Source organism: Antechinus flavipes, chromosome 3, assembly GCF_016432865.1.
Source record: "Antechinus flavipes isolate AdamAnt ecotype Samford, QLD, Australia chromosome 3, AdamAnt_v2, whole genome shotgun sequence".
In the NCBI taxonomy this organism is placed as follows: Eukaryota; Metazoa; Chordata; class Mammalia; order Dasyuromorphia; family Dasyuridae; genus Antechinus; species Antechinus flavipes.
In genome coordinates this window covers 198,263,762-198,552,119 of record NC_067400.1, presented here as the reverse complement: position 1 = coordinate 198,552,119, position 288,358 = coordinate 198,263,762, and the positions used below count along the sequence as shown (strand labels likewise).

The following is a 288,358-nucleotide window of genomic DNA, read 5'->3' as shown; positions in this document are numbered from 1 at the left end:
CCAATGGACAAGGCAAATACGGCTCATTGGCACCCATAGCCTTGGGCTATTTTTTACTTCTAGAGGGGCAAGAAGAATCTGTGCAGCTACAGAAGTCAAGAGTTTTATCCCTCTTCCAAATGAATTTGGATGCCACATCTATGAAAAGACTAAAGGTGGGGTTCAGATTGTTGTCCCCTTCCCAGATCAAACCTCAAAGAAATCCCCAATCACTCAATGACAGATACAGGTTTATATGGTTTATAACCACATCATCTATCTTGTTTAGAATCAACCAATAAGAAAGTAGCACCAAAGGATATAGAACAGGACATTTAACTGCATGCCTTAATTAATCTTTCCCCTAACATGGCACCTGACCACCATGTTTCTTTGTTGTCCTTTAGGTGAGCTTATAACAAAGTCAGGCTAATTATATCAAACAGTAATATCCCCCTGAGTGGGCATTTCTGCATACCTTCTTGGTTACCACATAATGCAATTCCATCAAGGTTTTAGGACTTCCCCTTGTTAGAAATTCCTCCTATAACCTCAAAATCCACATATCTTGTGATGTAATCAGATTCTATAAATATCTTTGTTTTTCTTTGCTGGGCTGCTAAACTTCTTGATTCTAAATAAGTCTTAATAAATGCTTTCCTTGATTCAGAGATGGCCTGAATCCTGAATTGTTTCAAAGACAACACTGCAGATCAAGCCTGTTTGAACCTCAACATGAACCACAAAATCTAGCAGAAAGAGATAGAAAGAGAAATTCCATTTAAAATACACAATAAAAAATACTTGGGAATCTATCTGCCAAAAAACCCATGAATTATGTTGGAATCTTTACAAACTGTTAAGTCATTAGAGTTGATAGAGACAATAATTATCTAATTTAGCATGGTTCAGTTTCCTTGATCTAATCTTAGAAGGAGAAGTTTTGGGCCAGAAACTGAAATAAGGTACTAAGAAGAACTAGTTGATACAATGCTTGTGTTCACACATTTACTCATTGGAGTTCACATGTTTGGGAGATTTCAGGGTTTAGTATGAGATATCTGAATTCAAACATCCCTTGAAGCTCTTAGGGCCAGAGAGCAGCACTATGGGAGAAAACCCATAATCCTGCTCTCTGACATATAAGAAGAAAGCAGAGGCCCAGTGAAGGGAGTTCAGCTGAATTAGATTGGAGAGGAGCCCTCTGGGACAGATACAGAGCACCCTGGGAGCTTGAGAGCCAGAAGCCCTCTATTGGAGGCAAGACAGATTCAACTTGGAGCTGAATTGGAGGCTGAAGAAAGCAGAGGCAGAAGCAAAGGACAAAGTTGTAAGAGCTCTTGGAACCAAGCAGAGAGATAGGCCTCAACTACCTGGACTATTTTGGAAGGAGAAAATAAATCTTCTCCCAGAGAGAACCATTATATTATTTTAAAAGAAGAAAATCACCACAGAATTATATGAACACAATTACAAAATTCTTTTCACAGAAATAAAGACAGATATAAACAATTGGAGAAATATTAATTGCTAATGAGTAAGATACAATCATATGATAAAATGGTAATTCTACTAAATTAATTTACTTATTCAGTCCCATACCAATCAAACTACAGAAGAATTACTTTATAGAACTAGAAAAATAGTACTAAAATTTATAAGGGAGAAAAAGCATCAAAAATACCAAAAACTCAAAGAAAGAAAGAATGCGAAGGAAAATTAACAGCTCCAGATTTCAAACTATATTACATAGGGGTAATCATCAAAAAACTCTAGTATTGGAAAACAAACGTAGAGTGGTGGATTATTGGAATAGATTAGGTATAAAATACAGAGTAGTGAATCATATGAATCTAATATTTGATAAACCTCAAAATCCAAGTTTGGGGAGTAAAAAACTCAACCTGGAAAACAATTTTACAAAAATTTTACAAAACCTAAATAACACCTCATGCTATTATAAGGTCAGAATGGAGAAATGTTTTAGACATAAAATGGAATTTCATAAGTCAATTAAAAAAAAGCATGGAAAAATATATCTGTCAGATTTTTAGATAAGAGTTTATTGAGCAAACAAAAGATAAAAGGAATTATGGAAAATAAAGCAAATAATTTTAGTTCCATGAAATTAAAAGGCTTTTGTGCAAATAAAACTAATGCAACCAAAATTACAAGAAAAATAAAAAAAAAAAAGTGAGTGGGGGGGGATTTACAGAAAGTTTCTTTGATAAAGGTCTCATTTCTCAAATATATATATATATAAAAATAAGATAATCCCTAAGTTAATAAATGATAAAAGAATATGAACAGGCAGTTTTCAAAAGAAGAAAGCAAAGTTAACAATAGTCATATAAAAATGCTCTAAATCACTACTGATTTGTTGCTATTGTTCGGTTGTTTCAATCATATTTGACTCTTTGTTGACCCCATTTGGAATTTTCTGGGCAAAGATACTGAAATGATGTTCGATTTCCTTCTTTGGCTAATTTTACAAATGAGGGAATGAAGCAAACACGGTAAGTGACTTGCCTACGGTGTCACACCTTATAAGTGTCTGAAGATGGATTTGAACTGAGGAAAACACATTTTCTTGATTTCAGGCCCACTGAATCTATCCTCTATACCAGCTAGCTGCCCCACTATTGATTTGAGAAACAAAAATTAAAACAACTATGGCATACCATGTAACACTTGTCAGATTGATTAACATGACAGAAAAGGAAAATGACAAATCCTGGAGAGGATGTGGAAAAAGTAAGACAATAATGCACCATGTGTATGTGGTATTATGAACTAGTCCAACCATTATGAAGAACAATTTGGAACTATAAAACTGCATACCCTTTGACCCAGCAACACCCACTACTACCTCAATAACCCAAAGAAATAAAACGAAAAGGAAAAAGATCTATGTGTACAAAAATATTTATAACTACTCTTTTTTGGTGGCTAAAACCCAGAAATTGAAAGGATTTACTTCAATTGAGGAATGGCTGATTGTGATGGTATATGATTGTGATGGAATACTATTGTTTATAAGAAATGATGAGCAGGATGCTTTCAGAAAAACCTGGAAAGACTTATATGAACTGAGGCAAAGTTAAGTAAATAGAACCAGGAGAATATTATACATAGTAATAACAATATCGTTAAGATGATCAACTGTGAAAGATTTAGATATTCTGATCAAAGCAATTCTGAAGAACTTAAGATGAAAGATGTTAACCATCTCCAGAGAAAGAACTGATGAACTCTGAATGAAGATTGGAGCATACTTTTAAAAAAAATACTCTTTTTATTGTTGTGTGTGTGTGTGTGTGTGTGTGTGTGTGTGTGTGTGTTTGCAACATGGCTAATATGGAAATATGTTTTGTGTAGCTTCACATGTGTAATTGATATCAAATTGCTTAGCTTCTCAAGAAGGGAGGGAGGAACAAAAGGAAGAGAATTTAAAACTAATTTTTTTAAATAAGTGATTAAAATATTTTACATTAAATTGAAAAATATTTAATGAAATAAAAATATTTTTTAAAAAATTTTAAATATACTTCATTAGAGATGTCCCACAATGAGTACTGCTTTTAAAATTAGAAGACCCAGATGCAATGTCTGACTCTGTTCCTTATTACATAAACTTACTTACTGCTTAAATTTAAACAAGTTGCTTCAGTTTCATCATCTATATGAAAGAGAAGAGGGTTAGAATTCTGCATCCTGCTCCAGTTGCAAAGTTATTATCCTATAACTTATGAGACTGTGATTTATATCAGGAATACAAAACTGATTAACTATTTGGAAAAGTATAGGCAGATCTATAGTATAGGTTGTGTCACTATCTTATTAATTTTGTCACAGGAAGATTTCAGTTTGATAATAGCACTTTGGCTATTGGAGCACTTTGGCTGTCCCTATTTTTTCCTAATTATATGTCCTCTCTCTTCCTATTAGGAAATTTTGAGTTCACAGAGGACAGGAACTGTCTCTTTTATTTTTCATTTTTGCAAAACTCAATGTCTAGTACAATGCCTTACACTTATTAAATATTTGTTAAATTAAATATTCAGAGTGCACTATTGCTTAGGAAGCATTTTTAGCACAGGCAGGCTTAATGTTTTGATCATCCTTAAATACTGAGCAAAACAAATTATTTTTTTTGACATCAAGACTTTCTGTATCCTAGAGTCAAAGGAAATAAATCATTTTTGACATCTATGGGATAAAATGCCAGTGTGAAAATATCAAAGAAATGCAATCCCTTGAATTTTGTATATGGATACTCTGTTATTAAAGTAAGGGAAAGAGATGAAAAATCTACAAAGTGGGAAAGTTTTCAAAAGGCATAATTAAGATTAATTTAGTAATCTTTTCTCATTAAGCTAAATTTTTGTAGGATAATGAAAGATTTGTGTATATTGTGTAGGATTAAGGGGATTTGATGTTTGACATCACTTCTTTGTCTGCTCAAGTCTACAGATGAGAGTTTATTGAGTAGGGGATAAAGCATCCAGTTAAGAACATTCTCTGAAAAAGAGGGGGGAAAGTGTGCTTTATTTTTATCCAATTGCTAAATATGACAGGTGTTTGCCACAAATAATATAATATGGATTTTCTAAATCTATTGTAACAGAGGCAACATTGAAGACAATTAAGTCTGCATTGGTCTTTTCTCCTGCTTCAGTCTTCCTGATATCATTGGCTTATATGCGGTTTTTTTTTTCTTTTAATAAGAACGTTAAAATGAAGGATCACTGACAGGATTGGTTGTAACTACTGCTCTTCTACACCTTTAAAGACATGGTGTTCCGACTACTACTTTTCACAGGCCTCTGGATCACAGTGATTTTCAATGCCTTTGCTGATTCTGGAGCCAAGAAGCAAAAACAACAGCATTCATCTGCAAAAAAGCTAACCAGGTAAGATTTCTGCAATGCATCAGTCATTATCCTGATTCTCCCAAGGCCTTTTCTTGAAGCCTGGATATCAAAAACCTCTCCTTCATTAATAGCAAAGCTTTATTATGGTAATTATTTACTAGTCTCTGGGCTTGGCATCTGTGCTTCAAGATATCAAGTTGTTTTGACACTTTCAAAAGCAAGATAATGGGCCTCTAATAAAATTTCATAATAGACCTTGGAGAAGTAAAATCATATCATCTATCTTAAAAAGATATTATCTTTTACAGAATGTCGATGAAGAGATAGTCATTTTCATTTATATATGAGCATATAGTAAGAGTTAAAATACATGCTATTTCTAAATTTGAATTACCTACAATGATAAATCTTAGAGCTTTTAATGGATTAGCAAAATTTTTCAAAATATCTTGGGAAAGTATTATTTAACCTGCTGTGTCCTTTAATATTAAGAACTAATGGGATATACTTCACATTATAAGTTTTGTGGTAGATATGATACTTATAGATTCTCTAAGAAATAAGTTAGAGTCCAGTTTCATTCATTTATCCAAGATTCTTTTCTTTTTTAATGGGAAAAACCCTTAGGGCACCCCAAAGAATGAACAGATGGCTCTGGTTCAGAAGTAGTTTTTTTAAAAAGAGGCTTAATGTTTTGATCATCCTTAAATACTGAGCAAAACAAATTATTTTTTTTTTTTGACATCAAGACTTTCTGTATCTAGAGTCAAAGGAAATAAATCACTTTTGATATCTATGGGATAAAATGCCAGTGTGAAAATATCAAAGAAATGCAATCCCTTGAATTTTGTATATGGGATACTCTGTTATTAAAGTAAGGGAAAGAGATGAAAAATCTACAAGGTGGGAAAGTTTTCAAAAGGCAGGCATGTTTCCCTGATTAATAGAAGACCCAGTTCTACAACTTTTCAAAGAGATACTAAAAGACATTAAGTAACATAAAACTAGTGTGCCTATAAAGAAGAATGAATAAATATCTGAAGGTTTATACTTCAAAGTAAAGTTTGTTCATTATCATCCATATTAAAGGATTCATCAATAGGGTATCCCCAACAAAAAAAAGAACAAATCAAAAGATAAGGGAAACTATTCAGAGAGGGAAGCAAACTCAGAATCTACCTCCCAAAATGGGTAAATGGGAGCCCTCTATAGCATACCAGATAGGTATTTTTGGTGGATCTCTAGCTTTATTAAAAAGTCGACCAAAAAAATCACCAAATTTCTTCTCCTCCTTCCCTTAAATCAAGCACGAAGATTCCCCACTTCATTTCTTCCAGTTATTAGAACTAATATACAAAATAATAACTTAATAATAATAAATAAAATAATAACATCATAATAACATAGAACTTTGCATTCATCATTTTATTGAAATTCATAATAACCTTGTGTGGGACTTGGTATTCTTTCTTATCATTTCACATATGGCCCAGAGAGGTTGGATGATTTCTCCAATGTCATATAGATGGTAAATAACCAAGTCAAAATTTGCAACCCAATTTTTTTCATTACAAATCCAGTGTACTATACTCCATCTGCCTTTTTAAGCAGCTATGAGACTGAGCACTTTTTAGGAGATTGGGGAAGTAAATTTTAACAGAGCAGTGTTAAAAATAGAAGCAATGAAAAATTAAGTGATTTACACAATAGAATGCATCATACAACACAATATAATGTATAAGAGCAAAGTGGGACCTGAAACCTAGGTATTTAAGACCCATTTGAGTCATCTTTGAGACATGAGGCAAAAAAGTTGGGAAAGAAGAGGCTAGACTATAACCAGTAGTTAGTGGGCATTTTCAGGTGACTTGTGTGGTAAACTACAGTAGGGTAAAATTTTTTCCCACTTTCTATAGTTGTTTTTCTTTTAGAACCTAGAAAGAAGAAGCCTTTTGAAGTTCTACTATTTTGGGACTTTATCACACAAGGAATATTCATCAAGAAAAGCAAATCCATTGGGTGAAAATGGACCACAAGTTTTGTTTTTTCTTTTATCTTCAATGTGAGGGTAAACAAATGGGAGGGCAAAAAATAAATTTTTGTTACTTTTTTAAATGAATTTTTTCAAATTTTGAGAAACAGACATTGATAGACTTGCTCTGTGACAGGCAACCACTCACATCTGTATTCCCTTCAAGGATGAGAAAGGGAAGAAAATAAATCATATCATATGTCTACATTTTTAGTCAACATGCAACAAAGAAGAGGAATTTAGAGGATATTCTGTGGAGTTTTCAGGACCTTGTTTTAATTTTTACTTTTTTGCATTTTATTTCATTAGTTTCTCTCAGATTTTTTTATTCTTCAATGGAAAAAAAACCCTTAGGATTCCCCAAAGAGTAAATAGATGGCTCTGGCTCAAAAATATCTTTTAAAAAAGAGAACCAAGCATGTTCTCCTGGTTAATAGCAAGACCCAGTTCTGCAACTTTCAAAGCTTTCTTTCTTCATTCTCTTGGGAAGAAGTTTAAAAGATTAGTCACAAATACAGAGGCTTGGTATAGTCAAAAGCAGAATGACAACAGAATAGCATAATAATATAGAAATAGCACTACCTCTGCAATCAAAGGTCCTTGAGCTCAAATCTTCCCTTTGATACTTGCTTTTTGTGTGCAATCTTGGGCAAATCAAATGCCATGTTGTGGCAGTTGGACTATAAATTCACTGTGATTCCTTCCAGATGATGTGCTCTATGTGTCCAGATGTTGTTTCTTCCATTGGAAAAAAATAGAAATTCACTATTATAATATTTAAAAAAAGAAACAACAATTAATGGGTATTTTAAAAGCACTATTGCTTAAATTGGTTTGGGAGAATAAATTATGAAGTGAATTTGACTACATCTTGAGCCCATTATCATATAAAGGATAATGTTTTTACTATTAAGACTGTAGTTAGCAATCTATTCACCCCCCAAAATAGTATTATTCTAGGGTTCTTTTAGTTCTTAAAATAGAGACCAGTCTGTCAAGGGGTACAATTGTGGCAAAATTTGTGGATCTGCAGAAATGTTCTTGCCCTGAGGGGAAAAGCTAATTAATGTATCTTTCCACAATAATTGTCATGTAGTTAAACAAAGCCCTTATTAAAGGATATGTCTAAGACAAGGTCTATATAAGAACAATAAAATCAGATATAAATACATGCTTTAGGTAGTCTGATTCATTATGATCTAAGTAACTCTAAAATTAATAGAAACTTGCCAATCCCTACTGGGGGAATCCTACCATAAGAGAAGTTTCTTGATGAGTTAAGTTAAATTGGGCCCAGAAAGTTTTTTGGTCACTTTTGATACTACATTTTAAAGAACTGGATGTCATTTAGGATTTAAGAACATGGGATTACAAACAGAATCATATTGTAAAAATAGTGTTGAATCTGTAAGCAGAGACCCTAAATTCAAATTATTGCTGTGCTGCTTCTGACCTTGGTCAAGACACAATATTTCTGGATTTTAATTCCTTACTTGTAAAATGATGGGGGGGTTGGATTAAACAATCTCTAATGTAGATAGAATGGTAGGCCTGGAGTCAGGAAATCTCATCTTTCTGTTCAAATATGGCCTCAGACACTGACTAACTGTGTGACCCTGGGCAAGTCACTTAGCTCTGCTTGCCTCACTTTTCTGACCTGTAAAATGAGCTGGAGAAGGAAATGGCAAAATACTGCAGTATCTTTGTCAAGTAAATCCCAAATGGGATCACAAAGAATTGAACACAACTGCAACATAACTGAACAAGAAATAAAAATCTCCTATAGCTCTAACTCTATAATCTTAGTCCAATCTCATTCTTTTACTTAGGAAGAAACTGAAGCTCATAAATAGATTATAAATTAGAGTTAATGGAAGAGCTAAGTCTCCTGACTTCATAAGACTATGGCTATGACTAAGAAAGAGTCCCTGTTTTTTTTTTTTTTAACTTTCAAAAAAGATTATTTAAACATAAAATGTTTTACAAATCTTTACCTCCATTATTTATTTTCTTTTGTTTTAAAATATGCATATTTTCCATAAGAACTTGAATTACACAAAAAATCATGTATACTTATAAGAAACAAAACCAGAATTGAAGATAAAGAATCAAAACTAACATGGGAAAAAAACAACCAATGGATATGGAAAATAACTTTCATTCTGATTTTGATGCTTAATTGCTGTGTTACCAGAACAAGTCATTTAACATCTGAGAAACTCAGTTTCTTCATCTGTAAAATGGGATAATAAGTACCCTGCTTCCCTCGCATAGTTATTTGTGAGAAAATTTCTTTTAAAAATCTTTAAGTGCTACAGAAATCATTATGGCTAAAGTAGTTACTGAAGAAAGCTTCTTTGGGACATGACCTACTTGACCAAGTACTTGCTCTTAAGTACTGGTTCTATTCCTATAGACTGAGTCCAGTCCAACACATTCAGTTTACAGATGAGAAAACTGAAAGCTCAGAAAGCTTATATGATTTACTTGAAGTCACAGATGTGGAGTAAATGGCAGAGCTGGGCTTTGAATCCAGATATTCTGGTTCCAGATGTGGCACTCTGGACATTATACCACACTGCCTCATGTAGCCAAAAACAGACTTCTTTGTTGCATCCTAAAATTCTCAACCTAGGTTTTTCCTGTACATTCTCAGTCTAGGCGAACATACTGAGAAAAGCTCAAGACATTTAATTGTACTGTTCTGACCTAAATTGAACACTTTCAAAATTCACAGGTTTTTCCATGCTTTGCTTTCTTGTTTGCCCATTCTAAATAATATTTGTAAAAAAAAAATTGCTTCTGTTAGGGAGGTAAACTTAGCATCAGAGAATCATAAAACCTCAAAGTAGGAAGGAACTTCAGAGATCAGCTAAGCTTCACAAGGACCCTTATAACACCCCCAACAAGAAGCCCTCATCTCAAGATTTCTATTGTGACAGGGCAAGGAAACCAACCAAGGCAGTCCATTCTATTCTGAGCCAGCTGTAATTGTTAGAAAGTATTTCGTAACATTAAGATGAAATCTTCCTCTCAATAGCAGTATCTTCTACATAACAGCCTTTCAGCTTTTCAAATACTGGACGACTATATCTTTCTTAATCAAAACATTCTCAATTCCTTTAACCAACAATATGGCATAATGTCTTCTTCTTCTTCTTCTTCTTCTTCTTCTTCTTCTTCTTCTTCTTCTTCTTCTTCTTCTTCTTCTTCTTCTTCTTCTTCTTCTTGCTTTTTCTTCTTCTTCTTGCTTTTTCTTCTTTCTTCTTCTTCTTCTTCTTCTTCTTCTTCTTCTCTTCTTCTTCTTCTTCTTCTTCTTGCTTCTTCTTCTTTCTGCTTTTGCTTCTTCTTCTTTCTGCTTCTGCTTCTTCTTCTTCTCTCTTTCTAGTCCTCAGTTAGGAAAATACCTAATGTTTAGACAGAAGTTTGTCTTTCTGCTTTAATCTAAAAAACATTTTTCTCTAGTTAATCACTGGCCTTTTTATGTTAAGACAAAATTCAGGCTACTAGAAACATTTATGTAAAGTAGTATGTGGAATATGTTACCATGTCTGTTAATACTGAGGTTTTAAATGTGGACTTTGTGAGTGTGCATGTAATTGCACAAAACTGCAAAAAATATTTTTAGAAATAATAGAAATTGAGATATAAATTTAGAAATTTTTTTTAGAAATGAATAAAAATACAGTGGATAGTGTACTGGCCCTGAAATCAAAAGAACCTGAGTTCAAATCCAGCCTCAGGTGCTTAATACTTCCTAGCTATGTGATCCTGGGCAAGTCACAACCCAAATTGCCTCAGCAAAAACTAACAAATAAATAGATAAATAAACAAAAAAAAATTAATAAAACATGGGTAACCTTTAAATTTTAAAACTGTCAATATGTGATCCACAGGAATCCTTATTTATGGATTAGCAGCCCCTATTTCTAAGTGAGTTCTAATGGACAAGCACCAGGATGGGAAGCTGGAAAAAGAGTAGACCTTTTTCTTAGACTTTTTCAGTTCTTAAACAGGCTTCAACTGGTGGCTTCAGTCTTAGCATTTTGCTTCTGTAAGGCTTATATTTTTCCTATTTATCTCTTCTTTGCTGGAGCTTAGCCGCACTTTTGCTTTCTCTTTTTCACCTGTTGTTCTTCTTTCCCACTCATCTCTTAAGGTCCCAAGTTCTTACTCTTGCTCTGTCTCTCATTCTCTTCTTTAATTTTCTTCTCAATGCCCCTTGCCAGAAAAATTTAAAATTCCTACTGTAGTGAATAAATTTTTCCCTCCAGTTCCCATCCCTTGATAACTTTTTTCTTCCCTCACTGAGGAAGACAATTCTCAATATTTTAGCAACTTTGAGTCCCTTTACAAAGCAACCAATCTAAGTCTTATGAAAATTGCTATTGAACAAAGTTAAACTGACAGAAAATCTTTGCTGAAGGAATTTTCATTGAACTGGGGTGTGACAAGGGGTTATTGTTGTTATTATTGTTGTTGTTTTCCTCCATTCTTGAAGAGGACTATGATACACATGATCACACATGAAGTCATCTCTTACAAATGAATTGGATTTATGTGAGTTGTATAAAGTCACCAGCCTATCTTTCTCCTCCAGAGCCATCTGAGCCTAGTGGCAAGATATAGGGGACAGTTAAAAAGACCAATGTTCAAATATGGCCTTATGCAACTACTAATTGTATGTACCTAGACAAATTAATTAACCACTGTCTGCCTCAGTTTTCTCAACTATAAAGTGGAGATAACAGCAGTACCCACCTCCCAGGATTGTTGTGAAGGCAAAATGGAAGTATTTATAAAATGCTTAGCATAGTGCCAGGCATATTGTGCATAATAAATGCTTGTTCCTTCCTGTTACCCCTCAGCATACTTAAGATATTTAAGTGGTGGTTGTTCAGTCATTCAGTTGTGTCCAACTCTTCTGGACTCTATGGATCATACTGTCCATGAGATTTTCTTGGCAGAAATACTGGATTTGCTTGCCATTTCCTTCTCTAGTCGAGGTAAACAAATGTTAACTGACTTGTTCAAGGTCACCCAGCTAGTAACAGCTGGATTTGAATTTAGGTTTTCCTGATTCTGTGTCCAGTGTTCTTTACACTAGTTGCTTCTTTGTATAATTCTTATATGCAACGTTCATTCCTATCTGTTTATCCTTCCTTCCCTCAACTGGAATAATCATGAGATTATATCTTGGGAACTAAAGGACATCTAACAGGCTACCTCATTCAACCTCTTAATTTGCATTCATAAGGAAATTGAAGCCCATAAAAGTATTTTATCCAAGATCAAATAGTATATAGCAGATGGGGAATTTGAACCTCAGTCTTTAGCCACCATCTTATTCTGTTCTCTTCCCTTAGTTTCCTCCTCTCTAAAATAAATACTAAACTTCCATCAAAAATTAGTTCAGGAATTGACTTCTCAAAGTCTTTAGAGAGAGAACTGATAGAGCCTGAATACAGATTCAAGATACTTTTTTAAAACTTTATTTTTCTTGGATTTGGGAGGGTCTGTTTTCTTTCACAGTATGACTTACATGTGTTTTGAATGACTACACATGTATAATAATCTGTCAATTTTTTTGCCTTCTCAATGCAGTGGAGGAGAAGAAGAGAAAGAATTTGGAAGTCAAAATTTGAAAAGAAAATGTTAAGATGATTTTGCGTGTAATTGGGGGAGGGGGGATAAAGTACAAATTTTTAAAAATAAAGAAAGAAAAGAAAAGAATTAACTTCTTAACTGTAGTGCATTGAAAATAATGCTAAACCTGTACTCACCAATTGGGTTCAACCTATTTGACTTAGTATCTCAGCCTTTCTCATACATAAAACAAGGAGTTTGGACTAGGTAATCTTTAAGACACTCCTAGCTCTGAGATTTAGGATTCTCTGAAGATCATTTATCTTATGATTCTCGTGCTACAGTGAAATTTCCCTTACTTTAAAACTATTTCAGTATTTATGTATTACAGTTTATGACACGAAGATTCAGCTATTCTATGTTAATGATGGATGGGATCTCAGAAATAGTCTAATCCAATCTTTCATTTCCAGCAAATGATGAAATGGAGGTCCAGAGAGTGAAGTGATTGAGTCAAAGTCATATAGTTTTCTCTGACACTTAATTATGTCTTGACACCCCAACTAGTTTGGAAGCTCCTTGATAACAGAAGGTAATGTAGAAGATCGAAGTCATTCTTTGTTATAGTCATACAGCCTAGCATAGTTCTGACCACAGAGGCAGAGGGGAGATGCTCAATAAAGGTTTGCTATGACAAAATATGGGGAGTTTGCTCCTTTTTCAGCAAAGAATGATGGGCACAAGTCAAACATCTTCTCATTGCCTAAATTTATTGTTAGCTACCTACATTGTACCTTGCATTATAATAAGTAGTGTGAGGTATTCGATTAAATTCTTTTCAATCCAGAAACATTTATTAAATACCTGGCCCCAAATGCAAGTTCTAAATTTGGAGAAACTGAATCAATTATATAAGTTTAGAAAAAAAATATGCTTTTAGTAAATTTAAACAAATATTAAGCAAAGATCTATGAGTATTCAACAAGGACATAAAAGAGCAACTCTCTAGGTTCTAGTTTAGAGAGACACACTCAAATTATTAATACAAACTGGGTGAGTAGAATAACAAATAGTTTGTCAAATCCAAAGAACCTTTCTTGATACAATTTTTGTTGTTGGGGAGGCAAGGAAGGTGTTTTGTTGTTGTTGTTGTTGTTTCTTAAAGTACATTTAGCTTCTCCCCATTTAGGTTTTCCATAACTAAAGGCAAGCAACTCATTTAAATCATTACCTTATTATTAACCATTTCCTTAGAGTTCAAAGCCTAGGAAGAACAAATAATACCCAAGGCAGCCTCACTGTATCAAAACACTGTAATTGCACCCTGATGACAGATGGAAAACAACATAATTCCTGCCCTCAAAGAATCTATAATGTAGCCTAGGAGTGAGACATGCACATAAATAATTATAAAGCAGTTGAGAAAATAAATAAGCACATAGAAGAGACCAAACAGAGAGACTTGGGAAATTCAAGAAAGAAAGGGGTCCCTTCAAACTGAAGGGTTCAATAAAGGCTTCCAGGAAGATCTGGATTCTAAATTTGGTCTTTGCTAAAGAAGAATAATATTACATGCAAATGAGACAGTCCATCAATTCAAGGACTATGTTCCAAAGACCCAGAATTGGGAAAGCATGGGACACAATGAATGAATGATATGTAAAATAATCTAACTGGGTTGTAGAAAGTATGAAGACTGAAACTGCAGGCCTGGAAAGGGAAATAGCTAGATTCTTCAGGTCCTTAAATATCAGACTTAGAACTTTGTGTTGTATAAGTGCAGCAGTGGGAAGCTACTAAAGAGAGGACTGTCTTTTACAAAAGAAAACATAAAACATAGTCCCTGATCTCAAGGAAATTTCTGTTAATTAGGGAGATAAGGCATGCACATTTAAAAAAATTTAAAACAAAATGAATTAAATGGTAACATCATATAAAATTATTATGATAAATATCAAAAAATACTAAAAATAAAAACATATGCTATGTAAGTTCAGAGGAAGAATTGATTACTGCAGAGGGTAGCAAGAAAATAGCACTTATGCTATGCTAAGCACTATTCTAAGTGCTTTTTACAAATATTACCTTATTTGATCCTCACAACAATTCTTTGAGGTTGGGAATATTGAAATCTCCATTTCATAGCATGATGGGCACAGGTCAAACATCTCCTCATTTCCTACATTTATTGTTAGCCACCTACACTGTGCCTTACATTATAATAGGTGGTATGGGGTATTTGATTAAATTCATTTCAATCCAGAAACATTTATTAAATACCTGGTCCCAAATACAATTTCTGAATTTAGAGAAACTGAATCAATTATATAAATTTTTTAAAAATGCTTTTGCTAAATTTAAACAAACATTAAGCAAAGATATATAAGTATTCAGCAAAGATGTACAAGAGCAACTCTCTTGTATTATTATTCCTATCCTCATTTCATTATTAAGGAAACTAACAGCTTAGTGATTTGCCAGGGTCACACAGCTAGTCATCAACTAAGCCAACATTTTAATTCAGATCTTCCTGATTTCAGACACAGCCCTCTATCTATTATACTATTAACATCCTTATCAAGGCAAATGGATCTTCAGCAGCATTTTTCTGTTTTCTTTGTTTTTTTTTTTTTTCCTTTTGTTTTCTTTCTTTCTTTCTTTTCTTTCTTTCTTTCTTTCTTTCTTTCTTTCTGTCCAGAGTTATACAACTAAGTTCCTGAGGCTGAATTTGAGATCAAGCCCACACAAGTGAATTTTAAAGAATGGATAAGACTTTTAAAAGAATCAGAAGATTCAGGACATAATTCCAGTTTTATGGACAGATTTAGAGACAATAAGTTCATGTTTGAGAGATAGTGAAGACACTTGTCAGGTTGAAACAGAATATTCAAGTTAGGTAAATGGTATGTGAGTTTGAAGCACAGATTTGCCCTATCCAAAGAATCACAAGATCATTTGAGCCAAGTTCCAATGGCCCCATGTAGTATTAAATCAATGCTAAACTAGATTTAACCATTGTCTCCTCAATTCCACTTAGTATCTTGTTTCAAGTTCTGGCCCATAACATCTCCTTGTAGGATTAAATCAATCATATTGAACCATGTTGCCTAATACAGGTCTATGCCCACAAAACAAGTTATACAAACTCTCATGATTCCAGAGTACTCGGTATTTTTTACTGCTCTTTGTCAAATAATTAGGATTCTTTAGTCTGGAAAGTAAATTTAGTATTTACTAAATATGAAACAGTTTCATTTACTAAAAATGAAACAGTTAATTAAACCTATAAAAAGCAGATTTTTGCCCAATTTCTCAATGTCAGGATTTCATTCAAATAAATTTAGTTCACCAAATATTTAGTGAGTATTTTCATCGAGGCTTCATTTTTCTAAATGCTGGGATAATTACAAAGTTTAGATGAAATTCACTTAATCTCTCCAACCAGCAGCTATGATTGTATTTTTGGGGAACATAAATTCTAAGTTTAATCTCATTTTTCCTAGGGGCCTTGTGCATGCAAAGAGAGAGTATGCTTCCATTTCAAGGAGATTTTTCTATAATAATCATTTTCAATATACTTACTTAGTAACTGCTTTTTTTTTTCTCCAAAAGCTAAGGCACAATGAGTAAGGATAAATAAGAAGTATTTCATAAGGTCTGTGAATAACAGTAGTAAAAACTCCAGGCCCATAGGATTGTCCCTCAAATCTCTCATAATGGTAGAAGTAGTCAGTCATTTTCTGAGGATTCAGCCTGCTAATTCAAGAAGGAGATAAGAAAGTAGCCCAAAGAGATGCTACACATGATTGTGATAAGATATTTCTTAAACTCTTAAAAATAATAAATATGAAAAACATAGGAGGCATAGGAAAACTTATATAAACTGACACAATTTAAACAGAATGAGGAAAAACAATGTAAAAAATGGACTGCAAAAATGTAAAGGTATAGAACAACTTTCACAAAATTTGAAGCTGAACACTGAAACTAATAACCAAATCTGGCCCCAAAGAAAAGGCATGAGAATGAACTGTCCAGATTTCTTTGCATGGTAAAGAAGATGCCTACTGAATAATTTATATATCAGACTTGACTAATACTAGCTAATTATTTTTTTTTCTTTGTTTTAAAGTAGTTTTCTGGGCAGTGAGAAGGATATATCTAAAATAAAAGTTAGGTAAAGACAGAAGATATTTTTTCCTTTATAATCTAAGGAAAATGAGCTTCTCTTACTAAGCAAAGGTGAGCTGCTGAAAATTTTTGAGCAGAATAGTAACATAGACTAGATTAATATTTGAAGAAAGTTAATTTGGCAACAGTGTGAAGGACAGGGTAGAGAGAAGAAACTGAATTTGAATCCTGCCTCTGCCACTTACTGGTTTTGTCATCTTGGATAAATCACTAAATGTCTCTGAACCTTGGTTAGACACATCCATAAAATAATTAAACCGATTTATGATTCCTAAGGGGACTTTCCATTCTGGAACTATGCTTTTATGTTTCTAGCTGCTCATCAGTTTTCACTTATGGCTTCTTACTCTCTTCCTGACTCCTTGAGGTGGGTATTTCCTGGTTTTTACCTTGATCATCTTTTCTCTTTTTATATCCCCTCCTTTGGCAATTGTATTGCTAACACAACTTCAAATATTCTCTTTTATATAGATGCCTGTCCCTCCATGAGCACTTAACAACGATATACCCATTAATCAGCATCCTTAACTCTGCTACATTCATTATATTAATAATGCAGAGAATAGAAGAAGACTAGGTTATACATTTTCATACCTTTTCTTTGGTTGCAGGCATACTCATTACAATTGCTGTTCAGTTTCGAGTTTTGTTGTGGTTGTTCTATGCCCTTATATTGTTATAGCCCATTTTTTACATTGTTTTCTTCAGTCTACTTACTTCACATCAGTTTGTTTGCCTCACTTTCTTCATCTGTAAAATGAGATGGAAAAGAAAATGTCAAATCTCTCCACAATCTTTGCCAAAAAAACAAAACAACAACAAAAAACCAAATGACTTAAAAATAACATTATAATAAGTAGAGGCTTACACAGGAAGATACAGACTTAATGTTTCATATTCTCTCTTTTTTTCTGAGACAATTGGGGTTAAATGACTTGCCCAGGGTCACACAGCTAGGAAGTGTTAAGTGTCTGAGGTCAGAGTTGAACTTAGGTCCTCCTGACTTCAGGGTTGGTGCTCTATCCACTGTGCCACCTAGCTGTTATGAGCCAGAACATGAAACAAGGTACTAAGTAGAATTGAGGAGACAATGGTTAAATCTAGTTTAGCATTGATTTAATCCTACAACAAATAATGGTTTCCTAGTGATACAATGATTGGTGTGTACTCAGTGTGGAACATATAAACTAGGAGGCTCAGCCAGAATTGAGATTTGGAGAAAAAACAAAGGACTGGCGGCAGGAGCTTAAGCTCTTAGAACCAAAGGGAGAAATTCAATTTGATCTTCCTTCTTCCTGGTGGCTGGCCTGGATTCCTGCACTTCCCCCATTAAAACCAAAGCCAGATTGAACACTCTCCAGAAAGCTGCCCAGTCCCAGAAAGGAGATAATAAAGAAATATAGTTTCTGGACTATAAGAAAGCTAACCAGGCCCCAGGAAAGGAGACAAGACTTGGAAAGAGAAAATAAAGGATGTGGACTTTAATCCCTGGCTGCACTTGTGGTGATTACTGAACTGAAAGGAAGGCTGCTCCCAGAGACCCCAAGGAAACTGAAACAGAGAACTTTATATTTTGACACCCGAACAGGGACTGACACAATCCTGATTTCAGTGAGAAAGCCTCTGATCCTGATTTCAGTGGAAGTTTCCCTGACTCCTCTGTTTCATATTCTCTTAATAATAAGAAATTGCATTCATGTCCACAGCAATTTTAGGAAAGGATTCGATTTTTAAAATCAAAAGAGCAATTGATATCACTCTCTTTGGACAATAAATACAGACATAAGAAATCTTTTTAATTTTTATTCAAGCTACTTCCAGCTTGTTTGGGAGAATATTTATGAGACAATACATGTGATCTATATGCAGTTGAACAAAATTCAGTGGAATTCAAACAGGAATTCTACTCCACTAGCCATCCCATCTGTCTTCTCCAAAGTAATAATTAATAAACATCAGAATACCATTAGATGTGTGCAATATAAATTTCCTCCAGTCCTCTCTCACAGTATCATGCAGTGCATGAAGTTGTATAAGTTAAATTCAGCCTTTATAGAGAATAATAACATTTCTAGACTTTTTTCTTCTAGTTTTTATTTATTTTGTTATTTTTTACAGCAAAAGAGAAATTAAAATGAGGAAGAAATACAATACAAAAATATGGCCATTCAAGTATAATCAACTTCTCCACATAGAGGACCATGATTTTGCTATGAGACCTGGATTTGGAGGTGAGCAAAAGCTTTAAGGCACCATTCTATGTGAAAGCTAATTTCTTCCTCAAGCTTTCCTCAATATGGCACTAGTGCAAATAGTAATGGAAAGTTTGAGCAAAAATGCAAGATGAAAAACTGATTATGAAGCAGATTTTTTTCTTGAATGATAATGATTCATGTATTATCATAGCTCACATTCATATATCACTTTAGAGTTTATAAAACATTTCTCCCCAACAACCCTGAGAAGTAGACTGTACAAGTATTATTGTTCCCATTTTACAGAAAAAAAATTAGAAGAATTTATGTTTTGCATAATTCCATCTTAAATTGAAAAAAGAAATCCTCATCCTTTCACTGTACTTTGTCTATAGATAAGACCACGATAAGACCACATTATTCTTCAAGGTAAAATTTCAGTGTTAAATAAAATTGACACTGGATATAGAATAGTTTTTCAGCATATTTAATTTGCTGGAAGGGCTTTGAATACAGGATTGCCTGTGGCTTATGTCAGCAATTTTTGTGTACAGCAAAATACTGCTTGGAAGAATTGCATAAGTATGAAACAGTGAAAGCTTATCAAAGCAAAATTAAATGAAGCATAATTATAAAAACTTCCAAGTGAAACTAATTTTAAGTAATTCTTCGATCTTGCTATTGAACTAGTGATGACCAAGAATGAAGGTGGAAGCACTGCTTTATTTTCAACTGGAATGCCTATTATTTATATATTTATAATTTTGATGCATTCTTAGTCACTTTCACATGTATTTCATAATTCTTGTCATAATTCTTAAGTTTTTTAGATACTTTTAGAACTTTTGAAATTAACTTGATGTAAGGGTTACAATTTGAGTTACTTTCTTTTTTGTGTGAAATTTTTTATATCTTTTTTTCAAATACCCATTAAAATTTTTTGCAACATTCATTTTTTTTTTAAATTTGAGGTCCAAATTCTCATTTTTCCTCATCTTCTTGAGAAGGCAAACAATTTGATTTAGGTTATGCATGTGAAGTCATAGAAAACATTTCCATGATGCAAAAGAAAATGCAGACCAAAAAAAAAAAAAAAACAAGTAAAAGAAAACTGTAAAAAATATGATTCAATCTTCATTCAGACTCCATCAGTTCTTTCTCTGAAGGTAGATAGCAGTTTTCATTTCAAAATTATCTTGGATCATTGTATTGCTGAAATTAAGTCATTTGTAGTTGATCATTGTAAAATACTGCTGAACAATGTTCTAAGCTTCTGCTCACTTCACTTTGCATCAGTTCATGTAAGTCTTTCAAAGATTTTCTGAAAGTTTCTTTTTTTTTTAATAACTTTTTATTGATAGAATACATGCCAGGATAACTTTTTACAGCATTATCCCTTGCGTTCACTTCTGTTCCGATTTTTCCCCTCCCTCCCTCCACCCCTTCCCCCAGATGGCAAGCAGTCCTTTACATGTTGAATGGCTTGCAGTATATCCTAGATACAATATATGTGTGCAGAACAGAACAGTTTTCTTGTTGCACAGGGAGAATTGAATTCAGAAGGTATAAATAACCCGGGAAGAAAAACAAAAATGCAAGCAGTTTATATTCATTTCCCAGTGTTCTTTCTCTGGGTGTAGCTGCTTCTGTACAACTTTGATCAATTAAGGCTCTCTTTATGAAGAGATCCACTTCTATAAGAATACATCCTCAAACAGTATCGTTGTTGAGGTATATAATGATCTCCTGGTTCTGTTCATTTCACTCAGAATCAGTTCATGTAAGTCTCGCCAGTCCTCTCTGTATTCATCCTGCTGGTCATTCCTTACAGAACAATAATATTCCATAACATTCATATACCACAATTTACTCAACCATTCTCCAATTGATGGACATCCTTTCATTTTCCAGCTTCTAGCCACTACAAAACAGGGCTACCACAAACATTTTGGCACATACAGGTCCCTTTCCTTTCTTTAGTATCTCTTTGGGATATAAGTCCAGTAGAAACACTGCTGGATCAAAGGGTATGCACAGTTTGATAACTTTTTGAGCATAGTTCCAAATTGCTCTCCAGAATGGCTGGATGTGTTCAAAATTCCACCAACAATGTATCAGTGTCCCTGTTTTCCCACATCCCCTCCAATATTCCACATTATCTTTCCCTGTCATTCTAGACAATCTGACAGGTGTGTAGTGGTATCTCAGAGTTGTCTTAATTTGCATTTCTCTGATTAATAATGATTTGGAGCATATTTTCATATGTCTATAAATAGTTTCAATTTCTTCGTCTGAGAATTGTCTGTTCATATCCTTTGACCATTTATCAATTGGAGAATGGTTTGATTTCTTATAGATTAGAGTCAATTCTCTATATATTTTGGAAATGAGGCCTTTATCAGAACCTTTGATTGTAAAAATGTTATCCCAGTTTATTGTTTCCCTTCTAAGCTTGTTTGCATTTGTTTTGTTTGTACAAAAACTTTTCAATTTGATATAATCAAAATTTTCTATGTTGTGGTCAATAGTGATCTCTAGTTCTTCTTTGGTCATAAAATCCTCCCTCTTCCACAGGTCTGACAGGTAAACTATCCTATGCTCTTCCAATTTATTTATCATCTCATTCTTTATGCCTAGGTCATGAACCCATTTTGACCTTATCTTGGTGTACGGTGTTAAGTGTGAGTCAATACCTAGTTTCTGCCATACTGATTTTCAATTTTCCCAGCAATTTTTGTCAAATAATGCATTCTTATCGCAGAAACTGGTGTCTCTGGGTTTGTCAAACACTATATTATTAAAGTTATTGGCTGTTTTGTCCTTTGAACCTAACCTATTCCATTGATCAACTAGTCTATTTCTTAGCCAATACCAGATGGTTTTAATAACTGCTGCTTTATAATATAATTTTAGATTGGTACAGCTAGGCCACCTTCATTTGATTTTTTTTTTCATTAATTCCCTTGAAATTCTTGACCTTTTGTTTTTCCATATGAACTTTGTTGTTATTTTTTCTAATTCATCAAAGTAGTTTTTTGGGAGTCTGATTGGTATAGCGCTAAATAAGAAGATTAATTTAGGTAGTATTGTCATCTTTATTATATTTGCTCACCCAATCCAAGAGCATTTAATATTTTTCCAGTTGGTTAGATCAGACTTAATTTGTGTGGAAAGTGTTTTGTAGTTTTGCTCATAAAGTTTCTAATTTTCCCTTGGCAGATAGATTCCTAAATATTTTATACAATCAGTAGTTACTTTAAACGGAATTTCTTTTTGTCACTCTAACTGTTGGGTTTTGTTAGTGATATATAAGAATGATGATGACTTATGTGGGTTTATTTTATATCCTGCAACTTTGCTGAAGGTGTAGATTGTTTCTAATAACTTTTTGGTAGAATCTCTGGGGTTCTATAAGTATACCATCATATCATCAGCAAAGAGTGATAATTTGGTTTCCTCATTGCCTATTCTTATTCCTTTAATCTCTTTCTCAACTCTTATTGCCAAAGCTAGCATTTCTAATACAATATTAAATAGTAACAGTGATAGTGGGCAACCTTGTTTTACTCCTGATCTTACTGGGAATGGTTGCAGTTTGTCCCCATTACATATAATGCTTACTGCTGGTTTTAAATAGATGCTACTGATTATTTTAAGGAAAAGTCCATTTATTCCTATATTCTCAAGAGTTTTTAATAGGAATGGATGTTGGATTTTATCAAATGCTTTTTCTGCATCTATTTGAGATGATCATATGGTTTCTGTTAATTTAATTATTAATATGGCCAATTATATTGATAGTTTTCCTAATATTGAACCAGCCCTGCATTCCTGGTATAAATCCTACTTGATCATGATGTATTATCCTGGGGATGATTTTCTGTAGTCTTTTTGCTAATATCTTATTTAAGATTTTAGCATCAATATTCATTAGGGAGATTGGTCTATAATTTTCTTTCTCTGTTTTCAACCTACCTGGTTTAGGTATCAGTACCATGTCTGTGTCATAAAAGGAGTTTGGTAGGACTCCTTCATTCCCTATTTTTTCAAATAGTTTATAAAGTATTGGGGCTAATTGTTCTTTGAATGTTTGGTAGAATTCACATGTAAATCCATCTGGTCCCGGGGATTTTTTTTTTAAGGAGTTGATTAATAGCTTGTTCTATTTCTTTTTCTGAAATGGGACTATTTAAGCAATTTACTTCCTCCTCTGATAATCTGGGAAGCCTATATTTTTGGAGGTAGTCATCCATTTCGCTTAGGTTGTCAAATTTATTGGCATAAAGTTGGGCAAAGTAACCCCTTATTATTTCTTTAATTTCCTCTTCATCTGTGGTAAGTTCTCCTTTTTCATTTTTAAGACTGCCAATTTGATTTCCCTCTCTCCTTTTTCTAATCAGATTTACCAAAGGCTTATCAATTTTATTGGTTTTTTCATAAAACCAACTCTTAGTTTTATTTATTAGTTCAATAGATTTTTTACTTTCTATATTATTAATTTCTCCTTTTAATTTTAGAATTTCAAGTTTAGTAATTGATTGGGGGTTTTTAATTTGGTCTTTTTCTAACTTTTTAAGTTTCAGGCCCAATTCATTGATCTTCTCTTTTTCTATTTTATTCAAGTAAGCCTCTAAGGATATAAAATTTCCCCTTATTACTGCTTTGGCTGCATAAATTTTGATATGATGTCTCATTGTTGTCATTATCTTGAGTGAAATTATTAATTGTGTCTATAATTTGCTGTTTCACCCAATCATTCGTTAAGATGAGATTATTTAGTTTCCAATTACTTTTTGGTCTATTTACACCTAACTTTTTGTTGAATGTAGTTTTTATTGTATTGTGGTCTGAAAAGAAAGCATTTACTATTTCTGCCTTCCTGCATTTAATTTTGAGGTCTTTATGTCCTAATATATGGTCAATTTTTGTGTAGGTTTCATGAACTGCTGAGAAGAAAGTATACTCCTTTCTGTCACTATTCAGTTTTCTCCAGAGATCTATCATACCTAATTTTTCTAATATTCTATTTACCTCTTTAATTTCTTTCTTATTTCTTTTGTGATTTGATTTATCTAAATCTGAGAGTGCAAGATTGAGATCTCCCACTATTATAGTTTTGCTATCTATTTCTTCTCGCAACTTTCTTAGCTTCTCTTTAAGGAAGTTAGATGCTATACCACTTGGTGCATATATGTTTAATACTGATATTGCTTCATTGTCTATAGTACCCTTAAGCAAGATATAGTTTCCTTCCTTATCTCTTTTAATTAGATCAATCTTTGCTTTTGCTTGATCTGAGATAAGGATGGCTACCCCTGCTTTTTTGACTTCATCTGAAGCATAATAGATTCTGCTCCAGCCTTTTACCTTTAGTCTGTATGTATCTCCCTGTTTAAAATGTGTTTCCTGTAAACAACAGATTATAGGGTTCTGACTTTTGATCCAGTCTGCTATCCACCTCCTCTTTATGGGAGAGTTCATCCCATTCACATTTGCGGTTAAAATAACCAATTCTGCATTTCCTGCCATCCTAATATCCCCAGATTATACTTTTTTTTTTCTTGCCCTCCTTTCCTTCTTCCCTATTGGTCCCCCTAACATCGCACAGCTCTCCCTCTCTAGTATCCCTCCCTTTGAATCCCTTCCCCTTTCTTGTACCCTTCCCTTATTACTCTTTTTCCTTCTCCCTTTTCCTCTCCCACTTTTTAATGAAGTGAGAGAAGAATCTGTGTAAAACAAATATGTCAATTGTTTCCACTTTGAGCCAACTCTGATGAGAGTAGGATTCACACAATGTTCCTCCCCCTCTCTAAGTTCCCTCATATATGACAGGTTTCCTTTGCCTCATTGTTGCATATAGTTTCCCTCTTTTTATCTCCCTTCTTCCCTTTTTCTGACACTATCCCCTTTCCATTTCTACTTCCCTTTTTTATGTTATATCGGTAAAATCAAATTATACATATGGTTTTTATGTATATTCACAACAGAAATACAGTTCTCAAGAGTTCCTTTTACCTTTTTCTACTTCTCTTGATTCCTATTGTTGAAGATCAAATTTTTTGGTTAAGTCTGGTTTTTTCCTTAGAAATAGATGGAATTCCTCTATTTCATTAAATGTCCATCTTCTTCCATGGAAAAAAATACTCAGCTTCGCTGGATATTTATTCTTAGCTGCATTCCAAGTTCTTTTGCCTTTCGGAATATCTGATTCCAGGCCCTTCGATCCTTTAATGTTGAGGCAGCCAGATCTTGCGTGACCCTTATTGTGGCATCTCGGTATTTGAACTGTTTTTTCCGGGATGCTTGTAAAATTTTTTCTTTAGTCTGGAAATTCTGAAGTTTGGTCACAATATTCCTTGGAGTCTTTATTTTAGGGTCTTTTTCAGAAGGTGTTCGATGAATTCTTTCAACGCCTATTTTCCCTTCCGGTTCTATTACTTCTGGGCAGTTTTCTTTGATGATTTCCTGTAAAATAGTATCTAGGCTTTTTTTTTTCATCATAATTTTCTGGTAGTCTGATGATCCTCAGGTTATCTCTCCTAGATCTATTTTCCAGATCTGTTGTTTTTCCAAGTAAATATTTGACATTTTTTCCCAATCTTTCTTTTTTTGGTTTTGCTTGACTGATTCTTGATGTCTCAATGAATCAGTCATTTCTATTTGTTCAGTTCTAATTTTTAGCGAGTTATTTTCTTTGTTAGCTTTTTTTACTTCTTTTTGTATATGTCCAATTGAGTTGTTTTGCTCTATGGAATTTTTTTCCATTTCACTAATTTTTTTTTTTTTTTTTTTTTTTTTTTTTTTTTTTTTTTTTTTTTTTTTAGTGAGTCATTTTCTTTTTCCAATTCACAAACTCTGTTTTTTACCTTTTCCAATTCACATTTCAGGAAGTTGTTTTCTTTTTCCACTTTATCAAATTTTTCTTTTAGTGAGTTATGTGTCTTTCCCCATTTCTCTTCTAGCTCTCTTTTAAGGTTTTTAATAGTCTCTTCTAGGAGAGCCTTTTGTATTGGAGACCAACAATCGTCTGGAGACTGTCTGCTATTAGTCTCGTCAGGGTTGAAAAGCTGTTCTCTTTCTGTGTAGAAACTATCAATCGTTCTTTTGATTTTTTTACTCATTTTGTTAAAGCCTGTAATGTCTGCCTTCAGAGCCAAGAGGTTACTAGCTTCCTCTGCAGAGCAGTGAAAGGTATATGGACGGGGTAGCTGTCCTATCGACCTGCTACAAAAAGCAGTGAGGTACTGGAGTGCTCTGGGAAAGAGTTCCCCACCTGAAAGTAACTCAGGCCTGCAGGGCCAGGCTGGGAAAGTGCCTTTCAAAGAACCTCAGCTGTGTGAGATAACGACTGCCCTGGGGCTAGACACTTAGCAGTGAGAGTTTCACTTCCCAAGCCAAACTCTGCCCTGGGGCTGTGGGTATTAGCAGCTGTGCAGTGAATGGATTTGCAGAGACCAGAAGTGTCTGCCCGGGAAGTGTAGTCAGCTGGGGAGGTTCTATTGCCCCAGACCGAGCCCCACACTCTGCCAATTAGAGACTGCCCAGGCTGTGCCCCACTGTCGTGCAGATTAGTAATTGCCCCCGCAAAAGCCCCGAACTGCCGGATGTGGCCACAGGGCTGCGGTAAAGTCTGCCTGAGTCACTTCCGGGTTTAAGGGGTTACAGCCAGATCTCCTTAGGTTCTGGTGTTTTTTAGAGGACCCTCTGTTTTAGGTTTTAACTTCTCTGCCAGTTTGCTGCTTTGTATTCAAGGCAGAGCAGTTAGCCTATAGCAGAGTGGTCCCTATAACTTCTCTAGCCACAGAGATCACCCCCGCCCCTGGTCTGCTCAGGATGCTAGCCTCTTGCTGCCTGTGCTAGTCTGTTCCTGGCCCCTCAGGACAAACCTTTCCTGGCGAGCTTCCGGATAGGCTGGTAAATTGTAGAGCTTCTAATCTTTATGAATTTAAGCAGTGAAAAGTTATTTTTGAGGCTGGATCAAATAGTTGGTTATGAGGGTAATGAGAGGAGCTTAGAGAGTCGTGTGTGCCTGCTCCGCCATCTTGGCTCCGCCCCGGAAGTCCTGAAAGTTTCTTCTTTATTGTTTCATGTAGAACAATAGTATTCCATTACAATTATATACCACAATTTGTTAAACTATTCCCCAATTAAGTGGCATCCTATTCCCCAATTAAGTGGCATCCCCTCAATTTCTTTACTACCACAAATAAGAGTTTCTATCAACATTTTTGTATATGTTAAGTCCTTTTCCTTTTTAAAAAATTCTCTTTGGAATAAAATCTTTTAGTAGCATTGCTGGCTCAAAGGGAAGTTGAATTACTTTCATAATTTTAAAACTTTTATAAACACCTACATTTGTTTGTGAAATTAATTTTGCTAGACTGAAAACACCTAGCCACACTAAATTTGGATAAGTACATTGTTATCAGATGATAATTGAAAGGAAGGCTGGAAAGGGAATAAGCACTTATTAATCACCTACTATGTACCAGATACTGCACCAAGCACTTTTCTAATATTCTCATGTAATCCTCACATCATTGTGGCATAGGTCCCTTTTATTATCCTCATTTTACAGTTGAGACAACTAAGGTAAGAAAAGGTTAGATGACATGTCCATCACCATACAGATAACAAGTGTTTGAGGATAGATTTGATATTGTCATCCTAACTCTAAGTTCAATACTACTCTATCCACTATTACACAAGTTATTAATCAAATTACTAAAACATTAAAGGGCAGTAATTTGCGTCAATGGTATCTATGCCAATGAATTCACAAATCCTTGAAGTAAGTAAATAGTAGTAGTTGAACTTTATTACTAGAGTTATTAATGTAGGAAAATCATTTGTCAAATGCTACTGCTGCCCTTGGACTGAGTTTTTTTCTCCTTTTGACAGTCTGATGAAGCCTATATATATCTTAGAATAATGTCTTTTAATGTATAAAACAAAACATAGGGATGCAAAAAAAAAAAATAGTTATCAAAATACTTTAAAAAAAAAATTCAAGGACCCCAGGTTAAAAACCCCTGGTTTAATTTTTTTTAATTAAAATTAAATAAAAATAAAATTTTAGTCCCCACCTCTTTGTAATTTCATATAGAATCCTCTGTTTTTATTCTGTTCTGTGCATGAAAATGCTCCTTTTCTGATGTACAGAATTTTTTAAAGGACCTCCTATCTATGATGAATGAGAGAATAACCCTGACTAAAGTCACAGAAATGAAATATGGGACCTCTCAAAGTCTCTTCTCTCTCTATGATACTTCTGAAATGGATATAATCACATGTTGAGTTAATTTTTCTAGAGGCACAATAAAGATACAGAACCATCTGGTAAAATGAATCCAAGTCCCCCACTTCATTTTTCAGAGTTCCTGAGGGAGGAGGGACCCATTATGCTTGATCCTGGTACACTCACACTCCCAGATTTCCTAAACTGTTAACTGCTATTTTAATGTTGTTTGGAAACATGAGTTTAAGGGATGTGGGAGAAAGGGTTTTTCCTGCAATTAAACAAACACAGCTGCATCCGCGATCATTATCATGGGGCCTGAGGGAGGGAGGAAGTTTATAACTTTTCAGGAAAGCTGTTGTCATGGTTACAGTTTTGGGGCAGAAAAGAACAGCAAGCAGATGGACACAATATAGGAAACATTTGCTCATATGCTTTCTCATATAATCCATTCAATGTGGTTCAATGGAAAGAATGCATGGTTTGTTTCCTGATTGTTATTTATTACTTCTATGATTTTGGAGTAGTCACTTTCCCTCTCCAGAATTCAATTTCCTCATGTGTAAAATGGGGAGGCTTACTAGAGGAACTCTCAGCTTCCTTCCAGCTCAAAAATTTGTCATCTTAAATCCAATATGGTGAGTATGATGAAACATATGCCTGCAATCACCAAATAACATTTAAAATATTTCCAGATATCACATGGACCCCAGATTTTCATCTTTATTTTATTAGCTGTGCAAAATTAGAGCAAAACAAGGCAGAAAATTTTTTGTTGTGTTTTGGTTTATTTTGATTTGATTTGGATTTTATTTTTCTTTGCATTGCTTTGTTTTTTTGTTTTTTGTTTTTGCTATTCCAGAGCCCTGAAACATTCTTATTTCAAGATCCTGGACCTTTTTAAATTGAATGATGAGTAGAAATTTCAAGGAAGCAGATTTCATCTCCTTTCCAAGGAGCAGCTAGGTAGAATGATCATAAAATTTTGAACTTAGAATCAGGAAGATCTGAGTCCCAAATGTGACCTGAGACACTTACTAGTTGTGTAACTTTGTACATATCATTTAATTTCTGTTTACCTTGGTTTCCTCAATGAAAAATGAGAATAATCCTTTGATCCAACAGTGTTTCTAATGGGCTTATATCCCAGAGAGAACTTAAAGGAGGGAAAGAGATCCACATATGTAATGTTCTCTCTAAAATGTAACGTTCTTCATTGAGGTTTTCTTGGGGTCTCTGGGAGCAGCCTTCATTTCAGTTTAGTAATCACCACATGAGTAAGCAGGGGTTAAAGTCCAAATCCTTTATTGTCTCCTTCAAAGTCTTTATCTCCTTCATTTGGGGCTTGGCTAGTTTTCTGGGGGCCTTCCAGAGTCTTGGTTTCAGTGAAGAAGTGAAGGAGGAGAGTCTGCCACCAAGGTGGTGTGAGATAGGATGAATCTGTCTGAGTCCAAGGGTTTGTGCTCCAGCCTTCGGTCTCCAGCCTTCTGTATGCTTGTTTCTGAATCGCTGAATCTCTTTGGCTGAGGCTTCTAGCTTATATGCTACATATTGAGTACAAACCAATCATTATATTGCTAGGAAACCATTATTTGTTGTAGTATTAAATCAAAGCTAAACTAGATTTAACCATTGTCTCCTCAATTCCACTTAGTATCTTGTTTCAAGTTCTGGCCCATAACATCTCCTTGTAGGATTAAATCAATCATATTGAACCATGCTAAATTAGATAACTATTGTCTCTATCAATTCCACTGACTTAGTACCTTGTAAGAATCTTTTATTTCAAGTTCAGAGTTCTGGCCCATAATATCTCCTGCTTTCTTTTGTTTTAGAACATAACCACCTATGTTTATGACTTCCCTGACTTCTCAAGAAGGTGAGAAACCCAAAAAAGGAGGTAATCACACCTTCCCTGACTGCTCAAAAAAGGGGTGAAAACACCATAAAAGGAGGTGATCACACCCTCCCTGGTGTCTCAGGAAGGGAGATGAAAACACCAAAGGAAATGGGAAATCAAATCAGATTAGCGGGTTTCTGAAGTGTCTCACTCTAAAAACAGGTTTACATAATATCAGCATGGGAGGTATTATACATAATAACATAAATTATATAAGCACATAGTAGCACAGGTTAGTAGTGATATTACAAATAACATGGATCAACATGATGAGATATACATGTCCATAAGTCCTAGGAATAGTCCAATAGAAATCTATTGTCCCTTACTTTATGTGCCAGGAATCCAATAATTCCTGCAAATTTTGAAGTCCTGCAATAGTCTTATTATGTGTTAGGGAGTCCAATGATTCTTGATGGTTTTCAAGTCCTGCAACAATCTTATCAACAATTTTTTATCTCAGGAAATCCAATGATTCCTTCTGGTTTTAAAATTCTTTAACAGTCTCATTATTAGCCATGTTCTTTCAGTGTCAGATGTTTTTTAGGTCTTCTCCTTTGTTTCGAGATTTCTCTCTTTTTTCTTTCTCTCTCAAGATGCTCGTTGGCACCCATCTGATTCCTTCTCCATCTGTAGGACTACAAGCAAACTCTTTCTCCCAAGCAGTTAACCTATTTAGTCCCTTCTATTTACCACTTTCTTAATCTTTCCTCATCACTTGGTAATTACATTGGAGCTGCTTGCACTGGACACTGCCCTTCTGTTGGGTTAAAAAGACTGTATTATCCCCAGTTGTAATTCCTTTCTGCCATCTGATTGCTTTTTGGCTGATTGATAATGTAATCCTTTTCTGCCATCTGATTGCTTTTTGGCTGATAGATCACATAATCCCCTTTTTCCATCTGATAGTTTTTGCTGATTGATCACATTAGAGACCTGAACTTCTCTAGATATAAACTCAGCTGCCATCATGCCCCATCTGTCTTTTATTTGATGTCTTGAAGCTAGGCCCCATCTCTCATTTCCCTGGGTCAATCTACATTCTGAGTCCTAGTGGAAATCTCGGCTGCATTTTGGACATGGGGTTTTGGGTCTTATTCTCTTACCCTGTCCTCTCACTCCATCTCTGTATCTACATTGAGCTCTCAGATGTCCTATTTTTCCACACTGAAAACATTGACAAGTCTCTCTAGAAGTCCCTTGCCAAGAAGGATCCTGTCTTCCCATGTTCATTGTAGTCTGGGTATAATAAGCATTTGTGCCCACTGTGGCACCGTGTCTTATGATCTTCTTTAAAGTAGCATCTTTGTGCAGTTCCCATATAATTCTTTTGCAAACCTCATTGGCATTTTCCTTAGCCAGTTGTCTTATCATAATCCTTGTAGCTGCATTTTCTCCACTGGTTCTTGTGACAGCTATCTGCAGATATCCCACAAAATCCACAAAGGGTTCATTGGGACCTTGCTCTATTTTTGTGAAGGCTTCCTCTCAATCTTTTCCTGGGAGGGAGCACCAAGCTTTGACTGCAGCAGTAGTCATTTGCTCATATGCTGCTATGGGATAATTAATTTGTACTGAATTGTCTGCATACTGACCTTCATCTGCTAGTTGGTCAAAGGTGATTTGTATGTTAATTCCAGTTTGTTTATCGTGTTGGGCTTGTATCCTACATAATTCACTGTACTCTGAAAGCCATGACAAGTTTTGTCCAGGTTCTAAACATGTCCTTGCTATGGATTTCCAATCACTAGGCATTAAGATTTCATAAGCTCTACTTATTGTCTTCTTCAAAGTCTTATCTCTCTCCTTGGTTCTGAGAGCTTAAGCTCCTGCCTCCTTCTCTGCCCTCTGAATCTCTCCGAATGTCTCTCAATCTCCCTGGCTGAGGCTTCTAGTTTCTATGCTGCACACTGAGTACAAACAAATTTTCTAGTAACATCTTAACATAAGACAAAGTAGCCCCATAAAGAGTGCAACCCTTTTTCATCCTTTTCACCTGGTTTGTCTGGATCTTTCCCCTCCTGCTCTTTTTTCTTTTTTCTTATTCTAATACTTATATAATTTCTTAAAGCCATTATATGTATAAAGTGTTTCTTTGGAAATTGAGTCAGGTCCATTATTATTGTAGTATTTACATAGTTGCTCTCCTACTAATTTCCACTCATCTGGATTCTTTTTTTTTTTCCTTAGAGAAACAAGGAGATGTGTACTGTACTGTTTCTAAAAGTTCAATGATCTGTTCCCAAGTTAAAATCAAACCTTAGCTTTTCATAAGTCTGACAATGCTCTCTACACATTTTCCTTGAATTGGAAAAGAAGGCTGTTTTCTAAACATCTGTCCCATTTTAGATGAAGTACTACTTTAGCCCTTAACAAAGTTTCCTTGTCTATTTTTTTACTCACCCTAATTTCTGGGTCACGGATGAAGATTCTTGGTTCATGTGCCAAAAATGTAATGTTCTCGGTTGAGGTTTTCTTGGGGTCTCTAGAACAGCCTTCATTTCAGCTCAGTAATCACCACAAGTACAGCCAGGCGTTAAGGTCCAAATCCTTTATTGTCTCCTTCAAAGTATTATCTCCTTTCCTGGGGCCTAGTTAGCTTTCTTAGAGGCCTATCTCTCTCCTTGGTTCTGAGAGCTTGAACTCTTGACTCCTTCTCTGCCCTCTGAACCTCTCCGAATGTCTCTCAATCTCCCTGGCTGAGGCTTCTAGTTTATATGCTGCACACTGAGTACAAATAAATCATTATATCACTAGGAAAACATTATTTGTTGTAGTATTAAATCAGTGCTAAACCAGATTTAACCATTGTCTCCTCAGTTCCACTTAGTACCTTGTTTCAAGTTCTAGTCCATAACATCTCCTTGTAGGATTAAATAAATCATACTGAACCATGCTAAATTAGATAACTATTGTCTCTATCAATTCCACTGACTTAGTACCTTGTAAGAATCTTTTGTTTCAAGTTCAGAGTTCTGGCCCACAACACACATGTGCACAAATGTTTGTGGCAACACTTTTTGTAATGGTAAGAAACTGGAAACTAAGTGAATGCCCATCAGTTGGAGAAAGGCTGAATAAGTTATGGTATATGTATGTTATGGAATATTATTGTTCTATAAGAAACGTTCAGGAGGAATGATTTTAGAGAGGTTTGGAGAGACTTACATGAACTTATGCTAAATGAAATGAACAGAATCAGGAGATCATTGTACACAGCAACAAGATTATACAATTATCAATTCTGATGGACATAGCTCTTTTCAATAATGAAATGATTCAAGCCAGTTCTAATAGACTTGTGATAGAGAGAGCCATCTACACCCAGAGAGAGGACTGTGAGAATTGAGGATGGATCACAACATAGCATTTTCAGCTCTTTTTGTTGGGGTTTGCTTGAATTTTATTTTCTTTCTCTTTTTTCTTTTAACTTTTTGATCTGATTTTTCTTGTGCAATAAGATAATTCTATAAATGTGCGTGCCTATATTGGGTTTAACATATTTTTACCATGTTTATTATATTGGATTACATGTTGCCTAGGGGATGGGGTGGGGAAAGGGGAGGAAATTGGAAGACAAGGTTTTTCTAGGGTCAATGTTGAAAAATTATCCTTGCATATGTTTTGAAAATAAAAAACTTCAATAAAAAAATTGTAAATGAATCATCAAAAAAATGAGAATAATAATAGCACTTAACCTCTCAGGGGTCCTCAAACTATGGCCCGCGGGCCAGATACAGTAGCTGAGGACATTTATCCCCCTTACCCAGGGCTATGAAGTTTCTTTATTTAAAGGCCCACAAAACAAAGTTTTTGTTTTTACTATAGTCCGGCCCTCCAACAGTCTGAGGGACAGTGAACTAGCTCCCTATTTAAAAAGTTTGAGGACCCTTGTAGAGTTAGGATAATATGAGAAAATATAAAGCACAAAGTAAGTGCTTAATAAATATCCATTACTTTTTTTAAAGAATTAAAAATTTTAAAGACTTAAAAATTAGAGAGATCTCAAATTGGAAGGGGTGGTTTCAAGAAACAGTGTCATTTACCCTCCCTGATGTCTTCAAGAAAAGACTGGATGATCATAAGCCAGGATTTTTTATAAAGGGAATTCCTATCCAAGTATTATTTGTATCAGATGGCTTCTAAAGCTTCCCTCCAACTCAGAAGTTTTATAAACTGTTGTGTTAGCATCATATCATTAGGTTAGAAGGAACTATAAGGATCAACTCATCCATTTACCTTCTATCCCTCATTTTTACAGAGAAAGAAACCAAGTATCAAAGCAGATAAGTGATTCTGAAAAGTTACAGGTAGCAAGTCAGAGTCAGGATTCAAATATAGATTCCTGGCTCCCAGTCCCTTAATACATTATGTCCCCTCTCTAGTCCATATTTCCTACTTGTTGTCTTTATCATCCTTCAAAGAAGTCCTTCCTAAGAAAGCTTTCTCCTCCTTCCCCTTCCCCACATTTAATCCCCAACACCTTAACACAATACATACCCCCCACACACACACATCCCTCTTTAATTTTTCAAGAATATCATTGGCAAAGAATTATTCAGAATCTCATTCAGCAACTTGGTCTCTACTGATCCCTTCAAAATTTCCCTGAAATTCCTTTCTCTTAGTGCAAGTTTCTTGAGAATTCCTGTTTTCAAAAAACTCACAGAGAAAGAAATTTCAGGGAATTTTGTAATAATGGTGGTGATAGTGGTGGTGGTGGTGGTGGTGGTGGTGGTGGTGGTGGTGGTGGTGATAGTGGTGGTGGTGGTGATAGTGGTGGTGGTGGTGGTGGTGGTGGTGGTGGTGGTGGTGGTGGTAGTGGTGGTGGTGGTGTGTGTGTGTGTATTTTTTTGGTATGTAGGTGTTTCTTTTTTTATATATCTCCCGAGCTTAGCAACTTTAATTTAATAAAATTAAACTTTATTAGTTTAATAAATGCTAATTGACAGATTGACTGGAAGAAATGAGTGGTCCTTCTTGACCACCAAAGGGCTCTCATCAAATGAGCAATAATAAAAAAAGGAACCCAATAAACTAAATAGAACCTTTCCTGAAGCTTAACATTCTTCAATGAATTTTCAAATGCAATGAATAATCAAATGCAACAAGAAACAATAACATTGACATTTATATAACTCTTTATATACATTATCTCATTTGAGTCATGACAATTCTCATCCTAAGCAAGTCACTTAAATCTATTTGCCTCAGTTTCCTTATCTTTAATATGCGCTAGCGAAGAAAATAGCACACCATTGTAGTATCTTTGCCAACAAAAAGTAAATGGGGTCCCAAAGAGACCAAACAGGATTGAAAAATCATGGAATAACAATAAAAAGGTTGGTACTGCAGGTGCATACAAATGGGAAAACTGAGCCTCTAAGAATTTACATGAATTTCTCATGGTCACATGCCAAGTAAGTATGAGAATCAGGATTTGGACTCCGGTCTTCTAAATTTAAAGATTAATACATCACACATTATGGTGTAATATACCACACAGTTATGGAATGTAAGCAAATGTCATATGAATTTGTACCATGCAGTCCAGATTATCAATACCTAAACTTTCACTTGTTTCTTAAAGATTTTTATTTACCCCACATTACTAAATTTTTTTAATCTTTCCATTCCATATTGCCTAATTTCATTATCTTCAGAAAAGTTGTCTAAACACCTGAAGTATATGTATGTGTATCTGGGTGCAGCTAATTCGTCAAAAGTAGCATAGTATTCATAAGAAAGTTTTCTTATGACTAATTGTAGGCTGTCCCTTTATGATAGTCAAATGGCCAGAACATTCAATGAATTCTGTCCTAATTCTTGTACTTCAGGCAAAAAAATATTTAAAGAGAAGAGGGATAAAATTTAGAATCAGAAGTCCTCAATTTGAATTGTGACTTTAGTACTTACTATCAATGTAACTTTGACAAATCACATTCTTTTTAGATTTCAGTTTCCTAATATGTAAAAAAAAAAAATGGTTGTTTGTTGCACAAACTGGATTTGGAATCAGAATAGCTAAATTTAAATTCCTATTTGATAATCTATATGACCATGGACAAGATATTTTACCCTTTGACACTTGGGTGTCAGATTCTATAAACTATATATATAGTCAGTCAACTATAAAAATAGGGGGGTTGAACTAGATAATCTCTATGGTTGTCCCAACTCTAAACCCATGATACTGCAAAAGAATTGAACTAAATTGACCTTCTAAATTCGTACCAGCCAGAGATGTGCTGATAAATATTTAACAGCGGACTGGAAGTGAGGAGGAGATAGGAGGAAGGGAATTATAAACCACACACTTCTAAATCTGCATTATTAACATTTTCTCCATCACTTTTTTTTTTTACAACTAAACCAAACAATAAACCAAGTCTTGATTTTTGATATTTGCCAATTTCTGAGATTCACAGTTTCACAGTGAAAATTTAACAATCAGCTCCTCTGTATAATCTGACTTCAACACACCCAGCACTAAATTTATGGTGAAGCTCTAAAGTTCCATGATCATGTGATCCAATATCCCCATATAGTATGACTTGGTTTTCTGCTGTCTCTTCTCTAGATCAGGAAAACCTCCTTTACCTGTACACATGATTGGACACCAGCAAATCTGGTTACAGGAGGTAAAAAGTAATTTACAATTTGTTTTCTCTAACTTTGTACATTTCTCTATATTCATGTACACCCTCCTTTTTTTCTTGAGTTAAATATAAGGTAAACACTTTTCTCATTTTAATATTTTCCTAATTAGCTTTAACATTAAAACCAGCTGCTCCTGTGGTGGTTTTTACTTTTATAAAGCACTAGAAGATTAATTGATTCATTATGTGGCAACATTAGGATGTAAATTTAGGGGGAGCTTTCTTTTTAACATGGGTTATAAACTGCAATTCGTTTATTATGCATCTCGTTATTTATGTTTCCCCTATTCTTCTCATCTCCTATAACTAAGGACTTTTTTCTTTTTCTGAGTCTTATGGATGAGAGATTTATTTCCTTTGCTTCTTTGAATTAAAATCAATCTCACCATATGTAGCTTCTGGCAGCTGGGTCTCTGTAATTAAAAGCACCAGCTATAGCAAGGACTTCTGTGATCCTCGCATTAAAACTGGTCCAGGGAGCTCAGAGTCTCAAGCTATACTCCTGATTGTTGTTACCTAACTTTATAACTCTGCACAAGTTTCTTAACTTCTCCCTAACTTGGTTTGCTCACTTTTAAGGGGAAGCTACTTTATGAGGCTGTTATGAAGATTGTGCTGGTTTAGACCAGTTCCCACTACAAAATGAGATGGTTGGTTATTGTTCAATCATGTATGACTGTCTGTGACTCCATTAAGGATTTTTCTTGGCAAAGATATTGGAGTGACTTGCCATTCCTTTCTCTATCTCATTTTACAGATGAGGAAATTAAGATAAACAGGATTAAATAACTTGCCCAGGCTAACACAACTAAAATCTGAAGCTGGATTTGAACTTAGATCTCCCTGACTTCAGGCACTGTTCTCTATATTATTCAGTAGTTAATGAAAGGAGGATTATTGGTTTGTTCAAGAAAGATAGGCCCTGAGGACACACTTTAGTTGAGCATTTTCACTCATTCTTTAATCTATTGGGCCAGGTAGAGGAGTTGGAATACTCTTTGCACTCCACTATCACATTAGTGATTCCACTGCTATCACTGGGTAAGCCTTTCCTCCTCTGAGGAACCAGCTGTTCAAAATTCTGGTACCTGCTGTCTCCCTACCTCTAGGATGCTTCCCTTATTTCCTCAGTGAGTACAGTGCCTGACACAATATTTTTATTGTTTTCAATTCCTGCCTATAGATAGATAGATAGATAGATAGATAGATAGATAGATAGATAATTCTTCAAATACCCTAATCCCCTAATTTGATAGTAGTCTCATTTTTCATTACTTACTTACTCCTGAATTTCACTTCAGTTACACAAAAAGATAGCTACACCCTTGATCTTGCCATCACTCACAAATGTACCACCTCCATGTTCATGAACTCTGAAAGATGCTTATCTGATTAAAATCTATAGGCATTACACATATCCCAGTGCTTTGTAACCCCAGTTCCCATTCTTTATGTACACTATGATGAGTCCTTGACTCATCAGTTTTTCCCCATAATTTCTGAACCAGCCACTCTTGTCTCTCTTTCCTAATGATTAACCCAAGGTGAATTGTTTAACTCTACATTTTCTTTCTACTTTCCAGTCCTCTGCCTCTTGTTCAGCAATGTCATCTTGCCAAATCACAGCCTAGGGTCACTCCCACTACTTGGTGCCTTCATTTCTACAGATACACTACTGAACAAAACTGGGGAAAATCATGAAACCAAGCTAACTGGATCCACTACAAATTTATGTTACATTATTTCAACTGGGTCCTCACTGCTACAAAGCAATCTTTTTTTTTTTTTCCTGAGGCAATTGGGATTAAGTGAATTGCCCAGGGTCACACAGCTAGAAAGTGTTAAGTGTCTGAAGTCACATTTGAACTCAGGTCCTTCTGACTTCAGGGCTGGTGCTTTTATCTACTGTCCCACTTAGCTGCCCCCTTGGCAATCTTTTTTTTTCTTTTTTTTTTCTGAGGCAATTGGGGTTAAGTGACATGCCTAGATCACACAGTTAGGAACCCTTGGCAATCTTTTTACACTTCTCATTATCCCATTTGCCATTCCAGTCACCAAAGCAGCTTTTCATTTCCTCTAATATTTCCCATGATTCTCTTCACTCCTACCTTCTCATTTGAGAATCTTGCCTTATATTTTACTGGAAAAAAAAGAGGGCATACACCAAGAACTCCTTTTTTCTACCTTCTTATTCATGTCTTATTACTCATATACTCTCTGCCCTTCTCCTTGCCAAAGGAAAACCGCTTTTACATGCATAAAGTGATCACATTCTATCCCATCTTCTCAAGTAGATAACCTTCTATCATTCCACTCTTTCAGTTTTCTTCAATCTCTCCTTGTCTAGTAACTATTTTTCTTCTGTCCGTGTCTTCTCTAGCCTAAAAAAACTCATGAAATCCATCTATCCATAATTATCATCACATATTTTGTTACTCTTTTGTGACTACACTCCTTGAGAAAACTATCTATCCTAGATACTTTCATTTCACTTCTTCTCAGGATCTTCCTAAATCTCTACAATTTAGTTTCCAACCTCATTGTTCAACCAATATTGTTGTTTGTCCTTCCTTCTTGAAAAAGACCATGACATCGGGGAGGTGATACCATGACAAGCAACAGAATTGGATTTGAGTCAGGGAGAACTGTGCAAAGTCACCTCCTCACTTTCCCCTCCAGAGCCATCTGGATCCAGGGGGAAAAAAGGTGACTGGAAGTGGCCTTGGATGCCATGGAAGATCTTGACCATTTTAGCTAAGGTCTTTACCAGATGTTTGACTAAAGCAATACCCAAAATTCAGTGATTAAGGTTAGGTCAGAAATGAGGCAAAGAATGACCTCTTTTACCTAGTCACAAAGAAACTGGCTTCCACCAATTTCTGTTCAAAACCTAAACAGTGGGACCGTAGGTAAGCTAGCATCTGACACTTACCAAGTGGGAATATCTTCAGGCATGAGCTTGGCAATGAGTTAAGTTTAGATTGAGGACCAGCTGTAATGCATTTCCCTCTTCACCTCAGCTTATAATATGCAGGTTTCTTCAAGATTCAGCTCAATCATTTACCTTCTCTAAGAAGCTTTTCTTGGTCCTGCTCCTTTCTCCCTTCCCCTCTAGTCACTCATGCTTTCTCCAAATGAGCTTATTATATTTATTCTGTATTAAATTACATATGGAGTTGTGTCTCCCCTGAATTGGAAGGGTTTTTTTCATTTATGATTTTGCATTGTCAACACCTGGTACATAATATATACTTAATAAATGCTTGTTTCTTTGTTGATCACCAGAGCAATTGCCAGGCAGTACAGGAAGCAATCTGGTAAGGCTCATGTCTGTGATGGCTCATCCTTGGACAGAGGGTTGGGAAATGGGCATCAAATCATCAAACTTGGCTGATGAGAGGCCAGGTGTTCACTCCCATCTTGTATTCCTGAAGAGCAAGTAAGATCCTCACAGGCTTGAGTTCCTCCCAGGATACTGAGGATAGCACTTTCAGGTTTACAAAGCAATGAGATTTATCTCATTGGATCCTATTACCTACCTTGTGAACTAATCTAAGCAAGGCAAGGGTTATTTCCAGATTTCACTCTCTATATATGAAACTGTGGCTTGGTCAAAAGAAATGACTTGTTCAAATTCCTACACAAGTAGTAGAGCCAGGATTTGGACCCAGCTCTCCTGTTTGGCTCCTTGGTCCTAACAGAACTCTATTTATCAAGCCATGTCATTCATCATCTATCCCTAATGAGCAATAATTCTGTGTGTATGTGCAAGAGAGGGAGGGAGATAGTGTATGCATATATCTCTCTGTGTGTACATGAGGACATGTATGTTTCTGTAAGTGAGCATTAAATGAAGCTATCTAAGTCTTCATTAATAGGAATCCTGGTCTCTATGTAGAGATTGCATGGCTCCAATATTACTAATAATTTCTTAATTGCCAAATCTAATAGCCTTTTCTCAGTTTTCATCCTTCTTAATTTCTCTGAAGCCTTTATCATACTTGATCATCTATTTTTCAGGAAATTACTACTACCACAAGAATCAAATGAATTGGTACACAATACCTTTGCCTCGATTGCTACTGAGCCTTAATCACTGAATGGGTACAGCCTCAATAGAACTGAAACCTATTGAAAACCTGAGCTTATAAAGACCAAGGCCTCCCATTGTATCCAGAATCATCCCCAGTTATCCTGATCATATCTTACCATTGAATCCAGATGGCTCTGGAGGGGAAAGTGAGGCAGGTGACCTTGCACAGCCCTCCCTCACTTAAATCCAATTCACTTGCATGTCATGGCAGCCCCTCTCTGAAGTCACGGTCTTCTTAAAGAAAAAAAGGAAAAACACAACAAAAGTGTGACCTTGGACATCAGTCATCTAATATATTTAGACTTTAATATTTTTATCTTTAAAATGAGAGTTGAACTTCATAAGACATTGAACTTTATCCTATCTCTAAAATTCTATGAATCTCAGAAAAATTATCCCAAAGGTTAAAGTTAGTGATATATCTATTCAGATAGTAGATACTAACTTTTCTGGGTGTTAATTTCTTCATCTATAAGGTAAAGAAATTGTATTGACAAAATCACATAATGAATATTATAGTCATCTTAGGGTGTTTTATTTTACCAGGACACTTTCAAAAAAATTAGTCGTGATAACAAAATGTCTGGAAACAAAGTCACATGAACTGGTTGAGCCCCTTGTATTGTTTAACTAGGAAAAGGTGAGACTTAGCAAAGAAACATACCTGCTATCTTATAGTATATTAAGATACTAGAAAGGGAGCTAGATTTATTCCCCAGAGGGAAATTATAGGGGAAAGAAAGTACCTTCTTAACACTTGAAGATGAACAGAAATAGAATAAACTATCTTTGGATTTTAAGTTCCTCACCATTGTTAAAGTAGAAAAAAATTGGGCTGGGAGAGGGAGGGAGGGAGGGCAGAATTCTTGTTTAGTTATGAATTGAACTAGATGGCATTTGGGGGGGGGTGTTATAATTTTCTTTTTTTTTCCTTTTTTGGGGAAATTTTGAAAATTGTAGATATTTGAAGAGTTATTCTAATTAACATTTAAATGAGGTATTTCAATTCATGATTTAAATATATTAATTTAATACTTAATATTTAAGTTTCTCTTAAATGATGTATGTGTGTGTGTTTAATATGAGATTATTAAATCTATGTTCAGATACTAATTGGTATAGAGGATTCCTCAGACTACTTCCACTTCTATGATTCTATGATTTTACTTACTAGCTCTTTTTGTTATTGTTGCTGTTTTTTTCAGTTGTCTGACTCTATTATATCTCTTTGGGATTTTGCTTTTTTGTTGTTTTTTGGCGATACTAGAATGATTTTGCCATTTCCTTCTCCAGCTCATTTTACAGATGAGGAAACTGAAGCAAACAGGATTAAGTGAGTTGTCCAGGATCACACAGGAAGTATCTGAAGCCAGATTTGAACTCAGGAAGGTATCTTCCTGATATTTATCTATTTATTATGGTCTTATTTCTCTTAGTTGTAACTGAATATAAGATCCTATATTATAATATTGCAAATAAATTAATTAATAAATAACAAATACAAATTCTGGTTTCTGGGGAAAATACAGTTGAATTCCTCCCATCTTGATTCAAGAATTGGCTATATTGGGTTGTTCGTGTCACATCAACCAGAAGAGTGAATTTTACCAAGTTTATTTATCAATCAGACCATGGGTTCTGTACACCTACATTCTAACAGGCAGGATAATGGATTACCTCGATTTATCTCCCAAATCCCCAGTTCCTCAAGAGTTTTTTCTGCTGGACAAACTCAGTCCCTCTTCCTACACTGCATATTCCCTTCTCTTCAGTTTACTATGGTAATTCCATATCAAAACTCAAGTTATCAGGAATAGGAGAGAGATGAGTACTACTGTAAGCAAAACAGCAACTCCCAAAGCAACTCTCAAGAGACAGGAGAAATTGATTTCCTACCATGTTATCATAAACGAACAGAGTTTGTTAACTGAAGACTCTTTGAAGCTATTCTGGGAGTTTTCTTCTTGTGCTCTTTCAGTCCTGATGGGAAGGAATTGGACATACTGATGGTGGATGGGTATATGGAATGGATTATTTTTTTCCTGGCAGGACAGAACAAAAGGACACCGTGCCTTTTGGAACTACAAAACTCCACAGTTGTTTCTTAGAGTTCCAACAAAGTACTTTGTATTGAAAATGACTTTCACACCCAAAGAAGATATTTGCCTTGATGGATAGAAAGCTGAATTAAAAACCAAGAAGAGATAGATTCAAATCCTGTCACTGACACATACTGGCAGTATAACCCTGAGAAAGTCACTTAACCTGGTGCTCTAGGAGAGGACAGCTCTCTAAGATTGTAAGTTTTTGTAAAGATGCTGTCTTGCATTGGCTGAAAGTTTCCACTCAGGAATTTCTTATATTGATGAAATCATAAGCCTAGTCCTTGTCCACTTTATATCTCAGATCTGTTTCCCAGCTCTCATCCTCAATTTCCCTATCTAAGCATGATTTATAAGGTGAATAGGAGCTATATCTTTGTGAGCAGAATCTTTAGAGAGTACATCTGACTTAAAAGGGTAATTTAAAAATTTTCAAACAATTTTAAGAGCTTTACCTTCAAAAGATGGTAAAACTTTTTTTGTGAAATGTTTGTGGACACACATATATGTATAAATATAAATATAATATATATAAACTCATATATATGTATATACACATATGTGTATGTATATATATTTGCATATGTGTATATATGCATCTGTGTGTAGATGGGAAGGTTCCTTAAAATGTCCTACTAGGAGTAAGAATCCCACATGATGAAAAAGTGTGAATGCTTTGAAATTTTACCTTTTGAGGAATCTCTCACATCACTAAGGTCAAGTATCCACTAAAATATGTGACAAATTTAGATACCGTTCATTTTGGTGCCTCTTAGAAAATATTCTCATATGATAGTACATGTATAACCTATACCAAATTGCCTACCATTTTTAGAAAAGAGGAGGGGAGGCAAAAAGGGAAGGAAAAAAATTGAAACTCAAAATCTTGTAAAAAATGAATGCTAAAAATTGTCTTGATGTATAATTGGGGGGAATATGAAATACTATTAAAAAGAAAAAATATCCTACTATCCATAAGAAATTACTAGAATAAAATTGGGAGAAAATAGAAAAATGGTTTAAAGTATATTCAGAGCCAGACTTGAGTAGGAGCCCCACCCATATTTGAAAAGTGGCGTAGGAAACAATAGGACAATGTCCTCCATAGTCTTGATAGTATTTCAAACTTGATGCCAATAGCTAACTTGTCTAAAAAGTCAGTGAGATTCTTGGAACTCTGGATGAACTCTGGATCATTTTATCAGTATTTAAAAATAAATTTCATCCATGGCAAAGGATAAGTTTTTACTAGAAGTTAGCTTTGCTGTGCCTTTAGAACAAGTATTTCTTGATCCCTTTCTGGCTGGGGATATAAGAAATCTGTTGGCAGGAAGCAGAGAAGGAAAGATTGAGAGTGTAGGGAAGTGGAGAGGATGTAGGGGGAGGGAGGAAGAGCAGAGAGGGGAGAAAGGGTGATTGACAAAAATAGCAGAGGGCTTCAGAGAAAGAAAATTGGATTTGGAGTTGAAGGTGTTGAGGCCAAATCCTATCTGTACCACTTTCACCTTTCCTTATCTACAAAATGAGGAAGCTAAACTAACTACCTGCTCTATATAGCCTTATCCAACTCATTCTATAAGTATTGTTTTATGTTTTTCCCTCCTTTACTGAAGACTTATCAATATAAGATGGATGATCCACTACTCTCAACAAGTGGGACAGTTAGGCTGGTTACATGCAAGTAATTTAGCAGTAACATGGGTCTGGGAAAAGGTCCAGCACAGGGCAGAGAAGGGGCCTCTAGGCATGGCTTCTTTTTTTTTTTTTTAATTTTTATTTAATAATTACTTTATATTGACAGAATCCATGCCAGGGTAATTTTTTTTTTTTACAACATTATCCTTTGCACTCGTTTCTGTTCCAATTTTTTTCCCCTCCCTCCCTTCACCCCCTCCCCTAGATGGCAAGCAGTCCTTTATATGTTGGATATGTTGCAGTATATCCTAGATACAATATATGTTTGCAGAACCGAACAGTTCTCTTGTTGCATAGGGAGAATTGGATTCAGAAGGTATAAATAACCCGGGAAGAAAAACAAAAATGCAGATAGTTCACATTCGTTTCCCAGTGTTCTTTCTTTGGGTGTAGCTGCTTTTGTCCGTCATTTATCAATTGAAACTCAGTTAGGTCTCTTTGTCAAAGAAATCCACTTCCATCAAAATATGTCCTCATACAATATCGTTGTCGAAGTGTATAATGATCTCCTGGTTCTGCTCATTTCACTCAGCATCAGTTCATGTAAGTCTCGCCAGTTCTCTCTGTATTCATCCTGCTGGTCATTTCTTATAGAACAATAATATTCCATAACATTCATATACCACAATTTACCCAGCCATTCTCCAATTGATGGGCATCCATTCATTTTCCAGTTTCTAACCACTACAAATAGGGCTGCTACAAACATTTTGGCACATACAGGTCCCTTTCCCTTCTTTAGTATTTCTTTGGGATATAAGCCCAGTAGAAACACAGCTGGATCAAAGGGTATAGGCATGGCTTCTTAATCCAAGTCAGGGTTCTGGAATTAAGTTCTAGATGCCCCCCAGTTCTCATTGAGATTTTGCTTATAGTTCTTAAATTGCACAGTGCTTGATTTCCCTATTTGTATATGGCTCAATGTCTATCCTTTATTTATAAGACTATTGCATAAATGGCTATACACCGTAGAAATTTACACTCAGGCATGAAATCCCAAGAAAATGGAATGAAGGAGAAGAGAATGGTTTTTAGTAATAATAACCATAATTTGAATTTTAGCATAGCACTTTTAAGTTAGGAAAGCATTTTATATATTATGTCACTTAATTCTTGCAACAATCTTTTGGGGTAGGCACCATTATTATGCCCATTTAACAGAGGAGGAAACACTGGCAAACAAAGGTAAATGATGGTCAGCTAGATGGTGCAGTGGATAAAGCACTCGGCCTGGATTGAGAAATACCTGAATTTAAATCTGACCTCAGACACTTACTAGCTGTGTGATCCACAGCAAGTCATTTAACCCTGTTAAACCTTATCATCTGTAAAATGAGCTGGAAAAGAAAATGGCAAATCATTTCAGTATTCTTATCAAGAAAACCCCAAAAGGGGTCATGAAGAGTTGAACATGACTGAAAAAATTGAACAAGTGTCATGTAGCTAATAAATGTCCGAGGCTGAAAATGAATTATTCTTTCTGATTTTAAATCCCACTCTCCACTAGCCACAAAACTTCCTAGTTTATCATGAGAATAATGAAATGCTTCTCCTGATTTTTGAAAAAGATAGAATCTAAAATTACTCTGAGATTCTATTCCAAAGACTCAAGCCTACTGTAACATTGAAAATTAGTTTTAATTCTATTCTAAGACTTAATCAAGCTAGATATAATATTCCCTTTTATGATTCTTTCCTATGGGAAAGAATTTCTTCTTTTACCCACCTTTACCCACCACTCACATCCCAAAGAAACTTTTCTAAAGGTCAAGCTTTTGTCTTATAGTTACTTTCACCTTTATAAGATAGTGGCTCCCATCCTATCTAAGTTACATGTGATTGGATGGGTTTTGGGCAGCTTGAGCTGGCATAGGATTTCCCAATGTTAATATGTCTTTCCTCTGCTATACAGAATAGGTTCTGGGATAATTCAGAAGACAAGGGACAGGACAAAAAGGAAGCAACATTGACTAAGATCCCTGCAACAAATGCTAAATTGAGGGATTTCTATGCTCTGTAAGGTGCTGGTAATGTTTTTGAAACTTAATTGGTTCAGGGAACTAAGGCTCTGCCATTGTAATAGCTTCCTAGTCACATAATTTACAAAAACTCAGTGCAGTAATCCAGGAACCTTAATTTTGATCCATACTTATGACTAGGCCCACTGTTATCTGACCTGGCACCCAGTGTCTAACTGGACCCATCACCTTGACAAATAGGTAGTTAGAAGGACTAAGCCCAACAAACCAAATCAATGCTATATCCTTGAAGAGTTTCTTTTCCCATGCTATTGCTAAGTACAATTTCTTTTGTTAAATATTATGCAGTCTGAAAGTCTCATTCCAATTTAGTCTCAAATATGAATGACTAAACCTTCCTGAATTAGGTCTGACCCAGAAGTCAGTACTGAAGCAGAGTGCTGGCCAAGAAACATGAAAATGTGCCTGGTACTCTTATGTACTCTTATAATATGTACTCTTAATGGGGATTTCAATGGCTATCACCAAACTTGTGATAGGCAAGTGAAAACTAGGACTGGGTCATTTTTAAAAAGTTCTGAAATCCTGTATCTCCTTTAACTTTCTCTATTAAATCAGGGAGTCATAGAATTTGAGTTAAAAAGAACATGTAGATGATCTAGCCCTAGCCCCATAGTGTCTAACTTCTCCAATTCATTCTTCACAGAATTACCAAATTATGATTCATAAAGCACAAATCTGAATATATTGCTCTACTATTTCAGTGACTCTCTCTCACATCCAAGATGAAATACAACTATCTCTGATTAGCATTTAAAAGCTCTTTAAGACCTGTTTGCAGTTTACCTTTCCAAGCTGATTATAAATTACTCTACCAGCTGTTCACTATGAATAAAAATTCCATATCTCACTTTGGTGCCTCTGTTCCCATGCCTAGTTAGAGTATATTCTCTCCTTTTCTCTGCCTCTCAAGACTCAATTCAAGTATTGTCTCCTTTTCTACTCTTCCCATTGCTAATGCCATCCTTCTAAATCCCCACATTGCTTTATATTTCCTTTGTTTTTCTGCATGTACAATTATTTCATTGCTTTGCAGGGGGACCAATACCAGTGGGTGTAGATGTCCAGATTGAAAGTATTGACAGCATTTCAGAAGTTGACATGGTAAGTATCATGATTTGATATGAATTCTTTCATAGAAAAGATGTATACAGAATAACATTCAAGTCACTGATCATTTTAAAGCATTTCTTTTAACATTATTACACATATTTTGACTTTCCTTATAAAGTTTGCCTGCCTTTATATCATCATCCTTCTTCCTATCCATGAGTAGCACTCCAATTCTTCCCCACATGCCTTCCTTTTTCCCTCTCCCATTCATTTAAATCAGACATAATATCATAAGTTTAGTGCAGGAATTTTAGAAATCAATCAGTAGAACTTTCTTCTCTCATTTTACAAATGTTACCAAGCATATGAAAGCAATCTGTCCAAAATTAGACAGGTATTTATCTAGTATGATTCAAGAGTAGAGCTAAGTTCTCCTTTGGAGTTCTGGATTCCCAGCCCAGAGTTCTTTTGTGAGGCTTTTGTTGTTTGTTGTTTAATAAAGTGTTTTGTTTTTCCTTCTTAAACCACCCTGTTATCTTAATTGTGTTATTTCAGCTAGTTTATAATGCTTTAAGATTTTCTAGAGCACAAAACTAGGAGTAATGGAAAGAAGGGATGAGAGACAGATTTCAGCTTCACATAAAGAATTGTCTTATAGAGCTCTCTAAAAATATTCTCTAAAGGTATTGATCTTCTTTTCACTAGAGGTATTAAAGCAGAAGTTGATTACTATCAGGAGTAATATAAAGATAATCCAAGTGATTATGTGATTATATCACTCTGAGATTTCTTACAATTCTAAAGTTATTAGAAGGCCATGGTAACAGTCCAGTAATGAGGGCTTGTACCAGAGTAAGTGCAGTATAATCAGAGGAGAAAAGGGTATGTATACAAGAAATGGAGAAAATTGTATACAATAAAGATAGAAGTGACAGGGCTTGACAACTAATTGGGTAAGGAAGAAGGAATAAGAGAGTAAGGAGTAGATGATGACTACTGTCCTGTGTTTGGGGCCTGTGTTACTGAAAAGAAGGCAGGAAACAAGTATTTATTAAGCTATCTACTATGTTCCAGAAGTAGGTTATCTCTCTCCCTCCTCCCCCCAACCCCTGCTACAATTGAGAAAATACAATAGAAAGAGATTAAATGGTTTGCCCATGGTCACACATTTAATGAATTTGAACTCAGGTCTTCCTGACTTTAAGCATGGTTCTCTATCCACTGTACTACCTAACAGCCAACAATGTTTGGAAGGAAAGAAATGATGGATTCAGTTTTGAATATGCTGAGTTAAAGTTGTCTATGGAATGTCCAGGTCAAGATGTGTAACAGGCAAATTGGAGATGTGATCCTGGAGGTTGGAAGAGAATATTGGAAACCTCAAACGTTCATATCAACCTATGGTAGAACATCCCAAGCTCATATTAATCTGATCAACCACACTTGAATCAAATATGATGATGTTATTTGAGTTTTCCTTGAGGACTGAGGACAACAAACACTCAGGCTGGAAAAGTAGATATGAAAATCATCTGCATATCTATATTTGCTTATTAATTAATTATATCATTATATATTAGGAGTTATATTCATTATAAAACAAAAATAGATAGTTTTTGTTTTTCAGTCATGTCTGAGTCTGTGACCCCATTTGGGGTTTTCTTGGCAAAGATACTTGGAATGGTTTGTAATTTTCTTTTTCAGCTCATTTTACACATGAGGAAACTGAGGCAATCAGGAGTAAGGGACTTTCCCAGAATCACAAGCTAGAAAGTGTTTGAAGATGGATTTTAACTCAGGAAGATGAGTCTTCCTGATTCCAGGCCTGTACTATATCCCTGCAACACTCAAATAGAGAGTAAAAAAAAAAAAAAGTTGAAAAAAAGATAAAATAATATGTAATCTTAGACTCTATAATATGTCATTCGAATTTACTGAGAAGGGAATAACTAATCTTCAATTCAGAAAAATCACTTTGGCAGCTTCGATGACAATAAATTGAAGAAGGGAGAAAGAAGGTAAAATCACAAATTTGGAGATTTTTGAAATAGTCTAGAAAAGAAGAGAGTATCTCAAATAGAATGGTGGCAGAGAAGGATGGAAAAGCAAAAGATGGCATAGAGATTTGAAACTAATTGGTTGTATGTTTGTAGTAAGGGAGAACAGATGCCAGTTGTTTCTAGTGCCAGGTTTGAGGTTAGATTATAATTGCCTTGAGGGGCTATCATCCAAAGACCAGTGGTAGGAAGATGGAGAGTTGGATAGTGTTAAGCAATAGAAGCTGAAGAGTGATATAATTATGTTGGAGACAAGCCTAAGATGGGCTATTGAATAGAGGGTATCATACAACTCATTTTCCCACACTCTAATTTGTTAATCACATACCCATGAGAGGTAATACCATGGGCCCCATTTTGAAGATAAGTAACACAGAATATTTGAATTTTTTTCCCTATTATCATTCTATTAATTTAGTAATTAACTAAATAACTTTCTATGTTCCATTTCATATCTCTTATTCTATGCTTCTAATTAAAGGAGTATTCTAGAGTATTTCTAAATTTTAATTTCTATTTCCTTTCTTCTTTTTTCTTTCTTTTCTGTATCAAATTGAATCCAATTCACATTTATTAAATGCCTTCTATTCACAAAGGCACTCTTCTAGATTTAAAAGACAAAGATAAATGCATAGTGCCTTCAACATGTAAAAAGTACACTATATAAATGCTAGTTATTATTATTATATAACTGTCCTTGCCTCGAAGGAACTTTCAATTTAATAGGGAAGAATAACTATATAAATAAGTAAAGCTTAGAAAGAGCTTAAAATACAGCTAAAATAAGATAAACATAAAAAGTACCATAAGAAATTTGAAGATAGAGTTTTGCTAGTATAGAAGATGGGAGATGGGAAAGAGAAAGATAATGAGATCAAGAGGATGATATAGACAAATAAAGTGACAGAGATGAAGACATAGATAAAGAGAAAATATGACTTCTGACTTGAGCCTGGAAAAAAGATTCTAATGATTACAGAGATATGAATACAATTACATTTCATGCATTAGGGCAGGTCCCACCAGCCTCTACTCTTCCTCCTCTACCCCAAACTTCCTGTTGCCCAAGAGTTCCCTCTCCCTTTCTTTTTCCCTCCCTTCTTCTTTCCCTCCTCCAAGACCAGCATAGCTCAACTCTAGATCTCTATACTTTGGAATTAGGCACAGTTGTTGAGGGGTGAGAGATACCCTAACAGCAATGGGGGTCCTCAGGCTGGTGTTGCAGGTTTTTGGGAAAGAATTTGCAGTCCTGATCTCCAAACGAGGTTTTTGGCAAAAAAAAAAAAAAAAAAAAAAAGGTTTATTTTCACTGAGAAACAATTTCCTTCAGTGGACTGCCTCCTGATTAGAAAGATAGCAAAAGTTTGGGTATAAAATCTTGTTTTTTATTAGCCTTCTATGCTTGTGGCTAGGGAGCAATTAGGGGCTAATTTTCAAATCAATAAAGAGTGGTGATTTGTTTCTCAGACCAAAGTGATTCTCAGATCATTTGGGAAGTGGAAGTTTCCCATGGCTTTTAGTTAGGAAGGTGGGGATCATTTTTAGGAATTTCCTCAGACCCGGTGGCCCATCCTCCACAAAGATCAAGGAGACACAGAGTCTTTATTACATCACAGTGACTACAGAAATAGTCTGCCTTTAGTCCAGCAACAGAGCAGCTGGCAGAAAGACAAGCTATAGTATTATTATAACATTGGCATCTGGTCTGAAAGGATGGATAATGAATGGGGAACTGTGTGGTATTTCATTTTTGGCAAGTTTAAAATGAGAAATCAAAGTTAATTACAATGAAATGAGCTTAGGATGTGTTAGAGTGGTATTAGTGATATTGATAGTCAAGAAAATAAAGAATCATGGAAATTTACAGTAGTTTAAGATACCTTAGAGTTCATCTAATTATCTCATTTTTCATGTGAAGAAAAGAAGGGTCAGGGAGAAGGAATTACTTCTTCAGGGCAAGACAGTTAATTAATGGCAGAGCTCAGGCAGAAGTCTAGGATTTGAAATTTGAAATTCTAAAAATTTGAATTTGTAGAGCAATTTTTACTCTACTACACTACCATGACTAATCATGCTGAGAAACTTCCTTCCATTCAATTAGATTCAATTCAACTAGCATTTATTAAAGTACTTACTATGTTGCTACTCAAGGAAAAAATGAAATAATCTTGGCCATGAAGGAATTACCATTCTAATATGGGGGAAGAGGGAATACACATTTACATAGTGTCTATTATGTGCCAGGCATTGTACTAAGAATTTTACAAATATTATTTCAATTAAACCTCACAACAATCCTGGAGTTAAGGACTATTATTATCTCTATTTTATAGTTGAGAAAACTGGGACAAAGAAAAAGCTAGGGTCACATTGCTTGTATTTGAAGCCAAATTTTAACTCAAGAGCTTCCTGACTTCAAGCCTGGTTCTGATGAGGTGCAAATGATGAGGTTAGTGGTAGTTTTGATGAGGTACGAGAATTGGGGTAGGAAATCCCCTCTGGTCAGAGCTGCAGGTCCTATGCAAAAGAATTCAAAAACCCAAAATCTGTGTGGCATAAGGGATTTATTGGCACTGAGAAGCTAGCTTGCTAAGAAGACAGAATTCACCAGTGGGCAAAAGTCCTTGCAGAGCAGCTTGCTAAGAAAACAGCTTTCTTGGCAAACATAATCCTGTTTAGGACTTCTGCAAAGGACAGTTTGACCAACCCTTGATTATGTGAGTAAATCTTTGCTTGGGGACTGAGGAGCAGGTGGAGCTATCAAGCCAAGATCTCCAATTGAATAAAATCACTTAATTGGGAGTTTGGACTGCTGGGAGTGGTTCGGGACTAATCTTCAACTCAATAGAGGATGTGACCATATCCCTGACAATGATCTCCAACTGAATAAAACCACTTAACTTGATTTCTTGAGGATGGGCCTCTCCCAAAGGAGAGTTTGAGACCCAAGAACTTCCCCCAAGAAGGGGGAAATTTTAGGGTTCACTCTCCATCATTTCCCAAACTCAGTTTATTTCAGTACTCCACTGTGTCACCTAGCTGCCTCTATTACACCACCTAGCAGTCTACTAGACTAGAAACGTACAATTTTTTTTAGGAACAGGAAAGATATTAAGTTGATTTAACTATATTGATTTATGTGTCATATTGCCTGGAGAGCAAAGCCTTAGTCAAAGTACCTACTATGCATATATTCTCTTGTATGTGGTCTTTTATGTTGACACTTAATAAAACACCAACCTGCTTACTAAATATAGTATGGTGAAAGCACTATTTAATTCAGTGAAATGAGAATAGTGATAATAATTTATGGATGGTGACAACCTCTAGAATTTTTTCCAGTCCAACCAAATAAGCTAAGCACCTGCTACAGACACTTTATTAAGCTCAGGGGAATTAAAAAGACAAAAGAAAAAAAAATCCTCTGTTTCATGTTCAAAGACTGTCATCATCTAGCTCCTTCCTACCTGTAGAGTCTTTTTATACCTTAATTCCTGCTATATCTCATTTAACCCAATAACATTTGCTTCCTTGCTATTCCTCAAACAAATGACTCAATATCTTAGCTGCTGATACTATCTGTAGCTGTCCCCAACCCTGGAATGCTCTCCTTTCTCAACTACACTTACTTCCCTGGCTTCCTTTGAAGTCCCAACTAAAATCCTGTCTTCTATAAGAACTCTTTTCTAAACTTTTTTAATTCTAGTGCCTTTCCTCTCTTAATTATTTTCTGTTTACCCAGTACATAGTTTGTTTGTGTGTATTTGCTTGTTGTATCTCTCATTAGACTATGAATTCCTTGAGGGTAGGAACTAAGTTTTTAATCTCTTTTTGTATACCCCCCCTCCTTAGTACAATTCCCAGCAAGTAATGGATATCTAATAAATATTTAATGACTTACTAAATCTGTTCCTGTCCTCAAAGAGTTTATATTCAACTGGGAAGATATAATCTATCAAAAAAATTTCCATTATAATTATATGTGATAATTATAATGTAAGAAAGGGAGAGTATTAAGAATTAGAGAGATCAGGAAATGATTGCCATAGAAGTTCATGATGAGATTCAGAAGAGCAATTGGCACCAAATGATGAAATTGATGTAGGCATCCCAAATATTAGGATTCAGTTACCTGATGAATTCACAATGGCCTTTCTCTTTGCCCAAAAGTATTTTTATTTATAAGAGATTACAGACAAAATGAAGAAGTAAAATAGAAATCAGAAGTGGTCAATATGAAATAGATTTGGGAGAGCATACAATTTATCAAGGAGAATGGTATTAAAAATTAACAATGGAAAAAACAAGTGGTACTATATGATTGTGATAGAATACTATTCTCTGTAAGAAATGATGAGGGTAATCTTTTCAGAAAAAACTGAGAAGTTCTGAATAAACTGATGTAAAGTAAGGTGAACAACCAGAAGATCATTGTATACAGTTACAGCAATATCATAATGATGATCAACTGTGAAAGACTTAGCTATTCTGATCAATACAATACCAAAAGGCTCAAAATGAAAATTGTTATCCATCTCCATAGAGAAAACTAATGAACTCTGAATACGAATTGAAATGTTATTTTCTTGTCTTCTTTATTTTCTTGCTTTTTGCGTGTCATGGTTAATATAGAAATGTGTTTTGCATCTTTTTTTGTATAAAGAATATCATATTGTTTGCTCAGTGGATGGGAAACAGAAAGGCATAGAAAAATTTAATATAAAAGATAATAAATTCTTGGAGATAGAGATCATTACTAACTGAAGAAAGCAGTTTTCATTAAAAGATAAGTTTGGAAACTTAACTAGAATATTTAAGAAGAGAATTAGAAGAAGTGAAAGCATCAATTGTAGACAGTTTTTTTTAAAGAAGTCTAGCCACAAAAGGGAGGAGAGAAATGGGATGATAGGAGAGATGGATAGGATCAAGTGAACGTTTTTTGACAATGGTAGAAATATTTATTTAAAGGTATATTTATAGACAGTAGAAAATCAACAAGTAGACATTGAGAGACTGAAAATGAGTGAAAGTGCCGATCATAGAGGAAGCACTCTGCTGGAGAAGTTGAGATGAAACAGGATCACTTGTGAAGATAAAAATATTTGATTTAGCCATTAGAGGGGCCTCCCCCTTGTGTGAGACAGTGGTGAAGTGGGAAAACGACAAAAGGCAACTTTATGATGTGAAATCAAGAAGAGAAAAGAATGAACTCTCAGTGAATTACCTCAGTTTTTTCAATGAAAAATGAGGAAAGATTCTCATCTAAAAGGGTGGAGGAAAAAGAAGCCATAGAAGGCTTGAGGACATATAAAAAGGTTTGGGAAAAACTCTGTAGTTATTGGAATAATAAGTAAATTTGTTGTTCAGTTACTCAGCCTTGTCTAATGCTTTGTGACCCTATGGGCCCCAATGCATTATAGCTGTCCACAGAGTTTTCTTGGCAAAGACACTGGAGTGATTTGCCATTTCCTTTTCCAGTAGATTAAGGAAAACAAGAGATTAAACGATTTACCCAGGATCATCCAGCTAATCAGTATCTGAGGTCAGATCTAAACTGACTCCAGGCTCAACACAATGTCCATTGAGCCTACCTTTCTCTAGTAAGCAAATTAAAGAAATATAAAAACATTACCTTGCATGAATGAGGGTCCAATTGAAGTCAATAACATTTTCCTAAATAAAAGGGTGGAATGATCAGACAATGATTCTGGCATGGAAAATGTCTAAAGAGGCTATTTAGTATAAGCCTTGGCATGGGATGCCCCCAGATTAGTTCCAAGAGATCATGTAGAAAGAGATTCCTGCTGGTAATGATTTTTTTTCTCTCTTTTCTAGGACTTTACAATGACTTTTTACCTCAGACATTACTGGAAAGATGAACGGCTCACCTTTCCTAGCACAAGAAACAAAAGTATGACCTTTGATGGTAGATTAATCCAAAAGATTTGGGTGCCTGATGTATTTTTTGTACATTCCAAAAGATCCTTCATCCATGATACAACTGTGGAGAACATTATGCTGCGAGTATATCCTGATGGCAATATCCTATTCAGTCTCAGGTAAGAACAAAACTTTTGATGTCATGGACATCAAAAATATTTCTTGCACTCTTTCCAGACTAAACGAATAAGGAGTATGTCTGACTTCCTTTCTAATAGCTTTTTTGTTCACAAAATTAAATTGGGACAGAGGCTGGGAATGTTCTAGGTTTCATTATAGTAAGCATTTTGTCAAGACCAAGCTTCTTAATCTTCAAGAATAATTTGGTAAACATTTTATGACTTCAACTTCATCTGGTCAGCTTTCCTATGAGTTCCATGTTAAATATTTACTTGGATTATCTTTGTTTAATTTTTTTCCTTCAACTTTTTTCCCTCTATATTTAAAATGTGCCACAGTTTAAGAACATAACAGACTTCAGTGATATGAGAAAGTATCTGACAACTGTAGCAAGGAGGTCAAATCTACATAAGCATCATCAATGATTTTTTTTTCATGTTGGTATGTATCATCTTTGTAAAGTATTTACTTTTTTTCCTCTTGAAAATAAGAATCAGTATGAAAGATAAAAAAAGGCAGCAGAAGAGAGACATCACTCAAAGGCAAAATATCATTTACTTGGCTCTTTCTCAGAAGTAAAACTTCTAATATTTAATAAAAATTCTATTCAGTTTTATGAGTTGATGACACCCATATAAGATGTGGTACAAAATACATGTTCAAGAATGTTATAAACACAAAAGGAGTCAGTCTTACAAAGAAGAAGAGAAATAACAGATAAATGAATTACCCCTAAGACTAAGAGGAAGACATTTAGAGTATTAGAAAGAATCTCTATGGAGCATTTATGATATTCAAGAATGGTGCAAAATGATAAAGTAGAGGAGTTGCAATTTGCATCAATGAAAAGAGTTTCTACAGTGATGAATAGATACATCAAAAGATCAAGGCAATAACCAACTAGTTGTGCCATTAGTCATGGCTACATCAAGAATAAAACATAAGCAAAGGATTAAAAATAATGCCATGAATCACAGGACTAGCATTTTTCAAAACTCCTATTAATTATAAAAGTGTAGTTAGGTGGTACAGAGGTTAGAATGCTGAGACTGGATTCTGAAAGACTCATCTTCCTGAGTTCAAATCTGGCCTCACATACTTATAAACTGTGTGATCCTGAGCAAACCACTTAATTCTGTTTGCTTTAGTTTCCTCATTTTTAAAATGAATTGGAGAAGGAAATGGCAAACTACTCCAATACTTTTGCCAGAACAAAACCCAAATAGGATCAAAAAGATTTGGACATGAATGAAAAAGACTGAATAAAAAATCATTATTCCTAAGCTTAGGAGGACAAATCATAGTAAGTTAGCCTAACAATATTTTAGTCATGTATAATTTTGCTATGGTCTTATAGACATATGATCTTTTAGACATAGACCAACACAACACATTTGTTTGCTCAGGAATTCCAAAGACCATGTACTGTACATTTTTCTGCCCTCAAATTAAAGAATTTACAACTAGTTTGAGAAATAAAATCAACACATTGAAAATAATAATGAGACACAAAAATAAAACATATAATTAGATGTGAAAATATTTCTATGTCAAAAGTATTATTGAATTTTAGAGGAAAACCCAATGATGGCTAGATTAATAAGGGAAACGTCTTTGAAAAGGTAGGACTGAAATGGGGAGCTTAATATTGAATAGGAATTAATAGAAAGAGAAGAGAAGGAAAATCAAGATAATTCCAGGCTAGGGTAATGACATTAGCAAAGGTCTAGAGGTGGGGGATAAATACTAAATACTAGTGAGACAAGGAGGTTAGCCTAAGTAAAATTAATGAACAGTGAGAAATCATGGGTAATAAGATTAAGGAAGTAGACTAAATATTTTAGGTATGATACAATAGCTTGTACTTTTTTTTGGTCCTAAGATTCCTTTATACTCAAAAATTGTTGAAAATATCCTTGCATAGAATTTTGATATATGCTGATTATATCTATTGATTTTACCATATTAAAAAGTAAAACATCTTGTTATTATTTTTAAAAATAGCTTTGCCCTCATAAACCTGAAAGGATCTCACTGTACTATTCTCCAGAGATCCCAAAATCACACTTTGAGAACTGTTGGAGTAGGAAATAGGAAAATATTAAAGGTATTCAGAAAGTTGAATAATATGAAAACAATGTCTAAAGAAGATCAAACAATAAAATTCTAAAAAGCTGATTTTTGCCTGGAATTGTCCAAATGTCTTTAGCACTTATATATACAAAATTTTGCATATGAAGACTAGTCATAATCTGTTATCTTTCATTTTCCCTTTTCTTCAATTTCCTTATTCAAAATGGATAAATACTTAAACCTACTCTCTCTTTTTATCTTACCCCTTGCCTCTATTATTTAGCATGTAACATATCTTCCTATGGTTTGAGTCTTGTACATATTGAATGGCATATCAATGATTAATTTTAGAAGGGGCTTCAGGTAAAACTAGAAATTTCAACTTCTTTTCATTCATGTATCCTGGAGGTTTTTCATTGTTCCATGAACACCCTGTAGCAATAGGAGAAAAATAGTAGTATGCATTTCTATCTTAAATTTTTATTTAGAAACTAACCAGTAAAAGCACCAGCTCCAATCATTACCAGGAATTAAGAATACTAATTTTTTGCCTATAACAGATTCTGGGAGAATTATCTTAATGGCTGAAATATGCTGAGTTGATTAGATCATCAGTATAGTCAGTCCAATCTACTCATTCTTAATAGCTAACAGTTAGGTTTTGCAAAATGTTTCACAATTATCTCTTTTTTATTTTCACAACAAACCTAGAAGGAGGATGCAGTTTCTGTCACTATTTTACTGATGAGGAATCTGAGAGAGGTTAAGTGACATGCCCAGAGTTACACAACTAGTAAATATCCAGTTATGAACTCAAGTCCAATAGGCAACTTAAGGATAGACAAACACATCTAACTAAATGTTTAAAGGTGGAGAGGAGGGGTTTTTTGGTGGTTGTTGGTTTTTGTTGTTTTATCATAAGGGTATGGCCTGTGGCTCTTGGTTTTTTTCAGATGAACATTATAGTTCTTCTTTATTTTCTGCCTATGGAGATAAAAAGACATTCTGTTCATTTAATGAACTCACAAGGCTGATGGAGTCAAATATCTATTGCCCTTTGTTCTTTGCAAAAGTGCTTGGGGGCACACTACCTATTTCTAATCTGCTTTTGTTCTAATGAATATACAATCAGAATTTCTGCTACTAGACAGAATCAGAACAGTAACTTCTGCCTCAAGCCAGAAAAATGTAGAAGATAATAGAACTTGTAATAAACAATCTTCATCATTATGTAAGCCATTGATGCAATTCCATGTCCAGTGTCTCCAGCTCCAACATAATTTATTACAATGAAAATTAATGACTGCAAGTACAACAAAAATGTTTGTAGCAGTTCTTTTTGTGGAAACAAAGAATTGGAAAAATGAGGCATTGGCCCATCAATTGGGGAATGACTGAATAAGTTATGGTACATGAAGATAAAGGAATATTAATGCTCTATAAAAAATGATGAACAAGCTGATTATAGAAAGGCCTGGAAAGATTTATGTTGGAATCTTTACAAACTGCTAACTCATTAGAGTTGATAGAGTATTGATCTGCTCTTACAAGAAGATGTTTTGGGCTAGAACCTGAAACAAGGTACTAAGTAGAACTAATTGATACAATGCTTGTGTTCACACCTTTACTCATTGGAGTTCACAAGTATGGGAGTTCACAAAGTTAACTGTGTAACTTTGTGAATTCACACCTCCTTTGAAGCTCTTGGGGCCAGAGAGCACTATGGGAGAAAACCCATAATCCCTCTCTCTCATATCCCACAATTCCTCTCTCTTGTATAAAAGAAACAGACAGAGGCTCTCGGACAGATTTCAGCAGAATTACATGAAGAGTGGAGCTGGCTCTGGAGGCTGAAGAAAGCAGAGGCAGAAGCAAAGGACAAAACTGCAAGAGCTCTTAGAATCAAGGAGAGAGAGAGAGGAATTGTGGGATATGAGAGAGAGAGATTATGGGTTTTTTCCCATAGTGCTTTCTGGCCCCAAGAGCTTCAAGGGAGGTGTGAATTCACAAAGTTACACAGTTAACTTTGTGAACTCCCATACTTGTGAACTCCAATGAGTAAAGGTGTGAACACAAACATTGTATCAATTAGTTCTACTTAGTACCTTGTTTCAGGTTCTAGCCCTAAACATCTTCTTGTAAGAGCAGATCAATACTCTATCAACTCTAATGAGTTAGCAGTTTGTAAAGATTCCAACAGATTTACATGAACTGATTCTGAGTGATAACAAGCAGAACTAGAATACATTGTACACACTAAAACAAGAAGTGCCATGATCAGCTATGAATGACTTGGTTCTTCTCAGTGGCTCAGTGATCCAAAGCAATCCCAATAGACTTTGGACAGAAAATGCCATCTGCATCCAGAAAAAAAGAACTATGGAAATTGAATGTAAATCAACACATATTATGTTCACTGATTTTTCTGGGGTTTTTTTTTTTTAATCTCTCCTATGTTTTTTTCTTTTCTGATTTTTCTCTCAATGTGATTCGTAAAGCAATGTATATTAAAAATAAATTAATAAAAAAAACTGCAAGAATAAATTATCTTGTATACTTTGTCTCTATAATACAGTGATCTGCATTTTTTCCTGTACTGTTTCTCTTACAGGATCACAGTTTCTGCTATGTGCTTTATGGATTTCAGCCGATTTCCTCTTGACACTCAAAACTGCTCTCTTGAACTAGAAAGCTGTAAGTTTTACAATCTAGTTTGATATGTCTATGTGCTCTGTATTTAAAACACATTGATGCAGGTTAAATGTATTTATTTTTTTAAACTGGGTTATTTAGCTACAAAGGTATGAAGTAGTCTTTTTCAAACACTACTTTCAGAAAGCCACATTTTAATATAATTATAGATTTTTTTTTATTATATCCTTTGTAATTTTTTCAAATGATAGAATTTCCAAAATGTTTTAATTTAGAGAATATGATAGCTATACATCATCATCTTGTTCCTATTTAACACTTAACAAGTTACTACACTGAATAGTAATCAATAACTTATATATTAAGTCCTGATCAAAAAATTGGGAAGGAAGATTCATTAGCCAAATCATACAACTAAATACTAATCCTGCTTTAGAATTATAGAATTCTATTTGTAGCCATCTAGTTCAACCTACTCATTATTAGATGATAAACTGAGGTTTAGAAAATTTAGGCAAGTGCTCAAGATTATGCAAATTTTAAGTGATATAACATTGGTTTGGACTCCAGGATCTAATTCCAAATCTAATGTTTTTTCATTATACCATGTTACCTCCCCACATTGCATATGCCTGGAATCTATAAAAAAAATTGTCAGACCCCAGAAAGACAAAGCCTCAGAAACAAATATCTAAGAATCTATCTGACTGTGCAACCAGTCCATAACTTTGACTAACTAGCAGATATGACTCCAACTTGAAATCCAACTTCCAAATATTTTCATAATGTCTACCCAGAGATGCTCTTGAATAAACATTTCTTTTTAAATTAAATTTTAATTAACAGAAATTTGTTTTCTCTTCCTCCCAATTCTCAACTCCATTGGAGAAAAAAATAAAAATATGTTTCTTACAACAAATCAACAAAATCAAGAAAAACAATTTCTTTCATTAATTCTGTTCAAAAACTATGTCTCATTTCCTGTCTATCACTTCTCTACCATCTTCTCATGAAACATCTCTTGTTATTACTTGGTTATCATTCAAGATGCAAATCAGATGGTCAATAACAACCTGAATTAATTAGTCCTGTGTTTGCTGCACCAGATTGGCAAGAATTCATACTTAAGATGCTGATAAACCTACTGAAATCCTTACATATCTGAAAAGGAATAATTTTTCATTGTTCCCATTTTAAAAATACCACCAGCAGGGAAATATGACATAAATGGATCTTGAAGAGACCTGGCCTCCAGATCAGGAAGTCCTGAATTCAAGTCCTGTTTCTGATGCATATTGGTTTTATGTTTTTCTGAGCAAATCACTCAGCCTGCTCAGGTGGTATTTCTGGGAAGGTGTGGGGATGTGCATTGGTAAACAGTTTTCCTCACCTGAGAATTCCCCATATCAATGAAATTACAGATCCAGTCCCTGTTCCTTTACCATTTTTACTATTGCTCAGATACCACCTCCTATTATAAGTAAGGCCTTTCCTGATACCTCCACCCACCTATGTTTTCAATGTTCTCTCCTTCCTGAAATTATTTTATCTATGATATGTACATATTCTATTCCTGCCAGTAATAAGGTCCTTTTGTCTCATGTATAGTGGCCACTTCATAAATATTTTGTGTTGTCATTGTTAATTTGTTTCAATTATATCCAACTCTTCATGACCCCATTTGGGGTTTTCTTGGCAAAGATACTGGAATGGTTTGCCATTTCTGTCTCTAGTTTATTTTGCAAGTAAAGAAACTGGTACAAACAGCGTTAAGTGACTTGCCCAGTCACATAGTAAATAAGTGTCTAAGGTGAAATTTGAACTCAAATCTTTCTGACTCCTGCCTCAGTGCTCTAAACACTGTACCACCTAACTGCCACATAAATGGTTATTAACATTAAATCAATAAAATCCAAGAGGTTAAATACTTTCATATTTTTATAAATACCTTTTGATGATTTGAATTCTGGCTACCTAGTAATTGTATCCCCCATACAGAGCATTTTTCCTATGACTATGTCTCCTATAAAGTAACTTCCTTTTAAGAATATTAATAACCAATTAGGTATTTTTATTTAGGGTACATTGAAGCATCTCAGTGAAGATTAGTATGCTACTTGTTATACATAGAAACAATTCAAAGAGGTCAAGAGATATAATATGTTTCCCAGGTTTGTCTGAAAATTCCAATTGTATTCCATTTTTTCCAGTCCTTTATTTATTTAGAATAAAATAACCCAAAAAATGTCTTTGGAAGAAACAGTGGCTCTGTGATAGAGTCCTAGATTTAGAGTTCAAGACCTTATCTCCAAATTCCTGCTCTGTCACAACTATCTAACAGGACTTTTCATTTCACTTCCCTGGGTCTCAGTTTTTTCATCCATAAAATGGGGATGATGGGACTAGATGATCTCTTTTAATTCTAGATTTAGGAACTGTGATTTAATATAATCCCATAACTTGATGACATTCCATGTTATTTCTAGCTCTAAACTCATGATTCTATGATCATAGTCAGATCCTTCTACCAATTCTGTGGTATTTACATGAATCCCAAATCCTTCATTCTATGGAAGCTCTAACATATAAAGAAGTGAGGTCAGGTCTGAAAGCAATGGTTTGGCAAACATATTGAAATAATCTTAGTTTAATATGCTAAGCTTGTAAAAAAAAAAAAAAACACTCCCCATTGTATATCAGCCAGACAAGTATAATCATTGAAAAACTTTGATTCCTTTTAGACACGAGGACTGATCAAACAAAAAACATATATTGAGTACCCACCTGGCATAAGATCCTATGTTAAGTCCTGCAAGTTCTAGGAAGTTCTGGATCAACCTCAACTTCAAAGAGTTTACAAGAAAGTTATAAGGATATTTTTTTTCCTTTTCTATTTTAGATGCATATAATGAGGAAGATTTGATGTTATACTGGAAACATGGAAATAAGTCCTTAAACACAGATGAGCATATTTCCCTTTCTCAGTTCCTTATTGAAGAGTTCAGTGCATCTAGTGGATTAGCCTTCTACAGTAGCACTGGTATAGTATGTTACTTAACCTACTAAGAAACATTTATTGAATACCTACTATGAACTGCACATCTGTTGGTTTAAACGAGATATTTATGTCAAGGCAGCCAACTGACATAGTAGTAATAACAATGCTAATCTATCGTTAGCCAAATTAAATGATTTATCCAAAACTCTGCTCTATGCTACATATTCTACTGTTCATTATTAAGATAGTGTATGGTCTGGTTTAACATTTATCTAAAGCTCTTGAAGCATTTTATTAAATTACACATGTAATGTCTGATAGGACATTAGCCATAATCCTCTTAGAATGGAGAGGAAGGCCTTTTTGGTTGCTAATCCTCAGAATCCTACAAACTTATCATCAGGAATCATCAAATCTGGGAGTTGGAAGACATCTTCAGAAGCCATCAATTTCAAACCTAACTTGAACAATAATCCCTATACATTGATGAAGTCAGACTCAAATAGCAGTGCTGTGGGCCACATATTGATACACAAAAAACTACAAATTAACATTATTTGTGTTTTATTGTATTTGTATTTATTTTGGTAAATATTTGCCAACTGCATTTTAATCTGTTCTACACCATTCTGTTGTATATGACTTTTCATAAGCCCATTTTGGGGTTTTCTTGGCAAAGATACTAAATTGGTCAGCCATTTCCTTCTCCATCTCATTTTATAGATGAGGAACCTGCAGCAAACAAGGTTATACTTGCCCAAGGTTACACAGCTAGTATCTGAAGTCTGACTTGAATTTATCAGGTAAACAATCAGGTAAAATATCCACTTTAATGAAATAAAGATGGTCTTTGGAGTTGCTACACTCTTTTTAACAGGGCAGAGTATCAAAAAAAGAAAAAGGAAAGAGGGAAAAGATTGGTGTTGTTTTTAATCACCCCAGAGAACCACAGCTTTTCTAACAAAGCTTTGTGTGGCTTCTGTGTAGCAATAGAACCAACAGCTGTGATAACACAATCTCTTAAAGCAAATTAAAGATTCTCAGACTCTTCCATATGAGGACCCTTTAGTTTAATCAGAACCGTGGCAGAATTCTTGTAACAAAACACTCTAAAATTATTATTTTTGCTGCATGTTAATAAACAGCATAAAGTTCATTTTTGAGTGATTTTTTAAAAATACTTTTATTTTTCCAACTATATGTAAAACAATTTTTACATTTGTTTTTAAAAACGTTGAGTTCCAGATTCTTTCCCTTTCTCCCACTCCAATCCTTTTTAAGAAGGCACATGTGAATTTGCAAAATATTTCCATAAAATTCATTTCTTATGAAAAAAATCATAAATTCCCTCCCCACCAATAAAATCCCTAGAGAAAAATAAAGCAAAAAAAGAATATGTTTCAATTTGTATTCAGACACAATCAGTTCTTTCTCTGGGTATTAATAGCATTTTTCATCATAAGTTTTTCAAAGTAGCCATGAATCATTATGTTACTGAGAATAGCAAAGTCATTCATAGCTGATCATCCCACAATATTGCTATTACTTTGTATACAATATATTTCACTTTGCTTAAATTCATGGAGGACTTTCCAGATTTTTTCTGGGAACATCCTGCTCTGAAATAATTATATTCCATCATAATTTATTCACCCATTTTTCAATTGATGGGTATACCCTCAATTTTCAATTCTTTGCCCTGAAAAGACTTGCTATAAATATTTTTGTACATATAGGTTTTTTCCTTTTTTTCTTCTTTCTGGGGATTTGTGACTAGTAATGTTATAGTTTGGTTAAAGGCTATGCATTGATTTTATAACCCTTTGAGCATAGTTCATACCTTTTGATCATTTATTAATTGGGATATAGCTTTTTTAAAAAATAAATTTCATTCGGTTCCCTATGCATTTGAAAAAATGTGACTTTCATCAGAGCACCTTGCCTCAAAAATTTTTTCCCAATTACTATTGCTAACTGTATTGCCCCTGTTTACTCTACTTTTTCTCTTTCACCCTGACCTTCCTCAAAAATGTTTTGCTACTGACCATTCTCTTCTCAATTTATCCTCTATCTCTCTTACTTGATTTTCAAAATCCCCTTTGAGCTCTTCCATGACCTGAGACTAATTCTTATTTTTCTTGGAGGTTTTGGATGTAAGAATTTTGACTTTGTTATCTTCTTATCTTCTTTTGAGTATGTGTTTTGATCTTCCTCATCACCACAATAACTTTCTATGGTCTTTTTCTATTATCTATTCATTTTCCCAGTTTATTACTCAGCTTTTAACTCTGTTAAAAGTGTACCAGGGTTTCCATGATGGAGGATGTGCTATTCCAAGCTATTTTTAGAGATCCTTCTAGGGACCTGATCACAAACATTCTGTTCTAACCTGGAATTGTGAAGTGTTCCCGCTCCACTGTGGCTGTAAATACTGATGTGCTAAAGCAACAGAGTCCTTCCTTAGTGCTAGTAAAGAGACTTCCTGTGAGCTGAGGCCTCTGGAATTTATCATAGCCATCACTACCCACACCCACTCCTGATTCATTGGTTTCTCACCCTATTGAAAAACCTTTCCTGCTGAAGTTTAAGTTGTCATCTACTGGAAAATTGTTCTACTCTATTTTTTTTTTTTTTTGTACATTCCGACACTCTAAAATTTGTTTACCATCATTACTTAAAAATATTTGAGTCATCTGAGGGAGAACTCAGTGAGTCTCTGCTCTAGAGTTCCTCCCATTTTCTCTGCTCCATCCTCTGCCAAATGTTTTATCCACATCTCAATCTTTATGAGATGTTGGGATACATATACCCCTACATCTAGGATGAAGGGAGACATTTTTTCTGGTATAAACATCATACCACATACTAAGGGAATCCCATGGATAGGCAGGGGAACCTTTACATTCATTTATAGTGTTGATACTGATCTCCAATGTCCTAGTACATTTTTCAATTAGTTTCTCTTTCCATTCATTGATCCTAGTTCAGACAAGTTAGACAAATATAATAAATACTTCTTCCACATGATAGCTCTACAAGTACTTGAGCATTCTAATGCTTCCCTTTTTCAAGATGGACATCTGCTCAATTACTTTAACCACTCTAAATATGGCCTGAGCTCAAGGCCATCACATTATCCTGGTTACCCTCAGTTGCATAGTTCCAGCTTATAAATATTATTCTTCCTAAAACTTAGCCCCAAAACTGAATATGATTTTCCAGATGTATCATTAGAACAGAATACAATAGATATATTACCTCCAGTCTTATGAATTACAGCCCCTGTAATGCTGTCAAAGATTTCTTGGCTGCTATATCAAGCTATTGACTCATTATTGAGCTTACAGTTCATTATGTTAACCTCTTTTCCAGATGATATATTTCCCAACCACCCCTCATCTATCTTGTATTTTCAAAGTTGATTTTTTAAAATTAATTTTAAGATCCTAAGTCTGTTGAGATCTTTTTGAATTCTGAGAGTGTCAACTAGTATGCTAGTTATCCCTCCCAATTTTGAATCATCTGCAAAATTTAATGAGTATGGGAACTATGTGTTTATCCAAGCCACTGATAAAAATATTAGTAGAGTCAAGTTTAGAATATTCCAATATAGATATCCTTTCAAGGATATCAAACTTTTAATAAATTTTCTTGAGGTCTAGTCATGTAATCAGTTTCAAATATTAGACTACATAACATCAAAATGTGTATTTTTTAGTCAATATATGCAGGCAATGATCCTTATATATGAGTGGTCTTCATTTCTATTTGACACTATTACTATACATAATAAATATTAAAAAAATATACTTCAAGCCTAGCTGATAGATCTGCTCCAGGAATTGATAACAGAAAGAACTTAGCTTCCAATTCCCAACTTCCCAGCTAACTCATGACAGTTATATAATATTCTCTTTACTGGCCACATTGGACTTAGTTAGCCATGGTATTTCATTAGGATTTTTCATGTTTTTGGTCATGTACTTGAATATGTCTATAGCCAGAGATTCTCTTTGACAAGTTACACCTCATTAAAAGATATGTTTCAGTTATTTCAAAATGAACTTCAAATTTTTAGCATTAAAAAAGAAAAGAATGTAATTTCTAAGAAAAAAATGGAGAAAAAACTATGTTTTTATAAGATTCTTTCTATTTCTGAGAACTTTGATGTCCCGTTCCACCCCCCCCCAAAAAAAAAAAAAAACAAGTTTTCTATCTTTTTGGTCCAGAGCTATGATTTCATGGAGCCTCCAGTGAGAAAACTACTTCTATCAAAGCCAATAGGGGACTTTCACAATTTCTGCTCTTAGATGCATGAGAAATTGCAACTTTCCCCAGGCTACATATCAAGTTAGTGTCTGCAGTGGATTTTAAATCCAGGTCTTTATGATTCCTAATCCATCACTCAGTCTATTCCTGTCGTCATATATATATACATATATATATATATATATATGTATATATATGTATATATATATACATATATATATATATATATATGTAATAGTATAGTTTGAATCCTGACTTGGACTTCATTTATAAAATGTAGAAGAAAAGCAAAAAGTAGAAGAAAAGAAAAAGAAAATAAGATTTTATATTGATATTAGATTTGCTTAACTATTCTGTAAAGAAAAGCTAACATTTAAAGATTTCTAGAAATTTGTGGCTCTCAGATGTATGACAGTTCTGTCTTAATTAGGAGCTAAATACTGACCCCTTTTCACACAACTGCTAACTGATTGGATATTTGTATTCCAAGTCAGTATTTTCACTAATTTGATCCTACTTAATATTCTTATTAGACTATCCTATTAAATACCTAATAAGGTGTCTCCTATTCACCTTATTCAAATTATTCAAGATTGGATAATTTAAAGATATAACAACAAGTATAACCTTATTTGACAAGCTTAAAATGAAGGATTTGTTGTAGATGAGATTCTGCAAAGAGTTCTAATCCTGCTTTAGGTCTTAATGATTAGTATGACTTTGGGCAGATTATTCAACCTCCCTGTACCTGAGTCTCTTTGTATATAAAATGAAGGAGGTTGAACAAGATTACCTTTGAGGTCCCTTTCAATTCCAAATCTATCTTTCTAGAATTGTATGATACTTACAGATGCTAAGGTTCTTCAGTTGCTCCTATTTGCTAATGATATTAAGCTCTGGCACATTTTAGAACTTCCAATAATAAGCTATATGTTGCTACACTAGAGAGTTTGAACTACCATCCATATGGGAAAAAATCAAGTGGATAAAAAAAATCTATCATTTATATCATGGAACCTATTACATGAGTTTATTTCTCCATCTTATATATTCTACCATCTCCACAAATGGACAATGAGTTGACCACAGAATTAAATAGAAGAGAACAGAATGGATTATCCTTGGGAAATTTCAGAGCTCTTTTAATAATCTTAAATTTCTTCTATGTATTTAGTACTGATGGTTTTGTATGGCTATAAGTCAAATTTCAAATCTTTGAGGATGAAGTGTGTAGTGATGAAGTGGAGACATTAGGTGTAGCGAGCTGTCCAGCCACAAGTCTGCTCTCTGCCTCCACTTTACTCCCTAAGCCCAAGGCCTCAGGCTGATCCTGATGCCACCAGAGAGCTAGCCCAGACATTACAATTGGATACAGATTTCTTGACTCACAAGGGAGATAAGATGGAATATGAATTGAAAGGATAGAATGGAGAACTTTTTTTTTAGGACTTGGGAGACATGAGCCTATTTTTAGATAAACAGGAAAAAAACAATAGTAGTAGTAGTAAGGGAGAGATTGAAAATGCATGATATAGGATGACTATTAAAACCAGCATCTGGAGATATGATAATAAGAATGAATAGGATCACAAATATCATAAGAGAATTAAATTTTTAGGGATAGCTTTTCCTCTGGGATAGAAAGGAATGGAGAGAAAATGGGTGATGATACTGAAAAATTTTTAGGAATAGAAACAAACTAAGGAAAGCCATATAGTTTTATGACTTCAAGTTTCTCAGTGAAGAAGAAGGAGGGAATGAGTGTTTATATAGCACCTACTATTGTCAAACAGGGTTTGGTACAAATATAATTTCATTTAATGGATAAAGAAATCATCTACTATAAGCATAGGAGTACAGAGTTGTTTTTGAAGGCATAAAGAGAAAGGCAAAGAGTTGATACAATTGCTGCGAAGCAATTACCTAGAGAGACAAAATAAATCAGAGTAGGATTACTAAGAAGCAATGAAGTCCCAGAAGTTATGTTACTTTGGAAATTACTATTAATTCTCAATAATTTTGCTTCAAGCAAGTCAGCATTTGGTAGAATGTCTGGTACATAGTAGAACAATATTATTACTATTATTGACTTACTGACTAATTTAAACATTGGATTTCATTCACCGAAAGTGATTCAATCATTAATGATTTTTGATTAGTGGTTAAAATATCATACTAAAAATTGTTGGGAGAATACAATGGAGTGAGGAAAGGGAATAAGCATTTATTAAGCCCCTCTTATATGCAGACATTGTGTTAATTTACAAATATTGCCTGCCCTCAATCAACAAAAGCTTAATAAATTCCCACTATGTTCCACGCACTTTACTAGGTGCTGTGTACTAGGAATACAGCAGGAATTTATAATCTATTGAAAGACATATAGATTGATGGTTCTAACATAAGGTGAAAAGTGGAAATGCAATTAAAAGGGTAAAAAGTGATGCCACCATTCAGAAATGACAAATACTGCTAAAAACAGAGAGGAAAAAAATTAAGGGAAAATTGAGCTGAGCATTGGATAAGAATTGAAGAAGAAACACTAAGGATAAAGACATTCTATGTTAAACTTGGACTGCTCATGTCCAATAGTTACACTGAAATATTTGGAACAAGCTGTTTGCAGAAAACTTGAAAATCTTTTTGAAGAAGTTTAATTATGAAGAATCACTAAGGATTATCCTCAAAGGACAACCTACAGAATACTCTGTTTGAATTATAGTAGCAAAATTCTTTGAAATAATTTGGCCTAAAATTAAAACAATCATACTTTCATTTATTCAATTAACCATTTGCTTCCTGAAAATAACTTATTTTGTTCTTGATTATGTTAGTAAGTCTTGTTTTCTGTAACTAGAATGTAAATTCATTGCAAGTGGAAGTTTTTTATTAGATGTATTTGTTTCCTTGGTTCCTATGACAGATACTGGCACATGGTAAGTAGTTAATAAAAACTTGATTGATAATTGTGAGGATGGGATATAAAAATAAGTATTTGTACTAATGGAAATTCTTAATCTTTTCCCAACAGGTTGGTACAACAGGCTTTTCATTAACTTTGTGCTAAGGAGGCATATTTTATTTTTTGTCCTGCAATCCTATTTCCCAGCCATGCTTATGGTGATGTTGTCATGGGTTTCATTTTGGATTGATAGAAGAGCTGTTCCTGCCAGACTTTCATTGGGTAAATCTTCATGAACCTTTGTGCAATGTTAATGATCGTATAGGCAATTGAGAATAGTGATTTGAAGTAAAATGTAGAGATTGTTTAAATGTTTCTGTGTGATTCCTTGCTCTAGACAATGATAATGACTGAGATTGAAATCAGACATTAGCTACAAAAGATGAGAAATTTGAAGATGGTTTTACTTATTTGTTCGTTCATTTGTTTATTTATTTATATGCATATGCATGTATATACACATATGTTCACACATACAATAGAAGGAAAGGGAACAAAAAGAAAGGGGAGAGAGAGAGAGAGACACGGAGAGAAAGAAAAAGAGAGACAGACAGAGATAGGGAGAGACAAAGACAGAGAGCAAATGCATATATTAAGTTTTGGATACACTGTGCTAATTGCTAGAAATATAAATACCAGAAGGCAAAATAGTCCCTACTTCAAGGAGACTAATAGAAGAAAATAAAACATGTAAAAAAAAAAATACTAAAAAGAGAGAAAGGGACAGGTGAAGTCACATGGCATTGAACAGCCTATTGGCTAGGAAGGTGTCTGAGTCTCAAAAAGATTATATTGAATTTCACTTATCAAGCCAAGGGATCCAAGAGAAGAATCCAGATTATGGGTGGAAAGGAGATAGGGGTGATACTCTGATTAAAGGAGATATGAAAGCTCTGTGTGAAGCACTAGGGTAGCAGAGAAGTGTTATACTGAGTTATTCCCATAAAATCAGTCATAACTAATCCTTGACACAATTGAAATAGGTTATATTTAGCTTTGGCAAGCCCATGTTTTATCTTTTCCTTTTCAGTAATTCTTAGAATAGAATGTATAGACAAATGATTATTCTGTTAAGTGTGCTACTTGCTACTCTTAAACACATCAAATTATGAGAAAGATAGAAACTAAAATCATTATCATTCATGGACCAGAAAAATCAGGAGTAGAAGTTCATAAGATCACACATTAATAACTAAAAGGAAGATCAGAAATCATCTAATCAAACTCTTCTCATTTTACACTACATAGATGAAACAATTAAGACCCAGAGTGGTTAAATAATTTGCCCAAGATGGGATGGATAGGTAGTAAATAGAAGAGCCAAGATTCAGAGTTAAATCTCTCAGAATCCAGCACTGTTTGCACAGTAACAAACAGTTCTTTTTCATATAATAATAATAGCCTTAAGCAGATTAAAATAAGTATTTCATAATCATTATAATTAGTATCTAATTTATGCCAGAAAGGGTGACATACGAGTCAAACATTCATAAATTATAGGTATCTTTCAAAATATTTCTACATTATACAGGCATACCTTGGCAATATTGTGGGGTTCAGTTCCAGATCACAGCAATAAAATTAATATGTGTTTCCCAGTGTATATAAAAGTTATGTTTATACTACAATGCAGCCCATTAAGTGTGCATTATTTCTATTTCTAAAGAAAATAATGTATATACTTTAATTTAAAATACTTTACTGCTAAAAAAAAAATGTTAACCATTATCTGAACCTTCAGTGAGTTGTAATTTTTTCACTTGTGGAAGATCTTGCTTCAATACTGATGGCTGCTAACATGATAATAGTTACTGAAAGTTAGGATGGATGAGTCAATTTCTTAAAAATAAGACAAGAAGCCCTCATTGATGGACTCTTCATTTCACTTAAAAACCTAGAGGCCATTGTAGGATCATTAATTGGCCCAATTTCAATATTGTTCTGTCTAAGGTAATAGGGAGGACTGAGGAGTGAGAGAGAGATAAAGAGTAGCAAGTTAGTGGAGCAATCAGTACACACAGAACATTTATTAAGTTCACCATCTTTTATGGGTATGGTACATGGTACCCAAAAACAATGCAATAGTAACATCAAAGATCACAGATCACGATAATAGATATAACAATAATGAAAAAAGTATGAAATGCTGTGAAAATTGCCAAATGTGACACAAGAGTCATGATGTGAGAACATGCTGTTGGAAAAATGGAGCCCATAGACTTGCTAGATGCAGGGCTTCCATAAATCTTCAATTTGTAAAAAACACACTATCTTGTAAAGCACAATAAAGTGAAGCATAATAAAATGAGGTATGATGATATTATTATTATTATTATTATTATTTTCCTTTATTATGATTGTTCCTTTACTACAGAAGTAATCTAATACTTCATTGATGATTGAGCCTAGATCCTTGAAGGCTACACCTCAGAGAACAAGCTCTGGCAGACCTTACTAGATTGCTAGCTTCAGGAATGAAACCAACAATAAACTATATGTCTATGTCCTCTATCCGAGGAACAACTAAGCTAAATTTCCAAAGACTCTTTGAGTTAGCTTCAATGGAATAAATTTACCAGACCTCTGAAAGACCACCCCTAATTCATAGGAAAGCTTGATAAGTCTTCATAAGGAAGGAACAAGGAGGAAGGGGAAATGAAATAGGAAACATTTATATAATGGCTACCAAATGCTAAGCACTGGACTAAGTAAGTGCTTTACAAATATTATCTAGTATCCCATTTTACAAACGAGGAAACTGAAATGAACAGAGGTTAAGGGATATAACCAGGGTAACAATGCCAATAAGTATCTGGCTGAATATGAATGCAAATCTTCCTGACTCTAGTCTAACAATATCCCTTATCCTAAGGAATAAAGGTCTTTTATTTTCTTTGGCAAAATTACTTGTCCAGGGTCAAACAGTAAGTATCTGAGACCAAATTTCAACTCAAGTTCTCCTGATTCCATAACCATTGCTCTATCCATTGCACTTAGCTGCCCCAATTTCTTTCCTTAAAATAACATATTTTAAGCCACTACATCATAAATAGGTAGTAAAAAGAAATGTTATAATTTAATTTGGAATTATATTCTTCTAGCCACACATATGTATAAGGCCTCTGGACTATCTGACAACTGCTTATGAATGTTTTAAATTCCTACCCTGAGCAAGTCATTTAACTCCCTAGAATGGAAAATTTCTTCTCTATAAAAAATCATAGGATTAAACTAGATCAACTCTAAATCTCTGAGTTTGTTAGTCTAAATATACTTCTGATTTAGGGAAGGATTATGTTTCCTACCCTAGCAATACAAGGCACACTGTTCTGTCAACTGGTTTATTAGATTAGGACATCATCATCATCACAACATTTATACAGCACTTACAATGTGCTAGGAACTACAATAAGTACATTATAATTATCTCATTTGATCCTCACAACAGTACCAGAAGGTAAGTGTTATTATTACATTTTACAGAGGAGGAATTAAGTAACTTGCCCAGGGTCACATAGTTAATAAGTGCCTGAGGCTGGTTTTGAACTCAAGCCTTTTTAAGTCTATGCCCAGTTCTCAATCCACTGCTCCACAATCATGACCAAAAGGATATGAATTAGGTCTTGGTTGTACATAACATAGCAATAGAAGTTTTTCAGTCTGTAGCCATTCATAAATTAATGCATATAACCCTGCTAACATCAATGCCATTTTTTCCCTCAACTAGCATCCAACTCGCCTCTCCCCCATCTAGTTATATTTGTGATTGGAAGAGATAATATTTAGAAAACTAGAGCTAGACTTTTTATTTACAAAGAAAGGCATCAATAAACTCAATTATAGTCAGATATTCAATAACCTTTTTGTGAGCAGAAAGGTATAGGATTCTGGAGAGGTAGGAGAAAAATGTCTAGCTCACTTTCTCTTCCACATACATGTATGTCCCTCCCTTCTTTCCAAACTAGAAGGGGAAAAGTTTATATTCATTTCAAGGTAAGAAATGAGTATTTGTTCTGTTTTATTTTTTCCTCTAATGAGACCTAAATATGATCAAAGCAAATATTTGGGGCAAGTGGATCATCGGAGTTTTTTTTTCCAAATAACAAACAATAGGCTAGAACAAATTTTTATCAGGACAAAAAGCTTTTTCTACCAAAGATCTTTATTTCTTGAAGCCTTGTAAAGTTAAAAATCAACTTATTGCTTTTAATTCTGCTTCCCCCACATCCCAGATTTCTTCTTGGTTGCTTCAAGAGAGATGTATTAGACTGAACCTTATAAAGAGCAGAGTGACCTGAGACTAAAAAAAATAGTACAGTTATTTCTTTCACATCGTGTCTTTCTCTCCATTGTGATTTTTGATATATCACAGGCCAGGAATTTGGGGGGAGTTTTGTAGAAGCCAGAGATTCAGTTTAGAAACTCAAAATTGCATAAAATATTTGTATAGTATTATATAATATCAATATATTTTATCTTATACTACCATAATAATTCAGGCTTCTCTAGTATAAAGAGAGGACTAAAAAATTTTATGCAGATTTTCCAGATCATAAGCGATAGGAGGTACTGTGCCTTTAATCCCCATGCTGTGAAAGGGATAATTGTAAATGTTTTTACCAGTCAATCAACGAGAAGAGATGGGGCAAAACACTGAAATGGGAAATGGAGTATCATATGTGAGCAATAGAAGAGCAAGTCTGACTAAGTCATAAAGTATGTGAAGGAAAATGAATTATAAGGCTGAAAAGACAAGTTGAAGCCCAGATTGTAAAGAACTTTAAATGCCAAATGGAAGAGTTTCTATTTGTGCTCAGAAATAATGGGCTGGGAAATACTGCTGTGCCCTGTCACCATACAGCCACTTCCAGTCCTTTTGAATTGGATGCATCTGAATTCTGTATGACTAAAGAAAGCTTTTGTACTTTTTTGTACTTCATTTTCTTCATTCACTTTCATTTCCAAGTAATACATGCCAATCTCAAGGGCACAAAAAATTACCTTAATTAAAAGTGTGGGAAATAAATTAAAGATCTTTAATAATGTTACCTAGATTTGTGGGAATAGTGATGGTGGTAGTAGTAATAGTATGAGTAGTAGTAGATAGAATGCTGGGCTCAGAATCAGAAAGGCTCTTCTTCCAGAGATCAAATCTGGCCTCAGATACTTATCAGCTATGTGATCCTGAGCAAGTTACTTAACCCTATTTACCTCAGTTTCCTCATTTATAAAAATGAGCTAGAGAAGGAAATGACAAATCATCTCAGTATCTTTGCCATAAAAACCCTAAAATGAGAAGAGGTTACAAACAAAATGAAGAGGTAGAATAGACCGCAGGAATGGCAAATATGAAATAGATTTGGGAAAGCATATAGTTGACAATGGAAAAGACAAGTTCTTTAGTGGAATTCACAATTTACCAGAAAAAAAAGGAATATGCCATGGAGTGAGAATAAGCCACTGACTGATTTAGCACCTTAAAAGAGTTAGTTAGCTATAAGGAGAAAAACACCATGAGGTATGAGGCAAGGGACGGGAAGAAAGAAAGCATAAGGCACAATGCTGTGGCAAGCTAACCCAAAAGGGATTCAAGTAAAGATGGCTCACGCCATGGACAGAGTTATAAAGGAAATTCAACCTCTTGGGTTTGATATAATTTGGCTTTCTGATTAAATACAGTAAGGTAGAGTTGCCCAAGACTTCGACAGTGGGTGGGACTGTAAGACTGAACTGATCTCTATCAGTGCCCTTCCCTTGCTTGCCTCAGAGAATAATCTTATCAGTATGTGAGGCTTTCTCTGCCAACCCCCACCTAATGATCCAGGACCTCATAAATAGTAGTAGCAGCAAGTGAAAGTAATTGACTACTAGCTCTTTCAAACTTGCAAAATGCATTTCATACATTCTCTCATTTGCACCTCACAATAACCTTGTGAAGTAGGTACTTATAGGCATTGTTATACTATTTTACAGAGGTAGAAACCAAGGCACAGAAAGATTGTGACTTGCCTATGCTGCTATGGCTAGGAAATGCCAGAGGTAGAATTAGAATCCAAATCTTGATTCCAACACTCCATCTACTAGAGAAAACAAAGCTATGATTCAAATGACTTGACTTTTATGAAATACTTTTACCAAACACATTTTGTTAGTATTATTCCAGCTGTAGTATTGTCAGAGGATGGGAAAAGAAGCTTCTGATCCCAAGAGAAAACATTTCTTCAGTAAATGGTCAGTATAAATCATTCAAAATTCTTTTGATGGGAGATTAATTCCAATGGTTTTGATAGGAATACTTTTTCAAGATTAATATATCTCTAAGAAGTAGCTAGAACCCCACAAGTATGTCTAAGAGAGCTATAATGTTTTCAAGCCCTAGACCTATTGCTCTAGGAATTTATATATGAGTGTTCTCATGATTCATTATTTCTGAGCAGGGTCACTTCTCCCCTTCCCCCCTTATTCTCTCCTCCCTGTTCATCTAATTCATTTTTTATTGTACTTTTAAAAAGAGGGAAGGGGGGCTGGGGCCTTGAATGCAGATTCAAAATAAATATATAAATGTAAGCCAAAGTCAATGAGTTGATTTAAGTACCCTTACAAAAGAAAATGGCTGCAAATACATTGATTTCTGGGGGATGTAAATATGCAATTTGGGGGTACCAACTCTCATTAATTTATAACACATGAGACAAGACTTCTCTGGCATGGAAGTTTCTGTATTGTTAATCATTCATTTGCCCACTGAGAATTATATTACTATCCATTAAAGACAAAGAAGAGAGAGAGAGTAATTCCAAAGTAGTCCTCGGAATTAAGAAGGCTAGCTTCAAATTCTGCCCCTAATAAATATTGAGTAATACAGAGAGTCTCTTAGCCTCTCAATTTTTTCAGGAAACTCGCTAGAACTCTATGTTATGAATAGGTGTTGACCATACTGACAGAAGAAGTTTCCTCCCTTTAAGCTTCTTTCACCCCTGAAATCACAGATTTGGGCATAACAAACAAAACTCTGCGTGTGTATGTTTGTGTATCTGTGTGTGTCTGTGTGAAAATGTGTATCAAACTTTATAATGTTCTTGTTTGGTTTTCTGGAGGTCTCTGGGCAGCCTTTGTTTCAGTTCAGTAATCATCACAAAAATAGCCAGGTTTTAAAGTCCAAAAGTCTTAATTATCTCCTTTGCCTGATGCTCAGCTAGCTTTTTTGTGGCCTTCAGAGGGGACTTGGTTTCAGTGGAGAAACTGAGGAGAGCCCTGCCACCACAGAACTGTGAGATGGGATGAATGAATCAGTTTCTCAGTCCTGTGGCTTAGTTTGTCTCAGCTTATATGCTCTGCACTGAGTATGAATCAATCATTATGTCACTAGAAAACTATTATTTGTTGTAAGATTAAATCAATCATGCTGAATTTAGAGAACTATTAAGCACCACACTAAACTAGATAATCATTGTCTCATCAGTTCCACTGACTTAACATCTTGTAAGAATCCTTGTTTCATAGTTCTGGCCCATAACAAAATACTATGAAGCAAATGATTTAGTTGTCCTTTAATGGTTATTCCTATGTGAAACCAAACAATAATAGATACTAGAATGTTGCTCAGTTTCCCTGTTCCTCTGCTTAGAGAATGATAGTGGAAAATACTTGTTTTTATATAAAAGTCACTTAATTTTCTCCTAGACTCAGTTTCTTCATCTGTAAAATGAGCATAATAATAGCACCTAGCTACCAGAGTTATTGTGAAGGCAAAATGAAAGAACTGGTGGAGTACTTAGCAAATCTTAAAGGGCTAAATAAATGCTTACTATTATAAAACATAGATTTTTTATTATTATTATTTAATACAGTGCCTGGCACGTGGTAGATGAATTAACAAATGCTTGTTGATTTGATTTATTTCTTGGGATGCCATGGCCAAAGAATCTGTCACTTAGCAGCCAAATGATTGGTGTTAGAATTCTCAGATATTTATTTGCCCTTATTTTTGGACAACTGACACATTACTTAGACCATACTAAAAGTCTTTATGGCTTAATAGAACCTAGAGCAGCCTTCAAGGATTTTACATACCATGATAATGAAAAAGTTGAGCATCGACTTTTGCTTTTTGGTTTTGTTTTGTTTTGAGAAAAAATGAAGAAGCAAAGAAATGGAAAACTACAATGACTTCGTACCAATGCTTTCATATTCAATGTGTGCTTTAAATGAATGGAAATCTCAAAGAACTGTTTTGAGGGGCAGAAGTGTTATGAGTGACTAGTAGCTAGTGACCTTCATGCTAAGTCTGTGCAGTTAGAGTTAATTTTGCTATTTGGGTTTCTACTAGAAGAGGGTCCTCACTACTTGAAAATCTCCAGACCCCTTTTGTACTTTGTTCAAGAACAGTTGTAATGTTTAAAATATGGTAGTCAGAATCTAATCAAGTAATTACTCATAAAATGTTGTTGATGCTGGCTTTTGAAACCCTCCTCTTGTGAAATGTGAATTGACTGAAATGAGTGAGGAAATAAAGATTTAAACTTCCAAGCATATCAATTTATCAAACAATTGCATGCCAATTGCATAACAAATCTGGACCCGCACCTTCAACTTGGCACTGGATACTAAATATATAGAGAAATGTATTTTTATACCTTAAAAGAAAATGATTAACTCAGGACATAAACCAGGATACGAGTTATCTGATTTCTAATTGTTAGAAAGATTAGAGGCTTTCCAAGTTGGGAGTGAGAGAACAGGTACAGAAAACTGAAGAAGAAAAAAAAACAGGAAAAAAAAAAAAAAGTGTCCTCCCAAAGTGTCTTGTGTTCATTCAAAAAAATAAGGAAACAAACTGATTGAGCAGTACAAGATCAGTCTTTGGATAAGACATATGACTTGAGCTGAATAATGGTGAAAAAACTCCTCGTATTAATCTTCAAATCTGACTGAGTTTCTGGTCAGCACAACCTAGATCCTTAGTTAAAGGCCTCAGAACAACAGGTGGAAGTAGTTTAAGTTCCCAGCTGTGGAGGATTAGGTTCAAACAATACAAATAAAGTTTTCTTACAATTCCCATAATTGAACAGTTTTCTTACAAAACAGAATTTGGGCTAGACCCATAATTGAAGAGAAAGGAAACTGAGCTAGATCCAGAAATTTATTTTTAAGATAAGTCAGTGTGATTCGCTCAATTCCAAAAATATTCTCATTCCCCAATCATCTTTCTCTACCACCATCCCCACCACCCCCCTCACACACACACACTGGCACACACAATCTCATTTGTCTACCTTTTCAGTATTATCTCATGCTATTTTTCTGTCATGTCTAATTCTTTGAAACCCAATGGACCATAACACTCCACTGCTGTTTGTGAGGTTTTCTCAGAAAAAATTCTGGAGTGGTTTGCGATTTCTTTCTCCAGTGGATTAAGTAAAATATAGGTTAAGTGACTTTCCAACAGTCAACAGCTGGCAAGTGTCTGAGATCAGATTTAAATTCACATCTTCCTTGACTCCAGAGATAGCACATTATCAACTGAGTCATCTTAGCTGGCTCTGTCTCATACTACTACCCTTTCTAAAGTCTGTGTAACTGGAATTCTCATCCTGACATCTTTTTTATTCATAGATTTGTTCACACTATCCTTTGAAACCTTTAATACAACATATTCATCACTTTCCTTCCTTCATGGCACACACTAGCTGCTATTTCCTCAAACAAGCCTTCTCTGACATCCCCTGATCCAGTTGGACTGACTTTGCACCTTCAAATTTCTTATTGCACTTTATCTGACCTCCTTTGCACTTTTCAAACTTCACTCATATCATAGTTATTTGTGTAAGTGTCTCCCACTACCCACATCCCACTCCTTTAGTAATAAAGTACTTATCCCTGCATCCCTGATCATCCTAACTGATCATCCCTGATCAAGGGAAATGAAAGGAAAAGATGGAGAAAGAGAATAAGAGATAAGTAAAGAGAGGGAAAAAGTCTTAGATTAAGATTTAATAAATAAAAAGATTTAAGATTAAGATTGGCTCAAGGGATAGCTGGATGGCACAGTGGATAGAGAGTGCCAGTCCTGGAGTCAGGAAGACCTGAGTTCAAATCCAGCCTCAGACCCTTAATATCTTACCTGTGTGACCCTGGACAAGTCACTTAACCCTAAGTGCCTCAATTTAAAAAAAAAAAAACTTTTAAAAATTAGATAGATAATTAAATAGATATTTGGGACAGCTAGATAACACAGTGGATAGAGCACTAGCCCTGAAGTCAGTAAAACCTGAGTTTTCAAATTCAGCCTTTAGCCATGTGACCCTAGGCAATTCACTTAACCCCAATTGCCTCAGCAAAAAATAAAAATAAAAAATAAAAATTGGCTAAACCTTGTTTTTAGCTCTTATTTTATTTGCTATTTTAGCTATGATTTCTTTGATGTTAAAATTATCAGACTATAAACAAGAAATTGGTGACCTTAGTTAATCCAGTATAAAGTTCAAGAGGTTCTATTATTACTTATTATGGAAAAGTGCTGAATTTAGGGTAAAAGCACCTGGATTTGGAAACTGGCACTGTCACTTACTACCTATGACTTTGAACATGTTCCTATACCTTCCAATGACTCAATTTCCTCTTTTGAAAAATGACTAGATAATTGCTAAGTCCTTTTCCAGCCTTAGTCTATGATAAGGAGGAAGGAAACCATCATTTATGTAGTGATAAGCATTTTGCAAATGGACAGGTCCTATTATTATCCTCATTTTACAGTTAAGAAAATTAAGACTGGGAGAAGTTAAGATCCTTGCCCAGGATTGTATAGGTAGTAAGTATCAAAAGCCTCATTCAGACTCAGTTCTTCCTGACTGCAGGCTCTGATACCATGATCTATTTTCACTAGATTTACAATTCTTTCTTCTTGACTCGGCAGGTATAACTACTGTGCTGACAATGTCTACCGTTATCACTGGAGCCAGTGCCTCAATGCCTCAGGTGTCTTACATCAAAGCTGTGGATATTTACTTATGGGTCAGTTTTCTCTTTGTGTTCCTGTCTGTCATTGAATATGCAGCAGTGAATTATCTCACCACAGTGGAAGAAAGGAAGCAATTTAAAAAGAAAGGGAAGGTACAGCCTCACATGTTTGTTTTTCGTGTGTGTGTGTGTGTGTGTGTGTGTGTTTTAAGGTCAATCTCATGTCCAAGCACCAACTGACAACATCACAAACCCAACATGCTAAGCCTTTATTCCCTCATATTCCTTCACAAGATACAAGTTTATTACATTAGGACAAAAGTCTGAGGCTCTTTGCTGATGTGAGATTACTCTAAGATGTCCTTTAGCATCCTGGCTTGATCAGGGAGGATTGTTCTTCCTTCATCTATTAAACAGTTCACCTTTTAAAATGTGGTCTGGAGAAGTGGAAGAGCTAGCAAGTGTATAAATAGTACATCCAATTTTATTCTTCTAATAGATCACTGTCCTCAAGACTTATTGTTTACTTCATGTTCACTAGAATTTTAAAATTACTGAATCATAAACTAAGTACTGGTCAGTATCTCAAAGGCGTTTTAGTCCCCCCCTCCTAATTTTGCTAGTGGGGAAACTGAGGCCACTGGACAGGTTAAATGATTTACCCAAGATCACAAAAGTAGCAAGCAAAAGTGAGATTTGAAGTTAATTCCTCTGACTGCAGATTTAATACCCTGTCCATTGAATTTGGGGCAGCCTGAATTCAGCGCTGGGTCTAGCATCGCTTCCTGAATTCAAATCTGACTCAGACACTTCCCATCTGGCTAAGTCAGTAATCCTTTTGCCTCAGTTTTCTCATTTGTAAAATGAGCTGGATAAGGCAATGGAAAGACATTCCAGCATCCTTGCTAAGAAATCCCCAAATGGGGTTGCAAAAAGTCAATCCATACCTGAAATGACTCAAGAACAGCCATCAAATTTTTCCTGGGTTCATAGGAGAATAATCAAGCCCTTTGCCTGAATTAACCATCTCATCTCTTTTTCCCTTTATAATAATTTATAAATTCACACAGTCATAGACAAGCTAGAAAACACCTTAAAAGGGACTTTAACAGATAAAGAAACAGAGAAACAGAAAGCTTAAGTGACCTATCTAACATCATCCAAATTGCAAGAGGCAGATCCAAAGGGAACTTTAATAACAAATAAGGAAATAGAAAAACAGAAAGCTTAAGTGACCTACCCAGTATCATCCAGCTTGCAAAAGGCAAAGACCATATATCCTCTCTAAAACTCAACCAGCTACTCTAAAATGGATGGTCATTTTCTATGGCTATATTTTTTTTGGCAAATTGGCAAATTAAAGGGCAAATTTTCTTGCTTCTCATCTTGACTTGATGAAATAAAGATAAAGTAAATTAGAATACTACATTTGGAGTCAAAGGACCTAGCTTCAAATCCTAGGTTTCATACTTGTTACCTGGAACGATGGAAAAGTCCTCTAACATCTCTGAGCCTCATTTTGCTCATGTAAAAATGAAAATAATGAGGCTACAAAGACATATATCCCATGAAATGCCAAATGCTGCCCCAATTCTTGTTTTTCTATTTCATTGCCAAAAGAGTTAGTCTGCATGCTTGTGATTGTTGGGAGTTGAGAGAAGGGACATTTAAATAATTTGTGAGCTCAGAAATTAAAGAGAAATTATGGAAATAGTAACTTGCATTTTAAATTTAGTTGCATCAGAACTTTAGTTTTCACAGTACTTTCCAAACAATAAATATCTCTATAAAAAAGGGTAGGAAAGTTTTATTAGCTCCATCTTATAAAGAGGAAAATCTCTTAAAGGCTAATTCACTTTCCCTAGATCACATAGCTAATAAAATCCTTATATAATATTTGAACTTAGGTTTATCAGAGTCCAAGCCTAGTACACTATCATTACAACATAATCCTTCCCATAGAATACAAAAATAACTGAATCAAGGTACAGACTCCCATGCAACAAAATTCAGATCAACTCAATTCATTAAATGTATGTCAAATGGCTCTGACTTGCAAAAACACTGTGCTATATATAAAGGCAAAACCTACCTGAGGTGACTTATATTTAACAAGATTGGAGAGGGTTATGACAAGGGCATGCATAATTAAAATGTAAGATGTGTGTTCAGTTGTATCTGTATCTTCATGACCCCATTTGGGATTTTCTTGGTAAAGATACTGGAATGGATTGTCATTTCTTTCTCCTGCTCATTTTACATATAGGGAAACTGAAACAAACAGGGCTAAGTAACTTGCCCAGAGTCATAAAGCTAGTAAGTGTCTGAGGACAGATCTGAAGTCTTCCTAATTCCAAGTCCAGTGTGCTCTATCTACTATGTCATCTAGCTGCCCCTAAAATGTAAGGTAGGGGCTTGAAAGTACTATACTAAAATACAAACATTTATATAGCCTTTAAAAGTTTGCCAATATTTTACAAATATTATCATCTCAGCAACCCAGAGAGGTAAATACTGCATTTTACAGAGGAAGCAACTGAAGTAGAGAGATTAAATGATTTGCCCTTTGTTTCAGAACTATCTGTGAGGTTAGATTTGAACTCACAGCTTCCTGGCCTCAGATGCAGCCAGTGTACCCCTAACTGCCTCTGTAGTGGCAGTCCATAACTGGAATTAAAGTAGGATGTTGAAAATATAGAGTGATCATGTCAAAACTAAGAGGATGAGTGCAGAAGGGGCAGACAAAGATAGACTGTTTGCAGCCTTTTTCATCTCAAAAATACCTTCCCAGACACTATCTACATTTTTTACTTTACTTTATTCTACTACCTAAAATTTTACCAACCACAGATTTATGGGAGATTAGGCTTTTAGTCATTCATACTTTAGTGATTATTAATACAGTTAGATCTCTTTCCATTTAAGCCAGCATTGAGATCAACCATACTGAGGGAATAGGGGTTTAAAAAAAAAAATTCAGGCATGTATGTATGTACACATACATACATGTATATATGTGAATGAATATACACATCTCTTCTTAAGAAAGTATTATTATTGTTGCCCAAATCACTGCTTTGTCCATAGTGGGCACTTCATAAGTATTGAAGATATGCCTCTATTAGAATGTAAGCTCTTTAAAGAACAGGGATTTTTTTCATTCTTAATATTTGTATCTGATTAACTTAACACATTTTGTAGTAGGAGAAAATGAATTTTATACAATTCAGTTCTTGGGAGTGAGGAATACAGCAGGTATAGTTCTGGTGTTTCAGTAAGGTAAGGAGAATGGGATGAAAGACCAGAAGAAAAGGATGAAGAAAAGAAAAGGACTTTATCAAAGGCAAATTATTTCCAAATTTAGCTTTTGAGAAAGGCAAATTTTCTTGCTTCTCATTTGTTGTTGTTGAGTCATGACTCTTCATGATCTTATTTGGCATTTTCTTGGCAACTATACTTAAGTCATTTGCTATTTTCTTCTCCAGTTTATTTTACAGATGAGGAAACTGAGGGATTTGCCCAGGGTCACACAGCTAGTGTATGAGGCCAGATTTGAATTCATGAAGACTCTTCTTCTTAATTCCAAGCCCAGAGCTTCCAACTCCAGTCTCCTTCAAGGATCCAGGATTCAGCTCAGTATTAATGACATTAAAATCCTGAGATCCTTTTCAAAAGATGTTGTTCAACTGAGTTGCCCCTATGTTATACATGTGAGCTTTACTTTTTGAATCCTAGTGGAAGATTTAACATTTATCCCAGTTAAATTCCATCTTAATGGATTCAATAAACCTTGTCACCTGTCAAAGTCTCTTTTAATGCTCATTCAACTATCCAGTGAATTTCCTCTCCTTTCAGTTCTATGTCATCCCCAAATCTGATAAATAAATAAGGAGAAAACTCTTTCATTTGGAGGTAAGAAAGATAATGGGAACTTATTACATAAAGTTGGCAGGATGTAACATTAGATTAATGTCAAATGACAATAATGAAAGCTCAGCCAGTATTTTTTTAGTCATAAAAATTCTTCATAGAAAAGACCATTTGCATTCTCAAAAAAAAAAAAAAATCTCTGCAGAAAAAAAAATCAGCTATGATAATTATTCCCATTTGACAGGGAAGGAAAATGAGACTCCATGGTTGGAAAATAAATATGTTTACATCACACACACACAAATCTATGACTGAAATTGATTCCTTTAAAAAGAATACAAATTGGGAGCAGCTAGATGGCAGTGGTGATAAAGTACCAGCCCTCAAGACAGGAGGATCTGAGTTCAAACCTTGTCTCTCCCAGACACTTAATACTTCCTGGCTGTGAGACCCTGGGCAAGTCACTTACACCTAATTGCCTCAGCAGAAAAAAATAAAATTAAAAAAAATTTTTAAATAACACTTCCTAGCTATGTGACCCTGAGCAAGTTACGTAACTCCAAATTTCTTTAAATTAAGCAAAATTGTGTTGAATTAAATAAACACTAAGGCCACAAATCTTTACTTATTGACTAAAATCTGTCATTTTTACCCATGAAACTGCCCCATGTATCTGTTTGCTCCACTTTGTAACTCATGATACTCACAAAAGTAATTCTTTTTTTTAAATCAGATTTCTGGAATACATAACATTGAGGCAGTACAAGCAATGGCATTTGATGGTTGTTACCATGACAGCGAGACTGATATTGATCTGACCCCCTTTTCTATACATTCAGAAGAATATTCAGTGAACAGCAAAAACCCCAGCACCCCAACTACTGATTCAGCTCAACTCAACAGGAAGAAGTCTTTGAAAGGCCATGTTGGCAGAATCATTCTTAAGAACAATCATGTCATTGACACATATTCTAGAATTGTTTTTCCTGCTATGTTTATTGTTTTTAATTTCTTTTATTGGGGCTTCTATGTATAAACACAGATTACCAGAAACCAGATTGTGTAACAGCTGTCTCTGTGTGTTCACCAGAGAATTAAGAGAATTGGAAAAAGAGGAAGTTGTCCCAGTTCCTCTGGATTGGAGAGGCCCCAACATTACATTTGGAATGTGTAATGGATATGTATCTATAGTAGCCAGAGTCCCTCTCACCTGTGGATCTCTGAAGAACTCCCCCAGGTTCTTTGTCGATCAGAATCCTCTCTATATTGTTGTCCACAAACCCCCAGTGGTGTATTTACTTTAATAGGACATATTTCATTCAAAGAAAAGACATTTAAGGAAATAACAGTAATAAAATAATATTCTTCTCATGAACTTAAATCTCACTTTTCCATGAATGTATATACCATTAATGAGAAGAGTAGACATTAATAGGAATTATCTGCAATACCTACTACTCTGGCCTCCATTGCCTGAAGGTCAGGTGTGTTACATTTCACTACTCTCCCAGAGTTCTCTGGTACCTTTATGGAGTCTTAGGGGTGTCCAGTTCTCTATCATTGGCTCCAGTCTCTGTCAATGGCATTTCTTCAAGTGTATGGGGAGTTCCAGTTCCATTTAGCCACTAATAGTTGGATCAGCTTTTACAAAACAATACTTATTTTAAAAGCATTATAACAAATACATAAACATAGGCTCTAACATGTGAAACATAATCTATTCTCCCCTTCTTCTCTCCCCAGCCCCTACCCCATACCTTTTCAGTGTCTGGAGAGAAGAGGACGAATTTCATAGTTTATTTCACTTCTTATGTAGCACAGTTCCATTTCCACGCCCCAAACCCACTGTGAACTCAAACTGCAGGTATCTTGGCTTCTCTGGCCTTCCCTGCCAAGCTGACTAGCTACAAGGATTCCTCCTGAAATCTTAATCCCAAGGCTATATACTATGAGTTCAAACTCATCTGTTGGGGTACCATGAAAGCAAACAAAACCAGAAATATCCCAAGCCAATGGCTTAAAAAAAGAAAGAGACCTCCCATTCTCCACAATTCCGTCAATGCACCAGCATATAGAGTTAACTTTTGCCCACACAGGAAAAAGAACACAGAGTTTAAAAAAAAGAAGAAGAAAGAGTGAGACTTTCCCAGTTTAGCATTTTAAAGATGCACCATGTTCTGGCTCTATCACACACACACACACAGGGAAGCTATTCCCATTTATAACAGATCGATAGACCATAGGTTATCTTCTGGCATTTTCCAAATACTGCTCCCATTTTAGGTGATCTGGAAATACTTAAAGTCTCCCTTATATACACAAAGCAGGAAACCTGTGCTTAAAGTAAACACAAAAAGGGCAAAAATATTGAAAGGCAACTGATATTTTTTTATTGTCAACATCACATTGCACTATGCAGATCCTGTTCTCGATCTGAAATTGTTCTCAGTTGCTCCAGGCTAGTAGTCAATCTTCGCTCCTCCCCCAGAAACTAACATCTCCACTGCTCTTGCTAGTCTTCAGTTGGACAGATATCTTTAAGGATACCTAATACTATTCCTCCCACCCACTGTGAGGATCTATGGTTCTTTCCTGAAGGAGAGAGCTAAAACTCTTTCAGCCCGATCTTTCAGTCAATGGTGTGAACCACATCTTTCTCAGTCAAGTTATATCACAGAGCAAATACTGAGGATAGAATTACATCTGTTAATCGTTAAATATTTATCAAATACCTTCTACGTGCCAGGCACTATACTAAGCACTGAGGATACAAATCTGCTCTTTTTATTAATCTCTCCTAAATCCTCTGGCATTATTATTTCATCTTTCATTTGTCTTCAGATTGGCTGGAAGCCCATTTTAGTTCTTAAACATTCTTATAGTTTTTGGGCTCGGCAAATATTCACAAGATTATATTTCTCAAATGAAAAAAAAAAAGAGAGAGAAATGGGAGAAGACTGTTTTCAGTACTATCCCCACCCAATCCACGCATCTCTGTTCTTTACAAATCACAAATTTTGATGAGAAAAAAGGTTCAGCACTTGACACTTGCTTGTCACATTTGGATGTTGTCACGTGATTATCAATTTGGAACCCTCAATACTGAGGTCGAGCACCTTAGTGGGCAGATCAAATTGTGGGGTAATTCCTGTAAGACAATGTAGTTGTAGGGTATAGTTTCCCAGCTCCCAAAACAATAGTACTAGAAAGGTCACAGAATGACCCACATATTCAGCAGGAGCAGCTACAGTGGCATGAACAAGCAGTGATGAGAGCCAAGGTAGAGAGAACTGCAAAGGACCCAGGACTCCTGCCAGCCTCGAACCTTGGCCAGCAGAAAGTGCAAGATAATAGCTTCCAGAAAGCAAGTTGGGTCAAGAAGGGAGTGTAAAACATATGTAATATATGTATGTATGTGTGTGTGTGTGTGTGTATCTGGAGAGAGAGAGAGCGACAGAGAGAGAGAGAAAGAGACAGAGAAAGAGAGAGAGAGAGAGAGAGAGAGAGAGAGAGAGAGAGAGAGAAAGAGAGAGGGAAAGGGAGAGGGGAGGGAGAAGAAAAGGGAGAGGGAGAGAGAAAGGGAGATGGAGAGGAAGAGGAGAATGAGGAGCAAAACTTCTTTCTTTGCCAAGGATGGGCAGCTCTGGATTCAATCTGCTGAAGCACACTATGCCCAAAAGAATAACAAATAAAGGGCCTAATGGGAAAAGCAGGAACCCCATGCCAAACCTAGGAATTAGGGGGTTGGGGTAAGGTTAGAAGGACAGAAATATTCTTTGGTCCTTTCAGCATATCCATATTTCCTCAGACACTTTCTCCCCACAAGGGGGGATGGCATGTTCTCAAATCCCATCTCTCAAATTCAAATCTTTTTCATCACATCTTTACTTTCTTTTCTACCCAGTCTCAATATACATCCAGCTCATGTGATTAGAGTGAAGTTGAGGTATTCCCAGTCTAGTTTTCAGATCAATAATTTTCTGCCTAATGACCAGATATTTGATCTGACAATTGGGAGCCCTGTTCCCTACTACTTATTTGCTTCTTACTTCATGTAAAATATTAGAAGGGATTTCTTGATACTGGGTTGTTATTTTTATACTCTCCTTACTAGTAATAAGCATTTTTGCAGATGTTTTTTAGTCTATTTCATGACACAATCATCCTAAAGTCTAAATCAGGTATCCAAAAACTTTTTAAATTGGGGGCCAGTTCACTGTCCCTCAGACTGTTGGAGGGCCAGACTATAGTAAAAACAAAAACTATGAACAAATTCCTATGCACGCCGCATATATCTTATTTTGAAATGAAGAAACAAAAGGGGAACAAATACAATATTTAAAATGAAGTAAAGTTAAATCAACAAACTTACCAGTATTTCAATGGGAACTATAGGCCTGCTTTTGGCTAATGAGATGGTCAGTGTCTGGTTCCATATTTGTTACTGCTAGTCGTAACAAGTGATGCAAATGTGCATCCATTAGTCTTGATCTGGTTGGAGATTTCAAATGTTTCATTCTAGAAAAAGCCTGTTTACAGACATAAAAGCTGCCAAAGATGGTTGCCATTTTGAGTGCATGGTTCCTGAGATGAGGATATGTCTCAGAGGGGAGAGATGCATAGAAATTATGAAGGCTGCTTGACTTGAATGCAACGTTTAGAGAGTCACAATTCTGCAGTTCAGCTAGTTCCATTTGGTAAATTGTATCCACATTTTCAATGTCAATAGAAAATGGGTTACGGAAAAGCTGTATGTCCTGTTCATGGAGATGAAGCTCTTTAAATCTAAATTGGAACTCCTTTTGCAATTTTTCCAGTGAATTCACACATATTTTGTTTGGGAATGCAATCAGCGGTTTTTCCGCTAACAGATTTTGAGTTGTGGGGAGATGGCAGAAGTTTTCCTCCTTCACTTATTTGATGAGGAGGCCTAATTTTACTTCAAATGCTTTGACATGTGATTGCATATCACAGATGAGCTTCCCTTCTTCTTGAAGTTGCATATTAAAAGTGTTGAGTAGCTCTATTACATCTGTCAGAAAGGCAAGATGCCATTTCCATTCTGCATCATTGAGTTCTGGTACTTCTTTGTTTTTTGAAAGCAGAAAAGTTATAATCTGTGGAAGTAAGTCATAGAAATGTTTTAAAACTCTCCCTCAACTCAGCCAATGGACTTCTGTGTGATATAGAACATCTTCATACTCAACATTTAGCTCAGACAGAAATTCCTGAAATTGTCTGTAATTTAGTCCATTTGCTCTAATGAAATTAACACAAGATACCACAATTTTCATAACAGAGTCCCACTTCAGCGATTTACTACATAGCGCTTGTTGGTGGATGAGGCAGGGTATGGCTATTGAATGAGAATGGCTATGTTTGTCCATCTCTTGGTTAATGCAAACAATTACTCTTTCTTAGATCCCACCATGGTAGGAGCACCATCAGTTGTCACACTGTCTAGTTTAGCGCAGTTTAGCACCAAACCATTCATAGTTTGGCAAACCTTTTCATAAATATCCTCTCCTGTAGTTGTTCCTTTGATGCTTTGCAGTGCAGCAAGCTCTTCTATGACTTCAAAATAATCATTCGTCCCACTAATAAAAATTAGAAGTTGTGCAGAATCACGAACACCATTGCTTTCGTTGAGTGCCAAGGAAAAATATGAAATTTTTTTTATGGAATTTTGCAAATGCTGATGCAGATTGTCTCCCATTTCTTCAATTCTCCATGTAATTGTAGGTCCTGAAAGACTCAATGTACTAAATAAATTGGCCTTCTCTGGACACATCTCTTTGGCAACAGAAAGAAGGCATTCTTTAACAAATTCTCCCTCCACGAATGGTCTGCCAGTACGTGTTCTTAGCTTAGCAACTTGAAAACTTGCTCTCAGTGATTAAATATTTAGCTGCTTCTGCTTCACAAAAGTATTTTGCTGAGTTGTCAATGTATTTTTCAGTTTTAATATTTTATCTTTTCTCACTTCTCCAACCAATCATATTTATCTTTATGTTGAGTTTCATAGTGTCCACACAAATTATATTCTTTGAATACAGACACTATATTCTGGCATATCAGACATACAGCTCTTTCCTTGTACTGCATGAAAAAGTAATCATAAGTCCACTGTTCTTTGAATATCCTACCCTCCGAGTCAATTTTTCTTTTTCTTGACATCATTATTTCCTAGGGATTCCAAATTGCTATTAGTAAAATCCATATATATATATATATATATATATATATATATATATATATAATATATATATATATAGACAGTGCTACAAAAACAATATACCAGCAATAACTTTGTCCATACAGAGACATACAGACTGCAATGCCCAGCTTCCTCCAAGCTGCCTTTGTACTGTGATGCTCTTCTCCTGCTTCCAACCTTCACTGCTGCAGTGAATTCCCCCTGCAGCGGCCATGACATGAGCAGCATGCACTGTACATCCCCCACGCCTGTCTGTTGTGGTGGCTGCCATTACTGTACAAGGCCACGGGCCATCAGTTCTCCGTCTTCTGCATCTCTCTCCCTTCCCCATACCACACACCCCGGCCTGGGAACTCACCTCATCTCAGTAACGCATCACACTCTGTCTCCGCCACCTCAGCCCAGTCCTGGAAGTGTGCATTGCTAACGCGAGTTTAGGTCAAATGTCACTTCTGGTATGATTTTGCCATAACCCAGCAGGCCGCATAAATGTCCTCAGCGGGCCGCATCTGGCCCGCGGGCCATAGTTTGAGGACCCCTGGAATAAATCATTGCAGAAACTGTACAAAAGGAATGCTCTAAGGGGAAGGGAGGAAGGGAAGGGAACATGTATTCTTTAAGCATCTACTAGTTTTTAAAATATCTCATTTAATCTACAAAGTAAGTGCTATTATTATCTTGTTTTTACATTTGAGGAAATGGAAGCAAATAAAAGTTAATTGGATTTTCCAAGGGCATATGGATAATAAGTATCTGAGGCCAAATTTAAACTGGTCTCCCTGATTCTAGATCCAACTATTTTTTCAGTGAGCTTCCTAACTGCCAAGGGAAGGAATGAATAGACTTAATTATAGTAATCACACCTAAGAGGACCATGACATCAGGAAGATGATGCCATAACTTGCAAGTAAATTGGATTTAAGTGAGGCAGTTATGCAAAGGCACTCTTTCCTCCAAAGCTATCTGAGTCCTTTGTCAAGATAAAGATCAGGATGACTGCAATGAGAACCAGAGTGATCTGGTTTGAAGACAGGATCCTGAAGAAAAAAATCTGGCCCATAAATCCCAAGATATTTTGCAAGATTCCAGGGATCAAAATTTATGTTCTTGTGGGCAGTGTACCAGCAGGTAATGTAATGCTGAAGAAATTGAGGCAAGATAGAGATTAGAGATTTTTAATATGGAGAACTTGGACTAGTTGGCTGTATTGGACTATTGTCTCAAAGTATCCAACAAGGACTGAAGGATTCCAGGGATTCTTATAGGGCTCCAGCGATCAGGGAAACAAAGACAGAGAGTATGTAAAGCACTGGTGAGTGGGAATTTCTAGGAATAGACCATAAATTCAGTTCTGACAGGTTGGGGATGAAGAAGGATCATAAATTCTGATAAATTGGGAATCTAGAAGACACTAAGCCCCAGGTGTAAGATATTTGAGATAAGCCATCTGGAGGTTTGGAATGCTAGTGGTCAGGGCTTCGAGCCCTAATTATCTCAGTCTTAATGGCCAGAAAGGGGGGTTGCCACCAGGGAGGCTGAGGCAGAACAATTCAGGGAAACTGAAGCAGAACAATTCAAGGAAACTGAGCATAACAATAAGAATATGATTTCCTATATGGACAAAGGGAGAAGAGGAAGAAAGAAAAGATGGGAGGAAGGAAGAGAGGGAAGGAAGGAAAGAAGGAAGGAAAGGAGATAGGGAGGGAGGAAGAAAGGGAGAGAGAAAAAGAGGGGAGAAGGAAAGGAAAGAAGGGAGGAAGAGAGGGACAGAGAAGGGAGGGGGGAGATGGAAGGGGGAAAAATAAAGAGGGAAGGAAGGGAGGGAGAAAGGCAAGGAGATTTGGAAAGGGGAAAGGAAGGAAGGAAGAAAGGAAAGAAGGAAAGAAGGAAGGAAGGAAGAAAGGAAGGAAGGAAGGAAGGAAGGAAAGAAGGAAGGAGTTGAGATTTAGGTAGACAGTAAATGATGAGCGTGAGGATTGCAATTGACACCAAATGTTGAGGTTCAGTAGCAATTCACATGTGAAGAACTGACAAGGGTTTTCTCTTTGCCAAAAGGTACATTTATTTATGAGAAGAGGTTATAGACAAAATGAAGACATAAAATAGGCATCAGCAATGGTGAATATGAAATAAATTTGGGAAAACATATACTTAGGAAGGAAAGGGGTTTTAACAATTAACAATGAAAAAGACAAATGGAACTCACAATGAACCAAGAGAAAGAAGATACACTATGAGCTGGGAATACATCACTGAGTGGAAGGATAAATATATAGAGGAGAAAGACACCATGAGGCATGGGGGAGGGGTGAGAGGAAAGACCCCACAAAACATCATGGTGGGCTAACCCAAGAGAAATTCAGCAAAGACATTGTAAACAGTGACAGATTAATAGGGGAAATTTAACCTTTGAGGATGACTGGAGATGGCTCTAGATGCAATGGGAGATCTTGGCCTTTTTAAGTATTCTTTCCCAGCCAAGGCCCATACAATGACTAAAGCTAGATAAGAAATGAGACAACAAATGGCCTCTTTTATCTAGTCAAAAAAAAAAATTCAATCTGGGAAGGGAAGACCCTCAGAATTTCTGGTCAAAACAGAAATAATTGTTATTTATACTCACTCTGAGCCATCTAAACCACCTGCCCCATAGACTAACACTTAATGACAGAAAATTATCTAGATAAGAAGAGAATTTGATTAACAATAAGAAATCACAGGGAGATAAATTTCTTGGGGAAAAATCATACTTTTTTATATACTCTGGATTCAAACACTGACTCTACTTAATTTATCAGCTTAAGTTCTATAGCCACTGAGGGATCTGGTTATTTCAAATGCTGTAAATAAAGCATACAAATTTCTTGCATTAGAGAGAGCATGTCAATTTGTCCACCAGATAGCTTCCTCTTCTCAGAATGGCAGATGCGGAACAGTTTCTCCACTGCAATGTCATGAATACATTCACTAGAATGAATTTCATGTTAAGGAAGGCCTAGATCCCACATCTACCTCAAATATACTCAGAAGGCTCTTCTTAGTTCACTGTCTTCTTTTAAATTACTAAACAAATGTCCATTTGTTACACCCTGCAAATCTTGGAAGATCCATCAATATTCTATGAGTAAAGTGTAATTTCGATATTTGCATTTCATATCAAACTTTGGAAGATGTTAGTGGGATGGGGACTTGAAGAAAAGAGGGAAAAAAAAGAAGCAATCATCCTAGAAAAGTGAAATACAGCTAGCCTATGATGCTTGTGATAGCCTTTGATCAAAACCTTAGTTTCTGTGGTAGAATCAAGTAAATCAGGACAACAGGGTATTAAAGAAATGTTCATTTAGGAGAAAATCTCAAATGATCAACATTCAATTTCCAAATTGAAGTTACTTCTATTTCCTGTGATGGTAATTTTATAAAACAGATTGGATACAAAGTAGAGTGCATATTAGGCTTGGGTGATGTATTCTGCTGATGTTCCTGTTGGGGGTTTTGAAGAAAGGGAATAAAGTGGGAAGTATAAACAATTTTTAACTTGGGTTTTTGTTTTATATGATCTTTTCAAAGAATGTCCATGAAAGTAACCAAAATGACTGGAGGGTTCTTTTTAGGACATTGTGGAGAGAGAAAGAAATAATTTTCTATGTTTGCCTTCCTGATAATAGGCCTTGTTTTTGCTTATGAATAAAGGAGAAGATTAGCAACTTAAATATCTAGGTTCAAGAGGTGAAAAACTCCTTTTTTCCTACAGTCCTCATTTCTTTTTCTGGACAGGTTTATGATGATCCATGTTCAACCTACTTTTAACAACATCTCTAATTCATATAAAAGTATTATAGACATTAGCATCTACAGAAAACCACTGAAATTTGAGTCAACATAAATACTCTTGTGATGACTGCATTTAGCACCCAGAGTATATTAAAATCAGCCGGAGTCAGGATAAGGTAAAATCCTTGATCTTTATTCCTTGCAGAAATGAAGGAGAATGGTGATATGAAGTGAGAGCATTCTGAGAGCATTCACAACACAACTCGGCCAGCAGTGCCTCTGGCTCTCATACCCCACCCACCAAATCCTCTACTCAATCTCCTCTACAACTCATCAAACTTGCACAGAGAGTGAGCAGGGCCATTCTTTCTCCAAGCATATATTTATAGAGCATTGTCCAATTGCTAATTAGCCTCAAGTGCTCAGGACCTCAGTGTATCTGCTCAGAGATTCAGCCCATTACATACTCTAACTCTCATAAGACTAAAAATTACTGCATTTGTGAAGAGTGATTCCTAACTGGGATTCCTTACAGTAAAAAGAAAAAAAAAAGAAAAAAAATCACAAATTATCTTCTCCTTCAAAAAAAAAAAATTAAAGCAAAATTTGTGGTTTGACATTTTCCTTAATATTTTTAAAGTTTAATTTGATGTAGTAGAAATTTATCTGGATTATGATTTCAAAATATTGTACCAGATTAATATATACTAGACTGATCTTTTGAAAATTCCTATTGGCAAAGCTGCGCACTACAGCTTTGTCTGTGATTTTCATTCCATTGGTATCCATTTACAGCCAAAATTGAGACAAGGAATATGCTATAGGGAATTTTTAAGAGCCACACTATTTTTTCTTATTTTTTCCTCTTTATTCTGAAGCTAGTTCCTTAATTTATTCTAATTTGCCTTCTTTTTTAACAATGACTTTCAGAATTATATTTCCCTTAAACATTGTCCTTTTACAGTATTAACATAAACATATTTCTTATATGTGGCAGTCCAAATGAATGAATAAAGCATTAAAGTACTATTAGTGGCCAATCAAATTTGAAATTTGTTCATTTATTTTAAAAAATTCGTATTCCATTTTTCTACAATAAATATCTGACATTAAATGTTGAAAAAACTACAAGTAATCACCACTGAATGCAAAGGGGGCTCATAGACCCCTAGTTAATTTTCTTCTGCCATTAAGGGGTCTCTTTTTCAGCCATGAAGGAAGAAAACAAGCATTTGTTAAATATTTATATTCCAAGCACTATATTATGTCCTTCAAAAATATCATCTCATTTGAGCTTTCATCCTTTTAGATGGGTGTAATAGTCAGGTTATCTTTAATGGAGACCCATGTGTAAAATTTGGAGCCATGGCCTATAAAATTTGCCACTTTGGTATGGTTTCACAGCATACATTAACTTGTGCATTGGTATATAAGGTATATAAATGTATGCTGCTGCTGCTCTTACTCTAATAAGAAAAGCATTTCCGAAAGTAATGTTATTATATTACATGGATGATATATTGGGATGTGCACCTGAGGAGCAAATGTTAGAAGCATGTCTAAAAAAAGACCATAGAAACTTAAGGAACTACAAATTGCATATAGCTCCAGAAAAAAAAATCAAATACATGCTCCTTTTCAATATTTAGGATATGAAGTATACCCTAAGGTGCTTACAGTAAAAAACTTTCCTTAAGAACAGAGAAGTTAAACACCTTAAATGACTTTCAGAAATTGATAGGAGATATGCAATGGATGCATCCAATGTTAGACTTGACTACTTATCAATTGCAACCATTATATGACATTTTAAGGTGAGACAGTGCTTTAAACTCACCATGCCAGCTTACAAAAGAAGCTCAAGAGACTTTGAGAGAAGTTGAACTGGCTTTATCCAATGTCGTTGAAAGAGTCACTCAAAAACCCTTGGAAATATCAGTTTTTGCTACAAAAGAGGCCTTCATATACACAGCAGGGTAAACCTCCCACCACAAGAGAACAAAGCCTTACTCTTATCCAGTGCTTGTGGCTAGAATTTTATTAAGGGCCATTAAGAGAGCAGTACAATTATCTGGGATAAGACTTGACAAGATATACACCTTTTATACTAATGCACAAATTGATGCATACTGTGAAACCATCCCAGAGTGGCACATTTTATTAGCCATGGCTCCAAATTTTACACATGAGTTTCCAATAAAGATAACCAGACTATTTCATAATTGGCAATAGTTCTTGAAGAAAAGGTTTCTAAAGTTCCTCTTAAAGGACCAACTATCTTTACAGATGCATCCAAATATAATATTTGTGCTGTCTCATGACATAATTATCAAGAGAGTAGTCAGAACTCCTTTTCAGTCCACTAAGCAGAATGAATTGTATGCAATCTTCTAGCTCTTACTTATTATCCAGGAGATATAAATATAATATCTGACTCAGCCTATTCAGTAGGTGTGGTACAAAGAATTGCCACGGCCCAGATAAAATTTGTAGCTTCCCATATATATCAGCTCTTTAAGGAACTTCAAGAGCAAGTGAGAAAGCGTCCAGCTAAGATTTTTATCTTGCATGTCCACTCACATAGTGGACTTCCAGGTCCTATTTTTGATGATAATTTAAAGCAGATAGCCTTCTAACCATGTTGGCCAATACTCCTTCATTTCAGGCAGCCCAAGAATCTCATTCTAAATATCATCAGGCTGCTCATTTACAATTTGGGATAACAAGACTGGAAGCTAGGAGCATAGTAAAAGCCTGTACAGCTTGCCTTCCTTTCCATGCTCCTACACTTCCTCCAGGGAAGAACCCTCATGGTTTGAGACCCAATCAATTTTGGCAAATGGATGTGATCCATTATAAATCTGTTGGTCGTCTATCTTCTATCCATGTTGTAGTAGACACCTTTTCAGGATTCACTTTTGCAATACCAGCAGCAAAAGAGACAGCCCAAGTGGTCACTGAATTCTTTATACAAGCATTTACAATTATGGGTGTGCCACAAGCAATAAAAACAGATAATGGACCTGCATATACTTCTAAACATTTTGCACACTTTTGTGCACAGTATAAGATTTTAGACATCCCTGGCATATCCTTCAATCCTCAAGGACAGGCAATAGTAGAGGAGAAACAGAGACATCAAGACACTCCTCCAAAAACAAAAGAAAGGGGGAGTCACAGGTAACCCTAGAGAACTTCTACATTTAGCTTTTTATACTTTTAACTTCTTGATCTTTGACAAAGATGCCCTGGCTCCAGCAGACAGGTTTTCTAACCCACTGGAAGAGCAGTGTCCAGTACGAGCAGCTCCACTCTCTAGATAATCATCAGGTGATGTGGAGAGATCCAGAAACTGGTGAATAGAAGAGACCAGATAGGTTAACTGCTTGGAGGAGAGGGTTTGCTTGTATCTCTTCAGATGGAGAAAGAATCAGATGGTTCCTGCCACATTTGCCTTGTCCATCAGAGAGTGATGGATCAGACCCTTGAAACAAAGGAGATGACCCAAGAAACATTGGGGGTGGTTCCATTGCTGATTGTGCCCACCACTAAAAGAGCATGGCAGTTATGGCAATTGACTCATGGAGAGCAAAAATTGTTAATGACACTGATGCAGAACTTCAAAACACTCAGGAATCATTGGACTCCCTGAGACATTATAAGACTATTGCAGGACTTCAAAATCTGCAGGAATCATTGGATTCCCTTACACATAAAGTAATGGACAATATATTGGTTTTGGACTATTTCTTGGTTGCTGAAGGAGATGTATGTGTGATTGTTATTTACATGCCCTACTTCTAGGACTTCTGGAAATCTTTTACAATACCATGTTGATTCATATTGTTTGTTATATCACTACATGCATGTACAGTTCATGTTTGTTACACCACATTGAGCCTGCACCAGCTGTGGGGAGAGCCATCACTACTAGCCTGGGCTTTATTGCTATGTGCTTGTGTAATACTTCCCATGCTGATGGATTTGTGTATAACTGTTTCCAGTAAGACCCTTCAGCCCAGAAACCCGCTAGCAATACTCCCCACTTCCCTTTGGTGTTTTTCATCTCCTTTCATGAGAAGTCAGGGAAGATATAATCACCTCTTTTGGGGGTTCTCACCTCCCTGAGAAGTCAGGAAGAGCCTGAGCACCTGTGTTCTAAAACAAAATAAAGTGGAAAATGTAGAGGTCTGAAACTCCAAAAAAGGTATGCTTCAATCAAACAACCAAGCACATAAGGCTAATTACCTATTCGATGAGAGACAATGACTCTATAAACACATTCAGATGATATGGTGATATGCTGGCTCTCCTCACCATTGGTGCTTGCTGAAGACTCTTCAGCCCAGAAACCTGCTAGCAATCCCTACTTCCCTTTGGTGCTTTTTATCTCCCTTCCTGAGATGTCAGGGAGGGCGTGATTATCTCCTTTTCAGTGCTTTCACCTCCTTTCCTGAGAAGTCAGGGAGGGTGTGATCAACTCCCCTTGGGGTCTCTGACCTTCCTGAGGAGTCAGGGTTGGCATGATCACCTGTGTTCTAAAAAAAAGAAAGCGGGAGATATAATGGGCTGAGGCTTGAGATGATGCACTGAGGTCCTAAGCACATGAGGCTAAATAGTAATTGGACCATATTTTATTAATATATAAGCTTGGAGAAGGAATGGCCCCCACCCACTCTTTGTGCAAGTCCTGATGTGTTGTATAGGAAATGACGATTTTGGTGGGTGGAAGATAGGGGAGTGGAAAAGGAAGGGGAGGAGAGACTGCTTGCTTTTGCCATTGCAACGACATTTCAGCTCAGATTCCCCCTTTGTTAGCTGGCTTCCTGTCACAGCTGCCCATATTACTATCGCAATCTTTCTTGCCTATATTTGCTATCGCAATCCTTATTCACCTCTTCACTTCAATAAAGATTGAAGATTTTTCCCTTAACCTGAATTCCTGACTCCGGCTGATTTTAAATACGCGGTCATTACACATAGCAACAGCAAAATTATATGATGATCCATTCTGACAGATGTGCTCTTTTCAACAGCAAGTTGATTCAGGCCAGTTCCAATGGCCTTGTGAGGAGGAGGCCCTCATCTGCACCCAGATAGAGGACTGTGGGTGCCTCTTGTGTGGCAAAAACTGATATTTCCAAGGGTTTTTGAGTGACTCTTCCACATTGGATAAAGCCAGTTCAACTTCTCTCAAAGCCTCTTGAGCTTCTTTTGTAAGCTGGCATGGTGTAGGCAAGGATGGAAGGAGATGGGGTGGGGTCGGGGAGGGGGAGGGGGGAGAAGAGCGGTTGTTGGTGGGAGAAGAAGCCAGAGTCACTTGGAGGCAGTATGTGGAGGAGAAAGGCTGCAGATTCTAGGCTCCAGAATCTAGGATACATCTTTGGCAAGCTGTGTGGCAGTTTATCTGCCTCCTTCACTTCTTCCCTTAAAGACTAAGGACTTTGATTTATTCTGACTCTAGCTGGACCTGGCCCTCCAGAGAGCTAGCTGGTACTCTACAAGTAGGTGCTATTTATTCCTATTTTAAATTTGAGAAAACTGAGGTAGACAGAGATGAAGGAACTTTGCCCAGGGTCATGCTGCTACTGTCTGAGGTCCAATCCAAGATTCAAGTCTTCTGTGCAAACACTATGGTGCCATCTTCTTGCTGAGGACATATCCTCTTTCTACTAAATTTTAATTAAGAAATAATAAATTTGATATTCCAAATCTTATATAAGTAAAATAAAAAATTCCAATTGCCTAAAGAAGACATTAAAGGTGAATACCACACAAAAAAAAACTTTTCTAATTTGGGTTTTTTTGTTTTTGTTTTTAATTTTTGTGAACTGACAGATCACAATCCCAAACAGATGGTCAATGATTACTTCAGTGAGAGATAAGTCCAGAATGAAATTTAGGGATTTTAGAAAAAATAAGCTGCTTTCAAAGATTACCAAAAAAGCTAGTCTAGGTCTATAAGCATCCTAAACATAGCAATGGGAAATTTCATAGCGGCTAATTTTGAAGTCCTAAGATTGATGAGGGCAGGGTGGTGAAGGAGAGGTGTGGCAGGGATGGGGGTGCCATCTTCGTTCTCCAAGGTTTCAGGCTTGTAGGGAAGGAAATTCACTTACTCAAAGGCTGTGATAAAAAGGCTTTTATTGTTAGAAAGACACCAAAATAAGGCATTCTTGGCAAAATCATTCTCAAGAGAGAAGTGATTTTTTGCATAGAGACATTTTCTGAAAGCCTACTTTATACAGAAACAGAACAATAGAACAGAATAGGCAAGACCACTTAAGTTTGTATATGAAAAGGTACATCCTCTGGATATTCTTCTTCCTGGTTCCAGAGGGTGTGGGACCATTTAGGTTTGTATATGAAAAGAGTCATTCTCTGGAAGTTCTTCCTGGTTCCAGAGAATGTAAGACCATTTAAGTTTGTATAAGTTTTTGTTGGTCATTTTACATAACTTTACAAGGCTGTCTGGTTTCACTCTCATCAAGATCATTTTGAAGAATTTTCTTACAATTGTAGGAAATATAGGTCTTTTTTATGGGTATAAAAATTGTGTTCATATTGAATTAATACACACCCATTTTAAGTTATACAGTGTGTGTGCCACAGTTTTCCTAATTGTCCTATTCAGTAACTGCCTCAGGTTATAACCATTCCCTCTTAATGTTTGATAGGATAAAGGTCTTATATCTAAGACCTTCGGCTATATTCATTCCCTCTTAATGTTTAAAGGGATAAAAGTTTTTATCCATTTTAGACATCATTAGCATATCAGGAGCCTCTCCAGTACCTCCTTCCATCATGTGATCCTAGGTGCCTGCCTCCATTATGTCATCCTCATCCTAGGTTCCTCCCCTCATTAGATCAGCCCCATCCAGGTACCTCCCCTATTATGTCATCGGTCTTGTAACCCTATAAAAGAATCTTGTATCCGACATTCAAGGCTGGATTCTTTGAGATGATAGTCTCATTCGGTCCTGGGACCAAACCATGGATCCATTGGTCTCGGTAAATCACTCTATTAAATAAATTATTAAATTGTTCTCAAATCTCTATCTTGCTCAGTTTCTCCAGCATTACAAGTGCAGATACACATTAAGAGGAACACATTCATTCATTTAAATTTCTCAAAGGAACTTTCTAGGTTTATTCAATTGCCATCTTTGCATTTCAAAATTTCTGCTTGGGTTTGGTCTTTAAGTCAGGAATGCTCTATTGTTCTCAGTTCTGAAGATCTATTTCCTTCCCTCTCCCTTCATACTACATATAAAATTATACTCATTTTTCTAAAGTAAGTCATTGTCAGGTGTAAGCCTTTAGTTTCTACTTTTTGGCATGATTTTCTCCAAATTACATGTCTTTTGGCCAAGCCATTTTGTCCACTGAGGTTTGGTTGTATTTGTTTTGGAATTATTCTTTTCTTCTTAGTTTGCTATGCCTGTTTTTTTTTTTTTTAATATTTTATTTTATTTTATTTAATAATAACTTTATATTGACAGAATCCATGCCAGAGTAATTGTTTTACAACATTATCCCTTGCACTCGTTTCTGTTCGGATTTTTCCCCTCCCTCCCTCCACTCCTTCCCCTAGATGGCAAGCAGTCCTATATATGTTAGATATGTTGCAGTATATCCTATATATCCTATATGTATATACAATATATGTTTGCAGAACCAAACAGTTCTCTTGTTGCACAGGGAGAATTGGATTCAGAAGGTAAAAATAACGTGGGAAGAAAAACAAAAATGCAAATAGTTCATATTCGTTTCCCAGTGTTCTTTCTTTGGGTGTAGCTGCTATCAATTGAAACTGAGTTAGGTCTCTTTGTCAAAGAAATCCACTTCCATCAGAATACATCCTCATACAATATCGTTGTCGAAGTGTATAATGATCTCCTGGTTCTGCTCATTTCACTTAGCATCAGTTCATGTAAGTCTCTCCAAGCCTCTGTATTCATCCTGCTGGTCATTCCTTACAGAACAATAATATTCCATAACATTCATATATCACAATTTACCCAGCCATTCTCCAATTGATGGGCATCCATTCAATTTCCAGTTTCTAGCCACTACAAACAGGGCTGCCACAAACATTTTGGCACACACAGGTCCCTTTCCCTTCTTTAGTATCTCTTTGGGGTATGAGCCCAATAGTAGCACTGCTGGATCAAAGGGTATGCACAGTTTGATAACTTTTTGGGCATAATTCCAGATTGCTCTCCAGAATGGTTGGATTCGTTCACAACTCCACCAACAATGCATCAGTGTCCCCGTTTTCCTGCATCCCCTCCAAAATTCATCATTATTTTTTCCTGTCATCTTAGCCAATCTGACAGGTGTGGTAGTGGTATCTCAGAGTTGTCTTAATTTGCATTTCTCTGATCAATAGTGATTTGGAACACTCTTTCATATGAGTGGTAATAGTTTCAATTTCATCATCTAAAAATTGTCTGTTCATATCCTTTGACCATTTATCAATTGGATAACGGCTTGATTTCTTATAAATTTGAGTCAGTTCTCTATATATTTTGGAAATGAGGCCTTTATCAGAACCTTTAACTGTAAAGATGTTTTCCCAGTTTGTTGCTTCCCTTCTAATCTTGTTTGCATTAGTATTGTTTGTACAAAGGCCTTTTAATTTGATATAATCAAAATTTTCTATTTTGTGATCAGTAATGGTCTCTAGTTCATTTTTGGTCACAAATTTCTTCCTCCTCCACAAGTCTGAGAGATAAACTATCCTATGTTCCTCTAATTTATTTATAATCTCGTTCTTTATGCCTAGGTCATGGACCCATTTTGATCTTATTTTGGTATATGGTGTTAAGTGTGGGTCCATGCCTAATTTCTGCCATACTAATTTCCAGTTATCCCAGCAGTTTTTATCAAATAATGAATTCTTATCCCAAAAGTTAGGATCTTTGGATTTGTAAACACTAGATTGCTATAGTTGACTATTCTGTCTTGTGAACCTAACCTTTTCCACTGATCAACTAATCTGTTTCTTAGGCAATACCAAATGGTTTTGGTGACTGCTGCTTTATAATATAATTTTAGATCAGGTATAGCTAGGCCACCTTCATTTGATTTTTTAAAAATTAATTCCCTTGAGATTCTCAACTTTTTATTGTTCCATATGAATTTTGTTGTTATTTTTTCTAGATCATTAAAATATTTTCTTGGAAGTCTGATTGGTATAGCACTAAATAAATAGATTAGTTTAGGGAGTATTATCATCTTTATTATATTCGCTCGGCCTATCCAAGAGCACTTAATATTTTTCCAGTTATTTAAGTCTGACTTTATTTGTGTGGAAACTTTTTTGTAATTTTGCTTATATAATTCCTAACTTTCCTTTGGTAGGTAGATTCCCAAATATTTTATGCTATCAACAGTTATTTTGAATGGAATTTCTCTTTGTATCTCTTGCTCTTGGATTTTGGTGGTGGTGTATAAAAATGCTGAGGATTTATGGGGATTTATTTTGTATCCTGCTACTTTGCTAAAATTATGAATTATTTCTAATAGCTGTTTAGTAGAATCTCTGGGGTTCTCTAGGCATACCATCATATCATCTGCAAAGAGTGATAGTTTGGTTTCCTCATTGCCTACTCTAATTCCTTTAATCTCTTTCTCAACTCTTATTGCAGAGACTAGTGTTTCTAATACGATATTGAATAATAAGGGTGATAGTGGGCAACCTTGCTTCACTCCAGATCTTACTGGGAAAGGTTCCAGTTTTTCCCCATTGCATATGATGCTTACTGAAGGTTTTAAATATATGCTCCTGACTATTTTAAGGAAAAGTCCTTTTATTCCTATGCTCTCAAGTGTTTTTATTAGGAATGGATGTTGGATTTTATCAAATGCTTTTTCTGCATCTATTGAGATGATCATATGGTTTTTGTTTGGTTGGTTATTGATATAGTCAATTATGGTAATAGTTTTCCTAATATTGAACCAGCCCTGCATTCCTGGTATAAATCCTACTTGGTCATAATGTATTATCCTGGGGATGATTTTCTGTAATCTTTTTGCTAATATTTTATTTAAGATTTTAGCATCAATATTCATTAGGGAGATTGATCTATAATTTTCTTTCTCTGTTTTCAGCCTACCTGGTTTAGGTATCAGTACCATGTTTGTGTCATAAAAGGAGTTTGGTAGGACTCCTTCAATCCCTATTTTTTCAAATAGTGTATTTAGCATTGGAGTTAATTGTTCTTTAAATGTTTGATAGAATTCACATGTAAATCCATCTGGTCCTGGGGATTTTTTCTTAGGGAGTTGATTGATAGTTTGTTCTATTTCTTTTTCTGAGATGGGACTGTTTAGGATATTTACTTCTTCCTCTGTTAGTTTGGGCAAGCTATATTTTTGGAGATATTCTTCTATTTCATTTAAGTTGTCGAATTTATTGGCATAAAGTTGGGCAAAGTAACTCCTAATTATTGCTCTAATTTCCTCTTCATTAGTGGCGAGTTCTCCCTTTTCATTTTTAAGACTAACAATTTGAGTTTCCTCTTTCCTTTTTTTAATCAGATTTACTAAGGGTTTGTTTATTTTGTTGGTTTTTTCATAGAACCAACTCTTAGTTTTATTAATTAATTCAATAGTTTTTTTACTTTCAATTTTATTGATCTCTCCTTTTATATTTAGAATTTCAAGTTTAGTGTTTGACTGGGGGTTTTTAATTTGTTCCTTTTCTAGCATTTTTAGTTGCAAGCCCAATTCATTGACCTTCTCTTTCTCTATTTTATGCAACTAGGCCTCTAGAGATATGAAATTTCCCCTTATTGCTCCTTTGGCTGCATCCCATACATTTTGGTATGATGTCTCAGTATTATCGTTTTCTTGGGTGAAGTTATTAATTATGTCTATGATTTGCTGTTTCATCCAATCATTCTTTAGTATGAGATTATTTAGTTTCCAATTATTTTTTGGTCTACTTTCCCCTGGGTTTTTGTTGAATGTAATTTTCATTGCATCATGATTGGAAAAGGATGCATTTACTATTTCTGCCTTACTGCATTTGAGTTTGAGGTTTTTGTGTCCTAATATATGGTCAATTTTTGTATAGGTTCCATGAACTGCTGAAAAGAAAGTGTACTCCTTTCTGTCTCCATTACATTTTCCCCAGAGATCTATCATATCTAATTTTTCTAGTATTCTATTTACCTCTTTGACTTCTTTCTTATTTATTTTGTGGTTTGATTTATCTAATTCTGAGAGTTCAAGGTTGAGATCTCCCACTATTATAGTTTTGCTGTCTATTTCTTCTTGCAGCTCTCTTAATTTCTCTTTTAAGAATTTAGATGCTACACCACTTGGTGCATATATGTTTAATATAGATACTGCTTCATTATTCATTCTACCCTTTAGCAAGATATAGTGCCCTTCCTTATCTCTTTTAATTTGATCAGTTTTTGCTTTAGCTTGATCTGAGATCAGGATGGCTACTCCTGCTTTTTTGACTTCACCTGAAGCATAGTAGATTTTGCTCCAACCTTTTACCTTTAACCTGCATTTATCTCCCCGCTTCAGGTGTGTTTCCTGTAAACAACATATTGTAGGATTCTGGCTTTTAATCCATTCTGCTAACCGCTTCCTCTTTATGGGGGAGTTTACCCCATTCATATTTATGGTTAAAATGACCAATTCTGTATTACTTGCCATCTTGTTAACCCTGGTTTATTCTTTTTTCCCTTCTTTCCCCCTTCTCCCCCTTCCCAGTATTAAGCTTGTGAGCACCACTTGCTTCCCACAGCCCTCCCTTTTTAGTATCTCTCCCCCCACCTTAAAGTTCCTCCCCCTATCTTACTCCTTTCCCTCCCAGTTTCCGTATTCCCTTCCACTTAGCTTATTCCTTCCCTTTTCACTTTTCCCTTCTCACTTTTCAATGAGGTGGGAGAAGTTTCACCATAGATTGAATATGTCTAAAATTTTTCTCTTAAAGCCAATTCTGAAGGCAGTAAGATACCCACTATATTCATCCCCCTCCATTCTTTCTCTCAGATATACTACCTTTGCCTCTTCATGAGATGTACTACCCCCACTTTACCCCTTTTCTGGTACAATGTCCTTTCCACATCTAGTTTCTAGAACAAGGTATACATGTATTCTTTATACATCTTTATAGCCAAAATATAGTTCCCAAGATTAATCTTTACCCTTTTAGATTTCTCTTGAGTTTTATATTTGTAGATCAAACTTTTTGTTAAGTTCTGGTTTTTTCATCAAAAATAGGTGAAATTCGCTTACTTCGTTGAATGTCCATCTTCTTCCCTGGAAAAAGATGCTCATTCTAGCTGGGTAAGTTATTTTTGGTTGCATACCAAGTTCCTTAGCCTTTCGAAATATCATATTCCAAGCCCTTCGATCCTTTAATGTGGATGCTGCTAGATCCTGGGTGATCCTTATCATGGCTCCTCAATACTTGAATTGGGTTTTTCTAGCCGCTTGCAATATTTTTTCCTTCATCTGAGGGTTCTGGTATTTGGCCACTATATTTCTTGGTGTTTTGATTTTAGGATCCCTTTCAGTAGGTGATCGATGAATTCTTTCAATGTCTATTTTACCCTCTGTTTCTATGACTTCTGGGCAGTTCTCTTTGATAATTTCCTGGAAAAATAGAGTCCAGGCTCTTTTTTTCATCATGCTTTTCTGGGAGTCCAATGATTCTCAGATTGTCTCTCCTGGATCTGTTTTCCAGGTCTGTTGTCTTCCCCAGAAGATATTTCACATTCTTTTCTATTGTTAGATTTTTTTGGATTTGCTTGACTGATTCTTCTTGTCTCCTCGAGTCATTCAATTCCATTTGTTCGAACCTGATTTTCAGTGAAATATTTTCTTAACTCACTTTTTAAATATCTTTTTCTAATTGTCCAATTGAGTTCTTTTGTTCTATGGAATTTTTTTCTATTTCACCAATTTTATTTTTTAGAGAGATATTTTCTGTTTCCAGTTCACTAATCCTATTTTTCAAGGATTTGATTTCTTTATCCACTCTGTCTTTAAATGAGTGGGATGACTTCTCTAGACTCTTTTGCCAAGCCTCCCTCTCCTTTTCCCATTTTTCTTCTAGCTCTCTTGTGAGAGACTTTTTAATTTCTTCTATGAGGTTCATCTGTGCTGAGGAACAGATGATCTCCTCCTTTGGGGATTCACCTGGAGACAGTCTGTTTTTAGTCTCCTCAGGATTTAGAATCTACTCTCTATCTGTATAGAAGCTGTCAAGGGTTAAAGTCCTCTTCAGCTTCTTGCTCATTCTGTCTAATAATCAAAGACAAACTAGCAAAGAAAAAAAAAGAAAAAACCCCAAATGGAGTCTGCTTTCTTTGGGGGAGAAGCTGGGTGGTGTTACCGAGCTTCCTCTACAGACTGCGAGGGCAGCAGCGAGGCAGTAGCCTGACTGAGCTGCGCCTGCGCTCTGAGCCTCCGAGAGTGTGCTGAGACACTGTGGGGGAGGGTTGGCCAGGTCCCGAGAGACTCCAGCTGTTTGGGGTTGTATTTTTCACCCCCCCTCTCACCCCCCCATCCGTACCACCCCCCCACCCCCACCCCGTGTTTTTAGCTTCTCTGCTGGGCTGCTGGCTTGCTGCCGGAGCAAAGTATCCAATCCTGTAGCAAAGCTCTCCCCGCAGAGACTGCTGCGATCACACCCCACCCCTCTCTGGTCTGCTTGGCTGTGAGCTGCCTTCCATGATCTTCCTGCTGCTGCCTGCCTGCTCACAGCCTGTGCCTGATCTAAAACCGTCCCCGCCCTTGAGCAAAAACAGACCTTTCCTGGTGAATCTCAAGGATGGCTTCTCTTGGTAACTATTTGTGGGGTTTTTTTCAGTCAAGCATTAATTCAGAGGCTTGTAATGAAATAGATAGTGAGAGAAAACGTGGAGCTTACACAGCTGTGTGCTTCCTCTCCGCCATCTTGGCCGGAAGTCTCCAGTATTCATTATTTTCTGGGTGGTTTTCCCCCTGATTATTCATATTTCAAGCTTCAGTTCTTAGACTTAAACTCAACAAAGACTAGACTCTCACTGCTCTAGAACTTGTAGATGGGTTGGGTAGCATGCTAATCTCAGCCTTACATATCTCCTACATTTTCACAATGCCCTATCAGTAATTAATTCTGTCTTCTTCTATATTCCTAACAAGCTTAGTCATGGAATTTGTACTGATCTCATCATTCCCAAGGAACCTGGGCACCCGCAAGCTGATTGGACCCTGATATGGCTCTCATTTCTTTGAGAGATAGAAAGGAAGGCCTGTGTCCTTGCACTGTGACTTGGGCGCGACAAGCTATACCTCTTGATTATGTTCCAATAGGTCAGGGTTGTCATCTGGCTTCAGGTCTCCTATTAAGAGAAGTCATGATGACTTAACCTTGGAACCAGAGATATTGGGAGTTTCACTATCTCAATATTCTCAAGGAGGCTAGGTACCTGGAAGCTGATTAGACTCTAATGTGGATCCCATTTCTTTGAAAAGGGCATGGGGAGACTCCTTGCACTGTCATGGGAACAAGCTATATTTCTTGATTATGTTCTGACAGGTCAGGTCTGGGATCTGAGGTCAGATCCTCAACTAACAGAATTCATGCTGACTTAATTCCCTTTTTCCCCTACCTCTTGAAGGGCATTCATTCAGAATCTTATCTGGCTCCAGACTCAATTACCTGAGCTTATACTGGCTTCTGTAGTACTTCTCACACATTACCCACTTCCTGAGGTTTATGTTGGCTTCCCTAGAGTGCCCCCAGGTTAAGAATCCTTTGGCTTGAAAGTTGCTTAGCAGAGCTCATTTTAGTCCTGTCTTCCATTCTTTGACTCCTGACCATTTCCTTATGCAGACAGGATACAAGAGCTTCTTCTCTTTCTCATTAGTTTTCTTCATCATTGTTCATCTATTGTCCTTTAAAATATGTGTGTGACAACATAGCATTTCCACTCTTTCTGTTATTTTCTACTTGCATTCTTGTTTTCCTTCTCAGGTTATTTTTACCTTCTTTGTAAACCCAATTTTTCTTGTGCAGCAAGATAACTATAAATATGTATACGTATATTGTATTTAACATATACTTTAACATATTTAACATGTATTGGACTTCCTACCATCTAGGAGACGGAGTGGAGGAAAGGAGGGGAAAAGTTGAAACAGAAGGTTTTGCAAAGGTCAATGTTGAAAAATTACCCATGCATATGTTTTATAAATAAAAAGCTATAATAATGAAAAATATGTAAAATGGGGGGGGGGAATGATGTGTGTGTGAGAACTGTGCTTCTTTTTAAAGGTTCACATCACCATCTTAATAGGAAGATGAAATCTGAGTTTTTTTAAAGGATATACTATTTCTTTCAATCACAGCAAACCTAGAATCTGTTGGAATCCCTCTTCACAGGATGATCTGGCTCTGCAAGGGCTAAATGTACAACCCCTGAAATGTTTTCATTTTAACTTTTGTAAAATGATCACAGATAACAGTATAGAAAGAGAAAGCAGATGGTGGAGAAGCAGCTGGGAGCTGCAATATGACAACAACAGTAGCAATGATGTAATTTCCCATCCCAGGCTAAAGAAGAGGCATGGGAATTCATGGGAGTTATCAGAGAGACAGAGATTGATGGCATCTAGTACTTTGCACCTCTATTATTTAATTCAAAGTTGTTGTTAGGTTTGTTGCATTTTTTTCCCCTGTGCTAGTTTTACTTTTCATATACATATGCAGTCAACTTATACATATGAATTTCCTGTGTGAATTTGCTAAAATTCTGGATTATGGCAGGAGAATGGTGGTTGCTCCAGGCACACAGAAAGAAAATAACTCAATCATGGTCCAAATGTTTGAGAATATCTCTAAATGAAAGCATATTTTACGATCTCTTGTTTTTCAGATATATAGACATAAATAGATAGATATAGATATAAAACACATCATAACTTTCCAAGAACAGAATTGAAATGGAACCTGGACTTTGTTATTGTTGATGTAACTTTAATAGGCGAGAGGACTACAGTTGAAAAATACCACATAGTATGCTGGTAAATGTTTAACAATCTACTCTTCAGGAAAAGGAGAAATATACTGGAAACATTTTAAAGTTTGATTTGCAGATAAACATTTTCTTTATCACTTGTAACAATTAGCTCTTCCCAACCTGTTCAGGCTCACTCCAGCACATTTCAGATGTCAGATAATCAACATGTTAAACGGCTTCACTTAACTGTCTTAGTTTACCTCAAAGGAAAATCTTTTAGGTGGAGAGAGTATATTTGGAAATGCCCACAAAATAAATGAAAGGCATCAATAAAAAATTTGAAGAGAAAAACAAGCAGCCATTCAAAAGCTTTGATCTGCTCTGTTTCCAACTTGGGTCTTTTAACTGCTCTTTAGGGAGCCCAATTCTTCAGGCTTATCTTTTTGGTCCCAGACTTATTGTGGATTCCTGATCGAGATTAGCCTTACTATAGATCAGAACTCATGAGCTCAAGAGTTCCAATAGGCTCAAAGTCCCCTGGAGTATGTATTACAACAGGTCTAGAAAAAATCTATTCTTAAAAAAAACTTTTTAAGAATTTATTTCAAAAAAGAAAAAGAACAAAATTTGCCATGAGGGCTGAAACTCCAAAAAGGTATGCTTGAATCAGAAAGCAGACCACTTACCTATTTGATGTGAGATAATGGCTCTATATACATATTTAGATGAGATGGTGATATGATGACTCTCCTCACCATTGATGCTTGCTGAATGTTTGGTGGTAAGATAATCATAGGCTAGGATTAGAGGGGGGAGGGAAGAGAAGCCAGAGTCACTTGATGGCAGGACAAAGAGGAGAGAGGCTGGAGACTCCAGACTCCAGAATCCAGGAGAGATTTTTGGCAAGCCATGTGGCAGCTTGCCTGCCTCCTTCACTTCTCCCCCTAAAGACCAAGAATTTTGATTAATCCTGACTCTGACTAATCCTGAGGTTCTCCAGGGAACTAGTCCAGACATTACATTTGGTGCCCCAATTGGACAAAGGACCATAATTTCAGTGAAGAAGTCCCTGTGACCAGGAAATAGGGTGAGTATTAAAATAGACAAATAGGGAACTTTGTTAAGTTACTAAACTAGTAACTTTCGTTTTCTAGCTGAAATGGGGCAGATATTAGGAAAAGATTCTCCCTCACAACCCACCCTCACCCCTACCCTGAGAGAACTATAGAGTTTCTATAGAAAGCATACTTAGGTTAATAAAGAGGCAAGGTAGGCTTGTAACTTGGGAGCAGATTGGTGGATTCTTAGAAACATTAGAATCCATGTTCCCTTGGTTCTTCAAGGAAGACGAAATAGAGGCAGATAATTGGAAATTAGTAGAACAACTAAGTGAATATTACAATGATAATGTCCTGGTAATGGTCCTGATTGAATTTCTAAGGAAACATTCTATATATATAACAAAACACAATTGGCCTTAAAGAATCTCACAAGTTTTAAGAAAAAGAAAAGTTTTAAGGAGAACAGCCATACAAGGAAGCTGGAGGAGAAAGAGGAAGAGAAGGGGTATGGTACTGATAAAATAGCTGAAAGGCATAGGGAGATGAGTGAACTTAAAGGGTGTGGTGATTCTCACTCTCACAGCTCAGCTTCATCTCCACCTATGTCCCGGGAGGCTCTTGAGCTCTCCCATTAACTTCACCTTCCTGGGTAGAGGGAGGAGGAGGAATGAGAGGGACAGTGATACCACCAGCTCCTCCCCCCCAGCCACCACCTCCTTCTATAACTCAATTGCAAAAGGCACTGCTTAAAGAGGAAGGGCAGTGTACAGGTGATTTGAGAATAAAAATTTATCCTGGAGGCCTGCCATCTAAGGAAAGGAGTGTGAGGAGGATGATGAAGGTTGTTGGTGTTGATTTGTTTCACAGGACGCCAAGGGATTTAATTTTGAAAAGTTGAGGGTTAGAAATGTGGTTAGGGTGGCTAATATCAATGGTCCTCAAAGTGTAGTCCAAAGAATTTTTGGGGTCTCTGAAACCCTTTCAGAGGGTCTACAAATTCAAAATCATTTTTTATTTCTAATATAGTAAATAGCTATAAATATAACCCATGTGAACAAAACCTCTTTGAACAGATCCGCGATAGTTTTTTAACAATATGAAGATACTGAGAACAAAAATTTGAGAACCACTGATATAGATGATAAGGTTTTGGATGGTTATGATAGGGTTGATGTGGACAATGATTGAGGATTTTTCATAGGTGGGTTTGGTTAAGTCCTCCTCATCTGCCCAGGATGGAAGATAGAATTGCAGGAGTAATGAGGATATTTATATTTAGGCAGGGGATGATTTGGTAGAGGATGGATGTTGAGGCGATTTTTTGTCATGTTAGAAGAATTATTTTGGTTAGGAGTGGCATTCCTTGTGTTACTTCAGACACTCAAAAGTGGAAAGGAAGGGGGCAAGGCCTAGTTTTATGGAGAGGGCTAGGGTTATTGAGATAGAGGCCCATTTGTCAGAGAGTTGAAAGAGTGTTCATTGGTTTGTTGATCATGCGTTGTAGATGCCAGAGAATATTATTATTGTGGAGGCGGTGGCCTGTGTGAGGAAGTATTTTGTGACAGTTTCTGTGGGACATGGGTTGTTTGGGGAAATTATTATGGGGATAATTGCTAGTGTGTTGATTTCTAAGCCTATCCAAGCTGTGAATCAGTGGTTGCTGAATAAGGTGAGGCATGTGCCAATTAAAGAGGCTTACTGATAAAATGATGAGTATGTAGGGGGACATTAGTATGGGAAAGGTGTGAACCAACATTTTTGGGGTATGGGCCTGATAGCTTATTTAGCTGACTTACTAGGATGTGGTGTAAAGGGAGCACAAAAGGTTTTGAGTTTTTTGGTATAGGTTCCAGTCCTATTGGCCTAGAAATAAGGGAGCTTGCACTCCTATTTTTTATCCTATCAAGATAGTTCTTTTGTCAGACATATTTCTATATTTGGGGAGGGATACATGATAGGGCAATGGGTAAGGAGATGAATCATAGACATAGTGTTAGTGTCATTGGTAGAAAGTTTTTTCATAGTAGATGTATTAATTGGTGATAGCTTTCACTCTTCAGGTCAAGACAAAAGATACACTCCTTTCAATCTAGAAATTATCTGAAAAAGGCTTGCACTCTTTATGGGTCTACATCATCTTATGTTAAGATGTTATTACAGAATTTGGCTAATTAAATTCTAACCCCTTCCTCCTCCCCTCCCCCCACATGTCCATACCCCTTTGAGATGGACATTTGAAGGCAAAACAGAAGTTTTTACTCCTTTTATAGTTGAAAAAATCCCCATCAACGTGTGGGGAAGAGACATTTTACAATAATTAGGGTTACAAATGAGTACTTTAGTTTTTTAGGCAGAGCTGCTATTGAAGGCTTGCTAACACTTTCACCTGTTCCTATTCAGTGCAAAAGTGATATACCAGTGTGGGTAGAATAGTGACCCTTAGTTAGTGATAAAATTCAGGCCTTATTAGATATAATATAGGAGCAACTTGACTAAGGACACTTACAACCTACTCTAAGTCCTTGGAATTTCCCTGTATTTGTTGTAAGAAAGAAATCTGGAAAATGGAGGATGTTGACTGATTTAAGAAAGATAAATGAACAGATGGAAACTATGAAACTCTTCAGCCTGGACTGCCATCTCCTACTCAATTGCCTAGAGAATAGCCCCTTTGGGTTATAGACATTAAAGATTGTTTCTGTTCTCTCCCTCTAGATAAGGAGGATATGAAAAGATTTGCCTTTTCAGTGCCCAGCATTAACTTAGCTGAGCCTTATAAAAGATATGAATGGACAGTTTTGCCACAGGGAATGAAAAATAGCCCTACTATGTGTCAAATGTATGTTGATGCTGCTCTTACTCCAGTGAGAAAAACATTTTCAAAAGTAATATTATTACATTACATGGATGATATATTGGGATGTGCACCTGAGGAACAAATGTTAGAAACATATCTACAAAAGATCATAGAAACACTAAGAACTACAAATTGCATATAGCTCCAGAAAAATTCAAAAATATGCTCCTTTTCGATATTTAGGATATGAAGTATATCCTAAGATACTTACAGTACAAAAACTTTCCTTGAGAACAGAAACTAAACACCTTAAATGACTCTCAGAAATTGTTAGGAGATATCCAATGGATGCGTCTATCTATCGATTGCAACCACTATATGATATTTTAAAGGGAGACAATGCTTTAAACTCACCATGCCAGCTTACAAAAGAAACTCAAGAGGCTTTGAGAGAAGTTGAACTGGCTTTATCAAATGTGGTTAAAAGAGTCACTCAAAAACCCTTGGAAATAACAGTTTTTGCTACAAAAGAGGCACCCACAGCAGTCATCAAGGAGATAGTGTGATAGAGTGGTTAAACCTCCCAGCACAACCAGAACAAAGCCTTATTCCTTACCCAGTGCTTGTGGCTAGGATTTTATTAAGGGACGGTTAAGGAAGCAGTACAATTATCTGGATAAGACCTCCAGATTTTTTTTTTTTTTTTTTTTTTTGGCACACGGGACTCCATTAAAGATAACCAGACTATTGCATAATTGGCAATGGATTCTTGAAGAAAAGGTTTCTAAAGTTCCTTTTAAAGGACCAACTATCTTTACAATGCATCCAAACATAATATTTGTGCTGTATACTCTCATGATTTAATTATCAAGAGAGTAGTCAGAACTCCTTTTCAGTCCACTAAGCAGAATGAATTGTATGCAATCTTCTAGCTCTTACTTATTATCCAGGAGATATAAATATAATATCTGACTCAGCCTATTCAGTAGGTGTGGTACAAAGAATTGCCACGGCCCAGATAAAATTTGTAGCTTCCCATATATATCAGCTCTTTAAGGAACTTCAAGAGCAAGTGAGAAAGCGTCCAGCTAAGATTTTTATCTTGCATGTCCACTCACATAGTGGACTTCCAGGTCCTATTTTTGATGATAATTTAAAGCAGATAGCCTTCTAACCATGTTGGCCAATACTCCTTCATTTCAGGCAGCCCAAGAATCTCATTCTAAATATCATCAGGCTGCTCATTTACAATTTGGGATAACAAGACTGGAAGCTAGGAGCATAGTAAAAGCCTGTACAGCTTGCCTTCCTTTCCATGCTCCTACACTTCCTCCAGGGAAGAACCCTCATGGTTTGAGACCCAATCAATTTTGGCAAATGGATGTGATCCATTATAAATCTGTTGGTCGTCTATCTTCTATCCATGTTGTAGTAGACACCTTTTCAGGATTCACTTTTGCAATACCAGCAGCAAAAGAGACAGCCCAAGTGGTCACTGAATTCTTTATACAAGCATTTACAATTATGGGTGTGCCACAAGCAATAAAAACAGATAATGGACCTGCATATACTTCTAAACATTTTGCACACTTTTGTGCACAGTATAAGATTTTAGACATCCCTGGCATATCCTTCAATCCTCAAGGACAGGCAATAGTAGAGGAGAAACAGAGACATCAAGACACTCCTCCAAAAACAAAAGAAAGGGGGAGTCACAGGTAACCCTAGAGAACTTCTACATTTAGCTTTTTATACTTTTAACTTCTTGATTTTTGATAAAGATGCCCTGGCTCCAGCAGACAGGTTTTCTAACCCACTGGAAGAGCAGTGTCCAGTACGAGCAGCTCCACTCTCTAGATAATCATCAGGTGATGTGGAGAGATCCAGAAACTGGTGAATAGAAGAGACCAGATAGGTTAACTGCTTGGGGGAGAGGGTTTGCTTGTATCTTTTCAGATGGAGAAGGAATCAGATGGGTGCCAACAAGCTGCATTTGCCTTGTCCATCAGAGAGTGATGGAGCAGACCCTTGAAATGAAGGAGATGACCCAAGAAACATCGGGTGGTTCCATTGCTGATTGTGTCCACCACTGAAAGAGCATGGCAATTATGGCAATTGACTCATGGACATCAAAAATTGTAGGACTTCAAAACCTTCAGGAATCATTGGAATCCCTGAGAAGTAAAAAGATTGTTGTAGGACTTGAAAACCCTCAGGAATCATTGGATTCCCCAAGACATGATAAGACTGTTGCAAGACTTCAAAATCTGCAGGAATCATTGGATTCCCTAACACATTAAAAGACTGTTGCAGGACTTCAAAAACTTGCCAGAATCATTGAATTCTCAGACACATGAAATAATGGACAATATATTGCTTTTGGACTATCTCTTGGCTGCTGAAGGAGGTGTATGTGTGATTATTATTTAAATACCCTCCTTCTAGGACTTCTGGAAATCTTTTACAACACCATGTTGAATCATATTGTTTGTTATATTACTACTTGTATGTACAATTTATGTTTGTTACACCACATTGAGCCTGCACAGACTATGGGGAGAGTCTTCACTACTAGCCTGTGCTTTTTCGCTATGTGCTTGTGTAATACCTCCCATGCTGATGGGATTGTGCATACCTGTTTCTAATAAGACCCTTCAGCCCAGAAACCCATTAACAATATATGGCTTGACTCTCCACTTTTGGTGTCTTTTATTTCTCTTCCTGAGAAGTCAGGGAGGGTGAGATCATCTCCTTTTTGATGTTTTCACCTCCTTTCCTAAGAAATCAAGGGGAGCATGATCAACTCCTTTTTGGGGTTCTCACTTCCCTGAGCAGTCAGGGATGGTGTGACCACCTGTGTTCTAAAACAAAAGAAAGTGGGGGATGTAAAGGTCTGAAACTTTGAATAGGAGTATGTGAATCAGACAACCAAGCACTTAAGGCTAATTACCTATTGGACAATGACTCTCTTTGCATATGTTTGGAATTGCTCTTCTCACAGTTAATGCTGGCTGAATGTTTGGGGCTAAGAGAATTGTAGGCAAGGATTGGAGGGATGAAACAAGCCAGACCTCACTTTTCAGCAAGACTAGATGGAGAAAGGTTGGTGGCAAGCTTGTGGCAATTTGTCTGTCTCCTCCACTTCTCCCCCTAAAAACCAAGGACTTTTACTTATTCTGACTCCCGCTGTTCCTGAGGTCTCCGGGGAGCTAACCCGGACTTTACAATAATAAATAAAAATGCTGATGATTTATGTGTATTTATTTTGTATCTTACAACTTTGCTAAAGTTGTGAATTGTTTCTAGTAGTTTTCTAGTTGATTCTCTAGGGTTCTCTAAGTATACCACCATGTCAACTGCAAAGAGTGATAATTTGGTGTCCTCATTACCTACTCTAATTCTTTTAATCTCCTTCTCTTATTGCCAAAGCTAAAATTTCTAATACAATATTGAATAGTAATGGTGATAGTGGGCAGCCTTGTTTCACTCTAGTTTGTCCACATTACATATGATACTTGCTGATGGTTTTCAATAGATGCTACTGATCGTTTTAAGGAGAAGTTCATTTATTCCTATATTCTCTGGAGTTTTTAACAGGAATGGGTATTAGATTTTATCAAATGTTTTTTCTGCATCTATTGAGATAATCATATGATTTTTGTTAGTTTCGTTATTGATATAGTGGATTATGCTAATAGTTTTCCTAATATTAAACCAGCCCTGCATTTCTGGCATAAATTCTACTTGGTCATGGTATATTATCCTGAGGATAATTTTCTGAAACCTCATTGCTAATATTTTACTTAAGATTTTTGCATCAATATTTATTTAGGAAATTGATCTATAATTTTCTTTCTTTGTTTTCACCCTACCTAGCTTAGCTATCAGCACCATATCTGTGTCATAAGAGGAATTTGGTAAGACTCATCCTTTCCCTATTTTTTCAAATAGTTTGTATAATATTGGAATTAATTGTTCTTTGAATGTTTTCTGGAATTCACATGTAAATCCATCTAGCCCTGGAGATGTTTTTTTTACGGAGTTGATTAATAGCTTGTTCTATTTCTTTTTCTAAAATAGGATTATTTAAATAATTTATTTTCTCTTCTGTTACCCTGGGCAATCCATATTTTTGTAGATATTCCTCCATTTCATTTAGATTATTAAATTTATTGTTATATAGTTGGGCAAAATAACTCCTAATTATTGCTTGAATTTCTTTTTCATTGGTGGAAAGTTCTTCAGTTTTTATATAGGTTCCATGAACCGCTGAGAAAAAAGTTAATTCCTTTCTGTCTCCATTCAATTTTCTCCAAAGATCTATTATACCTGACTTTTCTAATATTTTGTTTACCTCCTTAACTTCTTTCTTATTTATTCTGTGGTTTGATTTACCTAGTTCTGAGAGAGCAAGGTTTATATCTCCCATTAGTATAATTTTGCTGTCTATTTCTTCTTGCATTTCTCTTAACTTCTCCTCTAGGAATTTAGATGCTATATCACTTGGTGCATATATGTTTAGTATTGATATTGCTTCATTACCTATGGTATTCTCCAGTAAAATGTAGTTTCTTTCTTTGTTTCTTTTACTTGATCTGAGATCAGGATTGCTGCCCTTGCTTTTTTTTTTTTTTTTAATTTCACCTGAAGCATAATAGATTCTGCTCCAGCCCTTTACTTTCACTCTGTATGTATCACTATGCTTAAAATGCATTTCTTGTAAACAACATATTGTAGGATTCTGGCTTTTAATCCAGTCTGCTATCCACTTCCATTTTATGGGAGAATTCATCCCATTCACATTCACAGTTAAAATAACTAATTTGGTACTTCCTGCCATCTTATTTACCTTAAGTTATGCTTTTTTCTTTCCTTTCACACTTCCCTCTCCCCCAGTATTTTGCTTTTGATGATCAGCTCCCTCAACCAACCTTTCCTTTTTAGAACCCCTACCCCCTTTTTACACCTTTCCCCTAATACTTCTGTTTTCTTTTCTATTAGTCTTTTCCTTTCTTTTCCCCTTTCTCCTCTTACTTCCCTATAAGGTGAGATAAGTTTCTTTGTGAAACCAAATATGTCTGATATTTTCTCTTTGAGCTAAGTTTGATGAGAGTAAAATTCACCCAATGCTCATCCTTCTCTTTTCTTTCCCTCATTTTTAATAATCTTCTTTGCCTCTTTGCGAGATGTAATTTCCCTTATTTTACCTCCTTTTTCCTCTTTTTCCAGTGCAATCCCCTTTCCACCTCTAGTTTTATTTTCATATTATCATAACACAATCAAATTATACCCACACTCTCTAAGTATACCCATAACAGAAATATCGTTATTAAGAGTTCTTTCCTTTTTTACCTTTTTATGTTTCTCTTGAGTTCTGTGTTTGGAGATCATATTTTTTGTTCAGTTCTGGTCTTTGCATTAGAAATAGGTGAAATTCACCTATATCATTGAATATCCATCTTCTTCCCTGATAGAAAATGCTCATTTTAGCTGGATAGCTTATTCTTGCCTGTAATCCAAGTTCCTTTGCCTTTTGGAATATCAGATTCCAGATCCTTTGATCCTTTAAGATGGAAGCTGCTAGGTCCTAGGTAATCGTAATTGTGGCTCCTTGATATTTAAATTGTTACTTTCTGGCTGCTTGCACTATCTTTTCCTTGGTGTGGTTCTGAAATTTAGCCACAATATTCCTTGGAGATTTAATTTTGTGGTCTCTTTCAGGAGGTGATTGGTGAATTCTTTTAATGGCTATTTTACCTTCTGATTTTAAAATATCAGTGCTGTTTTCCTTTATGATTTTCTGTAAGATAATGTTTAGCTTCTTTTTTTCATCATTGCTTTTAGGAGGTCCAATAATCCTTAGATTGTCTCTCCCAGATCAATTTTCCAGGTCAGTTTTTCTAATTTTTTTTTTTTTTGTTTGATTGATTCTTGAAGTCTTATTGAGTCATTCACTTTCATTTATTCAATTCTAATTTTTATTGTATTATTTTCTTTAGTTACCTTTTTTTAAATTCCTTTTGTAAATGGCCAATTGCATTGTTTTGTTCATTGTATTTTTCCCTGCCAAAGACCCTTTGGATATGTATATCATTCAAGGGTCATACAAAATTATCAAATTAAAAACTCAAGCAAGTTGTACTTAGCTTTCAGCTCATCATTACTTCTAGTTGCCTTGGCAGGACCGAACAAATGATTCTCATCCCTTGATCTAAATGAAATGATGAATATCTACCCCCCAAAAAAAAATTAGCCAGATTAACAAAAGAAGAAAATATACTAGTGAGGGACATAAAATACTTAAACATTCCAATCTTAGAAAAAAGAAATTGAACAAGCTATCAATAAACTTCCTAAGAAAAAAGTCCTAGGACTAGATGGATTCATAAGCAAATTCTATCAAACATTTAAAGAACAATTAATGCCAATACTATAACTATTTATTACACAAATATGATGCTGATACATAAACCAACAAAAGCCAAAACAGAGAAACAAAATTATAGACCAAAATTTTAAACAAAAGAGATTATAACAATATACCACAAGGCTCATACACTATGACCTGGTGGTATTCATACTAGGAATGCAGGGCTGGTTCAATATTAGGAAAAGTATCAGCACAATTGACCACATGAAACACATGAATAACAAAACCAACAAAAAACATTTCAACACATTTAGAAAAAGTCTCTGAAAAAATACAGAACCCATTTCTATTAAAAACACTAGAGAGAATAGAAATAAATGTAGCTTATCTTAAAATGATTAGTAAAATCAAAAACCATCAGCAAGCATTATCTGTAATGGGGATAAGTGCGAAGCCTTCCAATAAGATATGGGTATAAAATCAAGGATGCCCATTTTCCTCTCTATTACTTAATACTGTATTAGAAATGTTAGCTTTAGCAATAAGAGAAAAAAAAAAGGAATTAAAAGAATTAGGATATGCAATGAAAAAACGAAACAATCACTCTTGGCAGGTGGTATACTTAGAAAATCCTGAAGAATCAACTGAAAAACTACTTGAAAGTATTAACAACTTTAGCAAAGTTTAAATATACAAAATAAGCTTACATAAATTAACAATATTGCTATATATTACTAACAAAGTCCTGCAGCAAGAGATAGAAAGAGAAATTCCACTTATAATAACCATGCACTATGTAAAATAGGAGTCTACCTATCAAAACAAAACTAGGAATATATGGATTCAATTACAAAACACTTTTCACACAAATAAAGTCAGTTCTAAACAGCTGGAAAAATATTAATTTTTCATTGGTAGGCAGAGTCAAATACAATAAAAATGAAAATTCACCTAAATTAATTAATTTATTCTATGCCATACCAATCAAACTAACAAAAAGATTATTTTATAGAGTTAGAAAAAAATAAAATTCACCCAGAGGGGGGGAAAAAAGATCAATGATATTAAGGGAATCAATGAAACAAAAATGCAAAAGAAAGTGATTTAGCCTACCAGTTCTCAGATTATATTATAAAGTGGTAATTATCAAAGCAATCTGGTAATAGATAAGAAATAAGTGATATATAGTGGAATAGATCAGATACACAAATTATATTATAGTAAGTGACCATAGTAATCTAGCATATGGCAAACATATAGATCCAAAGTTTTGGAAGAAAAACTCATTATTTGACAAAAACTGCTAGGAAAACCGGAAAACATTATGGCAGAAACAGACATAGAAAAACATCTCACATCATCTATCAAGACAAGGTCAAATTGGGAATATGGTTTACAGATAAATGGCAATATAATAAGCAAATTAAGAAAGCATGAATTAGTTTGTGGATTTATGAATAAAGAAGAATTTAGTAAATTAGAGGAACATAGAATAGTTTATCTCTCAGACTTGTGGAGGAGAAAGAAATTTGTGACCAAAGATGAACTAGAGACCATTACTGATCACAAAATAGAAAATTTCGATTACATCAAATTAAAAAGCCTTTGTACAAATAAAACTAATGCAAACAAGATTAGAAGGGAAGCAACAAACTGGGAAAACATTTTCACAGTTAAAGGTTCTGATAAAGGCCTCATTTCCAAAATATATAGAGAACTGATTCAAATTTATAAGAAATCAAGCCATTCTCCAATTGATAAATGGTCAAAGGACATGAACAGACAATTTTCAGAGGATGAAATTGAAACTATTACCACTCATATGAAAGAGTGTTCCAAATCATTATTGATCAGAGAAATGCAAATTAAGACAACTCTGAGATACCACTACACACCTGTCAGATTGGCTAAGATGACAGGAAAAAATAATGATGAATGTTGGAGGGGATGCGGGAAAACTGGGACACTATTGCATTGTTGGTGGAGTTGTGAACGAATCCAACCATTCTGGAGAGCAATCTGGAATTATGCCCAAAAAATTATCAAATTGTGCATACCCTTTGATCCAGCAGTGTTTCTATTGGGCTTATATCCCAAAGAAATACTAAAGAAGGGAAAGGGACCTGTATGTGCCAAAATGTTTGTAGCAGCCCTGTTTGTAGTGGCTAGAAACTGGAAAATGAATGGATGCCCATCAATTGGAGAATGGCTGGGTAAATTGTGGTATATGAATGTTATGGAATATTATTGTTCTGTAAGAAATGACCAGCAGGATGAATACAGAGAGGACTGGCGAGACTTACATGAACTGATGCTAAGTGAAATGAGCAGAACCAGGAGATCATTATACACTTCTACAACGATATTGTATGAGGACATATTTTGATGGAAGTGGATTTCTTTGACAAAGAGACCTAACTGAGTTTCAATTGATAAATGACGGACAAAAGCAGCTACACCCAAAGAAAGAACACTGGGAAACGAATGTGAACTATCTGCATTTTTGTTTTTCTTCCCGGGTTATTTATACTTTCTGAATCCAATTCTCCCTATGCAACAAGAGAACTGTTCGGTTCTGCAAACATATATTGTATCTAGGATATACTGCAACATATCCAACATATAAAGGACTGCTTGCCATCTAGGGGAGGGGGTGGAGGGAGGGAGGGAAAAAAAAAATCGGAACAGAAACGAGTGTCAATATAAAGTAATTATTAAATAAAAATTTAAAAAAAAAAAGAAGAAGAAGAATTTAGGACTGTGGGGAATAGAGATAAGGTGAAGAACTTGCAGGAATGTATGAATTCTTTTTCTGTATTTTATTATTTCTGTGTTTCCCCTATGACCTGCATAATATGTGCAGGCTCATATTTACTTGAGCCTTGGACAGCTAGGAACATATTTACTTAACCTGAGCTGATGACATTTATTGGTATTTGACATTTATTGATATTTAGTCTATTAGCTGGACCACTATCTGCTTGATTAAGCCTGAAGGCCTGACTTTCTGTTTCCTAGAAATCAGATTTCAGAGAAACAGAAACCTTCCATTCCAATCTCCCCAAATAGCAACAACCAATTAGATGCCTCCCCCTCCCCTTCTCAATGCTCTCTTACTTGTGATGTAATTTCTTGTATAAAACCTATGTATCTTTACTGTGATGTTTCTTTTTCTTCTTTTAAATATATAATATAAAATGATTCTTTCTGGGGAAGAGGTGCAGGTTTCTCTGGGGAGGTTTTCTTGGAGGCAGCTTTAGTATCAGTTGAAAGTAATAATCACCTCAAAATGCAGCCAGGTGATAAAAGTTCAGATCTTTTATTGTCTCTAATATAGCCCGGTTAGCTTAGAGCCCTCTGAATGTTTCCAAATCTAAAGGTTCTGTCCTTTAGCCTCTGCCTCTGCTTTCTTCAGCCTCCAGCCAGCACAAAGATGGAGTGAATCTCTTGTCTCCTTCACTTGGGGCTCGGCTAGCTTTCTGGTGAGTCTTTCAGACCAGCTTGGTCTCAGTGGGGGAAGTGCAGGAGCCCAGCCACCTACCACAGTGGTGTGAGATGAAGATGAATCTGGTTGTCTGATGAACTCTCCACTCGTAGCTTCTTCCTCTGAAAACTCTTTCTTCCGCCACCAGCCAGCCAAGTGGAAAATATTCTCTTGAATCTCTCTGCCTTGGAGAGAGGGCTTCTGGCGTAATTCAGCTGAAATCTCCCAAAGTGCTCTCTGTCTGCACCAGAGTCGCTCCTCTCCAATCCAGCTGAACTTTCTTCTGCCACCAGCCAGCCAAGTGGAAAATATTCTGGAATAGATCTCTCTTCAATGGCCTTATATCTGACTCTTCTGAGAGAATGGGATTATGGGTTTTCTCCCATAGTGCTCTCTGGCCCAAAGAGCTTTAAGGGAGGTGTGAATTCACAAAGTTACAAAGTTTACTTTGTGAATCTGGCATACTTGTGAACTCCGATGAGTAAAGATGTAAACACAAACATTGTACTAATTAGTTCTGCTTAGTACCTTGTTTCAGGTTCTGGCCCAAAACATCTTCTTGTAAGATCAGATCAACTCTAATTAGTTAGCATTTTGTAAAGATTCCAACACTTTACTACTTCTTTAGCCCTCCTACTGCAAGCTTTCTCTTTCTTATCTCGTGATGGGACAACTCATCCTCCCGAGGTTTTCAATAAACAACTTTTCTGCCTTCTACTGAGTGATCTCTGAGTAGTCATTTTGGGTAAGGGTCTTCTACATCCCTCATAGGACCAAAGAAGATACAGAGAACATTATAAAATGTAAAATAATTTTAATTATATAAAATTAAAGAGATTTTGTACAAACAAAATCAAGATAACCAAAATTATAAAGAAAGCAGAAAAATGGAGGGGAGAGATTTTGCAAAAAGTATCTGTTATAAAAGCTTCATTTCGAACTGATGCTGAGTGAAATGAGCAGAACCAGGAGATCATTATATACCTCAACAACGATACTGTTTGAGGATGTATTCTGATGGAAGTGGACCTCTTTGATAAAGAGAGCCCTAATTGATCAAAGATGGACAGAAGCAGTTACACCCAGAGAAAGAACACTGGGAAATGAATATAAACTGCTTGCATTTTTGTTTTTCTTCCTGGGTTATTTATACCTTCTGAATTCAATTCTCCCTGTGCAACAAGAAAACTGTTCGGTTCTGCACACATATATTGCATCTAGGATATACTGCAACCCATTCAACATGTAAAGGACTCTTGCCATCTGGGGGAAAGGGTGGAGGGAGGGAGGGGAAAAATCGTAACAGAAGTGAATGCAAGGGATAATGCTGTAAAAAATTACCCTGGCATGTGTTCTATCAATAAAAAGTTATTAAAAAAAAATAAAAGCTTCATTTCTCTATATAGAGAACTCCATCAAATTTATTTAAAAAAAAACAACAAAAAAAAAACCTCTTAAATTCTCTCCAACTTTCCCCTCATTCCCCAACTCTTAAATGATCAAAGGACATTAAACAGTTTTCATCCCCTCCCTATCAAAGTCATTTAGGTATATATATTTTAAAAAATATTCTAAATCACTATTGATCAGACAAATATAAACTAAAATAATTCTGAAATACCACCTCACATCTATTAAAGTGGTCAATATAACAAAAAAGGAAAATGTTGGATGTTAGAGGGAATGTGAGAAGTGAGACACTATTGCATTATTAGTGGAATTATAAACTGATCCAAACATTCTGGAGGGCAATTTGGAACTGTGCCCAAAGGGCTATACGACTTATTCATGTATCCTCTGATCCAGCTACTAAATCTCTATCCCAGGGACAGCCAAAAAACCTAAATCAAAACAAAACTTGGAAAAGGACCTATTGTACAAAAATATTTGTAGCAGCTCTTTTTTGTGGTGGCATATGATTGTAATGGAATATTATTATGCTATAAGAAATGTGTAGCAGATTGATTTCAGAAAAACCTGTAAAGACTTAAATTAACTGATGATGAGTGAAATAACTGATATTGATTGAATATAGACTGAAGCGTGCTAATTTTTCCCTTTCTTCCCCCTCTCCCCCTTTTCCCCTTTTACTCTAATCTTCCTGCACAAAATAACTAATACGGAAAAGTTTTACATAATTGCACATATATATATATAACCTGATTGCTTACTGTCACAGAGAGGGAAGAGGGACAGAATATGGGATCCAAAATTTTAAATAAAAATGTTTAAAAAAAAAAAAAAAGGACAAGACCAAGCCTTCAGTTTCAGACCTCTGCATATGAAAGAAAACCAGCCCTGAGGAGGCTTCCCTGCCCCGGGGAGGGTCGGGAGCTCCACAAAAGGTCGGGACAGCAGACTCTAGGCCCCAGCTGGGCCGCCCCCTTCTCCGCCCCCAGCCCGAGCACACCGCCCTCCTGCGTGACCACGCCGTCCCCGCCCCAGGCCGCCTGCAGCTTCTGCTTTCTCTTCCTCCTCCACGTGCTGTTCTGGGGCACATGCAACAGGCCCCATCTGGTAAGTGGGGGCTGGCGCCGCAAGTTTCCAGGGCTGTGCACTTTGGCCTGGGTTCTTGTGCTCCGCCCTTCGGAGCCCCTTTAGCTCTCTATATCAGTTGGGGGAAAGGGAAAGTGCCCGCTCGGATGCTTGGATACCCCCAGCCTTGCCACCTTGTTGAAGGACTTGGCTAGAGATTGTCTTTGATGACCCTCGGGCTGCACTCACCCGGAGACCCCCATCCTTTGATGGGGGAGGAAGGGCACGTCTATGTCCGGGAATCCTTTCAAAGCACGACCTTTTAATAAATCCTAAGGCTCGGAGTTCGCTTGGGAAACGGGAAGGTGCATTGTATGTGGCATGCGCTTTGCCTGCCACCCCGAGAATTTGGTGGGGAAAGTTTGGAAATGTGGTTGGGCACTGGGGGCGGGGCGCCTCCAGAAATAAATTGGCTGAGTTTCACTGTCCCTGCTTGTAATTGCTACCAAGCATGCCTCGTTTTCAGTTTGGGAAAGTTTTGGGGTTTGGGGAAATTGTATTTAAGATTAAGTACCGGTGGCTTGGTCTAGGCTGCAGCGGCCTTGAGGCGTTTCAGACTTAGAAAGGGTTCCGTATCTCTGCTAAATGATTTGTATTTTATTAATTTGGAAATTCCCTACCTTTCTGATTGAGCACCTGTTCTGTGTTAGCTTGAGTACAAGTTTTAATAGGAGTGATTAATTTTTGAGCATTTTACCAAAATGAAACTTTTCTGACTTCTGACATACAGTTTTGAGATACGTGATCTATTTGAGAGCAGGAAGAGGTCCCAGAAGTCAGTTTCCAGTCTCCTTAGATTTCAAGTGAAGAGAACCTGAAGCCCAGAATAATTATTTGTCTAAGATCACTCAGTGACAGTTAGAATCTGGACACTGTAATTGTGTAGAATAGAAAAATTACCCAACCGACGAATTGTAAGAAGACCTAGTTTGTAGGTCAAGCTTCTTGTCATTTTTGACAGCTGAAATGGATAGAATAGGTTTTGATGAGCCAAAAAAAATTTTTTTGTTTACCCTCTTAAATTGTAGATTTTGATTTTTTTTTTCCTCTTAAAATTATATAAAAACCAACACCCACAGCTGAGTAAATTACCATAAGTGGTTTACATTTTTTGGATTCTGAAGTTTGAAACTGAAACCAATGAAGCCTGAGGACCATGCTAGCTCTTTCAGTAAATTGCCAGAACCTGCTTTTCTATGTCTGTAGCTTGTATCCCTTGATTGTTAGACTGATTCAGTCCTGATCTTATTACAGGAGAGACCAGGACCCCAGTAAATACTTATCTCTAACTGGCCTTTGCTAGCAAAGGTATATGAATACATATTAATTTTTTTTTAGGATTTTTATACCCCCAAATTGTTTAGCAATTTAATATTTGCATTGGCTGGAGTCCAGTCTCCTTAGATTGCAAAAAAAAATTTTTTTTTAAATCTTTTGGTTAAATTGTGACCCTCTTACTATTTTTTTAAAAAAAATCTTTAATTACATTTTAATGAAAATAGCTTTCACAGTTGATTTCAATTTTTTTTTCTATCTGCAGTGTTGTAATACTGGAGAAACCGAGCAAGATAGAGATTAGAGATTTTTTAATATTTTATTTCAAAGGGAGAGATTTACTGGGACTAGATGCATCCATGGTTTGGTCCCAGGGTTGAATGAGACTATCATTTCCAAGAATCCAGCAAACAATGTGAGTTCTCAGTAACGGATATGTGTGTGTGGCCCAGATACAGGTAGACTGAGGTAGGGGTAGAGGGAGGCCAGGGACATTCTGGGATTAGGAGAGGCATTCTGATAAGTAAGGAAGGACTGGGGTCATGATGTCTAAAATAGAAGTTCTTTTATCCTTATCAAATATTCTGATGATTAGGAGGGAGGAGTGGTTTTGCACCATCAGAGGTGGTGGTTTAGACCAGAATAATTAGGAACTGAGGCAAAACTATTTAGGAAGACTGAGTCAGGACAATTAAGGTGAGTCAGGACAATAAAAGGGAACTGTGGCACACAGTGTGGGTGTTCTGGTTTTGTGGACTGTATTCTGTAAGCAAGAGGAGAAGTGTATTTAACTCTGTATTGTCCAGTACTTCTAGTTGAAACCTCGGGTGAGTGAAACATGAGCAATATGGAAGCAATAAACTGATGGCAATACTGAAATACATATATGTATGTATATATGTTTATACGTGTTCTGAGGAAAATTTTTATATGTGATTTTTTTTGTTTGTTTTAATAGTAATGGATTGTAGAATTTTTTAGAGGTGACTTCATTTTGCTTTTGTTTTTTGAGACATTTATAAGCACTTATTTCTGGTAGTTATTTGCAGATGCCACATTTTAAGCAAGAAAATATTTTAAATTTAACTTATTCTTAGGGATAAAAGAGGTGTGGGTATAAAAGTGATCATTTCTCTTTAGTAGCAAACCTTCTTTAGCTCTGGATCCCAGAAAGTAGTTTTTCGGTTGGTTTTGTGTGTGGGTGTATGGGGGGAAGTTTTTTTAAAATTCTGAATTAGTTGGGAACAACACTCATTCTTCTTTACTGACTCATCTGATATATGCACCTTTTCCTCAATCATTCTCAGTTACAGAGTACTAACAAGGTCTAAAAACATTTATTTTCTGATGATACATGATTGAAAATTGCAGCTGTAAGTAGTCTTGACTGGATCAGGAGTTGGTATTTTCAAAAATTTGTTGATTTCCAGAATCAGTAGGATTCCAGAACTTAAAACAAAACAAAACAAACAAATAAAAAAACCGGCCCATTATATATTGTGAAGTGTAACATGGCTTTGCATGTTTAAAACATAACTGTGGCTCCTTGAGATAACCAAGTTTTGGGGGTTTTGGTTTTTTGTCATTTAGGAGCAAAATTCAAAAATCAAACCTGTGACAGCTATATGATAGAGAAATTTGCAGCCTAAAATAAGATTTTGAACTAATCCATTCTTAAAGCTTTATAATCTGACCTCTTAACCTTCTCCCTGCACACACCCCCATTTTATAGATGAGGAAACTTTAGGCTCATATAGATTAAGTAAACTGCCCCAAACAAATGGAAGACATAATTAAAAACCAGACTCTTTCCAGTATATACTATGTTGCCTTGATCTAACTAAAGTTTATCTCCAGATATCTCCAGATCTCCAGATCTGAGTTGTTTGTTGTAATACTTTGCTCCAGTTAGGTGGTTGTTTGTTACTTGAAATACTTGGAATTTTACCATAGAAACAATTAGTGATGGGGCTTCTAGGCCTAGCTACCAGAGTCTGTTTATCTCACTGTGGAACAAATACTTTATAGTTTCTGCAGGGGAAAATGATACTGTTACAATGCCAGTAATTAACTTCCCTGTTTAAAAAAATCTGGGATGAGTGCCCAGGAAAATGCTGGGTTTGGAGTCAGAGATTAGATTTGAATCCTCCTTCTGTTACTGCTTTTGTAATCTTGAACAGGTCCCCCAATTCTTCTGGGTCTTGGTTTCCTCATCAGTAAAATGAAGAAGTTGTATTAAATCAATGATTCTTCCATCAGATAGCATTCTTTCCATGCCTTTAGTAGTGAGAGTTCCACTGATAGGAAAAAAAATCATCATTTACAAGCCTCTTTTGGTGATACTAATCTTTGATAATAATAGCCAACTAGAGTTCTTAACCTAGTACCTGTAAACTTGTGGAAGTACTAGACAATGATCAATTGGTCAACAGCCATGGACCATATACTGCGCTATATTCTAGGTAAAGATGGGGGGAAAGTTCCTTTTCTGAAAGAGCACATGATTTAAGGGAAAATTGATAACTATGTACAAGATTTAGGCAGGATAAATTGGAGACACTGTCCATAAGAGGGATTGTTCTTGTAGAAATTTTACTTGGGATTTGGATGAAAGCTAGTTTGGACAGGACATGAAGATGAAGGAAGAGAATTCAAGGTTGGGGGGCAGGGGGGTTGCAGCTAGTGCAAATGGATGGAGATGAGAAATGGAGTATCCAATAAGAGGAACAACAAGGAATCCCATGTCACTAGATCACAGGAGAGTATTAAAGTAGACAGGGGACACCTAGATTGAAAGAAGCCAGATTATAAAGGTTTTTGAATGCCAAAGAAAATTTTATCATGATAATAGGGGGACATAATGGAAAGTGAGCTAATTATGTGGCCCTGATGATAAAAGAACCAGGGTTTGATTCCCTTGTGGAGTGATCTGCAATGGTTATCCAGAGCAGCTGTCTTGCTCATTCATGAACTTAATCTAGGGGAACTAGCTGAGAATAGAATAATTGACTCTAAACCATTTTGGCACTAGTACAATGATATGAGCATGTTTGATAGTCATTTTCATGTATATAGGACTTATTCTGCCTCAAAATAAATAAGCACACACACACACATACACATATATATGTAAATACATATGTAAATATATATATATATATATATATATATATACATAAATATGTAAATATTAGATTTAATATATCCCAGCTTGTATTTACAAACAGCAATATTATGAACAAGCTTATTAAAAGATTCATTGTCACATTTTTAAGGGTGACAGGAAAGTAATTTAATAAGTCTCACTGTCATCTACCCCTTCTGCCTTCTCTTGTCTTTCTGCCTTCTTTGGGACAAAACAGTGAAAAGCACACTAGATTTTGGGGACAGAAGGCTTTGGTTTAAATCCCAGGGCAATCACTTTTCTTGACCTCAGTTTCCCCATCTATAAAATGGGGGAAATAAATCTTATTATTTCCCACTTTACAAAGTTCTTATAAGTTAAGCCCTCTGAAAAAATTTAAAGTACTGTAGACATAAAAAATTTTTATGTGTTTCATCCATATATTGCAGTCATGGTACTTGTAACAAGAGAAGGATTGTCATCCTACTTAAAGAAGGACCTTAAGAAATTCTTCCTTAAGAGATACACATTGTCTGTTGAAAGGAATAAGTAGCAGTTGTACACTTATTTTAAAAGCTTTTGAGAGTATCAGAGTAATGGGACTCAGTCATCTCTTCTACTCTGTCACACATACTTCCATATCTCCCCAGCTGCTTTGATACCAGCTATTTGACTTTTCCTAGGAGGGACAGGACCAGGCTTCTGGTTCCTCTCCAGATCTGGCTCTCAAATCTCACACCCACCTCTTCCTGGACTTTTGAGCTCATGTCACCATATCTCTTGTAGCATTTCTATAATCTTTCCTTCCTTCTTTCTTCTCTCCCCTATCAGCTCCCCATTTCCCTACCCCCCACATATTTGTTGAACTCTTACTGAAGGGTTATGCTTATGCCACACTCCTTCTAAAGAACTCTTCTTAGAGGGAAGAGGATATTTGTGATCCAATGTGTGTTGATTTTTGGTTCTTACTCTAAGGGAGAATTCCTGAATCTCTCAGGATGTATTCATTTAGTGAATGTTCAAATGTTCAAAATGTTCAAAAGCATTCTTCTATTTTAATCTGAATCAGGGGAGTCTGTCCTTAAAGTTTTGAGACCAAGGTAAAATTTCCCCTACTTCAATTGGAGTTTGAACTTAGTGTTTTTTAGATTATGAGCTTGTGAGGGTAGGGACTTTGGCCTCCCTTTGTGTGCCGAGTGCTTAGCACACAAGTGCCCGGTACTTAATGTTGTTTAATTGATTAATATCCATGCCTATGTTGAATGGATTTTTGCAGAAATTTACTCCCAGCCTGCCTATTACTTCCTCTCCCATGGGAAAAAAGATTTTCGTGCACATATGTTGTATATTTTGTGGTTTTGTTTCCCACTTCTTGATTCCTCAATATAGTTTTTTAGGTGGGAGGAGGGGAATGAGAATTATAAGAAGAACTTGGTTTGGCCTAAGACCAAGATGACTAGACCTTATAGGAAGAAGGGTATATAGCTTGGTTTATAGACTATTTGGCATTAGATTAAGATGAATTTTTTTAGTATATGGTTTTGTTTTCTAGAGTTGGGAGTAATGGGCTATTGTTTAAAAACAAATCTGGCTATCACGTTGGATAAAAATATGTATGGATTTGGGAGAATTAGGAGGAGACTCAGAAAGGGAGAGAGAGAAATAAAATGAAAACTTTTCTTCATCTCATTAAGAATAGTAATTTTTGGTACTATCTTTGTATTCCCCAGATCCAAACTAACCACTTTATTGAATATTGGCTGATTCATGGCTTGGCTTTTTATTCCTAAAATAGGACCATGTCCAGAAATGGTACAAATGCAGATGTGGTCATGGATGGAGTTCCTTGTAAACGAATGAAGGTGGAGGCAGTGGATCCTGTTTCACCTTTGAACTTCAACAGCCCTGAAGCTCTCTTTGAGAGTTTGATCTCACCCATCAAGACAGAAACTTTTTTCAAAGAATACTGGGAGCAGAGGCCCCTTCTAATTCAGAGAGATGATCCCTCACTGGCTGCTTACTTTCAGTCCCTTTTCCAGTTAACAGATTTGAAGAATCTGTGCAGACAGGGGATGTACTATGGAAGAGATATAAATGTGTGCCGATGTGTGAATGGGCGGAAGAAGGTGTTAAATAAGAGTAGCAAAGTACACTACCTCCAACTGAGAAAAGATTTTGATCAGAAAAGGGCAACCATCCAGTTCCACCAGCCTCAGAGATTTAAGGTAAGGTAATGACCTCTCTCTTTGCAGAACATTGCTTTCATAGCTCAAAGCTGAGTGGATGGTGTATGTTTTACTAACTGCACTTGGAGTAATTCTTGAATTACAAGTTTGGATTCAAGAATTTGTTCACCCTTTTATTCTCCTGCTGTACATATCCCAATCTTAGAAAAGAGAGTGATCTTTTATAAAATATAACATGGAAAGTTTCCTGGATATTTCCTGGAAAAAATAACCTGGAAGATTTCCATAGAGAAATGAAAATATATAGATTAATAGCTGAACATTAACAAATGCTTCTTCTGTGCTAAGCTCTGGGGATAGAAATATAAACATGCAAGACTGTTTTGGCCACAGGAAGATTACTTTTTTTTTAAATCATTAAATTATTTATTAGATGTATAATTAGGTTACATATTAAAAGTTTTTTTAGCAGTGGAAAATAATCAATTTTTGCAAATAATAACAATGAAGAATTTTCTACTGACATAATTGGAACAAATTTAAATAGAAAACAACCAACTTAGAATCAGAGTTTTTAGTAAAATTTGTCTTATATATGGCAGTGTGCTATTTTAAAATTGATATTATTAAATAAAATATAGATATAGATATTGATATAGTCTCTGAAAATCATTTTCACTGATTACTCAAATTTGGGTCCTCTTGAGTTCCCTCATCTTGAGTGAGCTGTCTTTGGTCACTAAGGCTGATAAAATGATTTGTTTTCTATTCAGAAATGCTCAGTTGTTTGATATATAGAACTCACTTGGAAAGATTATTAATTAAGAATCGGAAGACTTGTTTCGATATTCGCTTATTTCTTCTGTTATATTATGGAAGTTAGTCAATCCTTCTGCACGTCTTTCTGCTTTTTTTTTTCTTTTTAAATTAAAGCTTTTTATTTACAAAACATATGCATAGGTAATTTTTCCAACATTGACCCTTGCAACTTTTTATTGCAAAATTTCCCCTTCTTTCCCTTATGCCTTCCCCGATCTGGTAGATAGTCCAATACATGTTAAATATGTTGAAATACATTTTGGATTCAATATATGAATACATATTTATATAGTTATCTGGTTGCGCAAGAAAAATCAGATCAAGAAGGAAGAAAAAGAAAAACTGAGAAAAAAACAAAAACACAATGCAAGCAAATAACAACAGAGTAAGAATGCTATGTTGTATTCCAACTTCTGTTCCCCAGGTTCACTCTCTGGGTGTAGATGGCTCTCTTCATCACTGCACAAGTGGAAGTGGTTTGAATCATCTCAGTGTTGAAGAGAGCCACGAGGGAGCTTACTTTTTAAGTAGGGAAGAAGAACTTGATGGAATGAATTTTGTGGAAAAATACAAAGTTTCTTCACAAAGTATGGTGAAGAACTTGTAAGGGAGTTAATAGAGGCCTTGGCCCTGATTAGATAAGGCCAAATCCAAAGGAGGAGGAAACTCAGATAGGGAGTCCTTAAAAGCATATTAAGGAGATGACCTGGGTCCTTTTCCCTCTTGGTGACATTGCCCCAGGTTTCTAGAACTCTGGTTGTAGATGTCAGCTATGATCACAATTACTGAGCCAGCAGAAGATTCTGATGAATCTGACTCTGATAAATAAATCTTATCTAACCAAGGCCTCCATTTCTTTCCCTTGCAGCCTCTTCACTATGTCCCTATGAGGAAACCTTCTGCCTTTCAAAACACTCCTGGTCTCTTGTATTCCTTTATATTTTGCTTTCCTTATTGGAATGTAATCTGCTTGAGACCATTGACTGTCTTGCTTGTAATGGTTTAGCACAATACATGGCATATAAGAAACAATTAGTAAATGTGCTTCTGTTATTCTGTCTGTTTATCCATCTCTTCTCCCATCTATCAGTCCACTTATAGGTAAATTCATCAGTGAGTCTGGTGTCTTGTTAGGAAGCCACCAGAATCACAGGAATTTTCTTTTTGAAATTTAATTCATTTCACCTGGAACTTATATACAAGTAAGTATAAGCAGTGTTTAGGCCAGACTACCAGCAATGTACATATGCACACACACGTATGTACACACACACACATGTACGTACATATACATACATATACACACAATATTTTGTTGTTCATTTATGTCAGCTTCTTCATTTGGGATTTTCTTGGCAAAAATACTGAAGTGCTTTCTCATTTCCTTCTTCAGCTCATTTTTACAGATGAGGAATTGAAATAAACAGGGTTAAGTTGACTGGCCCAGGGTCACACCTGAGGGCATATTTGAACTCATGTCTTTTGGACTCCAGGGCAGGTATCTAGCTGCCCCTACTACTGCATCATTCAGACTCTCAAGTCAGGCATCATCCTTGACTTTTTACCTACTGCCTCATGTCTAGTTTCTTGCTAAGTTCTGTTGGTTCTATCTTCATATTATTATGAAGAAAGTTGCCTTAGCCCTTTATTTTCTTGTGATACTGCCTCAGCCCTAGTACACATCTGTATCACCTCATGCCTGGATAATTGCAAGGCTCTTCTGCTTGGTCTTCTGGCTTCAGCTATTCAGCTGGTGGTGATTTTCCTAAAGTACACATAAGATCATGCCGTTCCCTTGGCACTCAATAAATTCCAGTTGGTCCCATCATCTTATAAAGTTATTTATAAATTATCCCTTTTCCAGATTTCGTATATTTTACTCCTTTTCCTCCAAGTACTCATAGAAAAGATTTTGATCAGAAAAGGGCAACCATCCAATTCCACCAGCCTCAGAGATTTAAGGTAAGGTGATGACTGAGCCTCTCATTGCAGAATATTGCTTTGACCCAGTCATTTGTTGTACCCAACACCGTTGACCCAGTGACACTGAATTACTTGTCATTGCTTGTGATCTGGACATGGTATCTCTTGATTTACTGCCTATTCATTGGTTGGCTCCCATATTTGATTCTTTTTCTCCTCATGATCATCTTCTGATTTCTTTGGGTTCTTACCAAGTCCCAACTAAAACCTTATTTTATACAAGAAGTCTTTTTCAATTTCTTTTAATGTTGGTACCTTCTCTGTTGAAATTATCTGCAGTTATCTCTTTGGCAAAGGCTTCCTGCAAAAGGTGGCATCTTCCAGCCATATGGTATGACCAGTGTATAGAATTGAGAAAATACCAGTTTGCCTAGATTATAGCATGAAACATGTAATAGTAATGGTTACTGAGGCTGAAAAAGATAGAGTCAGAGTTGTTTTCCCCCCAATCCCTAGAGATGATTGAGGAGGGAAGTTGCCTCATCAGGTTTGCAAGAGAAATTATTTTTCCTAAAGTGTTTGTGACAAGACTGGTCTAGTAAAAGAGTTGAAGGAAGGAGACCAATTAGGAGGCTTTTGGCAGCTTTTCATATAGTATTGATAGTTTGTATATCTTTTGAAAACGTTTTCTTTTTTATGTGCTTTAACTTTAAACTACTTAGCTTTTATGGGAAATGATTACTTTTCTTTTTAATCAATGAGATATCTTTGATATAGTATAGTAGAAAGAGGAATGGATTCTCAGATATGAAAGTGGGTTTGACCCCTTATTGTGCATGGTTTAATCCAGGACTTCTAATTTTTTTTTTTTTAATTCATGACACCTTTTGGCCCAGGAAATTGTTTTGTGACCCGTTATCTAGGTATATAAATCAAACATTTACTGTTAATAAGTCACAGTTTGAAATCCCCTCACATTCAGTAATGAGACACCATATGCAGTCTACAGTGTAAGAAGTTGGAGTATAGGGAAGACATTTTATTTTTCTGAACCTTTATGTGTAGTGAAGAGATTTGAATTAGTACTCTTTTGCAGGAACATGCTTTATCTATCTATCTATCTATCTATCTATTTATTTTTTGGGGGAAATGGTAAGTTAAAAGTTAAATGACTTGTGGTCAAACAGCTAGTATCTGAGGCTAGATTCCAACTCCTGACTAGGCTGGTGCTCTGTTCACTTTGCCACTTACCTCCCCTATGACTTTTTTTATAATCAAATCTTCATACCCCAACATAAAGCCTCTGCTTCTCTCTGCAAAATGAAGAAGTTGAATTAGTTGCACTCCAAGGTACCTTCCAAGTTCTAAATCTAAATGCAAGTACAGTACTAGAGAGATGAGGCATTGTTATCAGAGAAAAAGCTTGGACTGCTAACAATTTATCTCTTGTGTGAGGAAGCCAGAGTTTATTGATCTGCAGGAAGTATATTTTCTTTATTCAGGTCTCTTACTTGCTATAATTAGAAGCTGGCAGGAAAGGCATTTTGAGATGAATTAACAATTAGACATATTAATTAACAATATATATTAAATATTAACAATTAAATATATATTAAAAACAGTGAAGTTACTTAGTTTATCAAGAGATCAACAGAAAATTATGGAACATGCACGTTTTCTGTGGATGTCTTCTGCACCCCTTTTGGTTTTTGGAGTGTCCCTTTGCAGATTCTTATAACAGATCTAACTGATTATGGAAAATTGCCTGGAATGGTCTTCAGAAAATAACTTGGCACCTTCCCAGATCCCTTCTTCCATCTTCCTTCACACACACAAATCTTGCACGTACCATCTTCCTTTCTTCAAGGCAGCCATGACCTTAGTTAGCTCTGCTGCTCAGCCTCTTGGCTGGGATTATTGGAACAGGAAAAGTTTTTTACTAAATCTGCAATTCCCCTCCCTGGCCTGATTGGCATGTATAATTGCTCCCCTACACTTTTCCAAGCTTTCACTTAATGAAAGGTGTGTCTCTTCCCCTACCCCCTGAAGGGACATTTCACCTAATATTAAGTGTTTAAGGAGTCAAGTAATCAAGTCACATCTGGAAGCATTCCTGAAGCACTTACTATATTCCAAGCTCTGTCCCTTCAGGGGGTAAGGGAAGAGACATCTTTCATTCTGTGAATGCTTGAGTCATTGGCCAAGCATTGTTACTAGGTTTGATTCCAGTTTATTCATCTCCTTCCTGTGAAAAGGCACTGATCAGATTTGCTGGGAAGCCTCTGGCAAGTTACCGGAGCTCTGGTTATTCAACAGATTGTAAACCTGCTATCATTTTTATTTTTATTTTTAAGTACTGGGTACTGGTTCAAATGACAGGCAATCCCAGGATTGGGATACTCTGAGAGGGGGGGGATCTTTGATTCTCTTTTGTTTACTGCTTTTTCGGGAATTTGCCCATATTGCCATTCCAGTTCATCTGGAAATGCTTGTGTAAAAAGGCATATTTGTTTTATTGCATGTAAAAAAACCCTAATGAACATGGGTGTGTTCTGTCCACCCATGAATCAAATGTTGGCACTTCCTTTTCTATGAAATTGGGAAAGTAGCATCAGTAGCTTTGCAGGAAAACAGCTATTATCTCTACAGCTTTTGGTTTAAAGTAATATTTTGAGATAGATGGCGATTGAGGTAGGACTGGAAGGAGGTTTTTTTTTAAAGGTGTTGTTGAGGTAGAATTTATGATTCTTGAGAGTAGGAAGAGTTTCATTTTTATCTTTGTATTACCAGAACTTGTCATAGTATCTGTAATATAGCAGATGTTGAATAAGTGCTTGACAAAGAAATTGATGAATGAATGAGTATAATTACTTTATAGTGTTCAAGAATTCTTAGTTCAGATTTAAGTTCCAACATTCTGTCATAAAGCTTTTGAGATCATTTCTCATTCTAAACTTGTGATTTTTGACAATCTTATTACATTTCTTCTGCATTTTTATAATTATTTTAGTTTGTGTCATCTGAGACATGTATAGTGACATCTGAAGTCCTGGGTTCAAATTTTAAGTTAAGCTTAAATAGCTTAAAACTACATTAGGAATTCTGGGACACCATGTATGTGATGTTTGGTCTTCAGTAGAATCTTCTTCTGTGACTCATGGAACTAATAACTGAAATTAGAAAATAAAATAAAGCTAAAATTGTCTCAGTAGTTACTGTTGAGCACATATATTACTCTGTGAAAAGATAGTTATTTATATTTTTGAAAACAGAGAGGAGGAAAGATTCACCTCAGTTGGTTTTTAGAATCAAGTTCATGAAAACAAAGCTTAGCATAAAGGGGGGGTGATCAGGTTAATGGTGTAGAATGATGGGGAAAAATTTTTTTGTATTTTTTAAAAATTTTTATTTGTTTCTTTAAAACTTAAATACAAATTAGGAAAAGAAAAAAAAAATTGCCATGTACTCAGCAGAACATGAGAGGATTCAAAATATAAAGTAATAAATTTCCATTTCACAATGCTAATACTATAATAAATACTATACATTGTATTCAGAACTTTCCATGATGGAAAATTTTTAAAAGGAAAAATAAGGGTCCTTTTTGTTACCCTAAATAAGTCACTTAACCTGTTGGGACCCCACCCAAGACATCATAATTAGCCTGGATACTTTAGAATCAGCGGAGTCAGAATAAGCAAAAGTCCTTGATCTTTATTCTTTGTCTTTAGAAGTAGGATTGAATTGGATAGAAGCAGAATCTTTACCACCTTCCTTCTTCATCTCTTGCCCAGAAGTGATCCTGGCTAGTCCACCCCCTAGGCCCTCCTACAATTCTCTGTATACCCCAGTTTTGAGCCAGCACAGGATAGTGGGAAAGGGCCATTTTCCAAGTATATGCTTATAGAGTATTGTCCAATCAGTAATTAGCCTTAAGTGCTTGGTTATCCAACCCCAAAGCATGAACTCAAGAGTTTCAGCCCTTTTCAATTATCTAAGGCCATAACTTGGAGGTCAGATGTGGGACTTCATTTTAGAGAGTTCTTTTCTAGTAGTTTCTTCTTAAAGCAGTGAAGTCACAAGTCTGATCATAGAAAAATAACATATCTCAGGTTTGCAGAAAGAGAAGTACTAAACTTCTTTACAGGAAGATAGTTGTTAACAATGGATAGAGAGACCTGAATTCAAATGTGCCCTCAGATACTTTCTAATCACTGTGACCCCTTTTGTCTGTTTCCTCATTTGTAAAATGAGCTAGAGAAGGAAATGGCAAATCATCTAGTATCTTTGTCAAGAAAACCTCCTCTCTGGGTTTAAATTAAACTCTTTGGGAACTATTCCCAAAGATTAGCTTTTCACTTTTTGGATAATTTTGATTGACACAACAGTTTCCTTAAATCAGACCTAAATTTGTCTCTTTGCAACTGTAACTCTTTGCTCCTAATTCTGCCATCTTAGGGTGAGAAGCAAATCCAATGTCTACTTCTTTCCATTACATGTGTATTTGTGTGTGTGTGTGTATGCGTATAAATGCGCCAGAGATACCTAGAGATTTCTAAAAATAGCCCAGATAAGATTTTTCTTAAAATGTTTTTGTTTCTGTTTTTTGATTTTTTGTTTTTGTAGTAGTAGCCAAAATTTTTATGGTATTTTACATATGTTATCTCAGATAGTCTTGACAATAACAGTGTATTGTGGATATTATTTATTATCTTCAGTTTAAAGATAAAGAAACTGAAGCTGAAAGAGGCACATGGGCCAGTCACACAGTAAGTATCTAAAACAGAGTTTGAACTCAGGTCTTCCTGATCTCAAAGTCAACCAAATTACTTAGAATTTGTGGGTAGGTTTTGTTTATTTTTCTCTGATTCTTATGGAAAGAACTTAAGTTCTGGAGTCAGAAGATCTGGCTTCAAATCCTACCCCTGACCTCAGCACTGGCACATAGTAGATACCATAATACTTATTGATTCATTTTCTCTCCCTTTTTCTTTTCAATGTAAACTTGCTTCTTATCCTATGGTACTTAAGTCTTACCAGATTCAAATGATTTGGGGGATGGGAAGCGAAAAATGGGGCTATGGAATTGTCTATTTCTTTTTTTTCCCTTAGTTTCCTTTCTTTCTTTCTTTTTTTTTTTTTAAAGGATGAGTTATGGAAAATCCAGGAGAAGTTGGAATGTTTTTTTGGATCTCTGGTTGGATCTAATGTGTATATAACTCCCTCAGAGTCCCAGGGCTTGCCTCCTCATTATGATGATATTGAGGTAAGAGTAATTTCAGTACTTGCTAATTCCTTTAAATTCCTTGAAAATGAACCGTAAGCTGCTGACAGTTGAGATACTTTTATATCTACATAATTATACATGTTTAACTATGTCCCTATGATTATGTTTATATCCCTATATAGAGCTATAACTATAATTATATATGTATATGGTGTGTGTGTATATTATATATATAAAATCTACCTATGTATCTCTGCATATGTATGTAAGTATTTATGTACATTTCCCACAGTAGATTTGAAAATAATACGATTTGTAAAATAATTCCTGACAATTAATCTTTAAATGTATTTTTTCTTAGTTTCAAACCTAATTACTATAATAATTTGGCTATTAATGTCTTCAGCTTCAGAGAAGGTAGCAAAACACACACACACACAAGAATCCGTTCTGGTTGCTCATATAGCTCCATGGATCCACAAAGCTGTATGTGTAGTTTTTAAATACCTTGAGGAAGAAATATCATAGTTTATTCTTCTTTGTATATTCCAGAACCTTGGATACAGTAGTCATTCAATAAATATTTATTGAAATGTTTTTTTTTTTTTAAAGATCATTTCCAAACAACAGTAGCAGCATTAGAGATTAATTGCTTCCATCTCTTCCTTTGGGTTTAGCAATTGAGAGATTGTTGTTAACTTTGAAGAGAGTAGTTTTGGGGAAATATATAAGGCCAGAAGCCAAATTGTAGAGAGTTAAGAGGAGATTGAGAGAAGTAGAAGCACTTATCATAGGTAGATGCAAGAAATTTGGTCATAAAAGACAGGAGAGACATGGACAGTACCAGGGATAGCAGTGTTTGTAGGAAGTAGGGAAGTCACCAGTAGACAATGAAAGAATGATGGTAGGATAGAAGGAGGAAATCAGGTGTCATAGGGGGAGTTAAAGGTAAGTGAGAGAATGGGAATGTCAGAGGTGGTAATCTGCTGCAGGAAACAAAACAAAAAAGGAACATTTGTGGGTACAGAAGGGTCTGCTTTGGCAAGAAATACTATCATTATTATGTGAGATGGATAAAGACAGTGGCAGAAGGCATCTAGATGATGTGAGGTCATTGAGATCTGGGCAGTTTTCTTGTAAAACTAATTGAAATATAATGTTGGGAGTCATGGCATTCAAATAAATGATTCTTAAATTTTTCTCTTTGACCTTTTTTTTCCCCCATCAGTTTAGTTTTTGCTAGGAGATATTATTTTCTTCTATTTTTTTTCAGTCTTTAGATTTTGTGTGTGTATATATGTATATGTGTGTGTATGTGTGTGTGTATGTGTGTGTGTGTGTGTATTGGTCTCATGGAGTCATTGGTTTTTATTTGATCCATTTTCATTTTTAGAAAATTTGTTGCTTAGGCAAGGTTTTATATCTCTTGTACCAAGCTTATAGTTCCCATTTCAACTCTTTCTTCTGTAACTCTCATTTCTTTTTGAAATTTTTTCCCCTGTTACTTTTATTGCATTGACAAAAACATTTTAAACTTTTTTTTTTTTTAATTTTTGCTTCATCTCTAGGAATTCTAGTTGAATTTTTCTTTCATCTAAGTTATGATTTTTGTTTTTGTTTTTTTGAAGCATCGCTGTCATTTTCTCCTGTTTAGTATCATAAGCATTTCTGTTATGATAATAGCATTTATAGTGGAATTCTTTTTTTTTTTCTCATTCTTTTTATAGCTTGACATTGAAGCTCTCTACACTTTTGAGTAGAAGGTCTGGGCTGGTTCTGTTGCTTTTTTTAGGGTATTAAACCTTGTGGTGTTTTAGAATTTCAAGGACAGCTCAGGCTTGAAGTCTGCAAGCTTTAATGTTCCCAGAATGGTGTGATTGCTACCCCCTGGTCTGAGACTTGTAATTTTCTGCTCTGGATTTGAGTCTGAGGAACAGTAATAAATCAATTTATTACTGTTCCTCAGACTCAAATGACCATTGGCACCCCCTGGAAAGTTCCTGTTGGTTCAGAGTTAGAGACTGTAAGCTCCACTTTGGTCTGTGATTCCTGCCCTGGTTTTGTGATCTAGACCTTTGGTAATGAACAACAAAGCTGCCAGTTTGCATCAGTTCCCTTCATTAGATGCTGGTATGAGTCTCAGACTCATGAGTCTCAGACTACTCTGAAACAAAGTTAGAACCTCTTCACATCGTGGTTCAGTCTGTCCCTAGGTGCTGATATCTTTTATCCCCAATGTCAGCAGACCTCTAAGGGCTGGAAGAGTGACTCATTGATTTTTTCTTAGCTTTCTCCATCAGGATTCAGTCTGGTGAATTTTCTAGGAGGGGAAAAGTGAATGGGAGGAGCTCCTTGCATGTCTTCTTGCTATCTCCTACGCAAATATTTATTCCTAAGTAAATCAGATCTGTGTTTTAGATTTTGTGTTCTCAAGCATTTTACTGTCTCTTTAGTGCTGAAGAATTTACTTTGGAGAATAGACTTATCAAGAATTCAGGATTTATGATTTTATAGCAATTGATCAACTTTGTCAGATGATTAAAAAAATTTTTTTTTTAAGAGAATGAACTTTGTGCCTCTTTACAGGTGTTTATCTTGCAATTGGAAGGAAAGAAACACTGGCGCTTATACCAACCCACCGTGCCACTTGCTCGAGAGTACAACGTGGAGCCAGAGGACAAAATTGGGGCACCAACACATGAGTTCACATTAAAGGTACTTGACCAGAGAGTCACTTTTCTTTTAGCTAGTTTGGAGTATGTTGTTAAGTCCTTTCAGTTGTGGTCAATCTTCCTGACTCCATTTTGGGGTTTTCTTGGTTTTTCATTTCCTCCTCCAGCTCATCTTACACATAAGGAAATGGAGGCAAACAGGGTTAAGCGACTTGTCTGTACATTATGGCACAAACTAGCTGCCCCATGTGTATCATAGTTGTTGAATACTGACTACAGGTTTAGGATGAAAGTGTAATAGCTTATGTAGTGACTTAAGACTGCCTTTACTCCATCCTGTGAAAAACTGGAACTCTCAGTCTTTGCCATCCGTCATAAGGGCAAGTTTGCCTGTTTCCAGTATCTTTGCCAAGAAAACCCCAAATTGGGTGATAAGGAGTTAGATATGACTGAAATACCCAAATAAAAAATTGACTGTTTTACCCTGTCTTCTATCGAACAGACATTCCTATAGAGTAGTGTAATTTTGCACACTTGGCAGTGGTGTATTTTTATTTTTATTTTTTTTGCTGAGGCAATTGGGATTAAGTGACTTGCCCAGGGTCGCACAGCTATGAAGTGTTAAGTGTCTGAGACAAGATACGAACTCAGATCCTCCTGACTTCAGCGTTGCCTATCTGCCTCTAATGGTGTATTCTTATTACCGTTGAGTTGTTTTTCTGAAGATTCATCTCCACATTTAGCCTGAGCTTTATAACACTCATACTAAGACTCACAGAGACTCTTAACTTTAAAAATAAATGTGCCCTTACAGGTGGTGACACCCACATCTTGTTTTCTGACTAAACTAGTACAGTGTGAATAGGTTTAATTTTTCCCTTTGGGCAACCAACAAGTGCATGTTCAGGCAGAGCCTTTTTAGGGAGCTTCCGGGTATGTTCTGAAATGTCAGCCTGACCCTGTGTTCCCTCTGAGGCTGCAAAGAATATACATTCCCATAGTGTCTTCATTAGAAGAATAATTTTTGTTTGGAAAACACTTGTGAATTCCTTGATGCTAGGGGCAGTGAGGTATTGTTACCCTGTGCATTGCAGTTTCTTCAATATGGATATAATAGCACCAACCTCCCTGGGCTAGTGTGAATATCAAGTATAGTGATATGTGTAGAGCACTTTTTAAAATTAAAAGCACTGTATAAATGATAGCTAATATTGTTATTATAATTACTATTGTTTACTTCTTAAAAGGATCCATTCAATTTCCTAACAGAAAGATAATATTTGATTTGAACTTCTCCAGTGAGTCTCTGTGATTAACAAAACACTCTCCAGATTGTGCATTTCATTATTAGTAACAGTAATTATAGTGGCTTGTATCTTCCTCTCCAAACTTAAAACTTTTCTTGCCCTCAATTAGATGACTTTTTTTTTTTTCATAATGGACCTTCATTTTTTAATAGCCTTTTAAAAAGCTTTTTATGAATTTAGTTGAACATATTCAGGTGATTGTTTCCTAAGCCACTATAACTAAATACCAATATCCTTTAAGCTTAAAATTCTGTGACAGAAGGCCAGTTTTTAGTTACTGACTTTGTGAGTTTCACCTATATTATTTTTCATTCCTTGGACTTCTAGCTCCTGATTCATTGATGTAATGGGGCTGGAGACAGAGCAGGTAAACATATCTTCTAGTATTCACAATTGTCTTCAAAGGAGAGACAAAAGTCCTATGGAACCCAAAGTTTCATAGAATAGAGTTTAAAAATGCCTTGCTGTAAGGTATTTATGTTCTTGGAAGTGGTGGGATGCCAGCTATCTCCCTATCTCCAGACCCACCCTGAGTAAGACTCACTGCTAATTACTGGAAACAAGGCAGTGTACACATTCCATATTATAAATACCTTCATGGGAGTAATTTTCTGCTTAAGGTAACTGAATTAATACATTTAATAATAAGTGAATGAACAGCCTGGGCATGTCACTTAATCCTATTTGCTTTGATTTCGTCATCTGTAAAATGAGCTAGAGAAGAAAGGGCAATCCAGTCTATTATCTCTGCCAAGAAAACCTCCAAAGAGTTCACAAACACTTGGACTCAACTGAAAACTAAGCAACAACAAAATGAACAAAATTTTATTAAGGGAAGAATAGACTTCTATTATAAAATGCCCCTTTTTTTGAGAGGTTATTATATAAAAGGTCACCATTGTAATTTGAGGGAAAAGTACATTTCAGAATCACATGGGAAGGGAGAATCAAAGAGTAGGCAGAACCCTGAACCATAGGAATGGAGTTGATGACTTAGGTAGAGCCTCAATTTCAGATTCAGATGTGTGGGGAGTTTCTCTTTAAAGTGTGTGTGTGTGTGTGTGTGTGTGTGTAGAAAGCTAAGTTAGGCTCTGGCACTCTGCAATTTCCCTCCTTTTTCCTACTTCTGCCTCTGTGACCAAAGAGAACAATGCCAATCCCTGAAGACAACTGTTATTAGCCATTCAACACTTTAAACAAACACTCCTAAGTATGACATGGCTTTCTTGGTACTTTGGAATTGTGGCTCTCTTTCTTTCATGGTCTTTTAGCTTATCAGCCTTTTTTCTAACATAGTGTGTGCAGTACTGACCATGTTACTTCTGACTTGATCTGACCAAAGTGACTCAAGCAGGAGTAGGAGTGTCACTTTTTTTTTTTTTTTTTCTATTTTGGCTGCCTGTAGCATAAAATGAAATACATAGAATTACAAAGGAAAACAAAGTACTTTTTTTCTGTCCAAATTCTCAGAACCCTTGAAATATATCGGTGTGCTACAGGTTCTGCCTCTTAGTACAGCCTAAGATTACTGCTGTATCACAATGGTGACTCTCAAAATTTTGAATTCAACAAATTCTTTTTTTTTTTTTTTTTGAACTGTCATCCAGCCATACCTCCCCTATCCTGACATTTTTTTTTTAACCCAGGTGGTACTTCTTTATTCTCCAAGAATTAGAGAATACAAATTGGTAAATGGGAACTTAGAAGTGAAATCACCCAAATTGGATGATTTGGGGACACCACTGCTTTATAAATTGAAACTTTAAATTATTACACAAATTGTTTAATAGTATCCAAGAGCTGAAACTGATCCCTGTCTAAAAACATGAGCAGGGATAAGAAGAGTTCACAATCAATTATAATACCTTTTTTCCCCCCATATTTTAGCCAGGGGATCTGTTATACTTCCCCCGAGGGACCATCCATCAAGCTGACACTCCTCCTGGGCTAGCCCATTCTACTCATGTGACCATCAGCACCTACCAGAACAAGTAAATATTTTTCCTCTTCTCCCTGTCTCCCAGTTTGAAGGATCCATTGACATAGTAGTCACCTCCAAGAAAAGGATAAGAGGTAACAAAAACCTGGTGTCTTACATAGGGAGGCAAGGCTTTTCAGTAGGATTCTGGTTGCTAATTCTCATGTCCTCGGGTAAATTATTTTAAGTGTGGTTTTTCCATGTGAAATAATGATAGGTCAGATAATAAGAGTAGGAGTAACTGAACTTTCTCACAGAAGTGTTTTGAATCTGTGTGATTATAAGAAGAGCTTAAATGGGCAAGTGCCAAACTCTGCATTATATTTGAAAACAAAATTTATGTCCCTGGACCAATGGTGATATCATTTATGTTTCAGAATTGCTTCAAGGTTTTCATTTTTCTTATTTGTGGGAAAAGCTAGAAAAAGCAGTCATGAGCTTTTAGCTGTGTTGGAATTGTTTTCAAAATATGCTTTCAAAACTACAACTTAGAAAAAATAAGTTTTTAACATGGGGCCCATGAACTTAAAAAAAAAAACAAACTGATAACTATTTCATTATCATTGAATTCCTTCATAATTTTATATTTCATATTTTATGCATTTAAAAAAAATTTGTTAGGTCCGTAGATCTCATCAGACTATCAAAGAGGGGAGAGCTATGAAGTTAAGAAAATTACTGATCTTGTAAATCTAGGTACCTAATGGCATTTGCTCCTGGTTCTTCAAAATCTTTTTAGCTCAAAAGTTTAAAGAAATTTAAGGGTTTCCTGAAGGCAAAGATATTTTGTGCAGCTAAATAGATCTGTTGTTGAAAAATAATTAAGAAATGTGGAGTTGGGTGAAAGGTGGAAGGGTTCAGAAAAGGTGCTAGGAATGAGTGGATATTTGGAGGAAGATGAAGTGATGGTGTGTGTGACCCCCTGAGCAAGGGGGTTTGAGGCAGCTAAAATGAAATGTCAAAAAGAGCCTGGCAGATTATTGTGGTAGATGGAGCTTCCTTAATGTGGAAGCTTCTTGCTTTAATAAATCTGTTAACACTTGTTCTGTGACAGGTACTGCACTAAGCGCTAGAAATTTGAGGCAAAAGGAAGTTTCTGCTCTTATCCTGGGGCTAGTCCTATTGCCTATTCCTGAGAAAACTTTTTTCTGTGGGCTTTTCTAGAAATGAAACACAAATGTTAATTTTGCTTGGCTGAGTCTAAAGGTGAGAGGAAATTGTGTTGTATATTTTTGTGTTGGCTCAGTAGTAAGTAGTTTGAAGTCTACTAGTGACACAGGAAAACTATTAAAAAATATTGACTCTACTTAATTATATGTTTAAATAATTTCAAAGTACTTCACATATACTCCTTTCATTTTATCTTCACTATAATTGCAGTAGTATTCCCATGGGCAAGTGGATGCTTCAATGGATAGAGCACTAGGATTTAGAGTCAGGAAGACCAGAGTTCAAATCCAACTTCAGACTCTAGCAGTGTAAAAATGGTAAATCACTCTAGTACCCTTGCCAAGAATATTCCATGGACCATACTGGCATCATATAGCCCAGAGTCATGAAGGATTAGACACTAACTGAAAAGACTAAACATTCTTGTTTAACAGAAGAGGAAGCTGAATCAAGTCAAGTGACTGACTTACCCAGAGTGACAGAGCTGGTAGCTGAAGCTTTGATTTTCTTCTTATGCTTTCTTGCTGCCAGAGTACTGGCTGATTACACAGGAATTCTGAATTTTCCATGCTAATTGGGGTAGAGGAAGCATGGATAATAGACCTACAGATAACAGGGTTTATTCATCCCAGTAGCTTTTACCTTTTCAAATGTGCTCATTTGACTTTTGCTTCTTTTTCTAATTCTAGATCAAATCTTAAGATTGTGCCCCTTATCTGTGAATTATCCCAAAACAGGGAAATTAGATAAAAGAACAGACAAAATAATGTATACAATTGCTGAGAATTTTGGTTTAGATTAGTTTGCCAAGAATTTCTTATTCAAGTGTTGTAAAATAAGACAGTTAAACAGAAAATTTAAGCTAAGATATCTTGTCTTTTTAAACTTCTAATCAAAGACAATTTTTAATGGTTTACACACATAGTGTTTTAAAAGTATTAGTTTGTGCCACTTTAGCACTACTTTTTTTTCCTTGAATTCTATGCAATCAGCATCTTAAAATGCAATTGGGAACATATGCTGGATTCTGCTATTTCCTAGGAAGTAGTTAAAAATGTTTTGAGGCTTATTTTTCTTTGTTCTCATAAATTTCCTGTTTTATGCAAGGTTATGATTTTCCAATAGTAGCATAAGGAGGCTTATGAAAATGCATCAGTACTTTTCAGCTTCCTTCACTGAACTCGGGGATCAGGAATTGTGGGAAATAGTTATGAGGATTCAAGTTTTCTTGGCTGAGAAAAAACATGGTTTGTAGGATATTTTCATCTATAGGCTATTATAATGTATATAAGTGTATATAATAAAATTTAATCCTTATTAAAATCTTACATACATGCACATATGTACACACATGCACACACATTTCTACACTAAAAATTTGTTTTGTTTTTTAAAAGCATGGTTATAGTAAAAATAACCATCAAATCAGTATAGTGATGAGCCCCTCCATATGGTTGGTCTTTGGATACCTTTCCATATAGAATTGCCATTGACTAGGTTCTGTTGGCAGGTCCTTTTTGATAGGACATTAGTGCACACACATACACATATACACATATATACACTCACCCATGCACATATCCATGCACACAAATGTAAAACTATAACTTCACTTTTCCATACTTCAGACCACACCCTTTGGAACTGCTCAAAGCACATTCTGTGAACTATCTCAAAGAGGGGAATCTTTGTGCATTTGTGTATGCATATGTATATTAACTTTTTTTTCTTTATGTGCTCCAGTTCATGGGGAGACTTTCTTCTGGATGTGATTCCTGGGCTTCTCTTTGATACTGCAAAGAAAGAAATAAAATTTCGAACTGGTATACCACGGCAACTACTTATGGTAAACAATCTCAGTGGGGTAGAGAAAGGGAAGAAAATTGCAGACTCAGCATCAGAATTTCCAAGCTTGCATCAAAATTGGGACAGTTCTGGAGTACCTCAAATACTTTCCCACAAGCCATCTCCAGAATGAAGTAGGCCTCTTCTTATCCTTGTGACCAGGGAGAACTTTGATATTTATGACTTATGTGAATCACCTAGGAATATAGTGGTTATGACAAAGAGCTATAATTTTGATGACCTACTTAGAAACTTTGGTGGACCACTGTAGATTCATAATCTAAATCCTTGACTTCTCCAGTAGATAGAAAGGGGAAGTAAAGAATTTAGAACTCAAAATTTAAAAATGTTAAAAATGTTTTACATGTAATTGGGAAAAAAAAAAAAGCACCTTCCTTATCTATAGTCATGGTGAGGAAGTGGATAGAACAAGCCTGGAGTCAGGAAGATTCATCTTCATGATTCAAATCTGACCCCAGACACTGGCTGTGTGACTCTGCACAAGTCACTTAATGCTGTTTGCTTCAATTTCCTCATCTATAAAATGAGCTGAAGAAATGTCAAATCACTCCCAGTATATTTGCCAAAAAAACTCCAAATGGGGTCAGGGAAAGACAAACATGACTGAAATGAGTGAACATCAACAACAGAGTAGACAGGAGTTTTGCTCTTAGTTAATGAACTGGAACTTTGGTAAGAAATTCTGTTTGGATTTATGACACCAGGTTTTTTGTTGTTTTTGTTTTTTGCTTTTGTTTTTCTAGCAGGTGGACAACACAGCTGTTGCAACAGAGAGATTAAGTGGCTTCCTAAGGCTGCTTGCAGACCAGTTGGAGGGTACCAGAGACCTGAGATCATCTGAAATGAAGAAGGATTTCATTAGGAGCAGATTGCCACCATACTATTTGGGGGATGGTTCCAGTCTCTCCATCCCAGGTGAAATTTACTGTTTATACTTGTACCTGACTTGGTTAGATTGTCTCAGTGCTTTGTTGAAACTTGTATGGTCCTATTTAGACCTTTGCATAGAGTCACTATGGATCTGGATAGATTATTAGTGTAATTTGTTATTTTTTCCTGGTAGAATTTTAGGAAAAAACTTTGATAACTGTTATTCCAGAATATCTTCAATTGTTATCAGGTGGTATTTTAAGCACGATCTTAACAGTAAATCGAAAGTTGTGTAATAGGAATAGCTTATAGTTTATTACCAACAATAATGTGATAAATGAAGATTTCTATTACATCAATATATTGGATGAACTTCTCCCTTTTATCCCCTAAGAATCTCATGAAGGATTGATGGGAATATTTAGGTAAAAGTCACAGGAAGGAGTAGATCTGCATAAGTTGCATTCTTAATTCTAGAAGAAAGTATTTCAAAGCTATGTTTGAAATACTTAATTTAGTCATTAAGCTATCATAAACTTACTGAAAAGCACAAGATTTTTCAAAGGATATGGGGTTTTTATTTTGTTATCTTGCTGTGGGATGGCTTTATTTTTGGAATTTGGGGGTTTGTTTTTTATTTGTTTTTTGAAAATTTTTTTGACCTGTTCTCTGAGCCTGTATATTTTTGCTTTCACAAGACTTTGGTATATTTATTCTTTCAACTTACAAGATCCTCATGGTACCTACTATTTTACGTGGTACTATATAGTAAATTACTTATGAATTAACAACATATTCTTATTGGTCCAGAAATTTGGCAAATGTAAATCTGATTTTGTTTTTTAATGCTTTTATCACTATTATTTCATTGTAATTGGTATATTTCATGCATTTAAAAACATCATTGACTTTACCTGTCTGCCAAAGGGATCCATGACAATAATGGTTAAGAACCACTCATTTACGCAGTAATTGTTTAATCCTCCTTCCTTTCACAGCATCATAGCATCTTGTATAGTGGGATGTCTAGTTTAGGGAAACAGTATCTTAGTAGCTGACTTACTTGAATTAGAATAGGAAAACAAGGCTATTTGAGGACTGCTGAAACAAAGCAAATTGGAAATAATACTTGGCCATTTGTTTTACTGGTATCTTTTATCAGCTGTATTCGTAAGTAGATCGAATCTGAACAGTTTTGTTTCTGAGTAATTTTTTTTTTTTTATGGGGTTTTATTATAGATGGAAAGTTCCCAAAATTAAATAGCAAAGTAAAACTTCGATTTAAAGACTATATTGTTATGACTGTGGAGACAGACAAGGATACATCTGTGAGTATCATGGGACCATCATTGTCTACATTATACCTTGCCTCCTCTTCCCACCCCACCCCCACTCATTTTTTAAAATTATAAAACTTAAGGACCCTTAATTGTAAACCATCACAATAAGCGTCACATTCATATTTTTAGGAAATTAAATAGTCCTGTACTAGGCACAATTTTCTGTTAGGTTCCCACTATCAGTCTTAATGGTGATACAATTTGGAACCATATGGAAACATATTTAAAGATAATTAAATCTAATCCCCTCATTTTATACATGACATACTCTGAATCACATTGGTAGTAAGAGGTAGATTCAGCATGTAAACTATCCAGTGTATCCAGGTGCATATGACTCTCAGGTATATTTATCTTAATCAGTGTTCCACAGGATCATTAATTTAGAGCTGAATAACCATGCAGGTTATCTGATTCAACCTCCTAATGTTACAGATGAAGAAACTGAAGCTAAGAGAAGTTAAATGACTTAAACATGCAGCTAAGTAGTAAAGCCAGAACATATGAGCTCTTAGCAGTTAAGATTTAATACACCTGAAAACCAGTCTTCATTTTGACTGCCCCTTCATAGTTTCCTACTGTGAATTAATCACCCAGGCTCAAAAATGTGTCTCTATTTGCAGCTAAGTAGCTTAGCAATTAAGAGTGTCAGACTTGGAATCAGAAGACCCAAGTTCAAATCGACCTCAGATAGTAGCAGTATGACGTTGGGCTAGTTTGCCTCAGTTCCCTTATCTGTAAAATATAATTGTATAATGCTTTGCAAATGTGTGTATCTATATGAATATATTCAGATATACACACACACCTTTGTCTCATAATAAAAATACTCTGCTGGTCTTTCTGCTTCTTAAGTCTTTTCCTTTTTCATTTCATTCTGCCTATAGCTGCTGGGCTTATTTTTTCTAAAAAAGCTTTTCACAATACTCGTATGCAAAAACTTTCTTGTGCCTCCCTATTCCCTTTGCACACATACAGACACTTGATCTTGCTATATTCTTAATGCTCTTTGTCTTCAAACTTCCTAACCAGTACCACTGAACATCACAGTGAGGAGTGGTGGTATAGCTTTAATATTTGTGCCCTTTCAACATCCTTGGGAATCGGATTGATTATGTAAGAGGGTACTTGGAACTCGAGACAGTTGCTGAAAGAACAGTAATTAAGTTTTATTATATGATTTACAATGCTAGATAAAACTAATATAACCGCTATTTTCTATTTTTATTACACAAGAAAATGCTCTGCAGATACTATTTTGCCACTCAAGCCAGGAGTTATACCTTAACAAGCTAGTCACTACCCATTAGTGAATTTTTTAAAAATTTGGTCATTAAATTGTATTCCCTTCCTCCTAATCTGTGGAAAACAAATCAGAGGAGTTATATACAGATAGCCTTAAGTGCTATGTAAAAAAACTATGTCTTAAGAGGAGAATGGGATGCCTTAGGGGGTATTGCTATTCCCCTTGCTAGAAGAGAAGACGAGGTAACTACTAACAGGTTACAAGGAGTTTTCTTTGATTAAATTTGAGGTCTTTTCCTTCTCTGGTTATCTGGCATCTAAGGCAAGATGTATAAAGCCTAAAAGGTTCTACATAAAAAAGTGGACCTTTTGCTTTAACTAAACTGGCTTACTATAATTTTGCTCACATTTGTCCCCTTGTTGATAATGTTTTCCCTACTTCTGAATACTTTAGATTCATATAACAAAATCCTTTTTAACCATGAAGTCTTCCACTTCCAGCCAAATTGTTCTTTCCATTACCTGAACTCTTTTATCTTGTGACCTCTCAATAAACTTAGCTTTCCACATATAAGTGTGTATCTTTTTATTTTTCTGACAGATAAGTAATGAAAAAACCCCTATGTTCAATTGCCCGCATAATATGGAGATCTAAAGATCCACCCTTTTGGGGAATTTTTAGATGGTTATGGATTAGTCACACATGATGAAGAAATATGTATTGTATATATTTACAATGGGGGAATATACTTACAGTGATGAAGTCATAGCTACTTATAGTTTGGGGCTTTTCACTAAATATTCTCTTTCTTCCAAATTAGCAAAGCTTTAGAGTATGTAAGAAATTCATCTGTGAGTAGTTTCCAACCAAAACTTTTTAAAGCTTTTAATGCCACTTTATGCCTGCAGATTTTGTAGCTACTGACTTTTTAAAATTCTCTTTAAGGGTGAGACTCAAGAGCAGATGGTTTACATTTATCATTCTTTGAGGAATAAGCGGAATGCACACATGATGTATGGAAATGACAATGAAATGGCTGAGGTTTGTTTCTACTGAACTGAATGAATACACTTTTGTAAGTTTGGCTGGTAAAAGTAGTAATGTTTTGAAGTCATTTTTACTTTGAGGGTAACTTTATTGGTTGGTTGGTAACAGAAAAGCTTTCTTTACACCATTGTTTCCCAAACTTTCTTCAGAAAAGCTTGAAAGAAGTATATGCTATCTAGAAAGAGCTTATCATATCCATTCTCCCAGTTTAGCAGAAAATCATAAGCTTAATGCTAGAAAGGATTTCAGAAGTCTTCTAGTACAATCCTCTCATTTTGTGGAGAAGGAAACAAACTCAAAGATTGCAAGTGATCAGACTTCATTAAACCTCTAGGGCCTCTTTTCTCTCAGCTTTCCTCTAACCTCTTCAGGGGCAAGATATTGGATGATAGAGCACCACCCACCTCTGATGGACTATGCCTTCATAGTCCTTTCACCTTTTCTCCAGCATACAAAGTTCCTTCCCCCACCTTGTGTTGTGGCAACAAATAATCTCCTCTTGGTCTAGGCCAAAGTATCCATTCTTAAAGAGCCCATGTAGTTACCATTTTTGGTTCTATCAGTATGTTTTAAACTTATAAAAGTTACCAAACTGATTGCTTCCATGTTGTCACACCAAGACTGATTCAAAAAGGATTTTTAGCCTTTTGTGTAGGTTACTGCAAAAACATTTTTATCATAGGATCTAAGGTTGAAAAAGGTCATGTTTTTAAGATTCTATTTTCTTTCCCTTTTACCATAATGCTTCCTCCTATTGAATCAGTACATAAATTTTCTACCTTAGACCAAAAATGCTTTTGAAGCTTTACAATGGTTAATTCTTGGGAGGTGTACAGGATGAGAAGAAATAAGAGGAGGATAAATGAAGGAAAAGACTATAAAATAATGAGATTTTGTTATATTTGGTTATGGTAGTCATTGGCAAATTTTGACAGTCAGCATAGTAAACAGTATTGTATTTACTAAGTCATGATTTTTACCTAGGGAATCATTTAATGGCCATTATCATTGATATTATTTTTGTGTGTGTGAGTACCTCACTTTTTGTCTCTATTTTCATGGTTCAGTATCTTTCATTCAGAGCTTTTCTCTGAAGAGGTATACTATCTCTTGGGTATAGGTAGGAATCTTCTAAATTTCTCACTATATGACTGAAATTTCCACATAGACCATCAAAGTTCTACGGAATGTAGTTTGGGAAATGTTGGACTTAAATGCGATTTTTTCCCCTCTTTCTTCAGGCTCTTGGACTTCGTTTTTCTTTATCCCATATGGATGCCCTGAAACAACTTTGGAGTTCTGAAATTATTTCTGTTAAGGAACTGAAACTAAATACTGATGCAGAAAAAGAAAACCTGGTATTAGCACTCTGGACTGAATGTTTAGTAGAAGTAATCTAGTGCCTTTGCCAAGTCACTGCTTCCTATAAAAGGGTAAAACAATTTTTCCACTTACTTAATAAAGAATCATTTGCTATCTTTGCTTAGGCCATTTATATATCCACAGGGAAAAGTGTCTTACTGTCTCTGCCAAATCCAGCCAAATCTTCATCCTGTTTTAGGAAAAAGGTCCATTTAAGATGGTTCGTTTTAAACTACTTTGAAAACCAAGATAAGTTTTCAAGGTATTTTGAAGAGGAATAAAATGCTATGTGTAAGGTATTAGCCAATGATATATATACTGTGCACTTGCCCCAACTTTGCTAAATATAAGATTCAAGGGGGCCAGATCTCTCCCCTAAAATGGTATTTGCATGAATATGTACTAAGATATCAGGCCACCTTTATTTTCAGAAAGAGGCATTTAAAAAGTGAAGAAACCACATCTGTGTATGACAAGTTTATTTTATTTAATCCAGTGTTGTAAAAAAAAAAAAAAAAGCACAACTCTGATTTCTTTACAATTTAAATGTGGTACCTTGCCTTGTTCTTTGGATATAGTAATTTTTTAAAGAACTACCCAACTTGTTCTAAAAAGAAATTCCTTGAAACAATTTAAGAAGAATTTTTTTTTTTTTAAATTTAGCTTTTACAGTAAAAATATACAGGTTTCTTGTATGTATACACAAGAAAGGCTTCCATTTAAAATTTTAAAGCCTTGCCCTCAGTTATTCCTGTTACATAAAATTCCATTAAATAACACTGGCACAGCAATGAGATGTATTCACATCAATGGGTCTACTGTAAAATTTTACAAATGCTTCTTGAAGGAGCCAAGACGACAAAAGGAAAAAAAAAATCCTGTCTAAGTTCTAATAATACCAAACAAATAGTTAATCTTAAGTATTTACATTGAAAGATCAGGTTACTATAAAAATTCAGATCAGCAGATCTAGGTCTGAATTTAACTTATTTACTGTTAATTTACATTCTAAAGTGCAATGAAGCTGATATTTTAAAAATATCACTGAAATTTCATTTGAGACTTTTAACATATATAAAAATAGAGAAGGTGTTTTCATATGCTTTCTAGCAAGAAATTTGGAGCGTTTCAATGCATTTTTAAATCCAGCTCAGAATAAATTATACAAGGTCAGGTGAAAAATACCTCAATTATTCAATAGGAGAGTAAAAAGATATAATTACCTGAAATACCAAAGATTATATATTGCCTAACTAGTTTTATTGATTGCCTGTTTAGCGACTTACTTAAAGTGTTTTCTAGAAGATTGATGGATAAGGGGAACAGGAGGCAGTCTCAAGACATCTGCCCAATTTATATTTTAGGGGAAAAAATGGTCATGGTCTAGGTGAAAACACAACTTTAATTTCAAACTAACATTGAAGCTTTGTAACCATTTCAAGCAGACAGAATAATAATTTGGCTTGTCTTGTTACTTATTTGGGAGGGAGTTCTCAAATACTGTAAGTATGTAAAGTAAAAAAGAAAAGAGAACACTGAGCCTGAGTGTAATGCATCTGGGATCAGTAAATATTAATTAGATTGATACTGCTTTTCCTCCCATAGTATTTAAATAGCATTGTCTTTAATATCCAAAAGGCTTCATTCTTGTCATCTGTGCTTTTTTAAAAATAGAAGGAATTCATCCTTTAAAAGGAATAGCATCATGCTGGTGAGCAACAGGAATTACCACATACAGAATTGTGCTTTTAATCCTGGAAGAGTTGAGGCTTGTTCTTTTAGTCCTTCCCAGTGAGCCAGTTGCTTTGTGTAATATAGTGCTTCAGGTATCAAAAAAGGTAATACTTGGTAATACTTTTAGAAGATGGGCTTACCTGCTGTTCAGATAACCTCTGATTTTGACAAAAGTATAATTTGACCTGTAAAATTCCCCATGATATAGAAATATACACACATACTTGCGCACACACACAAAATCATATACTATTAGTCTTTAGTGTAGTCACCCTGAAGTAGTTATTAATAGCATAAGTGGAATGACAACTCTTCAAGAACACTAACTTTTAGAGCAACACAAATTTGAGCCTGGCTAGCCAAAGCTTGAAAGACTTTTTGCATATTTGTGTTGGATAGTTTTCTAGGAAAAAATGATATTGAGTAAAGCACAGTATATAAACTGTACCCCCGACCAGCATCCCCCTCAAGAAACATCATCACAAAAAGGAAAGATGAGCTTAAAAAGAAGAGGGCATATCACAGGAATCCAAGTCTATCATCTTAGTGATAGAAAGCTTCTATAGATTTATGTAGAAACTGGCAAAAGTGTTTTAACTCCACCTGGCCTCTCTATGGTTAAAAGGCAGTGGTCTAGGAATCCATATCTATAAACAGATGAAAGAAACATGTAAACAAGTTCATTATCTGCTTATGTTCCAGTGGCCTGTGACTTCAGTAGCTTCCTTTTTCACATGCTTAAGACAATGAGGGAAACAATTCCACCTTCCTTAGCTCCTCTTAGTGATGATGGTGATTTTATTCACAATATTTCAATGTCCCATTGCTGTGTAGGTTCCCCCTCCAGAGGCTGGTTTATTATTATATGGGTCTTATCACAATAACTTCCTCCTAAAATAGGGAAAAAACAAGTAGTTAAACTCTGGATGTAATTGTAATTTACATAAGCACTTTGAAGTAGATAAAAGAGTTTGTGGAGCAAAATTACATACAAATTAATCTAGAAACTATTTTAAAAAGACAAGAGGGCTGGGTCTTAATTGTAATGGATAGGATAAAACCAATAGTATGTTTTCATCAAATTATTGTGTTTCAATGTCAGGAACTCTAACAAAGCCTATTAACTATTTGGAATGGAGAAAGGAAAAGGAAGGGGTTATGAATAGGATGTGATTTATGATTTCATCAGCACAGGAGAACTCATGGATTTGGAAAATCCCTGTCTTGGAGAATAGCTTAAGGTGTTGAGAAATTGGGATCATCATGCTGCCAGAGGTATCATTTCATCCCAGGTCTTTAATTAATTTGGCAGGTATGATCAGGGAAATAAGCATTGTGACCTGTCAATGTGGGAAGATCTAGCTTCAAAACCCTTCTCACTTTAACTACCTATGTGACCCTGGGGTAAGTTATTAAAATCTCTCAGCCTCATTTCCCTCAAAAGCAAAATGAGATTTAATAATAGTTCCCACATCAAAGGGTTGTTGTGAGACTTAAAATAAGTTTATAGAGCTGGGAGGGGCCTTAGAAATCATCTGGTTCAGTCTCCTCCTTTTAGAAATAAGAAATATGAAACTTGGCACTTACAAAAGGAATCATCTGTAGTTAAAAGGCATTATAAGGCAGTAATAGAAGAGTTGATTTGAGAAAGTAGAGGGCTATTTCTTTTTTTCAAAACAAAAGTAAAATTAAATCTATGGTTTTATAAAAGAGCATTGTAACTATTACAGGTCATGTAGGAAATAAAAACTATGTTGTACCTAAGTAGAAAACCCATTTAACTATCTAAGTGACCACAAGTCCTCTTAATTTTTCTTTCTTTACTAAGGTACTATTCTTCCCTCATCCATGCAAGACAGTTAATTTATTCTGAATTTGTGCCCATATAAGTAACATTCTCAGAAATATATATTGGGGTTGCTTTGACCTAGATTAATATTTGGATGTAAAGACTAAATGTGAAATTTCAAGGTGTAATTTGAGACCCTATAAATTCATACCTTTAATGTCAAGGACAAGCTGGTCATTAAGGTAAGAACTGATGGTTCCATTTTTGTTCATCTTCCACTTTTGCCTAAGCCTCCCATGTTCACTCCATACAGCTACTTTAGCTCCAGGTATGTCTTTTCCACCAATAACATCAAGACATGTATCATTAGCCTAAAATGAGAGAAAACTGATGGCAAGTTCTATATAAAATGACTCTTTTATTTCACTTAATATAGAGGGCATGTGAGGATAACCTGAGCAACACAGAGACTATTTTCAGTTTATAAACATGCTGAGAGGAAAAACAATTAACAAAATACCCAAAGATATATTTTATGGTCCATTACGTGAATTAGATTTTTTTAAAAAATCAGTTTTAGAAAGGGAATCTACTGATTTAAATCTCTTATATTTAAGAGGTCAGGAACACAACTTTTGCCACCTGGAATTATTATTTGAAATAGACCAATTTTTTTTTTTTTTATATATATATTTAACTGCAGATGGTAGGACAAGCAGGAAGAGTCAAAGACTCTCTTAACCTATGCAAAGTTCTTGCCAGCATCTTTTAAGAAAGAAATGCCTACCCTAACCTGTGAAGACATTAAGAATTCTTATAACTGCTATAAATATTGTACAATTATCTGATTACATGAAACAGCATCATTTGCATTTATGCCTTCAGATTTCAAGCAAACTGAAGGACAGTGAATTAAATGGCAACAAAGTTCTTCCTCCTCAATGTCTTTCATTTTATTTTCAATAGAAGCAAGCTTAGATTGTCAAAAGCTGATTTTATCAAGACTAGGGATGTTTTTTACTTTCAGGCTGTACATACTATGCTGCTTAGGAGTATATCTCATTCTGTTCTAACATTCTGTTCTAACATTACATTTACTATGTTGTTCAATCATTTCAGTCATATATATATATATATATATATATATATATGCCCTTCATATCCCCATTTGAGATTTTCTTGGCAAAGATAACAGAAATGGTTTGCCATTTCCTTCTGCACTTCATTTTAAAGAGGAGGAAACTGAAGCAAATAGGGTTAAGTGATTTACTCAGGGTCACACAGCCAATAAGTGCCTGAGGCCACATCTGAACTCAGGAAGATGAGTCTTTCTGACTCTTAAGCCTAGGGTTCTTCCACTATGCCCATCTAGCTGTTTATATATACTATATCTATATCTATATTTTACATTAATTTAAATAAAATTTTGGCTTAAAAGGGAAATAGGACTAAGGATATAAGGTATCAGAGTTTACAAAGCTATTTATTTACCTTGGATTTAAAGAGTCCTCGACAGTAGTACCACATTTGGGTACTTTTTCCATTATAAGGAGAGATACATACTGATGTTGTCCTCAAATCAGCTAGATTTCCAGTGACTGTTAGATAATCACCTTGGGCTCGGTTCTTTATTCTGATGTATACTGAAGGCTAAAAGAAAAAAGAAAAAACTTATTCAAATGGGGAAGTCTACAGGAAGGTTAGGGTTTAACTTTGGGATTTAGCTGATTTCCATGGGAAATTGGAAACTAAAGCAATTCCCCCACTTTTTTTTTTTTTTTTTGCTAAGTTAATTTAGAGTTAAATGACTTGCCCAAGGGCACACAACTAGGAAGTATTCAGTGTCTGAGGCCAAATTTGAACTCAGGTCTTCCTAATTTCAGAGCTGTTGCTCTATCCACTGCGCCACCTAATTGTCCCTAAAGAATTTGTTTTTACAAGGTGGAAAGGGATATACTTGTACATATGTCACTGCATGAATTGAGACCTATCAAATCTGGATTGGAATTTTGAGTTACAAAGGGGCCTTTCATTTTACTATTAGAAACTGAACCCCATTAAGGATAAATGACTTGCTCAAAGCCATGATCTGACTCCAGGTCTTCTAACCTCAAACTACTTGCTCTTTTCATTGGACCACTGGTCACTTAAGCTCTCTCTACGTTGCCAACAATAAAAGAACAATTTAGTTTTTTAGACTTCTCAGTCCTAATATCCCAACTTAAGGTTTAAGGATATTCAAGAGAGCAAATGCTAAAGAGAGGACAGTGCTAAAATGAATATATGGTAGTTGAAATCCTGAAACTTCTAGTTCTGGTGGTACTTAAGTGAGAATACAGTTGAAGTTCAGGAGGCAAATCAATCTTGTAAATGGAAGGTCTTGACCATCTTCCTTTTGCACTTCCACTTCAACAGGGCCTTCTGTGAACATTTTTTCCTTAGTTCCACTGATCCTATGTTTCTTTTTCTAGATCAACATTATTCTTTTTTGCCCCTTCCCTCCTCCCCTGCCCCGTCAGGCTCTGTTAGCACTGCTAACTTTTATTTTACATTTTTCTTTCGGGATCTTGTCAGCCTTCATGTTTCTCGTTAATCCCTTTTTCATATAACAAGAGGAACGTTTCCAACCTTGATGTTCTCATAGATGTCTCTAATTCATTATATTCCTAACAGAATCCATGGTATTTTCCCATAAACTTCCCTTTTCTATCTTGGGCACTAAATTCTTCCTTGAAGGATTCCTTTATCCCCACATCCTCACTCAGCTGCTAAATCTTGTTGATTCTATCTTTCCTTTTTTTGCATTCTGTTTTTTCTTACATGGCCACTAGTTAGTCTCTCTTTGGTCTGGTCTACTGAAATAGGTTCCCAAATGGACTCCTTCCAGTCTCCACTCTAATACATCCTTCACAAAGCTACCAAAGCAATAGCCTAGAACTCAAATTTCAATGGTTCCTTATTGCCTCGCAGATGAAATACAAAGTTTTCAACCTGGTAAGTAAACTAACATTTCAGTCCCCTCATTTTATAGATGAAAGACATGGGAGCCCAAGGAAGTTATACCAGTAATGAGTGGTAGAGCTGGAATGTAAAACTCATTTGCCAATTCCAAATCCAGTATTCTTTCCACTCTATGATGATTAGGAATTTTTTTTTTTTGCTGAGGCAATTGGGGTTAAGTGACTTGTTCAGGGTCATACAACTAGAAGTGTTCAGTCTCTGAAGTCAAATTTGAACTCAGGTCCTCCTGACTTCAAGGCTGGTGCTCTATCTACTGTGCCATCTAACTGCCCCCGATGATTAGTTTTGAAAGGAAAATGTAGGCCAATAACTTGAGAATAGTATGGTGAACGTGTTTTTATGAATGAGAAAATGGGTTAAAGAGACATTGAAAATGGGAATAGTAAAGAGAACAGCCAGAGGAGATGACAAGAATTTATTAAACCCTAAATAAGCACAAGGATACAAAGAAAGCAAAGAACATGTAAATAAAATAGGTGGTATGTAGATAGATTCTATACAATAGTTGAAAGATATAACCTTAGAAGGGGAGGCTAAAAGAGATGGGGGAGACTGAAAAAAGCTGCCTGTAGATGACAGCATTTAAGCTGAATTTTGAAAGAAACTGGGAGATAGAAGAGATGAGGCAGGAGGAGAGCATTTCAGTCAGGTATGGGAAGCAACCATGCAAAGACATGGAAACTAGAGATGTGAACAATGGGCAAGTAGGCCAGTACAGATGGGTCATAAACACTGAGTCATTGGTGTCTAGAGACAAGTGAAAAACTTCAAATGTTGAACTAAGTTTCCTCTTTGTAAAAACCACCATTACTTTCACCTCAACAGTGGTCACTTTCACCTCAACAGTGGTCAATATGGCATATCATTCTATGTATAATTTCTCTTTCTTCCAAACACCTGGTTATTTCAAAGATTTGTAATTTCATTAGTGAGCATTTCCTTCACTGACACTGATTATAACCTATCTATCAGTAAAAAAATCTTCCAAAGCTTCTGTGGCCAAAAAACATTAAATAGTTTTAAAACTCAACAAGGTGATAATCTGAGGATTTTTAGTGGGCTGAAAAATCAATGTGGGACACAAAAGCCAAAAAAAGCTATTTTGATTTTTAAGCTGTATTAGTATCCCAACCTCCAAAACTCAAAATTCTAGCCTCTCTGTACCCTCTGTCAGACCACACAATCCAGAGGATAGCAATCTGCATAATAAAGGCCTAAAGATTATGCGATTTGACATTTTGAGGGCATTAAGGATGTCTAGCCTAGAGGGGGGAAAAAAAAATACTTTGGAGGAAATGGGTGTGGAGTGGGATATAAGAGCAAGCAGTTAAAATGACATTAGTTATCACATGGAAAAGAGATTAAACCTGTTCTGCTTGATTTGCAAGAAATGGGTATAAAGTTTTGAAGAGAAATATTTCTACCAGTAAAAAGTTATCCCAAAGTGGGATTCCCCATCAGAAGAGATCTTCAGAAAGAGTTAGATAACCACTTTACAAATCTCTTCAAGTCTAAGCTGAGCTAAATGGCTTCTAATAGGATTAAAACCGCATTAGGATCTAGGTTTAGAGCTGGAAGACTCATGGAGGTATTTGCCTCAACCTTATTTTACAAGTGAGATTGAGACCCAGAAAAGGCCATACAAGGAAATAATGTATAAAAACTAGCAATCAAATTGAAGTCCTATGACTTTGTCTTTTAACTGTTTCACATTGTCTCATTAGGTTATTGTGAGGAAGACAGGTTGTAAATGACCATTGTGAATTATCATTATTTTAAGTACTAGGAAGGAAAACTGTTTGGTTTCTTAATGCTTTTTTCTTATTACCTGTTTGATGGGGCGTAGAGAGCCAATTGTTTTCCATCCACTGAATGCTGACCAATTTGAGATCTCACTAGACTCTAGCAAAATTTGTCTTCCCAGGAAATTAGAACCTTCATAAGCAATCCACCTGAATAAAAAAGCAAAGAAGACAGTGAATATTTCAAATATACTGAAATATAAATAAATACAAATTTAGTAAAAACTAGTAAAATATGTTAGCTTTTTTATATATATAAATAATATAATATATAACAAAAAATATTTTTATGTGGATTCTTCTAGGATTAGAAGATTTTTTTAGTATATTTTTACATACAGCTATAGACGTACTCTTGTGTAAAAGTTATTTACCATTTTCCTTCAATTTTTTAAAAACTTTATTTACAAAACATATACATAGGTAATTGATTTTTCAACATTGACCCTTGTAAAACCTTTTCTTCCAAATTTTCCCTTCCCACCCATCCCCTTCCCCTAACTTCCAGGTAGTCCAATACATGTTAAATATATTAAAATATATGTTAAATCCAATATATGTATACATATTTATACAGTTATCTTGTTGCACAAGAAAAAAATCAAATCAAGAGGGATTGTTGAAGAGAGCCATGTCCATCAGAATTGATCGTTGTATTGTCTTTTGTTGCTGTGTATAATGATCTCCTGGTTCTGCTCATTTCACTTAGCATTAGTTCATGTAGGTCTCTCCAAACCTCTCTGAAAACATCCTGCTGGCCTATCTTACAGAACAATAGTATTCCAAAGCATTCATATACCATAATTTATTCAGCCATTCTCCAACTGATGGGAATCTACTCAGTTTCCAGTTTCTAGCCACTACAAAAAAGGTTGCGGGTCCCTTTCCTCCTTTAAGATCTCTGTGGGATATAATCCCAGTAGAAATACTGCTGGATCAAAGGGTATGTGCAGTTTGATAACATTTTGAACACAGTTCCAAATTGCTTTCCAGAATGGTTGGATCCGTTCACAGTTCCATCAACAATGTTTCAATGTCCCACTTCTTCCACATCCTCTCCAAAAACTGGTCATTATCGTTTTCTATCATCACAGGTGTGTAGTGGTATCTCAGAATTGTCTTAATTTGCATTTCTCTGATCAATAATGATTTGGAGCACCTTTTCATATAACTACAAACAGTTTCAATTTCTTCATCTGAAAATTGTTCGTTTCTTTTGAACATTTATCAATTGGAGAATGGCTTGTTCCTTCCATTATTTTAAAACTTTCTTCCAGATTATTTTAATTTCCAAATCTTCCAATTGAATACACAGCTAGTTGGCACACTAGAGAGAACATTGGGCTTGGAATCAAGAAGACTCATCTTGAGTTAAAATATGATCTCAGATCCTTACCAACTCTGAAATCCTAAGCAAATAATTTAATACTGTTTGCCTCAGTTTCTTCATCTATAAAATGAGTTCAATGGCAAGCTACTCCAGTGTCTTTGCCAAGAAAACCCTATAAGGAGGTCTTAAAAGAGTCAGGTATGAGTGACACAATTGAGCAAGCAGCCATGCAAATGATAAATGAAAACATTTTTCAAGTACATCTCTGTATTAAGATATAACGAATACTTAGAGGTTTAAAAGCAACAACCCTTCCTCCCTCGCCAACAACCTTTGAAATGTAAACAATTACTTTCAAATTCCAAGCTAAATTGGATAAATGTCTCTTTCCAAAATATACTTTTCTCCATGGGATTATTAATTCAGTCTAGATCACAGGGGTCCTAAAGATTTTACAGCACATCAGTAGGAAACTCCAGTTATTTACAATTAAAAATGTTTCTCTGAAGCAGCACTGATAGACCTGAATGGGCCGCCTTATGACTACTCCCATAAGTCAAGATTGTGTGTTATCAAAATATTTTAAATCTATTCTCAGTATACTTTGTCACATGATTTGCCAGGTAGTGTATATTTTTCACATCTGGTTTTCCCTGATCCTGATGACAGATAGTAGGATCTAACCTAGCTCAACAGTGGAGATGATAACTTAGAAAAGTTATCAGGGATAATATTAGTTCACACACCATGGTGCCTTTTTTTTTTTTACTTCATTTTTATTGCTCTTCTTGCAAAATGGGTTATGTGGAAATGTTTTTCATAACTTCATATGTATAATGTATACTGTATTTCTTGTCTTCTTAGTGGGTGGGGGAAGGGTGGAACATGGTGCCTTATTACAGGATCTTACTGCCTCAATCATAATCTTTTAGTCTACTCCTTAAACAGTCTATACATGACCTTAATATTCATACCACCATCTTTCCACTTCTTGGTGGCTAAACTAGAGAAAGCTGCCCACATTTGGTATTCTACTTTCTCACCTCTTACTTGCTTTTAAATTATTTCCACTCTGGCTTCCCACCTAAATCATTCCAGAAACTCCTTATACCCAATTGATTTCTTCATAGCCAAATCATATGGCCTTTTCCTCTTTTCTACATCTTTAGCCACACTATAGTATTTCTCACTGTTCACCTTCTCTTCTCAAGATTTCTGTGCCTCTGTAGTGGATCTCAGTCTCTGGTGGACCTCTGTCTACATCACAAATATTGATCTTGAATTACACTTCTTGTAGGTCCTATCTTCTTTTAGTTAATCTTATCAGATCCACTGATCCATTTTTATGCAGATGATTACCAGATCTATATATTCAGACCACGACTCTCTCCTGAACTAAATGTTCATGAATCACCAGGACATTTCAAACTGGGATATCCTGTTGACATCTCTAAGTCACCATATTCTAAATACAACTCGTCTTTTATTTGTTTATCTTTTCCTCAAATCTTCCTGCTCTTTGAACATCTGTTTTACTCCACTGCTTTTGAGTCCAGCCATTCAGCCTTGCAATCTCAGTGTATTCTATTTCTCATTCTCCTACATATCCCATCCATTTTAAGTGGTTTCTTGGGTTCCTTCAATTGGTAAACAATTATTTATTAAGTGCATAATGAGTACCAAGCCCTGTATTAAGGGCTGAAGATACAAAAAATGCTAAAAGTTATTTCCTTCTCAGTCTAATGGGGGAAGATAAGAAAAAGTGTTAGTCAACAACAAACAAGTACAATCTATATGGTAAATTGAAAATATTTAACTGAGGGAAGGCACCAGAGTTAAAGGGATTAGAAAGACTTCCTGTATAAAGTGGGATTTTAACTTGGACTTGGTGAAGTCAGCTAACTAGGTAGAAATGAGGGAAAGAGACCATTTTAGGCATGGGAAATAGCCAGTAGAAATGTCCAATCAGGAGACTAAGTTCAAGTCCACTTTCTATAGAAAGCCTTTGCTTTACCCAGCTACATCACTTATCCACCTTAGATGCCAATGCCTTCCCTGCACTTCAAATTATCTTTCACCTATTCTTGCATTACCTAGTTATTTGTTACCACAACTAAAACATAAGTTGCTTGACACACCAAAAAGTTAAGATCCCCTTGTCTAGATTAAGATCCCCTTGTCTAAGGTGAACCAAATCAGTTCCAATTTTTAAGTTTTCATTATGATGTTCTACCTTTCTGTAGTTTTTCACTGTCACTCTCTCCTCTTGCCATTTAAAAAATTTCATTGTCTCTTCTGAGCCTGCCCTCTTATTTCTCCATTTACCTCTCACCACTCCCTAGATCCTTTTTAGATATTAACTATCCCACTCATTAGGCATAAGTGTTTTATAAAGTTCTCATAATGAATTTCTTTTCTCTCACTAAAAACTCTAAATCTCTTGTTGATCTCAATTCCCATTCTGTGTTCATCTCTGTTAGGAATTCATTCTTCCCATAAAATATGAACAAAAAGTATTATCATCCTTCTAAACACTCAGGTTCACAATCTCAAAGGCTTGCTAAACGCCTCTCATCTAATCTACAAAACATCTTTTGCATCCATACCTTCTTTCACAAAGTCCAGGTCACATTTCAGGCCCTTATCTACCTCTTTCCACTGCATTAACTTCTGATCTGTCTCTTTGCTTCTTCTCTAATCCATCCTCCACCCTGTCAAATCTGGTCACATTTCTCCCCTACTCACAAATCTTTAGTGCCTCTACCTTCTGGGGAAGTATCCTTGTTTAGCATGGTTAGGCAGTTTGTACAAACAGGGACGGCTGGACTGAGGCATTCTGTGTAAAGTCTTCTTTTCTAAGTCTTCCAACTACCAATGCCTTTCCACTCCATATATGAATTTATATTTACTTATATATGTATGTTGTATTCTTCCTACACCCAAAAGAATGCCAGCTTCTTGAAGGCATGGACTGTTCTATTTTGAGTTTTGTACTCTCCAAACTATTTTAAAGGTTCTAAGGAAAGATGTACTCCAAAGGGTTTTGGTTGATGCTGTAACTGTACAGAATTGCTGAGCCATTTTAGTTGATAAATAAATCATAGGACCAGCCTAATGATCAAGATTATTCCTCTTAAAATCAAGGGGTTTATTCCTAACATCTGTTTTTAGAAACCATCTGATGCTCTCTGGCCTAGTCTCCAATTATACATTTTTTCAACCAAGTGACTAAAGAATCTGCTCTCAAACTGTTTACCATTTCCTAGAGTTTAGATAGTAAAGTAAGCTTATTCTATTGCTTGTGGCTGAACAACAGTTCGTCTTTGGGGGAGGTAGGGTGTTAGACTATCTTCTGAAGTATAACTTGCTGATTAGTTCTATATAGACGAAGGTCCTTTTTACCAACTTTGCTGTATCATCTGTGAGAACTTCCAACAAAGAATAAAACCATGTTATTAGAGCTTTAAAAATGTTAAGTGATATTATCTGATACTGAAGCTAGGAAGATAACTACACACAATCTGTTAACCATACTTACAATCCACTTTTTACCCACACTGATTGTGTGTAGAAGTAGAGATCCTTGTTCAGAACTGAGTTGATTGCATCTCCTAAATGGAGTTCTCTTCCTTCACAGTGTTCCAAAGCAAAGAGACTGATAAAGGGTTCTTCAAAAACCTAATAACACAAGATAGATATGCTGTCATGCATATGGAATATGCTAGTCACAATTTAGCATTGCTTATATCATTAATTTATTCTCAGATAAATTAAAGCCGAATTAATTCTTCAAATATATTTTAAGCCTAAGTTTGTTATCAGAATAGCATTGAAAAATGATAGCTTTCGCTTATTATCTTTTTACTTACAAAGTTGACACAAAAATATTAATGCTTATATATATTAGCATAATAGAAACAGAATGGCATGATGTGTGGAACACAGTTTAAAAAGCATGTTCAAATTTAGTCTTTGACTAGTATGATTCTGGATTAATACCTTAACTTACAGGTAAATGTGCTGGTTCTGCCTTAATGTCTTCAATCACAGAAAGACTAAATATCCTGATTCAGACCCCTATCACTGCCTCATTTCTCTCCCATCTCCAATCTACCCTTCATACAGCTACCGAACTGATTTTCCTAAGACATCATGGCACTCTCTTGCTCAAAAAGCTCCATCAGCTTCCCACTAATTCAAAGATAACAAACTCTTTGGCATTTTAAAACCTTTCCAAATTTTGGTCCAGGACATCGCACTTCTCCTTGTTCAGTCTTCAAACCAGCCTCCTTCCTGTTTCTTGTACATGGTTTCATCTCCAACCTCTCAAGGCTTTTCCTAGGCTGCCTGTCCTCAGTGTCTCAAGCCAGAGAGGCACCTTGCCTCATGTTTCCCCTTTTAGCTTCCTTCAGAGCTTAGTTGAATTATAACTGCCTATACTGTATCTTTCTAGATCTCTGGCTCATAGTTTCTAGTGCCTTCCTCTATTACTTAAAACTTCTAGATATAGTGTCTCTTGATAAGATGCAGGGACTATTTTGGTAGCATTTTACCAACACCTGGCAAATATAAATTACTTCCTTATTTGAATTAGATTTTGTTTCCTCAGCCTCCATGATGCAAAATCATGTTCAGTCCATGGGAATAGCATACAAGCAATAAATTTAATGCAACACTCATCTTGAGGGAATAATCTAAAATGGAAAATGGCACATCTCATTAAATATTACTTGTCTTTAATTTGGTCTCATTACATATGATTCATGATTAATGCTAATGGAAAATGACGCACTAATAGAAATATAAATTATAATAAACCTTCAGTGTCAGATTTGATGACCAGCTCTATTTTTTCATTCTCTTTTAATAGTGAAATGTTTTTTCCTGATCTTCTATTTAAGAGGACCACCCTTCAGATTCTTTTGCTGGATTCATTATAAATGTTATATCCCCTTACTGTGGCTCCCCACCATTTGTAAAGTTCTCTCCTGGTTTCTCTCCATTTTTCTCTTGCTCCACATACTTTTTCTTTATCTTTTTCAGATCCCAGGGATTCAACTATCATGTTATGTAGATAATTTCTAAACCTACATATCTAGACCTAATTTTGTCAACTATATAATAGAAGATTCATATAGCTATATATAGGAATATTCTCTTGCATCTCAAGAGTATATCCAAATGCAACATGTTCAAAATGGAATTCATCTGTCATCCTACAACATCTGTCCCACCTTCAGATCTCCCTTACTCCTCTTGGGAACACCACTAGCATACTTCCCAGTAAACCCAAATTCGCAGCATTAGAATCATCCTCTATATCCAATCATTTGTCATGTCTTATGGATTCTACTTTAATATCTCTCAAGCTTACTCCTTTCACTCAAACAACTTGGCCTTAGCTTTATTCATACCATTATTTCTTACCTGGTATATTTCCTTTACTTTTTAACTAGGCTCCCAGCTTCTAATAGTTCCCTTCTCTGATCCAAATCCACACAGATGCCAGAGTAACTTTCCTAAAGCAAAAGTCTGACCTTATTACTGTCTAACTAAATAATCATCAGTGACCTTTTCTTGTCTTTAGGAAAAAATACAAAGTTCTGGTTTATCAAGTCCTTCACAATTTGGTTCCTGCTGATATTTCCAGAATTTATATAATTTCATTTCATTTGTCCATTAAGTTTCAGCTACATTGAGCAACCATACCTTCCTTGAACTCAGTAATTTGTCTCCTACTTTCATGCTATTGCATATGCTATCTCCCAAACCCAGAAGGTACATCCTTCTTCACCTCTATTTCTTTATTTCTCCTAGTTTTCTTTGGGGATCACCTAGTATACCAAATCTTATAGGAAACTTTTCTTGATATTGTGTTCTCTCCTTCTAAATGATCTGGAATTTATTTATTTTTTAAATGTAAACATCTTAAAAGCATCGAAAAATTTGGGTTTTCATCTCTATTTTTGTATCCTCAGCACCTGTTACAATACCTTGTATACACATACAGAAGAGAGAGAGAAAAAAGTAGGGAGAGGTTGGAAACTATGATTTCAAAATACAAGGAACTCCTGCTGTAGAAACTCTTATCACCAATGGAAAGAGAATAAGTAAATAGGCCATAATCACACTTCATGTGTCAAAAAAGGAACTTTAATCCAGGCCTCTATCAAGCATCTGATAAATAAGAGTATTGGGGCAAGCATTAGGAAGAGGAAAGTTCAACTCTAGCTTGAATCCTTTACTAGATATATAACCCTTGCCAAGTCACTAAACCCTGTTTGCCAGTTTCCTCAATTATAAAATGGTGAATAAGCAAGCATAGCACCTACTTTGCAGGGCTGTTGTGGAAGATCGAATGAGAATATTTGTAAAAAGTATTTAACATAGTGCCTGGCACATAGTAAATACTATGTAAATGCTTATTCTCTCTCCTCACTATAGTATGTTTTCTTTTATCTTAAAAATTTTTTGTGTCCTGATTTGACAATGTGTTCACTACATTATGGGTGGGGGGTGGGTGGGGTGGGGAGAGATCAGTGTATTTGTTAATAGTCTTAATTTTAATTAAACAATTTTAAAACAAATACAAAATATGAAAAGAAAAAATTGCCATGTGCCAGGAGAAAATGAGAGGATTCAAAGTATGACATTAAATTTCCATTTCAAGAAAAACTATATAATACTATATATATATATAGTTCAGAACCGTCCATCTTTTCTTTGCCTCCTTGTAGGTTTTCTTTTGCTCTCTCTGTGTACTTTTTTAAAAACGTTATTACTTTCCTCTTACCCTCCCGCCAAGAAAGTATAATTAAGTGTAGATACACACACATATATACATATATGTACTTATTGTATATCCAAACATACATATATATATATGCTTATACATTCACATATATGTGTGTGTGTGTATGTATGCATGTATATATGTAAGGGATGTACTAAGCTTTTTTGTTGTTTCTCTGAAAGTGGACATCATCATCATATTTATTTTTTTTAATCTGCTAACTATCATTTCCTACACCACAACAGTATTCTAGTGCATTATACAGTAGTATGATGTCAGGTCATTTTAAGTAGTCTAAATGAATATTAATATGGCTTACATGTGTGGTTTCCTATTATTTCCCATTCTCTTTTGATTAAATCAAGTTTAGCTTTCTTTGTCTGAGATCATGATTACTTACCCCTACATTCTTAATAAATTTTATTCCTTCTGTTTTATGTTTGTGTGTATTTCTTATTTCCTATCCTTTCTGATTCCTATTGCTTTATTTTTGCTTACTACCTTGCCTATTATTTGACCTAATTCCCTTCTAGGATCTCTCTTCCCTCTACCTTTTCCCCTTAATCATTTCTTTAATTTAGAAGACTTTTTAGGATGATGTGATACTCAGTTCTATCCCAGTCTTTCGTTTCAACTATTCAATTATTAATGACAATCTTCCCACTTATAAAAAGTAAAGAGTTTGTCCTTAATTGAGTCCATTGTAATTGGTCTTTGAGATTTACTTTATACTTCTCCTATTGAGGTCTTTTTGCAACAAATTCCTGAAAATCAGGCAATTCAATGAATGCCCCTCTTTCCCCCTCTTTTTTTCCATTCAAAATTATGCTTAATTTTGCTGGGTGTGTTATTTTCAGCCCAGTTCTTTTAATGTCCCAATGTCTTTCAATATAGCTACTGCTAAATCTTGTGTAATTCTCATTATGGCTTTAACCACATTTAATTTTTTTTTTTTCTTGTTGCTCATTTTCTTCTCGATTTTGGGATTTCAGAATTTAGCTGTAATGTTCCACTAGGTTTTTTCCTCCTTTTCAGGCCATGATCATTAAAAAGTACACAGAGAAAAAAGAAAGTATTTCTATTTTCTCCTCTTGTTCTAACATTTCAGGGCAATTTTTCTTTAAATTTCTTGTATTATTTTAGCCAGATTCTTTTTTTGGTCATAGTCTTCAGGTAGGCAGATTATTCTTGTTTTGATCTACTCTCCAAATTAGTTATTTTTCTTATGTTGCACATTCTTTTCTATTTTTTCCATTCTTTATGTTTTGGTTTATTATTTCTTGTTCTCTTATAACTTCACTGGCTTCTCCTTGTTTAATTCTGATTTTCAAGGAGTCATTTTCTTTCTTAAAAGTGTGGATCTCCTTTTCCAGTTGGCTTTCTTTTTCATCATCTTGTTTTTTTGTCTTTTTCCCCCCTCCTTAATAGCTCTCATTTGATTTTTCAAGTCTTTTTGGGGTTCTTCTATAAATTCTTTTGGGCAGGTGACCAGTTAATGTTATTTTTTGATATAGTAGAGGCTTCTTTTGCAATGTATCCTTCTGGGCCTGGTTGTTTCTATTACTATGCTGATTTTCTATGGTTGGGTTTTCTCCTTTGCCTGCTCATTTAAAAAAAAATTATTTATAGCAGCTTACTATTGTAAGCACCTTTAATCCTAGGGTGTGGGGATGGTGCTTCTGGCCTCTCAGGTCCTCCTTCTGTTCTCCTAACCTGGAACTGAAACCAAGAACTCCCTCCTATAAGTGCCCAAAGCCAGCAGCATCCCACTCTTTTCTGTACCTGTCTATATCTTATCCAGCAGAAAGTCCCTCAATTTCCCCCAAATCAAACACCGTATTCCTCACCCTATGAGGAGGTAAAAATTCCTGTGGCTAGGGTTTTAGTCTGCTAACTCCAGGGGTTCAGTGCTTGCTGTTTCCAGGAAACTAGCCTGGAAGAGTTTACACTTAACAACTGTCAAATCTAGTTGTCCAACTACCATCTTTCTGTTGTCCTGAGATCTCTTTTAAGATCTCCTGTGGTCAGGAGAGGACCACTGTTCTGCCCCATATCTTGTTTATTTTTAGTGCTTTATAATTGCTCTAAGGCAGTATTTTGTATGGTTTGGGGAGAAGGGGGGGGGAGATTTGGAGAGCTTAGAATTTTCTAACCTAGAATCTTCTTTCCAAAAGATCTCAAAGAATTTAATTATGTATTTTCCCTCTTAAATTGATCACTACCACCACTGGCCACAGAAATGTATAAAGATTCCCCCCTTTGTGGAATTATTCTCTACCACCTTTTTTTGAAAATTGCTCAAGCCTCTTTTCTTTGTCTCTGATCTTAGTTCAGTATTTCTGGCTCCCTGGAGGCCTGAATTTATTGGCTTGAACCATCATTTGGTTGTCAGCTTTCTGCCAACCTTTATACTTGTTAAATGGCTCTTTAACCCTGTATCCAGATGCTCCACCTGGGTGGCATCCAAGATAAGGTTGTCAGTGTACCCAGAAGCTGCCTTGACCACAAAGACAGAATGTTGCCCTGAAGCCAACTTAACATAAATTGAGTTGCCAGAAACAGTAGACCTAAAATATGCAAGATAGCCAGGTAAAAGATGAAAATTTACCTGAACTGACATAATTTGCTATTTCTAACCTTCCCTGAACTGTGTGTCCTTTAGAATTAAAATGGCTATAAAACAGACCAACTACTCAGTCTGCACCAAACTGTGCAGTTGACACCCCTTCAGATAAGCAGACCATCTTCCCTCCATGATGCCATATTCCCAAGCTCCCCTTCTACTGTTCCCTTCCTTTTTCTCTGCCACTCCCATCTGGGAGGGGACTGCCCTTTCCTCCGGTGAGATTTCCTATTTTAATTGTCCAAGGCATTGTCTATATTGCAGGCTACTTGCTTGATGTTAGGAGTCCCTAAATATGTATGCCTTTCTCCTTTAATAAATAATGTTACTATTCTTATATATCTTATACACATCCTATAAAAAGAAGATTTCGATAAGGTTCTTACATATTCAATAGGCTTGAGAGATTTGACTCTAGCTGGAGAGCAGCCACAGGAAGTAAGGTCAGCATAGAGGCCTTCTTCTAACACACACTGGGTGCTTGTCACATCCTCTTGGCAATGCATGAGCCAGCTGAAAGATCAAAGTGTAGAAGATGCTGTCAGTTAATTATTTTTATCTCCTCTATGTTCAGTATTATGTTATGGCCTAGAAGAATATGGACAGGGAAGAAAACACTATTAGACAGAGAGATAAGATTCATATACCTAAGATAACTACAGAGAAAAGCAATGCAAATCTTGTAAAGATTCAGAAAGATTAGAGACAGAGAAAGGTGAAGAAGAGTCCTGAATCAGGTCTTAATGGTAGTATCTAGATTATTAGTAAAAGTTAAAAGGCAGAGAATAGCAAAAATAAAGGAATAAAAATAAAATGGGAGGTAGAGCATGAGAAAATGGTTGATATTCCATTACATTTATATGCCACAATGTGTTTGGCCTTTCCCCAGTTCTCAAAGAACGAATGTAAGATAGTACCTTATTTTCTAGTTCTTAACTACTCTTTATTATTTTCTTCCTTTTTACACCTGCCTTGAAAATCAATTAGTTTATTTTGCTTGTGACTGTCTCTTCTCTGGTATTATTCTCCCTATTATTAGTAGTCTTTTTCCCTGCCTTTTTGGTTTAATGTGTTTCTTTACTTATCTTTCTCTGTGTGTGCTCAAACCTCCTTTTGTTCATTTCAGAGAAGAAATGAGGTTCATTTGATGCCCTTACTCTTTCTTCTGCGTCTGTAAACTCTTCCTCTCACAGACCCAAGTTTCGAGAAATAGCAAGTTTTCTCCTCTTTCTTTGTCCTTACTACACCAATGTATTCTCTTCACCCTCCCTTTTCTTACCCCTTTTCAAAATTATCAATCCACCTCTAATTTTCTTATCTAACTTATCTATCTTAGATAACTTCTTATCTAACTCAATATTCTTTCAAAACAGTAATATTCTGAAGGGATACTTGTTTTTTGTTAGAAATGATATTTTTCACCCTTTGATCCAGCAGTGTTTCTATTGGGCTTATATCCCAAAGAAATACTAAAGAAGGGAAAGGGACCTGTATGTGCCAAAATGTTTGTAGCAGCCCTATTTGTAGTGGCTAGAAACTGGAAAATGAATGGATGCCCATCAATTGGAGAATGGCTGGGTAAATTGTGGTATATGAATGTTATGGAATATTATTGTTCTGTAAGAAATGACCAGCAGGATGAATACAGAGAGGACTGGTGAGACTTACATGAACTGATGCTAAGTGAAATGAGCAGAACCAGGAGATCATTATACACTTCGACAACGATATTGTATGAGGACATATTTTGATGGAAGTGGATTTCTTCGACAAAGAGACCTAACTGAGTTTCAATTGATAAATGATGGACAAAAGCAGCTACACCCAAAGAAAGAACACTGGGAAATGAATGTGAACTATCTGCATTTTTGTTTTTCTTCCCGGGTTATTTATACCTTCTGAATCCAATTCTCCCTATGCAACAAGAGAACTGTTCGGTTCTGCAAGCATATATTGTATCTAGGATATACTGCAACATATCCAACATATAAAGGACTGCTTGCCATCTAGGGGAGGGGGTGGAGGGAGGGAGAGGAAAAAAATCGGAACAGAAACGAGTGCAAGGGATAATGTTGTAAAAAAAATTACCCTGGCATGGATTCTGTCAATATAAAGTAATTATTAAATAAAAATTAAAAAAAAAAAGAAATGATATTTTTCTATTGAAATAGAACTCCTTCTAAATGCTCAAATTTATCTTTCTGGTTGGTCTTCTTATGTTTGCTGTATTTCAAAGTTTCTCTTTCCTTTGCACCAGAAATAGTTGGAAATCTCTTTTCCATTAAAGATTCATTCTGCATCCCACCCTACCCCTGAAAGATACCAACTTCCAGAGTAACATTATTATTTGTAAATAAGTCATTCTCCTTTTCTTTTGGAATGCTGTCTAATTTTATGCTTTCCTCTATATGTAATTTTTAAAAACTCTTGCTTCCTTTTTTCTTAACTTTCATATAGTCCTTGTGGAAAATTCATTCGTTTCTTTTCAGCCTTTGCTTGAAATTATTGAGTTATTCACTCAATCACCAAACAGTCAATAATTTATTATATTGATTACACTTTTTAAAAGTAACTCATTTCCCTATCTTTAATTCTTGAACTGGAAATTGATGCTAGGTTGTAGCTCGCCCTGTTGTCACTGCTATTTGGGATAGGATGAGCAACCCTGTTTTCTCTTATCCAGGACCTGTGTTTCTGAGCTGACTTTTTTTGAGCTGCCAGGCTTGTTTTTTGTTTTTGTTTTTTTTTCCTTTTCTCAGTGCATCCTCTGCTTTTCCTTCCTTTAGACACAGATCCTCGGATACAGTGAAAGTATCTTGGGCAGCTATCATTTTTTATTGTCCATTGGCTTTTTATGCAGTTCTAACATAAGAAAAGTCACTAAATGTAGGCTCATTGAATTTCTTGAAAAATTTTCAGATAGGTACAAATTTCAAGATTTTGCCAAGTAAGTATATGTGAAGTGAGTAACCTTGTTCCTATAGAGAGAAATTTTGTCAGCTAGTCTGTATTAGATTTTTAAAGGAATGATCTGCCTTAAGAGAATATGTCTATAAGGATTTCCCAAACACTATTGAAATCAGGGGTTCCAAATAGTATAAAGGAAAAAAAAATGTTATCTATACAAGGAAACGTTCAATATACTTTTTAGCATTATATATATATATACACATATATATATTTTAAATAAATAGTAATATTTACACAAAAAAATACTCACCATCCCCGAAGAACCTTAAATGAATGTGGTATGAAGTCTGTCAAATCAGAAATATAGTCTGTGAAATCTATGCAATTTCCTTGGAAATTTAGTTGATCATATGCTTTGAGCTATAAAAAAATAAAATCACAACTAAAAACTAGGAGAAAAAAAAGCATCTGCATCTCTAAAAGCCAAAACAAAATCCATCTTCTTTATGCATATAAAATCACAGAGATCAGTGACTATTTCAATGCACATCTTTCAATAAAACAGACAAGAGAATATTCATCATATAGTACATTTCTGGATAATAGTATTGGAGGGGTGTCCCTTCACAGATATACTCTGAAAAAAACTTTTATCATTGGATCTGAAATTAAGAAGATCTGATTTCAAATCCAGCCTCAGACACTTATCAACTATGTGACCCTGAGCAAGTCACTGGATTTCTGCCTGCCTGAGCAATCTCATCTGTAAAATGAGGATAATAACAGCTCCTACTTCTCATTGTTGTCTTGAGGATCAAATGAGATAATATTTGTAAAGTCTTTTGCAAAACTTAAGAGTGCTATATGAAGGGTAGTTATTATATTATTATTATTATCATCCTTCATGCTTGTGAGAATATGATTGTTCATTTATCTTTTTTTTTCACCTTCCCATATAGAGTTCTAGCCACAGAGAAATAAACCTGGAAACAAATTCATCTTCTGAAATAAATTAAAATTTCTCTTTCATGATAACACTGCTTATGAATTTTACAAGTTCAGCTTCATTTCCTATAGTGGTACCTATCTACCTAAAGGAAAAAAGGAAATTCTTTGACCCCTTTCCCCCCAAAAAAACCATTTTGGAGAATGAATCAGTACTGCTTTTTTCTCTAACTTTATATCCACAATTAATAAAATAGGGGAATACAGAAGAAAATAATAAGTATCTATCATGTGCTAGGCTCTGAGGAAATAAAAATACTCTCCCCCAATTTTACATCATTCTGAGTAGAATCCATACGTAACAGTATATAAAATAAATAATTTTGAAAAGGAAGACAGTAGCAACTGGGGAATCAGCCAAGAACAACTGTTTTAAAAGGACCAAGAAATTCTATGAGACATGAGGAAGGTCACAGGCATAGGGGATGGCCAAGTAGGACAAAGATTATGAGATATAAGAAAAAGGCCATTCTGACTGAGCTAAGCAGTGTATAAAAGAGAAGTAACATATGGAAAGTTTGGAAAAACATGTTTTTGTCTGGTAATGAAGGGGTTTTAAATGCCAAAGAGAAGAGTCTGTATTTGATCCTGGAGATAATGGGGCACCAATGGAATTTATTAAATAGGGAAGTGATATGAGAAGACCCATGCTTTAAAAACATCACATTGTCTGTTATGTGGAAGGTAGAAAGAGAAAAGAAGAAACTTGAATCAGCAATTATAAGGTTATTACATTTATCCAGGTAAGAGATCACAAGAGCCTGAAATAGGGTAGTAGATTAGAGGCAAAGTTATTTATATAAGACACAGTATTGGGTTAGAATTAACCAGGTTTGGAAACTTATGAGATATATATTGAGAAAATGAGACATTGAGGGTAATGCTGAGTTTTTGAACCAAATTGATTAGAATAAAACTGCCTTTGAGAGAAATAGGGAAGTTCATAGGAGTTTAAATAAAATGTTTCTGTTGAAAATTTTATTAAAGAAATTTTAATATTTAATGTAACATCCCTTAGAAATGACAAGAACTTGATATATAATGCACATTTAAGGGGCTTAAAACCTTATAAAACACTATTATCTTGGCTATTTAACATTTATAGCATCCAGAATAAGTAATTGGCACAATGGATAGAATATTAGATGTGGAGTCCAGAAAGAATTCCATCTCAGATATTAGCTGTGTGCTTATGAGCAAGTCACTAACCAGTCTGCCTTCCTCTTCTGTAAAATGGGGATAGTATCTATCTTACAAAGTTGTCTTGAGGATTAAATGAGAAATGTGTAAAGTTCTTGTAAATCTTAAAAGTTATTATCATTAAGAAACTAAGGTTCTGAGAAGTCACTTTTTCACTGTGACACATCAAGGATCACAGATTCAAAGCTAGAAGGAACCTTAGTTCTTTTTATTGTGAATGAAATCAAGATCCAGAAAGTTTTGGTAGAACAGAACCAGGCTCTGGACCCTGATGGTCCCTCTGACTTCAAATCTTATGTCCTTTCCCTTATACCGCTCTACTTCTAATACTATGAAAATAGAATTAACAGGACATGTCAATTACTAAGAGAGGAGGACTCATAAAAACCTCCAAGTTTCATTTTTTGGGGGGTAAATATTAAGATGCTCGTGTTATAAATCAAACTAGAGACATTAGTAAAGAATACTGGCTTTGGAGGAAAAATAGAGGAATTCAAGCTTCAGGAAAGCAGAATTTTAAAGTTTCATTAAAGGAGTTAAAAGCTTGCTTCATCTTAGGGTTCCCTTGAATTGAGATAAGTCATTGCACTGGTTTTTTTTTATTTGATTATTACAATGTTGTTATTGTACAAAACATTCTCTTGCTTCTGCTAACTTTAGTGCAACATTTAGTATGAGCTTAAGATGTCTTCCTAAATTCCTTTGAAGCCATTTCCTCCATCCTGTTTTAGCAGCACATTTGTTATTGAGGGCAGCGAGTTGGCACCAGTACCAGATCTAGAGTTACAAAGATTTTCCCCGAGTTCAAATCTTGCCTCAGACCTTTACTAGCTCTGTGACTCTGGCCAAATCACTTTATCTGTTTCCTCATCTGTAACATGAGTTGGAAAATGAAATGGCAAACCACACTTCAGTATCTTTGCCAAGAAATATTCCAAATGTGGTTATCAAGTACTAGTTATGAATGAAAAACTGAAAATGACAATTGAATTTCTCAGAAATCATTCCATTCATCACTTTTTTTTTTTAATGGCACAATGATTTTCTATTACATTCTCTACACTATAATTTGCTCAGCCAAATTGGCTGAGTTCCCAATTGGCAAGTTCTTCCTTATAATCTCAAGTTCTTTGCCAAACAAAAAAAGTACATTTGAGTCCTTTTCCTCTTCCTTAGTTACCACTTTTTTGGGGATATAAGCCTCATATTGCTATTGCTGGGTCAAAGGGCATGTCCAATTTAAAATAGCTTTTAGGTCATTTTTTCCATACTATTTTACAGAGTGGCTAGATCAATTTGTAGCTCCATTAACTAGTACAGCCCCTACAACATTTGGCATTTTCTGTTTTTGTCAACTGAAAGTTATAAAGTAATTTAATTGCATTTGTTTGATAATTAGTTTGGAGCATTTAAAAATAGGTACTGATACTATATATTTCTTTATTATATGCCTTCCTGCTCCTATCTTTTAACCATTTATCAGTGGAGAATGAGAAGACTTCACTATTAATGCATTCCTCCATATATGTGTATATTATATTACATATACAATAGAAATGTTTATTTCTATAATATGAATAATATATAATTATATTATATGTAAATGTACTAGTATTATATATAAATTTTACATGTATGTATGTATATGTGTGTATGTATTCACGCTATTCAAATGGTCATTATACTGCAGAGGGATGAGATTTACTGTTTCATCCCAGGAAAAAGAACTAGTACTAGAGAGAAGTTTTAATGAGTTTTGTCCTTGTTTTTCATAATCCTTAGTAGAATGCTTTGTGCATAGAAGGTCCACAACAAATTTTTTTAAATTGATTTCATTTTTCTTCTATTTTCTATTTTCTCCCAGGAAATCTTTAGAACTAGATCATTCTAAATTCTGTTCAGCTTTTAGTTCATTCACACTACTTCAATAAGTATGAGAAAATATTTAGAAATATATAGTTTGGGCTACAAAAAGATACAATAAAGAAGTATGGAAGGAAAAAAAGTATTCAATAGAATAATTATGTTTAGAAGATGAATGTTTCAATTAAGTCTGAGCTAACTTTTTAAAAATGAGGACAAAAAAAGATTTTGAAATGATGAAATAACAAACTGAACAGAATTGAGAAATGTAAACAATAAATATATTGTACTTTCCTATGTAAAATTAAATCCCCAGGACAAATCAATATTCAATTATTTGAAAATAATTCGAGTAGTTTAAAGGGTCAGTCTTTTGCCCCAATTATCCTTCTACTTGAACATGCACCCTTCAAGACCAAAAAGATTTCGAGGTATTTATGGTAGCATTTTTTTGTGATGTATAAAAGTAGAAACAAAGTGGGTGTCTAATGATTATAGAATTGTAGAAAATTGTGTTCAACAAATAGAATAGCACTATGATGAAATAAAAACATGAAGAATGCAGAAAAACAATAGAAGACATATAATAGATGCAAACTAAGATAAATATATGAAATAATTATAACATACATTTTAAAAATACTTTAATTTCAAACTTATTTACTGTAATGTGCTGAATGTTTCATATGTGATCAATGTCATTGATTTTTTCTTTTCTTTTTTTTTTCTTTTATTTCAAGGTAGGCTCTTATCAGAATTATGTCTAAGAAATAAAAAGAATTTACAAACTTTTGTAAAAGACCCCTATTGTAGAAGTACTAGGTTTGACATGGATTCTTCTTTGTTTTTATTTTATTCTTTAAAAATGGCAAAGGAAGGAAACCTCTCCTTTGGCTCTTCTCACTCCCCTGCACTATCTATTGCTTATACTCTCTTTTCTACTACAAAATTGTAGTGTTCTCTTCTTTAAAATATAATATAATGGTTCTCTCTGGGAGCAGGTTTCTGGGGGAGATTTTCTGGAAGCAGCCTTAGTTTCAGTTTCAAGTATAATCACCCCAAATGCAGCCAGCTGATAAAATGCAAACATTTATTTTCTCCTTCCAAAATAGCCCGGTTAATTTTTCTTGGAGGCCTATCTTTCTGCTTGGTTCCAATAGCTCTTGCCGCTCGCTAGCCCTTTGCCTCTGTTCCCTTCAGCCTCCAGCCATCACAAAGGTGGAAGATGGAATGAATTGTCTTGCCTCCAAGAGAGGGCTTCTGGCTCTCAAATCTCCCAGAGTGCTCCTTCCAAGTCTGTCTCCTTGCCTGGGGCTGGGCAGCTTTCTGGAGAGCCTTTCAGACCAACTTTGGTCTCAGTGGGGGAAGTGCAGGAGCCCAGCCACCACAGTGGTGTGAGATGAATCTGGCTGCACCTCCAAGAAAGGGCTTCTCCTGAACTGACTTGACTGACTCACTGACGCTCTATTTATGCTCCTTCTCCAAGAGTGGGATTGTGAGATCCGAAAATGGGATTATGGGTTTCCTCCCCGAGTGCTCTCTGGCTCTAAGAGCTTCTTGCTTATATGAGCTCTCTAAAAACACAAGCATTGTATCAGTTCTACTTAGTACCTTGTTTCAAGTTCTGGCCCATAACATCTCCTCGTATGATCAGATCAATCATGTTGAACCATGCTAAATTAGATAATTATTGTCTCTATCAACTCTAATGACTTAACACTTTGTAAGGATTCCAACATCTCCCCTTTTCTTTTGATTTGGAACATAGGTGGTCATGACCTCCCTGACTTTTCAAGGAGGTGAGAAATGATTTAAAAAAAAAAAAAGAATAGCACCTATATTGAGTTTGTCACAATGAAAGCATCTTCAAGCCCACAAAGAGAACTTTTAAAAGTGAAATTAATTATCTCCTAGACCAGTTCCATAAAGTTGTTTTATTTTTAAAACATTTCCAATAACACATTCTTTATAGTTTATTGTAGAGGACTGAAACTCCAAAAAGTTATGCTTGAATCAGACAACTGAGCACTTAAGGCTAATTACCTATTAGATGTGAGACAATGACTCTATTAGCATATGTTTGGATAAATGGCTCTTCTCACCATTGGTGCTTGCTGAATGTTTGGTTTTAAGATAATTGTAGGCAAGGATTGGGGGGTGGGGGTGGGGGTGGAGGAAGGGAAGACAGAGTCACTTGATGGTAGGAGGAGGAGGTTGATGACTTTGGACTCCAGAATCCAGGAGAGATCTTTGGCAAGCCGTGTGGCATTTTGCATGCCTCCTTAACTTCTCTCCCTAAAGATGAAGGACTTTGATTTTTCCTGACTCTGGCTGACCCTGAAGACCCCCAGAGAGCTAGCCCGTACTCTACAGTTTACTATTTACAAATCAATATGGAAAAAGAAAAAGAAAATGAGATGGACATTAAAATGACACAGGAAGTTACACACTTAAAATTGAGTTTATAAAAGTAGAATCTTTGTACAAATGTACCTAAAAACCTAAAAACTAAAACCATATGCTAAGTATACTAAGGACAATATGTAGTGGGGAAATTATATTGTAACCACATATCATTTATCACTGAGAAGAATTTGGTGTGACAAGGAGCAATAATGGACAAAATCAAAGTTACTTACTGAAGCACCAAATGAACACTAGTGTAAGATAATTCCTGGAAACTTTTAAAGTTAAATATAACGAGACCTCATTTTTATACACTGTTTGATGTCATACTGTGATTTTAATGTAATGTTTCTGAATAATGACATTATTCTTATTTATTTTTGACATTGGGAGTAGAAATAAGAAAGATGAAAATTACAGCATTATTTTTAAGAAGAAATGTGGTTTCAGAAACAATTTTACATTGAACAGATTAAGCAAGGAAATTTCACCAAAAAAATAGTATGAATAAAAAAGTGACCCAAAGGAAAGGATGGGAATGGGGAAAAATAGTGGCAGGGACACAAATTTACTAATATTGTTGGGTAAAGATAAAAGGAATTGTGAGTAATGAAGTGAATAAATGAAAAATAAATGTTTACATTACTATGTACCAAATGTATTATAAGCCATCTTGTCACTAGATAGGAAACATCAGAATAGGGGATCTAATCAGAAAGGTAGAAAGATTTACAACAAAGCACTTAAAAGTATTCAATAAAAATGATGTTTCTTTTAACATACCAAATATGGTGATTCATTTATCCCAAGAGGTTCCTGCAAAAAATGTGTTTTTAAAAAAATTATTTTAAAAATTATGCACATATTCTTGTCTTTTTGAAATACAATCCTTAAAAAAAATGCTTACACTAATTTTGTGGTTCATTTTATGAACCACTGGGACCAAAATACAAAAAAGTTCAAAGAGCAAGGGAAAGATGCATGGGTAGAAATGGAGAAGAATTCATTAAGTCACCCATAGATCTATCGATGCCTTATAGCAGGGGTCCTCAAACTTCGCCCACAGGCCAGATGCAGCAGCTGAGGATGTTTATCCCCCTCACCCAGGGCTATGAAGTTTCTTTATTTAAAGGCCCACAAAACATAGTTTTTGTTTTTACTATAGTCCGGCCCTCCAACAGTCTGAGGGACAGTGAACTGGCCCCTATTTAAAAAGTTTGAGGACTCCTGCCTTATAGTGTTGATAAAGATTCTACTGTTTTAGTTTATTTTAATCACTTTCTGGGTAACACTGCTAACAGAAATTTTCTAAGTTATACTTCAGGCCCATTTTACACCAGGGATTCTTAACCAGTCAATCACAAACTTAAAAAATATTCTGAAAACTGCATTTCAATATTATTCCTTTTTAATCCTGTATTTTTTATTTTGTGATTTAAAAACACATTCTGAGATGGAGTCCTTGGGTTTTACTACTCTGCCAAAGGAGTCCATGATACAGAAAAAAGTCAGGAATTCTTGCTTTGCCCTGCTGAACTCAATGATTCTTGTGGCAAGTGCCTGCACTGTCTACATCCTCAGGGAGACTGTATGTAGTCCTTTCAGAAATAGGATCTTCATGTATGGTGGGGGTTCCTAACCCTTGAACTGTCAGAGATTCCTCTGCAATTTGGTGAAGCCAATAGACTCAAAACAATGTTTTAAATGAGAAAACAAAATACATATGATTACATAGTAAAACCAACAGAGCTGAATACAATTATCATAACATTTGAAAAACAAATTCATTAACATTAGGTTAAGAACCCTGAAGGATCCTCTTCTCTCCCTATATTCCTAAATGGACCATGCCAACAATAGTCAATTCTCTGCATCCTGACCAAAGACCTGTGTTTACATGTAAGTAACACTTAACAAGTTATCTGTGCCACCTTTTACAGATGTCTATAGTTACATTATACAATCTCACTATGGTCAACTCCAAAGGCATGGGTAACAAAACTAATCAGAGACCTTTATATTTATTGTGATAAGCCTAGCTGCATGCATTCAATTGGTAATATTAAAAAATTAACTCACCAGTCTAACAGGCCTTATTGACATGATTTGGTTGTTGGATCCTCCCCAGTCAAAAAAGCTCTTATATTTCCCTTTCTCTAGTATATACTGTTCTCCACAGAAGAATCGTTGTTGGTAGCCAACCCAACTAACAGAAAAAAACCAAAGTTAGGAAATTCAGCTAAATAATGTCTAATTTTGATAATAAAAAAATACTCTGCAAAAAACTTACACTCCACTTTTAACATGAATTGATCTTGTTTCATTACCAAATCCAACTTCTTCCAAATCAGGAACGTCCCGATTAATAATTGTAACATACTTTGAGTTTTCTATATCAGATTCAAATAGTGTGATTGAAGATTCTATGAAATTCTAAAAAGAAAAAAAAATTAGGGGAACACAACTAAGGTGTTTTATAGACAAGTGCATTTTTGATTAACTTTTTATAACGTATAAAATATATGTACAAGGGATTTCATGTAGAGGATGACTTCTACCTCAAACCTATTTTATTTCTGTTTATTCCTATTATCAAGTGGCCCTTTGAATAATACAAATCACCTCCAGTTTTTAATATTAAAAAATAACAATTATAATCAACAAATGATGCATTTCCTATTTTAATTATAGTATTTTAGTAAGGAAAGAATTTCTCACAAATAGAACTTTCCTGAAGTTAAACAAGTAAGCTTTCTAGAGTTCATCAGGGCAAGGTTAGATGAAAGGAATTTTATATAGGTATGGTTGGAACTAGATGTGTATATGTTTATATATGTGTATGCATGCTTCAGGTGAGGAGTAGGAAAAATGGTAGGGCAAGATTTTGTATTTAATTAACTGTATTTTTACATTAAAAATTCTAGAACTTTTGGGGATAAATTTAATATTTTAATTTAGCTTCTAAGAGAGGGGTTCAAGAATTATTTCTTGTGTACCAAAAAAAAAGAAATGAAAATATAAAAACCAAATGCTTCATTGCTATCTCATTAACTATGAATACTTTTTTGCTCCAGAAAATCTGCTATGACTCTACGAGTATTTATCTTTTACTTTTTTCATGTACCCTAGACATTGAGGTAGGAATTCTAAAAATCAAACAATATACTAGCTGAGCAAGCAATAATAAGGACAATAGACATTTATTTATTTAAAGACAAATCGTCCTCTATCACTCCTCAGTTACAACACTGATATTTTCATTCTTTATCTCTGTCTCTATCTTTCCCCCATGTACATCCAATAGCTTTTTTCAGATTATGATGTTGAGAAGGATGTTAGTGATGCTTGAAAGATCATAAAGAGCAGTAAAAGTATTTTAGGAGGAAAAAAAAATTGCATTCCAAAAAAAAAAAAAAAGATAATGTACTCTATAGGCCAGTGAGCTTTAATTTCTAGGGAAAATATAGAACTTTTATTGTTAGAAAATTAGTAAACAGAGAAAAGTGATCACCAAGAACCAGCATTAATTAGCACAGCTTCATGTAAAGAAGAGATCAAGCTGGACTTATTTTCTTTTTTGTCAAGGTTATTGGTACATTAATAAAATAGATCTGTGTGTACACACGCATATATACGAACACATACACTCTAAAATTTAGATAAGCTATATGTAGTTTATCTAGATTTTTGTGAAGCACTTGATAAATATTATGCTATTTTTATGGAAAAAAATAGAAAGATGTGGATTCAAATAATAGTTATTATGGTTCTCTAACATTTAAAAGGAAATCTCCAGGGACTGCCTTCAGGCATCTCTGACGACTTCCTGTTTTAACAATTTCAATAATGACTAAGATGTAGAAAGCATGTTTACAGGTCTACAAATGATAAAAATAGTTTTGTATTGTATATAAAAATATTTTTGAACTTTAAGAAGTGAAGAGATAGTTAATATACAACAAGACTTGTATTAATTGATAAAGAGTGAAGTGAAAGAAAGCAGGGCAGTGTATACAATAACATTGTAAAGAAAACAAAACAGAGACTAAGAACTGAAAAATCTTTCCTTTCCTGCCATACAATTTTGGAAAGGAAAATGGAAGGAATATGGATAGGGGGAAATTGAAGGGGAAAAAAGAAAGGGATGAAAGGATGGAAAAAGAGAGGAATAAAAATGGGGAAAGTTCAAGGGGAAGGTAAAGGAAAGAGAGGGAGGACCAATGAAGGATTTAAAAAATACCTAGACAATTCCAAAAAAACTTGTGATAGAAAGTGCCATCCACATCCAGAGAGATAACTATGGAGACTGAATGTACATCAAAGCATAGTGTTTTCACTTTTTCTTGTTTGTTTGTTAGCTTTTTTTTTTTTCTTGTGCAGCATGATGGATATGGAAATAGCTTTACAAGAATTGCACATATTTAATCTCCATCAGATTGCTTGCTATCTTGAAGAAGGGGGAGAAGAGTAAAGGAGAAAAATTTGGACACATGATTTTACAAAGGTGAATGTTGAAAAGTATCTTTGCATGTATTTGAAAAAAAATACTATTTAAAATACCTAGAACAGAAAGTGACCAGAAAATAACAGACAAGCAAAACAGCTTTTAATTATACATTTTGTATACTGTATGTAAAAAGACTTCCTCAACATCATACAGTCAAAATTCAAACCCAGGATTTTTTGACTCCAGTACATTGTTCTTTTCACAATACCATTTTTTTTTCTTTCTTTCTTTTTTTTCTTATAGCTTTTTATTTACAAGATATATGCATGGCTAATTTTTCAGCACTGACAATTGCAAAACCTTTTATCCCAATTTTTCCCCTCCTTCTCCCTTTCCCTCCTCCCTCAGATGGCAGGTTGACCAATACATGTTAAATATGCACAACACCATTTTAAGGTAAAGGATAAAAAATACCATATTTGTTAAGTTTATCAAATTGTCTATTGAACTTAAAAGAGTTTCAGTTTCAGGTATCTTCTACTCGGCTTAATTTTTAAAGTACTAAAAGAGAAAAAAATTAATTAAAAATTGGATATAGGATGTTCTGAATAATAAGATAAATTTTTTCCTTAACCCATGTAAGAATAATGGGGCTAAGGAATGTCTAATAAATGTTTCATCTTTTGTACTATGGTTTGTTTTGGGTTTATTTTTTTTAAATACACTTTAACATTCATTAAGAAAAAAAAATTATGCTCCAAATTCTCTCCATCCTTCCAGTCCCTTCCCCATCTATTGAGAAGGCAAACAATATGATACCCTTTATATATGTGAAGACATGAAAAATATATTTCCATATTAGTCCTATTGCAAAAAAAGAAATAGAGCAAGAAAAATAAATGTAAAGCAATGTGCTTTAATCTGCACTCAGAATTTAACAATTATCCTTTTGGAAGTTTAGAGTTTTCATTTTAAGTCCTTTGGAATGGTCTTGGATCCCTGTTTTGCTCAAAGCACTAAATTTTTCACAGCTGATTATCCTTACCATATTGCTTTTATGATATACAATGTGTTGATTCTGTTCATTTCTCTTTGCAACTGTTCATCTATGATTTCTTTGGTTTTTCTGGGAGTTTTTACCTTTTCCATTTCACAAATTCTGTTTTTAGGGAGTTGTCTTCTTTTTCCATTTTATCAAATCTATTTTTTTTTTAAATAAGTTATATGCCTTTTCCAAACTCTTTTTTCAGAGTTTTCCTTTCCTTTCCCCAATGTTCTTCTAGCTCTCTTTTTGAGATCCTTTTAAATTTTTTCTAGGAGAGCCTTGTGTGATGGGTTCCAGATTATATCACCCTTTGGGGCTTCATTTGGAGATAATCTGCTTTTAGCCTCCTCAGGGTTTGAAAGCTGTTCTTCTTTCACCATAGAAACTATGTTTACTTTACCTTTTTTTTTTTTTTTTTTTAAGTTGGGATCTGCTTTTAGGGCGAGGAAGGTTTTCCAAGCTTCCTCTACAGGTACCAGTGAAGTGGCATTGGAGCAGCAGTGGCTGTGCTGGTATTGTGTTGATTCACTCCCAGTGCTGGGTGGGTGTGGCCAGGTCCCATGAGACTCCTGTGCTTTGGGGTTCACTCTTTATACCTTTTGTGTTTGTGTTAGATGTTTTATAACTTCTCTACTGATCTACTGTCTTGCAACTAGGATAGAGTCCTGTGATAAGAGTCCTCCCTGTAGATTCTCCAACACACAGAGTCTGCACTGCAGTAGAGACCGCACCCGGTCTGGAGTCTGCACAGCATGCGCTGGTGTCCTGCGCCTAGTCTCCCTCCATGCCCAACCCAAATAGACTTTTTCTGGCAATATTCGAAATTATCTTCTGCTCTTAATTTGCTGTACTCCCAATATTTGCAAATTCTGCCAGTCTAGAACTGAATTAGTTCTAATTCAAAGGCTGATTTTGGTAATTAGTTGAGGATTCAGGAAGAAGTTCAGAAAGAAGCATGTGTACTCTCCACCATCTTGGCTCCACCCCTATTCTGTTTCTTCTGAAGATATTATACCCATCATTTCTTATAGCACAATAATATTCCATCACAATCATATATCACAAACTGTTCAGCTATTTTTCAATTGATGGGCATCAACTCAATTTCAATTCTTTGCCACCACAAAAAGTGTCTTTTTTGTACACATATGTCCTCTTTTGCCTTTTAATGTCTATAACACAAATCTAGAAAGGGAGGTAACATGGAGTTGGTTTTAAGTGAGAGAGTCAATTACCACTTACCATTTTAAGATAGTTTCCATTTATTCCTACACATTATTCTAGTGTTTTTAACTGAATGAGTGCTGTTTTTGTTAAAAGCTTTTTCTGAACCTGTTGATATAATATGACATCTGTTATTGATGTTGCCATTTATGCTTAGAGGTTTCCTAATATTTGAACCAGCTCTGCAATCCTGATCTGAAGCCTATTTGTAGTTATAACATATGATGTTTGGAATGCAATGCTATAATCTCTTTTCTAATATTTTATTTAAAATTTGTGTATTAATATCTGTAATGGGCTGAGGCTTGAGTTGATGCACTGAGGTCCCAAGCACATGAGGCTAAATAGTAATTGGACCATACTCTATTAATATGTAATCTTGGAGAAAGAATGGCCCCCGCCCACTCTTTGTGCAAGTCCTGATGTGTTGTATAGGAAATGACGATTTTGGTGGATGGAGGCAGGGGAGTGGAAAAGGAAGGGGAGGAGAGCTCAGGCCCACATTCTCTGCTAGCTGGCTTCCTGTTTGTTTCGTCAGGAAGGGGAGGAGATGGGTCAGTGGGTAGAGCACCAGCCCTGAAGTCAGGGGGACCTGAGTTCAAATCCAGCCCCAGACACTTAACAATTCCTGGTTGTGTGCCCATGTGCAAGTCACTTAACCCCAACTGCCAAAGCAAAAAGAAGAAGAAAAACAAACAGAAAGGAAGGGGAGGAGATGGCTCAGTGGGTAGAGCACCAGCCCTGAAGTCAGGAGGACCTGAGTTCAAATCCAGCCTCAGACACTTAACAATTCCTTGTTGTGTGACCATGGGCAAGTCACTTAACCCCAACTGCCTCAGCAAAAAGCAAAAAGAAGAAGAGAAACAAACAGAAAGGTCGTCGCAATGGCAAAAAAAAAAAAAAAGCTAACAGAGAGAGATCTGAGCTGAGCAAACCGTGGCAATGGCAATCCCAAAAGTCTCTCCTTCCCCTTCCTTTTCCACTCCCCTGCCTCCACCCACCAAAATCATCATTTTACAATACAACACATTTTACTATACAACACATCAGGACTTGCACAAAGAGTGGGCGGGGGCCATTCTTTCTCCAAGATTATATATTAATAGAGCATGGTCCAATTACTATTTAGCCTCATGTGCTTGGGACCTCAGTGCATCAACTCAAGGCTCAGCCCATTACAAATATCCATTAAGGAAATTAGCCTGTTCACTTTCTCTGTTGCTCTCCCTGGTTTAGGTATTAAAACCATATTATACCATAGAAGGAATTTGGTAGGACTCCTTCTTTACCTGTTTTCTCAAATAGTTTATAAAGTACTGGAATTGTTCTTTAAATGTTTGGAAGAAATCACTTGTAAATCTATCTGATCCAGAGGGAATCTGCTTGATTTTTAACAGAAAAACTGAACAGCATTACGTGAAATTGTGAAATTGCCAGTCATCCCAGGAAACAATCAGAAACTGTCCTAAAAAAGTGATCGATAATAGTTGTATGCGCTTTGACCTAGAGAGATCACTGCATTCAAAGAGAAAAAAAGTCAAATATATAATAGAATATTAATAGCCTAACTTTTTGTGAAAGCAAAAGAATTAGAAATAAAGTATATGTCTAATCAGGTAGGAACAGCTGAATAATTGTAGCATGTGAATGTAATGAATATTACTTTATCATAAGAAATGATAAAATAATGCAAGGAATTGGAAATGGAAAACAAAATACAAAACTGAATGCTGTGTAATTATAATAAACAATTCTGGACCAGATACAAAAGAATTGACAATGTACCTCCTTTTTCTTTGGAGAGATGTGTGTGTGGGGGGGGAGGATTTGCATAGGAGTATAGAAAATGCCTTATATTTATATGAGAGTTGGTTTTCCTGAATTACTCATTTTTTCACTTTCCTTCAAAAGGAGGTTTATCCTCCTCCCTTAGGAGGAATAATATAGTAAATATATATATATATCTATATATATTTATATATATCTATATCTATATATATCTATATATATAGCTATAGCTATATCTATATCTATATCTATCTATCTATCTATATCTATATCTATATCTATATCTATCTATATCTATATCTATCTATATATATATATATATACACACACATATATATGTGGCATCTTTAAAAAAAATCCAAAACCAGAAAACTGGACTTGATGCAACAACGAAAATCTACAGAATATCCGTCAAAAATGAAGTTTGTCTTCAATTAAGAGATGAAGAACTACCACCAAGAAAAAGAAATACACTTTTCTAAATTGTATTTATCAGTATATTTCTTTCAGACAAAAGTAGTTTCTAGTTTATACTGAAATGTCTAAGAACACACACACACACACACACACACACACACACACACACACAAACTTCCATTATTTGTCTACATTTCTTCATAGTCTGGAATTTCTCAAATTAAGAAAGAGATAAAACACTGAAGGATAAAACACAGAAGCAGGTTCTATAGCCACTTTGAAGTCTGCTTTAATTAGTTGTTCCTAGGTATACGTTTAGGAATTTACACACAGATAGGAAGTGTTACACACATTTGAGGTCAGGTCCTCCTGACTCAAGGCTGGTGCTCTATCCATTGTCCTATCTAGCTGCCCCGGTTATGATGTGTTTTTAAGACAAATTATTGTAAACTCATAACCTTTAGGTAGATAAGATCTGTCTCTCTGAGCATCCTGAGAAATCAATGGCAATATACTCAAATTTGTTAAGACATAATATATGTTCCAAAATATATCATGACAATATAGCAAATAATATGCTGAATTAGGCATTTCACTTTCATGATACTCAGATGTCAATAACATTTTATAATTTTCTAATCTATACAAAGTTATGACTGATTTTCAAAGATGAACAATAAAATAAATCAGAAAACAAAGACAGAAAAACAATGAAAACTTACTGCTTGTAAGTACCGGAAAGACAATATAGTGCTATTCAATGTCTCCCAGGTGCTAATATCTTCATATTCTCCTTCTTCAAGCAGAAACTGTTGGCCTTTAAAATGTTCTTTTTCATAGGCAACCCACCTAGAGATGCATATAACACAAATTTCACAGTTAAAAAAGCTGGAGTCAGTGAGGATAATAAGGAAACAAACAAACAAAAAAAAACCTTAATTATTACAAATCTAAACCTACAAACCAACACTAGCTTTCTTTCAGCTTAAAAACAATAATCCTCAGGGCCATGAAGTTTTTCCTTAACAAGGAATTAATTGTAGGCACACAACACAACTATCTCTTTTTGAAATGTGATCTGACACTATTATGTTTCAAAACAAATGGGAATCATGTTATGAAAAAAATACAAATAAAAACAAGGAAACAACTACTACTAAATTAAATCCTGGAAGGTCATTCCTGTTTTTAATCACTTATACCCATGAGTTCAAGCTTAAGGTTTTCTATAATGAATCCAAAGATAATCAAACGATACTACTTAATGTCAACATAAACTGCTATTTGGGAAGAAACAGGTAAAATAACTAGGAAAGTTTGAGTTGCTTTGCAGGAAGAAGTATTGGTTGCAGTCTTGTCATCTCTGATAGTGATACCAATATATTTTACCTGAAAATATCATATACGTCTTTAAAGAAATGTAAGGCTCTAAGACATTTCCTGGTAAAACATATTGGCATCACTATTGAAGATGACAAGAAACTAGAAGGAAGCAAAATTAGTACCTGACTCAAGTAAGTTAAATAGCCAATAAAAATAAAACCAGTAAGCAACACAGAAATTAGGTAAGTAAAATCATCTCTTGAATTTAAGAGAGGGCTTCATGAATATGTTATTAAATGTCTTTTTTATTGTGTTTAATTACCAAATGATACATGAATACAACTGGAATATTATTTTCATAGGATTTTTAAAAATTTAGTGCAAAAACTTTAGTGAAAATAGATTTTGCAAAGTCATTACAATTTGAAAGGAAATTGCATTAAAAAAATAAACTACATTCAACCAACCAAATACATCCTGTGCTAAGCACTAAAAATACAAAATAAAACATGAAACAACCCCCTATTCTCAATAAATTTAAATTTATTATATAGAAATATAAAGGAAGGTGACATGTGCAGTATAGACACATGAGAATATATAAAATAAACACATGAAAAATCACAAAACTAATACTGTAAATTCACTACTCACACTCCACCAATGACACGAATTGATGCAATTCCAAAGAAATTCTCTTCATTTCTGAAAAGCTCTGGGACAGAATCTACATGTTCATTAAACTCCTTGGCCTGTCCAAGGAAATGTGTTTTATCATATATAATCACCTTAAACAAGAATGAGAGATATTTAATGTGCAGAATGGCATACATTTACTAAATTTAAAGAGGCATTAAATCAAAGGAGACAAGATAAAGATAATAAACACCACAAGATAAAAGATTTTAAAAGCCAAAATTCACCATCATTGTATAGGCCAGAACTTGAAACAAGGTGTTAACTCACTGGAATTGATAGAAACAATGCTTATGTTCTTAAGATTACACCTTTGAGAGTCCACACATTAGCTCACACTAGCTCACATTAGTTCACAAGTTCGGGAGATTCACAAGTCATAGAACCCACAATCCCACTCTCTCGGAGGAGGAGTCAACCTTTGGGTTCACAGCTTTAAGAGATCATATATAAAGAAGCTCTTGGAGCTTTAGCGAAGAGTCATTTGAGGAGATTGAGAGCCAGAATTCAGTCGTGAGATTCAGAGCCTCAGCCTGGAAGCACGCAGGGAGATTCAGAACCAAGATTCAGAGAGAGCTGGAGGCTAAGCTGGCAGAGGCAAAGGACAAGCACAAGAGCTCTTGGAACCAAGCAGAGAGGCCTCTAAGAAAGCTAACCAGGATATTTTGGAAGAAACAATAAAGGACTGAACTTTTAACAGCTGGCTGCATTTGAGATGATTATTATTTTGAACTGAACCTAAGGCTGCCTCCAGAAGCCACGTCTCCCCCTCCCCCACCCCCCAAAACCTCCTCCCAGAGAACCATTATATTTTAGAAAAGAACAACACTATGCATCATAAAGGCACATCTATATGATACAGCTAACATTTCATTATATTTACATATTGCAGTGCTCTAATAATATATTGGGGGGGAAAGCACTACCCTAGCCTTACTTTTTAAGTGAAGAACTTTAGAAGATAAGAGTATTTGGATGGAACTTAGAAAAGACAGTGTACCTTATGCTGAATTTTACTGGAAATAGTAATAGCTTATATTTCTGTAATGCTTTAACGTTTGCAAAACACTTTAGGCAAATGATTTCATCTGATCTACAAAGCAACCTAATTAGGGACTCGAGGTATCAACCCTATTTTACAGATGTAGAAACTAAGGCTCACTGAGAACAAAATTGGTTTCATTTTTGTTTACTTTTGTATAATTTCCCGTAATAGTGCTTAAGTTTAAGTAATGAATAAAATGAGGCTCAAAGAAATCCAAGTTAACCAAAGCAGGATCTGAACTCTGGTTCCTTCCAATTCCAGTGTCCTTTTGACTATACTACTCAGAAGAGAGTAATTATGTGAAATTTTCCTCTATTTGTATCATCTTAAAATTTAAAAAAAAATCACAAAAATAAAAAGAAAATAAGAGAAGTTATTAAGAAACTAATTTCAAGTTTATAATGAATCCTTTCTTCTCTTTTATCCAATTCATCTACAACAAGCTACATATCTATTTAATCATTTCAATTTATACAAAATTAAATACCTTATTTTTTACCTTTCCCATGAACTTCCCTAATTTTTGTGGAGGATCTTCCTAATCTCCCAGGTTCATAAACTTCAGAGACATCTTTAAAACTTTACCCTTTTCTTCCAGTCTTTCCCTCCCCAATACTATCAGTCAGATTCTACTAAAGCATCTGCTACATAATAATGTTACTATTTGTCTATATTATTTTAATAGCACTTTAATTGCTCTCCTGGCCTCTAGTCTTTCTCCTTTAGTCTTTCTTTCCTCATGCAGTTGCCTCAAAAGACTTCTAAAAGCAGCCTTAATCATATCATTGCACTGCTCAAAAATCTTCGAATGGCTCCCTATTGTTTAGAAAAGTACATTTTTTTTTTCATGGCACTTAAGAGCCTCAAGAATCTGGTAACAATGTACCTACCCACCTTATTTTCATATTATTCCTTTCTTATCATTTTCTTTATTTATTCCAAACTAGTTTAATAGCAATCCATCTCATGCCTCATGCTTTAGCACCACTCCCTATTCCCAGAGCAGAAGGAACTCTATATTTTGCCTTTCAAATTTCTTATCTTCCTTTGAGATTTAACTAGAGTCACCTTCTTTTCAAAGCTTTCCTGTATGGCTATTCCTTGCAGTCATTGCTCTCTCATTCAACAAAACTTCCCTCCACTCCCTACCTTATACATAGCACAGTGTCTAAGCACACAGCAAGCATTTAATAAATGTTTGTTGATCTGACTTATGTGATATTGATCTGTGCATGTCCTGTCTTTAGCATTAGGATGTAGCCTCCCTTTCTAAGGGCAAAGCCTGAGTCATTTTATCTTGATACTGCTAGCAACAAGCTGAGAACCCTGCTTACCATAAGTAGTAAATAAATATTTGTTAAATTTAATTCAGGCATTTATTTAAGAGTTGAATAAGAAAAACAGAACAGATCATGGTCAGTTTCAGAAAACAGTTTCTGCTGTTTCATATATCTCTTGTCCTATAGAACTCAACATGTGAAGAGCTGAGTGGTATGAAAAACTACTAGTTAAGACAATTTTCTACACTTCAGTCAGGAGAATTAGATTAGTCTCCTACTCCAAGATAATTAGGAGAAAAGCTGTGGACACAGAGTGATAGAATCAATGAAAAAGTTCTTGTAAAAAGAATAAGTGTCTCCTGAAGACCATTAAATAACTTCTTCAGCAATTATGAATCAAGATTATAGAATGTGCTTAAATTAGGAAATAGATTGAAGGCATATTCCTAGAAAAAGAGTTAATAATCCAAGAGAAGAGTTAACATGTATACAAAATAACTAATATAAGGCAGTATGTGAGAATGGAAATTTAAAGGAAAGAAGAACAAGAAAGCCTCCATGAAGAAATAACATTATAACTGAGTCTTTGTGAATAGGTAGAATATTAATAAATAGAAACCTAAGGGTGGGAAGGATAAGTCAAATGCAAGGAAATGAAGGTATATTTAAGCACTAGGTACCAGTTCAATAAGGCTAAAGTTTAAGATATGCATAGAAAAGAAATAGGAGAGATGGTATTAGGAATAGAGAATGGGGTTAGATGATAGTGGCTTTAAATATAAGTTAAGTAACTTGGATTTTATTTTATGGAAAATATTGGAAGTCACTCATTTAAGTTTTGTGACTGGAGTAAGGCAGAGAGGATGATGTGATCATACCTGTGTCACAATCAAAGCTGTGTTTTAGAAAGACTATTCTAGTAAAGTTCAGGTTAGAAAGGAGTTGAAGAATAGTTTAGATGCAGAGAAAGTCAGTCTAGATATAAGATGATAAGAGTCAATAGTTGCCATATGGAAAGGAAGAAAAGGGATAAAATAAATATTTGAAGGCAGAATGAGCAGGATTTGATAAATGGATAGAGTAGAAGAGGGGAAAAGAAAGATGCTACAAAGAGAAAAAAATCAGTCAAAAATGACTGCAGGTTTAAAAGCTAAGTATCTAAGGCAGGGATTCTTAATCTTTTATCAAATGTAGACTTATATGGGTGTCTGCTGAAGTCTAAGGATCATGCCTAGGGGGATTATTAAAGTAAACCAATTGTAAGAAATACATCAAAATATTAGAAGCAAAGTCTTTCTTCTCCTTTACCTTGAAATTACTTTTATTTGTAATTAATTCATCCTAAGAAAAGATATACTTAAAACAAAACCATATCTCAAACTTTCAATAACTTGCTTATTTTTTTTTATCTTAGAACAACAATAGGTATTTTCTCCTTAAGATATAATTTTTATTTTATACCATTCTATTTAGGTCTTATTTCTCTTCCAAACTCTTTAGTTACTACTCTCATTTCCATTTCTCATTCTATTTTAGAAATGTGATCTTGTCCTCAGTCCCCTGATCTTCATTTTCCACATTGGATTTCTTAAGAGAGCTAATCTACTTGTCATGGACACAACTGTAATTTCTATAAGGATAACTACTAAGTCTCGACTCTTCTCAAACTCCAGAACCATGGTTCTAATTAGTTGCAGGACATGTCTTCTTAGCTGTTCATTATCCTATCCATCTCAGTTTGTGAATATGAATCAATAATGTAACAAAATAATATTGCTAATATTTGTATAGTGTTTTGAGATTTACAAAGTGCTTTAAAAAAACTGTCTTGTTTTATTCTCATCATATCCCTGGGAGGCAGATGCTGTCTTCTTCATTTTACAGCTTAGGAAAGTAAGCAGATAGGGATGAAGTGATTTGCCCATGATCACACAGACCCCACTCCAGGTCCTGCATTCTGTCCATTATATAACTTAGCTGTCTGTATAACAACCTGGAATAATATTAATGCCATTTTGGGATATATTAAAAGCAGCAGAGTAATAAATTCTCTGCTCTGGTGAAACAGAAGATCTGTTCAATTCCGAGTTTAACCAAGGCATTGTATTTACCTGGCACTGTGAATACAAAGAAAAAAGCAGTCTATGACCTCAAGGAGCTTATGTTCTAATGAAGGAGATAATATATACCTAAATTTGTACATAACAGGATTTATGCAGGAAGAAAGATATCCTTAGAAGGGAAGGCACTTTGTAGAAAATAGGGATAAAGAGAAAAAGCTCTCTGCAAGTCATAGAGTAGACAATACTTACTCTTAAATTCATAGGCATTTCCACCTTCAATCCACCCTAAGGATAAAAAAAAAATTTAAAATGAAATAGATACATGCATGTCTATAAGCATAAGTTTATATAAAGGAACTATCTGTGATTCATAAATTGTATGACAATCTGAAATTAATAAAAATGACTTGTAGATTTAATTATAAATTGAGCAAGAAGTTAATATCCCTCAAGCATTTATGTTGAATTTTACCTGCAATTAAAGGCTCATAGAAATCTTGGCAGCTCTAGCCATCAAAGAGAAGAGGGCTTAGAATACTATTTCAAAAGAAATAAAGATTATTTTACAATTAAGAATAACCTATCTGGGAAAACAATGTAATTCTATGTAGGAAAAAAAAAAACTGATATAATGAAACAAAACACTTCTCTCTCTTAGTCTTGATGGAAAGACTACAGCTGAGCAGAAATTCAAATGTAAAGAAAGGAGTCAAGAAAGATACTAAAAGATAGGCTATAGCTAGGTGATACAGTGGATAAAGAGTACTGGATTTGCAATCAGAAAAACTTACCTTCTCAAGTTCAAATTTGGTCTCAGACATGTATTGTGTGATCGTAGGCAAGCCACTTATACCTATTTGCCTAAGTTTCCTCATCTATAAGATGAGTTGAAAAAGGGAAATGGTAAAGCCTTCCTGGATATTTACCAAGAAAACCCTGAATGAGTTCACAAAGAGTCAGACAAAGGAAACTGAAAAAAAGGTTGATTTAGTTTTCTCCTTCATTCTCCAAAAGGACCAAAATGATAACACTTATTGGGGTCAAAGTACAATGTGTCCAGCTGTGGCTGATAAGACTAACATTGGCTCAGAAAGTTCTATCATTTTCCAGGCAAAATAGTTCCTATGAATATCTGAATGGCTCTAAATTGTTCACCTCACAATTTCTTTTGAGCTATCATTTCTGTTTTGCTCATAGAACATAATGCCTTCTCTGATGTGGACACTCTTTGCTGAATGGTTTTGGCCCAGTGTTTCCCATCTCACAATCAATTCCAAAATTCTTCAAAGACACTTTGAAAGTGTTCTTTTATCATTTCTTCATTCCTCCATGGGAATGTTTGTCTTCTGTGACTTCTCCATAAAATAGTCTTAGGCAAATTTCTATGAGAAAGGTCTCACTTTTCAAATATTTAGAGAAATGAGTCAAATTTATAGAAAGAGTGATTCCTCAATTGGTAAATGTCCAAAAATTATGAACAGGCAGTTTTGAGACAAAGTAATCAAAGCTATCTACATGCATATGAAAAAATTCTTTAAATCACTATTGATTAAAGAAAATTAAACAACTCTGAGCTATCACCCCATATCTATCAGATTTGCTAATAAGACAGAAAAGGAAAATGATATATGTTACAGAGAATGTGGGAAAATTAAACTAATGATCTACTGGTGAAGTGGTATACTTATTCAATCATTCTATAGGGCAATTTGGAACTATGCTCAAAGGGCTATAAAACTGCATGCTCTTTGACCTAGCAATACTACTATTAGATGTATTGTTGAAGTATTGTGGGTCACTGGGTAGATCAGTTACTAAGTCTCTCATAAATGATCATCATTACAACATTGCAATTATTGTTTACAATGTTCTCCTGGTTCCGCTTTATTTTTCATAAGTTCATATAAGTCTTCCCAGGTTTTTCTGAAACTATTTCCTTCACTTCTTATGTTATTCTATCACATTCATGTACCATACCTTCTTTAGGCCCTCCCTTCAGTTTCCAATATTTTACCTCTAACAAAAAGAGTTACTTCAGTATTTTTATATGGATGCTTTTCCTCTTTAAATCAACCAATTGGACAATTATTAAGCACCTACTATATGCCAGGCACTATGCTAAGTACTCTTCTTTGATCTTTTTGCTGAGTGAAGAGATGGGCAGATTTTTTTTCCCCTGAGGCAACTGGAGTTAAGGGACTTGCCCAGGGTCACACAGCTAGAAGGTGTTAAGTGTCTGAGGCCAAATTTGAACTCAGGTCCTCCTGACTTCAGGGCTGGTGCTCTAACCACTATACCACCTACCTGCCCCTATAGGCAGTTTTATATAATTTTGAGGGTACAGTTCCAAATTGTTTTCCAAAACGATGGGATTATTTCACTGTTCTACCAACAGTGCATGTCATTTCTGTCATCTTAGCCAATCTAATAGTTATAAGATAGTGCCTCAAAATTGTTTTAACTTGTATTTTTTAAATTATTAGTGAGAACATTTTGACTATTGATAGATTTGCTAAAAATGACCTGTTAATATCGTTTGATTCTTTAACAACTGGGGCTCAATTCTTCTTATAAATGTGGCTCAATTCTCCAGTTTAGAAATGAGATCTTTATTAGTGAAAACTCACTGCAATTTTTAATTTAATTTTAGCAGCACTGACTTACTTTGTGCAAAAGCTTTTTAATTTTATGTAATAAAAATAATTCATTTATTTCTTGTGAACCTTTCTTGCTTGATCATGAATTCATCTCCTAAATAGAGATCTGACACAAGTAATTTCTTACATACTCTAATAATTTGTTTTTGTCTGAAGAATGTATATATTTTAAGCTTATCTTGAATTCCTCTTGCCCCAATAGCTGGGATCTTTATCAACCACTAGATTGCAATCAACCATTCTATCAATCATTTTATAAAGTACCAACAAACAGTATTTTTTTTTATTATAGCTTTTTATTGACAGAACATACATGCAAGAGTAATTGTTCAACATTGACTCTTGCAATCACTTCTGTTTCAATTTTTCCCTTCCTTCCCTCTATCCCCTCCCCTAGATGGCAGGCAGTCTCATACATGTTACACATGTTAAAAGTATATCTTAAATACAATATATGTGTACATATTTATACAGTTCTCTCAACAAACAGTATTTTGATGATCAGTGTTGTAGTATAGTTTTGAGATCTGATACTATTAGGCTTCCTTTCTTCATATTCTGGAAAATTTGATTCCCTTGATATTTTTGACCTTTTGTGCTTCCAGATGAATTTCATTATTTTTTTTCTTACTCTATACAGTAGTCCTCTGATAGCCTGACTGGTATGGCACTGAGTAAATTAATTAATTTAGGGGCATGTAATTTAGATAGTTATTATCTTTCAGGTAAAATAATAAAATACACTATAATATAACATGTTCACTAAGTGGGGACTTAAACATACAAATTACTAATATTAATGTTCTAGCCATTTATATACTGTTCTTATTTAGTTTTGAAACTACAGAAGAATATCAACTATTGATTTATTGGGAAGAGGAAAAGGCATAAATTCTCTTTGGGAAAATTTATTATTATTTGAAATCTGCTCACCATTTGAAGTGGATGCAGTGATTTCATTTCAGATGCTGAAATCTCAAAGAGTCCATGACCTTCTTCCAGAACTGTCACTTGTCCCTTAAAATTAGCATCTGGGTAGGCAAGCCAACTAAAAAAGAAGGCAAAAATGCTTAGTTGTGATATCTAAGATCTGATACTACTAAGCCCCCTTTCTTCATATTTTTTTCATTTACTCCACTGATATTTTTGACTTCTTCTTCCTCCAAATGAATTTTGTTATTTCAGGGTTCCCCCCCCCCAATTCTATAAAATAAATGTGTTTTATTTTGACTGTAAATGTATGAATTAATTAATAAGCTAATTTAGGGGTGTGTTGGACCAAGTTTAAAACACCTCACAAAAACCAATTATTAAAATTTTAGCATTAACATTTATATCTCAAAAGTTTTTAATTCTAATCACTTAAGAACCATCAATCAATAAAAAAAAGTATTTATTAAGAACCTATAACCTAGAGGCAAAAGGAGTGTAACTAAACAATATAATTATTACACTAAATCAAACAACATTGAGATAGTCATCTAACATCTTCATTAGGTTTGCCATTAACTTACATTAACCTCATCAGTGCTCAGCTTTGAATCACATAAAATTCACTACACGACTATATGAGAGAACTTATCATATGATACACAGGAGTTGAAAATTAAGACAATTATGTGACAGACTATTCAGCATAGTCACCTTAAAGAATCAGTTTTCTATACTGAGCCAGGTATGATATCAAATGGGCATGGCTATTAATCCAGCCCTCTCATAGTCTGACTGGATGAAAAAAAGATCATTTAAGAAGCATCAGCTGGTTCTGATCACTTCTTACAATGCTAATTACTTTCCACAATATTACCATCTTTACTTAATTGAATCCAGTCTAACAGGACTATGTCTGACACATGGAAAGAACTCTATATAATGAAGAGAAATATGTTCCTTACTCCATTACTTCTGATGCATATGTATATTTTAAAAGTTGTTATAATTTATTAATAGATTACACCCTCTAAAAAAGAAAATCTAAAAAAAGAATCAATATTATCTAAAATGGGAGTTAATCAGGCACAGATACCAATAAAAGTGCTTCCAATTTAAGTATATAGTAGTAACCAATATGTCTATATACATTAACATTTATATGTCTCTCATAAGATGATCTTTGAGTGGATCTAGAGTTTAGGACACATAGTTCCTTAGCTTTTATGGGGTCCTGATTGATTAAAGACACATTATTGGAATGAAAGCCAAGATTACTGTGGTTAGCAAAAAACCTTGTGTGTGTCTAGGAACTTACTCAAACTAACCAGCTCACCACCTTGTGAGGCCTCTATTGGTTTGGAAGCTGTAACATGGATAAGTAACTAGGTGCAAGCTATACCAAGACAACTTATTGCAAGTAGAACATAACCTTCACTGTATCTACCACATAACCTTTGGTGTCTAGGCAGTCACTCAAGGGGGTTGAGTGTGATGCACACTGGGACCCTGATCCAAAATTAGAACTGCTTGCTAAGCATAATGCAAATTCCTAATGACAAATGTAATGATGCTTTGAGCTACCCCTTTGTTTATTTTCTTTAATTACATAAATTTGCGCTCCTCCATTTATTTTCTTTAATTACTATGGGATTATTTGGAGTATTTTGCAGGGATCCAATGAATTGATTGGCAGCAACCCCCCAAAAAAACCTCTTTGTAAGTAATCCATTATGATTATTAAACCGCGTACATAATCATAAAGGAGTTCCCTGCCTCTCTTTGGTACAATTAGCTTGTCTCTTGATTTGGGATTTGAGGGAAGAGGTTCCAAGTTCCTTTTCTGCATCCTACAACTTTTCTTTTGGGAAGAAATTAGAAATAGCTAGTTTTTGAAATGCAGGGACTTTAGCAGAAACATAAAGTTTAAGATGAGCATATCACACAGAAAATCAATGGAATTAAGTTTTCTTTCACATAATTTTACCAAAAGAATCATTTTTTATTTTTTGATTTTTCATACTGCTAACAATATTCATGTCACAACTTTAATTCAAAGATGCTATGAATATTAAATGTAACTATAGACTTATACTCAAGTCATGAAACATATGCTATTCTGATCCATGGGAAGAGGTGCCAAAAATCTAATGCCCATTAAATGCACATTCTGGGAATTTTATACTCAGAGCTACAGTCTGCATCTAGAAAATTTAAGGAATAATATCTGATTTTTAAATTTTATTTTATAATCTTTTCCCCCTCCCCATTTCTTTCCTTGGCCTCCATAGAAAAAAGAAAAAAAATCCCTGAATTTTGGCTATGATGTTACTGGCAGTTTTCATTTTGAGTTTCTTTCAGGAGACTATCAATAAATTTTTTCTATTTTCATTTTACCCCTCTGGTTCTAAGACATCTGGGCAATTTTAAGATTTCTTGGAATGGGATGTCTAGGCTCTTTTTGGTTAATGAATTCAGATAAGCCAATGATTCTTTGATTTTTTTTTCTCCTTAATTTTTTCTACCTTACATTTTCTTATGTATTTTTAGTCTGACTTTATTTCAATATTTCTTGTTGCTTCATTAAGTCGGTGACTTATAATTTGGTCCATTCTAATTTTCAGGATATTTGTTGTTGAGGCAAGGTTTTTGTATCTCTTGTGACAAGCTGTTCTTCATCTTTCTAATTCATAACATAATTAATTTCTTTTCTTGCTTTATCTCTTCCAGAAATTCTACTTGAATTTTGTGCCCAAGTTGTATTTCTTTAAGACTCTGCTTGTAGTTTTGGGTCATTTTCCTTTTCTATGTTTGTGTCTTATGGTGGATTTCTTTTTTTGGTGGCTTGTTATTCCAGCTTCCTCTCCCCTCCCCTCCTGACTTCACATAGGTATAGGATTTGCTATACTTCTAAAGGCAAGTGTGCTGGTCTTGTTGCGCTGCTTTCTTTGGGTACTGAATGTTGTATAATTCTACAATCTCAGGCAAGGCGAGAGATCTACAAGCATCACTGCTCCCAAAGTGGTCTGTGATCTAGGGCAAAGTCTGATCACTGGCACTCTACCTGAATTCTCCTATTTGACCTATAGGTCAAAAATGACCTATGTTTGAGTCTATGTAAGAGTAAACTGTTGCTGGGCTCAACTCCTATCAATCATCTAGAAATTTCTGTAGGTCCAAAGTAACAGAAGTATAGGATTCATTTTGATCTGGGTTTTCTGCCTCATCCGTTTCTCTACAAGATGGGCTAGATGCTGTAAGATCTTCTCTGAGTTCTGTCCAGGATCCGAATCAAACTGCTTCTATTCTCTTATGAACGTTTTCCTTTGTACACAGCCCAAGACCCTCCTTATCCATAATATTACTTTCATGAATAGATTTCTTTCTGAGTCCATTCTAACTCTCTTATGTAGGAGTGACAGAGGACAATAAAGCTGCTAAATGACAACTGTGTTCTTCTGACTACCCCAGTATGGGTCTAGGGATACCCAATATGAATCTTTTCTCCCTGATGTTCAACCTCTTCCTGGGTGCTGGAGTTCTCTGCCCTAAGAAGTATCCTTCTGGTCCAAGCTTCTTTCCCATTTTCATTGACCTCCCTTGTCTGTCTTCCTTCACCCAAGATAGACTCACTATGACTTTTTCTGGTTTTCCCATCAGAATTAAACTTGATTCATTTTCTAGCTCTGTGTGAATGAGTTTTAGTGGAAAATCCATTGTAACATTTCCTAATACTCTGCTATCTTAGCTAACTCAAGAACAAGCTATGAAATAGCACCAACCTCAAATGCTGTTCAAATTCAATTAAGACCCAACAATGTAATTGATAGACTGAAGCAGCTCTTTAGCATTCTTAAGAGTCTTAAGCTCTATGTGACCAGAAATTCCTCTTTTCTAACTGGAAGAGATTCTGTATCAACTCGAATTCCAGAAATCCTCGTGATTATTCCAAATTGTAAACTACAACTTTGAGCAACTTTAGGAGACCTAGAACTGATACAAGTTCTAAAAGGATGGGATAATGAATTTTACTGCCACAAGTCATAAATTCTATAATATCAATACAAATCAATACAAATATTCTCTAAAATGAATACTGCATGAATACTGGTCTTGAGGAAGCTAAAAAGATAAAACATGCCTCTTCCCTCAAGGATCTTAAAATGTATTTAGAAAGATAACAGCTTTTTTATTCACACACATAAATGTATACTATCACATAAAATTAAAATATTAAATATAATCTAATATATTACATATAATTTAATTATATATGTTAAATATAAAATTATGTTTTAAAAACATAACAAAATCACAAGCTCTAAGAGTTATAACAGACCAAAAATATTATCTAGTTCAACTCTTTCACAAAAAATTACTTCCTCTATAAGATGTTCTACATGAAACTGATTTCATTTATTTTAACATCTCAACTTACTCTTTCTTAGGCAGCCTATCAAATATTTTAAAACAGATATTTGTTTCCCTCCTTCCTCTGTCTTCATCCCTTTTTTGTACTTCCATATCTCACTTTTATACCATTCCAGACCTAAAGTTCATTAAAACCCAAAGGCTTTCCAAATGAGTTTGTCTATCTACACTAAACCTTTCTCATTTTGTACTTCTGAAACTGAATTTTTAAAAATGTAGATATAATTTTACATTTATCCTTCTTAAATTTCATCTGATTAGATTCAGCTTAATTTTTTCAACTGCATTGTGTTAACTATTCTTCTCCACTTTTTGTGTTGTATGATCAATGAATTCAAGATGCTTTTATCTGAATCATTGATAAATAGCAGTAAGCCAAGGAAAAATCCCTTAAAAGTATTCCCCTGGAGACTTCTTTCCAAGATGACAAATTATTACTGAATGTCACTGAATCTATTTTAACTAACTTCCAATAATACAGTTAAATTTAACATCCAGGAAAACTATACATCTTTCCCTGATCTCTTGCCTTGTTAAATTTGCTGATGTTTCTATTTCAAATAGCAGTGAGGAAAAGGTACATTTGTTGCTTTATTCTTGTATTTATTGGGAAAACTTCTAGGCTTTGTATTGGATTTACCACTTAATAGCTACGTGGCTATAAACAAACATTTCATCTCTTTAAGATTCAATTTCCTCATTAGTAAAATGGAGAACTCTTGAAATTGTATTGTGAAGAATATATTTTGTAAATTTTAAAACTCTATATAAAAGTAACCACCACCACCTCCATCACCACTACTATTAAAAAGACTATGTCCTATAAGCTGGATTTCTATAATTATGTGTGATAAATACCAAGACAGTGAACAAAGTCACATAAAGTCTTAAATTTATTTGTTGAGACTCACCTAGCTAGCCAGAAAAGCAGATACAAATATCTGGCTATATTGCAGACAAGTGTGTGTAACTTCAAGCTGGCTTTTTATCTCTTTCCTATTCCCAAAGTCACCATTACGAAGATACATAAATACTTACACTCCTGCCTTCACAGCAAATGACACTGATCTTGGTAAATTAAGTTCTTCTAAATTGGCAACTGCTCTTTGCAAATAAACAGGGCAACATGCTGTATCAGCCTGTGGGCAAAGCTCTATTTCTGGAACTCTACAATCCTGAAAAAAAAAAGAATTTATGAAAGTTATGTATACCATCAAATCCTAGAAGCAAAGTAACTGTGTATATGTATATGTTACATACACATATCTTTTTAGTATCAATTGTCATCTTGTATAATCAATCACATGCTCATAAGTTATTTTATAAAATGGAACTTAAAATTCAATATGAATTTTGGTAAAATTCAGGAATATGAAGTCACTGAATTATTTAAATACCAACTATTTTTAGGTGACTGGTTTTCCTAAACAGTAGTAGTATAAGATGAATTAAAGTTAATCTCATGGAAGCAATTCTATGTTAGTTAGTATACTTATAATTCAGAAAGCTCAAAAAAGTTTAAATTATAGTTAAGAAAAAAGCAAATTTATTTGAATATATATTACCTTATTTGAGAGGGACCATAGCTTTGGATTAGTATCTTGATTTACTTGAATTATTTATTCATGTTAATTCTATAAATGGAAGACTTTTATAAAGAACTAGTTTGCTTACAATTCAAAATTCACATGGGTTTTATTCCCCCAAAATATATTTTTTAATTTTATATCTTATTACATTCAGTAATTTTTTTTGTTTCTTCTTTCAAAACACAATTGTATAGCCATCACTCTTTCTATTCCTACTATTACTATTCTCAGTATCTCATGTTTAGATTCTTGGAGAAGCCTTCACCCTTGACTCCCTCCCCCGACCCCATTCAAATGCATCTAACATACCACAAATCTAAACTTCATAGAATAGTTTCCATCTGACATTTCTCTGCTCAAGAATTCCTAATAAGAGCTTCCTATCATCTATCATGTAAAAAATAAATTTCTCTGAAAGTTATCAAGGCCCTCCATGCAATTTGGTTTCAACGTAACCGTCCAATCTTACTTTCCAATTTCCTTCCCAACCATTGAATACAAAATTCTCAAAGTGTGATCTGAGAACCTTTCAGGATGTCTAAATGATCAAAAAGTGTTTTCATTTCTGATTAATAGATAAAATCCACATAAAAAGTTCTTGGGAAAGATCCTCAATAATTTTTTTTTAGAGTAGAGAGTCTGAGATCAAAAAATTTCAGAATCATTTCCATATTCATTTGGATCTCTAAACATTTGTTCATTATTAAGTACTTGTAAACATGTGTGTGTGCATACATATATGTAGGATTCTCTTTCATGATAGAGATCTCCCACCACTCCACTACTTTCCCAGTTCAAAGTAATCTTTTTCATTTCTTTGATATTTTAGAGTACTTTTGGCATTTAATTATGTATTATTTTCTTCTATTTCCTCTGTGTTAAACTTGTCTAACTGATTATAATATACTTGAGTCCTGTTAAGGACTATGTCAAATTTGGCACTATATAAAATGACCAGCATAGAACTGGAAAGATAATTTATTCAATAAATGTAGATTAAATGATTATATAATTAATCATTTAGCAGCATAATTCTGATCCACAAAGTTTCAAAAACAGCTGATAAGAATAAGTTTTATAATGACACTTACTGAAAAGTAAGTATTAAGTTTTTGAGTTTCACTTCAGAGATCACAGTTCCCTGAAGTTCCTCATGTTTCTCCCAAATGTTTTTTTTAATAATCACAATCTCTAGAAAATAATTTCTCAATGGCTTCTAATGTCCCTTCCAGATCAAAAATCTATGATCCTATGATCCTGTGGACATGAAGAGAAATCCAAGTTAAATTTTAATTTCTTCCCCCCCCCCCCAGCTGTTTTTTAAATGACAACATATTAACGATGCCTAACTGCAAAGGTATTCTTTAAATTATAAAGAGTTATTTATATTTCTTTCCCTTGGAAAGCTCTAATCTAGTTCAATTCATACAATGACCAAAATCATTCTATATATCTACATGTTGCCATATAAGCTTTTTTTTGTTAGTTATTCATATCACAATAGAGAGCTAATAATATTATTGAAAACATAGCTACATTAATATGTCCCCAGAGGTCTGTGGTACAATAACTGATCATATAACTGAAGAGCTCTCAAAATTAAATTTTCTTTGTGTTATACTATACTATACTATAATTATTATATTATATTCAATGTTCTTTGGCTAAGGGGAGGCGGAAGAAAGGGTGGTAGGATGAGTCATTCAAACTGTATAAAGCCAAACAGTATAGAGCAAAAAGAGGGGACTGTCAAGGTTAAATTGGATAGAACCCATAAAAATAGTTATCTAACATCAAATTTGTTCTTAGCTAGTTTTTCTAAAAGTTTAATCTACTGATCTATTTTTTATCTCACTTGACCACTGAATAAGGGTTACTTTGTTCCATATTTTATGTAGTTCTATTTACAGAGAGTGGGCAGTAGAAAGGAAACTTTTCCCCCTCCTCCTTTTAAGTTTCTATTATTAGGGGAAGAAAATAAGCATTTATATAGTGTTTACTATATGTCAAGGCACTATGTTAAATGATTTTTATAAATATTATTTTATTTGATCATCCCAGAAATCCTGAAAGGTAGTGCCAAGTCTATTGACATTAACTCATCATGGAAAAGATCCTTTGACTTTTTTCCAGCAGTGGTGATGAACCTGCACTGATATATCCTTACATCTTCCTACAACAATTGCCTTGTGAACAATGAATTTTTTTTTCTTTTTTTACTATACCAGTATAGATAGTGCTAATTCAACATAAAAAATAGAAGCATCCCAAACAAAACAGAATCCTATGAAACAAGATCACTGTGTCCTTAATCACAAAATTTCAGGGTCTTAAGAGAGACTGGAAACCAAACAGGCCAATCCATCCCTAACCTGGAGGTATCTCTAACCACTACCATCCACAAGTGGTCAAATAAAGTCGGCTGGAAAGCCTTAGAGAGGAAGCCCACACTTTCACACATATACAAGCCACACTGATAGTCACTAGTGTTAAGTTTTCCTTACATCAGATCCCAAGTTTTTGGCTCTTCCTAGTTCTAACCTCTGTAGATTAAGAGAACAAGTCTATTGCTGCTTCCCCCATAGAACCTCTTCAGATAAACATGAAGATAATTATCCAGATTATGCTTATATGGCATCATCTACAATTTTCTTTTTGTATTTGTCCCCTTCTTAAAGTTTACTACAATAATTCAGATGCAGTTGCATTAACAAAGAATGCAAGTTCTGTCCTCTAAGAGTTTTCAGTTCCTTTGTTTGGAATGTGGAATGGCAAGTGGAGTACTGGATTTGGGACTGGGAAGACATGGATTCAAATCCTGCCTCAGACATACACACTAGCTATGTGACTCCAGCTAAGTCAATTAGTTTCCTTATATGTAAAATGAAGAAGTGGACATCAGTGCCTTTAAAGTCCCTTTCAATTCTAAATTTATGCTCCTTTGGCACCATATTACTAAACATCAAGGATAGAACTAGCTTTTTTGGTTGCCATGTCAATCTGATAAATACTGAATTTATAGCTCATTAAAATCTCTAGATCTTTTTTAAACTGTTATCTTCCCATGTTTCCTCTTCACTTGTAGTTTTTTCTCTTAACACAAATGGAGAATTTTACAGGATGGCTAGATGACACCCTGGACAGAGTGCTTATCCTGGAGTCAGAAAGCTTCATCTTCCTGAGTTCAAATTGGACCTCAGACACTCATTAATTGTATGACCCTGGGCAAGTCACTTAACTTGTGTTAACCTATGTGCCTCAGATTACTCAGAGTACAGTGAAATGAACTGTGGAAGGAAATGGCAAATCAATACAGTATCTTTGCCAAGAAAACCCCAAATGGGGACATGAAGAGGCCTGAAACAACTAAGTAACAACAAAGTACTTTTATATTATCTCTAATACATTTCACCTTACTTAGTCCATTGTTCTTAGCTAATAACCTTTGGAGTCAAGTGATACTTTAGAAATTACACCCAATCATGTCATACACAATTCAGGCTATTAATAAAATTATGCACTGGACCTATCTTGAAATAACTGTCTACAGTTACAAATTTTTTTAAATTAAAGCAATTGGGGTCAAGTGACTTCCCTAGGGTCACACAGCTAGAAAGTATTAAGTGCTTAGGGCCGTATTTGAACTCAGGTCCTTCTGACTTCAGAGCTGGTGCCCTATCCACTGAGCTACCTAGCTGTACCCAGTTATCAATTTTTAAAAACAAAGCCAGAATTAAAGACACTGCTAGCCAGTGCTAGAATAATGTATTTTGTCAATCTTCTATACTTCTACTGCTCATGTAGATTCAAATCTACTTCTCTAGCCCTAATCTCTCTGCTGACCTATAATGTGACATCTCCAAGTTCCTACTAGAAATTTCAAAGTGGATATAAATTCAACATGTCCAAAATTGATCTCATTATCTTTACCCTCTTCTTAATGTCACTATTACTACCTAAGGTACCACCATCCTCTCATCCTCCTCAAAAAGTCATCCTTGACACTTCACTTTCTTGTCTCACATATGCAATCAGCTGTCAAATCTTGTCCTTTCCATCCCTGTAACATCTCTTGTATACTCCCTCCCCCACCCTTCTCTTCTCTGGTGATGATCTAGCCCCCAGCACCTTGGGCTCTAACAAAGGCCTGCTGTTGTCCTAGCTTGTCAATTGCTTCCTTATATTTCTTTTTTTTTTTTTTTCTTTGTTTGCAGTTACATTTCTTTTTTTTTTTTTTAATTTTTATTTAATAATTACTTTATATTGACAGAATCCATGCCAGGGTAATTTTTTTACAACATTATCCCTTGCACTCATTTCTGTTCCAATTTTTCCCCTCCCTCCCTCCACCCCCTCCCCTAGATGGCAAGCAGTCCTATATATGTTGGATATGTTGCAGTATATCCTAGATACAATATATGTTTGCAGGACTGAACAGTTCTCTTGTTGCACAGGGAGAATTGGATTCAGAAGGTATAAATAACCCGGGAAGAAAAACAAAAATGTAGATAGTTCACATTCGTTTCCCAGTGTTCTTTCTTTGGGTGTAGCTGCTTCTGTCCGTCATTTATCAATTGAAACTCAGTTAGGTCTCTTTGTCAAAGAAATCCACTTCCATCAAAATATGTCCTCATACAATATCGTTGTTGAAGTGTATAATGATCTCCTAGTTCTGCTCATTTCACTTAGCATCAGTTCATGTAAGTCTCGCCAGTCCTCTCTGTATTCATCCTGCTGGTCATTTCTTACAGAACAATAATATTCCATAACATTCATATACCACAATTTACCCAGCCATTCTCCAATTGATGGGCATCCATTCATTTTCTAGTTTCTAGCCACTACAAATAGGGCTGCTACAAACATTTTGGCACATACAGGTCCCTTTCCCTTCTTTAGTATTTCTTTGGGATATAAGCCCAATAGAAACACTGCTGGGTCAAAGGGTATGCACAATTTGATAACGTTTTGGGCATAATTCCAGATTGCTCTCCAGAATGGTTGGATTCGTTCACAACTCCACCAAAAATGCATCAGTGTCCCAGTTTTCCCGCATCCCCTCCAACATTCATTATTATTTTTTCCTGTCATCTTAGCCAATCTGACAGGTGTGTAGTGGTATCTCAGAGTTGTCTTAATTTGCATTTCTCTGATCAATAATGATTTGGAACACTCTTTCATATGAGTGGTAATAGTTTCAATTTCATCCTCTGAAAATTGTCTGTTCATATCCTTTGAGCTTCCTTATATTTCTTGCAGTGACAATCCATCTCCTGATTCCAAGCATGTCTCTCATGTCTGGAATTTTTTTCCTTATCTGTCTCCTATCTTCTTCTAAATATCACCTAAAACCTTACTTCTAGAAGATTTTCCACCAACTCTTCTGCCTTTCCTTTGATTATCTCTACTTTATTCTTTATATAGCTTACTTGTATACAGTTATGCCATTAGCCTGTGAACTCTTTGGCTAGAGAGAGTTATCTTCTGTGTTTTTTTGTAATGCTCAGCAAAAAATAATGCTTGCACAACATGAATTTTTACCTAATGCCTTTAGGAAACAAAAATTAAATCTAAAAATGAATGTCCAGTTTTGAAGGTTCTAGAGTATTAAGACGAAAAGAGTATGACTAGAAGAAAAACACAACAATTGAAATGGTAATTGAAATGAAGATAACAGATAGGAAAAAAAAGGGGGGGGGGACCATGAAAACTGAAAAATTTGAGTAAGAACAGCTATCATGGGAAATGCCAGTTAAGAAATACTGAACTGGGGGCAGCTAGGTGACATAGTAGACAGAATACCAGCCCTGAAATCAGGAGGATCTGAGTTCAAAGTCTTAGATGCTTAACATTTCCTAGGTGTGTGATCCTGGGTAAGTCACTTAATCCCAATTGCCTCAGAGTAAAAACAAAACGGAATATTGAACTGTTCCTTACTGTAATTGCTTCAAAGGATATACATATACTTCAAAAGTAATATGACATAGTTGAGAGGTTTTGAAACAGTCTCCTATCTTTTCCCTAAATAACTGATCAAATGATAACTATATTTGGACCATACAACAATAATGAGATAGGACAAAAAACTGTATGATAAATTTGAAGGTATGTATGTATGTATGGGTGTATGTATATAATATATATGGAATAAATTTCTTTTCAGCCTTTACATTTTGTTTTTCTCTTTGATCCTATTTGATTATTTGCATTTCAGATATATGTTTTTTTCCTTCTAATCATAATCTTTTCTTGTTAATACTCTAGAATCTTCAAAACTGCATTTTCCCTTTGCAGGTTAGATTTATATACATATACATCCATAAATATAAAAAAAAATAAAGTCTAATCTGTGTAAGAACTTTCAGCAGAATGGCTTTACTGCTATTCTTTTTCTATAATCAAACCTCATAAAGCATAAGCAGAAAAACTATAGTCTATGAAAAGAAACTTTATAATATTCAGAATCCCAAAGAAAGAAAGTGCAGAATTTTCAGAATTTAGAAATTAACCATGGTCCAAATAAAATTTCACTCCTTAATCACAGTACTTTTTTCAAAAATCCAACTAACTGAAAGCAAAGATGATATTACAGGATAGCAAAGGTATAATTATAGTTTTCTAATTGCACAGGAAATTTGAAGTGACATTGCAAAAATACCTGATTATATTATTTACCCCCAAAACAAAACAAAAATTCCACAAATTCAGTTGTGACTTTAAGCTTAGAAAATTCTTGCTATGAAAAGACAGATTAAAGAAAAGCTTAGTTTTATCTCAATGTCCCTAAATATAATTTTTCTTTCACATAAAAGACAAAAAAAAAAAAAACATAAAACTTCACAAATATTTCCACTATTGAAATAGGATGAAACTCATTCACTGGTTGCCAAACAGATGACAAATCATCCTTATTCTTTTTCTCTAAATTTATAATTCTACATTTTAAAATGCAACATCGAGTCACATCTTCCAGCACAAAAGCTTAATAGAAAAAAAATTAAGCTAGTAATTAAATTAGTACCATTAGCATCAAATATTAACATTAAAAAAATAAGTAGACTATGAATACACTCCTTCCACATAAAAATATCAAAGATTAAAAAAGCATTTTTGATACCTTTAATACTCTCTTGATAGAACCAATCACAAAGTTTCTTTGATGCTTTTTACTCCGAAAAATCCAGTCACGATTGAGCACTTTCTCTCCTTCTTCTAAAACACATTTTTGACCTTGGAAATGTGGTTTCTCATATATAATCCAGCTAAAATAACAGCAACAACAACAATAACAAAAATCAAGGTACAAGTAATTTGTTTTCAAGATATCATTAGACAGACACATGAGGATATTATTGTAAGTCACAACATTTCTTATTTCTTTATATGTTTATAAGGTTTATTTTTTTCCATGACAAGTACAAAATTCTGCTTCTAAACACAAAACCAGAGCCCAGATTTAATAGCTAATGTGCATCATACAAGATAAAGCCAGTAATATATTGTAATATTTATTTCAATGACAAGACAGACTCATTATTAGATTGTAACATTATCAATTCTAATAGGACAAACTGAAGATTTTCTAGGCTTTTACTAATTTTAGCAAATCCATGTGAAAATATTTATTCCACAATAAATGACCAAAAAAGGGGGGGGAGTAATGAGCTTTTTCTATTTCAGAGTTTATTCAGCAAGGGTCATTTGTGATTACACAAACTATAGCTGGCCTTCACATTCATGAACACTTTACTACTTTTGTAAGCATTTTCAAGTTTGTGTTGAAGTGGCTAAGGCAATGAATTAGAATTTCTTTTGATTCATGAAATACCATGAAAACATAACCTCAAGTATTGAATATGATACTCTACTGACTGACATATTGGATTGGCATATGAATGTGACTTAAGAATCAAGATGATCTGGCTTTAAATATTGACTAGTTGTGTGAGCATGGATAGATCACTTAATTTCTTTAAATAACAAGTTCTTAATCTGTAAAATGGAAGCAATAATAGAACCATTTCACACAAGTTGTTCTGATGATCAAATATGAAAATGCACATAAAGGGATGAGTAAACTTATATCTAAGTTTTTAACTATGGATGGCAACATGGTTTTATTAAGGTAGCTGAAGTGGCTTTTCTGCCAAAAATAAAGGAAAAAAATATTCACCACATCATAAAAACCTTATTAAAATGTTTTCTTTTATCAAATGAAGTATAGGAAAGGGGATAATACCTCTATAGATTTAAGACAGAAATGCAAGGAAGAATGTACACAACTTCAGAAAACAGACTTTAAAAAATTCAGATGAGGATTGCTTACCATCCTCTTACAACTTTGATGAGTGCTCCATTTGGAAAGGTCCAGGATGTAGCATCAAGAATGTTATTATAAACCTCTTGTTTATATTTGCTTCCATGAAGGTCATAGATAACCATCTGAAAATATGCAGTGACTAATTTAAAGAATGCATTTGAACTTCAGAAAAAAAATGTGTTAAAAATTGTTTCTAAAGACACAAAAACAATTAACTGGTGTAGATGCAAAGGGTATGTTAAAATAAAAACTTTTTATTCTAAGTCACTAAAAATAAGACTTAAAATTTTCTTTATCCTCTCTCTCCTCAAAGAATGCCTCTCCTTCCTCTCTACCTTCATGTGGATCTACAGAAAATGACTATCTTTACCTTCCCAGGTCTGGGGTTACTTCTCAGGCATTGTTTATCAATGGGATTCTGAAATTATAAAAATAGAAGAAATCAGTATCCAAGGAGGAGTTAATTGGATAACATAAATTTCAAGTTCTGAATTTGAAAAACTGTTTTACATTACAGTTACTGGCTGATATTTAAAGCATTATCATTTATAACATTTGACCAATAAAGAAAAATAGAAAGGTTGTGGCAATCCTAATAAAAGTTGCATCATCTCAAATACTAGTTTAAAAAAAAATTACACACTTTATTCAAAGAAATGAGTATATTTAAATGAAGGAGAAAAGTAACTGCATTCATATAATATTTTTCTAACTGAAAAGTGGGAGTTCCAAACCCATTTTTAGCTATATTCCTCAACTATCCTAAGTTTCTTTCTATACTACTTTGTCTAACACAAATTTTCCGCATTAATAAATCAATGTAAAAAAGTAGATTTATAGTAAAAATTAAAGATTTCTTCTCAGTTACTTGTTTCTCATCTGAATTGTCAGAATACACTGTGTTTTATGCATTATTTGCATACATATGGAGTAATGTATTTTACTGTGTACTTTGTTTAAACTGTAGAAAAGAAGAGAACGGTAGAAGAAAAAAACTACTGGGGGAAAAAGACTAATAGGAAACTAATTCATGTTTTTGCTTTTTATTCTTAATTTGAATACGTATTTTTATAGGAGAAAAAAATAGAATAAAAATACTAATTCTTTTGTGACTCGGGAGACATTGGGAGTTTTGCAAATATTTTAAAATACCACTGAATACATATGTTTTCAAGACACAAACATAGACAAGTACAGATATATGCAACAGAATGTAGCAACTTTCCAGATAATGTATCTTGAAAACTAATTTGAAAACTGTAAATAACTACTCCTTGGTATTTCAATATTAATTAACTGGGAGATTCTTTTTATTTAATGTAATAATAATACAACCAAAATTCCACTAAGATAAATAAATATACACTTTAATAAAGGGATCACTATGTCTAAGGCTATTTTTAAAAATGCAGACCTGTATCACAATTGAAAAATACAAGTGGGGAAATTCTCTTCCAATGTAGAACACAAGTTATAATTTTAGAAAGTCCTTAAGGCTCAAAGAAATTAGGTGATTTGTACAACTACATAGTTCTTATGGATCAGAAGAAGAAATTGGTCACATATTTTCAACAGCCAGGGCTGGTCTATTTACTATGCTGCATCTCCTAAAACTACTTAAAAATAACAAAAACTCCACTCAACACAATAAGAATGTTTATCAAATATCTGAATATGTTCCTTAGATTGTACTACTACAAAATATGGTTAATATCTTAAAAATTAAATATTCAAGTAAAATAACTTACCTCTGGACCAGTGTTTAATTTGGGGACTTGTTCCTGAAGATTACCTCCAAACTTGAGTCCTTTCTCAGGTGACACGGTTTTAGTAGTTTGTAAATATTGGCTATAGACACTCTTGAAAGATGAATGTAATTTAGAACTGAGGTCAGACTTTTGAAGAAAAGGACCTGGTGCATGGTGAATTAAGGACCTATCTTGCCACAGGACAGTTTGTTGATTAGAGGTGGTGGGTTCATTTGAAAGAAAAAGTGGCATTTTGTAAGATCTAGTTCCCTCTTGCTCCTCTCCTTGATAAATTATAGTTGAACAATCTGGAATTTGAAAAGTAACATGTTCTCTCTTTCCAGCTGTCAAAATAATCTCTTTATGTTGTGATTCCTCCTCATCCTCATCCACTACTACTTCTTCCTCTGTCTCAAGTTTTTCCCCATCATCAAAATTCATCCTTAAACGCTCTGACACTGATTGGAGAAGGGACAATACAGAAGAGGGTTGACTAGCACCATCTCTTGATTTTGCACTAGATCCACGATGTCCTGGGGATACTTCACTTGACAAGATATCTTCCTGTGAGCTATCATCTTCATAAATAGGAGATAAGGCTAAAGGATAGACTTTGTATCTTTTTGCCTCTACTGATAAGAACATTTCAGAATTGTCACTATCAAATATTTCACTGGATTTACTCTCCTTTTCAAAATGATGAACAAGGTCAGTTCTACTTTCAGACCTTTCACATACCAGAACATGTGGCAGATCGCTGGTAGACTTGCCAGGAAATCCCAGGGAATGGGCTCCCTCTTCTTCTGTAGATAAATATTGACACTCATCTTGAAGGGGTTCTTCATACAAAATGGTAAAAGTAGAGTTACTTTGCTCATCTTGTGGTATAAAAGCTAAATGTGATTGTTCATTTACAATGTCATAATCTAGACCTTTTTCATTCCTACACACTGCAGTCATATACAGATGTTTTTCTGTCCTTAGTTTGGAATCTTCAGGTAAAAAATCTGGTGTCAAAAAGCCAATGTTTCCTTTACAATCTTCACTCAATCTAGGCAAGTCATATCCCTCAAACTGAAATTTAGCTTTGTTGGCACATAGCACTATATTTTCCTTTGTTTCTATAGGTCTCATTTCAGTTTGTCCAAAATTCCTTTTAATATCTATTTGGTATGCTTTTTCTACTTCAAACATTGAAGATATTACTTTATTTTCCTCACCATTTCCTTCAGTTGTATTTTGGTTCATTTCTGCTATGTCTAAAATAGTGGGTTTTGCTAAGTCAGTTTGTGAAATTTTCAATTGAATATCATCTCTGTGTGTTTTCTCCATTTTTAACTTAGAGGATATCACTGTAGTTTTTCTAACATCCTCTTCAATATCCTTTTCAAATGCCTTTTCAATTTCTAACATGACAGGTGCCATTTCATCAGTGTTCCTTTTAAATGTTTTTCCCATTTTGAAATTATCAGGGATACTTTCTAATTTTGTAAAATTTAATTTGCTTCTTCCATATGATTTCCCCAATTCTAAAACTGAGGGCATCAGCTCATTTTCTCCTGCATTTAATTCAACATCCATTTTGAATGTTTTTTCCATTTCTAACACTGAGGGCATCAGTTCATTTTTTCCTGCATTTAATTCTGTATTTTTCTTGTTTACTTTTCCCATTTCTAGCATGGGTGGTGCCACCTCAATTTTGCCCATACCAAATTCAGCATCTTTTCTGCATACTTTTCCCATCTCTAACATAGCAATAGACAGTGATTTATTACTGTGTCCTGGTAGGCATTTTTCATTAATACATACAAGACTATCAGAAAAACTACTTTTGGATGTGCTGGGTAAATGGGTATATACTTCATCATTCATGAAAGGGGGCCATTTGAAATTTAAGACAAGTGTTTCAGTATCTTTCTTCTGAGTTTTGTGGCAACCCACATTATCTATTTGAATTAGTGCCTTTTGCACTTTACTTTTGTCTTTGTTAAAGGTTAATGGCATACTTTTATCATCTAAATCTTTATGGGATATATTCTCTGATAGTAAAACATCTGATTTTGGCAACTCCACACTATTCGACTGTTCCAATCCATTTCCAGAATATAAAGGTTTTTGGTAAGGCACCAGTTCTCTTCCTTTAGTTGAATGTGTGTCATTATTTAAATTACTTTTTGCCAAAAGATTTTTTGATTCTTTATTTTCACTAACTTTAGTTACGCTTTGAGATTCTGACTGCTCTGAAGCCAAGAATCCTTTAGCTATATAATGTGGTTTAACAATATCATTGTTCAGAATCTTTGTGGCATTGGCCTTTTCAGTGTTTCTGGCATGGTTCCTGGGCTTGGTTTTTCTGTAATGACTATCTACCAGTTTTTGCTGGGCACCATGAATAACCTCACTGACCAATTCTCTTGCTTTGATTATTAATAAATTAGACATATCCATTTTATCAGTATCAATAAGGAGATTTCTCTCACCACTGATAGTTAAAATACAGGCTTTTTCTTCTCTTTTGTCTTCTGACACATCTTTAACACTGCACTCATCCAAATGGTCTGGGGGCTGAATCAATGTCTTCTCTTTTTCTTCTGATGTTTTTTTACCAATGGTCTCTTCTTTCAAGGTAACTGCATTACATCCCTGGTAGTTAACCCCTATTTGTGTGGACTTTAGCTCTTGCCTAGCAGACTCCAAAATTAAATCAACCAACTTCTCAGCTGCTTTAACTAAATCACTGTTGGAGTCCAGTGGTCTATCATGTGCTCTTCTCCTTGTTCCTGTGTCCTCAGCTGATGCTTCAGAACACTGTAGGCTAAAGCTGTTAACTGACACTGTAGCACTAGCAACTGTTTGAACATCAGCTTCCATAGCACTTTTCAGCACAGCAGCCGTGATATAATTAGGACCACCCTTTTCAGTATGAATGTTAGGTATATCTCTGTCATGTCTATGACACAAGGTCATTTCTGCCACTATGCGGTTAGCTTTTTCAAATTCCCAATGGCTGCTATTGGAGGACATAACTAAGCAAGTATCTTCACATGAGAATTCTGTAGTAATTTTCAAAATTTCAAAATTATCTTTGGGTTTAGATGAATTCATAATCATGTTAGCTTCTTCAAGTTTACTGCAGGAAGATGAAACAGTATTAGAACTGTCACCTAATAAATTATTTTTTTCATAATGTCTCTGAAATGAGGCTGTTTCTTCTACTCTCAGTGTAGAGGAAACCTCAAGAAAACTTTCGGCTTTTAATTCAGAAGTGATTTTTGCCATACTAATATCAGAATCCAGAATCTGTAAGGTGCCATAATCTTGGGTTTTAGGTAATATGCTACCATTATCTTGGGATTTAGGTAACATATCAGAGGAACTGAGCCCTATTCCAGATTTATCAGAAATTATTTTAGAGCCATCAATGTCTCTAAGTTCATGAAGACCAAGTGAGATTTTGTTCTCATCATATGTCACTGACCCTATGGCTTTACTGTCATGGCCATGAAGCAAATCCTCTGCCACACCACTCTCAAGAACAATTGGGGCTTCACTTTGGGATGTGTGAGGAATTTGTGTGGTGGCCTTCAAATGTTTATCTGTGAACATACAGTTAGATGGAGAAACCTCAGCTTGGTAAATCTCTTCAGACTCAAAATCAGGAAGCAGCAGATGAATCTCCTTGAATGTTGTGGAATGAACGGTTTTGTCTTGTTCATGCTCTACAGCAGAATTCAAATTCTTTAAAATCGGATCTTCCCACTTTCTGAAGATGCCACTTTCAAAGTCAAAAGTAGGAGTTAAATCAAATGGATCAGTCTTTTTATTTTCAAGGATGGGACATGTTTTTTCATTGTTAACACTTAAAGAGCCAGGTAAGACTTTGGCCAGTGCAAGATTTTCAGATTCAAAAGGACATACTGAAATATGGTTTTTATTAACAATTTCAAATTTCAGTCCAGGTGTTATGCTATTTTGTATACAATCTATCTTTTCTGACTCATTAACAGATTTTATAGGACAGTTATTTTGAATTATTAAAATGTTTTGAGACATTTTATTATCTGATGGACCAGAATCAAAGCTCTTGTTTTTTGTTATAAGGTTATAATCAATGTTTTTCAAGAAAGATCCAACCATTTCATTTTTTGTATGTGATATGTTATTTGAAGATAAGAGGCCTGTAGTTGAAGAAATTTCTTTTTCTTTTGTATTTTCTTTAACTTGCATATTTGTTTCTGAGTCTTGAATAACTGACTTGTTTTCTTCATTCATATGTTCTGTATCTGTTTCAGCTTGATGAAGAACAATGCTGCCAAAATTACAAGACAATGAGCAATTACTCACTGGCAGTTCCAATTCTTCATGTAAAGCTGTTTTACTTGGACTTGACAAATCTTCACATTCATGTTTGACTATTTCTGATTCTCTTTTAGTTAAACCTATATTCATGTCAGAAAGAACTATTCTTGAGGTTTGGAAATGTTCATCTCTTTGCTCTGATGTTTTATCATTCTTCAAAAAGTTATTTTCTAAAGTGGTTTTTGGATTCACTATACTCTGAAAAACAGGATTTCTAGGGTTTTTGGTATCATTTCTGAATAACATTGATCCTACCATGTCATTGTCTATTCTGTACACTGGTACATAATTTAAAGGATGATTATAACAGGACTCAACTATAGAACTAGAGATAGATTCAGGAGATGATGATGGCGATGATGGTTTGCTTAATACAGATTCCTTAAAATGACTGTTATTTAAAATGGCATCTTTTAAAGGGCTTTTGAGCAGATCTGTGTCATTCTTGATTGGTGAATCAGGACAGACAACAGCCTCAGAATCACTTCCAGTTCCAGTCTGAGTACTTGCACTAGAATCCGAAGTTTCATCTGCTCTTTGTACAGAATTCAAATTCTCTAATTTGGTTTGTTTCTTCAAAATTTTCAAAATTTGTTTGGGACCGTGGTAAGTTGAATATGTAATGGAAGATATCTCAGGTTCACATTCTATTTTTCTATAATGAGAAGTTTCAGAATATCAAGGTAATTAATACACTATATTAATATCAAATTGTGATGAAAGTCTCATCTGCAATCATCACTCAAAACTTAACAAAGTGAACATCTCTATAACAACACAACAATAAGCATATATTAAATACCTATTATTATACACATTATTGTTTTAGGTTCTGAAGGTACAAAGATAAAAATCAAATCCCCTGTCCTCAAAGTCTGTTATCTCACTTAATCTTCATATTGGTAAACTAGTAAATCAAGTAATAATAGTTAACATTTATATAGCACCTACTACTATATGCCAAGTATTGGGCTATTTACAAAAATCTCATTTGATCCTCTACACAATATATAGCACCTAGGACAAACAAGTTAAATAATTTGCTCAGGATCACATACCTAGTGTCTGTGGACTGGATTTGATTGAACTCCTGTCCTTCTGGCTCTAGGCCAAGTGTTCTATCCATGTACCACCTAAATGCTTACTTAGTTTTATTCTTCTTACTTTAGAGATGGTATATACTTGGATCACAAAGAATAACACAGCCAGTAAGAGACAAAGAAAAAATTTGAATTTTGGTCTGCTGACTGCTATCTTTAATTGGGTTTCAAAGCTTAGTTCCTAGCTTTCTCTGATGAGTAAGCTTCCCGTCTAACTTCTATTGGAGGAGGAAGGGGTTCCCTATTGGCCTCCCTCAAGTTTGGGTTTTGTTGATGGTCTGCTGTAAGAGTGGGGCCCTATTGTTGGATTGCTATAGAAATAGGAGTCCTTACTGGTAGGCCCCAGGCGTGAGGTCTAGCTATTGGAAGGACAGGGCCTTACTGATAGATTGCCCCAGAATAGAAACCCTACTGTGAGGCTGGCTGCTGTTTCTGCTCTTGCATCTCACACTCTTTCCAGACTAGTGAGACAAACCTTTCATGTAGTGCTGGTGAGCTTTTCTGATCCTAGATCAATTATAAGGTGATTTTCTAGCTGTTTGGAGGGAAATCTGGAAGAGTTTCAGAGGGGTCCTTCCTCATTCTGCCTTTTTAGCACTGGAAATCCCACAGTCTTTTAAAGGACAAAATTTTGAGCAATTAATGTACTAATTAAATTTCTTCAGATCCATCCCAAAGAAATCTAAGGACAGTATTTTTGGAAGCAATCTAGGAGATAATCTACAGCTGTATTGCTACAAATCTCTCATTTCTGTCTTTGGGCTGTTTTACTTTTTCTGAATTTGTGTGCACACATCCATATGTATTTTAAATAAAAAGAAATAATTCTTATTAAGGGTGTCTAGCTGTCTTCCATGCCTAGGAATACTCTTCTTCCCCTACTCCCAATTACTGACCTCTGGTTTCCTTTAAATGAGAACTAAAACCCCATTTTCTACAAGGTCTTCCCCAACCCCTCTTATTTCTAGTGCTTTTTACCCTTACAATTATTTCCTATTTATAATATGTATAGCTTACTTTGTATAGATGTGTTGGCATATCATCTCTCCCATTAGACTGTAAGTTCCTTGAGGGTAGAGCACATATTTTGTCTTTTTTTATAGCATACTTGGTGTTTAACAAATGTTTATAGACTGAATGAATAACAGAGTTGGATGAGACAACTTCTGAGGTCCCTTTTAGCACCCAATTTATAATATAAGAAAAGGAAAAAGTCACACAATATAGAAGCAGGACAGAATGAAATAACTGCCTCCTTTAAAACATGATTTAATTGAAGAGCACAACAGGAAATGAATCATCTCAGTCTCCAGCTATTAAAAAATTTCAATTCAGCAATAGCAAGTCATTTATATGTGTCTGGAATTGGAACACCTACCCTATTAAAAGGATAGTCAGCATTTATTAGAATTAGAGAGCACTTGGGAAAGTATCTTTTCCTATAAAATCAGCTTAATTGAAACATTGCAAACTTGGGAAAAGGTTTTTATTTTAGCTATCTGTATGAAGAACTGATTCTCTGTATTAAAAATCTTGAAAAGTTTATTATTTCAGGAGCAGCTAAGTGGCACAATAGAGAGATATCCAGGAATCAGGAAGATTTGAGTTCAAATGTTACCTTTGAAACTTGCCATTTACTAGCTGTGTGACCCTGGACAAGACACTTCACCCCCAAAAAAAAGTGTTTTAAAAAAAGTTTATTATTTTAAAGGGGTTTCTAGATGAGATTATGCTATTAAAAAGAGAAAAGGGGAAGGGTTGGACTAGAAGTCTAGAAAATATTCTATTATAGTTAAAACATAAAAACAAAAATTCATGATCCAGATGACTCAACTGACCAAAGCCCAGATTTCAAAATAATATAATAATAATTCAATTTCTTCTCTTTCTATACATAAAACATTTACCATTTATCTTCTCATTCTTTTACCAAAATGACTTACTGACATTTTCAAGCCTTCATATCCTTTTGCCCAAACTATTGCTATAGTCTCTTAATTGCCTTTAGTCCCTACTCCCTCTAAATTATTTTAGCTGCTTCTGTCAGGAGCATTATACAAGGCACAAATTAGAATAGTATATATCGATGGAGAGGAGAATAACTCAAAAGAATTACCTCTAAATTTCTCAGTCAGATAATATTGGTGGCTATCAAGAATGGGTTCTCAATCTACTATTATAGCCTTACCTCTCCTTTTTCCCTTAAGAGAAACTTTGCTTCATTCAAATTAGTCTATTCATCTCCAAAACAAACCTAGTATTCTTATGTATATTCTTCTTCCTCAAAGCACCTTCTCTCCCATTTCAATTCTGTTTTAACTAGACAGCTCATATAGCCCAGGCTAATCCTCAATCACCAGTGTGCAAAATACCCTGTCTAATCCTATAAGCACTTATTGGGTATATTAATCATCTGATACAATATACTATATCTTCTAAAACTTAAACCTGCTTAACCCCCAGTCACTCTACTCTAATTTGTTCCAATTACTTTCAGTTTTGCTCCAGCCAGATCCTTTGTAGCCTTGACTATACAGTGAACTAACTCCACTTTATAATTTTCTCTACCCTTAAATCTTTTGGATAGAGTATAATCCTTCAGGGGGAAAATGGACATTTAATGAAACAGAGGACTTTCAAGCATTTCTAATAAAAAGACCAGAGTTGAATAGAAAATCTGACTTTCAAATAAAAGACTCAAGAGAAACATAAAAAAAGTAGATAGAAAAGAGAAATCATAAGAGATTCATTAAGGTTAAATTATTTACATTCCTACATGGGAAAATGATATTTATAACTACTCAGAACTTAATTAGGGCAGTTAGAAGGAATATATATAAGAAGGCACAGGTATGTGCCTATTTGACTTGATTTTGACTATGATGGAATGGTATCCAAAAAATCAAATGAAGAAGTGAAAAAGAGGGATGCACTGAGAGAGAAAGGGAAAGAGAAAGAAAGAATTATTTCATATCAAAAAGCCTTTAAAATAAATGGGAAGATAGGGAAGGAGGTGGTAAATAAAACTTGAACCTTATTCTCCTTAGAATTAGCTCAAAGAAGAAATAAAATGCAAACTCAGTTGGATATAGAAATCTATTTTAATCTTCAAGGATGTAGCTAAAAGGGGCAATAATTGTGGAAAACAATTTTATAGCAAATTTCTATATAACGGCTTCATTTTTCAAATTACATATATAGAATCAAATCAAATTTGTATTAAAGTTATTCTTCAATTGATAAAATGGTCAAATGATAAGAACAAACAGTTTTCAATGAAGAAATCAAAGCCAACTATAGTTATATGAAAAAAATGCTCTAAATTACTTATTTTAAAAATACAAATTTAAAAAAATATGACAAAAAAGGGAAATGATAAATATTGGAGAAGATGTGGGAAAATTGAAACCAAAGGAGATAGAGTTATGAAATGATCCAACTATTCTGGAGAACAATCTAGAACTATGCCCAAAAAGCAATGAAGCTGTGCACACCCTTTGACCTAGCAATGTCACTATTAGATCTGTATCCCAAAGAGATTTTTAAAAAAGAGGAAAAAGAAAAGGCTCTATATGTATAAAAACATTCATAGCAGCTCTCTTTGTAATGGAAAAGAACTGGAAATTGAGGGGTTGTCCATCATTTGAGGAATGGTTGAACAACTTGTAATTTATGATTGTGATAGAATACTTATGTATATAAATGAAGAACATGATGCTTTCAGAAAAAAAAAAAACTAAAAGACTTAAATGAACCGATGCAAAGGGAAGTAAGCAGAATCTGACACTGTATAATACTATTGTATACAATGATCAACTCTGAATGACGTACTTGTTTTTAGCAATTACAATGACCAAAGATAATTCCAAATGATGTATAATGAAAAATGCTCTTCACTTTCAGAGAAAGAACTGATGGGATATAAATGCAAATCACAGTAAGCTTTATTTTTACTTTATCTTGGATTTTTTTTTTGGGGGGGGCCCAAATATCTTTCACAACATAAAGCAATATAGAAAAATATTTTGCATGATTACACATGTATAACGTATATCAAATTGCCTGCCTTCTCATTGAGGGGAGAGCAGAAAGAAGGTAAGAATTTGAAAACTAAAAAAAATTTTAATGAATGTTAAAACTTGTTTTTACTTGTAATTAGAAAAAAAAATTTAAAAAGAGAATCACCATCACAGAAAGGTTTTTAAGTCTATGGAAGCTTATGAGATGTCCAAGTGAAGTAGTATACAGGTAAAAGAGAAGAAAAGTTCATAACAGAATCATGAGGAACACTTTCTCTAGAAAAAAAAAAATAGAACAAGATAATATCCTTTAAGGCATTCTTAATAAATTATGTTAAGCTGAATTTCAGTTGGAAAAATTTTAGTCTTGTATCTCAGCTTCCTTACTTGTAAAATGAAAATAATGTACCAGAAAGTCAACTTCAAGTCCTGTATTATTTTTCTTCTATAAACATATCTCAATTCCTCAGCAACAAGCTTCCTGACAATGTTTGTTTATTTTCATCAGAATTCTATGCATTAGGAGTAAAGAAAAATTTGCAATAATAATAAATTCATTAAGTATTTGTTGTCTGCAGCATCCAAATTTCAACTAGGATTTACCTTCCTTACACTGCAAGAGGTAAAACAAACTCTGTTGTTGTTAAGTTTATTCTGCCCAATATTTGGAAAGAAAACCTCTCAAATAAAAGCTTTTCATTTACAAAAAATTTTACATATTCTTTAAAATATCTAATTCTATATTTAAAGTATTCTCTCTTAGACTGGTTAGTGAAAGACATGAAGCAACACTTTTATATTTAACCCTTATAGAAGTGGGCAAAAGAAAAGAGAGAACAACAAAGAGTAAAGAGTAGCACTAGACCTTGGATGCAGAATTGTCTAGAATCACTGTGCCTTTATGACAGAAAGAAGAATTTGTTTGGGAACACATTTATCATAGCAGTTCTTCTCACATGTTAAGATATAAGCTTGAAGAAGGCAGGAGCCATTTTATTTTTGTTTCTACAACTTCACACCTTATCCATAACAAGCTATAAAGGTTACATTACCTTTCTTTGGTATGGCTAGTGGATTGGAACAATAATAAAAGAGTGACAAGGAGAAAGGTTAACTTAAAACATCTGTCATACAAACTAAAAACTTAAAAACTTAGAAACTAGACTTAAGACTTAGAATTTTAAAAGTTCTGACACAAATTCCTCACTACTGTTTCCAAACTTGTTTCAAATTATGCCTCTAGGAATTCTATTCAAATGAGAAGCATCATTTCCTTTAAGCAACAGGTAACTTTGACAAAGAAGGGATGGGAGTGTTATGGTCTACATCTAGATAAGGGCAGTTTTCAAGTAGTTTACATTCAATGCCTGAACAAAATAAGACAATAGCAGATCATTCAACAGTTAACAAATGATTTATTTACCTACCACTGAAGGATATTTAATAAGAGGCACTGAGAATTCTTCTAATTAATTCAACCAAGCAAAACTCCCTCACATAAGTTTTATAATTTTCTTGGATCGGCATTTTTGTAGACATCAATGGTGTGGACATTTAGTCCCCACTTAAGCCAACCAAATTTTGAAATGGTCTTAATGCCTTTCAAGGAAAAATCAACCTAATTTGCACTGAAACAAGCATTAAAATATTGCTCCAATTGCAAGAGTTTGAAGAAGGTTATGGGGAAAGAGTTTCAATTCTTCAATTACTTAATCCAACAAAAACTTCACTGCTGATTATTATTTGATTAAAAAAGCCTTAGTGAAATTTTAATGATTATTTCTCAATAAACACAGTTTTGAAATTTAAGATAAAACTTCCTCATGCAAGCTTTTAGGTTACTCTTAAAATGCCAATCTAATTACATTTTAACTATTCATATGCAAAAACAGGTAGTGGACCAAATTTTAAATTTATTTTTAAACATTGTATATATGGTATGTGATTATTCTTAATTAATTCTGGCCAAATATTTCATATAGTTCCATAATTTATACCTAGAGTTATAATTCTAGGTTATAGTTAAGATTCTTATTAAAGAGTCGTGTATCTTTGTTGAAATTTATATGAAATAATTAAGTGAAGACTTTGTATTTCTTTGAGATTTTGAAATTATACCACAAAACTATAATGAATTTTCTTCTACACCACCTGGATTTAAGACTAAACAATTATTTTTACTAATCTATGTAACTGCTGGCTACAAAATCTTAAAACACTGTTACTGTCAAGTATTTTATTACCACTACATATTAATTGTTATTGCCCATTATAAAGAAAAGGAAATGTACTGAGATTCAGAAAAGAATCTTTGACAAGTTGACATGTCAGTTCCATGTAAAATCAAAGCAACGCTCTGTCTGAATGAACCAAACAGAATAGGAAATTAATGATGAAAATACAAAGTAAGCTATTAAAAAAAACATGAAAATATTGATGTTAAGATGTTATTGGTCAAATTTAACTTAACATCCCATTTAAGGAAGTCAGTATTGTCTGTGGTAAGAATGCTCATTAAAACCTAACTTGTTGGGTTTAAATGTTTGTTTTTGTTCACTGAAATAACTGTTTTCTAATACTATATTTGAAGAAAGTCATCATCTTTTAAAGGGGTTGGGATTTTCTTTTTCAAATGATTAACTAAAAAAATCTGTACAAGGAACATGAGACATAACCATCATCCTCTAATTTTCACTTCACAAATACTATCCGTAGTAAATTCCTCCTCCTCCCTCCAACTTACCCTATAGTTTTACAGTGTAGATAGCTGAAACTCTTGAGTCATTGCACTGAGATCGGTTCAAGCACTTAAGAGCTAATTACTGATTGGACAATACTCTATGGGCATATGCTTGGAAAATGGTCCTTCTCACTATCCTGTGCTGGCTCAATGATTGGTGTATACAGAGGATGGTAGGACGGACTAGAGTCACTCTTTGCGGTAGAAGAGGGAGAAGGCAGTCACGGAGATTCCGCTTCCATCTGTTCAATCCTGCGCCTTGTCTAAAGACCAAGAATAAAGACTAAGGATTTTTGTTTATCCTGATTCCGGCTGATTCTGGGGTGTCCTGGGTGCTAGCTCGGTTGTCACAAATCAGTCTTCCTCCCCTCTAATTTACCCAAAGGCATTTCTTAAAGCAGCCATGGAAGGGAAAAAAAAAAAAAAGCTGTCTTTGATCTAAAGTGAAACTTTTCTTTTACTGAAGTAAAAGAAAAGTTAGAACTTATATTTTCTTTTAATGAAAGGGTAGGAGTCCAGAATGTCCTGGTTCAGGCTGCATCAGCAAAACCTCAGCCCCAGCCCAGCCTCTCATCAATAAAGTGGGAATGAGGGGTCCAGGGACCTTGGAATCAGCATCAGTACCGGCTGGTTCTAGCCCTTTCAACCCAGATACACAAAGCACAACTTAGAAGGTAAGTAGAAAAGTTCTATGGAACTAGGGTGGGAAACCAACAAACAATCCTAGCACAAGTCACACCAGTGCAGCCCCAGACGCAGCAAAGTAGGTCTGTTGCTTTAGCATACTAGATTTTATGGCCACAATGGAGTAGGGACAGTCCTAACAGTTCTAGTTCAGAAAAGAGGACTTGTGGTCAGGTCCCCAGAAAGATCTTTGAAAATGGCTTGGGACAGTGCACTCTCTACCATAGAAACAGAGCTCTAGTTTAACAGAGCCAAGTAACAGATAACAAAAAAAGTTTCTGATCATAGAAAATTTCTATGGTGACAATGAAGATCAAAACACACACTCAGAAGATGATAACAAAGTCAAAGCTCCTACATCCAAAGCTTCCAAGAAAAAATAAGAACTGGACCCAGACCATGGAAGAGCTCAAAAGGGATTTTGAAATTAAAATAAGAGAGGAAGAGGAAAAATTAGGAAAAGAATTGAGAGTGGTTCAAGCTAATGAAGAAAAGAATGCCTCAAAAAGCAAAAGATCAATTGAGGAAGAAGGTATTAAAATAATTTCTTGAAAATTAGAACTGAGCAATGAAAGCTAATGACCTTAGAAGAACTCAAGAAATAAAGCAAAAAAAAAAAAAAAAAAAAAATAGGAAAAAGGAAAAAGGAAAAAGGAAAAAAAAAAGTGAAACATCTCATTGAAATAACAAGACTTGGAAAACAGATCCAGGAGAGAGAATTTTAAAATTATTGGTCTACCTGAAACTCATGATCACAAAAAGAGCCTGGATATCATCTTTCAAGAAAGTATCAAGGAAAACTGTCCTGATAAGCCTAGAACCAGAGGAGAAAATAGAAATTAAAAGAATTCATAGATCACCTTCTGAAAGAGATCCCAAAATAAAAACTCCAAGGAATATTATATGACCAAATTCTGGAGTTCCCAGGTCAATGAGAAAATATTTCAATTATTCAGAAAGGAACAATTCAAATATAGTGGAGCCACAGTTAGGATCACACAAGATTTAGCAGCTTATACATTAAATGTCTGGAGGGCTTCAAATGTGATATTCCAGAAAGCAATGGAGTTAGAATTGATTATAACCTATCCAGCAAAACTAGTACAGTCATAAGCGGAAAAGGTGGACATTCAATGAAATAGAGGACTGTCAAACATTCATGATGAAAAGACTAGAGTTGAATGGAAGACCAGAGCTGAATGGAAGACCTGATTTTTAAATACAGGACTTAGGAAAAGCATAAGGATATAATTAGGAAAGTGATGGACTTAACAAGGTTTATCTGTTTACAGTCCTACATGGGAGGATGATACTTGTAACTCATTATTATAGGCAGTTTAGACGAATATATATACAGAGATACAGAACAGAGTTGAGTATAAAGGGATAATATTCTTTCTAAAATGATGAAATTAAGGGGTGAGAGAGATGTAACTGAGAGAAAAGGAAAAGTGGAATAGTGTAAATTATCTGCCATAAAAACAGGCAAAACATTCTTCAGTTGATAAATGGTCAAAGGATATGAACAATTTTTAGATGAAATTAAAACCTTTCTAGTCATATGAAAAGATGCTCTAAATAACTAATGATCAGAGAAATGCAAATTAATACAACTCTGAGATACCCTACATACCTCTCAGATTGCCTAAGATGACAGGAAAAGTTAATGACAAATGTTGGAGGGGATTAGGAAAACTGGGACACTAATACATTGTTGGTAGAATTGTGCATGGATCCAGCCATTCTGGAGAGCAACTTGGAACTATGCTCAAAAAGTTCTACTAGGCTTATAGCTCAAAGAGATCTTAAAGGAGGGAATAAGACCCACATGAGCAAAAATGTTTGTGGCAGTCCTTTCTGTAGTAGCAAGAACCTGGAAACTGAGTGGATGCCCATCAGTTGGAGAATGGCTAAATAAGTTATGGTATATGAATGTTATGGAATATTATTATTCTATAAGAAACAATCAGCAGGATGATTTTAGACAGGCCTGCAGAGACTTACATGAACTGATGCTAAGTGAAATAAGCAGAACCAGGAGATCATTGTACCTGGGCAACAACAAAATTATACTTTGATGAATTCTAATGGATGTGACTCTTTCCAACAATGAGATGTTTGAAGCCATTTCCAATGAATTTTTGATGGAAAGAGCTATCTACACCCAGAGAGAGGATTGTGGGAACTGAGTGTGGACCACAACATAGCATTTTCATTCTTTTTGCTGTTTGCTTGTATTTTGTTTTCTTCCTTATTTTTTCCTTTTTGATAAGATTTTTCTTATGTAGCAAGATAATTATATAAATATGTATGCATATATTAGATTTAACATTTATTTTAACATGTTTAACATATATTGGATTACTTGTCATCTAGGGGAAAGGGTAGAGGGAAGAAGGGGAAATTTGGAACACAAGGTTTTACAAGGGTCAATGTTGAAAAATTATCCATGCATATGTTTTGAAAATTAAAAAAAAACTTTAATAAAAAAAGAGGCAAGAAACAAGTTTACAATGGAGGAGGAAGAGAGGGAAAAAGAAGGAGTGACTCAATCTTACTTTCATCAAAAATGGCTAGGGATAAATATAGTCAGCAATAATAATTGTACAAAAGAATTTTGAAGCAAGTTTCTCTTATTTTTCAAACAAAGAAAACTGAGTCAAATTTTTAAAAAGAGTCATCTCTCAATTGATAAATGATTGAAAGATATTATGACTTATGCCAAAAGGCTACAAACTTATTTATATCCTTTGACAAAGAATATCACTACTAGTTATGAATATCAAAAGGGTTTCTTTTAAAAAAAAGAAAAGGAGCTCCATGTACAAAAATATTTGTAGCAGCTCTTTTCTCAGGGCAAAAAACTAGAAACTGAGGGGATACCAATCAATTGGACAATGGCTTAATAAATTGTGGTATTTGATTGTGATGAAATTATTATTGTTCTATGGGAAATGATGAACAGGATGCTCTCAAAAAAAACCCTGGAAAGTCCTCTAAATTCAAGCAAAGTGAAATGTACTGTATACAAAGTAATAGCAATGTTCTGGGATGACCAGTTGCAAATGACTTTGCTATTCTCAAAATTACAATGATCTACAACTACTCTGAAGGACTTATGATAAAAAAATCCTATCCTTATTATGCTCAAAAAGTCATCAAACTGTGAATACTCTTTGATCCAGCAGTGTTACTACTGGACTTATATCCCAAAGAGATTTTAAAGAAGGGAAAGAGACCTGTATGTGCAAGAATGTTTGTGGCCCTCTTCAACAATGAGATGGACCAAATCAGTTCCAATAGAGCAGTAATGAATTGAACCAGCTACACCAAACAAAAGAACTTTGGGAGATGACTATGAGCCACTACATAGAATTCCCAATCCCTCTATTTTTGTCTGTCTGCATTTTTTATTTCCTTCACAGGCTAATTGTACACTACTTCAAAGTCCGATTCTTTTCATACAACAAAATAACTGTTTGGACATATATGCATAAATTGTATTTAACTTATACTTCAACATATTTAACATGTATTGGTCAACCTGCCATCTGGGGGAAAGGGTGGGGGGAAGGAGGGGAAAAGTTGGAACAAAAGGTTTTGCAACTGTCAATGTTCAAAAATTACCCATGCATAATTCATATATCTTGTATATAAAAAGCTATAATAAAGAAAAAAAATCCTATCCATAACCACAGAAGAAACAAATTGTGTCTGAATACAAGTTGAAAATAATTTCTCTCTCTCTCTCTTTCTCTCATTTTTCTTGAGGGTTTCTTTTTCTTTTTAATTAGTGTGAAAGATCTAGATTTTCTTTTACAACATGACTTTTTTGGAAATATTTTGCAGAACTTCATATGTGATTTCTTAATGGGGACTGGAGGTGGGAATAAGGGAAAGAACCTAGAACTCAAGTTTTAAAAACAAATGTAAAAAATTGTTTTAAATGTAACTGGGTGTGGAATCCTAATGTTAACTCAACTTGAAACAAGGTGATAATTCAAGGGAGATGTTAGAGTGTTAACTCAATGGAATTGATACAATGCTTGTGTTCACACCTTTAGAGAACTCATATAAGCAAGAAGTATTTAAGTACTCATTGGAGTTCACACGTTTGGGAGATTTCAGGATTTAGTATGAGATATCCAACTTCACACCTCCCTTAATCCCTCCCTCTGGAGGAGTCAACTTTTGGGAGATCATATATATTGAAGCTCTTAGAGCTTCAACTTAGTTACTTCGGAACATTGTCAGGGGTCAGAGAGGAGCACTCTGGGAGATTAAGAGCCAGGAGCACTGTGGGAGATACAGAAGACCACAAGCTCTCTCTCGGAGGCGGGATGCAACCAGATTCACTTCATCTCACATCACTGTGGTGGCTGGGCCCCTGCACTTCCCCCACTGAGACAGAGCTGGTCTGAAAGGCTCTCCAGAAAGCTAGCTGAGCCCCAAGTGAAGGAGGCAAGAGAGATTCATTCCTTTTTTCACCTGGCTGGCTGGAGGCTGAAGGACACACCTTTGAATTTGGAGACATTCGGAAGGAGCTCTTGGAACCAAGCAGAAAGATAGACCTCTAAGAAAAACTAACCAGGCTATATTGGAGACAATAAAAGATCAGAACTTTTAGCACCTGGCTGCATTTGGGTGATTATTAATTTTAACTAAAACTAAAGCTGCCTCCAGAAAATCTCCCCAAGAAACCTGCTCCCAGAGAGACCCATTGTATTATTTTAAAGAAAAAGAACTCCACAACTGGGGGGAAATATTAAATTTTAAAATTCCATCTTCCCTAGCTCTAAAACCAGAAATAATCTGTTCCCCTATCCCAACAAAGAAAAACCCTGATGGCATGACTTAAGAAGGTTTAAGTCATTTGCTTCCCTAACTTTTTGAACAAACTTTTAAAAAATAAAACATTAAAAAGTTTTAGAAAAAAATGAAGAGTATTATCAGTATTCAAGGCCTGACCATACAAAGAGCCATTCAGGTAAAGATCAGACATCCTACCAAATCTATTCACTTTATTCTTTCACATATTTATCTTTGCTGGCCGCTGCTGTCATCTCCTAAACCTGGAATACAGTAGTACTTTACAAAAGCTTTTTTAAAAATACCTTTCAGTAAAAGGACAAACTTTACTTCCTGAAAGTTAAATTCAATCCAAATTGTTAACCATTAACATTTCTTTTATTTTTTACCTTTACAAAGTAAGCGATGTTATTCTCACAATGATGGGGAAGCTCCACTATAAACATTTAGACACAAATTATTAGTAGGATTAGTAATATGTATATATGTATATATTCACAAGAAGAACAGACGTCACCCTCTCTCTCATTTTGTCTACTACTTTTACAATGTCAGTCATTTCATGTTTCTGATTCTTCATTTTCTATTTATACAAAAGGAGAAAAATAATTCTTGTACTACCTCATTTGAAAGGCTATCTGGAATATCAAAGGAGGTAATACATGCAAAATCATAATGTAAATGAGCTATGGTGGTATTATTATTACTGCTTTCATTTCCAAAATACTTATTAGACACCACACAGGGCAAAAAAGATGGATAAAAGAGTTTTCTTCCTATTTCAACCCAGTGAGGACAGTTTTGAGAGGCTGGAGAAGATCCAAGAAATTACATGAAATCTTTAAAAATGAAAGAAGGAACCTAACTGTATCAAAGCAAGGAATGTGAAAAACTGAATAGGAAATAACTGGAACTGTCCATAAGAACAGCAGATCACAAGAAGAGGGGATAACTTCCAATTCATTAGGAGCTTCTGAGTATGTCTCCAAAGGAGCTTTTTTCATGACAGTAACTCCCTCCTAATATTTAGTTCAGGAATAGGTTAACCTCCTAACTCATTGGGTCCAAATTCTACCTGGACAAGAATGCCCTCTACAGAATAAAGATAATAACTGTGATATAAGGTGATGCTTTGTTATGTACTCTGTAGTGCAGGAGTCCAAGTACACTCCACAGCCCTTTAAATAACTAAAGACAACTACTATATTTCCATCTATTTCTGTAGTTCCTATCACATAAACTTGTTCCTCCTCCTGATTTCAAATTTTTCAATTGATGGCCATTATCATTTACCCAGTGTTCCATATCTGAATAGCTGGTATTACTTTTCCTCTACCCATCATATTTAATCAATTATAAAATCCTGTCGATTTCTAGCTAACTTTCTAAAACATAAGCTGCACAGAAAGTACCACCTATATTCCCCTTGTCAATAAAGCCACAAGCTTACTCCTAATATCTATTCTGAAATAACTCCAAAATCTTTCTCCCCTTCTTTGTTCCAACTGCTATTATTAAAACATCCTCCTATCAAGTTTTGTTTCTATTTTGTTTCCGTCTCCTCCTTCAATTAATGGTAGCATGAATTATGACAGCCAAAATCATTTTCCTTTTATATTGATTTAGTCATTTAGTCACTCTGCTTAAAAATCAAGTTCCACCTTCTTTGCATAGCATGTAAATTTCTTTAAAATGTGGCAAAGCACACCTTTTTATCCCTATCTTTTAATATTGGTTCTACACTGTACTCTTACCTCTAGCTAAATTAAGATTTATCTCTGCCCGCTGAACATTTCCTATACTTTCCCATTTCCATCACATTTTTTCATGCTTATATAAATATATACACTCTTTTAAAATCCTCCAAAACAACATCTCTATCCTTTTACCAAAACTGTCCTCTCCAAAGTTACTAATTATTGCCAAATCCAATGGTCTTTTAACTCTCTTTATCTCTGACTTCGAGGCTTTTGATACTCAACCTTTCCTCAATACTTTTTTTCTCTTTAGACTTTTGGGACATCACCTGACTGCTCCTTCTCAGTCTCAATCTCCTTTGCTGGATTCTCTTCTAGATCACAACCTCCAACCTGTCCCTCATGATTCTAGCCTGGTCTTTCTTCCTTTTTTCCTCCCTACTACTTTACTTGGTGACCTCAGATGTATTTTTTGACACACTGATGATGGATTCCCAGTAAACAAGACATTTCATCTTGGCCCTAGATATTTTTCTGGCTGTCCTCCATGCCTAGAATGCTCTCCCTCCTCATCATTTCCTACTCTTTCCAGGCTTCTTTTTAGTCCCAACTAAAATCCTATCTTCTAAAGGCATCCTTTCCCCAATTCTTTAAGTCTAGTACAGATTTAAGTTCAAATCTGGCCTCACACACTTACTAACTGGTGTGATTTTAGGTAGGTCACTTTACATTGTTTGCTTCAGTTCTTTATCTGTAAAATGAACTGGAGAAGGAAATGGCAAACTACTTGAGTATCTTTGCCAACAAAACTTCAAAATGGGATTAAAGAGAGTTGGACATTACTGAAACAAATTTATAGTTCACTGTAAAGATCAAATTAGTAATTGTAAATGAATACAACTGAGTATCTATCTATAAAGCACTTAATACAGCTTTCAGCATGCTTAATAAATGCTTGTTTCCTTTCCAACTAAAAACGATTTTCTTTATGGAAATCCTATTCAGTCTTTCAGCTTATGTTGTACCCCAAGTTTAAAACAGAATTTTCCTACTCCATCTCCATCAATTAAAGGTCCTCCCTTCTTTTTCAGATCAATTAAGAAACCACTTTTTTCATGAAATCTTTCCTGCTTTCTCTTTCCTCTATCCCCAACCAGGTGGAAGAAGTCATCTTTTTCTTCTTCCAATTTCTCACAACACTGCTTCCTTCCCTTACAATTGTGTACATGTTTTCTTTCCCTTTCCTTTCCCCTTGCCCCTTTAAGTTCTTTGTGGTTAGGCAATATGTAATTTTTCATCACTTTATCTCAGCATCTAAAACACTGCTTTGCTGAATTAAAATGTTTAAAAATGAGCTATTAATATTATTATTAATGCTATAACAATAATAGTTATTGTTAGCTATTATAATTAACTATATCTAATTAGCTATTATAGAACTTTGTCACTGGGTAAGAATCTAGTTTACAAAGTTGAGGAAAAAAAGCTAGTATCAAATCTAATAAAAGATTTTAATCCATTTCAAAAGGACAAAAGGTTGGATCCATTAACAATAAATGAAATTTCTTGCAATTCACTGATTATTTTCTTTCACAGAGACATAATTAGTGAAATAATCAAAATTTTATTGTTTTTGAAAAAAAATATCTAGGCTATAATCCCTATCCACCTATGTGAAGACAGACAAAATAGCAAAAATTTCCAAAATTGGGAAATCTAAAATTTAGTTATTCTAACTGCAATTACAGTATTGAACATGTATTAGGACTATCCCAAAGAATATTCATAAAAGGATTTATCAGGCCTGCCTATACAGTACAGAAGGCATGGAATATAAAGAGCTGGGAGGTATCTTGAAATATTAAGTCCACCTGACCTCATTTTCCAGATAATGAAGCTAAAATCCTGAAAACCAAAATAACATGGCAATTGATAAAATAACTAAATGAAGAGACAAGATAAGAAGTTGAGTTTAGGTCTCCTACCTAATCATTAGCTCTTCTTTCATTCTCCCTTTTTGTTTATCTTCAGTTATATACATTCATGAAACAAAGTAATATTCTTACCTACCTAGTGACCCCTTTACATTTGAACAAACTTGGTTGAATACTCTTTGGAACTTACTTGAGCAATTCACTGTTTTCTTGTTCACTATCTTGTAATACAGTATCTGACAGATCAACTGAAGTTGGCAGGTTCTTTTCCTCAATTGTTGAGCTTGGTTCTTCCATAGGAGAACTGCTGCATTTATCACTTTCCTTTTTAAACTCTTTTTCATGAAGAACAATGAGATTTTGTGAATCCTTTTCAGTTTTGTCACATTCACTTTTGAGGCTTGGTTGCTGTGGGGATTTTGCTGAGATATTAAATAAGTTGCCAAGAAACTGGAGAAAGCTTTCTTTTGACTGCTTATCACTGTCTACAGTTTTAGCAACTGAAGGTAAACTGGAAAAGCTGTCTGGCTTTTTTGAGTCTTCTGGTGAAAGATTAGATGATTTCTCAGAATGCTTCCTACTGTCCTCACTTTGGGAAATCTTTAAAAACAAAACAAAAAAAAAAGGATGGTAAATAAAAATCAATTTAAACACACACCTACGTGTGTACATATATACATTATGTTTATATTTATATAGAGCTTATTAACATTAGGTGCAGGAATACCGAAAGCAATTAAATTAGTATTATGAATTAAACTAGGTATAACAAGAATAAATAAAGTTGATTTAAGATTCATAATTGGGGGAAAGTACAATTTCAACAAGTCCCAAAGAAATATATAAAATATCTAAACAATGATTATAATGAGAATTTTAAAAAATAATAGCAACTTAATTACAATCAATGATGGTACCCTTTACTCCATTTTGGTTATTTATATCTCCATTGCACCCTTTCCTATATCTTTTCCTAACCCCAACTAGCAATTAAAATTCTGCAGAAAAAGTTGTATTCCATGACTAGCCATTCAGGCTGTTTTCCCACCTCTATTCAACTCTGAGCTTAAGTTACAGTAAAACAAGTTACCTTTCATATGTATCACTATGTTTCACAGTAAAAGAAGCTAAGCTAGACAATTGGGGGCAACATTATTATATTATTCTTTGAATGAAAAGTTAAAACAATGAGGAAAAAGTTTCCAAAATATTGCACAAGAGTTAAATGATGTCAAGACACTTCTAGCCTATACAAACCAAATTTCTAGGCAAATATTCTTCAAAAAATTTTGCTGGTTTTGGTCTAAATTAAAAGTTTCATAGGATGAACTAAAACCAATGTTAGTTAATAAACATTTATTATTTATTAGTAAATTGTTAATAAGCATTTATTAAATAATTAGTGTGACAAGAATTGTGCTAAGCATTGTTGATACAAAAAGAAGAAGGTTCCTTACTCACAATCTAATGGAGAAGAAAATATATATATGTGCATATACATACAGAATAAATAGGAAACAATTACAGAGGGACTGTACAAGAATTAAGAGAGGTTAAGAAAAGGCTTTCTATAGAAGATAGGGATTCAGCTAGATCTTAAAGAAAGCAAGCAGAGAAAAATTGTTCCAAGTCATGAACAGTAAGAAAAGTGCCTGGAGATGAGAGATTGTAAAGACTTGTTCAGAGGGGAGTGTGGGGAAGGCAAAGTCACTAGATCACAGTCCCAATTGGGGAGTATGATATAAGAAGACTAGAAAGGTATAAGTTAAGAAAGTCTCTGAAGGCCAAACAAAGGACTTTGTACTTGATCCTACAGATAACAGGAAACTCCTGGAGTTTATGGAATGGGGGGAATGACAAAATCAGACCTGTGGTCTAGTAAAATCACTTGAGTAACTGAATGGAGGAAGGATTGGAGCAGAGACATACTTGAAGCAGACATACTCAGCAAGTGGATATTGCAGTAATCTAGGCCTGAGAAAATAAAGATCTGCACCATTGTTATGGTGGAAGGATCTGAGGAGAATAGGGAAAGTATTCAAGAAATGTTGAAAAGATTAAATCAACAGGACATGGTAACAGTTTGGACATGGGAAGTGAAAGATCAAGATGGCTGAGGAACTAAGAGGATGGTAGGGGGGGAAAGATAAATGAATTATCTTTGGATATAGTGAGTTTAAGATGTCTACTGGATAACCATTTTGAGATGTCTGTCAGACAGCAAGACATGCAAGGTAGAAGATCTGTCTGTAAAGAAGCTTGGGTAGGACAGAAAGATTTGAGAACTCTCAGCATAGGGATCATAATTAAATCCATGGGAGTTGATATCTCCAAGTCAAGTTGTAAAGAAGAAGAAAAGAGGGCCCAGACTAGAACTCTGAGGGACGTATATGATTAGAGGGTATGACCTGAAGGAGGACCAGTCAGGAAGGAGGGAGGACTGAGAAGGAACAGTCAGATAAATAAGAGGAGAACTAGGATTGAGTAGTGTCCCTAAAACCTAGTGAAACAAGAATATCAAGGAGCAAAGGCTAAGGAAGTGTCAAAGGCTGTTGGGAGGTCAAGACATATCGAAAGGCCACTCGATTTGCTATTTAAGAGATTGTTGGTAACTATGGAGAGGATACTTTTATTAATGATGAAACTGGTAGCCAGATTATAAGGTATTAAAAGTATGAAAAAAGAGAAAATACTGTAGATGGCCTTTTCAAGAAGTATATACCATAAAAGGCAGAAAAAATAAAGAATGATATTTAGTAGGGATAGAACAATTAAGTGAAGTTTTCAGATAGCAAGACACCTTAGTTACCTGAGTTTCACTTAATTTAATTTGTAACCATATTAATAAGTGAATGTTTTCTCTGGTAAGGAATTGTTATCAAAGTTATACAAATAACAAATGTATATATAAAATAGCCATTCTGTACTAGAAGAGGGATCAAAGGATGTGAGCAAACATTTGTCAAAAGAAGAATTGCAGCACACTCACAACCACATTTTTAAAATGCTATAAATCACTAAGAGAAATGCAAATTATATGATCTAGCCTAAGGTTTCTCCTCATATCCTGATTGGCAAATATGTCAAAAATGACAATAGCCAATGTTAAAGGATTGGATCTGTGGTAACAGTACCATCATTGTGGAAAACTATTTGTAATTATGAAATTAAAATGACTTAACATGTTAAAATTACTGGACTTATCCCAAAAAGGCCATTAATAAAAAGAAAGTCCCCATCTGCACCAGAATATTTATAGAAGTACTTTTTATAACAAAGAACTAGAAAAAAATAGATGATCACTGATTGGAAAATGTTTAAGCAAACTGAGGAACATGAATGTAATGGAATACTACTGTGTGGTAAAAAATGATGAGAAGCTTGGAAAGACCTACACAAAGTGATGCAGAATGAAGTAAGCAAAACCAAGAAAATAATAAAACAAAAATAATAATAAATAGTGCAAATTGAAAGAACAATCACAAACTCAAACCAATCAAAAGTAAATTAACAAATTTATAGATATCAAGCAGGATTCAAATGAAGAGTTAAGGGAACATCCTAATTCACTTCTTTGTGGAGGCGAAAATTCTACAAATATTACTTATTGCATGCATATTCAGACTATTTCAATGTGTTAATTCTGTTGATTTTTTTTCCTCTCTAAAAATATTATTTGTTTTATGGAATGGCTCTTTGGGAGGTGAAAAGGAAAACATACTCAAGATAACTGTGACAGTGTAAGAAACAAAAGATAGCAATAAAAACTTATTTAAGAAAGTAAATGTATTAAAGCTTTTCCTCATCACAACAAAGCATCTTTTGAGCATTTCAGCTAGGTTTTTAAGATCCTTTTTTTTTATTCTTTTACATTAGAATCTGAATGTAAGCTCTAAGTCATACTATTAAGAAAGAACAACAAGCTTAGATCAAAAGACCCGAGACCCTGCTCTTCCATTTCTGTGCAAGGTGATTTATTCATCCTTTCTTAACTTTAATTTTGTCATTGAAAAAATGAAACTAACATTTGTACTACTTATTTTTTCAGTGTACCATGAAAGTGTATGACTAACAGGGAAGCACTATATAAATGTAAGCCATTATTAACATCACTAGTTCCTATCTTGAGGGAGTCTCTTCTATGCAATTCATTTATCAGGGCTGCCTTTGTTAAGTGGCTTTTCCTTGCAAACCCAGTAACCATTAAGAACACTAAAATTTCTCTTCGATAAGAGCACAGTAACCACCCTGTAATTAAATACACATTTTAAAACATATATAGATGGATGGATATATATATGCCTACAATACATAACTGTAGTATACTTATACTTCCCTATTAAAATCTTAGCTTTAAAGTTTTTCTTTTTAAAATCATAAGTCAAGTTCCCTCCAATTCACCAAAATATATGGTAAGATGCATGAGAATTAGTAGATATTGTTAGGATCAACAAAATGTTTTAAGGCCATAAATGTCTATATATTCCCTCAGAATTCTTTATGTGCTCACAAAATAATCTTGTGAAATATTAAGAGAATAACCAGAATAGGTTAGGATTAAGAGAAATAAAGATGCCATACATGCTCCTGGCAAGCAAGATTAATCAACTCTCAAGATGGAATCCAAGTGTTACAATTCATGTTTTAATATTAATAATTACTAGTTATTAATATTAATAAAAGACTGCTTCCAAAATTTGTTGCTATTTGAAGAACATTCTTCTTAAAGAAAGAAAGCTGACAAGCCCTATGCTTGCTACCATTTTATTTTATTTATTTATTTTTAAATAACTTTTTATTGATAGAACCCATGCCAGGGTAATTTTTTACAGCATTATCCCTTGCACTTACTTCTGTTCTGATTTTTCCCCTCCTACCCTCCACCCCCTCCCCCAGATGGCAAATCAGTCCTTTACATGTTGAATAGGTTACAGTATATCTTAGATACAATATATGTGTGCAGAACCGAACAGTTTTCTTGTTGCACAGGGAGAATTGGATTCAGAAGGTATAGATAACCCGGGAAGAAAAACAAAAATGCAAGCAGTTTATATTCATTTCCCAGTGTTCTTTCTTTGAGTGTAGCTACTTCTGTCCATCCTTGATCAATTGAAACTGAATTTTGCTACCATTTTAACTGTAGCATTTGGAAGAAACAGAATTATACATTATGTTGTTTACACATAAAGAGAAAGGTAAAAAAAAATAAAATTATACTTCAGATGAAGTTAAAAAAGCAGGGGTAGCAATGCCTGATCTCAGGGAAAAGCAAAACCAGATCGAATTAAAAGAGATAAGGAAGGTTAACTACATAAAAATGGACTGTATTAGGGCATTAAAATCTCATAAGCACAATATTAAATGCGTCTTTTTCAGATCATGATGCAATAAAAATTACATGTTAATAAAATACCAAACAAAGATTAAAAATTAACTGAAAACTAAATTTAATCCTAAAGCATCCAACAATAAATCATAAAATCAATACTTTCATTGAAAAGAACAATAAGACAATATAACAAAAATTTCTCTTTTATTAAAGCTTTTTATTTTTCAAAACATATGCACAGCCAATTCTTCAACATTAGCCCTTGCAAAACCTTGTGTTATAATTTTCCCTCCCTTCCCTCATACCCTCCCCTAGATGGCAAGTAATCCAATATATGTTAAAAATGGTAGAAATATATGTTAAATCGAATTATGTATACATATTTATACAATTACCATGCCATACAAGAAAAAAAAAGAAGCAAAATACAATGCAAGCAAACAATAACTAGAATGTTTGTAGTAACCCTTTTTGTAGTGGCAAGAAACTGGAAACTGAGTGGATGCCCATCAGTTGGAGAGTGGCTGAATAAATTATGGTATATGAATGTTTCGGAATATTATTGTTTTGTAAGAAATGACCAACAGGATGATTTCAGAGAGGCCTGAGAGACTTACATGAACTAATACTAAGTGAAATGAGCAGAAGCAGGAGCTCATTACACATGGAAATAACAAGATTATATGATGCCCAATTCTGATGGACATGGCTCTCTTCAACAGTGAGATGATTCCAATTGTTTGGAATTAGTTTCCAACAGCTCCAGTTGTTCAGTGATGAAGAGAACCATCTACACCCAGAGAGAGGGCTGTGGGAACTGAGTGTGACTGTATGCCAATATAGCATTTTTACTCTTCTAGTTATTGTTTGCTTGCATTGTATTTTGCTTCTTGCATGGGTTCTGTCAATAAAAAAGTTATTATTATGAAAAAAAAAAAGAAATAGAGTGGTAGATCAGTAGAATAAATTAGACACAGACCACACAACAGTCAATGACTACATTGATCTACTGTTTAATAAAACCAAAGACAGATTTTGGAATAAGAATTCACTATTTCACAAAAACTGCTGTAGAAACTGGAAAACAGAATGGCATAAACTAGGCTTAGACCAACACTCACACCACAAATGGAGTTGTCTAATAAAGGGTAATACCATTAGCAAATCAGGAGACTAATAGATTACTTATCAAATCTACGAAGAAGGGAAGACTTTATGACCCAAGAGGAGATTGAGACTATTATGAAATGCAAAATTTTGATTGCATTAAATTAAGGTTTTGTACAAACAAAGCCAATGCAATTAAGATTAGACGGGAAGCAGAAAGCTGGAAAACAATTTTTACACAGTAAGTGTTTCTAATAAAGGCTTCATTTTAAAAATACATAGAGAACTAAGTCAAATTCATAAACCTACAAGTTATTCCCCAATTGATAAATGGTCAAAAATATGAACAGTTTTCAAATAAAGAAATAAAAACAATTTGTAGTTATATTAAAAATGTTTTAAATCACTACTGATTAGAGAAATAAAAATTAAAACTCTGAGGTATCACTGCACACCTATTATATTGGCTAACATGACAGAAAAGACAAATGATAAATGTTGGAGAAGATGTGAGAAAACACTATTGCATTGTTGATGGAATTATAAATTACTAGTCCAACCATTCTAGAGAGAAATTTGGAACTATACCCAAAGAGCAACCAAACTGCATACTCTTTCATCATACAATACAATTACTACATCTGTATCCCAAAAAGATCATTTAAAAAAGAGTTAAAAGGACCTATGTTTACAGAAATGTTTATAGCAGCTCTTTTTATAGTGGCAAAAGAATTGGAAACTGAGAGGATGCCCTGTAATTTGGGGACTGGCTGAACAAATTGTGGTATATGAATGTAATGAACTACTTCTGCTCCATAAGAAATGATGAGCAGGTGGAATTCAGAAAAATCTGGAAAGACTTACATAAACTGATGCTGAGTAAAGTGAACAGTAACAAACAACAGTTAAATTGTGTGATTATCAACTATGACAGACTTAGCTCTTCCCAACAATACAATTACAAAAGATTCATGATGGAAGATGTTATCCACACCCCAAGAAACAATTATGGAGTCTGGATGCATAGAGAACCATACAATTTTCATTTTGCTTTTTCATTCTCATGGTTTTTCCCTTTTGTTCTGATTCTTCTTTCACAACATGACAAATGTGGGAAAATGTTTTGATTGTACATGTATAACATATCTGATTGCCTACCCTCTTAGGGAGGTGGGTGGAAAAAGAGAAAAAAGGGGAAAAAATCTGGAAATCAATCTTATTGAAGTGAATGCTGAAAACTATCTTTACATGTAATTGGAAAATTATCATAACTTCTAAATACAAAGAAAACCTTGATTGACAGAATTCACAGATACCTGTCAGAAATAATAGCAAAAACAAACTAATCTTCAAACTCTTAGAGGTATAGTAACTAAATTGAATGATTTTAATAAAAAGCAACAAATTTTGCTTTTGGCCAAAAGTAAAAGAAGACCTCCAAATATGAAAGACAGAAATATTAAATTTAAATATCAAGATTGTATTTTTCCCCTTTTTTTCCCTTATTTTTAAGGATGGTGTTATAGGGTAAGAAGAATATACTAGCAGCAACAACAAAAAAAAATGCATTCAGCTCTTTTAAAAAAAAAAGTAGTACTTGGGATCAGCACCTAAGAAAACTAAGATTCAAGACACAAATAACTCAAAGCTAAAGAAGTTACAAAATAGCATAGAAATTAGAGAAATAATAAACCATTTGCTATACTCCATAACCTGGGGAATACTCTCCCACAAATACAATTATTCATAGGAAGATATAGGGACTATATAATAATTAGAAATTTATGTAAGAAAAATCTACCGCTGGGTTGAAGTGATAACACATGCCTCACACTGAACAGAATTATGATGTCTTTTAATTATGTTATCATGCTATTCACACTTATCATGTGGTGAACTGCAAGGTATATCGTGTTTTCTGGGAAGCCTGCTTCCAGTTCCTGGCTTCAGCTAAGCTCCTTAGCTGAGGTATCCCAAAAAAGACAAAGCTCTATTTTTTTTAAGCCTATGGGCTTTAAATGCTCAATCGATCTTCCTTTATCCCTTTCTTCCTTTCCTTCTTCCTTCTCTCCCTCTTTCCTCTCATTCCTTGTTCTTCCCCCTCTTTCTTTTTCTTAAAAATTTAAGTTCCTTCCTCCATAATAATGAATCTGTTCCCTTACAACAGGGATTCTTAAACTTTTTCCACTCACAATCATTTTTCACCTCAGAAATTTATATATAGATATATAAAATACATACAAATCAAACACTTATTGATAGTAAATCATAATTTCATGACTCCCCACATTTAATTTTAAGATCTTATACACCACCATGACCTAGGCTAAGAGGTATTTCTTCTTCAGAAAAGAGGATTCCTTCCAGAAGCCAAGTTCTTTGGAACACAGAAAAACCACTATATAATTAAGATATAATAGTATCCATAAGTATATTAAAAATAATTTTCCAACTTTCACATTCTGCTCGTCAAAGACTCTGTCTTCAGCCACTTTAAGACATTTTACATTTTATTTAGGGACTTACTAGCAAAACAGTCAAACCTTTTCCATTAAGCCCAATAGGAGATTTGAACATATTACCAGTGAACTATTAGTTATTTTTATATATTAGTTTTACATAAAGTAAAGTGGCTCCAGAGTTCCAAAAAGCTTTTAAATTATGGAATTCCTATAATCTCAAATTGCTGGGTTGATTTTTAGATGACAAGTTTTTTTGCTTTGTAAACAGACTGCTACCTAGAAAAATCTTGAAAAGTTTCATTAATTAGAGATCTTCAGGTAATCGTGCTATAAAGAGAATGTTTTCTTTTTCTTTTTTTGGTTTTGTTTTTTGCTGGAGCAATTGGGGTTAAGTTGTTATGGGCCAGAACTCTGTTCTTAAAACAAGGATTCTTACAAGATGCTAACTCAGTGGAATTAATAAGGCAATGGTTATCTAGTTTAGCATGGTGATTAATAGTTCTCTAATTCAGTACATGTACTTAGTACTTAATATAGTTCTACAAGATTCATACTTATGATGATCTAATTTATAATAGAATATATAACAGCCAGCAGGGATGCAGAGACAGATTCACTCCATTGTCCACCTTTGTGGTGGCTGGCGGCTGAAACACAAGCCCTCAGACTCAGAGAGATTCATTCACTTCATCTCATATCACCTCATCTCATACCACCTTGGGAAGTGCCTCTTGCACTTATCCCACTGAGACCAAGGCCGGTCTGAATTTGGACTTTATCCCTGACTATTCTTGTGATTACTTTAACTGAAAAGGAGACTGCCCCAGAGACCTCCAGAAAACCAATAAGAACATTACATTAAGTGACTTGCCTAGGGTCACATAGAAAGGAAATGTTAAATGTCTGAGGCTAGATTTGAACTCAGGTTCTCCCGACTTCAGGGCTGGTTCACTATCCACTCACCATCTAGCTGTCCCCTAAAGAGAATATTTTCAATTGCAACACAAATTAAGTATAATCACTATTCATTTGCAAAACTAAAAAGTCACTACACTTTTTTCAGATTTGTTTTTAATAATTAAATTTGAGTTTTATTGTGAACTTAGGAATATTTCATTAATCAAGAGGATGACCTAAGACAGTGCTGTAAAACTCAAAAACAGAAAATATATTTGCCAGAATAATGACTTAAGAAAAAATATATCCAAGTTTAATTTTTAAAATTTATTTTGTTAACTATTTCCCAAATATTTCTTATTCTGGTTCTAGACTCATTAGAGAGATGGGGAGTTTTGCCCCCATGAATTTGATACTTCTGGTGAAGACATTATTACATAACATAACTTTTGAATTTTCTTCACTTTTGTTCCACTTTACCACAGAATCTAATGACACAATTTTCAGAGACTACACTTGATTATTTTATCCTTTATCTTCCAAATATTTTTATGTTAAAAACTACATTAAAATATTTTATTTATTTTAAAGCATATCACTTGTCACTTCCCAAAACTCTTTTTCTCCCTTTCTCAACCCTCACAATTAGGAGACCTATCCCTTGTCACAAATTACCTTCTTTATAAGGAAATTCCAAGTCAGGTACATTAATGATGCAACAAGGCTAAGGTAAATGCAGTTTTTGTCTTGGCACTAAAAACTGGAGAGGAAGAATATTTTCTAGGGAAGTAGATTTTCTTCTTCTGGCAATCTAAAGACTGCTTTAGAAGACATGCAACTTTCCTCTCCATCCATCTACAAAACATTAAGTTATACTCATCTACCTGGGCAGCACCAGATCAACTGAAACTACAATGACCTCTGGACAGCAGAAATAATTCTCTTATCTCAAAGGAGTCGGGTGTCTTCTGTCAGAGCTTCCATGTGCCATATTAAGAAATTCCCTCTTTGGTAAGAATAAGGTCCACTGAAGTATGCTTAACTTTCAGAGTAATCCAGCAGCCTTTTATTTCCAGAGAGAAATATTTTATACTTCCCAGAACAACTTTGAAGACCCTGACTTTCAGACTTTGTCCTCTGTTTTGGTTAGCACCTATACCAGACCATCCTTTCTATAGCCGTGTGCACATCCAGAAACAGGAGATGCTTTAATGGTTTTGTCTCAGATGAAAAATTCTTAGTTACACCTGTATATTCTTTTTTTTAAATAACTTTTTATTGATAGAACTCATGCCAGGGTAATTTTTTACAACATTATCCCTTGCATTCACTTCTGTTCCGATTTTTCCCCTCCTTCCCTCCACCCCCTCCCCCAGATGGGAAGCAATCCTTTACATGTTGAATAGGTTACAGTATATCCTAGATACAATATACGTGTGCAGAACCAAACAGTTTTCTTGTTGCAGAGGGAGAATTGCATTCAGAAGTTATAAATAATCTGGGAAGAAAAACAAAAATGCAAGCAGTTTATATTCATCTCCCAGTGTTCTTTCTCTGGGTGTAGCTGCTTCTGCCCATCTTTGATCAATTAAAACTGAATTAGCTCTCTTTATCGAAAAGATCCACTTCCATCAGAATACATCCTCAAACAGTATCATTGTTGAGGTATATAATGATCTCCTGGTTCTGCTCATTTCACTTAGCATCAGTTCATGTAAGTCTCGCCAGTCCTCTCTGTATTCATCCTGCTGGTCATTCCTTACAGAACAATAATATTCCATAACGTTCACATACCACAATTTACTCAACCATTCTCCAATTGATGGGCATCCATTCATTTTCCAGTTTCTAGCCACCACAAACAGGGCTGCCACAAACATTTTGGCACATACAGGTCCCTTTCCCTTCTTTAGTATCTCTTTGGGGTACAAGTTCAGTAGAAACACTGCTGGATCAAAGGGTATGCACAGTTTGATAACTTTTTGAGCATAGTTCCAAAGTGCTCTCCAGAATGGCTGGATGTGTTCACAATTCCACTAACAATGTATCAGTGTCCCTGATGTATCACAACAACAATGTATCACACCTCCCCTCCAACATTCCACATTATCTTTTCCTGTCACTCTAGCCAATCTGACAGGTGTGTAGTGGTATCTCAGAGTTGTCTTAATTTGCATTTCTCTGATTAATAATGATTTGGAGCATATTTTCATATGTCTATAAATAGTTTCAATTTCTTCATCTGAGAATTGTCTGTTCATATCCTTTGACCATTTATCAATTGGAGAATACACCTGTATATTCTTGCACTGCAGTGAATTAAAAAGCATATGAGCTACTTTATATATTCTTCACAGAAACAAGTTTTAAAGTACTATCTTACTTATTTTTCAGAAAAAAAACAGTTGAAAAGTTACTTTTAATTTAATCTCCTTTTCCCCCTAGCATTGTGCTTTGTAGAAATGTAGAAAATACATCTTAGACCAAAAATGATACTTTATTATTTTTAAAACCTAAAATGTTTTAGAATCTGAAAAAACTAGTACTCAGAAAATATAAAAATATAACAAGTATAATGCCTTCTTCTTCCCACCCCCTCACAGGTTTGTTAAATCAACTATACCTTTACTGGCTCTCTTGAAGGTGCAGCTTCTATTTTCTGACTTACAATGACAGGCCCATTTTCTGGACTGAAAAATAAAAACCACAAGAAAACAAATTTATTTATTAAATTTAAATCAATGCAACATATAAATATTATTTGTTACAATTTAATTTGAAAATTAACAATTTTGTCTATATATTTAAGATTCATTTAACAAGTATCCTATTAAGTAAACATTAATTTGAATATCAACTTCACAAATAAATTCAAAAATATTTATCAGTTTCATCTATTTTTACTAGTCTATCCTATGTTTTATTGATCACCAGTATCATAGAAGTGATATACAGAAGTGGCAAAGTTTTTATTTATTAAAATACGTATTTGTCAACAAACTGATTCATTTTTATTCTGGGACCCATGATGAGTTGTATGCTCATGAAATAAGACTGTAAATAAATAACATAAACATCTTTGTTCTAGTATAATAAATGTTCTTTCTGAAAAAAAATTGTGATTGGGTCACCAATATTAAAAACATTTTCTTTTCTAATTATATTATTCATTTGTTCTTAAATTTTATATATCCCTTATTCTTAATTTAAACAACAAATAAGATGAGCGTTTCTGTATACACAGCAAAACAGGAGTATTATAAATGAAAATCCAAATGACTAAAGATGTAATTTTTTTCTTTTTGAAATAAAAACTAAGTCCAATCTTTCCCTGCCATCCTCTATGTCTATGGTTCTTTTTACGGTCTTCATTATGTTCTCTTCTGCGTATTTTAAAAAAATGTTTCAAGGACTTTTTTCTTCTTTACATATTATGCTGATGCTCCCTTTTCTTTATACTTTCACATTCCCAATGGAAAACAAATATGCCTAGTTAAAACAAGTTCCTCATTCTTCCATTTCCCATATGTGAAAATGCCTTATTTTAAATCTTGAGTCTACCACCTGTCAGGAAGAAAAATACAATGATACCTTGTTATGAGTTCAAATGTTGGAGTTCTTGTTCTTCTCAAAACACAGCCGGTTTAGCTTAGAGCCCTCCGGATGTCTCCAAATCCAAAAGTTCTGTCCTTCAGCTTCTGCCTCTGCTTTCTTCAGCCTCCGACCAACACAGAGATGGAATGAATCTCTTGTCTCCTTCACTTGGGGCTCGGCTAGCTTTCTGGTGAGTCTTTCAGACCACCTTGGTCTCAGTGGGGGGCGTGCAGGAGCCCAGCCACCTACCACAGTGGTGTGAGATGAAGATGAATCTGGTTGTCCACTGAACTCTCCACTCGTAGCCTTATCCTCTGAAAACTCTTCGTCTGCCATCAGCCAGCCAAGTGGAATATATTCTGCCTTGCCTCGGAAAGAGGGCTTCTGGCGTAATTCCGCTGAAATCCGTCAAAGTGCTCTCTGCACCAGAGTCGCTCCTCTCGAGTCCAGCTGAACTCTCCTCTGCGACCAGCCAGCCAAAAGGAAAATGTATTCTCTCTTGCCTTGCCTCGGAGAGAAGGTTTCTGGCGTAACTCCGCTGAAATCTGACCGAGAGCCTCTGTCTCTTTCTTTTATCCAAGAGGGAGGAATTGTGGGATACGAGAGAGAGGGATTATGGGTTTTCTCCCATAGTGCTCTCTGGCCCAAAGAGTTTCAAGGGAGGTGTGAACTCATAAAGGTACAAAGTTTACTTTGTGAAGCTGGCATACTTGTGAACTCCAATGAGTAAAGGTGCAAACACAAGCATTGTACTAATTAGTTCTACTTAGTACCTTGTTTCAGGTTCTGCCCAAAACATCTTCTTGTAAGATTAGATCAACTCTAATTAGTTAGCAGTTTGTAAGGATTCCAACAATACCTCAAAACTTGCCAATTGATTCCAGAAGGCACAAATTGCAAAAACAACTAATACCAAATTAATTCTTCCCATAAGGAATGTATTTCCAGTCCACAGTCTAATCATTTCTCACATCCCCACCCAGAACATGGAGCCTTCCAGGCTGTGGTAGCTACCCAGGGCTCTAATACTTCTGCTACTACTCCTGCTGCTTCTCCTTCTCAGTTTGCCAGTTGTTCTATGTCCCTTCTAGTACTACATTTTGGGAACCAAAGAATATATATATATATATATATATATATCAGGATATTGGCCTACAGGAATTGCCCCATAACCTGCCCGCCTCAGCATCATGGACAGTCCTGAACACAGCTGCCTTCATTAGGGAGAAGTTGCCAAGGACAATACCAGGGGTGGGAGAGTAGTAGTCTGGGCAATACCTCATATCCCTACTGCTCCACCAAGACAACAATCAAGTGTGATAGGTGCTGAGCAATCCTTAAAGACTAAAGCAGGTTGGCGCAGCCAAGATGGCAGAGAAGACACAGGCATCATTCTAAGCTCATTCTAAGTTGGAAAAGAAAACTTCCTGAAATGTGAATTGGAAAAGGTAAAGAACTCCTGGGGAAACAGAAGGAAATTTGTGAATTGGAAAAAGAAAGTAACTCAGTAAAAAAAATAGTGAAATGAAAAAAAATTCCATAGAGCAAAACAACTCATTAAAAACTCAATTGGACATATACAAAAATTAGTAAAAAAAGCCAATGAAGAAAATAACTTATTAAAAATCAGAACTGAACAAATACAAATGAATAATTCGTTGAGACATCAAGAATCAGTCAAGCAAAACAAAACAAAACAAAAAAAAATGAAAAAATAGAAAAAAAAGTTAAATATCTATTTGGAAAAAGAACAGACCTGTAAAATAAGATCTGGGAAAGATAATCTGAGGATTATTGGATTTCCTGAAAATTATGATGAAAAAAAAAAAAAAGAGCCTAAACACTATTTCACAGGAAATCATCAAAGAGAACTGCCCAGATGTAATAGAATCAGAAGGTTAAATAGGCATTGAAAGAATTCATCAAACACCTTCTGAAAAAGACCCTAAAATAAAAACTCCAAGGATTATTGTGCCCAATTTCAGAACTATCAGACAAAAGAAAAAATATTACAAGCAGCCAGAAAAAAAAAAAAAAAAAAAACATTCAAATACTAAGGAGACACAATAAGGAACACTCAGGATCTAGCTGCTTCCACATTAAAGGATCAAAAGGCCTGGAAACTGATATTCCGAAAAGCAGAATAATCTGGAATGCAGCCAAGAATAAACTACCCAGCTAAGCTGAGCATTTTCTTCCACAGAAGAAGATGGACATTTAATGAAACAGGTAAATTTCATTGGCTTCTAATGAAAAAACCAGAGCTAAACAAAAAAATTGTCCTCCAACTATAGGACTCAAGAGAAGCAAAAAAAGGTAAAAACAACTCTTGAGAACTGTATTTCTGTTATGGACATACATAAAGAATGCATGTATAATTTAATTTTACTGATATAATATAAAAAAGGGAAGTAGAAGTGGAAAGGAGATAGTGTCACAAAAAGGGAAAAGGGGAGATAAAAAGAGGGAAATTACATCTCACAAAGAGGCAAAGGAAACATATCTGAGGGAATTTAGGGAGGGGGATGAACAGTGTGTGGTCAAGAATTTCAAGGGAATTAATGAAAAAAAAAATCAAATGAAGGTGGCCTCACTGTACCAGATCTAAAATGATATTATAAAGCAGCAGTTACCAAAACTTTTTGGTACTGGCTAAGAAATAGATTAGTTGATCAGTAGAATAGGTTAGGTTCAAAGGACCAAACAATCAATAACCTTAATACTCTAGTGTTTGACAAACCCAAAGACCCCAGCTTTTGGGATAAGAACACATTATTTGACAAAAATTGCTGGGAAAATTGGAAACTAGTATGGCAGAAACTAGACATCGACCCACATTTAACACTGTACAACAAGATAAGGTCAAAATGGGCTCATGATCTAGGCATAAAGAATGAGATTATAAATAAATTAGAGGAACACAGGATAGTTTACCTCTCAGACCTGTGGAAGAGGAAGGAATTTATGACCAAATAAGAACTAGAGATCATTAATGATCACAAAATAGAAAATTTTGATCATATCAAATTGAAAAGTTTTTGTACAAACAAAACTAATGCAGACAAGATAAGAAGGGAAGCAATAAACTGGTAAAACATTTTTACAGTCAAAAGTTCTGATAAAGGCCTCATTTCCAAAATATATAGAGAATTGACTCTAATTTATAAAAAAATCAAGCCATTCTCCAATTGATAAATGGTCAAAGGATATGAACAGACAATTCTCAGATGAAAAAATTGAAACTATTTCTAGCCATATAAAAAGATGCTCTAAGTCGTTATTAATCAAAGAAATGCAAATTAAGACAGCTCTGAGATACCAGTATACATCTATCAGACTGGCTAGAATGACAAGCGAAAATAATGTGGAATGTTGAAGGGGATGTGGGAAAGCAGGGACATTAATACATTGTTGGTGGAATTGTGATAACATCCAACCATTCTGGAGAGCAATTTGGAACTATGCTCAAAAAGTTATCAAACTGTGCATACCCTTTGATCTAGCAGTATTACTACTGGGCTTATATCCCAAAGAGATCTTAAAGAAGGGAAAGGGACCTGTATGTGCAAGAATGTTTGTGGCAGCCCTCTTTGTAGTGGCCAGAAACTGGAAACTGAGTAGATGCCCATCAACTGGAAAATGGCTGAATAAATTGTGGTATATGAATATTATGGAATATTATTTTTCGGTAAGAAATGACCAATAGAATGATTTCAGAAAGGCCTGGAGAAACTTACACGAACTGATGCCGAGTGAAATGAGCAGGGCTAGGAGATCATTATATACTTCAACAACAATACTATATGATGATCAATTCTGATGGATCTGTCCATCTTCAGCAATGAGATGAACCAAATCAATTCCAATGGAGCAGTAATGAAAGGAACCAGCTACAGCCAGCAAAAGAACTCTGGGAAATGAGTATGAACCACTACATTGAATTCCCAATCCCTCTATTTTTGCCTGTCTGCATTTTTTATTTCATTCACAGGCTAATTGTACAATATTTCTGAGTCTGATTCTTTTTGTACAGCAAAATAACGGTTTGGACATGTATACTTATTTCGTATTTGATTTATACTTTAACATATTTAGCATGTATTGGTCATCCTGCCATCTAGGGGAGGAGGTGGGGGGGAAGGAGGGGAAAAATTGGAACAAAAGGTTTAGCAATTGTCAATGCTGTAAAATTACCCATGCATATAACTTGTAAGTAAAAAGCTATTAAAAATTTTAAAAATAAAATTACATCATCAAAAAAAAAGTTATCAAACTTTGCATATCCTTTGATCTAACAGTGTTACTACTGGGCTTATATCCCAAAGAGATCTTAAAGAAGGGAAGGGGACCTGTAGGTGCAAAAATGTTTGTAGCAGCTGTAGTGACTAAAAACTGGAAACTGAATGGATGCCCATCAATTGGAGAATAGCTGAATAAATTGTGGTAAATGAATATTATGCAATACTATTGTTCTGTAAGAAATGATCAGCAAGAGGATTTCATAAAGGCCTGGAGAGACTTACATGAACTGATGCTGAATGAAATGAGCAGGACCAGGAGATCATTATATGATGATCAACTCTGATGGACGTGGCTCTTATCAACAATGAGATGAACCAAATCAGTTCCATTTGTTGAATAATGAATAAAACCAGCTATACCCAGCGAAAGAAAGCTGGGAAATGAGTGTAAACCACTATATAGTATTTCCAATTCCTCTCTTTTTGTCTGCTTGCATTTTTGATTTCCTTCTCAGTTTAATTTTACATTATTTCAAAGTCCAATTCTTCTTGTGCAACAAAATAACTATGGATATGTATGCATATACTTTACATATATAATATGTATTGGTCAACATGTATTATCTATAAAAGAGCTTTGTGATCTTATGGAGAAGTGAAGGAGACAAGACAGCCACCATAAAGGTCTTTATCTTCGAGTCTGTCCTTGAGTCAATGTCTGAGACTGAGAGCTTGAACTCCAGTCCTCTGTCTTCTCTATCTCCTAGTCTCTTTTCTCTCCCAGATCTCTTAGCTCTTATATTCTCTATTATAAGTACACCATCATAAGTATCAATCTTGTAGAATACATGTCAACTTGTAGAACTATAGTAAGTACTAAATACATGTAAACTAGAGAATCATTATCTCAATTCCATTGAGTTAACACCTTGTTGTAAGATTTCTTGTTTCAAGTACACTTAGCCCTCTACATATTATCTTACCAATTTAGTGTCTGTGAGGGAACTGGGTCCTAACACACCCTTATCATCCATCATCCCCTCAAAGTCATAATATTTCAATCCAAAAAAAATTTATCTTATCCAATCTCCTCATTTTCTATACATATCTTTTATGTGTTAAAATAACTTAGTGATTACTAGGTTACAGTCAGTAATCAGGAAAGAAAACAAGTTGGGGTGGGGCATACAGGAATATGAGGGAGAGTGCAAGTAAGCTTGAATTTGTTTCCTGGCTAGATTATATAACATATTATTAATAGAATGTTTAATGAACAACTATAAAAAGGAAGTGGTGATCACAAACAGCAAGCAAAGCTTCATCAAGAACAAGTCATACTAGACTTTTATCATTCCTAGCCATATAATTAGACTTGTACATCAGGAAAATAATGTCTAATTTACCTAGATTTCAGCAAAGCAAGTGATTAAGTCATTTATGCCATTCTTTTAGAAAATGCTGAGAAATCATAAAATTGGATGCATTTAGAATTCGTAGAATGCCTAAACAGACATTAAGGTTCATTGCTATATTCATAATGAATGAGTAAAGGAAAGCGGAATATGTTCTGAACAATACCCTTAAGTTTTTTATCTAAGATTGCATAGAAAAAATAACCCACTTCTACTGGGGAAGTCCGATTAAGAGAGCTAGGAAACTCAGTATCAAAATTCTGATAATGCTTACTAATTTGTGATATAACCTCTTCTAATGAAGAATGTGAGCACGTATTTTTTTAAAATGTGGTTTCATAAATAATTGACCAATTTAGATCTTAAAAAGATGTGTCATGAAAACAGTAAAAAAGTGTTTTCAATGACAGAACAAATTCAAGACTGTATTCCAGAATCAAAAACGATGCTGTCAAAGTTTATCTTGTGTCATTTAAAAAGCCTAGTAATACACATTTATAGCCTTATACTTTTTACCACAATTCCCTCAAGATAGTCAACTAAGTTTTTTCTGGTGAATCAAAGAAATAAATATCTGGAACTAGTTGTGTACTAAATAGAATAAAATTTCAAGTTACATGGAACTAATGAGGCTAGTGACTGTTTTAGAATAACAATTTTTAAAATTAAAAAGGTAAATTTAAAACATACATTAGAATGACTTGACTCACAATGCTAGAATAAATGCACATTAATGCAATATAAACATTGTACAATATTTTCTTTGTAGTGTAATATACACATCACTGTTAAGCAAGATTCTTATCTGCCAATTCAAAACAATGCAACACAACAAACATTACTACAACTGAGCTTTGTTTTTGAGTAATTTAGCATCTAACAGTCCTTGTTTCTATCCAGGGCGTTTCCTAGTTCCAAGTTCCATTTATGAGATAAAATAAAAAAGATTAGAGAGTTCAATTCTTTCCTCACTTCTCCAAAATTAACAAACTTAAAATTCAAAACATTTCAATGCTAGTGCTAAGAAACAGGCAATCACTGATTTAAGTTATAACAAACCATACATTGGGGCAGTGGATAGAGCATCAGCCCTCAGGAGGACCTGAGTTCCAATCAGACCTCAGATATTTAACACATCCTAGCTGTGTGACACTGGGCAAGTCACTTAACCCCAATTGCCTCAGTAAAAAAAAAAAAGAAAAGAAAAAAATCACTTTGGGGGGGGAGGTTTTAAAACTAATTTTTTTATCTGAATAATTTAGGAACCCCTAGAAGAAAACTCTCAACGACAGTGTAGAATGTATTTTCTTAGTTTCCTGAGGCACTGAAAATTTGAAGGTCAGTCAGTCAATAGTCATTTTTAGTTAAGCACCTGTAAATGCTGGACACCAAACTAAGTAAAGAAAGTACAAAGCAAGACAAAAGACAGTCTGTTCTCTCCTAAGGCTGAGTCAACTGAGAGAGATAATATGCAAACAGCAAAGTACAAACCAGTTATATACAAAATACATGGGAAATAATCCACAAAAGAAAGACATGAGAGAGCACAGGGAATGTGAAAGGATTCTTCCAAAAACTGAGATTTTAGCTGGTACTTAAAGTCAGGGAAGCCACGAGATAAAGATGAGGAGTATCATTTCAAGGACAAGATAGAGACAGTAAACATGCTCGGAATCAGGACATGGTAATTTCTCTTTTCACATAAACCAAGGAGGGTAGTGTCACTGGATCAGAACATTCTGAGGATTAGATGGGCATAAGGTATAAGAAGACTACAAAGTTAAATTAAGTGTGGGATAGATTAGCCAGAATTTTCACAAAAATGATTTCAGGATTTTTCTTACAAAATATACTATGAGGCCATTTGCAAATATAGTCATTTATATGAAACTGAGGCAAACTGGCTGACAAGCCATTAATTTAAAAACTCACTTCTCAATCTTGGAAAGATTTATACTAACTGATGTTGAGTGAAGTGAGTAGAACTGGAAGAACACTGTACACAGTAACAAAAACACTGTGTGATGATCAACTATGATAGACTTAGTTCTTCTCAGCAATGCAAGGATCCAAGGCAATCCAAAAGACTTGGGATGGAAAATGCTATCCATATGGCAGAGAGAAAGAGAGAGCTATGTATGGATTCTGAATTCAAAAAGAAGCATAGTATTTTCACATAAATTTGTTTGCTTTTTTCTTTCTTTTCTTTTTTTTTTCCTTTTCTTTCTCATGGTATTTTTCCTTTGGTTCTGATTTTTTTATGCACAACATGACAAATACAGAAATATGTTTTAAAAGATTGCACGAGTTCAACCTATATCAGATTGGTTACTGTCTTGGGAAGAGGAAATGAGGAGGAGAGAGAAAAAATTTGTGACACAAAATCTTACAAAAATGAATGTTGAAAACTATCTTTACATGTATTTGGGAAAATAAAATTCTATTGCAAAAAAAACTCACTTCTGGTATAAAGTAAGATCCAATGTAAGAAAAAAAAAAAAAAAGAGTGTGAGTTGGAAGAAATCAAACCATTCTGCTGAATAAAATTTATAGATAAAAGTTTAGAAATTTAAAGTTATGAAATAATCTAAAAAGGTGAACAAAAGCAAAAAGAGACTCAAATTTTCAAACATTATACATATCTATGGTTTGTGAAACATCAAAATGCCCAAAGAACTAAAACTTCTGATGACCCAAAAGGCAAGATGTATCCTCATGTTAAAAGACTTCTCCTTCTGAATATTATAGAATCCTTTGGCAGTTTGATGAGGCCTCTAGACCTTTTCAAGATCACATTTCTAAATACATAAAATTATGTAGGAAACTTGTTTTTTAATACAAACTCACAGATTCCAGATCAAGAACCTCTGCCTAGAGAAAGGTCTTCAAGTGTGGTTTGAGGATATTCTGACAGCAAGGATACAAAAAAGAATCACATAGGGTGAAAAAGCATGTAAGGGCTATGATGTGCACCAGACAAGAGAATTCCAACATTAACTAAATCACATATTTATGAAGGATTAAAAAAAAATTTTTTTTTGGTTACATTTTGAGTTCTGAGTTGTCTCCATCCTAACTGATGAGATCTTGGGTCACTAGGGAGGTTGGCAGAGAAAGCCTGAAGTACTAGTAAGATTACTCCCTGAGTCAAGCAGGTAAAGGCACTAATGAGGATCAGCTCAAACCACTGTGGAGGTCTTGGGTAACCACACTTTATTGTTTCCTGTAATGACCACGTATTTAAAGTCAGCCGGAGTCAGGAATTCAGGTTAAGGGAAAAATCTTCAATATTTATTGAAGTGAAGAGGTGAATAAAGATTGCAATAGCAAATATAGGCAAGAAAGGTTGCGATAGCAATATGGACAGTTGCGACAGGAAGCCAGCTAACAGAGAGAGATGTGAGCTGAGCAAACCGTGGCAAGGCAATCCCAAAAGTCTCTCCTTCCCCTTCCTTTTCCACTCCCCTGCCTCCACCCACCAAAATCGTCATTTCTTATAAAACACATCAGGACTTGCACAAAGAGTGGGCGGGGGCCATTCTTTCTCCAAGCTTATATATTAATAGAGTATGGTCCAATTACTATTTAGCCTCATGTGCTTGGGACCTCAGTGCATCAACTCAAGCCTCAGCCCATTACAGTTTCCAATGAGAAAACCAAGTTATGTCAAATCCCCAAGGTTAAATTTCTCCTATAAATCTATGGCCCATGCCATCTTTGCTGAATCCCTTTGGGTTAGCTCACCATGGCATTCTGAGCCTCATGGTGTCTTTCTTCCATCCTCTCACCTGTCACTCATGGTGTCTTTCTCCTTCTCATAGCTAAATAACTCTTTTAGAGTTAACTTCTCTAAGAACTTTACCTGCCAGTTAATGGAGTACTCCCACCTCTTGATGTATATAACCTTTCTCCTGGGTAATTGAGAGTTCCACTAGGGAACTGATTTTTTTCATTGTTAAATGTTAAAACCACTTTCCTATCTAATTATATGCCTTCTCAAATCTATTTCATATTTATAACTCCTGGTATCTATTTTACCTCTTCATTTTGTCTGTAATCTTTTCTTATAAATAAACCTATCTTTTTCTGAAAGAGAATAGCTATTGTAAATTCTTCACATGATCAAATCCCAAGATATGGTGCTAATTACTCTCCACCATTTTATCATTTGGTGCTAAATTTCAAACACATCATTAACCCCTCATTAGAGAAGGCCAACATTTGATATGAATATATATGTAGAAATATATAATTCATATTTTAATATATCTGTTCTTTCTCTGAAAGTAAAGAGCATTTTCCTTCCTAAATCTTTCATAGCTGATTTGTTAAATTTTAAAATATATATATATGTAACTGAACTTAGCAAATACAAAGCTATATACTTACCGAATATTTGTAAAAGCCACATATATCCACGTTTTACATTTTATAAATATAAGGAATTACAACTATTCAGAATTTATTCATATGTGTGCACAAACACCTGTATTCATGTGTATGTGTATATATATATATATATATATATATATATATATATATAGAGAGAGAGAGAGAGAGAGAGAGAGAGAGAGAGAGAGAGAGAGAGAGTGTGAGTGAGTGTAAATGAAGGGAAGATAAATTAAGTAATATTATTATATGATATACCAATTACCATTCCTTGACCAGCTTTTATGATAGGGAAGTCCAAGAATGGAAGTATTTTATCTACTTCATCCATCTCATTCTTCAAGAATTGAATTACTTATGCCTGCATTTTAACACACCTGTTAGATTTAGAGAGCCAAATTGCTGAATCAATAGAAAATGAAGGCAGAAGAATAGAGAACAGGCCAAGCTGCACAGGCCTCACACAGCTTTTGTTCTATTCAGCAGAAAGAATAGTGTGATATGTGAATCCTGAAGCTCTCTTATGAAAAAGGAAGCAATAATTACTGAACAGCTATTCTTTCTCAAAGTAAAGTAAAACTTCATCAAATAGAATGAGGGACAATTCATTCAGAAGGTAGAAAAAAAAATCTTCAAATAAATGCTAACAGGAATGACCCTGGTTAAGTCAATCATTTGTCAAATGAAATAACAGCCAAACTGATAAGATGCCTTTTCTCCTAATTCTCAACAATTGACATAAAAATGTATATATCTATATCTATATATGTATGTATGTATCATCTGAACTTGATACCACTGTGGTAAGATGTAGTATTCTACTTCTTTATTTCAGTCAAAACTAACTCCTTTCTAAGTAGATTACTTTCAGAACATCAACCTTGGACAGAATGGATATGTATCATCTAACCTGACCAGATAAAAGTACTTAGAAGAAATATCAAGAAGAAAAAGATAGCTTAAGTAAATATTAAATCATCACAATTCACTCTTATCCTACAAATACCACAAAATGCCCTCTCCCCCACCTCCACCCAACAAAATCCTACTTATCCTGTAAGATGTAACTAACATCATCATCATCAACAGAATTCAGTCTCCTACATAGAGCCTGCTTCTAAAAACCATAGCCAATAGACCTATCCCCTTAAGATCTCTTGCTATACATACATACACACATGGTTCCACCATGTAGCCTACTAATTAAATATCTTTGTATGCTTTTATTCTCCCTTTGTTTCATATTTGTAAATCTTACAAATTAGAGCAGAAACTGCATCTTGTACTTTTTTTGATATCAACTATAATATTTAAAACAACTCAATCATGTAGTGAGCATATAGCACATTTGGTTGACTTTGTTTTCATCCATCCTATTTTTCATCTTTTAATCAAGGATAATTAACTGGTTGGCGAAACAAAAATAACTAAAATATAGCAGTTTCAAAACAAATATTTTAATAACAGTAATAAACATAACCACTTAAAATTAGCCACATACAAATTTCTTCAAAGGAATAAAGATTGCTTATATAATCTACATATATACAGACTAAATAGAATGTCAATCACCCAAGCCCTCTCTCTACTGTACACCAGGACCCTCATGCCTTGGGGATTTAAAAACTTATTGTTCTGTTTCTGCACAAAGTGGGGAGAAAAGTCATTTTACTATTATATTAATAAACAATTATTAAATTGGGATCCAGGTTTTTCTTCTCTCTTTCCTCATTAAAGCCAAGCTCCCATAAAAAGTCAGTTTCTAAAGGATATGACTGACTGAAGAGATTATCCCAAGCCCTCAAGAAACATGCTCTTCAATCTTGGGCAGAACCCTATCAACTAGGAGACTTAATTTTTGTTTATGACATAAACAAAATCCAGTGTGGCTTAGTTTTTCTAAGGAAAAAGGAGCCCTGTCCTGATGCCACTCCATTAGAGTGGCAATGATGCAGCTCATGAAGAGAAAACTAATCACAGAGGTCATGATGGAGCCGGATTTCCCTATTCAGATTATTGGAGGCAGTGGAGTGTCATGATCAAACCATACTCTCAGCCAGAGAAGCTGAAGACTTCTAGCCCACTTCGTATTAAAGGTCCACACATAAGGGTTGGTTTTCACTTGTCAGGGGCATTTCCTTTTACAAAGTTATTTAAAGGATTCAGTGGCTCCATGACATCTTCAATTAAAGAGAAAAACCCCCATCAGTTTATTGATTACCAGCTAGCCTAATTAATAAAATTATTATCAATTATCCAGAAACATTGTCTCTCAGGGTTTTTCATTTGTCATAGTAAGCAATCATACTCATGGCAAGTTATAGAAGTAAAATCAATACATTTTGCCCTAAACTTCTTTGGACTCACATAACAGAACTGACTTTTTGTTGACTTTGACCAGATCACTTCAGGAGATATGAAGTCTCCTGATTTACGGACTTCTCCTTGGCTTAGTCTAGCAAAATCTTTGCCTGGATAGCTAAGTGGGTCAGTGACATTCAAAGAATTATAAAGTAAAAAAGATGAAAGTAACCTTAGAGGTTACCTCATTATCACTTTTTATTTTAAAGATGAGAAAACTGAAGTACAGAAAATTAAAAGATCTGTCTAAAGTATCAGATCTAGTTAGTAGCAGAACTAGTTCAAAAAATGGGGGTAACAATACTTATATTACCTCCCTTAGTACCACTGTGAGGCAATTTCAATGGTAATTTTTCAATTGTAATTTCAAAAGTGCTAAATCAATGTGAATTATTATAACTAGCTTCCATACCACTGGTTACCATCTTTTCGTCTTGTCTATCAGTGGGAGACTAAAGCAGGACAGTTAAATGCTGTTAGCTTTTTTGTATCTAAGAGGTGTAGTGCAGCTATCAAAGAACATTTTTTTGCCTATACTTTTCCAACTTTTTCTGCCAAAGTTCCCTTTAACATCTAAATTATGGACCCTGAGTTTGGAAATCATCAGGTACTAAATATTGAAGAGGTTGTCTTGTAAATTGGTGCTATTATTATCAGCATCCTTCATTCCAATGTTTGCTGATCTGATTAACACTGTGTGATCTGAGAGTAAATTGATAAATCACTAAGAAGTTGAAGTTGCACATCTCAGTTTTTCTTATTAGTCAAATGTTCTGAGGTTCCTTTATAGATCTAAATCAATAATACTATGAAGAACACAAGGCACTTTCTGTTTCCACCTTTCCTCATCCCCAAAGCATAAACACCCAGTTTGATGTTACCTTTTTGCCTCACAATAGAGATTGCAGCAGCTTGTTCTGGTCTATGAACCTCATAACTAACCACTCTCATTTCCACCATTAATTGATATCCACTATACACATTCACTTGTATTCATATTTGTAATCCATGCAAATGAATAAGAGTTAGATGACAATGTTAAGAACATAAAATGATTTGCAGATAGGTGTTTTGGGATAATAGAGGTTGACACATATTAAGATTAAAAATTCAGCACAAAAAGAATAATCATTAAGACAGTAAAAATAACATATGGAAGTTAAATATATAAGATTATAATATAAGCTGAATAAGCAAAGAATTTGATCACTTATTTTAAAAGGAAAAAATACATCCCACATATATTTAACATAGACTATAACAAAAAACTGCTATTCATCTCACTAGTATGCTAAGTGTTTTCTTTTATGGCTCATTTCTGATAAAATTGTAATTCAATGTCCTCATGAAAGATATGGACTGTCTTATCTAAATAGTGCTTTTGCATTAAATATGATATACTCCTAATAAATGCTTGCTGAATAAATGCTTAATTCAGCAATATTAGATGAATACCGTACATAAGAAGACACAAATTTTATCAGGTCCATGAAACAAACAAACAAAAAAAAAAACCTTAAGAGGTGAAATAACCCCATATTTTCAGGATCTGCAGAGAACTATATGGAATTAAGGCCAATCTCTCTTATTAATCCATAGGGAGATTCAGCCAAAATATGTAATGGATCCATATAAACCAGTTATGCATAGTTTTATGAAGTGAACATGATAGATTCATGAATGACAGCATTATAAGTAAACTTAGGTCCATGCCACACTGGCTTCAAAAGTAAGTCACAAATTATAAATTAGTTTTTTTACAGATGAAAGATGAATAATGGCTGCTTTTGAATCTCAGTAAAGTATAATAAACATTCTTTCTATGGATGGTACAAAAAGAAATAAAAATATTTAAGAAGGTGGCTTTGAAACAAAACAATAACATCATGAAGCATAACAAGGGAATGTTATGTTTCCATCTTATTTTGCTACAGTACAGACAGTTTAATTAATGAATTAATGACCAAGCCTGTGCATTTTTGCACATTTTTAAGAGAAATGGAGCATGTGGTACTCTATAATGCTATACCATGAAACATACATAATGCTGCAACAGAAGAATATATTATATTCATTATATAGTTAATGAATATAATCCTATTATACGTGCATGTCATATTGCAAGTGACTCTTTTTTATATTTCCAATGCTGTCATACATATTATAATTGTTAGCTTTCTAAGTTCAATGGTCAGATGCATGAAACTCTGTCAATTCCATACAGTAGATATTTGTATATGCACTATACTAGTTGACAGTCTATAACCATGTTATATGCCAATTTATGTTGATTATGATGCATGATACAATTTATTAGGAATTCAAATTTGTTACTTAAGAATATAGAAAGACAGCAAGGTTTTCACTAGTCAGAATATAACACTAAAGTAATGGTTTTTGTTTGCTTTGTGTTTTGTTATATAGTCTGGACAGTGAAAATCTTGACATTTCCTCAGAAACAATTTTTAAAAACTATACCATAATACTGCCCATCACACTCATTTCAACTATTAAGCATCCATTATGTGCAAAGCATACATTTGTATTAGGCATTGGGGATAGATAGACAAAAATTGAATACTCCCCTAATCTCAAAAGCTTTTACATTCTACTGGGGAAAAACAACAAATGTATGAGTAAATAAATACAAACTACATAAAAATTGGTACAAAGTAATTTTAAGAAAGAGAAGTCAAAACCGGGGAGATTAGAAAAGAACTTGAATAGCAATTGACATCTGGACTGTATTCTGGAAAATACAAGAGGTGAGAGACAAGGAGCAAGTGCTTTCAAGAATAAAGGATATGCGCTATCCAAGTGCATAAAGGTTAAGATGAAAAACCACATAGTGGTGAATAGATAACAGTTTAGTTTGTTTGACTATAGACTATGTAAAGGACAATACAGTTTACCTTATTGAAGGGGTTAAAGGGAAGACACCTCTGCAATCTGGAATATCCCTGTAAAACTTTTTGGCTCCTCCCTTCACACCTCCCTTCTGAATTATTATGGTACTAAAAGATAAAATGTTAATATTACACAGAACTATACATATATTTTACGTATTTATGAGTTTCTAAACTTTTTTTCATCTTGGTTTCTGCAAAACTCCCCAAAACTTCCTACTTCATTTTTTTTTTGCCACCCCAAGAAATATCAAACCAGGACAAGTCAAGAAGTAGAAGGGATAAAATACGACAAACAGAAATTTTCATTTTATCCTAGAGGCAAATAGGAGCCAATGAAGTTTCTTGAGCAGGGGAGTGACAAAATCAGATCTGTGCTTTAAAAGGATTATCAGCTTGGCCGGATGGATTATTTATAGGAAGTCCTAGAAGCAAGAACAATTAGGAGGCTATCACAATATTCCAGTTAAAAGATGATGAGAATCACAACGAGGGCCAAGGCTATATAAGTAAAGAGAAATGGACAGGCGTAAAAGATAATAGACTTTAAAAAAACTTAGCAACAGACAGGATGTGGGGGTTGAAAGGGAACCCCAAATTATAATTTCAATGTTACAAACTTGGATCATTGGTAAGAAGAATGAGAGTTCCATTTTAATGTGATAAATTTTAGATGCCTGTAGATATTTAAAAAGAGATAAATTAGGTATGGTTTTGTAGATTTGAGAGTTCTTTGAATATATGAATCCATGATAGTTGCTAAGATTTCTATTATGACAAAATTTGGAAATTATAGTATTTGTCAAACTTTCAAAAACATAGTTAAACTGAAATAGTTTTTAATACAGTAAAAGTTCACACAAAGGAAATGTTTTTATTATTTTTAAATTGGCAGGAATTTATATTAAAGATTGTATTTTGACCTAAACAATTTAAAAAAAAAATCTGATTAAAATAAGCAAATTAGTAGGAATAAAGATTTTAATTTGGAAAGGATTTTGGAGATCTTCTAGTGTAACTTTTTTATTTTGGTCTAGGAAACTAAGGCCCAAAAAGGTAAAAAGTTGCAAAGAGCAACACCAAAATCTGAATCTTATGATAATTAAGCTTTTGGCAAATTCTGTCTTCTGAACCAATCTATAAGACAGTAACACTACTGAATCAAATTAGAGAAAAGAACAAGCCATCAGAATTCATGGAATCAGAGGTGAAATTTGAGAGTGAAGAGTTTATCAGATTTCTTCAAGCAAAATTAACATTAATAGAAAAAACCCCTTTTACTTATTTTTCTTTTTCTTTAAAGGCTATTCAGAACCATTAAGTATGGAGCTTAGTAGGTGGTTCTTAAGTTTAATCAACAACAAGATGTTTCAATGGCAAAGAAAACATTTAAAATTAAAAATAAAATTTTTAAAGGAAAAAAAATATCCACAGTAATGTGCATCACAAATTTCAGAGGCATTTTTCCTTCACTAATAACCTTTTGCATCTTTTTCCACACTATGTTCTCCTACTATTCTGATATTCTTATTTTAGGAAAAGATAAGAAAAGAAAGAATTATTAAAATAAAAGCTACTGTACAAGATACATGTCTTTATTTCATCAAAAATCTAACAATTTGTCGATCTTAATACACAAAATATGATAGAATAAAAAAATGAGTAGGATGAAAACCTAAGGAAACAATGATACTACAATAATACTATTGAATTCCCTCCCCCCAGGAAACTTATTAAAATATCACATTTACATCATAAACTCAATTCATCTAAACTTTAAATGTTGTCACAATCATGGATTATATTACAAAATTACATGCCAATTTAACATGTCTTCTAAATTCAGGAAATTGAATTAAAAGTTCATACTTTATAAAGGTATTTTGCTACTTACTAGAAACATGCCAAGAATGAAACTTTTTAATACAAAACTCTTACTAATACTAAGCTCTTTCTGAACAATCTTCTTAATTGGGTAACTCTCTTCATGTACAGTTTAAAAGTAGTTCATGATTTTTGAAGTGAATTTTGTTGAAATGAAACAGTTCAACTACTCAATACTCTTCACTAAGTAGATGAAGAAACTGAGCCTCAAAGAGATTAAATGACCTGTCCTAAATCACATAGCAAACAATAGAAGCTGGTGTCTAATGCTGACTTTTAACATAAGCTCTGATTATAAGCAGAGACCATGTCTTAATTTTTCAAACTGACAACAAGGATTCCTATCCATTTTACTGTCATGAGTCTAGTGAAGTTTTTGAACTCCTCCTCAGAATGTTTTTAAATGCACAAAATAAATAAAATTACAAAGGAATCAAATTACCCTCAAATATGGTTATCAAAATATTTCTTTGAAAAACAAGTTCATGAACAACAGATTAAGAAACCCTAATCTAGAGAGACCAACATATATGTCCACGATTAAAATATTAACAATCGGTTGTACTTATATTTTAAGATAATCAACCACACACAGCTATTTCAAATGGAAATGGAAATACATTACATGTAAATACATGTAAAAAAAAACAGAAAATGAAATTATTTCTCTGCTGCAATGAAAATCAATACATTTCATAATAGGTATAATATCACCAAGAGTTCAAAATTTTGGGGGGATATGAAATCCTAAAAGCAGATACTTTCTCATATTGGTTTAAAATTCTTCAAATCTGTACAAACAAGAGCAAAAGACAAGGAAGGTAAAGTAGGGACATGATGCACCACATAGCTCTTGCTTAAGATTCCCTTTTATATACGGGAATTAGTAAAGTGGTGGGGGGCAATGGGGTGTGGATGTTTTAGTCCCATCTCTCAATTTAATCTAATCCATGCTGAGGGATGTTTTTAAAGTACCATATATTATAGTACTCAAGTTAAATTGTCTTTTATAACATTTCACATGGCAATCTTTAATAGGAACACAAGAAGAAAAACAAATATTTGCTGTATCAAATGTGTTATGGTGTCTCAATTCTTTCACTTGGTTACAGTATTAGGCAAAAAATTGTCAACAGATCAATTCATAAAATAATACAACACTGTGAGGACTAATGGAATTCCCTAGTGTGTGCTACTTCTAAGGGTAAGAACTGATGTCCTGAGGAGAAAAATAAATGAATCCTACCCTCCCTGCTTCAATTCCAAATCAGTGAAAATATAATCATTGACAAGCATAAAAGTTTCTCTACCTTTGCACCCATCCCCAACCCTATCACCATCACATATTACAGTGACAAGGTATTTGGAAAGTTATTACTGAATCTGAAGATTGATCAATATGGGATATTTTGGTAGTCCTGCTCCATTAACACAAGGGAAGAGCCAGATTTACTATGATAGTTATCTCCAAGGCATTATCTATTAACACAGCATTTTCATTTTGAAAATATTCCCTAAATATTAAGTCTGTGGAAAACCAAATACTAAAATTCTTTATCAAGGTTAAGCCGTTCACTCAGCAGATGCCCTTTCATCTTGAAATAAGAGAAAATATGACAAAAATTATCCTTTGTACATATTGTTTAAAATCACTAAATTGCATTATTACATACAGTACTACTAAGGGACCCCATTTGTTTCATTAAATTCTTAACAAAGACTTTAGCACTTCAGTTCCTGTAATTGAAAGGGAAACTTGGAGTTAATTTTTTTTTTAATGTCTTTACCATCTCCCCTGGCTCTCTTTGAAAATGGCAGTATAACTCTGTTAGCTTCTTAAAGATGAAAACAAAATGAAGTCATACAATATGTATATAATTAAAATAAACATTAATTTTTAAGAATCCAATCCTTTGCCTGTAGTAGACAAAAGGGAAGAGAATAGAGGTAGTGGCAGGAAGACAAGGCACTAACAGTCTTAGTTCATGCAAAAAGAGTGCAGATTTGAGAAGTTCCTCAAAAGTCAACCCCAAATCTGCTAGGAAGACATTTCTTTGTAGTTCCACACTTACTGACTTTTTTTAAAGCATGAAACTTTCATCCCTAACTCTAAATCAAATTATCAGGCCAGCAGGCTGGTCTTAACCTGGATTCACATACTTCCAAAGGATTTTCAAATGGTATTTTGTTTCAATACCTTTAAATATCACTAGTTCCACACTTACTAAGATGACAAGGATCATTTTAAAGAACTTTTTACTATCATCCTTTTATTCACATAGTAGCAAGTTTTAAATGATGTACAGTAAAGGTGTAGTATACAATACTATATAAAGAGAAAGAAAATAAGATATGCATTATCATATAAGTACATTGCTTAACAAGAAATTTGAGTTAGGTTTTTTAAAATTTTGAACAATCAGGTAAACTTGAAGCTTTCAGCTCTCACCAACCAACAATGATAAAAATACCTTAACCTATAAAAATAGTGAATTCTAACAACAGAACAATACTGATAGTTCAATTAAAATTTTTGTTATTGACCCTGTAATTAGGTGAAATATAATTTCACCTGTTTTACTAATATGAAAACTATAATAAAAAATTAAAAGCTAGGAAGCAGGTAGCAGTCAATCCATTTCTTTCACTGGTCATTAACGTACTCTACTTTGTGGCAGATAAAGCCTCTGACACTAAATATTCTCCTTAGATTATGTATAGATTTTTCTAGGAATTTTCTAGCTTATGACTGCTGTGAGGGAGAAGAGAGAGAGAAGGTAGAGAGAGTAACTTTCTTTTAATCAAAAGTTTAAAAATGATGGGGAATGACTGGTTTTAGATTTTTAAAAAAAGCTTTCTTGAGGATTAAAGAAGATGGATTTAGGGAAGTGGATTTTAACAGATAACCACAAACTCTGCTAAAAACTATTTGATTTTATAACAATTGGTAGGGGGGACCGCAGAGGACTGACAGGCCAAGAGACCCAGTTTCTGCCAATTTTGGAGCGCTCGGGGCAGTTGATTGACTAAAAATGTGGTTGGGAACATAGCAAACGCTTCATAATACGGTCAGTGGCGGGTACTCCCGCTAGTGATGGAGTTTGAGTGAAGTCTCCAAGCAGTCAGTTTCCTATTTGTTTGAGTCATAAGGGTCTAGACAATGAAAATAACAAGCTGCCCCTGGTCCCTGTCGGCCAGGCTGCCCCGCCCAAGATTCTCCCCAGGCCGCCCCCTTCCTAGCTCCGGACGATTTCGAGGTTTCAACGGACAACCGTTTCCCATTAGAACCTGCAGAGCTAGGGAGAAGTGACTTGGAGAAGCTTAGGTGTGTATGAGAATGTAAGGGTATGAGTGTGTGTGTGTGTGTGTGTGTGTGTGTGTGTGTGTGTGTGTGAGAGAGAGAGAGAGAGAGAGAGAGAGAGAGAGAGAGAGAGAGAGAGAGAGAGAGAGAGAGAACGAGAGAGAGAAGAGGGAGAGAGATAGTCAGAGAGAGAACGAGAGAAAAAACGAACCTGACCAGGAGATAACCAAGCGCAAAAAGCTTCCCCCCCCCGCCCCGGTTGGGGGGGAAGGGACTTAACGGTCGAGAGGTCGGGCAGGAATCATGTCTAGCGTCCGCGCCCCTGGCTAGGCAGGGACGGGACGACAGGGGAGGCCTCGGTCTCCCAAGGATGGAAGCACATGCGGCAACGAAGTTTGCAGGCGAGCGGGCGCCGCGTCTGGCCAGAGAGGGAGCCCGGGATAGAGTACCCCTGCCAAGATCCCCCACCCCCAACCCCAGCTGCCCCCGCCTACCTGGGAGCTACTCCAGCCAGAAGATGGCTCATTGCGGGCTTCTCCTCCTCCTCTTCCCGGGAAGGGCTTCGAGGAGTGAAGAACCGGGAGAAGCTGGGCCAGGAGGAGCCGGCCCTCCTCCGGCCGCCGCCGGACATCTCCGCGGGGGGAGAAGCGGCCGCCTGCCCCGAGCAGCAGGGGAGAGGAGTGGGAGAGGAGCCGGCGCGCGGAGCGGCTCGTGGACCCCGGGGGCGGGCCCGAGCTGGGCGGGGCGGACTGGGGCTTCCCGGACTCCCGCTTGGCTCCGGGCGCGATTTTTAATCCATTACCGGGGGACCATGCTGGAGGAAGAGCGGCCAGTGCCGGGACTGGAGTCGGAGAGCTCAAGGAGCCAGCCAAGCAGCGGCCGCGCCCCGGCCCGCCCCGGCCCGGGAGGAGCCAAAGGCACCAGCACCGCCCCCAGCCCGGGAAGACAGGCTGTTGAACCACCCCGAGTCCTCCCTTTCTGCTCGGTCCCAAACTTACTTCTCCTCACCGCAAGTATTTTTGGATTAAAAGGAGGAACTCTGCTCTCCTCCCCTGTTTCTTACTCTCTCCCTCTGACCTCGCAAACAATTTTAGAGTCCTCAGGGGAAAATATCTCCTTAATCTAGAGAGGTCTCCGGCTACTCTCCCAAGGCTCCAGGAGATAGAACACCTGAGTCGACTCAGCTGACTAGTTTTCCCCAATTGGTCCAACGAAACTTTCATATCGTATGATTTATGCACATGCCTATGTGTTCTCTGTACACCCCTGCAAAAGAGATGCCTCGCTAAAACAAACAAGAGAAAGAGAAGGGAGGAAGGAAAAGAAAGGGGAAGGGAGGAGGAGGAAAGGGAAATATTAAGAGAGGAGGAATGGGAAACATTGAGAGAGGGGGAAGAGGGAGAAGGAAGGAAGGAGGAAAAGGAGAAATCCCAGGGAACCTTGTATGTATGTATGTATGTATGTATGTATGTCTACACTTACAGACATACACGCACATCCCAACAAATGCTGTACAAAGCAAACATTAAGAGCTTACTGGAAAAAAAATGTTTTAAATTTTAAAGAAAAAGAACTTACTGTGGCCAAAACTTTGTGCTAAGCAATGAGGAGTACAAAGTTGCAAACGTTTTTCTATGAACAAAGTGTTCTATAAGGGAAAGCTTTCTGGCTAAATGGAGGAGAATTAGTCCAAACCGCTTCCATGAATTATTTTTATATAACAAAAAACTTTGCTGATTAAAAACCAAGTCAAAACAAAACATGAAGAAACCTAGCCAAATCATTTTGTCTTATCCAAGAACTTACAATTTTAGGGGCACCTTTCAACAATGTGGGGGCTTAGGCACCCACAAAACATGTATCTGTAATTCATTTTCCTCACCTACTCAAGGAAATTCTTCAAACTTCTGAATCATTCTGCTATACTATCCCCATGAAAGGAATACTCTCGAAGATTTTAAACAAACAAACAAACAAAAAAAAAAAAAAAAAAAAAAAAAAAAAAAAAAAAACAAAGAAAGCACCAAAGACTCTCTCTTGTCTTCTAGAAGAGTTCCCAATATAAGGTACTACACCCAAGATCACCTTCCCTACACATTCATGTGGTCCATATGGCAAACTAATGACTATAAAGTCATTTCCATTTTTGCTCTTTGATATGCTCTATGCATGCTTGCTCCTCAGTTCTGTTCCAGTGTTGAGTGTGTTGCACCTCTGCTGTCTCCCCCATCTAGCAATATGCTACTTTGTTAAGGTAGGAGAATATCACCTAGCAGTTTCCAGTTTAGGTCCCACTTCCAGTCCTTGTGTCATCAGACAGACAACTAGCATTTATTAAAATACCATGTGCCAGGCATTGTGCTAAGTATTAGGGAAACAAAGGTGAAATGCAGTTTTTGCTTGAAAGAAACTACAGTTCTAATAGGTTCCTGACTCAGTTTTGGGCCTATTTGGATATAGCAGACCTCATTACAGGCATGCATACTTTAGTAATTTTCCTGAGCCCACGTGGAAAACTAAGGCTGCAGGCAGGAAAAGGCATTAGGGGATTCTCGTTTTTGCTCTGTTCAATAACATGATCACAGCATATTGAGTAACTGTATTCTGTAATGGAGGGTGGGGTAGTAAGGGATAGTCATGATCAGAGAGAGATGCATATGGATTCAAGGAAGATAATAGAAAATATTCCATTTCACTCCATTTATTAGAGATCGGTGCAGGATGGGTTTGAATTACTTAGCCCTATAGCTCAAAAGAAACATGATTAGTAGTAACAGGAAAGTAATTTGGGTTCTTGCCTAGAGCCAGAGAATCTTGGTGGTCAGTGGGTATACTTCAGCTTTTGAGAAGGATGTTCTTTACATACATCAGAGTGGGTATTAGGCTCCTGGTTCAGAGCTGTCATCTAGCAAGCAACATGAGCATTGCCCTCCCTTGGTGGATAATTAATAAAGTGACACACTGTCATATAGTGAATTTTTAAAAATTTTTTTTAAAATTTATTTTTTATTATAGCTTTTTATTGACAAAACATATGTATGGGTAATTTTTCAACATTGACCCTTGCAAAAACTGCTGTTCCAATTTTTCCCCTCCTTCCCTCTATCCCCTCCTTTAGATGGCAGATAGTCTCATACATGTTAAATATGTTAAAGTATATGTTAAATACTATATATATTACATACATATGTAATATATGTGTGTATATATATATATATATATACATACACATACACATTTATACAATTGTCTTGCTACACAAGAAAAATCGGATTTAGAAGGTAAAAACTTGGGAAGAAAAGGAAAAATGCAACCAACAATAACAGAAAGAGTATAAATGTTATGTTGTGATTCACACTCATTTCCCAATGTTCTTTTATTGAGTGTAGCTGGTTCTATTAATTACTGATTAATTGGAACTGATTTGTTGAAAATAGCCACTTCCATAAGAATTAATTCTCAGGTAGTATTGTTGTTGAAGTATATAATCTCCTGGTTCGGCTCATTTCACTTAGCATCAATTCATGTAAATCTCTACAAGCTTTTCTGTATTCATCCTACTGGTCATTTCTTACGGAACAATAATATTCCATAATATTCATATACCACAATTTACTCAGCCATTATCCAGTTAATGGGCATCTATTCAATTTCCAGTTTCTAGCCACTACAAAAAGGGCTGCCACAAACATTTTTGTATATGCAGGTCCCTTTCCCTTCTTTAATATCTCTTTGGGATATAAGCCTAGTAACACTGCTGGACCAAAGGGTATGCACAGTTTGACAACTTTTTGAATATATTTCTAAATTGTTGTCCAGAATGGTTGGATCTATTCACAACTGCACCAACAATGCCTCAGTGTCCCAGTTTCCTCACATCTCCAACATTCAGCATTATCTTTTCCTGTCATCTTAGCCAATCTGAGAGGTGTGTAGTGGTATCTCACAGTTGTCTTAATTTGCATTTCTCTGATCAATAATGATTTGGAACACCTTTTCATATGAGTAGAAATACTTTGAATTTCATCATCTGAATATTGTTCATATTGGACAATGGCTTGATTTCTTTTAAATTTGAGTCAATTCTCTATATATTTTGGAAATTAGGCCTTTATCAGAACTTTTAACTGAAAAGATGTTTTCCCAGTTTGCTTCCCTTCTAATCTTGTCTGCATTAGTTTTGCTTATACAAAAGCTTTTTAACTTGATATAATCAAAATTTTCTATTTTGTGATCAATAATCTCTAGTTCTTCTTTGGTCACAAATTTCTTCCTCCTCCACAGGTCTCAGAGGTAAACTATCCTATGTTCTTCTAATTTATTTATGATCTCATTCTTTATGCCTAGATCATGAACTCATTTTGATCTTATCTTGGTGTACAGTGTTAAGTGTGGGTAAATACTTAATTTCACCCATATTAATTTCCAATTTTCCCAGCAGTTTTTGTCAAACAGTGAATTCATATACGAAAAGTTGGGGTCTTTGGGTTTGTCAAACACTAGATTGCTATAGTTATTGGCTGTTTTGTCCTCTGAACCAAATCTATTCCACTGATCAACTAGTCTATTTTTTAGCCAAAACAAATGATTTTGGTGACTGCTGCTTTATAATATAGTTTTAGATCAGGTACAGCTAGGGCACCTTCATTTGATTTTTTTTTTCATTAGTTCCCTTGAAATTCTTGACCTTTTGTTCTTCCAGATGAATTTTGTTGTTATTTTTATAGGTCATTAAAATAGTTTCTTGGGAGTCTGATTGATATAGCACTAAATAAATAGATTAGTTTAGGAAGTATTGTCATCTTTATTATATTTGCTTGACCTATCCAAGAGTACTTAATATTTCTCCATTTGTTTAGATCTGACTTTGTATAGAAAGTGTTTTATAATTTTGCTCATATAGTTCCTGACTTTCCCTTGGCAGATAGATTCCCAAATATTTTATACTATCAACAGTTATTTTAAATGGAATTTCTCTTTGTATCTCTTGCTGTTGGATTTTGTTAGTGATGTATAAAAATGCCGGAGATTTATGTGGATTTATTTTATATCCTGCAACTTTGCTAAAGTTGTGGATTATTTCTAATAGTTTTTTTAGTGGAATCTCTGGGGTTCTCTAAGTATACCATTATATTATCTGCAAAGAATGATAATTTTGTTTCCTCATTACCTACTCTAATTCCCTTAATCTCTTTTTCATCTCTTATTGCCAAAGCTAGCATTTCTAACACAATATTGAACAGTAATGGTGACAGTGGATAACCTTGATTTACTTCTGATTTTATTGGGAATGGTTCCGGTTTATCCCTATTACACATGTTGCTTACTGGTGGTTTTAAATAGATGCTACTGACTATTTTAAGGAAAAGTCCATTAATTCCTATACTCTCAAGTGTTTTTAATAGGAATGGGTATTAAATTTTATCAAATGTTTTTTCTGCATCTATTGACATGATCATATATGGTTTTTGTTAATTTAATTATTGATATAGTGAATTATGTTAATAATTGTTAATGTTAATAAAATATATAAATATATGTTATATAAAATATAATATAAAATATATAATTAATAAAACATATAATAAATGTTAATAAAAATGTTAATAATTTGTAATATTCAACCAGCTCTGCATTCCTGGTATAAATCCTACTTAGTCATGGTGTATTATCCTGGGGATGATTTTCTATAATCTTTTTGCTAATATTTAAGATTTTTGCATCAATATTCATTAGGGAGATTGAGCTATAATGTTCTTTTTTGTTTTCATCCTACCTGATTTAGGTATCATGTCTGGTTAATAAAAGTAATATTAATAAAAGAACTCCTTCATTCCCTATGTTTTCAAATAGTTTATATAGGATTGGAGTTAATTGTTCTTTAAATGTTTGGTAGAATTCACATGTAAATTTGTGAATGCCTATAAGGCATTCACTACTTTTGTGAATACCCCTAATTAATGCCCACTCAGCATTCACTACTGCCAGTCTCTCCTAATTCCCAGGCCCTCAGAGAAATTCATTCCTCATCTTATTACTGTATCCTCCTTTTCTGTCATATCTACTTTCTGCTTTTTCCTCACTACTTCCTGCTTCTTTCTCACTACCTCTTCCTTTTTCATCACATCCATCTCCTTCTTATTATTTACTTGCTGATTCTTTCCCACAGCTAACTTCCACTGGCTCCATTTTATGGACATGGCTAGTCCTGGTGAGTGCTGGTTAAGACCCTCATTTGTTTTATGACTCTCCTTTTGCACTTCATTATCTACTTTTAATGGATTGCAGCTTGCAACTCTTAAAATGCTTCCAATCACTTGATAAATGAGGTGATGCTGTTCTGGGATGGCTCCCAGTGTTTCTTTATCATGGGAAGCCATATGATTACCTACATCTCAACCTCATCCTGAGAAAGCATTTGTCCCATGGCAAAACTGTTGCCTCACTGCTAACACCAGCAAGTTACTCACAATTTTGAAGTATTCCTTATTACAATTTTGAAGTATTTGTTATACATCTCCCAGAGACTGATGTGCAAGTCTTCCCACACATAACTCTCCCCCAACTGTGAGACAACCCTGAGGAATGCAGATATATCTTTATTCTCACTAAGAATCTCTATGTCTTTGACCCTACACTGCTCTCTGCTCTATTGTAATTCAATTTGTCCTTGACCACATTCGGGCACCAATTCTTAGGGCTCCTTAGGGCCCCTTACTTTTAGATAAGTGAGGACTGCTTTCTAGCAGAAACTCAAGGCCTAGTAATGCAGAGATCATGAATAATGGTGAGACAGGGAGCAGAGGTGGTGCAAACTCTGTTTATTCCAGCTTCTACCAGCAGTCTTAAAGCCTTAGTTACATAAGCATAGCAAGAACTCTCTAAGCCAATCATACTAAACTACAAAATGGCAGCAGATAGCAGAATGGATTGACAAACAGAAACCAGCAATAGGTTGTTTATAAAAATACACACATACACACACACATATACCCACTCAAAACACAAAGATTCACAGTTAAATTAATGGGCTCATGCCTCATGTGAAAAAATATAGGTAACAATCATGATCTCAGAAACGACAACAGCAAAAATAGACTCAAAAGATATCACTAGAAATTACATTATGCTTAAAGGCAACATAGGCAATTAGTATAAATAACTAATATTGACACAAAATTGTTTAACATCTAAATATTGAAGAGAGTTAAAAAGTTACAAGGAGAAATAGATTATAAAACTATAATAGTTGGGAACCTCAATGTGTCACTTTCAGAAAAAAGAAATCAAACAATGGCAGAAAAACCCAAAGGTAGCATCTTAGAATAAGTTTGATATGCTAATTCTGTGTTCATTACTGAATGAGAAAAGAAAGGAGTATACATATATCCCTACACTGTATGATGCCTTAACAAAAATTGACCATGTACTAAAATATAAAACCCCACAAAGAGAGAAAGACAATATTAAATATTTGCTAATGACCACAATGCAATAAAATTTATATTCACAAGTCCTTTGGAGAAAACATTAAAATTAGACAAATAATAATTTGGTTATTAGAGAGAAAATCATAGAAATAATAAATTATTTCAGCAAAGAAAATTACAACAATGAGACAACAATACTAAAAATTTTAGGATATAGTCAAAGCAGACCTTAGGGGAAATTTTTTATCTTTTTTACACTTTCATCAACAAAAGAAAGAAAAGATCAATGAATTTGATTGACAACTAAAATATAGAAAATGAACTTTTAAAATCTAATTAAAGACCAGAATTAAAATTCTGAAACTCAAAAAGAAAATAAAATTAAAAACAAAAATGTGTTGAATTAATAGAACTAGAAGTTTTCATATGTGTACATAATGTATATATGTATAATATGTACATAATAAAACTTGATTTTTTAAAAAGAGGAAAATCAAATTGTTAGTATTAAAAACAAATAATTCACAGAAAGTAAAAAAATAAGAAAATTGTTAGAAACTCTTTTTCTAATTAAATGTCAATAAAACAGACAATTAAAATGAAATGAATACTTAAAAAATATAAAATGCCTTGATTAATATAACAAGTTATAGTGAATTTAAATAACGCAACCTCAGAAAAAAGAAATTGAACAAGCCACAAATTAATTCCCAAAGGAGGAAAAGCACCAAAATGATATGAATCTACAAATGAATTCTATTTTTAAAGTTTATTTTAATATTATAATAACTATTTTAAACATTAGCAAAAGAAAGAATTCAACCAAATTCCTCAAGCACAAATATAGTTTTAACAAAGACAAGAAATCTAATACATCTCGATGAAAATAATGTATATAAGCAAAGATCTAAGACTTTGTATCAATTTGAAGTTTATTATATATGTCTTGAGATGTTGTTTTAAACTGAATTGCTAGACTGAGTTCTACTTTTCCTAGCAGTTTTTTTTTTTTTTAAATCAAATAGTGAATCACATAGTAGTTAGAATCCTTAAGTTTATATTTCTGATACTTGATACTAGGTTTATTTGTTTCAATCTGTTTTAGGTAATTTGTTCTACTGATCAATCTACCAAATAATTTGGATGGTTATGCTTTGTTATTATGTAATTTGAAATCTGGCACCAGCAAGCCCTTCCTTCCCATTATTTTTCATTATTTTTTTTAATATTCTTGTCCTTGTGTTCCTCCAGGTAAATTTTTTGTTCAGTTGGTTTTGGTTTTAGTCCTACTTTTTTGGTTTGTTTTAATCAAATTGTATTGAATCTGTAAAGAGATATTTAGTGATTATAATAACTAAATTACTAATGTTATTTTCATTATATCAGAATGATTCAATTATAATTATAAATTACAATTATAATAACTAAATTAGTATTTTCATTATATCAGAATGATTCAATTATAATCACTAAATATCTCTTTATAACATTAGTAATTTAGTTACTAATGTTATTTTCATTATATCAGAATGATTCAATTATAATCACTAAATATCTCTTTAATAATTTAGGTTGTCCTTATTTCTGTAAAGAGTGTTAGTACTGGAATTCATATAATTCCTATCTGTTTCTTGATTTTTAACTTCCAAAGATATTTTATACATTCTACATTTTAAATTAAATTCCTTTTTTCTGTCTCTCTTTTGAGTTTTAACAATATGTAGAAAAGCTAATGTTTATGTGCCCTTACTTTATATCCTAACACTAGACTGAATTACTGAATATTTATTGAGTTATTTCCTTTGTTGACTCTAGATATATCATGCCATCTACAAAAAAGAGATAGTTTTGGTTCTTTTCTTGACCACTTTCATTCCTTAAATTTCTTTTTTTTTTTTTTTTTGGTCTTATTGCGTCATTAGCATTTCAAAAACTACATTCAACATAGTAATAGCGGTGACAATGGAGGCTTTTTTATTTATTCAAGATTATTTTAAAGATCTTTAGTGTCATCTCATTACTAATAATGCTAGTTTTTTGGTTTTACATAGATACTATGTATCATATTAAGGACAGGTCTGTTTATTCATGCATTTAATATTGTTAACATAAATGAACATTGTATTTTGTCAAACAATTTTTATCTGTTAAAATAATCATGTAAATTTTACTTGTTTATATTACTAATATAAATGATATTGTATCTATGGTTTTCCTAATATTAAATCAATCTTATGTCAGTGGTATTAAGCCAGCCTAAAGTTCATAACTTTTTAATATGTTGTTTTACCCTCTCCACAAATATTTTATTTTATATTTTTGTATTAATATTTATTAGGGATATTTGTTATTAGCTTTATTTCTCTGCTTTACTTTCCATGGTTTAGGTATTAAGACTATATTTGTACTCATAGAAGGAGTTTTCAAGTGAAATTTAGGGTGTAGTTTCAGAAAATGAGCTATACAGGTATGACATACTACTTATGACCATTTATAAATATATTACAAAACACACTTTTTATAGTCACCATCATCAAAAAGGCATTTGTTAAATACCCTCTGAAAAAAACTGTGATAACATGATTAATATGGAAGTATGTTTTATATGATTGCACATGTATTACTCTTGAGTCATTTCAGTTGTGTTTGACTCTCTGTGACCCAGTTTTGAGATTCTCTTGGCAAAGATATTGGACATTTCTTTTGACATTTCTTTCTGCAATCATTTTACAAATAAGCAAGAGGCAAATAGGGTTTAGTGTCTTGCCCAGTGTCACACTAAGTAAGTGGCTGAGGTCACATTTGAACTCATGAAAATGAAACTTCCTGGGTTCAAGGTCAGTGTTCTATCCACTGTGCTACCTAGCTGCCTTATTATACCTCTATAACCTATATCAAATTACTTATTTTCTAAAGAAGGGAAAAGAGAACCAGAGGGAAGGAAAGAATTTGGAATTCATTTTAAATGAATGTTAAAAATTGTTTTTGCATGTAATTGGAAAAAATAAAATATTATTCAAAAAAATTAAAAGTAAGCCAAGTGTATTTCTGATTATTTTACAACAGTGATGCCATAAATATGACCCTGTTACAGTGGACATCCTTGGTAAGTGTGACATTGAAAGCAACTTAAGTATGACTTTTAGCTACTAAATATTCATCCACAGCCTATTTTGAGTTCTCAAGTGAATTACTCAGTCAATGTTATGACTTCTCCAGCTTGATCTGCTGGTCTAACCTGTCTAGCTCATGTCTTGACAGGCTAAATACCCAGATTATATAGGTCATGTTAGGATCAGTGCCATAAGTACTGTATTTTTCACACTTTGATATGTCAGTTTACTTTTTAATCAGAAAATTATTTTAAAGGCCAAAAATGTAGGAAATGGTTTACTAAAAACTGTTTTATATTAACTTAAGTAAGTCCTTATATTTCAGGACATTTGATAGTTCATATAGCACTAATTGTATTTTCTAGTATTATATTCACACAAATCTTGCTCCACCAAATCAATGAACGACCCAATATTAATTGTATACTTTAATGTATTTAGTACTGTGGGTGCTCATGGATATGACTGATTGTTTTTTTAGTCATACTCACAAATTTTTTCAGTTAGAAGAGAATTTAGATCACCTAATCCAAAACCTTTACTGAAACCTTGATGAACTAAGTAATTTGCTTCAAGTTTTATAACATGATAGGAGTGAAGTTTCAATCAAAACCCAAATTCTACTAATTGTTTTTTTTTTTCCATTACTCTACAAACTGTAATTAACTTTTCTGTATGCAGGACTTGTCTGATTAAGTTTAGAAATGCTGTCCTAAAAGAGTAAGAATATCAAATATAAAAAGCCTTTGTCAGAATAATATGTTATTTCTTTTGTAGAGAATTCTTAGAATCTAAGAGTAAGGAACTCCAGATTGCCAAAATGTCTCTACTGGTTAAAATTCCCTGTAAATGTATCCTTATTTAATAAATTAGCCATCACACTTAGAAATTTATCTTAGAGAGTCTCTCTCTTTTTTTTTTTTTGTGAAAGTGTTCATAACTGAAAAAAATGTATTTGAGTTGTAGAATCATGAATATTATTCCCACAGTCAATGGAAAGGATGATTCGATTTTTTTCCTTAGAGAAAGGTTGTTTAGCAATGATTAGAAGCACACAACAAACTCAGTGTGCTTTTGGAATGGTAGTTTGAGAGACAAAATCTCTATCTCCAGAGTATATATAAAGTTACTTAATTGCCAATCTGAAATAGTTTTATCAGTGCCTAGTTTGTATAAGAAAGTTAATTTTATAATTAAACTGAAGTTTTCAGGGTCAATGGTGGTATAATAAATAGAACATTGGATGTGGAGTCCATTTATGAGCTATTTAACCTTGAACCAGTCACTTAACCCTTGTTTGTCTTAGTTCCTCAGCTGTAAAACAGGGATAATAATAGGATCTACTTTTTCTGTTGCATCTTTTTTTGTTGTTGTTGAGACAATTGGGGTTAAGTGACTTGCCCAGGATCACACAGCTAGGAAGTGTTAAGTGTCTGAGGCCAGATTTGAACTCAGGTCTTAATGAATTCAGGGCTGGTGCTCTATCTACTGCACCAAACCGCTGCCCCTCTGGTGCGTTTTTAAGGATCGAATCCAATAATATTTACAAAATACTTAGCAGAAAACTTGGCATGCAATAATAAATATATAAATACTATCATTATCATCATCATCATCATCATCAATTGATTCAATTCTACTCTTTAGATTTTTCTAAATTGTGAGAGGTGAAAGAAAATGAATGAAAATACATATCCATATTCTTTCTCTAGTGGTGACACAAGGTATGCATTAAAAGTTTTTGTTTTTAAGAAGCTTATTGTCTATGTGGTATGAATACTTATGGAATTTTTGATGATATACTTTTGGTTTCATAACTTGAGTTTCTGCACGACCAGACAGAAATGGAACTTGTATGTAATCTAATTAAAATTAAGACCAGTGGAAGTTTTTGGAAACATATTTGTATGTGTTTAATTGGCTGTTCATTATTCCCTAAATAATGTGAATA

At 34.8% G+C, this 288,358-nt stretch overlaps 3 protein-coding genes across 7 annotated transcripts; 2 read left to right on the top strand and 1 right to left on the bottom strand.

The window, feature by feature from the left end:
- The first annotated feature begins 54,930 nt into the window (after positions 1 to 54,930).
- Positions 54,931 to 86,815, top strand: GABRR3 (gamma-aminobutyric acid type A receptor subunit rho3). The gene is made up of 7 exons (XM_051984392.1): positions 54,931 to 55,008; positions 55,529 to 55,752; positions 60,438 to 60,520; positions 63,378 to 63,518; positions 70,777 to 70,929; positions 81,623 to 81,819; positions 86,270 to 86,815. Exons 1-7 carry the CDS (start codon positions 54,931 to 54,933, stop codon positions 86,570 to 86,572), a joined length of 1,179 nt encoding a protein of 392 aa, XP_051840352.1. The 3' UTR covers positions 86,573 to 86,815.
- A 40,809-nt stretch (positions 86,816 to 127,624) lies between these two features.
- Positions 127,625 to 157,274, top strand: RIOX2 (ribosomal oxygenase 2). Of its 4 annotated transcripts, none has more exons than XM_051984389.1 (10): positions 127,625 to 127,730; positions 133,943 to 134,372; positions 142,222 to 142,341; positions 144,889 to 145,017; positions 148,169 to 148,272; positions 151,173 to 151,275; positions 152,042 to 152,210; positions 153,405 to 153,493; positions 155,697 to 155,792; positions 157,040 to 157,274. In XM_051984389.1, the coding sequence occupies exons 2-10, from the start codon at positions 133,947 to 133,949 to the stop codon at positions 157,196 to 157,198; spliced, it is 1,395 nt and encodes a 464-aa protein (XP_051840349.1). In that variant the 5' UTR covers positions 127,625 to 127,730; positions 133,943 to 133,946; the 3' UTR covers positions 157,199 to 157,274. The 4 variants fall into 4 exon arrangements, with proteins under 4 accessions (XP_051840349.1, XP_051840348.1, XP_051840350.1 ...); XM_051984388.1 differs by having other exon boundaries at positions 152,039 to 152,210; XM_051984390.1 differs by having other exon boundaries at positions 152,039 to 152,210; positions 155,697 to 155,826; positions 157,040 to 157,136.
- A 350-nt stretch (positions 157,275 to 157,624) lies between these two features.
- Positions 157,625 to 277,240, bottom strand: CRYBG3 (crystallin beta-gamma domain containing 3). Of its 2 annotated transcripts, XM_051984386.1 has the most exons (22): positions 276,359 to 277,223; positions 254,400 to 254,466; positions 242,172 to 242,581; positions 220,640 to 225,653; positions 219,262 to 219,309; positions 218,898 to 219,013; positions 217,689 to 217,833; positions 210,021 to 210,157; positions 204,555 to 204,669; positions 201,214 to 201,249; positions 196,535 to 196,668; positions 195,280 to 195,406; positions 187,927 to 188,069; positions 187,716 to 187,842; positions 186,420 to 186,452; positions 179,473 to 179,582; positions 176,639 to 176,765; positions 170,375 to 170,514; positions 165,533 to 165,656; positions 162,175 to 162,333; positions 160,895 to 161,054; positions 157,625 to 159,785 (listed from the first exon to the last, which is right to left on the bottom strand). In XM_051984386.1, exons 1-22 carry the CDS (start codon positions 276,493 to 276,495, stop codon positions 159,697 to 159,699), a joined length of 7,698 nt encoding a protein of 2,565 aa, XP_051840346.1. In that variant the 5' UTR covers positions 276,496 to 277,223; the 3' UTR covers positions 157,625 to 159,696. The 2 variants fall into 2 exon arrangements, with proteins under 2 accessions (XP_051840346.1, XP_051840347.1); XM_051984387.1 differs by lacking the exons at positions 157,625 to 159,785; positions 160,895 to 161,054; positions 162,175 to 162,333; ... (6 more) ...; positions 187,927 to 188,069; positions 196,535 to 196,668 and having other exon boundaries at positions 195,309 to 195,406; positions 276,359 to 277,240.
- Positions 277,241 to 288,358: the final 11,118 nt, after the last annotated feature.

Excerpts from the sequence above, each read along its gene's own strand:
- GABRR3 (XM_051984392.1), top strand. The coding sequence starts at position 54,931 with ATGAAAAATGAGGAAAGATTCTCATCTAAAAGGGTGGAGGAAAAAGAA. Across the intron at positions 60,521-63,377 it reads CTCTCTTGAACTAGAAAGCT|ATGCATATAATGAGGAAGAT; the intron begins GTAAGTTTTACA and ends TTTCTATTTTAG. Across the intron at positions 63,519-70,776 it reads AGCCTTCTACAGTAGCACTG|GTTGGTACAACAGGCTTTTC; the intron begins GTATAGTATGTT and ends TTTTCCCAACAG.
- RIOX2 (XM_051984388.1), top strand. The coding sequence starts at position 133,947 with ATGTCCAGAAATGGTACAAATGCAGATGTGGTCATGGATGGAGTTCCT. Across the intron at positions 142,342-144,888 it reads CTCATTATGATGATATTGAG|GTGTTTATCTTGCAATTGGA; the intron begins GTAAGAGTAATT and ends GCCTCTTTACAG. Across the intron at positions 145,018-148,168 it reads CACATGAGTTCACATTAAAG|CCAGGGGATCTGTTATACTT; the intron begins GTACTTGACCAG and ends CCCATATTTTAG.
- CRYBG3 (XM_051984386.1), bottom strand. The coding sequence starts at position 276,495 with ATGTCCGGCGGCGGCCGGAGGAGGGCCGGCTCCTCCTGGCCCAGCTTC. Across the intron at positions 187,843-187,926 it reads ATTCATGTTAAAAGTGGAGT|TTGGGTTGGCTACCAACAAC; the intron begins GTAAGTTTTTTG and ends TTTTTCTGTTAG. Across the intron at positions 161,055-162,174 it reads GAGGACTCTTTAAATCCAAG|GCTAATGATACATGTCTTGA; the intron begins GTAAATAAATAG and ends CTCTCATTTTAG.